The sequence below is a fragment of the Nesoenas mayeri genome (assembly GCF_963082525.1).
Source record: "Nesoenas mayeri genome assembly, chromosome: 9".
NCBI lineage: Eukaryota > Metazoa > Chordata > Aves > Columbiformes > Columbidae > Nesoenas > Nesoenas mayeri.
In genome coordinates this window covers 1,436,271-1,724,628 of record NC_137557.1, presented here as the reverse complement: position 1 = coordinate 1,724,628, position 288,358 = coordinate 1,436,271, and the positions used below count along the sequence as shown (strand labels likewise).

Below are 288,358 nucleotides of genomic sequence, written 5' to 3'. Positions count from 1 at the left end.
CAGCTGTCACGGTGATTTATGGCTTCATTTTGCTGTAATGGAGAATTAGTGGAAAGATTATCAGGGACTCAACACTTTGGCTTGTTACCCATGTCCAGACGAGCAATTTGTCTCCCTGAAGCAGTGAAATACTTGTGACAGCTCCAACACTTGCCCTAATTCAATCAAGAGAAAATGTTGGAATTAATTTGTTACAAGAAAATTTAAATATGTTCAGCAAACAGTAACCGCAGAGCAGCAGGCTGATTTATTGTGCTCGGCAAGATATCGATCCGCTTCGATCTGGCCCATGTTGAGGTTTTAATGTGTAATAATTTCCAATTTAAAGCTCCTTTTCAAGATCACGGGTTTAAAGAGAGGGCAGGCTAGGTCTCAAGACCTGATTAGGAGCCTGTTGCAATGGCTTTGTCAAAAGCCTGTTTGAATGTAAATTCATAGTTATCTTTTGCACTATCTTTAATATTCTTGACATGGATTTTATTGTGTGTCAAACCTCAGGCCAGCTGCCTGCCACAACCATTAATGAAACATCTTAGGAAATAAATCTCAGTCTTTATACAATATTTTTAAAAACCTGAAACATTAGATGTCAGCGAAGAAGGTTTAACAGCATCCTTTTTTTTTCCCCGCACAGTAAACCATCAGAGATACAGCAGTTTTACAGCTTGCCTACACAATTAGATTGAATTATTGTGCAGATCTTATTATGCCATAAGCTTAAATTCCATAGTCTGCATGAATATTTTAGGTGCATGTACAAATCTGTTACCTGCATTGAAGGTGTGACAGCTTATTCTACCTGTACGTATATATAATATTTAAGGTTCTCGTTATGAAAATGCTCTTCCCTAGTGCGTGTAGGGTAACGGCACTCAAGGAGGTGGCTGGGACATTAGAAATATATCCCCTTATAATTCCCAGAGCAACCCTGGTGGTCTGCAGAGCCACGTTGCCCCACACCAGGCTCCTCTGCCGCCCAACCACAGCGAAAGGGTGTGCGAAATGAAGTGTGCTCAATTAGTCCTTTAAACCAAATTATTATGATTGATTAAAAGGGAAATCCTGGCCTCCAGTGCTAAAACGCTTGTATAATAACCTCCCGTGCAGCTCCGATTGCAAGTTTTCTCTAACGTTTTTAGAGCATCAGTGGCTCACATAATTAGAGAGCAATCCCGTTCAACCTAATCAATAAAGAGTCATCACCCACCGTTGCAGACAGCCATGCCAAAGTGGTTTTCTGCTCATTAGTAGAGCTCAGGTGTTAGTTTACTTTAGTTATTCTCAGTTTTGCTGCCGTGCCCTTAGGCCAAGCACTGAAAAATAACCTCTTTTTATTAAAACGGTGTTTTTGAAGCAACTTTCTGGTGGCATCTGGGCTGTCAAACGTAGGGTTTGGATATCGCCCCTTGGTCATCAGCACTGCGGGAGCACGGGTGGCACCAGGGGCCTCTGGGCACCTGGATTCGTCTGCAATGGCTTTGGAGTCGTCTGTTGGGTGATGGGAGAAGGGCTGTGAAAACCTCCACCCCATGGATCATTCCAGAGGGGCTTTGCACCTTCCTAGCGCTAGAGAAAGGACCAATGTGACCCAATCCATGGAGAACTAGCGCTCGTTAACTCCCCTGGCCATGAAAACACCTGCTAGGAAAGATGTCTATCTTAAAGTGCATTTAAAAAGTTGTTTTAAAAGATGAATATTATCCTGTAAAACATCAGCTTCTCGCGCGGCAGCTGGAGCCACTTTCTGAACTCTTGGAGGGCTTTGGACAGGCCTTTGCAGAAGCAAACTTGGGGTCTGGAGGAGATTTGGGAGACAAAATGCGAAGAATTCCTGGCCCTACACCCAATTCTGAGTGGACACAAGTGACGAGATGACAAACTAGGGTCATATCTGCTCATTCTTTGCTTGGTAGACGTGTTCCCGTCTCACTCCTCTCTGCGATGAAGTCAAACATCTCCAACCCTTTCAGAGCCATTCTCAATATATCCTTTCACATGTGTGCACTCACGTGCCTTTGGAAAAGTAAATACAATTTTATTAAATTTTTTGCATGAGTTAGATCATAAAAAAGGGATTCTGGACAAGTTGTATAAGCTTTATGAAGTGAGATGTCCCTGTATTGTCAAGATGCATATTGACTGGGGGCTTTAATATTAGAAATTAGTGAATTTTTTTTTAAATAAGCTTTATTTTTTTTTGCAAATGCTGTGATGATATTGTACTCACACTTCTGCAAATCCACAGCTACAATTCAGTTTGTCTTTATAAAATACAAATGTAAATATTTTTGTGGTCATCGGCGGAATTCAACTTCTGCGGCAAATAAAATCTACACATGTGTTTGCTATCTTGTTGTTAACTGTGTAATAACATGCATACTACAGCTAGTAAAAATAATATTATAAAATTCCCTTTGCTGCAAATCTTGACCAGAAAATATGGAGCTTGCTATCAAACGTGTTGCTGGGCGCCAGCTGAGCCCTCGTGGTGTGCAGGGCACCCAGGGTGCGGGAGCCACGTGCCGACCCGCGACTTTGTCCTTGCGTGGCCACATCTTCAGCTAGTGTCACTTGGGTGTCCCGTCAATGGGCTCCATGAGTTTGCTCCTCCTTTTCCTCCAGATTTGGGGGAAGCTGGCCTGGTGGCTTTGGGGTCTCCGAGGCTGGTGAACCCCTCAGTCCCCACACTCAATGGGAGAAAGGGCTCACACCATTTTAGTGTGAATTGGACAGCAGGATGACCATGAGCCAGCACTGGGCCCTTGTGGCCAGGAAGCCAGTGGTACCTGGGGTGGGTTAGAAGGGGGTGGTCAGTAGGTCAGAGAGGTTCTCCTGCCCCTCTGCTCTGCCCTGGGGAGACCACACCTGGAATCTTGTGTCCAGTTGTGGCCCCTCAGTTCCAGCAGGACAGGGAACTGCTGCAGAAAGTCCAGCGCAGCCACCAAGATGCTGAAGGGAGTGGAGCATCTCCCGTGTGAGGAAAGGCTGAGGGAGCTGGGGCTCTGGAGCTGGACAAGAGGACACTGAGGGGGGACTCATTCATGGGGATCAATATGGAAAGGGGCAGTGTCAGGAGGATGGAGCCAGGCTCTTCTTGGTGACAACCAGTGACAGGACAAGGGGCAATGGGTGCAAACTGGAACACAGGAGGTTCCACTTAAATTTGAGAAGAAACTTGTTGGGGGTGAGGGTGTCAGAGCCTGGCCCAGGCTGCCCAGGGGGGTTGTGGAGTCTCCTTCTGTGCAGACATTCCAACTTGCCTGGACACCTTCCTGTGTAACCTCATCTGGGTGTTCCCGCTCCATGGGGGGATTGCACTGGGTGAGCTTTCCAGGGCCCTTCCAACCCCTGACATTCTGTGATTCTGTGATTCTGTGGAGAAGAATCAGGCCTTGACCTTTCAAACTGATATTTAAAATTGAGATAAACCAACATTTAAAATAGTCCCACGCTCTGTTGTTTAATTTTAACTTGATTTAATTTCCTTTTGTTTTTCATGGACCAAGGCTCCACCACGTTGGAAGTTTCTTGTGGTGGGTCTGACGCTGGACGGTGACCTGAGGACTTGCTGTTATTTCACCCGCACTTGCAGGCGAAGAGAAGAAGCCTCCTTGCTGGTTCCAGTGAGATACAACACGTCCACACCCATTAATGTGTCGAAATAACAACACCCAACCAGCTTGTGATAGGAGTTGGGGAAAAAGCCCATGTTCCCGAGTCATCAGGAGCAGTGCCAGGTTAAACTGCATTCAAAACAACCACAATGCTGTTAACAGCTCTAAAAGGCAGTATTGTAGATTAATAATGCTGAGACTGAAAAACCTTGTCTAATTTTCAGAGCAATGCGTTTTGTTTTCTTTTCTCATTCTCTGCTTGAACAGCCAAGAACTGGTTTGGGTCACTTCTGCACCTCAGTGTCCCCAACAAATGAGCTTTTCCAGCTCCCACTCATCAGTCTGGACCCGCAGCCCACGGGGGATGTTTATCTGTGTTTTAAAAAGTCCTATCGGGATTTGGATCTGCTTTCTGCAATTGTCTTTATTGCTCAATTAGAAGCTTAGGGGCTGTTCATGACTGCAAATGTAAATGTTGGTAGAGGCCTGAAAGAATGGGATTCCTTTCAAGCTAGATTTGCACAAAGTGAAAAAATCTGAAGAAAAATAATCTTTAAATAAGTTACCCATTGCAAACTTTACAACAGCGCCAGCTATTAACAATAGACCCATTCGGAATGGTTTTTTTTTCCCTTCCCATAACAATTTTTTCTTTCTACAAGGTCATGTTAGGTCTTCAGTCTCAATAATAATTTGCTCTGCGAGCCATTGTAGACAGAGCTGTCCTCAGCCTCTCAGCTCGGAGCGAGAAACCCGATCGCGCCGTGGGATCCTTCCTCAGTCCCCACGAACCAAAATGTCTTTATTTTGCCCCAAATAAGGAGGCCGGTGGGCGGGGGCAGCTCTGTGGGGTCTCCGCGTCCCCGGGAAGGACCCGGCTCTTCCTTGGGGCTGCAGCCCCGTTCGGGCTCCTCCAACGTTCCCATTGTTGAACAGCTGAATCCAATCACCGCGATTTGTTTTGCAAAACAAGCCCCGAGCTCCCTGTTGCTGGATGATATTTTCATCCGCTGACATTTAACCGAGCTATTTCAAAATGAGCCGAGAACGTTTCTAGAATGGCTTTATTTTTAAAAGTTTTCTATAAATCATCTTTTAATTGCCTGTTAGGAAATATTGTTAGTTAACAGCTCCACTTGGAGAGGCTCCGGAGGCCGGGTGCTCGCCGGACCTGTGAAATCCAGCTATAAACCGCTCTGCACGTCGCACATTTTGGGAAACAATATTATTTTTCCAAACCCACAGAGCGATCAGATAACGTTTGAGCCCACATGCCGCATCTCAGACAATATGTCTGTGATTAACCGTTTCCTCCTACTTCTGAATCGTGGTTTTGCTCCAGAACAAAGTTAGGGCAAAGCTAGCAGAAAAAGAAATAACCTCTTCCTTGGAAATGCGCGGCCAGGGAGCTCTCGGCAGGAGATTCCAGGGATTCCCGAGCATCCTGTTGTGACAAAGGGTCATTATGTGGGATGTATTTTATGAAGATTGGGAAATTAGTTTTGTTTGATTACGGTTATGACTCTCTTCAAATGATCTGCCGGGACTTCAAAGCGCCGAGGAAGAAAGGGGATAAGAAATTAAGATCTTCAAAATGGAGTTTTGGCCTGCTGTGCTGTTGTGCCGCCCTGCCCTCGCCACAAAGGGCTGCCAGATGCCACTCTTCCATTTTCAAAAGTGTTTCATTAATTTACATTCTCATGAAAATGAGGAGTCAAAAGACTGAGGTTGCCTCATGTCTGCTGTGGCCACGGGCCATGCCAGCTTGTCCAAACCCATCGCCACACGCGGCCCTACAATGACCAGCTAATCATAACTAATTATCAGCCAGTCGCCAGAATGGAGTTTAGTCCTGATGACTGTCATGTCAGTTCACAATTCATTTAATTCACTCCCAGCCTAATCCAGGCTTGACTCTGCTGTAGGCTGGCTCTGGAGCACGGCTCACTTGAAGAAGACAACCCATGTGCCTGGGCCAAAACGAAAGGCTTTACTAGGCTTCCTCCTAGTAAAGGAACCTGTAGGCACAGCTCTCAGTAAAGCTGAAGTCCGTATTCCAAGAGCAGGGCCCAGGTGAGGTGGTAAAATTTGGATACTCATTTTCTGATGAAAAAGGAAGTTTTGAAGCCATCATGACCTCCTGGGAGGTGGGATATGGAACCTTCCCTCAATCTCAGGATTGTGAAGCTTTTAGCATGTTTTAAAAAGATCTGCAGGAATCTGGCTATCCTGATTCCAAGGACATATTCAGAAATAAGATGACTAACTCCCATCTGGCAGAGCCAAGCTAATCAATTTACCTTATCAAGGCCTGACGTCTAATTAGAGGCTTTCCGAACATCATTCCCACACTGGGTTCAGCTTGTCCTGGAGGCAGTGTAGCCTTTTTATTACTTGCCACAACTTAATCACTCTGTTTTAAAGACATTTTCTCTGAATTGCACAAAGGTTAGCCCCTCTGTCAATTTAAGTCAATATCCTCTTCTTTTCAAAATTAATTGCTATTAATTAATCACCATCTGAAGCAGTTTATTGGTATTGATTTGCTCCCTTTTGTATGTTTCTATATGAGATCTCTTATTGGTCTTCTTCACCGCGCTTATTTTTTACCCAGGCTACAAAGCTTGTGTTGGTGGGTGTTGGTGGAGAGCCAGGTCCAGACGAACATCCAAATCTCAGTACTAACCTTTCTGTCAAAGGATAGCCACGTGTCGCTGGCTTCTATGGTATTTTAATTTTCTGAACTCCCCGATTCACTTAAAACCAGAATAGCAGAGCCATTATTTCAGACCTATTATTAGCTTTTTGAAAATGAGTCCCAGTTTTTGTTTCCTGGCATCATGTTTCCTGCGTGAATGCAGCAGAGGAGCCCCGGCGACTGTCCTGGCACACACATTCCAGTGGTTTGACCCTTGGGCACATCAGATCAGAGCACAGATTGTAAGTATTTAAAGAAGACAAGACCACACCAATAACGATAACACACCTTTCGCTGCTTCACGTGCGGTAGAAAGAAGAAATTGAGGCAACATCTTCTTTGCATGATGCTCTGCCTCCCATTGTTCTTCCATGCTGACAGGAGGAGGAACCATGACGATGGAAAAGCATTAGTTTACTTTTGAGTTTTGCACCATTATTGGCATTTTCTGTCCGACCTTCTTCCTACTGTAATCAAATAGCTGCAATCAATACATTAAAAGCCAGGTTTTCTTATTAACTTCTCCGTGCAGCCATCAGCGGTCAACACATAGCAATCAGTTCAGCATCCCACTCTGATCCACTCTCCCAAAGCTGGAGTTTTGTGGGGTTTAAAGAAGACTCCCCATGTCACATTTGGGCCTGGCAGGGCTGAGCACAGCAGGGGAGGCTGGTGGGAACGAGGATAGTGACGTGGGAAGAGGTCACAAGCTGAAGAAGATCCTGCAGAATAACATGCTTTTCACAGTTGGCTCAATGACACAATGAGGAGCCATTTAAACTCATCTTAGTCTTGAGATTAGCTTTATTCTAGTCAGGACTGGGATACTTCAGACCTCATCTCCTGGCCTTGGGACACTCTTGGGATGGTTTAGACACCATACCTGTTACACCTGAGAGGAGGAGCAAGTTGTGTTTCTCACCCACTTAGCAAGACCCTCCTCATTCATTTCCATGAGGATGACCAAGGGCTTCCTAAAGCAGAGCTTCCTAAAGCAGAGCTTCCCACCAGCTTCCTCTGGACCCTCGCACCGCAGAAATAAATGCTGGTGTTTCTGGCTGATGGATGGGTTTCTCACCCCTTGCTGGTCCCTCAGGTTGGTGACACTGTTGGTGGTCACGAGCCCGTGGCACCAACACCGTGACGCCGCGTTTGATCCGCGACTCCAGGAGCCGCGTCGCAGGCTGCCGAGCGCTGTCATTTTTCAGCCTCTGAAAAGATGTAATTCCTCCTCTCAAAAGCTTCGGGAGGTCCCCGGGGATGTCGTCAGCTGCTTTCACCGCCTTGAAAAAAAATGTCATTTTTCTTTTTAAAGAGTGCTACAATTATTATCACCAGGCCTCGGGGCACTTCACCCCAAATCACACAATGCTATTTCGGGTCTCTCTTTTACCGCAAATGTTCAAAACCAGCTGCTTAAATCCAGTTTTCAAAAGTGAATGGGGCATTTAGCAGCCCAAGAGTCTTTCAGCGTCTCTGAGATGCCGCAACAGCGCTCCAGCCAGCCAGGAGCACCCGGGGGCTCCATCCTGAGGCCACGGACCATGTCAGAGCATCCTCCTGGGGTCCTTTTTGGCAACCTGGGTTTGCTGAAACTTCTCTCCTTGCCCCGCACTTTGGGACGCCCAGATGTGCACGAACGGGCCCCAGATGTGCAGGGCCTGGTCAGGCAGGGTCGCGCCCACTCGCCGGCTCAGCTCCACAGAAAAAACGGATTATATTTTGTATATAAGGCTTTGTGGGATTAAACATTGAGGAATTTGAAAGGCTAATTACTTCTCAGGCAGAGCCTGCAGGATTTTTTCTCCTCTGAAGTCTCTAATGACCGTGTTTATGGGTAAGTTTCCCTGAGTACCTCCAAGACTGAAAGCTTTTTTTTATGAGACAGATGGAGATGTTCTTTCCAAGAGTGAGTAGTATTTAACCTTAAGCACTTTCAAATCCGGCCTCAGGAATATTGAGATGAAAGCCTCGTGGCACTAAAGCTTCTTTCAAATGGATATTACAGAAAAGCTGCCTGGACATTTGTCTCCCCGCACCTCCGCTCTGTTTAGCATGCTGCCGGTGTGCCTGTTTTCCTCGAGGAGGTCCGGGCAGAATAAATACTTGTCTTTGGGATTTCATTTGCAGCGGCGGCTCTGCTCTCGCTACGGTGCTTCTTTGGAGCATCATTTATTGGGTTTGAAGTTCCTGACAGGGTCGGGGAGGTGCCTTCGTCCTCTCCCCGCCAGCAGAGAGGAGCAGGTCCCAGGGCAGGTGATGTCCCCTCTGTGGTGGCACCAGTCGCCAGCATGGTGGCCGCGTTGCCCGCGTGGGAAACGGGTTTGTCACACCCTTAAATGAAAACTCATTCTTGTGCCGTTGCCAGCAGCCCCAACTCAGCTTAGCGAAGAGGAATCTGCGTTTTTTCACAGTATTTTCAGTTATTTTAATACAAAGCAAAGCCTGCCTAGCACTCTGTCTCCTTGTTTTACTCATTGAAACAAACCCTGAAGTATTTTAAACTAAATCAGATTGCTTCTACACCTATCAAAATGGCGTCAATCAATAATCATAGACTCATATATTGTGCTGAGTCGGAGAATAATAGTTGGAGAAAAATGCAATAGGAAGTACAAACAAATTTTCAAGAGCTTTTATCTCTTTTCTTTCTCTGTTGACTTGATTCTTTACAGAGCAAATCTGCATCTCAATAGAGTTACGTCCTGGGGAGGGGGGAACACACATGCTGACCCCTGCTGCACAAACCCCCGGCACTATTCTGTTTTTCTTAGGATCTTGCAGAAGCTCCAAGTTTTCGAGGGAACCCTCGGTGGCCTCATCCTGCAGCGGGTGCGCGGCCCTGCGGCCCGTATGCAATCTGTATTTGTCTTGATCAGGATATTAAACCACCATCGCACACAAAGCAGTGAGGTCCCTCTGCACTACTGTTGAACTAAGAAATCATTATCATCGGACAGAAGAGAAGTATGGATGATGGATAATGGGTCTCTCCGCTGCCCAGCCATCATTACGCTCCTGCCGATGAGGCAGCAACTGTTTTAAGTCCCATTAGCGGATGATGGGCTGTCTGGAAAGGATGCTGGTACCCGAGCAGGCAGCTCGATCTGGCTGTGCCCTGTTAACCCTGTCGTGGTGGGACCGTCCCCGTGGCCATGCGGTGCTGTTGGCCAAGCCCCCGGGATGCAGGATGGGGTGAAACAGTGTGTACCCACCAGCGAATGAAGCAGAAAATGCAGAGACTGGAGGGGAAAGGTAAATCACTGCTTCCTGGTGCGACTGGTGGGCAAGAAGCACCTTTAGGGAAGTGTTAATGAAAATCTGACATGAATTTGGAAGTTTATAAATGAGAGTCATCAGCTGGTAGGTTTAGGTCTGCTTAGCCTGGTGTGGGTTAAACTCTTCCCGTATGCATGGCCTGAATCATTTACTGACATGATGAGTGAGGTGGAGCACGGAGAGCACAGACAGCAGAGTGTCATCCCAATGGATGTTCATGACTGTCCACATCCTGACTTTGGGTGGCCTCTTTCATGGGTGGCGCTCAGCAAAATGCACGAACTGGACAGCAGCTTTGCTTCTGCAGTAAAGAGGAGGTGACGTGGGCACCACCACCACTCCAGCCATGCTGTGCAAAGCTGTTTGCAGGTTGTCACCACCGCAGCAAGGGCTGGTGCTCCTCTTCCTCACTCCCCAGTTACACAGCCAATATCCAAACCAATACCCTCAATATCTCCACCCCATTTTCCCTGATTTAACCATAGACAACAGTTGTGAATGACCCCTCCAAAGTGCAGGGTCCTTGTTTGAATTAAAAACCACAATTGCTTATGGTGCTGGCCCTGGCTTGTAGCCCCATGTCTGAGCTTGATGGACCTCCTGGTCTGGCCATGAGCAATATGGAGAGACACCTGGAGCAAGGGGGGAGTCACAGGGCCCAGCTGGTCTTGGCATGGCTGACCTTTAGGAAAAATTAGGACATTTACTTTCAGGCATGAAAGATATCATCTACAGCCACACAGAGGACACTAATGCAAGCTGAGCTCCGTGATGCCAAGTCACTCTCCAAAGAGTCTCTCCTGAGGTGTTCCAACAAGCCATGGCTACACCAGGTAAAATAAACTGAGATGTAAGTGAGGACGGGGACTGGTTGTCATCCAGCATATTAACCCAAGTTTCTCCCCGAGTCCAGCCAAGGGCCCTGCCAATGCTCTTTTGAGATCCTGTTGGTGCTCCTCCATGTGCTACATGACTCTCAACGGTGTGCTGAAGGTCCCTTCCAACCCAAACTATTCCGTGATTCTATGGCTTGTACATTTGCGTTTGCTGGCCGGAGGAGGTTCGCTTTCAATAAATTCCTATTTGCTCCCTGAGTCGTGCGGCTCTGGATTGTACCCGAGAGTTCACAGCTGCTAATGCCACATCCCTGTACAAAAGCGTTTGTGAATCCGAGTAATTTTGAGTCAACTTTGAGAAATCGAATTTTAAATCATGTCTAAATCTGATACATCCCCGCTCAGTGGTAATGAACAAACGGTACTCGCTGGGTCTCCCTCGGGAGCAGATCTCCCCTCGGCAGCTTTGGTTTAGATTACACAGCTCCCTTGGTGTGATTCATCCTGCCCTGATCCCCTGGTGATGAGAGCAGAGGACGGGAACCTGCGTTTAGCTGGAAATACATTTAAAAATGCATTCTGGACAGTTTTCTTTAAATTATTAAAGAACAGTAATTCACCTTTTAAACTCCCGAAGACGTAAAGCACTTTATGGACTATCTTTCAAATCGTTTTGAAAATCTTCAGATCCCTCTCTTGGTGCTCTCACAACTATTTAGTAAAACAATAATAAAACCAAAACCGATACAAATGTTATCTGTTGTTTAGAGAAGTAAATATCCTTGGTAAGTCTTAGCAAAGCACTTACAACAGAGTGGTTTGGATCAAGTCCAGACTGTTCAGTGGTTAATATATTATTCATATTAATAAAATAATGTTTGGAAAGGCACCAAGAGTCCTAATATGTGGAGCAGGACCTGGGGTTTAGTAGTTAGTTGACAATTAGTTACCAGTTGAGGATTTCCCACATTTATTTGAAATTTCTTAGCGTGTGAAGAAGCCAGTTTCAAGTCTCATTGCCGGCACGACTCCGGTGTATTTGGCATCATTGGTGTCCAAACCAAACATCTGTGGAGCCTCGAGCTCTGCCCGAGCAGCTCTTTCAGGAGCCAGAGCCCTTTTGCCAGAGCAGCAGAAAACAAATGAGCTATTTGTAACCCTTAATTTAAACAGCTACCGAAGTAATAGTATAAATAGTCTAATGCAATTGTAATGGATAATGAATTATGCATACAGGCTCTTCCCTCTTTGAATATGCATGAGGCCGGAACAGCGCGATATTGCTGCTTTATTGCTCACTTAGAGCCCGGTTCCAAACGGGGGCTCCAGGGACACGGAGCCCAGGGGCCGCACCATCCCCTGTGCTCATGGGTGTCACAATCTTGCTCCAAACACGCTGAGAAATGTCTTCGGGCTTTGGACAAAACCTGCACCAAACCTGACTCTTCCAACCATCAGTAAGCCCGATATCAATATCAGAGCCAGTTCCAGGTTTTCCAGCCTTTGTAGTGGGCAGCTCGAAGATCAGGACAATATCAAACTAGTTCTAGAAGCGGAAGAAAATAAATTAATTTCAGTGACAGGAATGAAGTGGATCTAATTAGAAGTCCCTCTGCAGTGCCTCATTAGTGTGGCTGGTAAGTAAATGAAATTTCAGCGGTAGCGATTTAGACTATTTGTCTTTGGTTATTTTTAGGATTTACGAAATGCCAACAACCGGGTTTCCTCGCAGAAAATTCTCTTCATTTGATGTCTAGAGGCCTTTTTCATAGACTTTCACAGCCACTTCATTTACATTCCTTGGGCACTTCCTTCACTCTCTGCAGCTCATTCATAAATTGAAACAAATCAAAGCAATTTTTGGAGACAAATGGATTTGAGCTGTCTGATTGCATGGATGTAACTCCATAGAGTAACGTGCTGCTGTTATATCAGAATACTTTATAAACTTAATCTTTTTCTTTCCCTGTGAATAAATGACTTTCTTTCCTTCTTTCTGCGGTGCCACCATCCTCCAACATGAGAGAAACCCACACATGGCATGGTAATTTGATTACAGGCTTGTCCAGGGAGCAGGAGGACTAATTTGTCAGTCTTATTCAACTTGAGTCAGCTGTTGGTAACCTGCACTCTCTGACAATCCCAAATTGTCAGTCAGCAATGATTCTCCTTGACTTTCAGTGCTTATAAAGTCATACATGGTGGTAATTTAATGAGCAGAAGATAAAAATTCTGGTCATACCCATCCAGCGATGGTCCTGACATATCATTTAGTTAGAAACCCTCCTTTCAGGACAGAGCCTTCTCTGATTGAAACCACAAAGTTATTCCCGTTAATTACATTCTCAACATATTAGAAACCCCAAACGCGGGCGATACGTGTGGTTTGGGTTTTTGCATGTGCTACTACCCGCGATCCTGTTGTTATTACCGTACCACAAGCTACGGACATTGGGAATTTTCAATAGCTCTGCATGCCATTTCCAGCGTTTGTTATGCAAAAGTCGACTTGTTTGGTTGTTTGGGTTTTTTTTTTTTTGCATAAAAGTTAATTTTGCTGCAAGGAATACATGTGCAGTTTTGTACCAATTGGCATCATCTGCAGGTGGCATCTGCACTTGGGTCTTTCTGCCTGGTCTTTGCACCAACAGGTGCTCGCGATATGAAATTATGATAATAGGGAATAAGGGGGGAAGAGTTTCCCAGCGGCTTCCACTCCTTGGGCTGGGATAAAACCCTGCATGAGCTTTTACCCCGTTTGAGCTTTGCTGTATCTGACCCCTGTGCTCAGCCCTGCAATGCTCCAAAACCATTAGGAACGGGATCTAGATGTTCAGCTTCCACCTACTGAAACGCTTCGATTCCAACATTACTTTTATGGCATATTTTAAGCCTGATTTTAACGTGAGCAGTGGCATTAAAGAACTAGCACAGACGTGGGGATGATATTTCTCAATCGGTTCTAACAAGACCATCAATTTGTACTGGGTTGGGTCAGCAAGAGGGTTGTGCATAATAAATGAGTGTAAAGTTCTTAACAGATTTTAACCAAACGGCCATGATTAGAGTCTTTATTTAAATATATTGCATGAATTAAATTCAGACGCTGAGCACTTCCATTCTGTTTCACAATATTACTGACTAGGAATTGGGCCACACAGGGTGATTCATAAAGCTTAGATACAGAATAACATCTTAAGGCAAGAATAATTTGATTTTTTTCCCCCCTAAATGTGTTGCCATAGATTTTCCTAAATGTTTTACAAACAGTTATTAAAAGCACATTGAGAATCTGAATTCCCTGTGGGCAAAATGTTTTTGTACTTAAATTTCATTTAATTCAAAAAAAGAACAGGAAAAAGCACATCTGGTTGGAGCTGCAGCAAAAAGGTGGGAAAGTCGTCCCCAGCTATCACAGACCTGCTCGTGGTCACCTTCCCTCGTCCCCTTTCTTATAGCAACCATCCCGAGACATCCAGAACATTCCAGCATTAATTTATTGCATTTAAAAAAACCATGCATTTATCAGCTTTTGGTATTAAATAGTCCATAACTGAGTACACACCACCCCCTTCCAAATCTCCCCTCCCTTGACAGCAGTGTAAATTTCAATGTCATATTCCTGCACGTCACTGCCCTTAATCTGACAGTGTCAGAGGGATCTATCTTCATTTTCTCACTCTTTTCATAATCTAATCCTCAGCTCTAACATGCAATTAGTGCCCTCCTCGCCCCCTGCATACCAAGCAGGCTGATTGCTACAGCTTTCACTGTGCAATCCATTTAGCCGCGCGGCTCGTAATGAATATGTACATTTTGAGGACCTCGGCGAGGAGGGTCACAGGCAATCAACCTTGAATTCAATTACGCGAGTCAAGGTTAATGACTGGGCGCAGTGGTCAGAGGCATTCAGCCTCCTGCAGATTAAATCAGCCTGTCACGGCTGACACCGCGGCGGCGCGCGGGATCGGCCCGAGGAACGTGGTGTCGCTCTGCGGACCGGGGTTCGCTCTGGGAAACCTGATTATCGGGCTCCTCCCGACCCAGAAGGGGATTAGGGGGCAGAAAAGCGCAGTTTGGGGGGCCACGGGGTGCCCGCGGCCTGGGGATGGTTGGGGGGTGCGTGGGAAGGTGCTGCCCCAGGGAGGGATGTTTGACCGAACATCTCCCACAGAATCATAGTAGCATTGAATAGTTTGGGTTGGAAGGGACCTTGAAAACCAGCCAGTGCCCCCCTTGCCATGACAGGGACATCGTCACCAGCTCAGGGTGCTCAGAGCCCCGTCCAGCCTGGCCTGGGATGTCTCCAGGGATGGTTCATCCACCACCTCTCTGGCCACCCTGGACCAGGCTCTCACCACCCTCAGGGCAACAATTCCTTCCTCATGTCCAGCCTCAATCTCTCTCTTTTAGTTTAAAACCATCACCCCTTGTCCTACTGCATCAGGCCCTGCTCAAAGTCTGTCCCCATCTTTCTTCTCGGCTCCTTTTAAGTCCAGAAAGGCCGCACTAAGTTCTCCCCAGAGCTTCTCTTCTCCAGCTGAGCACCCCAACTCCCTCAGCCTGTCCCCAGCAGAGCTGTCCCAGCCCTATGATCATTTTTGTGATCTCCTCTGGCCCCTCTCCAGCACCCACCATCAGCACGAGCGCTTTTACTTTTAGTGCTGCTCTTGGGTGACGAAGGAAAAAGCACAAAACCCCCAAATTTCAGCACTTTCACATCCCACTGTTCCCTACCCGCCAGGTTCTCCAGCACCACTGAGATGCTGAGATGCCCCCAGCCCTTGGTGGGACCCTCTGAGGGGAAAACGGAGCCATTTCCCAGCCTGGGATGTCGTAGAACCACGCTGCGTTGCTCCATGGGGAGACCATGGAGTTTCAGGACAACTTCACAGCTGATATTTAAATAGCATCTTTTATTTTCAGCTGCGCTCTAGGTGTAATGACATAGTGCTAGAGGGCTTAGAATAGGCTTGAAGGTGGTGCTTTGATGGTGGACTGCAAACGCTTTATTACATGTTTCCGTAACCATGAGGGCTAAATCGCGCTCTGCATGGCTGCCGCCTGGCTCCGGGGTGTCCCGACAAATGGTCGGGTTTTGGCAGATCTGCTTTTGGTTCAGGGCAAAATGGGCTTTCTGTCCTGAGTCCATCCCAAGCAGAGCCAGTGTCCACAGAAATCCCCTCTGGAAAGTCTGTCCGAGGGAAGGGGCAGTGCAAGTGGTGGCTCCATGGGGGACACTGGAACCAGTGTTGACTGTGACACCATGACCTGGTGTGGCCGCAGCTGGGGCTGCACTCCAAGCCAGCTGGGATTTGGGACTCAGGACATGCTCTGAGTGTTCTGGCTCCATTAAAAGCTGGTGCAGCACATCATGCATTTGCACCCTGGTCCCCAGGAGCAGGACAACCAGGTGGGGCTGGGGCTGCATCCTTGCCAGCAGCTCCAGCTCCACCGACGTGATGCTCATGGTGAAGAGCTGCTCATCAGCACTGATGGTTCTTGATGCACTATGTCAAACCTCCGCTTATTAAAACCTCTGTAACACAGATTGATTTTCTTTTTGTCCCCTGCAATGGCTGTATCGGTGGTTTTGGGCCTTTCCTTGCTCTCACATGCAGCACCAAGCCCCTCTCTCCTTGCCTACACTTCAAGCTCTTTGTAGGTTGGCCAAGCTCTGGTTGAAGGTGTGGGGCTGGGCTGTCCTCTTTGGGTGACACTTCACTGTGATGGCCCTTGGGGACCCCTGCAGCGGGAACCCCACCAACACCCCAAACCCCTGGTCCCCTGCCCAACTGCTTATGGTACATTTCAGCATTAAAAGATCTCTCTATTGAATACCAGATGGCACAGAGGAGCAGAAATGTTGGGTATTTGTAGATTCAGCTGTTCCCACCGGCTCCCTGGTCTCCTCCCACCTGAGCATTGGTGGCACTAGGGACACGTGAGGCCGGAGCTGAGGACAAACCCCCCCGAGGACAAACCATCCCTGATGGGGATGGGGCCCAGGGGCTGAGTAAGGAGTTATTTAGTAGTGCAGACAAATTAAAAACATAAATAACATTGGACTGTCTGAATCTTTTCAATAAAAACAAATTATGAGGTTTATGTATGTAAAGCAGGATCGCTTGGTGCGAGGAATCTTTTGCGCGTGATTTATACCGTTATTAAACATGGGGCAATTTTTAGAATGAAATCACTGCTCTCATTTCAGGACCATTACATTGTATTTAACACAAATTTGTAATGAATGTATTTTTCAAAATGTCTTTCCTACATATAGTCTATTGGTAGCTTTTCAAATAGAAACCTCTTTCTTTAAAAAAAAAAAAAACAAACCTATTTTGGTTATTTTGTCTTCTTTTCCTCCTTTTCCAGTGGAAGAAACAAAGCAACGGGAGAGGCCAAATGGGTGGCTTTGGTTCTTCTAACTCAGCTTGCCAGAGATACAGTCTGAGACCGAGTAGAGCTTTGTAAATATGTCCAAATTGATCTTTTCTTAGCAAGAAACATTTCCTGTGCTCGGGTGGACACCCATGGGCAGCCCGGCCGGTGCCCGTCGCCTCCTTGTGCTGCCCAACAATCCAACAAGGATGTGCCTTGAGCACCAGCAACGTCTTCAACATCTTCCTGCTCCTCAGCAAACACTGAGCAATTTTCTGTGTATATTTCTTTTTCTTGGTCTATTTTATTACTTTTCTTGGTCTCATAACAACTGAATGTTCAGGGCTTGGTTGTGCAGGGCTTGAGGGGCACAGTCACCCCAGGAAAAGCATCTTTATATTCATATTCAAGCCCTGATGTGCAGCAGCTTTTGCTGCTGCAATAGCAGGGGAGCAGTGCAGCCCCAGCCCCCCCAGACTCTTCCATCATCAATCAGACATTCAGAAAAACAGCTCTCCCAGGCTTTAGAAAAGCACTTTTAGGTGCTTTAGCTCAGCCCTAAAACTTCGACTTAAACTTTAAGTACGTTGTATGTAACACTTGTAAGAGCCGCCGTGGTCTCTGCCCCTCACTGAGGGATGCAGCACCAATAAATCACCTTACAGGGGCTGCAGTGCAGGCAGGGGAACTGGGTGATGTACAGCAAAACCCAAATTAATATTTGTCTGTAGCGCTGGTGCCCACAAAGGCTGTAGGAGGAAGGACAAGGTCACCCCCAAAGCCTGGCTTAAAGCTGCCAGAAATTGGGGACTGCAGAATGTCCCCAGGGAATGTCCCCGCACAGGAGCGGTTTGCGTGGCTGGGCTGGCGGAAACTTTAAAAGGAAGATTAAATAGGAGAAAAAATATGAAAGTGCCGGAGGTGCTTCTCATCGAGGCGAAAGGAAACTCGGGGAGGTGACAGCCGGCATTAAGGGGAATGTTTGTTGTTGTCCCATCTGATTTGTCTGACATACAGATTTCTTAATATCGCAGAGCGACACTTTTCAGGTGTTGGGCAAATCTGCATGTGTTTGTTTAGTGGTCGGGGGGAGCCGCTAACGAGAATTCATAAATCCTCCGCTCTGACTTCCAGCTGGCTGAAACCTTCTTTTATTGAAGCCCCTTAAATGCAATTTTTGCAAAACCATAACATCAGATTAAAAACAAACAGTAAATTGAAGCTGGTTCACTCCTGAATTGCCGGCACAGCCCCATCTCAGAGCAGGAGACATCCGTGCTAAGGGGGTTTTGAGCCACCAAAATTATCACCTACCATTGCTACACCAAAGTAGCAGAGAATTCACACTACTATAGAAAATGCCCAGCAATCTGGCTGACCTAATCCTGGACTTTTTCAGTCTCTGAGGAATGGAATATTTTTAGCATTATCTGATTAGAGGCATTTGCTTAATATCACTCTAACTAGATTGCTGAGAATTGCAGCCACAGAGAATGCTGTTGGGATGAATTAGCTACCTAAAGAGTGGTGATCAGTCAGTGGAGACTTCTAATTGGTCTAATGAGTTTACTTACCAGAATATGTGATCGCGTCTTCCAGGTTTTATTTCAGTTTCCTCCCAGTACATGTAAAGTCTTGCAGAGGCTGCCAGGAGTCGCTGGGAAAAGCAAACAGGCTGTTTTCCCCTCTATATTTACAATATAACTGGTTTGCAGCGAAAGGGCTTGGAGAAGAGCTCAGAAAACAAGCTGGCAGGTGATAGACATGTGACTGATACCAGTTCCTTTAGATTTCCAAAATACATTCAGGTGTGGCAAAAGGGCTGTGGGATTAGATGCTCTGAACCAGTGTCATTGCCATACACAACTGTATTAAATCATACTTGTATTAATAAAAGGCAGCCCCAAACCCAGGGTTTTACCCCCAAACGGGGTGTCTTCCCCCACAGCTTTCTCAATGAGCACTGAAATTTAAATAAAGCTTTTGAAAGGGTTTATCAGGTAAATGTTATGGATTGCTGTGATTTAATTTATGGGATTAGTTTGACTTCCAATTACCAGGCTTCACACTGAATCACTTTATATTTTGAGCTCTGTAACTAGCACTCCTTACACTCGATCTTTCATTTAGAGAAAGATTATCAATAATTAGACACCATGGCCTTATTGATCAGCTAATCAATAGCCACATTAATCATCAGCAGTCTGAAAACAATTCACTCTTTGCATTAAAAGGAGTCAGTGCAATCAAATTAGCATCCTCTGCCGCACATTCATTGCAGGTGGGACCTGTGTGATGGATGTGAATTCTGAACCCATCACCACAGAGCTGGAAAGTGTTTTCTCTTTCTTCAAACTTCTTAATTCAGTTTGGGTCATTATTTCTTAATCGTCCACTCTTTATTTGTCACTAACAATAAATTATTTCTCACTAAAGGTATCAGATATAGAGACCTTGTCTCCAAAGGTGCCAGTTTATCCACACAGGGACAATACAGAAGAAACACAAAGCCCCAAGGTCCAGCCATTACAACATCCCAAAGCTCAGCGGAGGAGTCGGCTGCTTTACACAAATGTGTTTCTCTGAGTTTTTTCCCCTTAACTACTTAAAATTTACCCAGACATTACAAATAATTATACCTTCATATTACCCAAGTTACATGGGGTTTACTTAATCCAGAGTGGAACACCTGATTAAGTTTGCATTTGCTGTTACTCAGCCATAAAAGAACATTTATAGCCATCCCTCTCCATCAATCAGGTGAGACTATTAGGAAAACAACAAACTGCCCAATAAACTATCCTAATCTGTTGTAAAACTGATTTTAGTAATTAACTTAGTCAATCGTATTTAACCAGTTGGAAAGTGGCCTGAATAATGTAATCACCTTAGGTATTTAATGGAATAAAACCTGAGAAAGCCATAAAAAATCATTCAGGACAACACAAACCCATCATTTCATCGGTGTTACACAGCCCTGTGGTTTGGGTGGGCAGATGGTCTCGGGTACAGCTGTAAATTGCTTTTGTGGGGGTTGTTTGGGCCGGGCAGTAGCTGGGAGGGGGACAGACCAGCATGGGGCTGCCTGGCTTTGCTGAACCTCATCATCTTCCAGTTCCATGGGATGGAGATGGCTTGTTGGGGGGCCCATCTGTGTCCCTTCTCAGCCCCCACCGCTGAGGGAAAACAGGTGTAAATCAATTATTTCCATGGGTGTCGAGCCTGGTGGCTTCAGCAAGACTTTTGTTCATTGAGAGATTCCAACAGCAATCCAGGATTTGGTCCATAGCAGGGAACACACAAGGTCTTTTGGTGCGTTCGTTAATTCTCTTGATTTGCCCCGGCATTGACATAAAGATGCCCTGGAAATGGCCATCAGTGCATGAATCCATGTTTCTAGTGGCTGGGACTGTCCAAAGCGAGAGGAAGACGGGGACACGCTCAATGGCATGGGCTGGGATTATGAGACCAACCCAAACCTCCCCAAAGGGCAGTTCTGGTAGAGAATCGCAGTGCCCAACACCAGAACATCTGAAAACACCTCCACATGGGTTGTGATCTTCTGTCCTGTTTTATCAGTGAAATATTTTTAATGGAGAGGAGACTTGTTCTTGCTTAACTTCGTTCGTTACGTAGAGTTCAATGGAAAGATACAAAATAAACAGCAAATGTAATGGAAGCGCACAAAGGTTTGCATTGAAGTCAGTTTGCAGGTGGCCCATTTACTTGCAAGAATTTCCCAAGTCAGGATTATCAAAAGGGCCATGGGCTCAGAAACGCAGAACCGCTAATGGCAAACTGGAGCTTTCTGATATCGTTTATACTCCAACTTCCAGAGAAACCATTGGATCCATGTCCTGGTGGGAAGGACCCATTTGTCCCCTTCCTCTAAACAGATATGTGCCCCTGGTCCCTGCATCACGGTCTGATTTGAAGCTTAGAAATTTCAGCAGGATGATGGCAACCTCGTGGATAATTTAGACGAAGTACGCGTACTGGGATTTACTGAGTTAAATAACACACGTCATGCCCATGGCCAGGGAGGAGGAGTTTTCTACCACAAACACTAAAAACCCACTATCGGTGGGATGAGAAGGAAATGAGACGCAAAGGTGGTGTGGGGTGCACGGGGATGCACCACCCAAGGGGGCTCATCCTCAGCAAATGGGGGTTCATCCCCACAAAGGGGGTTCATCCCCAGCCAAGGGGGTTCATCCCCACAAAGGGGGTTCATCCTCAGCCAAGGAGGTTCACCCCTAGCAAATGGGGGTTCATCCCCACAAAGGGGGCTCATCTCCAGCCAAGGGAGTTCACCCAGAGCAAATGGGGGTTCATCCCCACAAAGTGGGTTCATCCTCAGCCAAGGGGGTTCATCCCCACAAAGTGGGTTCATCCCCAGCAAATGGGGGTTCATCTCCACAAAGGGGGTTCATCCCCAGCCAAGGGGGTTCATCCCCACAAAGGGGGCTCATCCCCAGCCAAGGGGGTTCACCCAGAGCAAATGGGGGTTCATCTCCACAAAGGGGGTTCATCTGCAGCCAAGGAGGTTCATCCCCAGCAAATGGGGGTTCATCCCCACAAAGGTGGCTCATCCCCAGCAAATAGGGGTTCATCCCCAGCAAATGGAGGTTCATCCCCACAAAGTGGGTTCATCCCCAGCCAAGGGGGCTCATCCCCACAAAGTGGATTCATCCCCAGCAAATGGGGGTTCATCCCCGGCAAATAGAGGTTCATCCCCACAGAGGGGGTTCATCGCCAGCCAAGTGGGTTCATCCCCACAAAGGGAGTTCATCCCAGCACCCACATTGCTGGTACTCTGTGGAAGAACTGCTGGCAGACATGCGCGGAGCGCCCGCCCGCGGCTGTCGCTTGCTCCTTGCCAGCTGCATTATAATTTTTAAAAATGATAAAACCATTTCTTAATCACATCTTCTCATTCTTCGAATTAATGAAGGACTTGTTCGATGCTCTCCTCTCCAAAAAAAAGCAATCAAAAACCTGGCAAAACAGAAGCGACAGTGTCACCCGAGACCTTTGACTGAGAGTGACTGAAGCTTTTGTGTTTAACCCGTGTAGCATTAAACCCTCCAGCACGGGTGGTACGCGGGAACAACAGCCTGTACTGTTTTGTTTGATGTAACACTATGTGCCACCGTGGTGAGAGGCTTAAACTGTCTGCGTGGAATATTTTAACATGGATGTGGTTTATGCTGGAAGAAGAAGCAGCAGGAGAGGTGGTGGGAGCACCAGGGATGCTGCTGGGGACATGGGCTCATCCTCTGTAATACAGCAGACACCCCCTCCCAATGCAATTGTTATTAATTAGGTCATATATATAAGGACGATAATTATTGGTGCAGTAGTATAATACTCTCAAATGTATATATCAATATCCATGTCCATATGTCTCAGGTTTCTCTGTTGGTGCCTATGAACCAAGAAGCCACAGCTGCCCAATGTACCGTACCCTGGCAGTTCCTCCTGCTGTTACGTGCTCAGTGCACCACGTCTTCCAGTGCTGTGAAAAAGGGAAAATAAAAGAAAGCAGAGAGACCTTGCATTTGGAGATGATGCTTAGAAAATGGAGTGGAGCGCTGGAGCCGCTTGGGGGCTGGTCTCAGGCGCAAAGCTCGCTGCAGGAGGGATTTCTGCTGGTTATTGTGGTTTGAGTTGGGGTTTTGGTGAACTGTAAACCTCTTCACTTAGAAACAGTTTGAAACTTCACTCGAGACAGGACACACAAGCACTCCCAGACCTGTGCTTGCAATATTGAGTACTCACTCACTCATAGGTTTGTAGACTATTCACAATTCTTTTATTGTATTTTGTGTATTTGTCTTTTGTGTTCGCCGGTGATTGCGCCCCTCACCCCAAGAGCAGCAAAAAGAGGGATAAAGGAAGTATATCGATCAGAGTCCTGGTTCGCAGCCACACGGGCATCCAGAAGATGGGACTTTGTTTGCTCTGCCGTGGCGCCGGCAGGACATCTCAGCTGCGACCGTCGGACCTGCACAGGGTGACCCACAGGGGATGTGCTGAGCTGAGGACGAAGGGCACTTTGAATTAGCATCCCAGCACCTTGAATTAGCGCCAGCCTTTCTAAAGCCAAAATTGCCTTCAGTCTCCTTTTTCCCTGTTCAGTTTGTAGCATCTTTTGAGCGGGCAGTGCGGAAAGCAGGTCGTCTTTAGCTTAGGATGGGGAAGGCTGTGCTGCGAGCGGGCAGAACTTCACAGCCGGGTTTTGGGGGATCCCTGCCCTGTGGTCACGTTCGCATCTCTGAGGAAGGGCAGCAGCTCAGCTGCAAGATCCCATCAACGCGCAGCATCCCGCGCGCGCATCTCCTGCACCATCCATCCCTCCAGCCCAGCCCTGGGCAGGTGGGGTTTGCAGAGGAGCCCCCCAGGCTGGGCAGCCCCGTTGCGCTCCCAGGGTGACTCCGCTCTGAAACAGCGCCGCACAATAAAGCCCGGCTTAAAAGACCCATAAAAATAGCAATTATAAGACACGAAGTGATCTGAGGAAGGGCTGGCGCAAAGAGGCCTCCCGCCTTTGATGTTTATTGCCACAGCAGAGCAAATACGAACAATGCTGGTTTTCATGAACACTTCTTAGCATGCAGTATTTCACATTTGTTTCCAATTTTAACAGTTGACATTGTACGCTTTCATTATCTGAGGGATCGCTCAGGCCGTAGCGGTTGTAATTTATCTTTTGTGCTACGTAATTTGGAGCAGCCCAGGCCAGAAAGGAACATCTGTGTGGAGGGAGCGGCACCCGCGCGCCCCGCACTCCTGCACCGGGACGTGTTGGAAGGTCACTTTCCTCATAAACTTCGTTATCACTGTTGGTTTTATTCATTATATTTGACATATTAAGCTTCTGTATCTTGGCATAAAGGACACAATATTGCAGCATATTGGCAAGCTCATTTGCTTTTCACAGCTAGTGTTGTGTCCAAATATCAGTCCCCGGGGAGCGACACGTGGATATAGACTGCAGGAAAATGAGCCGCAGCAGCAGGTGGCCTTTTGCAGCCTAATGAACATGGCAATCTGTTACCCGCACGGCGAGGCTTTTCACCAGACAATTAGGCAACTAAGCATGTAATTATTCAGGCCAACAAGAAGAGCCTCTTCTCTAATTTCATCTTTTCATTGCTGTTTACTCACCCACACTCCCCTCATTAATGAGAGATTTTCCAGTCTATGCTAATTGGTTTCAATAACATTCATTTCAGTTGAAAGGGAACGATTCTGTTAATTGAGAATCGAAAGCGTCTTTTCATTTCAAGTGCGTCCCGCTATAGAAATCTGAACACTCTCAACAGGTTCGAGCTAATGAAATTAAGTTACACAGCCACCGGTGGTGTAATAGAAATAAAGTAATTTATTTTCACTGAAGCATGTGCTATAGGTCCTGAACAATTAATCTGGCTCGTTCCAGAGAGCCATCGGAGAAGGTGATTTTGAATAAACTGGGCTGCCTGCTTCAGATCTGCTGCTGTGATTCTCAGGGTGGTTTAACTGCTGAGCTTTCCAGCGCGATCTTTAATGACAATGAGATGCATTTATGGAAACACTAATTCTTTAATAGCTGTTTGGAGGGAAAAAAAATCCATAGCACAGATCTTGCCAGTCTGCTAAGCACCAGGGTGGGTTAAAGCATCATAAAATGAATGAATGGGTGGCTCCCGGCTCCGAAATTGGAGACCACCCCACGGCACATGATGCCGAGAATGACTGTGGGGCTGTAATCCCGTTTCTTTTATGTTCAGGACCTGGGAAGTGAGAGGGAACCAAAGCCTGAGAAGTGATCATGGATTTTTTTCATTAACCACAAATACTAGGAACTATTTTTAAGGAAAACTGAGATTCTTGGTTATTGATGTAACTTCTAGTGTTCCAGATTTAAGAAAAACTTCGGCTTCCACAAAATAACCATCAGCACGTCTGCAGGCAGCAGCTCGGGGGTGCCTGAGCATCCTGGGGGGGAGCGGCTGATCCCAACGGCTGCGGGTCAGCGCAGTGGCCGTTAATTAATTAACAATAGATGTACAGACTGAGAACTGTAGTCTCCAACCAGGGCCAGGACAAAGGGGTGGCTTTCCATGTGGGAAAACACCGGGGAATTTGGAAAACTTCAGGGCTTGGATATGGAGACTCAAGCCGGAGCATCCACAAGGGCTTTCGGTATCTAGATAGCAGCCTATATGCACAGGCACATGGAAAGTCTCCGCAGCTGCATATGTAATTATTTATTATTCAAGTACCATGCAGTATGTATTTAAAGTATCTTATGGTCATCCAAAATACTTACATAAATAACTGAATAAAAAACCCCCAAACCATACATTTTCTCGACTTCATCAATTTTTAAGGGAGACTTCCAGCTTTTCTTGCCTTTCTGGTGTTAAAACACCCCACTGAATGCATTTTAACATGAGTGAGACTACAGCAGGTAACTTGTTTTGATGTGAATTGATGGCGGTGGGTTGTGTTTCAAACCTCAGTGAATGGTCCATCCTCTGTGTAGCTCTTCCAGCTGGAAGATCTGCTCGGTGGGAGATGCCCCTTCCACCCTTACGACGAGGAACCCGCGGTTGTTGCAGTCACTGCCTGTGTTTGCTGTTGGCTTCATTTGTGAGCATTTATGCAGGCATGGGATATGTAAATGCTAATGCTTAAAAAAAAAAGAGCTGGCTTCCAAAACGCATAATAGGCAGAGACTTATAAAATAATACACTGCAGACTGTTATGAATATTTCAAAGAATTATTTCTTTATTTTGCGCATAGCTCATCGCGCTGACATTTGATTCATAGCTGCACAAATGTACCTGGGGTTGCTAAGGTTACTCAATTTCATTCACCCATAGATAGCTGAGATCTACATAATCCCATCAGATCATCCACTGCATTTCAAAGTGATATTGATAAATGGTGCCTTGCTCAGATGATATGTCCATTTACATGTGATATATCTCACGATCCCTGTCTTCTAAAATATTGTGGCTGATGAAATTTCTCATGATGTGCATATACAGCAAGCGGAGGTACACATCTTTTTGCTCAGTTTGAAAAGGCCCCAGAATTGGGAGCCAAGGGGAAATTCTTTGTATTTGAAGCTCACTTTTTCTACAGAAATTGAGAATATTGTGACTCTAATATCAGACTTCGGTTTGGTCACCAGCGCATGGAAAAGGACCTGATGCTCTGCGGTGGTGCCATCTCCCGGGTGTCATCAGGAGGGTTCAGGACCTTGCTTGGCAGAGCTGGTCAGTAACATCCTCATCACCTTTTTAATACAGAATATCCCATCAAAGATGAACAGTTTGTCTGGCAGAAGAGTTAGAACCTGAGGATGGCCCTAGTTGGGCATTACGGCTTTCGGTGTGCTCCTGTCCTCAGCACTGCCCTCTCCTTCCCACCTCCAGAGGATATACAGTATATTATATGCAATATATGTTAATCTCTATATTAGACACCACAGCTAAGGCGTAGGCACCCTTTTATTCAAATTTACAGAAGTGCAATAGCAACCCTTGTTCAGAGGTGGGTAAGACATTAACTCTGTCAATCAGCAAAACCCAAACCCAAGTGAGCCCCGCTCCGTGTGCTCCCTTTTCCTTGGAAACGCAGCCCAAACCGCACCGCACAGGGCTGGGGAGCCATGGAGCTGTGGCCGAGATGGGCTGGGAGGCACCGGGGGGATCATGGTCCCAAATTTCAACGTGGATGCAGCCGTTATCCTCAGTGAGCATCCCTTGTATCCTCGGTGAGCATCCCCTGTATCCTTAGAGAGCATCCCCCATATCCTTGGTGAGCATCCCCCATATCCTCAGTAAGCATCTCCCATATCCTCAGTGAGCATCCCCCATATCCTCAGTGAGCATCCCTCATATCCTCAGTGAGCATCCCCCATATCCTCAGTGAGCATCCCCCGTATCCTCAGTAAGCATCCCCCATATCCTCAGTGAGCATCCCCCATATCCTCAGTGAGCATCCCTCATATCCTCAGTGAGCATCCCCCATATCCTCAGTGAGCATCCCCCATATCCTCAGTGAGCACCCTCCATATCCTCAGTGAGTATCCCCCATATCCTCGGTGAGCATCCCCCATATCCTCGGTGAGCATCCCCCATATCCTCAGTGACCATCCTCCATATCCTCAGTGACCATCCCCCATATCCTCGGTGAGCATCCCCCGTATCCTTGGTGAGCATCCCCCATATCCTCAGTGAGTATCCCCCATATCCTCGGTGAGCATCCCCCATATCCTTGGTGAGCATCCCCCATATTCTTGGTGAGCATCCCCCATATCCTCAGTGAGTATCCCCCGTATCCTCGGTGAGCATCCCCCGTATCCTCGGTGAGCATCCCCCGTATCCTCAGTGAGCATCCCCCATATCCTCAGTGAGTATCCCCCGTATCCTCGGTGAGCATCCCCCGTATCCTCAGTGACCATCCCCCATATCCTTGGTGAGCATCCCCCGTATCCTTGATGAGCATCCCCCATATCCTCAGTGAGTATCCCCCATATTCTCGGTGAGCATCCCCCATATCCTTGGTGAGCATCCCCCGTATCCTTGGTGAGCATCCCCCGTATCCTCAGTGAGCATCCCCCATATCCTCAGTGAGCATCCCCCATATCCTCAGTGAGCATCCCTCACAGCTCTGCTACCCCATGGGCCATGCCAGAAGCAATGGGGACAACACCCCGGTTTGCATAAAATGGATGAAAATCAGACAAATTTGGCAAGACCAGGTGTGGCTCAGTAGCAGGGCAAGGGCTGAATGTGTCAGGTCATTTATTCACTAGGGATAACGCCAGCCGATCGAGATATTATAGCATCTTATTTCCAAGCTGAGAGATGTTCGTAACAAATCTCCTCGGAGATAGATTTGTAAGTGAAACGAAGGAACTGTTATTGAAGCAATATGAAGCTGGAGCCTGTGCAGTCCTGAAAACCTACGCTATATTTCATCCTTTAAAAGCTATCATTTTACTTAGCAAGCTGCTTACTACAATTATACAATGTTTTTTTTGGCCCCCAGCTACATTAAACATCCATTTTATAGCGTTCACTGTATTACCCTGCAAGCCTGGCTCCCAAGGAGCGGCTTATAAAGGGTTATACTGTAAAAAAGTACATGGTTTCCTCATTAACTTTATAGTTTTACTGCCTTGTTTTGAGGCACCTTCCTTTCCTTGCCCTCTGCGCCTGGTGGGGCTGAGCACAGGTACTTCACCCAAATTATTTGGCTGGGGGTATTTTCCAACAGCATCCTCTTCTTGGGCTGCAAAGCCCATCCTAGCAGGGATGCTAAGCCCCTCTTAGCAAAGCTCCTGTGCTGATTTACCCGACTCTCACAGGATTTACCCCATAATGGCTCCTTCGCTATCAAAAATAAGGCACCTCCGCAGCAGCGATGGCAAAACTCCCCTCCAGAGCTGCACAGGCAATATTTATGTTTCCCACACATTCCCAGGCCAGCTGGACCTTTTTACACCCATGCGTGTTATTGAGATAGCTGAACCAGCCAAGTAAATCCCATTTGAACCTGTGTAGAACCCGTTACCGCTCCTGCACAGCCCGGACGATCGCGCCCCGTCACACAAACGGGGTTTGACTGCGGCTAATTATAGGCAGATAAAAACCGCCTGGCTCTACGGAGGCAGACAACGGCTATAGCTGTTGATTATTAAGGCCTATTATATATTGATAGGTAAGGATTTATTACCAAAAGCAGGACCCAATTGCCGGGGCTTGGCCGGGGCGCTGGGGAATCGGCGCGGGGGCTGTTAGCCCCGGGTAATCTATCAGGGGGAGGAGGAGCGTGCCGGAGCAATTAGGGAGCCAGCAATCGCGCCGATGTGCTATCGGCAGCCTAATAGAGATAATGGGTTTTACTGGACAGGACGGGCCCAGCGCTGCTGGGGAAGCAGCGACATGAGATAAATAGAGAAATGGCTCATTAAAACATGATGATGGGGGGAGCGCGGCGATGCGGGCGAAGGGCGCGCGGCACCAGAGTGTCTGGCTGGAGCAGATCCTCCGATACGGGCGGATGTACCGGGGAAACCTATATGGCTCTGCGTTTAAGGGCATACATTAAGCTGGTGTTTGTGACAGAATTAAGTTATTTCCATCCCAACGTGTTTCCTATTACAGTCCCCTCCATACAACGCTGGTTTTGCCGCCTCGGTGCACTGTGAGGTGCCCTTTTTTAAATTTTCCTCTGTTGTTTGTTAATCTGTAAATACCCGTCCTGCCCGGGGGATGTGGAGCTGCCAGATCCTCCCCAAAACTCACCATACCCCATGGGGAGATGGCACTGGCTGCCAAGGCGGTGGCAAAGGGCAGATCAAAGCTATACAAACCTTCCCCTGCAAAGACAACATCTTCTTGCAGGGGCCAAACCCTCCATCACCCACCAACAGCACATGGGGATGGCGAGAAACCCTACGTACACACTTCTCCATATCTATTACAGTCTTGCTCAACAGTTTTGGTCCAGTCAGGTTTCAAAATTGGCCTTGAATGCAGTAATCTTCATAAAAACGCACGATCCATTCAGGTGCAAGGAGGCCTGAACCATCCCCACTCCTGGAAATGGCAAGTGGATGCTGAGAGAAGCGGCTCTCCAGAATGAGAATGGGTTTTACCTTCACAATTAGTGTTTCACTGTTAAGCAAAGACCCCGAGTGCTGTAATTAATATCTTACGATGCCACAGGCAAATTATGTAGGTACTGTTTCACACACAGGAATAAATGAACAATCCTACTGTAAACCCATCAAAGATGTGCAGGCAGCAAAGTGTGTAGGTTAATAAAGTGTTCAATAATAAATAGATTAAGAGACAGGTAATAAATTATCTGGATTTGTCATCATCCAATTTGTGAACCACAGCGTACCAGAGAGAAAATTCATACGGGGTTTGTGCTGCTTGTATGAATTGGGGGGGGGCACTGGAAAAGGAGGTGAGCATCACTTCCCAGCAAACACCGCACTGACCCCTCTCTCTTTGGAAAGGAGGCAATGAAAGAGCGCGGCTCCAAGGTTTTACCCTTCTGAATATTTCAGTTTAGCTGAATAGAAATAAATCAGGCACTTCCAGACTCAGCAGGATCCTACCTCCTGCAATATTGCTCTGTCATCCTATTCCTGCCCGGGCTTCCTCCGCCACCGGCCCGCCTGCATCTTTTATTAGCTCTGCACTCTCAACCGGCCATGGTTGGCATCCAGTTACAGTAAAACCCAACAGCAGTTGTGAGGTTTTCCATCCACGGGATTGTCTTACCAGCCCAGAAGGAAAGCCAGACGGCGTTAGGCTGGGAGCAAGCTGGTCCCGGTGGTGACAGCTCTGTCCCCATTGCCGGGGGGTTTCCCACGGTGGCGCTTGTGAACGTTGAGCAAATGAATGGCAAAAACCAGCCCGTGGGAGCAGAACCGGTACGAGCTGGGGCTGGTGGAATCAAGTTCTGCAATGAGAGAGCTGGGGGTGTTCAGCCTGGAGAGGAGAAGCTCCGGGGAGACCTTATTGTGGCCTTTCTGTACTTAAAAGGGGTCAAGAAAAAAGATGGGGACAGAATTTGAGCAGGGCCTGTAGCGATAGGACAAGGGGTGATGGTTTTAAACTAAAGGAGGGGGATTCAGGCTGGACACGAGGAAGGAATTGTTGCCCTGAGGGTGGTGAGAGCCTGGCCCAGGTTGGCCAGAGAGGTGGTGGATGAACCATCCCTGGAGACATCCCAGGCCAGGCTGGACGGGGCTCTGAGCACCCTGAGCTGCTGAAGATGTCCCTGTCATGGCAGGGGGGGCACTGGGTGTTCTCCAAGGTCCCTTCAACCCAAACTATTCACTGATTCTATTCTATGATTGTAAGTTTCCCTGCTCCTCCTGGCCAAAGGGGCTGAAGGACCAGGCGCTGGTGCTGGGGTGGACACCAGAAACCAAGGGAAACAACAAAAAAACCCCATGGCAGTGGTTAAACATGTCTTGTGTTTCTTTCCTGCATGAGGGAAACTGTTTTAACTGGCACAAAATAAATTTAAGGAGCATATTCTTGGAATTACATAGAAAAATACCCAGTACGTTTTGGCAGCAGCTAAACATATCCTTAATAGAATTCATATGGGGCCTGGAGTGATCACAATGTTTGGAGAGGAGCCAGATAGTAAGTAATTTAAACATCACAGGAAATTAAATTTTAGAATTCAATTTTGCATAAAGTTTTCTGTAATGAAAATGTCACACATAAATTATGAAGTCTGATTATATTCTTTTTTGACTTTTTAATAAAATAATAGAGGCACTTGACAGTCAAGAACAAATGCATATTTTATGTGAGGAGCATTACGTTAAACTAACGTCCTCTGGAAATAATGGAACAGATGTTAACACTGCTATATCAGTTATCAGGTGCTCTGTTAAACAGCTTCAAACACAAGTATTTATTAAAAATGCTAACAGGATTGTCTCTCAGGGTTATCTAATTGTAGGCTTAAAATGTAGATGTTTAATGTAATTAATTATATGTGTAGAATTATATAGTTAGGCCGTAATTTATTGTGCATGTCCACATATAAATTATACGCTGCTGTTAATATATAATTAATTCAGTACAGGCAAAGAGAACGACTTTGGTGAAAACACAAACTTGTTCATAGTAGAGTGATAAATCAAAACGAAATCAAATTTCCCCTTCGTTTCAATGGAGGGACTCAACGCCCTTACACATTTCTGGGTGCCTCTCAAACTTCATCCACCCCTAGGGACTGCTGAGCCCCCAAATTGGGCTGAGAACCTGGGGGGAGGCAAAGAGTGAGCCCCAAGTCCTTGCTCTGTGCTGCTGCTTGTCCCTCTTACATGGTGGACATCACAGTGGACATTGTGATGGGCATGATGGTGGACATTGTGGTGAGCGTCATGGTGGGCATTGCAGTGGATATTGTGATGGGCATTGTGGTGGGCGTTGCAGCAGGCAGCATGCCCCAAACGTGCAAGACCAGCCCCGCAAGAGCCCTCAGGAACAGATTTAGATCAGCAAAACCTTATTGATTATCAACAAACACGATTTTTGGCCAAGGGCATTGCTCTGCAGCCTGGCTATAATAATACCCCCTTGTGGCTTAGTGTGGTTTTTTGTTGTTGTGTTTGTGCGGTTGTTCTGTTTTGTTATGTGTTTGGTTTTTAATATCCTGACAAAGCCCTTGGTGGCTTGGGATGCTGTTGACTTCTCCTTGGGGCCCAGTGGATGCAAAGCCATGGCTGAGCACGTCAGGAGGCATCAGGATGCGACCCTGGCGTTGGCTGCAACCCAAAAATTATCTTTGCACAGAGCAGAAGGAGTGATATCTTCACTCCTAACACGGAGATGTCAAAAAGCTCAATCCCTTTGATAGTGGACATTAAAAAAAGCCCAACACAGCGGCTGCTGAGCCCGCCCCGGGGTGGCTGGAGCTGCCGAGGGCTGTGCTGGGGACACCCATGGTGCTCAAACACAGCACACGCATTTTGGTACAGTACCCCCACATTCCTGTCCCTAATACACCGTAAACATGGCAAGTTCAGGCTCAAATAAGTAAAAATTCATCAGTGGTTTTGCACTTTGCGCTTATATGGAGTGGCCAGTCTCCTGCTCCTCGCTCATCCTGCCAGAGAAACAGCGGCACGTGTGGCACGTCCCTGGTGCACATCCCACCACCGTCCCCACGAGGGGACCCAGTATCTCTTTAGGAGCAACATGAGCTGTGGCATTTCGCATCCACGGCTCCCCCGAAAACGGGGCCACAATGGGCTGCAGCCTCCTACAAATGTAACGGTGTAAATGGCTTTGAAAAAGAAATTTGGGTTTGTTTCCTCGGATTTAAGTTGGTAAATTATTTGAATTTCTCCACCCCTAGGTGAATGATTTAGATGGCCTTGACCCCAGTCTGACTGCAGGGATTAACGTGGTATAATGATTGCTGAGGCTATCATTGCAGCAGGCATCATTAATTATCCTTATTGATTGTAGCTTTCAAAGATAAAGCATTATGCTGACTGGAAAATACCCTCTTCCTGCAAGGTCAAGGCTAAAATAGGGCAGCTAAATAATTGCATTAACAAACAAAGAAATAAAAATAACCTCTCAGAGAGCTGTGTAATTAAGATCCAATTACAACATTTGGCCCTGCTGGTGGAGCAGCATTGCCTGGCGCACGGTGGGATGCGGGATATGGGATGCGGGATGGGGAACGTGGGATGCAGGATGAGGGATGTGGGATGGGGAAAGTGGGATGCAGGATGGGAAATGTGGGATGCGGGATGCGGGATGAGGGATGCGGGATGTGGGATGCGGGATGGGGAATGTGGGATGCGGGATGCGGGATGAGGGATGCGGGATGTGGGACGCGGGATGGGGAACATGGGATGCGGGATGTGGGATGCGGGATGGGGAACATGGGATGCAGGATGGGAAATGTGGGATGCGGGATGTGGGATGAGGGATGCGGGATGCGGGATGGGGAACATGGGATGCGGAATGCGGGATGAGGGATGCAGGATGGGGAATGCAGGATGCGGGATGGGGGCCGTGGGGTGGCCTGGAGGGACCATGCTGAAAATACTCATGGCATGCCAAATGAAATGGGTCAGATTGAGGAAGTGACAACTGTCCCCAAATCCTATTAAATTACTTTTGCATTGTATAGTGGAGTTTAAAGGGGTCCCAGGGATATTCCTGTCGATGTCTCTCGCTCTCCTTTTCCCTCCTGCAGTATTTCTGGCTGCACCAAGGAGCCAGGTGCTAATGGGACACTCAGCCACAGTTTGGTCCCGCATCATCTTGCATCACCGGTCATCCCAGCGCCAACCTTCCAAAGAAAATAATGCCTTTAGAAATAGAGTGGAAACCCACGATACGTCCACCCTGCAGAAACAAGTGCAGTCTGCTCACATTTATTCTCCTGAATAGAAACAACAGCCAGGGAAGGAAGCACCAGCTACATGGTCTCAAGCATCCAAACCCCACCTAGGAGAAGTGAAGAGTTGTACATATACGTTAGCTAGATATTATTAAAGCCGTAATAGTGGCTTTCATTTGGGTATGGGTGAAAACTGGCCCCACTGCACCACCAACCACATATCGCACACAGCTGGGGAATTACCAATGCATCTTTTAGGAGAATTTGCCTAAAGGTCTTGGTTTATTTTCTCTTTTGTCATGGGGTCCATCGTCTGATAGGATGTGATGTGAGGTTGTGAAGTACGCTTCCAACTGAAACATTTTTTTGACATCCATTTAATTATGATTATTTTAATTAAAACATTTGTCATTACAAACCAGACGATCTGGCACGCCGATTCGACAGTCCGCTTGCTCTTCGTCATTAGAAATTTTCAAACCAGCACAATAATTTCTTTAAACATGAGCACCACTTTCCATTTAAGCAATTATACAATTCGATTTTTAGCTGGGAGAGACCAGTCAGTAGCACCAGGAAAGATCACCGTCCATCACAGAATCATACAATAATACGGGTTGGAAGGGACCTTCGAAGGTCATCTAGTCCAACCCCCATGGGGAATCACTCCCGTTTATCCCTTACATCCCGCAGGATCCTGCCCATGAGATGATGGTTTGCTCGGGGCAAGCCTGGCAACCTGGTGAGGGATCCTGCCCCTAACCCTGGCACAGTATTGCATTTATTCCAGCTTTCATATGTAACATCTTCCCCAGAGGCCAGAAAAAGCACACAGGGCATCTGTAGTGCCATGAGGCCGTACATTGGGAGGATTAAGCAAAGAAACCTACTCTCATTGCAGGTGTGACCTCAAGTAATTCATAGATGAAGCCAGAGGGTTTTGCTTTTCAGCTGGTTTTCTGCCAAGGAGATCCAGAAGAGCTGGAAGAGGGACATGACGTGGTGATGCCAGGAGGTTCCAGGGCTGGATCCTGCCCCGGTGCTCTCATGGGATGGCTGATTTGGGCTGGAAATTGCTGGATTCGGGCCAGCACCTGCGGTAGGGCAGCACGGGCACCATGCCTGACCCCAACAGCTTCATCAGCCAGGGACCAGCCTTTGCAGAGCTAGAGATGTCATGTCAGGTCATTAATACTGTTCCCCAGGTATGCAGATTTTCCTGTGCTTTTTGGGCAGAATATCCTGACGAGCAGCATGGTATGAGCTAGTAGTGGGAAATGTCTTGAAGAATTGTGCAGTTCTTCAGAGTTATCACTCATAATAGGTTGCAAAAGGGGGGAAAAGATTGTGAAAAGGCAACTATGGAAGTAAAAAGAGTTTGTGTTATTGTTCGCCATGTGAAAAAGCAAGGTGCGGGATGTAAAGCACCAGAGGAAAGCCGGCAACAATAGACCCCATAGCAACAACAACTTCTAAGGGGGAGCGGGCGGCGTGTGGCTGCTGCAGATCCCACTGCCCACCCCTTCATCTCGGCCCTGGGAGCCAAGTGGCCCCGCAGGGACAAAGGCCCCCCGCCGCCCCACCACACAATGGCAGCTCCTTCTTCCCGGCACAATGTGCCTGGAGCACTGGGACAGCTGGCAAGCTGCATCCCTGCACCCCTGCACCTCAACACCCCTGCACCTTGGCATCCCTGCACTCCTGCATCCCTTCATCCTAGCATCCCTGTATCCCTGCACCTCGACACCCCTGCACCTCTGCATCCCTGCACTCCTGCATTACATCATCCCAGCATCCCTGTATCCCTGCACCTCAACGCCCCTGCACCTCAACACCCCTGCACCTCGACACCCCTGCACCTCTGCATCCCTTCATCCCAGCATCCCTGTATCCCTGCACCTCGACACCCCTGCACCTCAACATCCCTGCACCTCTGCATCCCTGCACTCCTGCATCCCTTCATCCCAGCATTCCTGTATCCCTGCACCTCAACACCCCTGCATCTCGACATCCCTGCACCTCTGCATCCCTGCATCTCGGCATACCTGCATCTCCACATCCCTGCATCCCTTCATCCTGACATCCCTGCTTCTCTGCATCCCTGCACTCCTGCATCCCTTCATCCCGGCATCCCCATATCCCTGCACCCCTGCACCTTGACACCCTTGCACCTTGACACCCCTGCACCTCTACATCCCCGCATCTCGACATCCCTGCACCCCAACACCCCTGCTCCTCTGCATCCCTGCACCCCAACACCCCTGCATCCCTGTACCCCAACACCCCTGCACTCCTGCACCCCAACACCCCTGCATCCCTGCACCCCAAGACCCCTGCAGGGTGCACACTGAGGGATGGGTGGGCAGGAGAAGGGGGGGCCACAGGGTGTTTGAGTGCAAACAAGCCCATCATGGTCTTGTCCCCTCCCAGCTGGCCTGCACCATGGCTGGTACCTTGAGGACATCTCCTGCAGCACCCCGTGTGAAGGCACATTGGCTTCCCGGCTCTGTCATCCCCCCGCCGCCACCATCTCCTTCGCTGCCCTCACCCTGCGGGAATTATTTTTAGCTTTCGGGGGGGCCAGCCGCTGCCTTTCTCCGCCTTTGTCACCGAATGTAAACCGCCGGGTTCGAACCGCATTTCCCCCGTTGCATTAGTGAAAGCTTGAGTCACTTTGACTCAATTTTTACATGCAAAGGTCACCATTAAAAAGTCATAATTCAGCACTGCACCAAGGGCTGGGTCCTGCCGGCACAGTCATTAGAGCAGAATTTGAGGAGGTTCTGCCTGAAACGAGTGGGTATTTTTAGCCAGCAGCATCAGGCAGGGGGAGCGGGGGGCGCCTGGGGAGATAACGGCATGGTTTAGATTTCTGCCTTTACGCTCACTGTCACATTAAAAAAAATAAATCATAATTTTGATTTTCCACGTCCCTGAGGGAGAGATTGACAAGAGCATCCAGTCCTCGTAATTGGATCATTCCTCTGGGAAAGTTGGCTCCTCTGCTGAAATCCTTACATGCTCTAAGGAAAATTGCTCTCAACGTTATTGAAAATATTTTAGGAGACTGAAGATTCTGGGACCTTTCCAATTCGAGTGCTCCAGCCGGTCATGCCAAAGGAAGACAATAATGGGAAGCAAATCTGGAGAGCATTTCACTTAATTGGAGCCTGATCCTGCAAGCCTGGAAGGCGCACGTCCCCCGCGAGGGCTCCGGACCCTCTTTCGGTGGGGACTTGCAGGAAGGAGCCGTTAGGACACATTCCAAAATAGATGCCTGAAAGAAACCATTGAAAATGTGTAGGGTTGTTTGGCTTTTTGTGTTTTGGTGGTGTTTTTTGGTAATGAAAAATTCAGCTGTTTTGACACGGGTAAGCAGTGTAAGCGGGGCTGTGAGAGGCGGGTGCCCCGCTGCCGTGGGGCCTTCAGCATTTTGGAGAAAACACTTTGAATGCTTAAACTGAAAGAAGGGATATTTACATTAGATATAAAGAAGAAATTCTTCATTGTGAGGGTGGTGAGAGCCTGGCCCAGGTTGGCCAGAGAGGTGGTGGATGAACCATCCCTGGAGACATCCCAGGCCGGGCTGGACAGGGCTCTGAGCAACCTGAGCTGCTGAAGATGTCCCTGTCATGGCAGGGGGGCACTGGGGGAGCTGGGAAGGTCCCTTCAACACAAACCATCCTGTGATTACAATTCTATGATGCGTTTGGATGCAGTCCCTGTTTGCGTGCGGGGGATGCTGGGATCCCTCTTAGAGATGCTCTGCCACCCCCACCACTCGACTTATCATTGTTCCATACAAATTACCACACTTTTTTGATTAAAACTTGGCCTCACATGAAATTGGCCAGTGGCAGAGATACTAAAGATGGAAACTTTTCATAAGTCAGGGCCAAGGCGGTTGAGGGCTTTGAGGGGCTCCTGCTGAATGGGCTGCACAGAACGGCACGCGTGTGCAGAGCATCTCATTACTTCCCCGTGGCAAGAGAATACGCTGTGTCAAGCAGACGCCGTCTGTTGGCACCCAGTGGGGTGACAGGCACCTTGGGGGGAGATATTGGAGACTTTCCATCACTTCACATGAAAACCATGATGCTGCGCATCCACGGCGAGAACAACTGGCTTTACCCGGCTCACTTTTGGAGGATGTGGTTAAAATGGAAGATTTTTGATGAGATATATTCTTCCCTTCCTTCCACATAAATTAATTGCACAATTTAATAAGCTAACAGGTGGTTCCACTTCAGACCGAGCAGATGTTAGCCTGAATGAGCCGAGTCCCCTCTCGCCATCCCTTCGTCCCTCAGCTATTTCTTCCTTTATATCTTCCCCTTTCTCTTCACCCCTTCCCTTTCCCCCCTTCTTCTCTATCTGATTTATGAGTAGCTACAATATAAAATGTTTTGTCTGGGCTATATGAATATTGATGACAAGGTAGTGTTGATTTTAGCTGTATTCATAACTTTTTGTGCTTCCTGGGAGCGCCGCATCTCGCAGGCACTGGTGATGCTCTTATGTCCCCATTTATTTCGCGGACCACATTTTCAGAAGGCAGCCCCATTTGTTAAGCCTGCGTCTCACATGCACATTTGTCTTCGATTATCTTCTAAGGAGAAGATGATAAGTACTTACATAAACCTACGAAGAAATTAAACACACAAAACAAATGAGCCTGGTGTGTCCACATTCTTTCATTTCCAGAGATAATGCCCAGGAGGAAACACTTGCGTGACCGCAGATGGAGGATGGGTTGAGAGCCCCGGGAGGATTTGGGCTACCCTCTTTAGAGGAAAGCTCTCTGATATTTCCCATGTGGAGAGAAAAAACGATAGCATAGCTAATGGTTGGGGCATGGCCGTGCACCGAAGGCGAGGAGGAGGTAGCTGGGGATGGAGGGAAGAGTGGAAAATAATAATGGGAAATGTTTTGATAAGAGACGTTGTGGTCTTATACAAATATTCAGAAACTTCTGGAGACCATTTATCACTAGATTGAACCCAGATGATAGCAAACTGTTCGTATGGGCTGGAATGTGCCTCCAACAGGCTCTGCAGACACCCCGGTCTCCAGGCTGGGGACCCGGAGGGGAGCGTGGGGTGGGGGCACCCACAGCCCCAGGGGGGTCACACACCCCTTGTCCCCTCCAGTGCCCGAAACGTCGCTATCTGGACTCGGCTGGGCAGTTCTGTGCGCCTGGGACCTGTCTGCATCCCTTCCTAAGTCTGAGGGAGACGCACAGTCCTGAAAACAATGTAAATTACACATGAAAAGCGCCTGGAGCTTTTCAAAGGCTGGGAGGGCAGGTCAGTGCCACATCAACAGCCAAAGGTGATCCGGCACATACCTGTGCCTTCGAGAACGTCTGGAACACCTACAGAAAATGAGCATTTACACCTCGCGCTTGTCCGGCCTTCCTTTTGCCTCCACTTTCTCCAGCAGGCACCACTTAATTTCCTTTATGTCCTTCCTAAGCTTCTTCTGATGTTCAGGAACAAGCAGCAATAAAAAGTGTTAAACCTCAACTACTAATTTCCTGCTGGAACCTCTGTAAATGAGACTCTGGTGCTTATTATGTTCCCCAAAGCAGACGCGGGGCCAGGACATCCACACCGCTCACTGTTGGCGTTTGGCTCCTTACCTCTGCCAAAGCAACGCTTGTCACACGTAGCTTCATTACAAAAGTCAACAAGAAAATCCAATGTCACTGAAGAAGAGCTTTTCCCTCATCAGCTGTCAGCTCCAGCTCCTGACATGAGCCTCTGTGAAGTATTTTTTAAAACTTTTTTAAATAATTATTTTTAGAATATTTTTTTTTAATATTATATTGAAGCAGTGGATGCCCCGTCCCTGGAGACATCCCAGGCCAGGCTGGACGGGGCTCTGAGCAACCTGAGCTGGTGAAGATGTCCCTGCTCATGGCAGGGGTGCCATTGGGGGGGCTGGGAACGTCCCTTCAAGACAAACTATTCTATGATTCCATGACTTTGGAAGGATGAACTCTAAGCATTGGAGTACTATGATCTTTTCTTTGGTCCTTACAGTAGCCTCCATATCCATAACGTTTCACCTCAACCACCCATAACTACACGGGTGACCCCCTAGGAACCCACCCGGAGCCATCCCAACAATACCTTTGAAGGGTGTTGGGGCACCAAGGTGCAAACAGACCCTGTGGGGGGAACCAATTGCATCCCATTCCACCCCTGGCTGACAGCACATGAGCCCCCGTGATGAGCTCCTTCCCTAGGACAGGCTGTCTTGGCCGGGATGGTCATTGAATCACAGAATGGTTTGGGTTGAAGGGACCTTGAAGACCATCCAGTTCCCCCCTGCCATGAGCAGGGACATCTTCAGCAGCTCAGGGTGCTCAGAGCCCCGTCCAGCCTGGTCTGGGATGTCTCCAGAGATGGTTCATCCACCACCTCTCTGGCCAGCCTGGGCCAGGCTCTCACCACCCTCAGGGCCAACAATTCCTTCCTCATGTCCAGCCTGAATCTCCCTCCTTTAATTTAAAACCATCACCCCTCATCCTATCGCAACAGGCCCTGTTGAAAATGGATGCACATTTCCTGGGCTGGTGTTGGTCCCTGGAGACCTGGGCTTGTTTGCACAACCAGTGCGTTGGTGAATGTCAAGCAGCTCCTGGAGAGCACCCGATAGCGATCGGCACCAGCAGGAACGAGCTTGGGATGTGTAATTCCCATTGAGCAGGAATAATCTTCAAAGTCCTACTGGGGTGCTTTTTGGACGACAACACAGTTTTCCCTGCTGTAAATGGGATGCAAAAGAATTAACTGAAGTTGGAATGTTATTGTTTGTGTCAGAGTCTGTTAACCACGTTAAAACTATATATAATACTTCAATTTCCTATGTAAAAACTCTCTAATGGGCAATATTCAGAAATCAAAGTCTTCTGTAGTGGTTAATCTTCTGCACGGACAACGCCAAGTTTAAATCCAGTCCAAATGCCACTTCTCAGTCACAGCTTTAAAGGATTATAAATGATTATAATGGTATTTGTCTACTTGCCTGATACATAAGTTCACGTCAATGTTATCTTGAAAACTGACATTCGGTTTCATCTTTGAGGTGAGAGAATAAACTGTTGACTACCAGCTTCAGAGAGGAAAATGGATTAGCTATAATGTAATTAGAGCTCTATTCACAAATGATTATTTTAGGCCAGCGCACCGAGCAGGGCGATAAGGAGGGAGTCAGCGGGGCGAGCGGAGGGAGCTGGCGCTGGCGTTTGCTCTTTATTCTGCACAGAGCGACGCGTGTGAAAACAGAATATTTGGGCAAAAGGCTGCCGGTGCTCCAGCTCTTTAATTTCCATCATTTCAGATGTGTGCGTTAACCATGGGGGTTAAACCACAAGGGTCCAGCTCACGTCGGAGAGATGCTCTATTCGGATCCTTCCCTTTTTCCTGGCCAATGCTGGTGCCTCCTCCAGCTCTTGTGTTTTAACTTCTTCCAGCACTCCAAGCCCAACGATGACCGAAACCACCCCAACTTTTTAATGCATTATTTGCCTATGAGCCCCTTTAGCTCTTAAAAAATACATGAAAGAATAAGGATTGTCCCTGAGGATGGAGGAACAATGGGAAGCAGTGATAATTTAACAAAAATAAATAAATTAATCTGTATACTCTGGTGCTAATACAAATGCTTTGTGAATGGCATGGAAGATTTCGCATTATTTTCAAAATAGCACGAAAATCTTTTCTTTTGCACTATAAATGCAATTTAATTTTAAGTAACATGACAAATAATGGCAAATTGAACTTTATTATGTATTCATGAATGCAGTTTAATACAATTGTTGTTTCTGACGTTTGTGGTTTAAAGATATTCCCTTCTGACTCGGTGTCATTTATTTTAGTGTGTGAATTGAGGAGTAATGACCTGCGGTCTCCCCCGTCCGCGGTGCCAGCGCCGTGGAGCGGGGATGGGGCCTCGGCACCGCGGTTCGGTGCCGGCAGCGCCGGGCTCGCCGCGGCACGGGGCGCTCGGAGGGGCTGGCTCGGCAATAAAGACCCACAGCTGCAAAACTACGGAGGAATTATGGAGATTATTTCCCAAAGACAATGCAAACTCTGAGGCATGAATGTCACTCTGTGAAACTGGGGCGCAAAGCCCTCGCCTTGGCAGCGGGAGAGCGGCAGAGCGCACGGGGAGCGAGACAAGAATCCGCCAAGACGTCTTATTTTGGGGACTTTTGTTCTGTTTCCATGTCTAAGCCCTTCTTATCCCCTGCCTGTGTCCCCTTGTCCCAAGGACGGGGCTCATCCCTCACCATCCCCTCCCCAGTTTGACCCCGTGCTGGGGTGAAGCTGCTCACAAGTGTCTCCATTTGTATATCCAATATTCACCCCGATAAACAATATTAAACCGTCCACTCTTATGGATGATTAACCATAGTCATTGCACCAACTTTTTATCAGAAATGGATTTACAAGACATTATTTAAATCATGATGGGGATTAAATATATACGTGCAAACAACAGCAATGCAATTTGCAGAAGAAAATTCTGTAGGTACACTTTGGGTTCTTACACGGGCAAAGCAAATGGGTGCTGGTGCCTGCACAGGAGGGATGAACCATCCTACAGCTGCGTTTTCTGTCAAAGAGATGTTAGCACAAAAACAACCACAGTTACTTAGAAAAAGTTTTCCTCTTTTTACTGGATATCCCTTAAATTTAGAATAATTTCAGATGGACAAATTAAAAAGTACATTTGAGATAAAATACATAGTCAGGCCTAGATTTAAACTCTGGATCTAACTCCAAAACCACTCGCAGTTTGATACGGCGCCGTGATTTACTGCGTTGCATGATTATATCCTGTAGGTAGCAGCTCCGCGAGTAGGAAATAATTCAGTCGGGGACATGGAAAAGAAATAACTTTTCTTCCGACTCCAAGAGGAGCGGCCCAAAGCTCAAACCCCCTGCTTTCCGAGGGGGAGGTGACATGTCACCCCCCAGCGGTGCCCATGGGGCCACCCCATGGGGATGGAGATGTTGGCTGAGAGATGGGGCTGGGGGTCCTGGGATGACACCTCTGGTTAGCGATTTTGGGGTATTGTACAATGAACCATCAGCGGTGCAGGGTTACTGTAATGTGCGTTTGAGATTCTGACCCACAACGGAGCTTTTTTTTCCTATTCAGCTCTATGAAAACGATATTAATATAACCAGATGATATACATCAGATAAAATCTTCTCTCCCCTTCCTCTGTGCACGAGGTTGTGTTATCTGAAGGCCCTTCCTAAATACCCTGTTACACCTTCCCAGATGTAATTATAAGAATACTTGAAATACAATAGTCCTTCACATCCAGGTCTCATTTTCTAATTGAGTTTGGATAGGGATACGCACCCGGGAGACCCCAGGCTGACGCACGCCAGATGGAGGGACCAAGCCCCTCTCTCCCCGCTCCCTGACGCAGGAGGACGTGTTGGGTGTCCAGGCTCATCTCCCACCACCTCCATCCCCTCCTGCCCAGCAGAGACAGAGCTTGGGTGGTTTGTCCCCAAAACGTCACCTACAGCACCTGGGAAGGACATAATTAAGCCTTCCCAGAGCTGCCTGGCTCTGTGAGCGGTCTGTCACCCACACTTTCCAGCTAGTTAGATTATTGCTGCAAAATCAATTCTGAAAAGAAGGTTTGAACTTGAAATTAGAAGCGGTTACAGTGAGTGGTGTGAAGCGAGGACTTCCCGGCTCGTGCTGGTGGGCAGCACATCCAGGGAGGGATGACACCCCAGTGATGAATTACTCGCTCCTATAACGTTGCCCAGCTGGAGTGGCTGGAGCAAGCCTTAATTTACTATTTATAAACCTCTCCAGCTGTATTTTCCTAGGCAGAGCAGCTGGCTCGTTGCAGGAGTGTGAAGGAGAGGATGTTAACAGGTTGGCTGGCCGGGCTCCGGAGAACATTCTCAATGGTGCATGGGAAGGGGTTCACATGCAGGACAGCGCTAAAAACCAGGACCGGGCTGCAAACCCCCCAGGACCAGGCTGGTGAGGAGGATATGGCTATTTACTCTTTAAAAGATGATACTACTCCAGTGCTCGCTGCTGAGGGAACAGCTCAGAAAGGCAGAGCCAAGGGCTGGGGGCAGCCGGGCTGGTACCCCCCATGTAAAGTGGTACCCACCCTGTATCACCCATCCCTGGCAGCACAGGATGCAGTACCTGGGGATGATGTGCTGGGACCCAAAGGGACCAGGGGCTTCCCTGCACCTTGTCTGCCCCACGGAGAGAAAACCCGCAGAGAAACGTCAGCAAATGGTGCAAATCGAGGCGTACACCAGTCGCACACCCCCCGCCAGCAGACACCATCCGAGGGTTTCTGTAATTCCTGCGCTTTGTAGCGGGTGACACGTCCCCGCCGCTCCGCGTTGGCTTCTCCCGACACTTCTAATGCAAACATTTAATTTTGATGATTTATAGCACGGTTATAAAAAACCTCTGGATTACACTTTGGAGTCAAGGTCTGAGCCCGAGAGCACATTTTTATGGAGTCAGCATCTCTGTTTTTAAAAGTTATACTTCAATATTAAATACGACTTTTTTTTTTTTTCAGCAAGTCAATAAAATCCCTTTAGACCAGATAATAAAGTCATTTCTTCTGGGCTGGCTATTGTTTCTAGGCTGGGTCATATCCTGCAGCCTTTTGCATGGGTAGCTTTTCACCTCTGTGATTGGGATTTTTGCATTAAACCCCTCTCAGGCGTGTGCCCAAGCATGGTGGTTGCCCCATGGTGCAGGCAGCGACCCACCAACCAGCCCCACCAAGTTCTCTCTCCCTCATACAGGCACCGCTCTTCAGTGCAACATGGTTTTGAGATGAAAGCACCGAGGTAGTTTAATCCAGCCCTACCAGCTCTCTGCATGGAAGGAGACAAATCTTTACACTGCTTTTGAGATACGAGTACAGGAGAAAGGCTGCGTTCATAACAAGCACTCAAGTATTTAAGTTTCTTAAATGACAAGGGATAAGTCGTATGACATTTCTACATATATACTATATGCTACAAAAAGCTGCCCAACCTTAAGATCAAGTAGTTCTTCTTACAAGACTTTTTACAGACATTAATGACTTGATTCCTTGAACTTTGCTAATACAGATCTCTCTTTGGCATCCAAATGAGCTTTAAATAATATTGCTGGTTCCCTCCGGCCTTTGCTCTGAAACCTCCGAGATGGAAACTTTTGATGGTGAGTCGATAAGGCGGTCGGCAGAGCTTGACGTGGTGGAGCAGGGTGAGGAGCTGGAGGGACACAGAGATGGGCAAAGAGTGTTCCAAGCCCTGAGCCCTCTCCTGTGGTTGCTCCTGGACCTAAAACCCCTCCTAACCATATCCTGGGCATCAGGAGACACGCAGCTGTGGCTCTTGGGTCTTGTGTGGTCCTGCCCTGGCTGGGCTGAGCCCATCATGCCAGCTGCTGGTGCTCATGCTCATCCCCTCCCTGTCCCCATCCCACATTGTCCCCAGTGTGTCCCCATCCCTCCACCATCCCTGATGCTTCCCCATGAAAACCTTCAGTTGATGGTATCAGTCACTGCAGAAGACAATCCAATATCACGGTGCGGATAATATTGCTGTTAAAATGCCGTACAATAAAACGTGACTTCTGCATTTAAGGAAGACAAGTGTTTCATGTTTTTAGAGCTCTCAGAATTACCCTGTAATCTTATTTATTTTCTAATGCAAGTTTCTGTGGAAAAGGGTATCATAAGATAAATATAAATTAACTGATTATAAGGATTGTCGTTCCTTAAGTACATATTTATCAGGCCATTTGCTTATTCTCTTCTAATATCTTGACATAAGAGTGTCAAATTAAACACTAGCCAGATTACGATAATACTCAGCACTTTTGTAGCTTTCCTATCTGATTTGAACAGCTTTCTTCTCTGCAAATGCACTTGAAGTTGGTGCTTTATAGGGTTTGATAGAATTCATTTCAGGGTTAATAAGCCTTCTCTGAACCATTTAACAAAATCTCTGCAGCATCCTATTCTTGAATAGGGAATAGATTCTTAATACCAAAGAGCGGGTTTAATTAATTTGTCTAATTAATTGAGGGAAATGGAAGTTATTTCTTTGCTGCAAATTGTTTCATGTTAACAGCAGCAGATGTCAGCTGAATTACATGGGTGACAGAGCCCCGGCTCCCTCCGAACATGAGGTTATCTGGGTGCTGTTTTAACCGAACATGAAATTTGATGTCTGCGCCCATCCGGGGCCAGAGTCTATAATTACCTTTGCCACTTTGCTTTTGTGGAGTCATTCATTACGAGCCCCGTCCTTATCTTGTCATACCTCCGTGTCATTAGCGATGTTCGAATGCATTAGTGACCAAAGGCAGGTTTAGCAGGCGGCGATTAGCGCGGCGGGGCCGCCGGCCGCCTGAGTGATGTTTGAAATATTGGAATTGTCCTGCTCATTTCTGGCCAAACAGGAGAGGGAGGAGGCGGCGGTGAACCCGCTGCTGCTGTTTTATCGCGGCACGATCGCCGTTACAATTAACCTCCTATTAACCGGGCTCCGAAGCCGCCGCGTCCACTGAAACGGGACATGCGGTGCTGGAGCTGCCCAAACCCATCCCGGTCAAGGTCATGGCCTCTCTCCTCTTCCAAAAACGAACTGAACACCTTTTATAAACTATGGATTCTATTGTTTCATAAAAATCCCAACATTATGGCACAGAATTTAAAAAGCGCCTGTGTCGCAGATACAATTAATTGTTGGCTGAAATAGTATCCTATAGTATCCTATAGTATCCTATAGCCACTTCTGCATACAGATGTCTAGGTAGGGACTGATATTGTGGCATTTTCTGAAGCTCTTAAAATATCTAAGGCATCATATATTTCTAATTTCTAATTTCTAATTTCTAATTTCTAATTTCTAATTTCTAATCTCTAATTTATAATTTCTAATCTCTTATTTCTAATTTCTAATATCTAATTTCTAGTCTCTAATCTCTAATTTCTAATTTCTAATCTCTAATTTAAGGCAATTTTTATATGCACAAGTTTCCTGAGCTCAGCAAATGTGTGGATTGTTCTTTCTCTTCCTCAAAGCAGCAGATTTTCCTCTCCTGTAGAAACAAACAGTTTTTATGAGAATTAGGAGGAAGTTTTACTAGATATGCTCCTGCAGATCTACTCTGGTGTTTACTAGAGGAGTTGAGCATTTTCAGAATCACTTTGGATGGTCACGCCATGTGGTGTTAGTACATATGGAATTACTGGCACGGCTTTTGCATTTTGCTGCATTTCGAAAGCTGGAGAAATATGTCCATTGAGTGCTTTGAATTTATTTGCCCTTCATTTCATCACATGAACTCCCTTTCTCATCACCTGACGGTTACTGGAAATTAAGCTTGATTACTTTTTTCCTTTGTTTCTTTGCCATATGTAAAACTGTTAATTTTTGCACCCCCCGAAGCGTGCAAGTCTTTGGACATCGTTTGATAAGAAAAAATAATTAAGTGGATATTAGGTCAAACACACCCTGGTTTTATTGGGAAGAGATGTGGTTGCTCTTGCCCGACACATACGTTTCTTGGTGAGATAAGTGGTTTGTCCGACAAAGAAAATGGAGTAAGTGTGGTCAGTCCGCACCTTCATTCCATGTTTGATGTGGCGCCACAGAAGAGCTTCGTTAAACCAGGGGATGGAGGACTCCACTGGGACAATGAAGGAGACCTTCACCTGGCTGGGCTGGAGGACGGGACTGTCACATTGTGAATCCTGGTGACACCAGGTGAGAAGGTGCATGAAGGACCAACACTGTGACCACAAAGTAGCCATGGACCACCAGCCTGGCAGGACCATGAAGGAAAGCAAACTGGATTCCAGGTGAGAAGGTGCATGAAGGACCAACACCGTGACCACAAGGTAGCCATGGACCACCAGCCTGGCAGGACCATGAAGGAAAGCAAACTGGATTCCAGGCAGCTCCCCAGGAAGGAGTTTTTTGCACCCAGTGTGATGAGACACTGGCCAAGGTTGCCCAAAGTGGTGGGAGATGCCCCATTGCTGGAGATGCACAGGCTGGAGGACACGGCTGGACCAAGAACGATATGCCTATGAGCTGTCTGAGAGGTAAAGGGCTTCAAAACGGGGTTTCTGGTTCTCTGTTGTCTCTGATGAGAAGAAGGACGTTCTGCAGCAGCCGTACAACACGTGTGCGCGGGGGAGCGCGGGGGGAGAGAGGAAAACAGCCTTGGGGGCGTTGGGTTGGTCTTGTCAAATTTATGGAAGGGATTATAACCTGCGGTTGCCTATGTACACAGCATTTTCTTCCCCTGAACTCCAACTGAAATCCCTTAAGTAGAAACTGTATGCCCCTTCCTGGCTCCCACTGCAAATTAAATCAAATACTTGGGCAATTAGTACAATCGTCATGTCAAGGGAACAGCCTCAAGATACAGTAAACACACTGTACACTGAGCGAATGTTTGATATATCTAGAAAAATCTTTATAGTCAAGATATTTTACACTAAGCCATATTGATTTCCTGTCATTTTTTTTTTTATCAGTGTATGTAATCCTGGTTCAGCAAAAAATACAATAAATACTAGAAGCGATATATCCAAATGGCACATAACAGGCATTTTGCAGTAACTCAGTTCATAGCCTCATCATAAATAAATCAAAATGAAAACAAAAGCCAGCACATAAATCTCATGTATAACCTACACCCTGACCAAGAAGTAAAATATGGGGGAAAAATACAGCTGGGGAAGCCGCACATCTGGTCGTCTGGATCGTGGCTCCCCTTGCTTATCTGAGAATTTGCTTCTTTCATTAAATTTTGCGAACATATTACAGGGTTTCGTCTGTCAGTCCTAATACTGAAAGACCACATTAGCCCCCGTATTACCTGGTTCCTGTCTCCTGAAAACTTTGATAAGAACGGGCAGAAATAGTTCCAAAAAGCCACAGAACCATTTTGCGCCCTAAGCCCGGCTTTATGGCAATAGGGAGAAGGAGTCGCTAAGGAGGAACGGGAGGGCTGGTAATTAAAAATGCATAATAACGAGCAGGTGGTAATGGAAGGGTGGGAAAGCATCCCCGTGGCATTGCATCCCTGTCCCCAACACATTGTCAGGGCCAACACCACCCCTCTAATTTCAAATAAAGGTTCTTTTGGAGAGCTGCTAAGCACAGGATCAGAATAAAATTGTCGACAAAATGGGTAAGGAAGTAAGTTTTCTGACATTAATCTGACTTCAGTGAATGATGTCTGCATATCTGAGGGCTGAGCTGGGCCCACATAGGTCAGCCTAAGTGAAGGTTGGGTTTAAGGAATAGAAAAAAATAGTCTCTGTCCCCTAATAGAAAAGTAATAGAAATAAATAATAATAGACATAAATAGAAATAAATGACAGATTTTTTGTTTGAGAGAGGATACTTAATGGGTATTATATAATACTCTATCATATTTTGGCAAATACATCATGTTTCAGTATATATATATATATATATATATATATATATATATATGTCAATTAGAGTAGAAGAAACACTGGATTTCATTAGCAGTTGCGGTAGCTGATCAATAAATTGTGTTTTATCAAAGCTCCATAGAAGGTTTATGTTTTGCAATACAATTAGTCCCTCGGTCTCTCCCTTGCTGAAGGGCTCGTGTCTCATTTACTAGGGGCTCTTCATCCCCCGCCTGACCTAACAACCCTGCTTTTGGGTGTGTAACCACACAAACTCGCCACTTCACGAGAAGAGAGGGTTTCCATTTATTGGTATTTTCAGTATAATGGTATTTTAATTTTGAGATCTTTACTTAGCTCCTTAATTAATGCCATGACTATATTTCAGCTGAGTTAGTTTAAAGATTCTATATTCAGTGTTCCATGTAATCTCTTTCAATATTTAAGATGGAACAGATACTGGAGCTCCTACAGATTTCTGCAGCTGTGCACGGAAGTTGCTTTTTTGCAATTGATTTTTTAGTTAATTTAAAATAGCAAGACAAACAGCCTATGCACTAAATTGAGTATAAGTGTGCATACTTTAAAATGGGGTTAAAGCAATTTTAACTAGAGATATTTCTTCAGTCTGCCAGTAGGAGAAGAGAAAAAAATCAATCCTAACTTAATTGGAGACCACAAACCAACTTCCACGTTCTCTGCTTCCTACGAGGAGCACAAAAAGCTGTATTTACAAACAGGGTTTGGAGTAGAGAATCCACCAAGCCTGTTGCACATCAAGCAATTTTAACTTTTGCTGCTTGAAAAAAGCTGGATGTGCTGGGGGTCACGGTGCTCCCGTGAATTTGCGGGGCTCTGAATATGAACATCAGTGCTCATAACCCCTCCGGGACTCCCTAAAAGCCCCGTGGAAGTGCAGAAGATGACGAGCGTGGGATCGATGCTGGTGTATCTGCTCCGTGCCGTGGTTACTGTGCAGCCGCCGCCGTGGCGCCCGCGGGAATCGGGTAGCGGATCGATGGGTCAATCCTGTCCCATCCCAACCAGTATCTCCCCCAGGCTGGGCTGACATCTCAGGAGGTTCTGAGCAGGTTTTGCACACCCAGACAGATGCTGGGGGAGCCCGGGGTGGTCGTGGGGTCACAACCCCCCTCGGAGGGTTCGCATCTCCCCCCAGCTCCGTGGGGAGCGCAGGGGCAGGATGGGGAATTGCTTTCTCCTCCGCTTTGGGAAAATCAAATAGCTTCTTTCCCAGTTCTCCTGAACGTGGGAAGTTTCTTGCTAAGTGTTTTATCCACGCCTGCGAGGAGGGAGAGTTAATCCTCTTTGCATCCTCCAGATGTTACTGGGAGCAGCAACGGGGCTGCGGGCACCAAGCGCTGGTGGTGGGTTTCCTCTCTTCAAAATAAACCCAGACAGAGATTACAGATACATTGTGTGAAAACCTAAGTCCAAGAGGCAAAACTTTCCGCCTCATTATATTGACACTTCCAGACGTTATGTTTCAGGAGGAAGAAGTGGGACAAGGCTTCTCCTTTTCTCGGGAGGAGAGCGGGGCCGGCAGTGCCGCAGCCCGGCTGTACTGCCGTAATGAGGAGCCGCGGCACCGCGCTGCGTCCATCAAACTGCTTTTTGAAATGAAACTCACAATATAAGTGTGAAAAACCAACAAGAGACGGGAAAAAAAAAAGAATAAAAATCATATTAGTGCTGGAAATTCAACTTTCTACTTTTCTTGCTATAGCAGAATTTAATAAACCCCTGCCCGGTCCCAGCGCCGCCAAAAGCCGCGCAAGCCCCAAGCAAGCAACCTCGTGGGTGACCGCACCGCACAGACACCACATCAAGACTTTATTAAACCCAGTCCCAGGGAAAAGAACAAAACAAACATATTCCTGCAAAAGTGAGTAACAAAACAGGAGATGCAGAAGCTACAAACAACCCCCCTTCAGAGACTAGTGGCTTTTTTAGCGAGTCACATCCACTTTTGTGCCACTCGGAGAGAAGAGCGGCTCAGGCTGGAGGTGGCAGCAGCAGCTGGGGGGGGTCAGACCAGGCTCCTCTGGGCAGATGTGGTGGTGGTTTCAGGGTGGAATTGGGAAAAGTGACCAAAAACCAGAGACCACTCCACCAGGGTGGATGTCAGTGATGGCAAAATTCAACTTTAAAGACAAACGACCCCACTTCTTCTCCCTAGGGCTCTTGGAGATGTCATCAATTGGGTTTTTTTTTAATTGTGATTTAAGGTAGTCCAGGTGTTTATAAGGGTTTAATGGGAAGTTCATTATCCCACAGCCACCAGCAGCCATGCCCCGATGTGCTGGGCTGAGGGGTGATTGTTATGGAGCCCCCCAAGCCTTGAAGAAGAGCTCTGGGAAGAGAACGCCAGCCCCCCTGGGAGGCTGAGCGGAACATCGGTGCTGGCTGCTTAATTTGCCCTCTCCGTCCTCACCAAATCAGAGTGGGAAGGAGCAGGAGGATGCTGGAGCCCAGGGGCAGGTTGCAACCGCTGTTTGCTCTTCCCTACTGAAAAATACACAGCCACAGCCGGCGTTAATGCAGCGACATGTTTGCAAAGCATTGGCCAGAGCTGCTGTGGGGTGGCCTTGGGCTCAGCACTGGCAGGGATCCTCATGTTCCAGGTGCCCTGGGTTGGAGCGGGATGGGGTTTGAGACTGGGTTTAGGTTTGGGTTGGGTTGAGGTTCAAGTTTGGTTTGGGTTTTGAGTTTGGGGAGAACTTCAGTTGCACTGGGTTTGAGGTTTGGGTTGGGGTCAGGATTTGTTTTGGGTTGCGTTCAGGTTTGGGTTTGGGTTTGGGTTTGTGTTCAGGTTCAGGTTTGGGTTCAGGTTCAGGTTCAGGTTTAGGTTTGGGTTTGGGTTTGGGTTTGTGTTCAGGTTGAGGTTTAGGTTTGGGTTTGGGTTCAGGTTCAGTTTTGGGTTCATGTTTGGGTTTGGAGAGGGCTTTGGCTGCTTTGGGTTTGGGGGTTGATTTTGGTTTGGGTTGCACTCAGGTTTGGGTTTGGGTTCAGGTTCAGGTTTGGGTTTGGGTTTGGGTTCAGGTTCACGTTTGGGTTCATGTTTGGGTTTGGAGAGGAGTTTGGTTGTGTTGGGTTTGGGGTTGGGTTTTGGTTTGGGTTGTGTTCGGGCTCTGGTTTGGGTTCAGGTTCAAGTTTAGGTTTAGTTTCATGTTTGGATTTGAACTGGGTTCAGGTTCAGGTTCAGGTTTGGTTTGGGCTTGGGTTTGGGTTTGAGTTCATGTTCAGGTTTTGCTTTGAGTTCTTGGTTGGGTTCTGGTCCAGGTTTGAGGTCGCGTTCAGGATTTGGGATGCAGGTCCAAGCCCCTCCCCAAAGCTGCCCCCAGCTAAGGGGGATCTGAGCGCAGCGTAAGGCGAGGATCAGGCTCCACCAGCCGGGGGGCTGAGAACCCAAAATCTTATTAGGATGAAAGGTGTTTGCTATCGGAGCAGAACTTTCCCAGGGCACTTCTGAAGCGGTGCCTGTAGGAAGATGAGTTTTCTAAATGACTTTTCTAACTTCTTTTTTGGCTCGCCCTGGTAATTGGTTCATTTCCAGGTACTAGCAAGAATGCAAATATGGAATGAATCAACTTTTTCCACATTTTCTTTAGCAGCCCTTTTATGAAGAACAGATTTTCCACAGAGGAAATTAAAAAGTACATAAAACTGAGAAACCATGGTGTTGTTGAGAACAGCATCAGCTTTCAATGTCACTTTATAACTGGCAGCACATACTGTATTCGAATGGCACTAATATAAAGTACAAAGTTTGTTTCAATTAGCTTCGTTTTTCTTTCAGAAAAGGAATTACCATAAATCCCTGAAATAACATTTGTCCAAAAGAGACGTGTATCATTACTTTAGAAATCTTTTATGTCTGTTTCTAAATTACACTTCCTTGTAAAAATGACTATACATTGATTTAATAAATATACTTGATTTGTGTATATTGCTTAAATTAAAAAAAGACGCTACATAACTTTGATTTCCTGTACAAGACTGTCAAATAGTTTTCTCTGCAGTAAATTCAGCGAGAAGTCTCTTGCCATGTTGCTCTGCGTACGGGCACGTGAGTGAAGGAGAAAGAGTGGATCACACCAGCATTTGGTTTGTGTTTCTTTCTGGGCAGAATTCTTTGAACAACATCTCCGATGATCTTCCTCCTCCGGGCATCTGTGAACATCTGGGAACATCTGTGAACATCTGAGGTCTGGGTGTTTGGTGGAGGATGGTGGATGTGGACGGCTCAGGGAGCAGAAATGGCCGTGGGGATGGATGGTGACCACCCCAGGCCCACACGTGGACCCTGGAGGGTCCTTCTGTTTCAGCCAGGACGACAGGGCTGGAAGAGACCAGAGCCTACACCACAGGAACATACATACGTCTGCGTATATATATGTATAGAAACACAGAGAGATATATAGAATTATAGAATTGTTTTGGTTGGAAAAGACCCTCAAGATGATTGAGTCCAACCATTAACCCAGCCTCAGCAGTACCCCATGTCCCTGAGAACTTCATGTCCGTCTGTCCAACCCTCCAGGGCTGGTGACTCCAGCACTGCCCTGGGCAGCCTGTTCCAGTGCCCCACGGCCCTTTGGGGAAGAAATTGTTCTCAAGATCCAATCTAAACCTCCCTTGGACCAACTTACTACTTCACGTCTGGTGGACATTCCTCCCTGCCCCAGGGTAAGGGGGACAATGGTGACAGCTGGTGCTGGGCTCAGGGCAGTGGCCGTGATGCACAAGCCATCGCTCCATGCTGCAAGATCTCTGGTGAAAAGTTCTCAACCAGACATGTCCCAAACTCAGCATCCTCCAGATACCTTCAAAGATTGAGAGAAACTTGGACCCAAACCCCATAAAAACCCTCATAACTCATAAAATGTTATAAACCTCATAAAGTTTATGAGTTGCATGTGAGTCCATCCCAAAGGTGATGTTTACCTCCAAGGAAGTTTTTGGCATCCTGTGGTCGTTGTGGGTGGAGAACGTGGCTTGTTATCCCCAAGGGAGCAGCACCCAGGGCTGCCCTCACCCCAGCACCCACCAAGGGGCGATTGTAAATGGACCCCAAACCCCAGCTCCAAAAAGCCCCCACAGAAGGGTCAGTGCAGGAGCGATAGAGCATGAACCACAGGGTTGGGACTCAGTGTTGCTTTTCTCCCATTTCACGGAGTCAGCTCTGAGTGTCACCGAAGCAAAGGAGCGCTCTGAAAACCCACGTAGTCTCGTGCACCCATAAAAGCAACATGCTCACAAGAGATGCTCCACAAATTTTAATTAGCACAAGAGCTGGGTGGCTTGCATGACAGCCGGCGCCCACCTATGAAAGCATCTTACCTCATGATCGTTTTGGCTGAAATCCAGGGACGTCTTATTTACATCAGTATCTAAAGATATTTGTCGTCTCCTTGGCTCTCCGTGTCTCAACAACAAGGGTGTTCTGAACCAGACAAGCTGCATCGCAGTTAATATGTGCGGCTCATCATTGCGCCGTGCAATGCAAATTGCAGGACATGCTGCTTTATTGGCTGAGCCGTGTTTTAATGTTACTGTCACATTGAATATTTGTTGCTTTGAGTCAGTGAATGACAGAGTCATAAAGTGCGGTGATAGCCAGCATCTTAAGTGTTTTTGATGCCTAATGCGGATCCTGATATTGAAAATAAACCACACGCTTTTAGCACTAATTATATGCAAGCTATGATACCAGATTTATTTTACAAGTGCTGAACTGTGATCCACAGCTGTAATAACAAGCTGGGGAAAAAATTATGGAGCTGTGAAGGTGAATTGAACTTTTGCTTGGCACTGGTTTGGGTTGTTTGGGTAATTCGGAGGCTGTTGCTGGGGTTTTAGGGCCTGTGAAGTGATTAAGGAGGAAAAGGCTCCTAATAGGGAAGGTCAGAAATGTGATGGGGTATCAGCCATGCCCCGCGGTTACGCTGGGCATGATTAAGCCAATAAATCTACAAAGTCATTCAAATGACTCATATCGCGGTGTCACGTATGGGTTAATATGGGATCAGCGACATGCTCACAATTGATCTTCAAAAGTGTCCTTTTTCTAAGGATGTTTTTGTCCTCTGGTTGCACATGGGTTGTCCGCTCAACACCTGCAGCAGAATGGAGCGGATCCACGTGCTGGGACAGCCGGACACTTCTCTGGTGTTTTACAGCATCTTTCGAGCTCTCTGCCTCACCCCACACGTCTGGGGCTGAACAGGTCGTTGTTTTAATGTATCACCTAAGAGAGAACAGGTTTCCTTTGAAATACACCACTGCAGGCATTTTACCTATTTATTGGGACTGAATTATTGAAGCTTTAAGCCACAGAGCTGGAAATAGCACTCCTTCAAGAGTATAAACAAAAATAGCTTTCCTTTGGAGTGCATATTTGAACAGTTAAAAGTCATTTTAATGTAGACTGATCATCTCCATTTTGGTGATGTGTGACAGACAGCTTGAGTAGGAAATGCACCCTCCAAAAGGGGCAACCACCCTGTCTAAAATATGATGTACACTTCCATGGTTTCGTTCCACGTGAAACAAATACAGGTACTAATTTTTGGTGTGCATGAGATGAATGTAAAATATATGTGGTGTGGGAAGGAGGTGGAATCATGCAGTTGTGTTGGTGACAGTGCTGGCGGCTCCTGGCTGCAGCTTTGGTGAAGATGGAGAGCCTGGTTTTAATTAAAGTATCACAAAGGTCTATACATGCAGCTGACAACAGATATAATTTATCTTGTCAGCTTTCCCCACATCAGAAGTGTGTTCTTTGAAGTTATAGTAATAATAATCATAAAAATCATCCCTGACTACAGCGTGAAGTGAGTTCTGGCTGCTCGCCTGCCTGCGCCTGCCCACGGGGTCCCCGTCAGCCGGTGCCATGGGCTGTGCTCACCCCAAATGTCTGTCTGTCCCAGGGAAGGGAAGGCAGGAAAGGTCATCGCCGGGAAAGCCGGAGGAGCAATGCCCAAGCCCAGCATCATGGCGATGGTCCAGGCTGGTCCCATCACCATGCATGAGCCCGTGGTGTTTGGGGATGGAGGTCCCAGAGAGGTTGAACATAGGGCAGAGTACCAGCCTTAGAATCAAAGAACCATAGAATCACATAGTGGTTTGGGTTGGGAGGGACCTTCCAATCTCCCCCAGTGCCCCCCCTGCCATGAGCAGGGACATCTTCAGCAGCTCAGGGTACTCAGAGCCCGGTCCAGCCTGGCCTGGGATGTCTCCAGGGATGGTTCATCCACCACCACTCTGGCCAACCTTGAGTCAGTGTCTCAATGCCTAAGTGTAAAAAATGTTTTCCTCGTGTTTGGCCTGAATCTCCCCTCTTTTAGCTCAAACCATCACCTCTTGTCCCACCAAAGCCCTGCCAGGCTGGAGCCCACACAGGGGGAGGCGATGCACCGAGAGATGCCACTGACGTGGCAGTTTTGCACTGATGAAACTATTTTGCACTGATGAGGCAGTTTTGCAGTGATGAAGCAGTTTTGCCTTTGCCAGCAGAAGGTGGGTACAGCCAACCCAATAACAATGCAGCAGAGCGGTGGTGGCCACGCTGGACCTGCTCCAAAACCACTCAGGTTCTCCAGAGCATTTCTTTGTGCATTTCTCCATCACACAACCACGCATCTGTGAGCCCGGCATTGTTGTACCCAAAAAGGAACAGCAGAATTGGCCCCCCCAGAAGACCGGAGCAGAAACACACCCTGTAAATCTCAACACCAGCATCGCTCCTTAGTGATTGTTCCTGCAAAATGCTAAACCTGCTGCAAATTATATTTCCCATTCCGCTTTTGCATACCATTCAAAATATGTCTCATATGTAAAGTATTGCACACACCGTGGCAAATGAACAGCAAGAGGGTCCCCCTGCTCCCCCCACCCCCCAGCCTGACAACACCGTTTCTGGCAACATGTCCGTAATTATCTCAAAACACCCGTAATTCAGGTTATTGACTCGGTTTGGGTTTGCGGGAGGAGCAGGAGGCCACGCACTCCTTGCTGGGGGATGCACCTCGGCCCCTGCTGGACCAGCAATGTATGATCATCCTTGTGGTTAAAAATGATAATTAAAATAAGCAAAGTAATTTAGGGCAATTTAGTGAGTGCCTTCTAATGCATCTTGGAACAAAATGAAAAATCTCATGGAGGGATCTCTAAAACCCAACCACTTATTTTTGTTTTCCTTTGCGATGGAAGAAGATAAACACATCCCCTTGCTACTGCCTCTGGAAAGTTTTAGAATTAAAATGCTGATCGAACTTTCAGATGTGATTTGCAGGAGGAGGAGCCCTGCGGGGCACTTGGGTTGTGTCTCACGGGCTCGTCCGCAAACCCCCGGCGACTCGGGGCTGCGGCAGCTCCAGCCCGTTCCCTCCATCGCCTCCTCCCCGCACACGCTCCGGCGCAATTATCATGCAAACCAGCACCTCGCAGCCTCGTTAATGCCTTTCAAACCCCAAGTTCCTTGAAGTTCTGAGGATTTTACAAATACGGGTGCCCATTAGGAGCGTGCTTTCCTGCCACACAAATGCACGTTACGGACGCGCTGGAAACAACGGCGAGCGCCGTGTCGGGAGTGTTTACATGGCTGTTGTGAAAAACGCCGCTGCGCTAATATATGCCTGTTCCTTAAATTCTGTTAGCAGTTGTAAGACAGTCGGATCCCACCCATGGGAGCGTGTGCCCTCATGAAACACAATTACAATGAGAATATCTCATTATCTCATTGGCTTTAGCTTACTCTTCTGTTACCATGGTTTCAAATACACAGAGGAGCCTGAAACTAAGAGCGCTGCTAACAAAGAACATCTCCTTGTACAATGACATCAGATCGTGTTAGACAGAATAGACTTAATTAAATACCCCCCGACGTAGGGCAAAATATAGAAGTTGCGGATACTTTTAAAAAATGGCATCTCGCGGGTGTTGTGTGTGGATGGAAAGCTCCGTGAAGGACCGACCCTGATGGAGCAGCAAACACTGGGATGTAGTTACGTTGATTAAATTGTTTATATAATTATCTCTTTCTCAACGCTGAGCCCTGTCCCACCTCCTCGTGCCCCCTCCCGTTCGCCCACCCACGGCACCGTCCCAATCTGTGCGTGTCCCCAAGTGGTGATGAGTGATGCTCAGGGGTGGACGTGGGTCCCACCAGCCTGGCCAAGCTCCACGCTGCCCCAGTTGACATTTCCCCCCTTGTTTTTGCAGCAGCCGCAGTTTTGTCCCCGGGGAAGGGCAGAGACGTGCGGTGCTCGGACTCCCCGGCCGGCCGGTCCCACCACCCGTGCAGCTCCGCTTCGGGTTTCCAGCGGCGGCATTAAAAATTCCACAAATCATTTATTTACCCTGGAGTATATCCGGTGACATAATGTGACAATAATGACATCCCTAGTGGTGTTAATTGATTTTGTCCTGGTAGAGAGGGTAATTTGGTGTCCACGGCAGCTTCTAGATCACGGACTTACTGATTATCTTCCTAGGTAATATTACTGTTAATGAAGAGAAAACATGCTTTCCTCTTTAAAAGACAGTATGCTAATTATGACAGACAACAGAGAGTCAGGGGTCATTTATTATTTTTAAACAGAGAGTTAATGCTAAGTGACTGGCATGGAAGTGCAAAACGACTGTAAATTAATAACTGCAATTCCTAGCTCATAAAATCCAATGTCGCTATTAAATAGAACGAAGAGCATTCATGAAATATTCCAACCATCTGAATACTTGAAGGTGTGAATATTTAACAGCCAGAAGTTAACATCCCCTAGCTTGTAAAAGGTCTGATTAAAGGCAGTGTTCATAATCCACCGAACTATCACAGCTCATTGGGTCAACATCTCCTAATTAATGATTTCTTATTTGAGGGATAAAATGTATTTTCTTAGGATAAATATTTTTTAAAAAGAACGGACTGTTTTGAATGTAATGTGTGGAATAATTAAACCTTGTTTAGTGGAGATGAGACTTGCTGGGTTTCTAAAGGAGATGTAGGTGTGGGCACCAGTGGCTTTGTGTGACACCACCAGGCGTTAGGGATGTCACCAGGTAGATGTTTCACCTGGAGTCTCCTGATCGGAGCTGAGCCTTCCTAAAACCCAACTCAAAGAGCCCATATTTTCAGCTTGCCTGGGAAATACCACCGTGGCAGCACCCAAGCTAACAACCAGCTCTAGCTCATGCAACCTTCTATCTCACCTCCCTCCATCGATGTCCCCAAACCTGGACCTGGGTGTCCTCACCCATGCAGGGCAGGAGAAAGGCTCTTCTGAGATCTTGGTTCAGTTCCTGGTTTCAGTCCCAACCTTCTGATGACCAAAGCTGGTGGAGATAACATGCCAAGCATCTTCCACCATGGTATAACACGAGGAGCTGCTCTTCGGCCCCGGGCTGGGGATGTGTGGGATGGGAAGTGGTGTGAAGCTGCCAGCGAGGTCTCCATGCAAGGCAGGGGCTGGGATGAACCAAACTGATGTTCAGAAGATGCGAAGGGAAGGTCGCACATCCTTACTTAAGTTGTCATCACAAAAACATGCACTTCTAGAGACTATATCTTGAAAGCGTAGTGCTGAATATTAGGTTAGAGCAGGATGAGAGATGAGACAACCTGGATTTCAGCAGTAACGGGACTCTTATGGACTTGTCTCTTTTGCTATATGCGTGTCATTTCAATGGCTATTAATAAAGTATTGGCTGAATTCAGTGGAAGGGAGCTGACCTTTATTCCTCTTTGTTGGAAAACCTTAAAAAGCTCATTACAAGCCACCATCAGAAGTGGTGCTGCCACCTTCGTCTTGCTCTGCCTCTCATGGCCCCATCTCATCTGGGCTGGGGTTTTATCTGCAAAACTGCAGCTCACCTGGTGCCACCAGGTCCAGACCTTGTGGAATTGGGGTCCAGCCACCCCACATTCACAAGAAGTAGTTTTTGTCTGACCAGTTTAGAAAGCAAAATGTCCTTATTTTTTATTTGAATTTTAGAAGACATCCTGGGAGTTGCTTGTTTTATTCTGTTTTTTACCATTTTACACCTTTCCTCTATAGGGATGAAGGACACTTTCCTCGGTCTGTTCTAACCTCAGGAGCTGAATTTGTATGTTTACTTGGCTGCAGCAAAAGAATTGGTGTCACTTAAAACTCAGGGTCACCACTGAGGTGCAGTTTTCTTGACTTCTACTCCTTGTCGCCTACGAACACCAACAGAGCAAGCAATGAGAGGAAGATTAATTGTGGCAGACCTGGTAATTCAGGTCTGAACCCCGCCAGGAGGAGGGAGGTGATGGTTCTCTTGCAGTCGTGGTGCCACGTAAATGACAACAAAGAACTCTGGTGACAGCATGGTCCCCAAGGTTTAGGGGTTTTGGTTTTGATTTACTTTTTAAACACCTATTTCTAAGCGGTGACCTGCGTTAGAAGCATCTCCTGGTGCTCATTTGCATTTAAAGAAGAGAAGCACAAGCTCTTAAAACTCCAAATTCTGCATGAAGTGATGGCTGATGAACCAATATTTACACTGGATTCATTTTGGTGACTAAATGGCATTTTAGCTCTTGTTATAATGAGGGAGCACTGCGCATGCTGCCTGGATGTTTTTGACTTGCTCTAATGATCTGGAGGTGTGGCTATGCTTTAATGATATGCTTTAATAATTTATCAATAGAGTTTGTAAGTGCTAATTTGCACTTTTAGGTGCATAGTCTCCTTTTGAAGCTGTCGTAGAACCCGCCATTAATGTTAATGGGAATTGTGCTCACATTAAAAGGAGATTATACCCCTTAGGTGTTTAACATCTGACTTATCTAGGTCTTAAATTGCATTGCTGAATGTCACTTCTTTCATTTGCTAAGATGGCTTTTTGTTGTGCTGTCACCACACGAGTGCAAAGGCGAAGACTGCTTCAAGCGAGAAAAAACATGGGCAAGTGGTAAGTCAGTGCACTAGACCTGACTCCTTAGTCTTGGATTTAAATCTAATTCCAGCGCAAGGTGAAGCAAGGTTGGTGGTGGATCAGATCCGTTTAGATGTTCGCCAGCAAAGGAGATGGCGAAATTCACCACGGTTGTCACGTGGCCACGGGAGATACCGAGAGGTATGAAGGAGGTTAATTTATGCCTAGGAACAAGTAGAAGCCCACTAGTCTGGAAGACGGATTTCCTCCACGGGCTGAGGGTTTGAGAGGCGCTAATCACTTCTTGGGGCAATTTTTGTGAAAGCATCAAATGCCAGCATTTATGAATTGGCATCTAATTAACAGGAAGTAGGTGAAGGCACATTTATTATATATCTCCTGACTTAACAAATCGCTTAAGCAGAAATTTAAATCCTATTTACTTCACTGAAATTAATTGGGTTAAACTACGCTTTTAAAGACCGGTGCAGCAAGTTTTCACCTCTTAACCCTTTATGCCCGCACCAGCTAATAACTGGGATTTTGGAAGATGAAGTGAGAAATGGAGAGTTATTTGGGTGCAAGAGCAAGGCAGGTGGGTTTGTGTAGGGAAGCATTAGCTGATGCATAGTATGCAGTCCATAGGGGAGAGGATTCACTAGTTACAGAAACCCATTTTCCCCAGAAATACGCAGTCAGAGCCGGTCCTGGCTCAACCACTAACCTGTATCACCTTCTGCCACATTCAGATTAAGATGTTTCTGCTAGAGATGCGGTGTTTGTTTTGGTGCTGGAGATCAGGATGCTGCTCGCGGGCTCCGCAAACAAGTGACAAGGCCAAACCTTTCTTGAGCTAGATTTTGTGTGACAATCTATTTATTCCACGAGGCCCTGGGGCTGCTCAGCAGCCCTCTCGTGGTCACAGCGTTATTTCACGCCCACTGAACCACAACCTTTAGGATGCGAATATGGAAAGGTTTACATTTTGGCAGTGGATTAATGTGGGTGAAGAAATTGCTGGCAGCATCTTTGGTTCTTGACCAGGACCATCCAAGAGGATGCAGGTGCAGCAGTCCCCCTTTTGCATGGAAAAAGCAGGTAGAAGGTCTGATTTTGTTATTTTGGATCTAAGACAACAAGGACTGCGACCACCATTAGAAGACCCATCAGATGCTGGAAATAGATTGATAAACAGGGTGGTTCATGGATGGGACATGGCTGGCGAAGCCTGTGCAGCTGGGAGAGCTGATGCAGGAGGACAAGGGTTGATGATGCTCCAGGGTCTTGCACCTTGAAGTTATCAGCATCTGCCTCTGTGTCTTGACCTTTCAGAAGAACAAGATGGACACATATGCCTTTCACAAGTCAGAGATGTAATGGATGAGGAGGGAGATCCATTAGCATGGGAAGAGATTTAATTTTGCCTGAAAAGCAGAGAGTAACAAACTGGTTGTGTCACTTCAGGATCAGGCACCACATTCCATGGTCCCGTGGTAGATGCTGTCAGTAACCTAAGCACTTCCTTTGGCCAAGTGTCATTTCTCCTTGAGGTCGCATTGATGAGACAGTGAGATGACAAACCTGAACATGCAGACTGGAAGGGCTGCTGGTGGGTTGACAGTGGCTATTTTGATGAACCCACATGTGGCTGCGTCAGGAAAAGTGCCCGTCTCCTACAGCAAGGCTTGCAGGGTCACACAGTGACCCACATCCACCTACCCAACCCCAAAACCTCCCGGAGCGCTCCTGGGGTGCAACGGGGCTGCCTGGCTGCCGAGCAGGTCTTGAGATGGAGCGGAATGCTTTTCTACAACACAGGTGCTTGGTATTCATCTGCAGAGCTTTCTACAGTCGTCTACACACCGGCTGAAAAATATAATGAATGCCTTACATGTTAATCATGAGAGAGACGGAGCAGTCGGAATGTGCTTGCTGATGAATTATGCATTTTGCCCCACCTGGGAGTTAATATTTACCATATCATGCTGAAATCCATTAGGAAGAACAAACATTGTATTTATCCGACAAGCAGCAAAACCATTTATTTGCATTGTTGGCCACGAGGAGAAGGTATTGGAGCATCTGCTGGGGCAAGTTGGGCTCCAAACTGCCTTGTGCCTCAGTGCAATCACCTCTGGGGATGGATGCTGAGCTCTGGCGCTGGGTCCACAGCACCAGCCTCTTGGAAAACCTGCACACTAGGGATGTCTCGGAGATACCTGCAACTCCAGCCCAATGGGCTGGGACCTGTGTCCATGCACCCCGAGCTGCTGAGACTCACCATCTGCCCCCTCAGCCCCCATGGATTTCCATCTTCTGCTACTTTCCCTTTGTTATTGCTTTGAAAATATTGGTGTTTTTTTTTTTTCTTTATTTTAATAAATTGTTAGAGAAACTCCTTTAAGACAAATTTTCATTTCCCCGGTAGGGTGTAAGAGATGTGCAGCCAACAGCTCAGTCCTGCAAACCACTTGCACATGTGTGTTGCTCACTTGAAACTGGGAAGGACTGTTCACCTGAGGAAAATCATTCCCCTAATGCAGAAGCAGGTGCAGACTGAGCTGTGGATGTTTTGCATGGACTAACAATATTCAAGAAGCATTTGGACAATGCCCTCGGACAGATGGTGTGAATTTTGGGGTTGTCCTATGCAGGGACAAGAGTTGGACTCAATGATACTTTGGGTCCCTTGCAACTTGGGACATTCTTTCTTCACTGGAAAGCGTGAGGTCGATGTGCAGGTCACGTCACTGTATATTTATGCTCTCCGCTTGGGGGATGGATCCCTGTTTTAGGGGTTCGGCTTCCTATGAGCTTCAAGTTGTGCTGATTTTCTCCTCCTCTCACCAACTATCTCTGCTGAGTTTCCTCAAGTTGCTGTGGAAAGCAGCAGTAGACATGAGGCACTGAAGACCCTCACCCCAGAGGCCAGTTACTTCCAAAGGGATGGAAAAGAGAGGCATATTCATAAAAATAACACCCTAGTAGTTGCTAGCAAGCCCATGGGCCACTGGAGGAGGAGGAGAAGGGGAGATGGACGAACATGCTCCTTCTCAAGCATCCCCAGCACTCTCAGCATCCCCGTACAGCATCCCCAGCACCTCCAGCATCCCCAGTATCCCAGTAACCTCAGCATCCCCAGCACCCAAGGTGGCTGATGCCCGTAGCCAAACAGGTGGGACCCTGTGCTGGGACCCCCCATAGAAGTGAAGGATCGGTTTGAGAGACAAGGGAAAGCAAAGAAATCATATTTTTAAAGCAATTGATGACGGGAGGCAGAGGAAGGAGAGGACCAGGCTTCTGAGGAGCGGAGCACATTTCATCTCCGCTCCCCGTCCCTGCAGGACCCACACCGGTTTCAGTCGCAGCCGGCACCGCGTTTGAAGATGTCACGGGAGAACGGGGCTCTCTGTGAAGCCCGAGTTTCAAGAAAATAGACCGTTCCCTCTCCCCGTTCAGAGATGAGCTCTTTAAAGCCTTCAGAAACTCCACCAAAACGGCCTCGCTCCCCTTCCCGAGAGCGCGACGTCCCGCTGCACTGCGGCTGCTCCCACCTGCCTGGGTTTGCGCTTCGGCAGAGGGAGAGAACGGTCGTGGGGGGTTCAGGAGCTTAAATAAACCCTTCCCTGTTTTCTTCCTGTTTAAATAAATAAGAAAACAAAAAGATATAGATATATAGATATATTTTTTTCTGACAACATATTTAAAGCAATCACAGCATCTTCTGCAAAGTGGAAGCTCCATCATCCCCCAGGGTCCCTCCTGCCCGCTGGGGCAAATCCTGGGAAGGTCCATGCTGGGCTGTACGGGGGTTTTCCCACATCCTGACCAGGGAGGATGGGCAGGAGGTGAGAACTCCTGCAGGAGCTGCCCTGACCCACGGCAGCCCAGCGAGGGGCATCTTCCACAGCACCACTTCTCCCAGTGTCACCTCGGTCTCCTAGCAGCACCCAACCTCCGTTGCTCTTTCAGTACATACATATATATATATATTTTATAAAAAGAACAGTAAAATAAATTATTTACACAGCTCATTAGGATGAAAATTTAAGTAGGTGCTTGCTGCTGGAGCCTCCTTTGGGGACATCACACGAGTGTCGGTGTTTTGTGTGAAACGGTTCACCCACACTCCCCACGCTGTGTGATTTGTCTCCTGCCTAGTGACTCCAAAATGTTCGATGCTTTCCAACGCAGAAAGCTGCTGTCGCACTAATTCACCTGTAAGGAGAGGGAACAAGGTGATGGGGACATGTCCGCAGACCTGGCCCAGCGTTTGGCTGCGGGCAGAGATCCTCCAGGCTGACGTGGACTCAGATACTTATAAAGGGAAAAGAAGGGAGTTTTATTGAACCCAAAAAAGGAGACTTTGCATCAGACTTCCTAAAAAAACAAGTGAATACAAATTTTGCTATTAATAACTATTTGTTTGCTATTCGTTAATTTTTGTGTGCATGCATGTATGACATTGGTGAGTAAAAGGTGGTTAATACCATTTAACGAAGTTACACACGAGACAACAGTTGCCCTGAGTTCTTGGAAAGACAATAGTGGTGTTGGGGTTCCCGGGCTCTGTTTTCCCGTAAGTGCAGCTGTCACTGATGGGGACAAGGACAAATGTGCCACATCCCTCAAGCTCCTTTATTTTCCCCACCCCATGACAGTGGAGTGCCCAGAGCCCCGAAGATATTTACACAAACCTCTCAGCAGTGGAAAACAACCTTAGCAAAGGGATTAATGGAAATAACGTGCTGTGCTCGGCAGCTCAGGGAGTTTTTGTGGTGATGGAATGAAGAAAGAGCAGGAAAATTCCTTCCTGAATCCCAGGGACATCCCATAACTGCAGTGGGGTTTGTAGCCACTATATATTCACAATGGGTTCAATAGCCACTAATACTGAACCTCACTGTGCTGTGGCTTGTGGAGATTTGAAATCACACAAGAAAATAGTGGAAAAAAGACCCAACAGTGCAAAAGAATGATCAGCATCGCTGTGCAGAGAAAAACACCCAAAAGCTCACCCAAAACACAGGCTGCCGCAAGAACGGGTGGTTTTGTTCTATCAGCACAGACTGCTTTGGGGAGTTTGTAATTTTCTTCTTATTTTCTTTGCTTTTAATCAAGACGTTGTGCCTTGTGCTCCTCTGCCCCAGCCTGCAGCGCTTGCTGGGGTTTGTCCCGTCCCCTGTGTCACCCGGGCTCCGGGTGTAGGATGGAAACTGCTGGATACGGGCTCGGAGCTGGAGTTCGGAGCTGCTCAGTATTCAGCGGCACAGCTTACCTAATGCACACGGATTTAATTCATTTCTGATTGATCCCATAATTACAAAATTTGTTTAAAGCTGTTATATTATCTCCTTATTTGACACAATATGGCACAATTTTGTTATAGTATTGAAAACCAAATAAGACAACTGCAGCTGGTAGCATTTCAAAGAAACATCCCCTTTAAGATGAAATCAATCCTGTTTCAAGTTTATTCCCTTGCTTTATGATTGAGGCTCTAGGGGTGTATTTTGCTGAAAAAATGTCTTTTTGATTTTTCAGAAATTCTTTAGATTAATATGCAGCTGTCATTGCAAGGCAAATCCAGACCCGCTTTCATGTGTCTCCTCTCTCCCCAGGCTGCGGCGAGTGCCGATCCCTGCCGGGCAGGAGCCGCGGGCAGCGACGGGCAGCACCGGCAGCACCGGCAGCACCGGCAGCACCGGCTGCGGCCACCCCAGCCCCTCTCGCCCCTCGCCCTCCATGCCCGGCCCTCCCTCGCTTCACTCTCCCCACCCCTTTATAAACCAGGCTGGAAGTGCGACCCCCATAACAATATAAAGAGAGTTTTGGTCCTTTGTGTTTCCCTCGGTGCGCCTTTTGAAAAGTTGTTTGACTTGCAGATCATGTCGAATAAACTTTCTAAGGGGATATTTTCGAGTAAATAGACGCTGAAGGCCGTAAGAGAAGTTTAAATATTTATATCAATATTTAACCACTTATTCTTTTGGCGGCGTCAATCAGCGCGGCTGGCAGGACACATCCAGCCCCCGGTTTTGTTTAAACACGGAGCCGGTGCCGGTAGGGATGGAGATCTGCTCCAGCTGCTTCATCCAGCCTTGGCGGCTCTTCTCCAGCTGCCCGTGAGCACAACATCCACCAGCACCCACAGGGAGATCAGGCCAGACATGGGGGTGGTGAGAGCCTGGCCCAGGTACCCAGAGAGGTGGTGGATGAACCATCCCTGGAGACATCCCAGGCCAGGCTGGACGGGGCTCTGAGCACCCTGAGCTGCTGAAGATGTCCCTGCTCATGGCAGGGGGGGCACTGGTTGGTCTTCAAGGTCCCTTCAACCCAAACTGCTCTATGATTCCATGATTCGTGTTGATGGCATCTATGTTCTCTTGCTGCCACTCGCCCAGCACCCACAGCAGCATTTGTTGCCTGAGTGGGGAAGGGTTTGTGAAGCCAAAATAGTTTTTTCTTGCTGGAAAAGGAAATGTTGATCCACCACGAGGATGTGACAGTGATACTTGTTTGCTCAGGATGTTACTTTTTATTATTATGGTTAGAAGATGGATTTTTATCCCTTTAGCCGTGTTAAGCGGAAAGCCACTTCCCAGGTAGCTCTGTTAAAGCAAATTATCAGTCGACTTCTGAGAACATATCTTAGGATTTTTAAATTTAACCAAAATCGCATTTATCAAATGAGCAGAGCAGTGTCAAAGGCAGCCCCGTGTGGTGCTTTATGGCCAGATCCTGTGTCCCACCCCAACGAGGTCTGTGCATGTGTGTGGCAAGGCCCCGACTTATAAAACCAAATTAGTCAATAGCAGGGCGGATAAAAGTCCACGGAATGTCTTTCTGGTGCATCACAGAGGCTATTTTAAGCAAATAAAGTTTTCATGGAAAGCTCTTTGGCTGCTCCATGGTGAGACCCTACCTGAGCATGCTGCCCTGCCGCCCCGTGAGCAGCACCCAGAGGTGCCACGTGTGGGACTCGTTTGCTCCTGGCATTTAATTACTCGTTAATGAAGTTCTTAGGCAGATGAGGCACCAAGTGGCCCCTTTCCCCTGCCCTGGAGCTGTGGGGAGAGGGGGCCCAGGTGCTGCCATCAGGAGCAACATCCCAAATCACCCTGCGCAGGTTTCGGTGAGATTAATAAAACCCATTATTTGGAAGAGCTTTTGCATATTTTATTTTCTTATCTAAACTGGAGTAGTCCAAATCAGGCATTTCTACTGTTTCAAAGAATGAGAGATGCTCTTAGGGAATAATACATTACTAGCTGAAATGCTGCACACACTTGCTTTACTAAGGCTTTTTCTGCGCTAGTTGAATAATTCTGTTGATTCCTCCAGTTTAACATAAAATTTGTATTAGAACTGCTTTCTCAGAAGCCTTCTGCCACAGCTGGAGATATAGGATGAGTCAAAACAAGCAGATAGGAACACAGAGAGCACGGCAGCGTTGTGTGTGGAAGTGCTCATCTCTCCCTAAAATCTGGCTTTTCATTTCTTTGTGCTCTATTTGATTTCCTTTTTTCTTCCATATTCCCATTTTCCTTCGGGGCAACTGCGAAGAGCTGGTCTGGGATGGGGTTTATATCATGTACCAGGAGTCCAAGTTCAGCGTGGTTGGAAAAATGCAAAGAACCATTTGCATTGAGAGCAAAGACCAGCACCGTGTGTAACCAAGCGCTGAGATAAGTCACCAAAAAAGCGCTATCAACAAAATCCCTTGACAAGTTTGAATCAGATGCTCAAAACCATTTATCTCATGTCTGCTCCTGCTCCAGCAGAAAAGGGCTGGAAGGAGAGATCATGGTTTAGACCACATTTTAGGGCATTTCTGGGTTGATATTTCCCCTGATGGCCCCACGGAGCAAGGTCCATGATTCCCAGAGCTGCTGGAAATATAACACATTACACACCCAAAATACCCAAAATTTCCTTTTTTAAACGTTAAATACATTTTCTTTCCCAGGACTAAAAAACTCTTAGTGGAAGGTACCGTGTACTGCACATCCAAGGACTAAATGTATATATACATACGTCCTACAGTTTTTCCTGCTTGGTATGAGGTGTTTTACAGAAGCAAACACTCCGAAGCAGAAAGGGCGAGAGGTGATTTCACTGAGCATGAGCATGCTGGTTCTTTCCCAAAACTCCTCCATCATGTTTATTGACTGTGGTCTTATTATTTTAAATGATTTCTGACAAATTTTGGCTGATTCTCCTCTCTCAGCGACACTTTCTAGAGATTTAATAATGACTCCGAAGACAAGCCGGTTCCAACAGCGTTTGTCGCTTGCGCTGTGAAGGGACACGTGCCGTGATCCCCTCGTCCTGCTGACGGTTCCTATAACTGCATCGCCACACATCATATCGCCACGTTCAGTAAGAAAAAAGTGCAATTTGTAGTGAATGCAGATTATCAGCAAGTGTAAAGACTTTCCTAAATAGCTGGAGGGTGCTGGTTGAGAGGCAATGCAGCTTTACCGGCCAGAGAGGGAGCCTGAGCAAACCAGACTTGGTTTACACTAAACTAATGTGGAGTACGGATATCAATAGTGACCTGATTGGGTAATTACTTAACGAAGATGGAAACCACGAGCAGCATTTCAGGGCTCATGTGCCGATCGCCTGTGTTTCCCCTGGCGTGGGGGCAGCTTTTGTTTGTGCCGGGGGTGCGGGTGATTACAGATGTTTCGGATGAAGGATGGTCGCGTGCATCGTGCGCTTACAACGCTTTACATTCCTCTCGATTATACATCTGTCATGTTCGTTATTAAGTTGCTGCGGATTACATTGCATTAAGGCGTAACAAGGAGATGTATCGCCGTGCCTGTTCCAGCAAAGGACATTGTTTTCCCATATTTCTCTAGGAAGATCACACACTATAATCGCTGCATACAGTATACCATGTAAAATGATCCCCATTTATTTCATACAATAGATACCATGTCGTTTAATTAATTTAGACTAAAGAGGAATGCTCGGCATTCACTAACAACTTTTCCTTTGGGATTTCACATGAAAAACCCTCATTCTGAGCAGCAGCGAGGCCAGGAGAGCGCTCCGAGAGAGAAGGTTTGCATCCACAGGATTGCTGCCCCCGTGCCCCGTTTTTCCCCCCAAATGTAAATGGACTTATAAAATTGATCTAAAGCATCTAGTGGCCATGAAAGCTACAGCACTGCATGGCATGTAGAGTTGACCCATGGAAGAAATGCCAACTTTTTAAGGAAACTACGCACGAGCACAACCATGGACTCGAGGAAACCAGCCTGACCCACAGCGGAGCCGGTACCAGCGCTGCTTTCTTTTCCCAATATCTGTCCTTTTTTGTGTGTTCTTAAGCAAAATATAACAGGCAAGTATAAAGGTAGACCTCAAATGATGATGTTTACGGTGCACGAAGCGCCACAGCAGCCGTAGCCTGGGGTGGCGATGCCGCCTTTTAGCATCCCCATCCCTGCAGAATCTGTCTCTAAATTATGGAGATTTCTGCAGACCTTAGGCCATGAATATTGAACAGTCCTCACCTCGTGCAGCTTCTCATTGACCCAGAGTGCAATACAGGTTTTTTTGAACATAAAAGCATCGTTGACAAACCCCCGTATTACTTCAAGAGGTTATTTACCCATGTGCTACAGGAGACTTTTAAACTTGCTGCTAATTAGCCAAGCCTTCATTAGAGTCATCACAGGTCCTTGTTCATTGCTTCCATTGGAGATGATCTCTTAATGGTGATTTCAGTGGGTTTGATGGTGGCTCCTTGTGTCTGTTTGCTGTTTATTTTGCCTGGGGTGCATCCCCTGCCCCACACCAACGGGGTGACACCACCAGCAGACCCTGAGCTTGCAGACCTTCAGTGCATCCTCTCACATTTATAGCTCTGTGTGCTTACCGCAACCCCTATTTCCAGCATACATTAAGTGAACTATTTTAATCAGAGTTCCTCACTCCAAACCCATTTTTCTCCTTGGGAGAGCTGCTGTGTGCTGGAGGCACGGGTCAGCCTCCCCGGTGCTCCTCGGTACACTCGCTGTGGAAAGCCATTCACTGCAGCCCTTAGCAGCCGGAGTATTTAAATATAACCACACAGCTTTCATTGGATGTAATAAAAGATTCTCGTCCGTATTACTGTGTTCGATATCAGTGGTTTGCCTCTCAAATGTATTATAGTTCATTTCACATTTAGTGATACAGCAATAGCTTCAATTGTGCTTTGAGGTCAAGGACAGACATTGATCCGCTTAAGCAAATACTGCTATTAATTAGAGGTGGGCTTTCACTGAAATACCTGGTGTGGGATCACTTCAGGCACCTCTGAAGAACTGGCGTTGGTAGTGGATGTCCTAATGGCTGTGTTGATGAGGAGCTGATTGCTGGAAGGTAAAACCGGGTACCCTGATCACAGGATGGGGATGGGGGGTCCCCTGCGAGTCCCCTCCTCACTGACATTGTCCAGCCATGCTGACAGTGCCCACGGGGCTGGAGCTGCCTGGTGCTCCTGGCTCCATGAGCCCCAGTGGACCCAAGATATTATCAACCTCAAGGGCAGACTCAAGGATGACAACCTCAAGGATAATCTGAAGGACAACAACCTCAAGGACAACCTTAAGGATGACAACGTCAAGGGTATCAAGCTCAAGGATAACTTCAAGGATGACAACCTCAAGGATGACAACCTCAAGGATGACAGCCTGAAGGACAACAGCCTCAAGGACAACAGCCTCAAGGATAACCTCAGTGATGACAGCCTCAAGGATGACAACCTTAAGGACAACCTCAAGGATAACACCTTCTGCCTCAGTGCCTTCATTCCACTTCCCATCAATCTTCTTCCCACATCTTTTTCTTCTTTCCTTTTTAAAGCTACTGTCTAGCCAATTCCTTTCAAGCAAAGAAGATTTTACAAAGCCTCATGAGCCATTTCCCATGTCTATAAACATTCTATTACTCAGGCAATATGGGCAAAGCACTCACTTGTCTACTTTCCAGGACCTCAAACACAACAAAACAGCTCCCCCAAATCCTCGCTCCCAAGTGCACACTCAATTCCTTGCTACCACCAGATCACCTTAATGAAATAATGAGTTTATCCAAGTACTACTAAGCTGTGAAGAAAAGTCTTTCTATATTAGAACAGTGATTTTATTGAAACATTTCAAGCAAAAACAAATGAAGAACTTAAACAAGTTGCCGGGGGGGTGGGGGGGGAAACATGGACAAGAGATGGAGGAAAACCCTGCAGTATCCAACACAGTGGCTACAAAGACCTGGGGTGATGGACGTCTTGGTGAGGTCTCCTCTTTACCCAAAAGTGTTTGCCTATGAGCAACACAAAAAGGCAGCGTAAACCAAAGCCGCTGCTGAGAAGTTGCAGAGGTTATGTGTCATTGTCACGGCTCTCTTTGCAGTATAAACCATCAGAGCAATTCAGAATCCCGGCAGCTATAACTGTTCCTATATCTTAAAGATGGTCTTTTCAGAAGACATCAGTAACAACAACAACAACTCCTGCTTTTGAAGGGTCTCATCACACTGAAAACTTGCTTGGGATTGTGACAGCACTTTTACATAAAGGCAAAAGAATTCAAAGTTTCCCCAGGATGCGGTACTAAAAATCACATTAGCAGATGGTTGAGCAAGAAGATCAGCATTTAATATATCCCCATCATATACTCGTTTTTAAGTATAGAAAGAAATATTGAATAAAGAGGGCTTAAAATAACACCCATCTCCAGCTCTGTGCTTGAGGCATCTTGCCGCAGCGGTAGTAGCCACCAATTGTGTTATATAATATTTGTTGTTGATTACATCGGGCTCCAAAGCACAACTAAAACAGTTTGTCTGTTGTAGGGAGGGAGATTGAGCTGATACATGTCGGTGTGGGGAAGATTAGGAGCAAAGACACGCTCTGAAGCTTAATACATCTGGAATATATATTATAATCTATTTTAAACTAAACAATTTCTAAATCGAGCCAGACATGGTGAACAACATGGAACGGGGATGGACATAAGTGATGTGGGCTTGATGCAGCATGACTTGCATTAAAAAAAACCCCAAACACCTCACTTTTTTGTGGTAAGAGGTGGATTTTAAGCAGGGCAGGGATAGACTGTGCTCTTCGGGCAGCAGCCAGCACCAGGAAAAGGCAGCAGATGGATGTGGGAGAGCTACACACATGAAAACCGAGTGGGTTTCAAGGCCAATGGATCCTTTAGTGGGAATGTTGTAGCAGCAGCACCTCGATGTCCAAGCATTTCATTGCAGATGTTTTGCGGTGGCTCCTGTCCCACCGCCTGCCTGTTCAGCCCATTCGGGGTTGCACTTTGCAGAAGTTACTGCAGTTTTGTAGGCAGAAGATGTTGTTTTCCTCTGGAGAGACTTCGCCCCATCGCCTACCCCCCAGTGCTGCCCCGTCCCACAGCGGGACCCACAGCCCCACCAGGAAAAGCACAAAGGACATTTCCCACCAGGAGAGAGGGCGAAGCATCCACATCTGTGCAGGGAGAGAATGCAATAAATATCAAATGAGAACTGATTAGACAACATAATATCACTTCCAATGTAAAAGTGAATTATGCTGCATGTAATAATAAATCATAACTTTACACTCCACCAGCACAGAGCTAGTTCTGAACTGCAGAATCTGGAGCTCTGGCTGAATATTCCAGCTTTTGGGGATGCTTCTACCCCAAGCTTCATCTCTAGCAGATCAGATGAAAAACTTTAGCCTGATTATCATGAAAGTGCCTGCATCTGAGAAGAAGACGTCACCAGTCTGTGGCAATATGCACTCCTTTCATATTGGGTAATAATTTTTTTAAAGCAATAGCAAAGCAAAGTCAAGAAGTCTTACTTGATAATTTCAACAGGTTTCCTGCTCCCATTGCAGCAACAGATGAAGGCACCGGTCAGCGCAATGTGTGGGGCCAACATCATGGGTTGTTGCTGCTCCCACCAGGAAAGGCACATCCAGATTCACGGCTGGGTTAGATTTTACTTTTAATTGTTGCATGATTTTTAAGCACCTGATCTGCGCATTTTGGCCAGACCGGGTGAGCAGCTAAAAAAGCACGAGTCCTCTGCGCAAGGTTAGTTAGACAAAGTTAGAAAATACACACACAGAGGCTTGGGCAAGCCCAAAAAGCAAGGAGCTGCCAAAAAGCAAAGCGAAGGAACGAATCAGATGCAGTGCTTCAGCTCGGCTCTCACAGTTCCGTGGCTTTTGTTGCGGATTTACATCCCGGGAGCAAAGATGAGATCAGCCGGGGCGCTTGCAGGGTGATTTGTGAGGATGCGCTGCAGGGTCCCTCCTGGGGCTGGGGGTGCAGCCCTTGGGGGTCCCGCAGGGTTTGGGGTTTCACGAGTCGGCGGCACTGGAACAGCAACTGCACCATCTGGTGGGAACGGCTCTGTCTGGGCTGGGACCGTGCGCTTGCAGCTTCATCCCACGGTGACGTCCCGGCACACTGCGGGGTCCCAGCCCTCTGCCATCGCCTGCTCGAGGCACCAGGTCCTGGTGTGGCAAGGATGGACCAGGGAAACGTGCCTGTTGGTAAAGGACACAGGTAAAAGAGAGCAGAGTGCAGACCGAGGATGCAGCATTCGCCCTGCAGCTGATGCATTACAAAGGGGAGAGGAAGGCGGACATGCTGGAGCACAGTGATGAAGGGCTGCATCCAAGGGGACTTGGGGTCATGAGACCCCCCCTGCACTCCTACCTCCAGCTCTGGGGTCCCCAGCACAAGAAGGACATGGACCTGTTGTAGCCAGCCCAGAGGATGCCACTAAGATGACCCGAGGGCTGGAACAGCTCTGTTGTGGAACGGGCTGAGAGAGCTGGGGGTGTTCAGCCTGGAGGAGAGACGGGAGATCTTATAGCAGCCTTGAGTGCCTAAAGGGGACCTGCAGAAAAGCTGAAGAATGACTTTTTTCAAGGGCATGGAGTAACAGGACAAGGGGTGATGGCTTTAAACTGAAAGAGAGGGGATTTAGATTCAATATAAAGAAGAAATTCTTCCCCAGGAGGGTGGTGAGACACTGGCACAGGCTGCCCAGAGCAGCTGGGGATGCCCTGTCCCTGGAGACATCCCCGTCCAGGCTGGATGGGGCTTGGAGATACCTGGTCTATGGAAGGGCCAAAGCGCCCAGCAGTAGGTCCTAACGTATGATGGGAAAGGTGCCCCAAGTGAAGCCCCACCAGCCCCTGGCCCCACAGCCTGGGGGTCACGAGAGGTTTCTGCATGATCTGACACCCCCCATGTGCTCTATGCGGACACACCAACAAGCAGAGATGCTGGAAGAAGAGGGGAAGAAATACTTGCCTGCTTTCTCAGCGTGGCACTTTTGTATCTCTCCAAATTGGTGTTAACTACAACTGGCAGTCCTTATTTTAAAATATGGGCATTTCTCTGCTGGAAATGCTGTCCTCCATTATTTTCTTCATCTGAAAGCTGCAAGGGTCAATACATCACCGCTGAAGCCTGCTGAGTGCTTAGAAATAAGGTGATATCATTTCCAAAAGTAAGTGACCAGCAGGCTGCTGTTAGCTCTGCCCATGCAGAGGGACAGATGGCTTTTTGCAGCTTTGATTTACTGGCAATTGTTGGAAAAGAAGCAAGCAAGGAATGAAAACCCAATATTTCCATTACAGTTTACTTAATAAAAAAATATCATAGGGAAGTCAGACCTCATAAAATGCCCATCTTCTCTCTATATTTACAGGATCATACAATAACTTGAGCCAGACTGGTAATCAATTTTAAAAAGCCCTTTGCAATCGAAGGCACAGACAAGTGAGTGTTCAATATCCCCGCAGCAAAGCAGCAGCCATGGTTCACCAGAGCAGCCCAAACACGGCCAGATGGCAGCACAGCAAAGGGAGAGGGCAAAGTCCCGACCAAACGGCTGCTCCAGAGAGCTCTGGAGCGGGACACTCCATTTCCAAGAAGCTGTTTTGAATACCAAGCAATTTCTCCTCTGATGCACCCAAGAACATTCATCCATTCTCCCTGCTTGCAAGAAACATCCTGGCATTGATACGGAGGATATTTTTACCATCGAGCTCCCACATTCCAGCCAATGCATCAGGCAGCAAGCGTTGCCTATGGCAATAAAAGATCAATTCTGACTTGGTGGTTTCTCATGCCCTTCACATACACATCCCTCTCCTCTTGCCCAGCATCACATCTTTGGCTTCTTCTAGTCCTTCCCATTAACTTCACTTACTACTGGGCCTGCGTAAGTCTTTGTTTTGCTGTAGGCAGCGTGAGCTCGGTGCCAGGTGACAGCCCCGGAGCAGAGGGGCTGTGGGGGCCCATGTCACCCTGCCCCAGCGCTCTGCTCCAGCGTTCCCCCAACATCATCCACACCAGGGGCTCTGCCCCATGGGCTGTGGGGGCTGAGGGAGTCCCCAGCTGCCCCTCACCCTGCATCATCTCAGCTCGGTGTCCCACCTCCTGCTGAGCCAATGTCCCCTACAGAGACGGTGTCCAGTCCACGTGAGATGTCTGGTCCACGGGCTGGTGGGTTTAGGGCTACCTCAGGTCCATCTACACCTCAGACATGAGGTGCTCATACCTATAGGTTTTGTTCATGGACTGCTCCCAGCAAGTAGCTTAGGCAGCTCCATATGTTGGAAAATCTCAATCATTTCACATATGAGTCACTTTGGGACGTATCTACAAGAACTTCCTTTAAGAGGAGAAAGTTCAGGCTGCTGCTGAAGGAAATGCCAAGAGAGTCTCAGTGGTTGTGCAGAGAAATAAAGGCTCATTTCCCCATGAGGGCCATTCCCTGCAGGTATGTTTAGACCCTGGAATTGTCCTTCAGCCCAACCATGCCGTGGGCTCCAAGCAGGAGCAGGTACAAGCCTGGGGCTCACTAGCAAGTCAGACAAAATGACACAATGCTTCTTTCTTCTCAACATCTGCAACCTGTCCTCCAAGCACAATCAAAGCTAAAACGTGCTGTTACAACAGGTGGTAATTTGGAGGCACGTGATGCTCATGAAGAACAGTGATGGGTTCCTACCTGAACCTCCAAGTAGCAGCGAGAAGTTCCAGGGAGCAGGAGAGAACGGCTGTAAAGTCAAACCAGCACTTCTGCCAGAGTCAACCAGCGTTTTATTTCTCAGTCGATAGTTTAATCTATTTTAATGATTATCAATGCTGACGTTGAGTGTAACCACCTTGTGTGGTACAATTGCTAGAATCTAAAAGCCAACTCGATTTTAATGGTTTATCATTAGGAGTATTGTTTAGTCGGATTAAACTGGTCTTAATTCTTCCGCAATCATCATTTAAAAGCTGTTTGGAGCACATAACGGCGACCCCCCTCATCACGACATGAATCAATGACCTGTCTCCACACCATCCATCTTCAGCAGCATCTCGCCAGCAGCCACATGGATGGACACTGCAGTACTACAAGCTATTAATATTTTCCTCGTTATCCATTAAGTCTTCTTCGTTGTCTTTTACCTGTCTACTAATAAGTGTCATTGGAAAGGACCCAAGCCCTGGATGTGTGTAACACGTTTCTCAGGGCTATCTCAGTTAACGCTTTGGTTAACTTAACCTGCAGCTCCTTACTCACAGCGCTGGCGAAGTTTAACTCTTAACACCCATAAACCTCAATATCAGGGATGCATTAAGGCACACAAAGGGGCAGCAACAAAGCAAACAAACATCGCTCTGTTAGGAAAAGGCTGTTTCTTACCTGTAATAATACATAAGAAAATTGTGACGGAGTTAGTTAGAACAAGAAGGTTGTTGCCCAGCTGTGGATGCCCTTGTCTCTGAGGTTTCCCAGTGACCTTGCGCAGGTTGTCACTGCACTGGTGGCAGAGACGTGGCACTGCCTTCTGCTCCTTGAACATAAAAATAAGGTGGTTTTTCTTGTTGTACTTCCTTGTACTTTGGCAGAGCTGTGAAAACCCCTCTCTCGAGGGTATTGTGCTGAAAACCTTGTGGGAGCATCTTCTCTGGCTTCCAGAAGATGCTGCAGACCTTAAAAGTCAGAAGGACACAGGGAACGAGATCCCAGAGCAGCCAACTGCAGTAGCGTCCCACTGGATGAACCCACCTTGTTTCCTTTAGACTCATAATACCTTTTTAAAAATTCTTATTTGGTCAGCAAGAATACAAGCATTAATTTATATAGAAAAAAAAATGGCAAACTTACTATTCCACTGTCAGAAGTGGCGAATTAAGTATTAATACATATTCTTCTTGAAAAAAGTGAGCAAAGCCAACGTGTTATGGTCAGGAGTAACTCCATTCAGGGAAGAATCTTCTGCAGATGATGGACTATGTTAGCTACATTATTTGCTTCATTTGTTTAAAAATCAAGCCCTGAAGACATTTTAGATGTTTCCTTCAGTTAATGAGATTTCCATGATAGTTTAAAAAATAAAATTAGAAAACAATGCCGTTAATCTTGGATTACATGCAGCACGGAAAAGAATTAGTAGCATAAAGTAGGAAGATTAAGACACTTTGCTTTGCAACAGAATAGCTGTGATAGAAGCTACGTGCCGTATTTTCCCATCTGAGATTAACATCGAGGTGATCAGGATCTGCCCTTTAGTCTCTAACCTGGTATATTTGGGCTCGGCTCTAACTTCTCCCTCTGGTTCGGAGAAAATAGGGGCTGAGCAAAGGGATGACAAATCCTACATCCTAATAGGTGACAGGAAACAGCAATGACAACTCTGTGCATTTGATCAGCTCTTGCGGTCACGTAGTTAATTGGAAATCACATTTTCACAAGTATAACTATTCACCCACATACTATTATATATATATATATAAATAACTACTGTTCCTTCACGTTTAAAAAGTTATTCTTTTCCATTAAAAATCTCAAATTAAATCACAGTAACTTTACACACCCTGCACTTGGCTGTTAAAGTAAGCACCAGTATGAAACAGGGATAAAAAGACATCCCCAAATAGGATTACATATAGCAATAAACGGGGAAATAATCTTTGACAAAATGATGTAAGAGCAAATTCCACCTGCACCAAAAACTAACAAGTCGTGGTTTCCATCACCAGCCAAACACGAGTTTGATGTTTTCACATGTACAGCTTATAAACCTGTGAGCACAACAAATCCCATTTGAATGTATGCACTGCAAAGGTTAATTTCTGACACCCTCCCGTGCTGCAGAAATTGGGGGAAACACATTCACTCCAAGTCCTCACCGAGACCAATAAAGTCACCAAGTTTGCTGGGGTGGGTCCCACATCAACCCCCCGTGTCTCGCAGAGATCTAAAAGGTGCCAGAAATACCTGGATTTTCACCGCACAGCTCAGCAACTCAGTGTTTTAATGGGCGCTTTTGGCAGCAATTTAGATACAATCCATTGCACTCATTAGTTAAATTAATACATTTATTACATATTAATTTTCACTCTTGAAAAGCAAAATTTAAACCGTGTCCCTTTAACCCGGAATCAAAGGGAAAGAGACGAATGGCAAGCCCACCAATGTATAAAAAGCTCATACTAACCTTTCAAAAAACCAGCCCTTTCATTCACAAATTTAAGAGTAAATAATTATACATATATTCAACGACATATTAACAAGAAGTTTATTCTCTGAGATAATTTTATTAAAGCTTTCTTCAAACACAACACAGTATTGTGAAAAATCCACAATTGCAATATACAGTCCCCTTAGCTTTGATTTTTTGTTTTAAATTGATACTTATATAAACCAGAAGTTTGCAAAGAAAACGTATCTTATAATGTTATATCGTAGATGAGATTATATTCCTTGGAAGACACAGATATTGATGTATAAGCACTTTAGCTCTTCAAAATAAACGATATGAGCAATGAGCCCAGCAACCAAACCCAGAATTTTGCTGTTGCATCAATGATGGAAATGACTTAATTATAGGATGTTTTCTCTTCCAAGGCAAACAACATGGAGAACAAATAGAAAAGGCCAAATCTTACAGGCAGCAGCCTGGAAGCCCAGGTTGGGTTCAATGCACACGGGAAACCTCATCGTCTGGTTTGAAACCAGCCAAGCTGTTAATTAGATGTACGTGTTCAGCCAAAAAGAAATAGTCACTGTATCACGGTGGCAAATAAATACTTCTACAGCACCTATCGCCGTGACTCCGTGTCACACTTGGGGAGAAACAGCTAAAATGGGGAAAAAAACATCCGGAAAAAGAAATGTATCCAGCCTGAAGCAACAGAGTAAATACTACTATTGCTATGTCATTTGCAAATGAGTAGCGACAAATTAATGACGAAATAAATAACGAAGAATAACTCTGGTCCCTAAGCAACCGCAATGGGAGTAGTTTGTCAAAGTGACCCCAGGTGTGGTTTGCGGGGGCTCTCGGCCGCCTCCCCCGCCAGCAGCGGTTCCACCTCCAGCACCACCGAACCGGCTCCGCTTCCCTTGCGCTGCCCATAGAGCACGAACTGCAGGCTCACCTGGCGTTTTGGGGTAAGGAAACAACCACCCGGGGTCCAGAGGCAGCATTTGCAGCGCTTGCTTTCAATTAAACCCCAAATCAGCTGTACAGAATAAGAGCAGCCATCCATTCAGTTCTGGCACCGACTCTGAATACCGCAGTCCGCAGAGGAAAGCTTAAAACTTGCTGTGTCTAATTCATGTACTGTAGCGTAAGTATTATCCATTTATTTAATCCCGACTGTGGAATTTTCTACATTAGCATATAACCTTTTCCAAATCCTACTTAACGCTCATTTTCAGGGCTCCTTTATGGCAAAAAAAGTTTAATCATATTTTACTTGCAACACTAGAAAAGGGAATATACAGAAAAATTCTCGCTCAGAACTTCAGATTCCTTTGGTTCTATGGCTCAAATACACATTAAAATATCTTTTACCACCTCATCCTCATTCATTAGCAGTAGAAGTGGAACAAAGTTCATGCAGGAGCAATGTGCAATGGAATATATTGCGCTATCCTAGTCCAGCCATGGTTTAAACACTGGGCTGGGCTGGGGGTGGATGCTAAGGAGGGCAAGTTATTAAAAACCTTTTCCTAGTGATAGATCAGAGAACAAAATCCTCATCTCCTGCAAAATTCCAGGCAGTTTGGTATTCACATGCAGACCACGCTACAACTCAATATTTAATGCTGTTTTCAGCACAGAAGTGTGCAATTAGACATAATTATTTATTGTTATTGTAAAACAGGCCATTGAAAATACTGCTAGTCTCTACAGAATTAGTAAGTATGTATCTACCCTTTTTCTCAATGATTCCAGCTCTCAAATTTTTGACTGTGAGGACATTAGACGGGTGGAAGCGGGTGAGCAGATGAGGCCAAGTGGAGCCTCCAACGTAAGGATCTGCTTTACAGCAGCTTTAAAGGGACGTGATACAGAAATAAGTGGCCATCTGTGCACTCAGGTACCTTCTACAATTCCAATGTACGCTCATATATGCTCAGCTTTCCTAGAGCCTGGATCACCACTACTGCAAGACACAAAATCCCATTTTAAAAATTAAATAGTTGAGATCTGACATACAGAATTCTACCGGGAACACTTTAGATCAGTTAAAATTACTTGGCTGGTAGACAATGGTTGTGAGAAGTTTGAGGTTAATGTATGTAATTATTTATAAAAATAAGAATTAAAAAGCTGGCTGGGAGGGCTGGATGAATAGGGAGGAAATTCTTCAAATCCCAGGCAGAGCCCTAAGAATTCTCCCACCTTCTCAAAGCTTTCCAGCACCCTTGAGGTTCCCCAATGAAAGACTAGACAGGATTTCCTCGGGAACAGCAGCTCAGCACTCCTTAGTTTTCCTGCAGCATTATGCGGGGAATGCTTTCTTCTTAGAGCTTAGCAAATCGGTTTTATAGCATATATGGTTACCGCTTAAATTTCCTGCCTTTTACTTTTTCTATAGGCCTTGCTGTGCTTGTGGCTGAGCAGCTCCCCAAGTCTTAATAGTTGCACTGGTGGAAGAAGAAACTGAAATGGGAATAAAACTTGCTGAACAACTCCTGTGGGGCTGTAGCATCAAACACCGTCACCGAGCCACCGCGGCGGCAACTGCAACCGAGCTTTAAAACAGGAATCAATCATAACCCAAAGCTACGTGGAGCTTATCAAACCGTATTTGCAGAATATGGTTTTGTAGCGTGTGTACTCAGCTGCTCCTGCTTTTTAAATAAACGCTAAACTGCCAAGACTAATAGGAACTAACTTGCTGCTCAAGTATGACTGTCTGGGGAAACTTAAAGTGTGCAAACAGCCCAATGCGGAGGAGACACCAAACTGACCCCTTGGAGTGAAGCTTAGGACAGACATTGAGCTACTATATCCATCTTTGTCATTAAATCAAATAATTTAATGATAATTCTAAAAAACTAAGTAGTTTTAAAGACAAAAGCGGGCATTTCCAGGAGCACAGAGAAGTTGTATATTTGGCTGGGCAACTCTCCCGGCTGAATTGTCAGGTCAGGCTTCTATTCTTTGCACAGTGTAATTAAATTACAAAGCGTGGTGTTTCCTAAAAGTATATAATAGGTTCCAAGTGGTTGTCCTGCACATCACAAAAGGTGCGAGAGAGGAGTCTGAGGACAACAGCTCGGCTCTTGCTGAATGTACTTTGGCGATGCAGTAACAACCTGGCTATGCTTAATGAAAAGAAGAGCGTGTGGAGGATTGGAACACAGTTCTCTGACAATAGAGTGATGTCAAATAAAAATAAAAGGGGAAAAAAATGTTGTCTGAACTAAATCCAGAGCAGAGTTGTTTGGTTTTGGGGGGAGGGACCGGGGTGACTCACAGAAAAGGACAAAGTTTTCTGGAAAAGCTTGCACAAGACTCAGTCTCTTGGAAACTTACTGGTGGCTGCTGCCAAAAGTCTAAGGGCAAAACTGGCCATCAGCTGATTTTCCAATATGTAGTATTACATCCCTGCGTACAGGTGAAACATTAAGCAACGATGCACATAAAATAAAGCTCTAATAAGGCTCCACGGTGGAACCCTACAGTAGGCTAAGCTGGACTTAGCATCTCTGACTGACAAGGCATGCTCTCAAGCCCAACTAAATCCTGGGCTTTGTGTTTCCTTGAGGAGCTCCAACCCCTGCAAAGCAGCAGCTGGAAGGAAACATTTACTGGAGAATAAAATGGTGTACAATTTATAATTCCAATGCATAACGCTACAAAACTCATCTTAAAATGAAGAGGAGGACAAGTCGTACTTCACAAACAATTGGACACTTCCATTACTTACGGAAAACAACTGGCTCATTGTGCAACCAAGTAAATTGAAGTGTAGACACCAAGGGTTTCATTCCCCCATTTTCCAAAACCCAGGTGATCCTGTTCTTCATTTTCTGGTCTAACATGACATATCAGTTTGTTAGATTTTTGATTTTCTTGCTTGGCGAGAGACAGCAACGAAGCTCTTTGAAAGCATCCACTTCCATACCTCCAGGGCTTCCCTGAGCAGGAGGTCTGCTTTTGTTTCCTCTTGATTACAAATACTCCATGCATTTTCAACCAACACTATACACTCGACTAGATTCCCCATAAGCTCCTCAACCTGATTTGGAAGCATCTGTTTCCAATAGCGTCAGAACTGGAGGACTATTAGCGAGATTGGATTCAGACTCCAATCAAGAGATGAATGTCGCGGCTGGCACTGCCGCCCGGGCCGGGGGGAGGCCCGTGGCCCATATCTAAAGTTCCTTTGCAGAGCCCATCACACAAAGGCATCTGCAAATGTGCACATAACGTACTGTAAGGGTCATCAGGATCAAATTCTAGGGGTTTTTTAGGTAAATAAACACTGGCTGGTTTATGTTTCCAGCTGGGAGTGGAAGAAGAGTCACTTTGTTCATGGAGCAAAATGCCACGTGGGCTTGGAACCCAAATCCCGACATTCTGCTCATGCGAAAGCAATGGCGTTGCCTCATAAAAACTACAATTTATTTCAAAATGGGCAGTTTAGCCTCTCCACTGCAGTGGAGCGTTGTCTTCCCACAATGCAGAACAAGCAGACGGCTGTTGCGATCAACAATTAATTTAGCGGGCCATCCGACGGCCACCGTCCCATCGCTCACCTAATTGGAGCAGCTTATGAAATTACTTTAATCAGAAAGACAAGACTGATGCCTGGGAATCATAACTCCTGGAACCCTCCCAGGTAAATCGGGTAAAGAACTTCCTTTGAATATGGAACGGATTAGCGCAATCTGCTTCAGCACGGGCCTGAAATTGCTCGTCATTGCATCCAGGTTTGTAGTTTGAGTTTACGGAGCTAAGCACCGAGTTTTCAGACATAAACCTAAAATTCTTACTTCAGGAAATAATGAGAAAATTTCCTCCCTATACTTTTTAAAAAATGAAAATACAAGCCATAGTAACACGACTGGTGACTATAAACCTACAGTGAACAGTAAGACTGTTGTCTCGGCTTTTAAAACTAAAGTACAATTTTACTCTAAACGTTCTGCTTTTTAATTTCTTGATCAGAAAAAGCCGATGCTCAATCTAGAAAGAACATGACGGACAATAACTAACATATAGCTGGCATCTTACCTACGTTCCCTGAATATAAGAATAAAAAATTATAGAAATAAAACAAAAATTATTATAAAAAATATAGAAATAAATTAACCTGCGCAATGCAGCTTTAATGTAGATATTTTCTATAAACTTGTTATTCTTATCAAGAACTACAGTTATTAAAAGCATACAAATTATTGTTCAGAAAGGAGTTATGATTTTCTGATCAAGTTAGAATCATTAAAAAAAAATGATTAAAAAAAAAATCGACTTAATTTCTGATTAACAAGCCCAACCTGAGAAACTCATAACAGGAAAAGGATACAAAAATGTCTAGAAACAGAACTCCAAAGCTCCCAATGAGCCATGGGAGGTGGTGGAACAAGTAGAGTGCTCCGGAAGATTCAGTCGTTGGCATCTTCAAAACAAGGCTCAGTCCATACGTACCATTTCCCACCATGGCCAATGCAAACAGCAGGTACGAGGTGCCTTCTGTCGATCTTCTTCGGAACTAAACACAAATTTTACAGAAGAAATGTTAAAACACGTATCACAGCAGCCAGTTATACACAATTTTAGCATTTTGTACATTAATGCATCCAAAGACTTTCAGTCATTCTCGTCCATCTCTTCCCAAGCTCTGGATCCCCCGACCTTGGTGCTTCCAGCACATGTCACTGAAAGCAACTGCAATTGTTACAGCTCTTCGAACCAGCTCTGGTTAATGTCGTTTTTATATAAGTGCAAAGCAGCAAAAATAATCTGCTTCCAAATGATATTTAGGTCTTAAGAAATCTGTTGCTCTCCAGTGAACCTTCTTGAAAATATTGTGGTATTCCAGCTGTGATGGAAAAGGTAAAGGCAGAATATGAATACGCTTAGAAGTGAGCTAATAATTCCCATAATCAATCCAGAAGTCCGTATACAGTTGATAATATAAACCTTCAAAAGTCTTTTTCATTTTTTCTTTAATTGAATATATTGATAGGGAGGAGGCTGTGGGGAAAACGGCATCTTTGTGGAAAAGGGGCTAAAATTCTAAACTGATTTCCCTCTGATTCTAACTTTTGATCCCATGATTGGTTACTAAAGGTAGAACAGTTTGGAGAGAAAACAGGGAGATACCACTTGCTTGTGACAACAATCAGACACAGAACGTTTCTGCTCATATCTGGCAAATCCAACTGAATTTGCCTCCTCTTCCCCTGCCCATCAATACTCTTCCATCAATCAAAGACCATCATTTCCCTAAAATTCTCACCCTCCTCCTCTGAATGGGGAAAATACTCTTTCTTTTTATTATTTCTTACCATTCGAGAGAGTCACCAAAGCAAAGCAGCTTTGAGTTCAGAGGACTCACTGCTGGGGAGAATCCACCACCTAAAGCAGCTCCGAGTCTCTTGTAAAACACACACGTCTACTTAGACAAAAACCCACTTACGTTTTTATACAGCTGAGGAAATCTACTTCCCAAGTAGAACACACAGGATATGTAGCCACAAATGAAGCCTGACATTTCAATCATATCGAGAGAGTTCTGAAAAAGAAAGGTACATGTATTTTGGCAAGAACGCTTTCAGGTGTTTCAGAGGATTAAACCGAGAGTCCGCTGGCTGGTTTTCTGGACAGAACTCCTTTCATGGCACTTCAGTGCTGCTCTTCAAATGACCAGAAAGGGCTAGAAAGGGTTTAATCTTTATCTTACAACAATGCACGCTGCTGCGTCATCGCCGCAACCGAGATCAAAACCAGAGCCGGGCTTTAGGATACGACACTAATATCCATCCAGTCCCCTTGCTAAAAAAGCCTGGGCACAATAATTCAAACCAAAACTAAGAACTGTGGCTAGGGCCACTAAAAAAGAATGAATCATCCTGTCTGGAGAAAGCAAAACACTCATTTTTCACAGTTTAAGAGTTGTTAGTTTTCTCACTCTAGCTGTGTTTTGAAAATAAGCTGCCTCCCTGCTGGGCAGCGTTGCTGGATTACAATTATTTTACTGCCATTAGTATGAAGGCCATAAAATTGCTTGAATAGGCTGTGAACTTCCCCGGCGCAACGGCTGCAGCAGCAGGTACAATTGTCATCTTCCACTTTATCCATTTCACTTGTGACCGTGCGGTCTCTACAGATGCCCACAGGATGTACCACGAGCAGAAACACAACACGTGTCCGTGTCATTTCGCAGAGCAGCACATCCTGAGGACCCACGGGACAGAATGAGCCTGAAACGCGGGAAGCTGGTATAAGAAGCAATTTTATAACTTTATTTTGGGATGTATGGTCCGCAGTTAAAACATCCACATAGCGCCACATTTGTGATTTCTAAATCATTGTGAAAAACGTCATCCGAATTTCTTTAAAGCGCAGAATACACAATCTTTTTAAGAGGCTTTTGGGTGAGATTCTTTCGGAATGGGAGCAGGTAAGAACTTACATCACTTCTTTCGATTCCTTTCCTCTGCTCTCGGTTTCTTAGTAACATCTGCGAGGGTAAAATAACCCACAGTGCTATACACACCACGACCCACGTCACACAGAAATTCTTCAGGCTTTTGCTGCCTAGGATGACAAACAAACAAATCAGCTGAAAAACAACATCTGCTGTTGATTTAAGGTTACTTTCTGCTGGCAATATAAATATGTAAATGTAAAGGTACGATTCCACGGGTCTTTTCCTTGGCAGCAATGTCAAGCGCACCTCTTGGGTTTGGGCTAGAATCATAGAATATGATAACAGAATCATTTCAGTTGGAAGAGACCCTCGGGATCATTGAGTTCAACCATAACTGAACCTAACTCTAGCACTAAACCATGTCCCTAAGAACCTCGTCTAAACCTGTCCTAATACCTGTCATAAAACCTGTCTCCAGGTTATCGGTTCCATATTGAATGAATCTGCTTTATCCCTATTTATTCCGCTGGGCAGGCATCTGTTTCACTTCAGCTTTTTGTTACCTCTGCCGCACTGTGGATTTTCTTCGATACTCTTTATTTTTGGTTCAGACTGATGAGTTGATGGTTTTTATTCAATACAATGAGGTTCCTATCTTCCCTTGCAGTCAAAACAGGAGTCCTTTGGTAGGCTGAATACTATTAATACAACTACTGCCAGGGTTTTACGAAGCACAACTCACTTCTCTCCCCTTTAATATGTTTTTAGCCATATTGAAACAGAATACAGGAAGACATCAAGTTATTTTATGCTATAAGCAAATAAAGTCCGGTTTCAATCACCATGGAGGAAACTAACTGAACCACACAAAGAAATAATGCTTGCTCTCAACTTAGATGTATTTTAGATGTAGTAACCATGGAGCGAGTTAAAATACGGAACCAGCCTTAACAAAACTACCACATTTTGCATGTCTATCTAAACTGAAAGAACTACGTGGAAAACACTTACAGATATTATGTGGGTAAGAAAAGAGAAGGGCAGAAAAGCAGAGAAGAGGAAGGGCAGGATTTTCGCAAGAGATGAGAAAACTGGAAGCAATAGGCCCAAATGTCAACCAGAATTTGTGCACTCTATTTGTTGATCCCTCTGAAAAAAACCCTATTTAATGCTGTAGAAAACATCAGAGTAAAGAGAGGATTTTAATTGTTGAAAAACCTTACGTTGGGTCATCCTCTGGTTCTTGAGCTTATAGTAGACAAATTGTGAAATCATGATTATATCCATGTTAATGTAAAAAACGGCAGTGACGATCTGAAAGAGAAGATACATTTGCTTGTTCAGTATGCACACAGATCCAAATACCTTAACCGCATGGAAATTCGGCGTCGTAATCACAATGCGAATGGCAAATAGCAAAGCACTGCCAAAAAAAAAAGACAAGAAAAGGCAAAAAGCAAGTGTTTCAGGTACAAAACAAGTTCGACTGCTGCGGATAACGCAGCGTGAACCTTGTGCAATGGGGACTTGCTGACACAGCCGCAGTAACTGGACATTTTCCAGGGAACGCAGAAGAAATTCATGCCTGGGCAGATGGCAAATCCCGCCAGAAGCTTCGCTCCGCTCCACCCAGCGCTTCGGAAACTGCTCAGCAGCGTCTCTTCCCTCAAAAAGACAAAAGTTGACATTTTCTCTCCCCTTTCTCATAACAGGGAGGTGGAGCGAGGAGGTGGAACGAGGAGGTGGAATGGGGAGGTGGGACAGGGAGATGGTGGGATGGGGAGATGGTGGGACGGGGAGATGGAATGGGGAGCACCACACGTCAACTTGTAAAAGAGAAGACAAGTCTGTCCACCCTTGGGTCCATCCCCAGCTTGTGAAAACCACGGGTGGCGGCCACGGACCTCTCGCTCTTTTAGTTAAGAGTCAAAAATCAAACCAGCAGACAAGAAACCTTCAGACACTTGTAATGTAGTGTTGACAACTACTGTTTCTTTCAGAGAAACCCTTCCCTTAATGAAGAAAATACACGTTTCAAACTAGTCAGAGACTAACAGCTTTGAGCTGCTATTTCCTTGTTAATAAAGTTTTCCTAAAAGAAGAAAAAAGCAAGTTTAAGGAGTAGTAAGCTCGGAACAGCTCGATCTATGGCAAGTTAACAACAAAACTTCCTTCCAGCCCTGTGTGCTCTCCAAGCTTATTTTGAAGGTGAAGCTTAACTGGAAATTCCCCACTTTATTCATCGAGTAACACCCAGCAAGTCTCTCCAAATGTTAATTACAAGTGTGCAATGGTTGCTATAACACATAACAATATCAATGTAAATATCTGGGAAATTACGACTTATTTTGTAGACGGTACAGCAGGGAATAGAATACAAAGCTATTCTCCTTCCCAGTATGTACTTTGCTGTGCAATATTACATTATCCTAGAGAGAGTTTGAAAAGCATAAATCAGAAAGCAGTTATATTGACGGATTACCTGAATTGGCAGTTGATTTGTTAAATAGCAGCCTATGAAATTGGTGAGATCTCCAGCTATCCAACACAGCAGAAAGCCCAAAGACAGCGCTTGATCCACTCTTCCGTTCTGACAGGCGACGGAAATTTGACTGGCACAAATTGCAGAAGGAATTGTCAAACAGCGTAAGGAAAAAGACATTTAACAAGCTCAGAAGTACATTTTTCAGAATCTGAATAAAGAAAGATTAAAACTCGAACCACAAGAGACCCAGCGCAGCAACACTGCACTCAGCTTTTGAAGGAGAACTCGGTACCACCGTAGCTCACCATGCCTCACTCTAGCCTAACAAACGACTCAAATCACAACCTCATTACTGCTCCTTTTCTGTGGCCTGCACTGAAATACCATTTTCTGGACAGCAGAACTATGCCGTAAGCATTTTACATTCATCTGCTGCAAATACCAGCCTTTAAAATACCGAAATAAGAAAAGCACTGTTATTTTTCATAGAAGGGCTAAGAACGAGCGAGGCTTCTAAAAGAGCTGACAAGGACACTTAGGGCTTGAAATTGCAGAGCTGTTATTCAGATTCACGGCGGGGACTGGGAAGCAATCCCAAACACGACTCCATTAGACATCTCTTGATGAATTCCACGCTCACTAACGTGACAGTTTTAATGTAAAGCCCCCTCTCAACTAATATTTCAACTAATATTTCTGACGCTCAAGCGCTGACTAAGAGCGGGTTTATTTTGCTGGTTTTCCATGGCCCTTTTACTAGTTGGGTAAATTACACCCCCCTTACAGGGACAGACTATGGAGTCAATCCCATTTTGTTTCAGGCATTTTCACCTGCTGGGAGCATTTCTACTTTTCCTTTGTCATCTCCTGCCTACATACATGAAACCTGAAGCCGGTGCCAGCGACCGAACGGCAACTGATTTAGCACCACGCATGGGCTGTTTTGACCTTTTCTCAGCCCAAATTTCGTTGGCGGGAGCTGGGACAGGAGTTTTGGTGACAAAGCATGTGGTTTCAATCAACACAGAGGCAGCTTTTGCTGCAAGTGTGCCTTGCACACATCTCAGGGTGGAGAAGAGAAGAGGGAAGAGGTGATTTATTCTCATTTGCTCTAAGTGGCAGAGATTAGTGTCAAGTCAGTACAACAGAACAGTACATCAAGCTCATTTGTCAACCACCAAATATTGTTGCAAACATGAACAACATGCTTCTCTGGCATATTATATCTGTATTATGCAGATAGAGGAACATATCCAAGATAAAATTTAAAAAAAACAAGGCAGCTTTTGAAAAAGGCTTGAGGCAAGATTAGTCATGTTTGAATCTGAGCACTGCTTAAGACTTCAAACTTACGGTAGTGCAGCAAACAGAAAACAGACAATGGAAATGAGCCCTGTGACAACGCTCCAGTACTCCCACGCGTTCTCCACACATTCTTCCAGAAGATGCCAAATCCACGGTGTTCCATTTATGCACAATCTCCTATTCTCTACTGGTGAGATATTGAAAGCATGTGTGTGCAGCTGAGAAGCCATCATTCCTGGACCGAGATCCGATTTCAGAAGTTTATTTCTGCCTCCATTTTTACCCCATGCAAATCCGCAAATCCGTTTACCGATGCTGAATATCCGCTGTGAAAAGGCCTCTGCATCCAGGCGGATGCTCGATATCACAGTTATTTCCAATCTCATAAACGAACCTGCCAAATTCAAAGAAACAAATATAGCCAGTGTGAATAAGACATTAACTGTGCAACGCTTGCCTATATTTATTGCTTACAGAAGAGAAGTGAGACTTCCAAGAAAGAAAAATACTTTGTGGTCCATCATTTGGTCTTGATGAATATGCAGCGCTCTAGATTTATATCACTACAGCATTTTAGTCGGAGGTTTTGTTAGACTCTGACTTTCACATTCAACATTATGCCAATGAAGTAACAGAACTTTCTTTAATGGTACCAGCCTGGGTTCTGAACGCTCTTCTCACACTTAGAAAACATAATGTTGTTTTCTATGTAGCTAATTTCAGCATAACAGTATGAAAAATAAGTCACGTATGACTCAGATTCCAGAAAGGCTCTACTTGATGTAGCTCGCCCATCAGCCTGACCGGTGATCCAACAGTGCCAAACAGTTTGCATTATTTAATACTCCAGAGCAAAGGCAGAAAGCACGAGAAACTCACGCAAGGCGAGTGGAGGGTACTACTACCCCAAAATCCCCACAATGAAACATAACGGTACAATTTAATTCCTCTGAAGGTTAATAATTCCTCATGCAGAGGAGTCTACTACCTATTAAACTATCAACTACCTATTAAAGAAAAAAAGCCAGAGCAAGTGAACTGGTTAAAAAGAAAAGAAAAATAAAAGAGTAGTGCTACACTAGTAGATTCACCTGTTTAAAGCCAAATGTAGATGGTGAACATTTCTAAGACCCTTTGGAGCATCTCAGATATACAGCAAATTGGGAAGACACGGAAAAGTAATAGTGAGGTATAAGAGTGTCCCCCTAGAAGTGAACAAAGTTCTTTATTATCTCACAGGCAACGCTCCCAAAGGGCTGATGTTTGCGGTGGGGATTTCTGATGTTCTTCACACACCTGGGGACAGGGCTTGGAAGGGCTGGCAATAAACCCCTGGGTTTGAGCCACCCTCACTAACTACTTTCAAATCTTGAGGAGGTTTCACAGAGTTAGGACTCACTTAGCTCGCTTTGCTTTTTCCTTTCGTCAGACGTCAGGTATTTGTGGTGTTAAATGCTGGGACAGGTTTTCTGCAGAAACTGGCTGCCTCTCAAGTGAGCTGTCATCATTGGACCTAAACCAATTAAACGAGACAAGAAGAACGTATTAATACACTGGGAATTTACCTTGGCCTATTAGATACATTCAGCTTATACCGGGGAAGTTATTAGACTTTGTAGCCATCTTTGACAATAATTTTTAAAGTTAAAAAAAAAAGTTAGGAGTAATGTTTCAGGTAACGTTCCCATTCTGGTGCTCTAGAGCTGAGCAGAGTTTTACCACCCACCAAAAAGGGAGAAACATCAAAGCACAAGTACTACTTCGGCAGCTTTTAGGCGTGAACTTTCAAGCATTCATAAACACGGTAACAAAAACCTTACACGTTTTGTTAAGCTTCATCCCAAAATGCCCATTTAAAGCTAAGCAGTGTATGTCAGATGTTAAAAAAAAAACAAACCATGTCTGAAAAATTAGGTTAAATATGGTATTTAAAACCATGTCTGAGTATCAGAACTGCAGTTGGACTCGTGTGTGAAAAAGTTCTAAGATCAAGGACTATGTGGCAGCAATTCAGACTGATTTGGTGCTGCACCCTGGTCCAAAACCCCGCAGCTACTACGGAAAACCAAACAGTTTAAACGTGGTAGGAATTAGAGCGGCCACTGACGCTCCCCAGCAGACTGGAGCTCTGGCCTCCTGCCACACAGCACGCTCAACACATTTAAAGCACGTGTGGATACTCTTGCATTGTTATTACTCCACATTTACGCCGCAGAATAAAGTCGGTGTTGCCAGTCCTTGTGACCGGATTTTTAATTGTACAATAATTGCTATTTTTCATAAATCCTCAGCAAAATACTCTTATCCCAATAAGGGCTCTATCACCAAACCGAATAATTCCACCAGCAGCTGGAACAACTGGATGCTGTAAACTAATGCCACCAAACCTGAGCTGCTCCTGCCCTGGCTGGGAAGGCAAAAGGCGACAGTGTCGGGTCTTCAGTTGTTTTCACACCCGGGCTGGGTCTGACATATCAGGATATGCCCTTTACCAAATCAGCTACATCTTCTGCCACTGAACTACGTTATAACGGTGTTTTCAGCTCAAAAAAATAATGGTGTTTGAGCCAGACCCGTCCAGATGGTTCCCTCCCCAGATACACAGAGTCTGGCATTGAATGTTTTCATTTCTGTTATTGTATTAAACACTTTCCACCTGAAAACAGGATAAGCAGATTGCTATGACATTTATTTTCTTCCTATAGTATTTCAGTTGTCAATGATGGGAAAGGAAATTAATATTAAAATGGGATTTATGTTCCTATAACAACTCCTTGCCTGTAACCTCAGATTCTTTCTTAGATTACTGCCCAAATATCAGTTACTACCATTCGGAAAAATTATAGTACAAGTATTATTTTCACAGAACAGTTAACTTGGAATCTTGACATCATACCTTTCCAAAAAGCTTTAGTGTTCGTCTAGTAAGAAATAAAATGGCTATGGTGTAAGTTATTTAATAATAAGGAGGCAGTAGCTTGAGATTCCTGTCTGGACACTCTTTTTCTTATTTTAATCCCCTATTCTGGAGTAAAAAAGTGCAAATGAATATTCAATGGCTTAAAAGTGAAATACGCTTCCTGAAGAACAGCCAAGGACAAGGAAGGTTTCCCTGGACCTCGCCACAGATCCGCTGCCGCTCCAGCATCCGTGTGCTCGGCTGCGACGTCAAACAAGACACGGGTAGAAATGCGTGAGGATGGCGGGGATGGGGTTTGGCACATTCGCAAGTTCCCTAAATAGCAGCTAATAACAGCCTGGAATCCAAAAGGATGTTCGGTTGTACAGTACTCAGGATTTAACGACTCCCGGGGAAAAGCAGAAGTGGAGCTAAGGAGTTAATTCAGGGCTTCTTCAAACACTTCCCAATATTAACCTGGTCGTTGTATTTTGGGTCCAGCTATGCTCTAAATAGATTTTTACACACTCCTGATTGTGAGTGATAATGTATGAGCACATTTTACCTAGAAAACAAACGCAGCTCTCATAGAACACTTCCAGCTTAGCTTAGAAAAGAAAGGAAAACGGGGGGAAAGGGGAGAAAGGAAGGGAAAAAGGGAAAAGAAGGAAAAGGGAAAAGAAGGAAAAGGGAAAAGAAGGAAAAGGGAAAAGAAGGAAAAGGGAAAAGAAGGAAAAGGGAAAAGAAGGAAAAGGGAAAAGGAAGAAAAAGAGAAAAGGAAGAAAAAGAGAAAAATGAAAAAGAAAACAGGGAAAAGAAGAAAAAGAGGAAAAAAAAATACAAGAAAAAGAAAAAAAGAAAAAAAAGCGTTTTTGCAGGAGGGCCCAGTAGGTACCGCGGCCCCATCCCCGGGGCAGCCCCGTCCCTCGGGACGGTGGGTCCGAGCCTGTGAGCTCCTGCAGCGCCGGACGGTGCCAGCACTTGGTCACCGGGAACGGGGAAGGCGACGTTAGCGGGACGATCACTAAGCCCGGCTTTAGGGAAGGGGTCGCCGGGCAGGGAGGGGGCTCGGCGAGGACACGCGCCCGAGCGGGGCCGGCACCGACCTGGCGAGCGCTGCCGCCGCTCCGCGATCCGCCCGGCGCCGCGCACGCCGCCCCGGCCGCGGCGGAGTCCGCCGCACGGAGGAGCCTGCGGACAGGGAAGGCGTAACGCTCCCGCGGCTGCAGGCGGTCGAGAGGACGCCCCCGGCGCCCAGCTCGGCATGGAGACGGGACGGGAAGGAGAGAGGGAAGGAGGGAGGGCCGGGCCGCCCGCCCCGCCCCACCGCCGCCGCCGCCATGAGTCGCCGCATCGCGGGGCCCGGGCGCCCTCTGCGGGCGGCGGAGCGGAGCCGAGCCGAGCCGCGCCGCGCTCACCGCCCGGCAGTCCCGCCGCCTCCCGCCGGCGGCTGCGCCCGAGGGAGGGAGCCGGACACGGCAGGGCACGGCGTGGCGTGGCGCGGGGTGCGGCCACGCACAGGGAGCGAGCGGCCGCGGGCGGGTCTCGCAGAGCTCGGTAATTCTGCTCCTGCTTCCGAGTGCAAGGTGGGGGGAGCAGCCAGCGCAGCCCTGTGCAGACAAAGCTCAAGTCCTGGGGGCAGTTCTGCTGCAAGAAACACCTTGAGGTGCTGGAGGGAGTTGGGAGAAGGGAACGGAGCTGGTGAGGGGCTGGAGCACAAGTGTGATGGAGCGGCTGAGGGACCTGGGGGTTCAGCTGGAGAACAGGAGCTGAGGGGAGACCTTCTGATCTCTGAACTGCCTGAAAGGAGCTTGGAGCCAGGGGGGTCGGGCTCTGCTCCCCAGGAACAAGCGCCAGGAGCAGAGGAAACGGCCTCAAGTTGCGCCAGGGGAGGGTGAGGTTGGATGTGGGAACAATTTCTTCCCCAAAGGGCTGTGGGGCATTGGAACAGGCTGCCCAGGGCAGTGCTGGAGTCACCAGCCCTGGAGGGGTTTAAAAGGCATTTAGAAGAGGTTCTTAGGGACAAAGTTCAGTGCTAGAGTTAGGTTAGGCTATGGTTGGACTCAATGATCTTGAGGTTCTCTTCCAACCTAAATGATTCTAAGGTACCTGAAGTGGCACACGGCACAAAGTGTTGTGGTATTTTTAAGATTGAGTCAGTTATGTCATTTGGTGCTGCCCACTTTTCATCCAAAACCATCACTTTCAGGCCTGTGTAGTCTATGCAGAGCAGCCCTTGGGAGAAATAAGCGAGGTTTTGGGTGCAGGGGACCCCAAACATTCATTTCCCCCGGGGCTGGGGCCGATGTGCCCTGTGCAAGCCCGGGCTCTGCTCTGGACGCCTGATCAACACCGTGGTGGCTTTTCCATGGCCGGGCCTTGGCAGCTCTTAAATGCCACGTTTTAATGTGATCGGTAACAGCAGTTAGTGATCCGCCATACAGAGGAGTCTAACGAACAATCCCGGGATCTTTGTGGGATGTGTGCTTTCAGACATTAATATTTTAAAATATTTTGATAGGAAAGAGTGTTGTATAATTCACTGAATTTTTAATAGAATTTTACTTTTTATTCTCATACAGGCTCATAATTTCTGTCGTTACTGCAGCCTAGCTAATTAACACAGGGTTGGGAGAGCGATTAAAGGCAGGCTCTGGGTGTCTGCATTGTTCTAGCTTAATTGCTGCTCAAGCACGGATTCAGTGTTGGTCTTGGCAGTTGAGCAGCGCTTGTCTGGCACTGTGAAACCCCCTGTTTATGTCCATGAGACTCATCTATTGCTGGTGGGCAAAAGCATGCAGATTGGTGACATTTTTGGTGTCACAGCCTTGTGGAAGGTACAGGTTTTGTTAAGTGCCTTAACGACGTTTTGGCCGAGATGCTCAGGTGTGACTGTTGTTACAGACCCTGTTAGCGGGAGTCTCCTCACCTGTGCGGGCAGAATTGGGTCTCGTGGCTGGTGCAGAAGAGAGGAACAAACTGGAAGGAGCTGTTTGTGCTTGGGAAGGGCTGTGCTGGCAGCAGGAATGAAGAGAATTCTCCTACACCTCCCTGGTGCATGAAGAAAACCCCCTTGGTGTAAGTAACCTGTGCGGTACCAAACCCAGAAGTGGATGTGAACGTGAAGCATGAAAGGGCAGCAACTGGAGAGACCAGACAGGTGACTGGAGGGGATAAAATAATACGCAAATGCTCCTTGTAACAATTTTTGAGCAAAATTTGAGCAAACTGTTAACAGAACCTGGAAGGTGTTTGTGCTCTGAGGGCACTGATAGACCTTCATGAGGATTTTTATTATTCAAGTCAAAACCCTGCATATCATTAAATACATGAACGTAAGTGTGCTGATTATTATATGACCTCAAATGAGTTAACACATTTAAAAATATGTAACGTTACTTGTGAGGAGATAAGAGTAAAGTAGCAATTTATACGTGGAAAAAACAACGTAGAGTTCTCTCCAAAATACTTTCAGAGAGTACAAAACATTTTCAGAAACAGAGGTTGAAATTCATAGGTTTGTCCAGGCCACTTGCTGCCTCTGTTTCTGGAATTTGTGCATCTGCCACGTCAGGAAATTCATTGTATAACATCCGCCTAAAAAAAGGGGAATAAAGAGAGCATAATGTGGTGAAAGGCAGCCAATTATTTCATAAGTGTAAACTACATTAAAAAGTGGTGTACAACATTATATATTTATGGATATAATTTTGTTCTACTGTCACATAACAAAATGAATAATACATTAGTCCAAGAACTTGTCATTAAGTGGATTTCTTTGTTGCCTTGCCATTAAAATCAAGAAGTCCTTAGTCTGTATGTGTGCGTGACATTAAGCCTTTTCTGGGAGCATAATGTAGGGTGGGTGAAGGTACTATTAGGCTGCAAATTTAAAGTAGATTTTATAAGTTTTAAAGTGAAATAATGCTAATGAAATTTGTCATATTTAAAGATATTCAGAAAGGCTTTGCAGGTTTTTTTCCTGTTAGTGAGACGTGATAAATGGAACTGAGATATTACTTAAATGAGAAAATGCCGTTCTTTTTTACCCTCTCTATTTTCAGAACGTTATTATGGCAACCAGTAGGAGAGAGTTTCTTTGCAAGAATTAATGAGAACATGGAATTGGAGGTTTATTTAAGCATCAGAAAACTTCCAGGTAAGGCTGACAGTTCTTATCAGTTTTAACTCTAGAATACCGATCTGTTTGCTCTTGTAAGTTTCTATGTAGTACAACACCGAGATCACATTTATGTCTTTCTTGTAATGAGGTTGAGTCCAGTCCATATCTTGAATTCTTTTCTTCTGAGGAGAGAGAGGAACATCTATTTATACTCTGATGAAGAAGACTAGCGGGGCAATTTAACTTGATGATTAGGAGATGATTACCTTTATGGTTTAAGTCAAGGTGGATATGGGAATTTCAGGCTTCAGCCTAAATTCTTGTCTCACCTCATGAGTCCTGCTGAGGAAGAAAACAAGAAAACCCCAATACAGTTAGATGATGGTGCAACCGTTTTGGTGTTGAGGCATCTAGGTACCGTGTAGAGTTTTTCATGCAGAAGTAGGTGATAAGTTTACACCTTTCCAAAGGAAGATTAAAGTGATCTGAAATACCATTTTTCTCAGAATGTGTTAATGGTTTTTTTTGCTTTTTTCTCTCTAATGTAATGGGCAGCAAAATTGAATCAGTTTCCTGCTGAGCTGGACTTGAAAGGTGAACACTAAATTTTCCATTACTTGATTGTGGTAGGTGTAAACCTCGCTGTCCGATAAGGTCAGACCCGCGGGGGAAGAACTGGGAACCACATTTTGGATGCAAAGGATTGGATGTTAACTTATGTTGCAGAGACTATTGGTTTAAGTTTTTGGTTTATGAGAGAAAAACGGTTTCTCTGCAGTAAGTTGTGGAAATTCAGGGACTGGGTTTCACAGCGGAGCCCCTGCTGTTGCCTGTGGAGCAGGGGCTGCTCAGGCTATGGGGGGAATACTAGAGGAGTAAGACACCAGGTATAGCGGTACCACCCCCAAAAAACCCAACGAACAAACCCAAACCAACCAAAAAAAGAAAATTAAAAAGGAGGTTCTGCAAATTGGCCTGAAGTGGAGCTGAGTGAGCAGGGCCTGGAAAAGCGCTGGGTGGAATGGAACTTATTTATATAGAGACTTTCTTCTGCAAATCTAGCAAACGAAGCTTTGTCCTGGGCAGGAATTTACATAGTCATGTTAGTGCTGATATTAATTCATTTAAATACCTCGTCCCATGAGGTGCTGCCTCTCTTTTCTGCTGACTGGTTTCCTTCAGCCTCCAAATCTCTGCCACTACCCTACTCTGATGCCGTTACCGAAATCGGAGTTTCTGGTGGCCGTGCTGTTCCTCCTGTTTGTCTTTCACAGCATCGTGCTCATCTGTGAGTCTTGGCGTTAACGAGGGGGAGCTCATTGAGCATCTCACCAGATGTTTAAGTGTCCTTTACAAACTGGCTCTTACTGTGGCACCTCTCCAGAGCCGGGAGAACCTGTGCACAAGAAAGGCGTGAGCGCGTCGCATCGGTGCGTGCTGCTTCTCTTTCTTGGAAGTTAGCATAAATGCCTGTATTAATTTTAAATGCGGGACTATGTTACGGATTATCTGCTTTCATTAGTAGCTTCAGAGGGTAGGTGTTTAATATTAATAATCACCGTTAGCCTATAGACTTAATTAGGACAAGAAACAGCTGGATGCTGTGCAGAAGCAGCCTGGGCTCCAGACGCCGCGTCTCTCGGCAGCAGGCGAGCCCCGATTGCCGAGCTCTTAACTCCTGGCAGTTGAGAACAGCTTGTCCTCAGGGTTACTTATCAATCCTGCTTTTCCTTCCTGCTTCTAGGACCCTTTTAAAGGCATCTGGCTCTTGACCAGGAGCACCTCTGGGAATAGTCCCCTGTGGTCGGGCAGTTCTGCGTGGGAGTAGCTGCTTTTGCTCTCCTAGGGTGAGTTTTCTTCTGCTCTCAGGGATGCGATACAAGGGTTACTTGGGCTGTTGTCAATAGTTTAATTGGCTAGCCTTTAAAATAGTTTTGCTTAAGCCAAGGGCAGATTTCAACCCATTTGGGTATTGCAAAGTGGGGAAAAATGTGCAGAAATCCAAGTGAAAAATCCAGCGGAACGGTTAAAGTGCTCCTCAACCTGCGGAGCTTCTAACTCCGGTGACACCAATCCAGCGCTCCATGTGCTGCTTGGTACGGTATAGGAGAACTCAGCAGTGGAGCTATGCAGCTCAATTAGCACAGCTCATCAGCTGTGCAGCTCAATTAAGGAAGCCCTGTACGAGGGAAACAGAGTGCATGGAAATGGGTGCCTGAAGTAATAAAAGATGCAATTCCGTTGGAAAATGATGCAGGTGGGTAATAAAAATATTACCTGAGATGCAAAATGTGAATGTGAGAGTATCTATGCGTGTATGTGGATATGTAAAAAAAGAATTTGGATGTGTTTGCAGCTTTTTCATCCCAGCAGGGGAGGCTGTGGAGCATCTGAAGTGCTATTAGATGGACCGGCAGCGAGACTTATTTGTTGGCTGTGAGTATTTTGGAACTGTCTCCAGAACAGCAGTGGCTACAAAGAAATGAGGGCGCAAACTTTTTCTACGTTTCTGATATACTTTATCAACGAGATAGCACCTAGATGCGCAGCAGATGTTGGCTTTTATGATGCAGATGAGCCTTTTGGAGCAGTGCAGCTGCTAATGAGCTCTGTGTATTGTTACAAGATGGGGCTGCCAGGCAATAACCACCTACGCATTCAACTAACGAACCCCACGGTGCTGAGGCAGGATCTAGATCCTCTGAGACAACGGGTCCAATCATATACTTTTTAATTTTAATTCGGGGAAGACCTCTTTTAATTTCAACAGGAGCTTTGACTTTGTCTGGTACACAGGATTTGCCCTTTAGAAAGAAACAACCGTTCTAAAAGTGTCAAACAAGATTGCTGTGCTTTGCCAGTAATTGATGTGGAGTGTAAGCAATGCTTACTGTAGGAAAAAAAATAGGATAGTTAGAAAATAGCTTTAGTAATTAACGTGGAATTTGATAGAAATATTAGGTGGACATCTAACATTTTTTATTTGGCAGGACAGTTTACAGTCGTGAAAAATCCAATTAATGAATGAAACAATGCAAGTACGCTAAATATTGGGCTGCTGCCAGTCAAATGCATGGCCCAGAAATCCTTCTTGTTACCTGGTCCATGTAGAAACCAAAGATGGCGTTATAAATATCTATGTTGTTATCCACTTTTTGCTTTGGGACAGGACATGGGCATAAGGTAACTTGAGGAAATACCCACCGGGAGCACAACCGACTATAAATCCTTGTAATGCCAATAAGAGTCTTTTCATTAACTTCAGAGGCTCTGTTATTTTGGGAGTGAAATATTTCATCCTCATAACACATCCTGGTGTTTCCATTGCTATCTGAAGGGCAAAAATATAATCTAGTTGGTTCTTTCCTGTTATGGTAGAGAAAACATTGAATCCACCGCTACAATTCCTGGACAAAATTCCTAATAGGTATGTGGATTAGTGAACTATATGGCGTGTGATGGGTGAAGAACTTGCTTACAAGGGAAACGTTTTCATGGTTCTCCAGGTATTTGTATCTTCACCAATTCCATCAGAATCCGAGGAATGTTGCCACATTTTAAAAATATGTGAGGGTTAGAGGAACGTTGATCAGTGTCTTGCTTGGCAGGAGTTTGAGAGGCCTGAGCACGTGTATGTAAAGGACAATATGTGGTGCCCCATCCTGTGCCAAATCTGCAGCACAGAACAGTCTTGCCATGTGAACTTGTTATTTCTCTCAACACAGACTTTAACTTCAAAATGCAATAATTATTCAAACATGTAAACTGTTCGGAGGTGCGAGGTGTGATTTCTATACTGTTCTCCTTGGTTTTCCATGGCTGACTCTTGGCGTACGACAGATTTTTTTGGCATTGAGAAAGACTGCAGGGACAGAAACCTGTGTTCTCCATTAGCCTTTTATGTCAGGTAGGGGGTTGGATTTTTATGAATACCCTAAATTAAAGAGACTCCAGCCTGACTGCGAAATTAATAGAGCTATCAAAAACCCCACTGTCATTATACAACAATTGTTAATTATTTACAAGCAAACTTCTGCAAGAACCATATTGTTGCTGTCAGCATTGTCGTTATTAAAATTAAAATGCTTTGTCTGGGTGGAAGATAACATGACTCATTTAGGCTAAATGCAATGACTACGGAATATTCTGTTTCTCCTCACTTATTAATCAGAGAGACAACAATAGCATGTCTCTTGCCTAACAAGATGTTTATTTTTAAAGTCGAACAAAATAAATATTTTTCAGGGCTTTGTTTAAAAAGGACATAAGTTCATTGCGGCTATTGTAATAAAAATTAAAACCAAGTTGTTTTTTCCTAGGATGGGAAAATCCCTTTTCATAAAGTAAGTTCTCCTTTTGTGATAGTGAACTGTATGTGAAAATCTTTTTGCCTTATTATCACAATATCTTGGTTTGCCTTATTGTTTACTGTGCGCATTATACGCTTTGGAGTTTTGAGTTGCTCAAGTGCTCTCTGATTTAATTTGCCTTTCCAAGCGTGTCCTGGTCCAGTGGTAATTTCTTGGTCCTCTGTGTAGTTGATTATGGTATTTATAAACAGCAAGAGGAAAGCTGGAGAACTTTTAAGACGACAGCAGTGGGCGGTTTGAATCGGTGTTCCTGCTGTGTCCATCTTGCATTAGCTCAGGTTTTGTTGTGTTAGCGACATTAATGGTGTACAGCAATGAATCCATCAATGAAAAAGCAGAATAATGAAGGTCTGGCCATGTCAGGGCTGTGAAGGGTGACGCAAAGCTCTGCAGGGAGCGCACGGATCGGAAGGGATCGAAGTGGCCGGCTTGGAAAGGGCCACGTCCCTGTCTCTCTCCACGGTAATGCCATCAGTCATCTTTTCCAAGCTTGTTTGGATCTCTTACCTGATCCTTACTTTGCTACCTTATATTCCCCAGCATGGTGTCGGTCTTGGTTTTCCTTTCTGACTGTAGGGTCGATTTGGAGATGTTCTGTGTGGGGACCCCTCTATGCTCTCCGCCTCGTGACAGGTTGTCCAAGAGCCATCGCTGCTCTTATCCTTTCAGCATAGACACCAGCAAAGCTTTTCCGTGTGAATCTTCTGGGGACCGTCATTAGCTACAACTGTAGTTGCGTTTGAGTAAGTACAAAACCAGCTTGTAGTTCAGCTTTTCCTTCTACACGAAAAGTTAAAAGATTGTCAGACCCTGGGGGAGAATGTTACTTGGCTTTTAGAAGTCAAAAGTAGACTTGCAGTGAGTGAAGGAATCAACCTCTTAATTCCTACTGTACATTGACTTAAGAAGGTGTTGGATGCAGAAGTAAAATCCTTGTTTATGCTCTCCCAGTTATACCATGCTGCCTTTTGAAACTTTTTTAAAGCAGTTTTGGGAGTGAGAGTATGTTCTGTTAACAGCTTGCAAGTTTATTACAGTATTGTAAGGCAACAAGCAAGCTGTGTTCTTCATGTACGTACTAAGTTAAAAGAAAGACATAGAGAACACACAATTGCATTTTATTTAAAAAAAACCACCAACGACAACTTTCTTAACATCATTGAAAGTGTGTGTTCACCCACTATTAATTCTATGTTTGTTTGTAGAGCCATGGTGGAATAAACACCAGCAAAACAAGCTGCTGGCAGGATTTACCATCAAAATTGAGGACTCGTATGGTTGAATGTGTATTCTATGGAAGAGATTTTTTTCTTTTAAACTGTCTAATTTATAAATCCTTTCTGTATTGCAAAAGGACAAAAGCCCTAACAAGAATGGTACCAAAATGCCTCCTCATTATCTCTGGACAAACAGTCTTTCTTTTCTTGCAGCAGCTGGCTGAGCGTGCTTGACCTTACGCTTTGCTGTTCTGAGACTTGCTTCATTTGCTGTTAATTTGGCCGTTATTAGAAAAATGTCAGTGCTGGGACACTCCCAGCGTGGGTTTCTCCTGTGCTCTCCCAGGGCAGGAGGACGTGGCTGGTATCAGTACCATCGAGATCCTTCGGGCAGGTTTTAGTTACGGTTGATTTGTTGGGAATCTGGAATTTATTTATTAAAGGAAAGTTAAGGGGAAAAGCACACAGACGTGCTTAATGTGGAAGGAAAGCGTGTTCAGCTTGCGTGCAGAACGCCGCTGGAATGGTTTGGAAATCCTCTCTCCCCTGCGGCTGCCAAGCTCTGGAGGTGTTGAGGTAGGTCCTGGTTCCACCTGGGCGGTCAGGCTTTCTTAGGCCTGGCTGAAGCTGTGCTGGGATGCAGTGGGTGCCAACTGAAAGGATGTGTTTCCTCCAGTGTCCTGCTCTTTTCCAATCTTTCTTGTGGCTCGTGTTCCTCCAAAGACACTGAACGGGTCCAGCCTTCTCACCAACTTCTGAGAAGAGGCCCCATAAGTAATATTAACTTCTGCAATTTCCTCGTTACTCTTAAGCAAGTTATTAATTAACTGAATGTAACCACTGGCTGTTGATAAATCCTTTTAACGAATTCAAATTCCATATCAAGCTCGGAGTGTTTTCGTTCAAGCTGCTGCCCAAGTTAAGCCTTGTGAAGAATTAGTTCTGAGTCGTTTTTGAGTGCCGGAGTTGGGGGAAACGCGGAGGAGATATTTGTTTGCTTGATTCCACATGACAACTCCAGGGTAACTGAATAGACTGTACGGTCGGTTTGACGAGGCTGCACACGGAGCCGGCAGCTTCGCATTCCAGAGGCCGGGGGATGCAGAGCACTGACAACTGCGATGGATTTTATCGGAACGTCCCTAAAGAGCGGCACTTGGCCTTCAATTATTAATGTTTGTCAGAGGTTTCTCTTCTGAGAGGTATGAATAACTAGCTTAAATATGCATTCATGTAACATTTTCAATGATGAATAAATTACTGCGTGGAAAGGAGTAGCAGATCCAAATATTAAATAATGGACGAGGTTTTTAAGAGTGTGGGAAATGCAGACTTTAATTGTGCGACTGTTTTTTCTGTGAATGCAGGGACTGTGGTCATTACACGTATAACTATTACAGTGATGTTTGTGGAAAACATTTTAAGTGAGCTTGAAGTGCCACAGAAAGAAAACGTGGTGGCTCGGGAGGCACTTTGTGCCCGGTGCTGTAGAATTATTGCCTTACCTTAGGGGAACATGCCGGCTGGGAAACGTGCTGGCTCTATTCAAACACGTGCTGGTGAGGAATTGGGGTGGGTTGCTGGGTACCTGGGAGGAACCATAGGACGTGTGGGTATTGTTTGGTGGCTGCTATTCAAGAGGCTTCGCGGGACAGTGACTTGGAATTGATTTATCACTCTGAACCAATTTTCACTTCCAGAGTGGCATTCTTAGAGACCTTACCCTGTAGTCTCTCTGAATGCTCTACTCTCTTTAGTCTCTCACTCTCTTTGTACAGAAATATTTATTTATATACTTCCTAAAATTTGATAACAAGTCCTTTTTCTATAACATCACTACAGGGTTGAAAATCTGTCACAGATATGAAATCTTCTTAAGCCACACTTGAAAATGCCCAGAGTTTGGCAGCATCACCGTGACACTGAGTGTATTGGTATTTGTTATATGAAGCAATTTATTCCATATTAGCACTGTATTGTTTGTTTTAGCGTAATATTTTAATGTCATGAAGATATCTAGCAATGGAGTTGTTACAAATCTGCCTTACTGATGTTAAAAAGTGCTTTCTTATCAAGTGTTATGTATAGCAGTGGTGTGTTCCAAAACAGCGGTCAAATGGAAACATTTGTGATTTCTTCTATATTGAAAACAGTAGAAAACTGTCTTGAGAGCACATAGGTATCAAGTAGATGTATACAAAAATTAGTCAAGTTATAAACTGTTTGCGAAAGTAGCACTTAGCAAGTTTATAAGAACATCCTTACCGCTCTGCATCAATTTGGCTCTGCCTGGCTTGCCCAGCCAAAGTTAATGGGGAAATGTGTGAAACCTGGTTCACTTAAAGCAGTGTCTGAGCTGTACAGTGTATGGGTTACACCAGTTTGTCATAGGAGAGAATATTTACACACTGGTTTACATGTTTAGGAAGAAATTCCTTCAAGCTGCAGTGGCCCTGCCATTCTGGGAGAGGAGACCCGTCTTACGAGGCCATATCATTCCTTGGGTTGTTTTGCAGCTCCTGCAATAAGAATTACTATTCCTTGTAAGAACTGGATGTTGAGAGCAAGTCAGTTCACAGCTCCCAGGATGCAGCAAGGTGTTTCATTAGCAAAACCCCCCTGTTTTTAACCCTAGCCTAATTAGTAGACTTCATAATTTATTGTTTCATCGTCCGGTCCAGCTCAGCATCCATGGGATTTGTGGACGACATGAAGTGTGGAAACCTGTCATGACAGAAAAAAACCAGCGAGGCTTGTAGGAAACAATGGTTGTCTTGTGGGAAGAGTTTAAATATATGCAGCTGATCCCATGGGAACTGCTGTAGTCTATTCACCCTGTGTGAAAATGATGCTCTTTCAATATAGTCTTTAATCCTTTTCTTTCACTGAAAAATGTGAGAACTTTATTTAAAAGTTTAGAGTGCTCTATTTTAGTGAGTAAATGCTTTCCAAACGTAAAAATAAATCAAATTATTAGTGTGGGCGGGGGGTAGGGGGGGAAGATCCTCTGAAATATCTTGCAATATTCTGTCCATAAATTGCATATGTGAATGTTCTTGGAGAGGTTTCAGGCTGAAAATAACTGGGCAATGTGTCCAGGCTTTCTTTTTTTCCTGGAGAAAAGAAACTTCATGTAGAGAAAGAAACACCCAGCAGCCTTGGAGATATTATGAACTTCTGTAGTGGTTTGAGACATACTATTTCTGATTCCACAAACCAGATTTTTCCTGCAAGATGGGGGAGAAGGATTGCAAGAGAAGGGAATCCTATCATATGCCCAGAGTAAGAGTTTGCTTTGAAGATGATCCTAATTTTCCTCCTATTCATGGAAAAGGGAAATAAAACTAAATGTACAGTTGCTGAAAACGTTTGTTCCCGCCCCCAGAGAGAATGGAAATCTAAACCTCGCTTTGTTCAATCCGTGCACATGTGAATAAAATCCCAGACTCCCGCAGGGTTTCGTAGAGCTGCTGTCCTGTTGGTTTGTTACAGGACCATGCCCAAATATTAAACCCTTGGTGCAGTACACAGCCATATTCCTGGAGGCACCACGTGATACATATTTTATAGTCTGCACGCAGAGTGCTGAAAAGGCAAAGAGTTACTAATACTGTTTTCTTTTGCTTTCCTATAGCGTCTTTCATCCGAGGCATCTGAAGCACTTCATAGACTCCAGTGTGTTAAGCATGGCAACATGTCTGCAAGGTAAGGAACTGGATTTCTTTTGTTCTATTCTCTTTTATAGATGGAGTAGTCAAGGCGTAGGTCTGTGATGTGCCCGAGATCGCCGTGGTAAAGCAAGACCTCTGGCCTCCCAGTCCTTTAACACAACTCTTTCCACTTAAGGGGAAGTCTCAGATCACCTTCTGCTCCTGCATAATTTACCCGATGCTTAAATCTGAGTTACTTTTTTGAGCCAGGCGCTCAGTTTATACCTTTTAGGTTTTTTTCTTTAATATTTCACGCCGTGAACGTTACCTTTTGTTTATCAAAGAGCTTTGGCACCTGTGGCAGCTTGGTCCCCTGGTCCAGAACAAGAAGCATCAGCTGGAGGTGCCGTCGCATCCTTTAGGAGAACCACGCGTGGTGCCCGCGGCAGCCGGAGCGTTACAGAGCAGAACAGGCTCGGGGCAGTTCGCTTAGGAGATTGCTATTGCGTTGGGCCAAGGTTTTGTTAATTACCTCTCGCTTTGCAGCGAGCAAATTGGAAGATACCGTGGGATTCACTTAACGTGAACTCCAGGTGGTCTGTGTTTCCTAAAATTCCTTAAATGTAATGAAGGTTTGCCTGATTTATGCTGCTTAGCGTGGAACTAGGTGAACAGCATTGCACTCTTTGAAGGTTGCCCTTTAGTTTTCAGTGGGATAGCACCAGCTGGTCAAATCAAGTAACCACGCTTTCATTTCAAGTCTTTTGAAAGTTAAGGAAATTATTCAATTTCTTGCAGAATTTTCTTCTCCGTAAATTTAAAAATTCTTATCTTCTCCTGTCATCTTTGATTTAAAAGATACTTTTGTTTTTTTTGTCCTTCTAATGTCATTCTGCAGAATCGGAGTTCCTGATAAAACCATAAGACTCTTTGAGCTCAAAGTTCAATTGGCTTTTGGATGCCCTTGGGTCCAACTGCCCTTTTACATGGAATTTTTCCTGTTAATCTTCTATTATTGGGGGAATTATTTTGCAAACAGACCAATTCAATTGCTTCCAGCTCCGAAACCTGTCAGGCTACCTTTTATTCTGATTGCTTCTGATAAGGAGCTTTGGTAAGAACGCTGTGCCTCCGAGGAGACTCACCTTGGAGGGGAACAGCTTCAAGGTCCCTGGGAACGTAGGGTCCTTTCAGCTCCTCATGAAAAGGGAAAACTAGGTGTTGAAAATCAGAATGAAAACTTTGAGTTAGACGTGGGACTGCGCCGTGAATCCGTGGAAATGCTGGTGTTTAAGCTGGGTCTTTTATTCACCTGCATAACAATGACTTGGAGTTTGTTCCAAGAGTGTGAGTCGCTGCTTTGCTCCCACGTTTTGGCCATGGGAGGGGATGGATCCCTATGGGGAACCCCCAGAACACTGTGGTCGTGGGCAGCCACGCAGGATGCAGGAGCTTTGGCAAGACCCTTTGCCTCTTTTCCATCGCTTGTGTGCATGGGGCACAAATGTCATGGGACAGATCGGTGTCTGATCCGGCAGATTCGGTGTCTCTGTCCTGTGGGTGAGGTGGAGTCAAGATGAGGGAACATCTTGGGAACCAGAATCTGAAGCAATTTGATCATCCAACCTGACCCTTTATAAAGAAAGGAAAACTTTAGAAGGCACATGCGTTATACTGTTCCTTTTCCTCGGTGCCTTCGCCCTATCAGTAGGAAACGGTACAATTCTGTAGCGAGAAAGGAGGTGCTTAAAGGTCAATTCTCTCCCCTTAAAACCTGTGCAAGAAAAGTATTTCAGCACTGTTACATAATGCAAGTATTAAGATCTGCTATAAGTCAATTTCAAAGAGCTTTTAGGAAGTAAATGTTTTTCTGTATTGTGCTTATGTTGTCTATAAAACAGAGATTAGAAGTGTCTGCTCATCGGATGCAGAACAGGACCTTTCTGAGAAACTCCTGCAGCAGCACATCAAGTGTCGTTTGCAAAAGGGCGAGAAGGGACTGCGGGTTTCGATGCAGCCGATCAAAGGGAGGGTTCAAATGCATCTTCCTTCCTAGAGCATTTTTCTAAATTACAAGTGCAGATTTTCTTGTGCTACTTATGGGAGTCATGTCAAAAGCCAAAGCAAACTTCAGATCCTCTTTTGTATTGATGTCAAGTGTTCCAGAATGTTATTATAGCATTTCTTCCTTTGGACAGAAAATCTCTTCTGTAGCAAGTTCACTTGTTCTTTTTCTTTCAAACACTGTGAGCTAACCCAGGGTTGTTTTTCTCTTACCTTCCTCCCAGGGAAGGATAACTTTCCACTAACACAGAGAGTTCTGTTTTCTCTATTAAAAACAACAGCCCTCAAGCGGAGTGGGCTTTGTATTTTGTCCTGGAAACAGAGCGTTGCATTCAGAGATAAGGCCCCTCTGCATTTAGGTTCTCCCAGTCACCTGACGGAGCCATTGGGAACTTTTAGGCTGCTTTAGTCTGCATTCCTGAGATGCCTCGCTGCTGGCACTGGGATTAACAGCTTCAGGTTCACTGCCTGCCACCCGGTTCCTGGGCTCTCGGTGCCCTGGGACGCCGCCGGGGTGGCAGGAGAGCGAAGGGACCGCTGGGGCTTTGTGTCTGAGAACACGAGCGTTGCAGCTGCGAGCACCGCTGGGGATGTTGTTGTGGAACCGTGACCAGGTAAAGCAAAAATATAATAAAAAAAAAAATCACTTTGTGTCTGGGGCGTTTTGAAGTTGCGTGTTTGAATTTGAGAATTGCGAGTACGATGGGCCCCATCTCCTCTTTGCTCACTGCGTGACCTTCAGTTCGGTGACTGGTGGTTCGTGCCGTAACGATTGTCAGGAGGGTCTGGCCTGTTGTGCGTCAGGGTTTGCGATCTTATTAGCTTATTATTTTATCCTGTTGCAAATAATCAAAGTCCTGTGTAATGATATTGATAGATTTGGGAAAATAAAAATGCTTTGTTATCAGGCTTATGGCAGATCAAGTGCAAGGTGCTGTCTATGCTGTTAAAATAGAGATTGTTTCCTTGAGTTATTTCCAGAAGGTTTTTAGTGGTTTGCATTGGTTTTGACATTTTGCTTTTTTTTTTTTTTTCTGAAAAATAGCATGAAATAGAGGGATTAAGGGTACTCTGTATCTCACATAATTAATATAACGGATCTACTTGGTGACGATGTGGTTGGTTCATGGGCTCAGAAGCGGAGCTGGCTGAGTCCACACGGGCCGTGGGGCAGATGTGCTGCATCTCCTGCCCTCACAACCAGGGAATATTCTGCAGCGAGTGAATGAGTGAGGACAGAAGGAAGATTTTCCTTTGTGACCTAATGTTTTTCTTTCAATACACGTTCTCGTTCCGGGTCCATCTCACGCAATCCCATGTGGACAACGTGGCGATGTCTGAATCCTTGATCTGTCCCACTTACCCAGCCTCTTCCTCACTATGTCTGGGTAACAAAGAGCCTATTTTTTTAACAGATTCCCTTTTTTCCTATATTTTACTTCAGCTAATATATGTCAGATCTCTGACATGTCTCTTTCCTCAGTATAAAGCTACAGGGAAATGTTACTAATTGGCAATGCAGACTGATCATTGAAGCAATGTGCACAAAGGCAGACTGAGCCCGTTCTGGCAACTGCTTTTCTATTGCGTAACATTTGAGGCTCCTGAATCAATAAGTATCATATTTGGTGCATGCTTACCTTAACGTTGGAATTCGGTCAGCTAGGTAGTATGTTGTATTCCTGCAATAAGCTGAAACTTTGTTTAGATTGTTAGATGCCTAAATGTAAAGGACGTACGCATATACACATGTATTATATGGGTGTCCTTTACATTTAGGTGTGTTTACTGCAATTCAGAAGACATTTTCTTTCACAAACCTACCAACAGCCTCCTTCGCAGTTTCTCCGAATATTGCTTTGTTATGGCGAAAATATTGCTGATATGGAAGGTGTTGGTGCTGAAGCAGTGGGCAGGATCGCTTGTGTACTGAGAGGCCACCACAGATGCCATTAAAGCTAAAGGGAGCCTGAGGTGACGGTTGAGCAGAGCTTGTTTGAGGTGAGGTCCTTGAGCTGTGCAGTGACTTTTTGGGGCAAAGAGACATTCCCATTTGTAGTCTCTCCTTCTGTGTGCGTCTGAGCTTACTCTTTGTGTCCCCTTAGGCTGGCAGAAGCTCCTGAGCAGTGTGGGCGCTGTGGAACGTCCTCTGTGCGGTTCAAGCCTTTCTCAGTAGGGTCTCGAAGAGGAGGCTCTTCCACCACCCCATGTCCTTCGCAGCTCTGCCCCGAGTGCACTTTGAGCTGCTCTTTGGGGCTCAGAAATTAGTGCTGTTCTGTATTTGTCGTCATGAATAGTGTTGGTGGGAAAGGATGGAAGGAGCACGGTACAACAGGAGCTGGGCAGGAGGGATGGCCCTTGCCCTGGTTCTGCTGGTAGGGCCATCACAGAGGCCCTTGGAAGACTCCAGGACAGACATTTTCTGCCTGCTTGGATTTATACTTGTCTTGGTGAAGTCCAGGGGGGGAGTCCAAGGCCCGTGGGATGTCCTGGGCCTGAAGGGCCATGCGCTCTTGGTCCCTTCCTCGTGTGCGCTGAGGTTGGCCATGAAGATCTTCATTTCAACAATGTACGAGCAGAGGGGCCCGTCAGCACAAGGCAGGTCCTGGCAGTCTTGGAGTAACAAATAGCACTTCTGAGATGTGCAAAAACCAAACTTCTCCTGTTACGAAGGCAAATGTCTCCTTTGAACACCAGATATTTGGGGCACGAGTGCAGAGCTCTCTTCTTTCATGTGTGTGTGTGTGGTGCTGAGCCCCGCTTGGCTCAGCTGGGATTAAATTCCCCGGCCAAGGAGGAGTGCAGAGTGTCAGCTCAGCCAAGTGTTTGTTTTGCATGAGTTGAAAAGACCGCAGGGGTCATTTTGGCAACAAAACTGACTATTTTTCTAAACAAATATCATTAGCTTCTCAATCTTGCTAATAGTGTGTTTGTGTGGAGTACAGACACAACTCAAAACACAAACAAAGCGGCTTCACCTGCTGCCTCTAACTCTGCTCCTGACCAGAGAAAAGTGGTTTGTAATCCTTATCACTTAGTCCAGTCACCATCCAGCGCAGGTGTGTGCATGGAAATCACAAAAACTTGATTTTCTTTATTAAAAGTTACGGATTGTTTAGCTAATTTTAAGCTACTTAGTGTTCGAGAGCAAAAGGTCCTTCAACATGCAGGTCGTGGTACGTGCTTAAGCGCATCCCTGGATGTGACATAACACAGTATTTCCTAACTATTCTTTATTTCATTTTTAGATGGGGGCCAAGGAAGTCCTGCAATATTTATTCTTCACGTTAAACTGATGGCCGGTCCACAGGATCGTCTCCATTGCGTGCTGGTGTGAGCGGCCCCGCCGTGGTGCGGCAGGAACTCAGCCATGCATCAGCTCTTCGCGCTGGTTTTGGCGCAGAAGGACCTTTCCCGCGCTGGGGATCTTTTCTCCTTAGAGGACGCTGAAATCGAAGGAAGCCTCTCAGAAGCTCTGGAACAAATAAGAATAATTAGTTCATCTGCGGTAAGTGAAATGCTGTCCTCAACAGTTTATTATGAGGTATCTAATTTGATTAAGACAGGAATGTACACAATTTAAGTTTCTAAAAAACCTCAAGAATGCCAAGCAAAGTGTAAGGTTTAAAAGTGTGGCATCCAAATCCAGTTGTTACTAACTGGATTTCCCTTAAAGATATTGCAAAGTTAATCTTTATAATATTTTTCATTAAATACTTATTTAAGGCCTATTAAAGATTAACAAGAGGTTACAGGTACACCATATGTGTAGTGTGGATTCTGTTTGCAGCAGAAAGTGTTCTGAATGATGGCAGGCTCACTGATTTGGTTAAAGACTTTAAAAGTGTTATCACAATAAAAAAGCTCTTTATCCTTCCTGCTCAAGGGAAGGGAAGATCTTTTCTTGAGCCTCAAGATATTTGATTAGCAACACGTGCATGTTCTCACAGCTGCGCTTCTATGGCCCTTCGTATAGCAGGTAATTTCAGAAATCAGTTTTGACAATGTGCAAACCTCTGGCTCTCAGAGCATTGATCACGGCACTGCTGGTCACAACAGGACCCGGCTCATCCATCAGCCGCCATGTGCTGCATCTGCGGTCGTTCCTTTGACAGCAATTACATCTGCACAATTTCTAGAACGTTCATCAAGTTATTTTGACCATTGCCTCTGCTGCTTGTGAGCTACTTCAACTCATCTAACTGCAGATTAGCCAGAATCTCACACAAATTACCCCAATGCCTGGATTTGCTACGGAATGTTTTGACAAGCGTCCGAGCGGCTGTTCCCACGAGAGGGCTCTGGAGATCAGGATCTGCTCCAGCGCTGCCCTGTTCCACTCTCTGAGCACTCCGGCTCTGGAATCTGGTTTTGCCCAAACGTGCGGAGTTTCACAGCGAAGTGACCCGAACGGCTCTGCTCTCTGTGCCCCCACGGCCGGCGACCGCAGCTCTCACCAGGGCTTTGCTCTTGTGCCATCTCAGCAGCGTTAACTTCTTTACCTCTATCGATAGGCAGCGTTATACAGAAGAAAAAAGGTGATTTTTATTTTTCATAAGTGCATGGATTTTTCTGTCACACCAGCTGTGAATAAAGGCAGAAAATTGCTTTGAAACAGACCCAAATGTTGTGGATGCTGTGTGTGAAACGCTGCCGTCCCCGCTGCAGCACGAGGTCCCCGGAGCTGCCTCTGCAGCTGCGCGTCTGCAAACCAGCCCTTCCCAAATGTCCGTGCTCTATCTAACAAAACCAGCCAGTTTTGATTAATACTTCAGTCAGTCTTTCACCTTCATTACTTTTCAGGGCGGAGCAGCATAGGTTAGACTGAGGGACAGTTGTGTGTTTTAAGTCTTTCAGTTATTGCGAAGCTCTGCTGTTTCATATCCATGTGGCATCAGTGTCACTAATTACAGAGGATTACAGGATTTTGTGATAAAGCCTGTTTAATTAACTTTTTTTCATGTTATATTGATACTAATTGAAACTAAGTGAGCTTACACCGGGGACTCGACATGATGTGAAATATTTGGGATCCTGCATTTCATAGAATTATAGAATCATAGAATGATTTGGGTTGGAAGGGACCTTAATTTGGCTGTGTACGTTGTGGATATAGCAGTTGCAGTTTCTGGTTTAGGATGGTTATGGCAGAGGTGGCCTGTGCAAGTGGCTGCAGTCTTATTCCAGAAGGCTGTGCTGCAAGATAGACTACCGAAAATAAATTGATAAAATAATCCATGATGGACTACCGAAAAGATATCGATAGAATAATCCATGAGGGACTACTGAAAAGAAATCGATGATAAAATAATCCATGAGGGACTATCGAAAAGAAATTGATAGAATAATCCATGAGGGACTACCGAAAAGAAATCGATGATAAAATAATCCATGAGGGACTATCGAAAAGAAATCGATAGAATAATCCATGAGGGACTACCGAAAAGAAATCGATGATAAAATAATCCATGAGGGACTATCGAAAAGAAATCGATAGAATAATCCATGAGGGACTACCGAAAAGAAATCGATGATAAAATAATCCATGAGGGACTATCGAAAAGAAATCGATAAAATAATCCATGAGGGACTACTGAAAAGAAATCGATGATAAAATAATCCATGAGGGACTATCGAAAAGAAATCGATAGAATAATCCATGAGGGACTACTGAAAAGAAATCGATGATAGAATAATCCGTGAGGGACTACCGAAAAGAAATTGATAGAATAATCCGTGAGGGACTACCGAAAAGAAATCGATGATAGAATAATCCGTGAGGGACTATCGAAAAGAAATCGATGATAGAATAATCCGTGAGGGACTATCGAAAAGAAATCGATAGAATAATCCGTGAGGGACTATCGAAAAGAAATCGATAGAATAATCCGTGAGGGACTATCGAAAAGAAATCGATGATAAAATAATCCATGATGGACTATTGAAAAGAAATCGATAGAATAATCCGTGAGGGACTACTGAAAAGAAATTGATGATAAAATAATCCATGATGGACTACCGAAAAGAAATTGATAGAATAATCCGTGAGGGACTACCGAAAAGAAATTGATAGAATAATCCGTGAGGGACTACCGAAAAGAAATTGATAGAATAATCCGTGAGGGACTACCGAAAAGACATCGATAGAATAATCTATACCTTTACAATAATGGGAATTAAGACCTAAGACAGTGAATTGTGTATGGGATGACTAATTTTTGTGTTTATTTACACTAAACATTTGTTGTAAAGGTGGAAGTGAGAAAATGGACACTAGACATTGACAAAAACTCCACCTCTTCAGGTTAATTTTGTGGGGGCCTTGAGAAGGGCGGGTGTTCACTGGCAAAACGTCTTTTGGTCCGAGCCAGGACTACCAGACGAACGACAACGACCAGGCGGTGGTGGAGATCTGCGTGACCCGCATCACCGCGGCCATCCGGGAGAACGCGTCCATCGAGCGGCACGGCAGAGCGCTCGTGGCGCTCTGGGAGTCCTGCCTGGAGCACAACCTGCAGCCGTCGGGCCGCGACGAGGACACGCCGCACGCCAAGATCGCCTCTGACATCATGAGCTGCATCTTGCAGGTGAGACTGAGCTGATTCGAGGGAATGTCATGTGTCCCTTGGCTATTCAGCTTTATATTTTAGAATGCAGAATCCCAGAATGTCAGGAATTGGAAAGGACCTGGAAAGCTCACCCAGTGCAATCCCCCCATGGAGCAGGAACACCCAGATGAGGTTACACAGGAAGGTGTCCAGGCGGGTTGGAATGTCTGCACAGAAGGAGACTCCACAACCCCCTGGGCAGCCTGGGCCAGGCTCTGCCACCCTCACCATGAAGAAGTTTCTTCTCCTATTTAAGTGGAACTTTTTGTGTTCCAGTTTGTACCCAATTGTGCTTTGTTTTCTGAGGGTCGGCGGGAGCGATTGCATTTGTTTAAAACCCAAGGATATGACCCCGATCGTTAATGTATGTGGTTACATGCATACAGCATCTGTTGCAGTGAATCAAAAGTTTTGGCAGCTTCCTTATCTTTAGAAGTGTCTTGACTGCTTACTGACAGGATTCATTACCTTAATGCTCCATTAATTCAAAGTATGCACATTTTATGTAAGTATTAAAGTGGGAGGCACAGAACTATCATTTTCTGTGGTTACAGAAAGATTCATTTGAAAGCACTTAATATCAAGGAAGAGGTTATTCTTTGGGATCGTTCTGGAAAGCAGCAGAATGCCAAAGAGATATTAATGGCATGATATTAGGCCATTAGATATCCTGTCAGTAAGGAGGATCTCCCTTAACATGTTGATTGTGAGAGCTGTCCCACGGAAGGCGCTGCTTAGCCCCTTGTAGGATATATTGTTCTGTAGACTTACTGAGTTTGGCTGGAAGTCCAAAAATAAAAAGCTTCAGACAAAATACCATCAATGCTGAATTCGCTTCAATAACGTTTTACTTTATAGTCCTAGTGTACGGTCAGTTCTGTTTACTCTGAAGACTTACAAAAAAGTGAATTACAATAAGGAAAAAAATGTCCTTCTCTGAAAGCCAGGTTGTTGTTGGCTTTGCTTGGGAAGCACAGGGGTTTATTCTAGGCAGGCGTTTGGTCAAGACTGTGAGTGAGGCTTAGCGAGATTCCTGCTGCGCTGGCGTCCCGAGCCCTGAACCGTGAGCAGGGCAGAGCTAAACCTCTCCAGACCAGAGACCGTACGTTGTAAAATCGTATTTTGTCTTTGTGGTGCTTTAGAACTCATATTTCATGAGAATACTAAAGCATGCAATGGTTTGTCTAAACCTTGCCCAAGTCAGGCAAGCTCATATCCAAATGTTTTATGGTTTGCACTGTGGTGCCGATCGCTTCAAGAAAGGAGTTAATTGAAACTTAATGAGAATGTTATAAAAGTGCGTTTGCTGCTCCCTGAAATAGAGCTATTATCTGTAAGTTCCTTCGCATAAAGAGAAGAAAGGAGGCATAGAATGAGGTTTTATACAGTACGTGAGGGATAGTTGAAGTAGTAATGAATATCTGACAGCTGGGTTGGATCTCGCAGCATGTTTCTGTTGCTATTAACAGCAGGGAGGTCCCCTGGGTCTGCAAACATCGCTGTATCATATTATTGAAATCTGGTTTTCATTGTCACCTTCACATTTTCATAAATGTGCATTCATGCCCTGATATTTGTAATGGAACAAATGAAACCTTTGTCCTTCTATCTGAATTCAAACCTTTTCTTAACTAAGTATTTTATCTTTATTGTAGGGGGAAAAAAATACTCTTTGGTGTTTTCTTAGGTCTTTTAAATCGCAGTCAGAGGCCCAGACCTATCTTCCCATTCGTTGTGTGCGGAGTCCCAGAGCACAGCTCGGAGGCAGAAGTTGGCTCCTGCTCAGCGGTGCCTCTCAGCCAAACATCATGAGGCATTATGTTGATTTTAACGTGCTGCTGCATAAAGCTCTCTTCATTTTAAGGATGTTTCTCATTAAAGATGCAGTTTTTGGTCGTATGGCCATTGCCACGCTCAGCGATCTCAACTCTTAGGGGTTGCTGCGGCCCCTTCTTCCTTAGGAGCGGCTGCAGCGCTGGGCCAAGGAGGCTGGTAGCAGAGGATATGGAACAACAAATTTGGCTTTTCTCAAATCTAAATTGATTTTTTTCAGTGCTGCTCCAGAATGAGCATCTGTTAAGTCTGGCTTGCCTTTCTTTGCGCTATTTCGTTGCTTGCTGAAACATCTGGGTTCCAGTGGTTGCCTGTGATTTCAGATGCTAATTAAATACAATCATCTTGCAGGTTTATTTTCAAAAGCAGCGACGTACTCCGGTTTCAAAGAGATGTTCAGAACCGAGTGGAGAGGAGAGAAACGCACTGATTAAGGAGGCTCCAAAGAGGATGCGGGTCCTCAGTTGCACATAAATACATCCTGCTACTTTCAGGGGCAGTTACGTGTGGGAACTTCATGGGCAATGGATGTGTACAGTCTGTGCACAGAATTCCACGTATACAAATAGTTGCAGAAAACCTTTTCTGACCTTACTATCAAAACCTAAGTGTACGTGCAGATACCTCTGAGATCGCTGAGGCTTGGTGCTGTTTTGGGGATAGAAATTAGCTGGTGTTCAGAGAAACTGGCTGGAGTTACAGAAATGTTACAGCCGTTCACATTTAACCACTGAGCTTCGTATAATGCATTTTCCTCCTCCTGCAGAGGACAAACGTAGGTGCGTTATTAGCATCTCCTGGGGCAGCAGCTTTAAATGTCTGTCCTTGCTCTTTCTTTGAAGTCTGCCTTACCAAAGCACGGCCTTGCTTGGTGTGTGTTTTGCTTTTTTTTCCCCTGTTGTTTTGACTTTTGTTTTTCTACACCAATCGGCATAAGACTTATTTTTTCTCCTCCTTTCCAGCTGCTTATTTTTCAGTGCTTTTTCATGTTTTCACAGAATTACAATCGAGCTCCGGTGATGGCCTTAGCGGTGCCCGTGGCCGTGAAGTTTCTGCAGAGGGGCAATAAGGAGCTGTGCAGAAACATGTCGAGTTACCTGTCCTTGGCTGCCATTGCTAAAGCGGATCTGCTGGCTGAGCACACAGACACCATTGTCAAAAGTGTCCTGCAAGGTAGGAACACACTGAGGTTTTAGGATCTAGTCCTGCAGCGTGCCCACCGTTAGATTAATTAGGCAGTATTAGGCCTATATACAAAGACATTGTACATAAAATCATGTATGAGGCATGTATAGATCAAGCATATATATGGGCATAACTAAAACATGTTAGACACAATCTATATTGGAATATATCAAGGAAAAGCTTTCAAGAATATGTGAATTTACTGAACTTTGACTGTGGAAGTTTTATTATAGATTGGATGACCCATCGGGCAGGAAATACATATGCACTTGTTAGTACACCCTATTAATGGACTTCAAATTATAAGCCATTATATGACATACTAGTTACTGGGCTCTTATCCTTTCTATTAGTGTCGTTGGCAACACTCCAAAATATAAATGGGGATGAAATTAATCCCATTCTGTGGCAAAAAATGTCAGATGTAAGATAGAAAAGCTTTGTAGTGGTTCTTTAATTTTGCCTACGTTTTTAGCTTTACATAGAATATTGTTGCTAAACTGTGTACATATTACTTTTGTGGTTTAAAAAGCCAAAAAGATGAATTCCTCTCCAAAAGAAAATCAAATTTAGTTGAAGTAGTGAAGTTCACAGTATTTGTTGCAATACAGTGGTACTGCAGTGGTACAATCACTGCTTTTCTTCAAGCATGGGTAATAGAAATAAGCGGCAGTAGCTGTCTAATTATTCCGAGAATGTCACTGTGAAGATATGAAGCCCTCAAATTAAATGTGTGCATTTTGTATTTTTTAAGAAGTATCAGTGGAGCATATTATGGAGGGACAGGTAATCTAGGCAGTAATTTTGTCCTCAGGACATTATGGTAAGAGTTTTCATATTTCTGTCCAATTTGTTTAAGGTCAAATGTGTGATAAACATGATAAATACGTGTGAGCTGTGTGATGATATTAATCACACCCAAGAACAGAATATTGCTGACAACTTTGGAGGCACATGGACGATTCCTCTGAGACTTGTGACATGAGTATTTGTGTGTTAACGTTGCACGTTACCACTTGTAACTCAGTCCTGTTAATAGAAAGAAATGAAGTGAAGCAGCTTTGATGGTACAGGTGTGGGGAAAGCGATACGCACCCGCAGCTGAAGGTTTGGTCATGACTGTGCCTGTGTATTTTTGTTCTTCTACCAGCAGATGTTGCTGTGGACATCAGGTTTGGAAATTCCAGGCTGCAAGAGCTCGCTCAATGGGCAAAGTACTTTGTTTTATATAGTGGCTTAATAGCACTGTGCAGAATTTATATGTTAGGCATGAAGAGGTTGGTTTGCAGCTAAAAACCACGCGTAAAGACGGAGCGATGCTGAGGGAGGAAAGCAGGAGGATCAGCTGCTGATGGATTTACAAAGGGCCTGTTCTGGAGCCACAGACGCGCTCAGCCCAGCGGCACCAGCCTTGGCCCCTTGCCTGCATTTGCGAGCTAACTGGGCTTTTTTTGATTACCTGGGGCAACTGTTTGGCTGCATAATCAGTTTCTTATCTTATTAGCTAAAAAAGAGCTCTTTGAAAGAGAAGGAAAAGAAGGAAAGAGAGAAGCTGCAGTGACCTGCGGTGGGCAGGAGGGGATTAGACTGTGGGACGAGCTTTGCTAGTCCAGAGGTGGTAGAGGAAGGAGGATTTTGCAGCTGAGTCGGAGTGAAGGGAAGGACGGGCTTTGTGTCGGGTCCTCTGCCAAACCAGAACAGAGGTGGGGAAACAGCGGCTGCCAAGACACGGCATTTCAGTGAGAAAAGTCACCAGGGAGGACTTCTGATGGTCTTTTTGAGGATTTTGCTTTTCCTGCTGCGTTTCGTGGCCATTTGTTTCCATTTAATGGAAAGAGGATCGTAGAGCAGTGTTGCCCTTGCGCAACGCTGGGGCCTCAAGTATTTTTTAATGAACTCTGAAGATCAGAGGTAATATTTCATCCTTCTGTAGCTAAGGTATCTGTATTTGCAGATATTATTTAGTAAGGGATTTTTGTCATACCTACTACTAAGTATTTATAATTTAGATACCTTTTTCTTTGGTAATAGGAGAAACTCTAGCAATCGGAGCTGTTATTTTTACCTTAAACAAACAGTGTTGCCAAAGCTTTGGAGTAGGTTGTATAACCTTAGCTCCAAAGCACAACCCCCTTGCACGGCACAGTAAAGTGCAAATTATCTCATCGTAACTTTTTCTTACTACTTTTGTATCATGGAAGGAAGGATCTGGTAGCCGTGTCATTTGGGAATGAGCCCAGCAGCAACACGTCAAGAAACCTTTCAAAGTGTGGCCTTAAGGCATCTGTAGAGGATGAGAAAATGTGAGTAAAGCCGAAGGCTGTGCTGCTTTCAGTGGAAATAAGAATTGCTTTAAATGAGATGTTCTCCACGATAACTTGTTCAGAGGCTTCAACAGGTAGTGAAGAATCATTCTTGTCATAAATGGTTACATATCCAGTGAAGAACGATTCATCATTGTCTGCTTCAGCTCATTTTTCTATGCACAGCTTGGCCCCGGTGTCTTGGCTCTCTGCTCCTATGCATTGTGTTTTTAGTGGATTTTGGATAAACTCGCAAACATGAGAGAAGAAAGCCAGTGCCATCAATTCTGCCTCTTACGAACCTCCCGTTAGCATCACTTAAGTCGGTTATTTGGATATCTAAATGTATCTTAAAACTGAACGTGTCCCTCTGGGCCAGCCAGTGTTATGCATGGTGTACTGATTGATTTTTATGTGGAAATATCTCAAAACCAACCCTTCCTTCAGCCTCCCAGCGCACACGTGTGTCCGAGTGCCCGTGTCCCCATGGGAGAGCTCGGAGTGGCGGATCCTCGCGTTGGGGGCTTGTTATCACGACAGGCCTTTACTAATCTAATGCTTGGATTTCAGTCTCTGTTTGTATGAGATGTTGATGTTTTTGTTCTTTTCCTATTAGCAGCTAAAACTATGTGGTTCAAAATATGGAAGAATTCCCAACTGGTAGTTACTTTCGGAGTTTTGGTTCATGAGAAGCGTGGAAAGTTTTAGTTTAGTGTAGTGTCTTTATTTACAGAACAACTTTACAAAAATAATTTCAATAAAATTATTACAAAGTCAATTTACAATATAATACAGCTGCGTTTTCTCCACATCTAACATCAGATTATGGTGGGGAATATTACTTCTATATGTTAGGTCAATCCGTGGCATAAATAATGCTTTAAACAAGGAGCTAGTTTTGTTATAGTCTACAAATTACTAACGATTAATAAACAACACATTTCTTGGCTTATGTGGTTCCTCTGTACAATTCACATTAGCGCTATAAAGCCACCGGCCGGAGGAGCCGGAAGATGCACAGCCCTCACGTCGGTGCTGCAGGGATGCCAGGAGCACCGCTCGGCTGCAAAATGTCCACGGTGGCACTTTATACATCAGAAAACGGTGGCCTGGCCTCAGGAACAGCTTTTCCGATGCCACCGTGTGGGTTGTTTTGTATTTTTTTCAGTGTTTTGCCAAAGCAGCAGGCAGAGATCAAATCCCGTCTCCACAGCACCTCGTTCTGTAAACTCGCACCGCCGACCTTCCGTGGGAATGTGAGAGGGACGGGCTCGTGCGGCTCTTGTTCACTCGTACGTATTGGCATCCAGCTCTTCATCAAATACGTTCTCTGCTTCAGAAACTGCCTTGCCGGAGTTTAGGAAATGTACTGAGCTCCTCCATACGGCAAAACCTCCGTGACTCCCCACCCCACCACGTTGCCCCTGATGCCGCACGCGTCTTCTCCGCCCTGCGCCGCTATCTCTGTGCCGCTCAGCACTCTGTCCCATATGTTAAAGCCAGTTAATTTCCCAGAGAAGGCTAAAGCTTCGTCAAACCCACCTCCCACGCAGCAGCCGTTCTTTTCTTGACCGATCTGCAAAATCCCTCCGTCCGGAACGACGTGAGCGTCGGCAATGCCGGAGGCGGCGCCCACCAGCTCGCCCTTCGCCCACAGGGACGCGGATCCGTTCTGCGAGCTCCAGGCGCCGCAGAGATGGAGCCACTTCCCAGGGACAACGACGTTCTTGACAACTAACCTGTGCTGGTCGCCACCAACGACAAGCACTGCGGAGTCCCGGCTGAGGTAAAGCTGGATTTCATATGGATTGAACTTGGTCCCGTAGGAGAAGACAATAGTTTTGTCCAAAGCCTCGGTCGCTTTGATCCAGATACACGCAGTGAAGGAGCGAAGGGTCATTCCAGCAGTTGGGTGAACGCTCCCAAATATCTTTTTCGAACGCATGGGGAAGAGAATTGCTGTTTCACACCCTGGAAAAAGTTAGAAAGGTGGTTAGGTGAATAAAAACGAGTGTATTTGTACACGCACAGTTAAGAACCTTGACACATGGTCACTTCTGGGCTTCTCAAAGGGAGCTGGGAGCTCAGCTTAGCAGTCGGATATAGGAACCCACCTATGGAACGCTAGGAAGAGGCTCTCGGATCTGATGGATGGGTTTGCTAAATGCTATGGCAATGGGTCTAGGGATTAATGAGGCTGCAGGAACACATGTGAGCTCTTCCCTTGCTGCAAAAGTGGCGTGTTGTACGGTCCTGAGCCATGAAAAGTGGCGTTTGGGTTTCATCCTGCCTGCCCCGGCGCTTGCCCGGGAGCCTGTGCCGCCCAGAGAGCCACTCTGCTGGCACACCTAGGGAAATTAGCGCTTTGCATCAGGTAATTATGTCTGGTAGTCCTTGCTTTGCTTCATTTAAGGCTTGGTCTAGCCTCAGTGGGCTTTTTTTCAGGCTGAGAAGAGCAGCGTTATGGTCACACGTTATGTCACACGGCGGGTTTGGATGCTGGTCCTGAGCTGCTTGTGTCCTGCGCCCATCCCGGGGATAAATGGGCAAAAAAGCAGGTGCAGTGTGGGCAGAAATGTGCTGAGATGTCTTTATTTATGATAACATTTGCCTTTTCTGACCCTGCCGTTAGCGCTGTTGGTCGGGAACTTCCATGCACACTGGTTAAGCCTGGGAAATGTGGACAACTGGTATTTTTTAAGTTCATCTCTAGTTAATCAATATGTTAATAATAGATAAATTACAAGCAGCAACAGAAATTGAAGAAACTCAGAAAGTAACTGATGATCACTAAACCCAAGCTATTTTTGGTATTCTACGTACTGCTCCTCAGTCATATGTAACTTAATATTCTAAGCAACGTAGGGGGAAAAGCAGCCCTGTTCTCCAATTGAGCGGGTTCATTTCCTATTTAAACAAGCTAGAGGATCTAAAATGTCTTAAATGTGTGTGGAAATTTCAGGTTGGGGGAATGAAGGGCTCTTTGTGCCCTCCAAGCCCACGCTGCTGTGTTATTTCTCAGTCTGCTTCCTCCCAGCACACTTTACATTTCTCCATTGGCCCCTTTGAGGAGCGGCCGGAGCAGCAACTGCTGGGGAAACTCCTCAAAATGCTACTTAGGAACGCTATTGTGGAAAAGCTTTTAATTAGCAAGCTTTCAGGCTCTATTATCAAGGCCTAGACAAAATTAAAACCAGCCTCACTGAAGAACAAGAAGTGTGATTAGAAAACCCCTCAAGAGCACGGCTGGCAGTGGTTCAAGATGCGAGAAATTAAAGTCAGTTGCTAAAAATTCCCTTGGAAAAAAGTTTCCAGAGGGAGACTCTGGAAGTACTTAAAATGTGTCTTTTAAATTTAAAAAATAAGAACATTTTCTAGAAAACTACATAGGAACCAGTGGAAACTATCTGGATTTCCACTGATGAGAGTGAGATCCTTGATGCCGATGAGGCTTTTGACTCTCACCTAGTGCGGGCGCTGCCGGGCTGGCCGTGCTGCGGGCAGAAAGGATGAGATCATGCTTTTGGAAGGCAAGATTCATGTGTTTGGGGGCAAAAAAAGGAATATGCTGTGAGATCTACTCCCAGTACACAAAGATTACCGAAGCGTTGTGATAAATCAAGGAGTAAAAGCGATTTACTTATAAAGCTGAACCCGTGTCTTCCCCAAGAGGACAGATTCGTGTTGGATTGTAAACCGCTTTGATGTAAATATTGTTATATTGTGTTTGTATTGTTGTTGCCTTTGCTTAAGCAGCTATAAGCAGCTCTCCTTGCGGTGCTGCTCAGGTCAATATGGTCATTAAAGACATGCCACCATTAAAACATGTCAGCATTTAAAGCTGCGGTGATAACAATCCAGCAGGCAGGGTTACACTCAGCGTAGTTACATTGTGCATGGAGCAATTTTGCAGCCACATTTTGAATAGCTGGGGGTTTGCTCTGCCGTACCCAAGTTGCTGTCGCTGTTTTTTGGGGTGTCCTGTTACAACGCACAGGAAAACTGACGTGAAATTTGAGATGCGAGCTCATCTTTCTGCAGCCACCGCGCTTGCTGCTCCATGCAAGTATTTTGGAATGGGGGGAAAAGAAAAAGAGCTAAAACCGCAACAATAGCAGAGTGTTAGTAATTTTTCCATGTCTCTTGGGCAGTTGGGGTTGGCGAGGAGGAGACAGCGTTAATTGTGGGGAGAGGAGGGAGCGGGTGCATGCGTGAGGAGAACAGGAGAGCTCAGCGTGCGGGTGGGTGGGAGGTACCCGCTGGGGAGGTAAAAGGTGAGACAGCACCATTTGTGTGGTTTAAGTCTTGTTGCTGCTCTCTGACGTGGGTTTGGGTCTGAATGAGCCTGTGGGAGTGTGATCCGCGCTGGGTGGCTGCGGAAGGACTCGGATTAAACGCTTCTCTGCTCCCACGTTTGAGAAGCTCAGCGCCTCCCTTTTGAGAGCAGTTAGTGGGTTTCCTCCCTGGGTGTACAGGCTGCTGTGATGTTCCTAAGGCTGATTTGGAGTCATATGTGGAGGAAGGCTCTCAAGAGGAGTGTTTGCAGGACTTGTATTTGGACAGGCCCACCACAGAGAGCTCTCTGGTGAAGCACAGCGCGCCTGGACTGAGAATCATCGAATCATTTTGTTTGGAATTGATCCTCAAGATCATAGAGCCCAACCATAACCGGACTCACCGACGCTAACCCACATCCCTGAGAACCTCATCTTGTGTCTTTCAAACCCCTCCGGGATGGCGACTTACCTGCCGGCAGTAAGCGCTGAGCTGCCCATTTCTGCGACACCTTCAGCTCGGCTCTGGTTTGCTGTAGCTCTTTCCACAGGGCGTTCAAGACGAGCTGGTCTCCTGTGGGACCGCGTTTCTCCTGCTGCGGAGCCGTGTCCTGAGCATCAGAGCCGTGCGGCCACGCGCTCTCCAGCCGCCCCAGCCTGCTGGACACGTTGTGGCTCAGCAGCAGAACGTGCTCGAGAACCTTCCCTTGCTCGGACTCACGGAGCCTCTTGGCTTCTTCAGCTTGGTCACCGTCCTTCGCAAGCACCTGCTCTACCTGGGACACGATTTGGGAGGCGACTTTCTCGACGGCGGCGGCGAAGGCGGCGGTGAGCTGGCTCAGCTCTGCTCTCAGGCTCTGCACATCCACCTTCAGCAGCTCGTCCACCGCCTGCAGCATCATGTTCTCCTTCATCTGCGAGTTCTCCAGCATGATGAAGAGCTTGTCCCACTCCGTGTGCTCTCGCTGGCAGTCGCACGAAGCAGCTGGAATGGAAGAGACAGATGTTGCTATTCCCTTGGATTTACATATATAAACAGGAGGAGTATTTGACAAAATCTGGCTCTCCAAGGCTTACACGCTCCAGACTGTCAGCGCACCTCCCTCTGTATCAAGAAGTGTGTGTCACAGCAATTCTAAAACTGACATGCAAGTCTTTTGCAAGAAAACTGAAAAATAAAGGGTATAAAGCAAATTCCAAGGTGCACCAAGTGTTTGAGGATTTGCTGTCTGCAATTATCTAGTGGTACAAGCATATGTTTCTTCCTCTGGAAAAAAAAAATGGTTTGTTATAATAACTGTTACAAAAGTTAGGCAGCAAAGAATGCAAGTCTGCGCTTAGCGTGAGTTTGGTTTAAATCTGCTTACCTTCCTCAGTACCAAGAACCGGCCCTTCGATTTCGTTATCCAGGTTCACATACATGAGGTCGTAATCATTGTCTTCATCCAGAGCGGAGACAGAAGCTCCGAAAACACAGCAGAGCGTCAGCAGACGCAGCATTTCTCGGGGCAGCATCCTCCGGGCAGGCTGAGCTCCAGCCCCGGGCTTGAGCGGAGATGAGACCGTGCGGGATCCGCAGCCAAGCCCCGATGAACACCGGGGTCCGCAGCCAGCCCCTAATGAACGCCGGGATCCACAGCCAAGCCCTGATGAACGCCGGGGTCCACAGCCAAGCCCTGACGAACGCTGCGAGCGCCGGGGCTGGGATGAATGAGGGAGGCTGGAGCCAGCGCCGCAATAAGAGGGGGTTTGGCCGGGGGGCGTGCAGCTCGCTCAGTCCCAGCCCTCCCGGAGGGGCAGGAATGGGGAAAAGCTGCTCTTACTCCTGCTCTTGGCAGCTTTGCCGCTGCAAGGCGCAGCCCCGCGAGGGCTGGCGGCACCGGGGGCTTTGCCGCCCCCGTTACGGGATTTTTGTCTTCTTTGTGGGCAGGAAGGCGTTCTCCGCAAACTCGTTTTGCTCTGGAGGGGATTGGTAGAAAAACAAACATACCTGGAGTCAGTTTGGATACACGCCTGTGGTTTAACCTAAAAAACGTCGCTTTTTGGCTAGTTACGTATTAACTTGTATTACCTATGAGCAGTTTCCTGCTTTCAGCAGTAAAGGAGAACATAAAGACAGCTTGTTAGAGTTTTGCTTTTCCAGCTCTAATTACTGACAGCATCATAACCCTGTGGATAATATTAAGACATTACTGCTAGTGTCTTGTTTTGGGAGCGTGTAGATGAGCAGCTGCATGATTAGAGTTTTTTCTGTTAACAAAATAAGGCACTTTTGGATTAGATGCGAATCTAGTGCTAAGTATGGTTGTTGGTGGTGTTAATCTGTTTCAAATTCTGTAAAGTTTATCAGCTTAATGGGCCATTAATTGTTTGAGAAACCCATTGCTTAGGTGAGATTACAGGTAATACCCTAATGCTACAAATTATATATTGGCTGCAAAGTATTCAGAGAACAACAGAACTCCCCAAATAATTGCATCTAATTTGCAATCTGTGTTTTCTTTGCATGGAGTTCCTGCCCTGATGGGGCCTCCAGCTGCTCTCCTGCAAACACTAATAAGAAATAGGAATGTCGAAGCAATATATTAGAAAGCTCGAAAGTGGTATCACCTCCGAGGATCCAAAGGTAGCGAGCTGCAGGTGCCTAAATCCCTTAAAAACTGACAAGGTATGAGAAATGAATGGCAAGAGGCACTCGGAGCTGACTTGAAACGTGAAAATACAAGAAAAATGAGGAATTGGGTTGTTTTTCGTGACCTTTCTGAAGTTATGTGAAGAAGAGACGCAAACTGTGGTGTCCGCTCAGATGGTTTACAAGTTTGTGTATAAACAGGTTATTGAATTAAAAGCAATTCCGTGTCTGTGGTTGCTTAAATATCACTCTAAAGCGATGACGCTGCTTCTAAATTGCCTTTGCTTTTCATTTATCTTGGTTAGAGAATATAAACCTGGAGGAAACTGCCCAAATTTGCAATTGTATTTCTGTTTGGAGAAGTTGCGCGGCTGCAAATTGCGTCACTCCTCTAATTCAGCTGGTGCTTCAAACGCTTGTTTCCTCAGAGTGAATCATTAGTGTCATTTTCCCTCCTGTCTGTGACACAAAACTTCCAGTGGAAACTAAACACGTGCGGGTGCGAAGGATTTATTCCTGTAAGCACCAAGTTATCCAGAGAATAAAGTAATTTTTAGTGTATTCGATTACAAAATTGTTCAATTGCAAACTCAGATGTGAATCTAGAAGAATCCCAAGTCAATACGTTCTCTCTCCATTGTAGTTCTAACTTTGGGTGGATTGGTGCTTTGCGTGAATCCCACGGCGCGTTAGTGGAACTCGTAATAAAACCTGACACGTTTTGACAGGCTCGCTTGTAACATCAGGAAGAAATTTGCACAAAGAATGTGGCTTAAAAACGGCCAGGACTGCCGGGCTTGCTGAGCTGCTTGGGGTAATCCAGCAGCACATATCTTGCCTTTGCAACTGGCCTTTGCGCTTTATAGAGAGAATAAAACAAGACAGAAATCCGCGTGTCTGTGGGGCTGGAGGTGCCGTGAATTATTAATGTATGTTGTTTTTTTGGCTCAGAGTGATGCTGCAAGTCCCAACAGTATCTTGGGTGTGTTTTGTGTGTTTTGTGTATCTGAGGATGCATGAGGTGCTCCGGTCTGACCCATAACAGCCTTTTCTTACATCCATGAAGCGACCTGTTCATCTTCCAGAATTAAAAGGCTCAGCTGTAAAATGGGAGAAGCAGCAGCAGGCCCGAGAGCTCGTTCCTCTTGGAAACTGAACCCAAAGAGACCGCGAGCGCTTTGAGGGGTTCACGAAAGCAGCCGTACCGCACGGCCATCGCCAGATGTTTTCCATATGTTGTTTGAGGGGAAACTTCAGTATATTGAGGCAGTCATGTACGGCGATGTGAAGTTATATATTTTGGTATGAGCCTGGGCTTCAAATTGAATTATGCGCAGACATCTTAAGAAAATGCGTGAGCAGGTTTTGTGTATCTTTGTCTGCAGTTGCCTCTCTCTGGCTCCTTGCTATTCCTGGAAATGGCATCCTTAACTAGTTATCTTCAAATTCACTGCTGTGCCTATTTGGTTCTCTTAATAACCAGCTATTCTTTCCATATGCCACTTATTTAATTTGAAAGCCTGAATCTCAACAAAGGAGAGATACGGTTTTTACGTGCTTTCTAGCCGCCTTTTCTTTTGTGTGTGGTTAATTTAAGTCACGCTTAGTTTGGTCAGGGACTCAGAGTATCGTCCAAATCTGAATGCTCATTAAGCCGCCTTCTCATGGTGTTGTACTTGAGAATGAAAATGATATTTTATGTGCCAGGGGAGGTTTAGATTGGATATTAAGAACAATTTCTTCCCCAAAGGTCTGTTGGGCATTGGAACAGGCTGCCCAGGGCAGTGCTGGAGTCACCGTCCCTGGAGGGGTTTAAAAGGCATTTAGACGAGGTTCTTAGGGACGTGGTTTAGTGCTAGAGCTAGGTTAAGGCTGGACTTGATGATCCTGAGGGTCTCTTCCAATTGAAATGATTCTATGATAATCCTATTAAGGTGTTGTGTTTTGGTTTGTTTTTTTACAGCTATGTTTTTACACCCACAATGATTTGTTCTATTTGGGTTATTTATTGGCTTTCTTGGCCCAGTATGTGCTTTTCTACAGCACATTTTCTGCCTCCCTGGTTTTGCACCGACGATTCTCAGTTGATCCCATTGCACTGCTGGTGTCCCCAGGCCGGTGCTGATGTCCCCGTGTCTCCTTTGCTGCGTTACAGGGAACCGGCTGCTGCTGCGGGTCCTGCCCGCGCTGTACGAGCGGCGCCCGCAGCCCATCGACCTGCGCCTGCCCGACCTGCTGGCCCTGCTGGCCCAAGCGGACCCGGCCGAGCGGCACCACCTCCTGCGGCTGCTCCTCATGGTGGCCAGGAAAAAACAGCCCGGGGTAAAACACGTTCTGTGACGCAAAACGCGCTCGGGGAGATCTTACTGTGAGCTGGTCCCGTAACACGTGCGGCGGGGCTTTGCTGTGTTAATTCCCCACACATTCCTTCATTCCATTCCAAATTCTCCATCTGATCATAAAGAGAACATAATGACTCTGGCGGGCCAGAAAATTTGTGTCGCACCAGAACAGTTTTCAACTCTTTTGGCTCTTCCTCTACCATCTGGGTACAAATTCCCATGACTGTGCTTCCATTACAATATATGAACTATATTAAATTTCATATCAAGGAAAGTGAAAATGAACGAGAAATTGATTAGAAGTGAGCTGCAGTTTAATTACTTAGGGCAAAATATAACGTGCTTTGGAAGTTGCGTGTCATTGACAGCACCCAGTGCATTAGAAGGCACAAAACTACCTGCTTTGTGAGTTGATGAAATTCATAAAATCTTCGGAAAAGAAGAATTGACAGTAATTAGTATCTTCCCCCAAGCCAAGGGGATTTACCGCAGCACAGCTGGCTGTTGTGGGCCCCACGCTGGAGCCGACACGGCTGAAGTTGCTTTGTATTATCATTATTGCTATTATTGTCATTTTTTACTAGTAACAATTTATTTGGCCACCCACCTGCAGTATTTTGCCGGAGTGGTAGCTGTTGGTGTGCAGAGGCTCAAATCCTAAAAACCAAACCAAACAAAACCACAAAAAACCCACCAAAACCAACCAAAACAAGCCCAGAAGGGGTCACTTTATGCCCCATTTCTGTGTTGAAATGCCTTAGTTTCAGTGAATCAGAGGTGTACTGGTGTACACATGTGTTTATATGAAAAACAGTCCGTCGGTAGATATTCCCTGCATCCCGTTTGCAAGGTGATTTGAGGGACTTACACCCTCAGCCTCTTGCAAATTGTGTTGTTACAAGAACTGACAACTTGCCTACAGCATTTTTTGTGCAGTGGGGATCTCACCTCTTATATTTCCCCCCCGTTCCACCCATTAACCTTGTCACGTTATTTAGTTGCCCGTGGAAACCAAACATTTGCACTGGTGCTTTAATTTACCGTATCATTGGGGATGGTTAAATCTTATGTTGTTTTAATCAATGCAGCACGAGACTGGCCCAGAGCAAGGGAAATATTTGGCAAGGGTTTTTTTTTTGGTCTTTTTTTAACAGTTGGGCATTTCCTTAGTTCTATATGCATAACTGCAATATTTCAAGGCTACAGCTTACCCTTATTCCATATGTTGAGCTGAACTTCCATTGACCTCAGCAACAGCTCCGTGCAAAGGTCAGCAAGGGTGGAAAACTTGCACTAAATCAAAGTCTAGCATTTTATTTTTATCAATGCACAGAACCTCTTTCGGCTTAGATGTGTTCACAATTGAGAAACATGTTCACAATTTGCTTCTGTCTGATTTTTTAATAGGTGCTGAAAGAGTGTGTTCCGTTTTTATTCGGACTCTTGAGAGACCCAAACCACAGCGACATTATTCTCAACATACTCACAGAAATATCCAGCTCCGAACCAGCAGCCTTAGCAACATTCCTTCCCATGCTGAAGGAAATTGGTGAGAGCTTCCCGAGTTTGATTGGGCAAACAGCAAAGATCTTTGGAGCTGTCGGGCACATCGATGAGGTAAGTTTGAGAACGCAAGTTGGTTGGTTGGTTTGAGGTTGGTGTTGTTGCGTGTTGGTTGGTTGGTTTGAGGTTGGTGTTGTTGCGTGTTGGTTGGTTGGTTTGAGGTTGGTGTTGTTGCATGTTGGTTGGTTGGTTTGAGGTTGGTGTTGTTGCATGTTGGTTGGTTGGTTTGAGGTTGATGTTGTTGCGTGTTGGTTGGTTTGAGGTTGGTGTTGTTGCATATTGGTTGGTTGGTTTGAGGTTGGTGTTGTTGCATGTTGGTTGGTTGGTTTGAGGTTGATGGTGTTGCGTGTTGGTTGTTTTGAGGCTGGTGTGGTTGCGTGTTGGTTGGTTGGTTTGAGGCTGGTGTGGTTGCGTGTTGGTTGGTTGGTTTGAGGTTGGTGGTGTTGCGTGTTGGTTGGTTTGAGGTTGGTGGTGTTGCGTGTTGGTTGGTTTGAGGCTGGTGTGGTTGCATGTTGGTTGGTCGGTTGGTTGGTTGGAGGCTGGTGTGGTTGCGTGTTTGTTGGTCGGTTGGTTGGTTTGAGGCTGGTGTGGTTGCGTGTTGGTTGGTTGGTTGGTTTGAGGCTGGTGTGGTTGCGTGTTGGTTGGTTGGTTGGTTTGAGGCTGGTGTGGTTGCGTGTTGGTTGGTTGGTTTGTGATGTTTTGATTTTATTTTTTATTTCCAAATCTTGTAGGAAGTTAATACATCAAAGTCTTCCTTTGTTTCCCAAATGCCCACACTGCCCTACCAGAGCATATTCTTGATTGTAAGACCACGATAGGTCTAGACTGTAATACCGGCAAAGAAATGGGGTTTGAGTGAATGAGAAAGAAAGACATCTCCTAAAAGAGATTAGTAAGCATGAAAAAGATAAATAATTACATTCTCGTAACTATAAAGATAAATATAGAAATTAACTAGCATGAAAAATATAATTCAATTTTCATAACTGTAAATGTAAATACATAAATTATTATTATTTACTGTGTGTCTGGGCTGTGCACATATACTTTGTTTATATGAGTTACCTTTTTATGGCATGGCTAAAACTCTCATTTTATAAAAGCACATAATTGTCATTATTCCGGGGGCTTAGCCAAGTTAGGGTGCAGCGTGCATCAGTGTGAAAGGGAAGGTGGAGAAAAGGAAGAAGTATTTTGCACACCTGTTGTATGATGCCCCATTTATTTGTATGACGCCCCATTTTAGATGCCTGTAGCCCTCAGGGATGTTGTGATCGTGCAGTGAAATATGAACTTCCTCGTATAGCATAATCCAGAAATTTTGGCTTTGTAGCCAAGTTAACTTGGATACTCCTGACAAGTGTCTTTATAATGAAAATTCTCAGTGGTGGTGCTGGGCTCAAACCTCATCACAGGAACATCTTCCCAGTTAACGTGGGATGTGACCCAACGGGAACATGATGCCTAAAATGGATTTACACTCACAAACTCCTGAAAATGTTGGGAGTTTTGTGGCAGCATAATGAAGTTTTTGCTTTAGTCGTCCATGTCCAGTCTGGACGCGGGAGCAATGGTCACGTAATCCCAGCATCACAAACGGACTCAAATATATTTTGGGAGACCATTGGGCACCTTGTACATCCCAGAGTCCCCTTCCCCGCCCAAAACACCAGCTCAAATGTGAGCCCCGTCCCGCTAGCACTGGGAAATGCCTTAAAACCCCGATGAGACCCATTTTACTCCACTGCCATCCCACCTCCCAAAAACACAGCCCGGAGGAAATTACCACCATGAGCTTCTAAACTGCCCCATTGCTCAAGACCGTGGGTGTCCTGAGGACACCAAACTGCTTTGACTTACAACGCGTCACAATTTTTAATGAGATTTTATCTTTGTTCTCAAATATGAGCTTATGTGTCTTTCACCACTGCTAATAGACATTTTCCTCCCACCTCAAATGGCGGTTCTGAAAAGGCAAAACCAACGTTCTGCTGAACTCAGAAGAGTTCCTGGTAAATAATTCAGATTTTTGTGGCTGTGACAAAACTCCATTAAGTGGCAGAAAATGAATGGTATGTAATAAATCTAACCATTTGCTGAAGTGTGGCGCTGGTGCCGGCCATAGAGCAACCTGGGTAATTTATTTCAGCAAAGAGCTGGATCCCGCGGTTTCCTTGTCCTTTCCGTGATCCTTGAGGCAAAACTTGCACCGAGTCAATGGGCGTTTGCCTGCACGAAGCACAGGATTTGCCTTTCCAAATGAGACCCTTTTGTGTATTGGCTGGCGACGGCTGTCTGGTCGTTGTGGAAGATGGTACACTTGATGTTTCTGCTGATCTTGAGCTTTATATTCATTTAAAATGCAATTTATCTTGGAAGAATCAAAACCAGATTCGGTTTGGGTTCGTAAATCTTATTTTTGGGGGAGGGGAGAAGCCAAAATCACATGGAAGACTGTGAGCCAAATGAAGTTTGTTGTTCTCTCCTTATTTACCGACATCACCCCAGCAAAATTTACCTTTATAAGAGCCTCGATAAGCTTCTAAGGAGCTAATCCTGCAGTGAGCACAGCTGGAATCAGAACTTAAGGATTTCTTTGGGATTCTGTGCTTTAGGGTGTTGAACCGGCTCTTCCATGCGAGTGTCTCTGAGGCCCCTTTTCTGCTGGGTTCTGCACTCAAAAGGGGTTAATTTATTTTGCCTTTTGTTGCTATTGTTTTACACCAATACCAAGAATAAGTGAAGAACCAACTGGACGTGTTGTATTTCATATGTTGTCGGAAATCAAAGGCTACAGGGAAGTTTACAAAAAAGTGATTTGCAGAACGCTTTCTCTTTGCATTTTTTCATCTCTTGGTTTGTGTGGACACACGTAGCTACCGAGTGTTACACAAAAGTCAGCACTTGGTGATTAATCTCCAATCTGTTGGGTAAGTGGCATTACGCCCCATGTTGTACGTTTGGTTTTTGCATGGAGCTGCAGATCCATCCCGTGCGCTCGGGGTGGCACAATCTTCATTTATTTGTTGCGGGCTCTGATTTAGTGCCATCCAGGAGACCTTTCACTAGATGATTATTATTACTATTATTTAATTTCAAAGACCTTGAGTGCTTTGTGGCCCAGCGTTTCGTGAGGGAATGAGGAGCCGCTTCAGCAGCACATTCATTGGACCACGTTCACCTGGGCTTGCAGCATGGAGACCCAAGAGTCCTTTTGTGTTCTGTGACACAGTGAAGCTCTCACAACCCTCTTTTCCCCTTGTAAAGCTTCTGTTTGCTTTAATGCAGCAGTTCCTTGCGCAGATTTTTGCCCCACTTTACTGTGAGCCAAGAGTTGGTGTCTCTGGATGCTCCTGTGCAGATCGGGCTTCTTGAAATCCCCATGGGTCTCACTGGTGTTCGGGGCATCACCCACTGCAAAACCTGCGGTAACATATGGAGAAGTGCAACTGGCATCGTAAAAGCTGGACAAATCTTCGAGGATCAGTATATAATAATGAGCGCACCCACAAGAAAGAATTAATATAACATTAATACTCTGATGTAAGCGTAACTGTTAAGTTCCAAGCATTACTGCAGCAGTTAATTTGTTTAGATCAGGTCTAAGAAACATGCAAGCAGCAAACGGTCTCTGCAGAGACGTGCAGTGCTGGTGCTTGCATCTCGCAGCCACTGTGGTCATGACTCTGTGTTTAGATTGGATATTAGGGAAAAAACCTTAATGGAAAGGGCTGTGGGGCATTGGAACAGGCTGCCCAGGGCAGTGCTGGAGTCACCATCCCTGGAGGGGTTAAAAGACGTTTAGATGAGGCTCTTAGGGACGTGGGTTGGTGCTAAGAGTTAGGTTATGGTTGGACTTGCTGATTCTGAGGGTCTCTTCCAACCTAAATGATGCTATGATTCCCTGAATGCCGTCCCTCCTTCTCCCCCTTTTCCTTTGATCCGCGTTACAGATTCACAGTTACAAAAACGCTGCGGGTCCTCACTTAGACACATGAATCGTCACCAATCCCCCCTTCCAAGTGGGAAATTAAACTATAATGGTAGCACTGGGATTTTATTTATTGGTATTTACTTTCACTCGAGGGTTGTTTGGGGAAAAGAGGCAGCAAGAAGGGAGGCTTGGCCCTTCATGGTGTGGATTGCATATACAAGCAGGAAATTCTTTCTCCTGGCTCCTAGAAGTGACGGCTTGTGCTTCCCCGAGCTGCTCCCTCCGCCCCTGCGGCTCAGACAGAGCCCTGCAGAGCTGGGGGCTTTGGCCAGAAAGAAACCCCTTCATTTTAAAGCTTGTCCCCGTTTTTATCGGTGCCGCCGCTGTTATCTCAGCAACGGTCTCATGGGTGAACTTGAAATCAGAGCTTGTCCCTCAACCATAAATTTGTGCAAAGCAAAACACCATCTTGGCGCATAGGTCAGTTGAGCATTTTAATTGTTTTTTTTTCCTCCAATAACTGTGTGTTTTGAACCACCTGGAAATGGGAATTACTTCTGAAAGCCTTGTGATCTCGTTTGGTCGTCTCCCGAGCCTGATTTTCAGATAAAACAAAATACTTTGCCCCACCTCATTGCTGGTGTTTTAGATCTTCACCTACTGGCAGATGGAATACCAGAAAATGCAAGGAATGCTTATGAAAAAGCACACGAGTACATCAAACAAGCATTGTTAAAATAACAGTGGGTAACATATATCCACATATTTTTTTGTGAAAAATCATGGCAGGGATAACGGCCGCTTTCATGTTGAGCTATTTTGCCGTGATTTTGTTTTGTATAACAGTTACATATTATGTTACTGGTGGAGTTTATTGTTCTTTCAGCTCACTCCAGGCGAGTAGCCGCGATTCAGCGCCACTGGAGCCGCTCCAGCTGCATCAAAGTGACATGAAAATGCTCAAAACTTCCCTTCCAGTTACATCTGCCCCACAGTTTGTTTAGGAAACAAAAATGTGTTTTAAATGTTAATCGAGCCTGTGTTTATCTCTTGGAGGGAGGAGATTGTCTTTCAAATAAACTAGTGAATATGGACCAAAAAGTCAACTTCTTTTAAGCCATTGAGGGGAAAAAAAAGCTCCTTTGGTCCCAGCAGCCCAGCCCGGGACAAGCTGGAGTTTGTCCCCATATGGCTGACAAGGAAGCAATTTGTCTGATACGCTTTTCTCATTTATCTCTGTCACGGCCCGGCACAGCGGATCCTCTTTTGCCTAAAATAAGTTGACTTTTTCGTGCTTGTGATGCTGGGGTTGTGTTCTGCCCAAGTCCCCCGTGTATTTTTATGGCCCCGCTGTACTTGGAATCCAACTTTCAGCGATTGTTTCTCTCCTGTTACGCGGTCCCAGAAGAGAAGAGATAATAACGGTCTCGCTCCGCGGCGCTTGGAGGGTGATACGGCACACGACTGCCCCTCCTTTGCTGCTGACCCTTGGGAAGACGAGAATGTCTTATTTTCCTTAAGTCACTTTGCTTGTATTTCAGCACAGGGTCTAAAAGCACAATATTCCCCTATTTCTGTAATAATCTGCTGAGTATCGAGTGGGTTTCTCTCCATGGAGCCGTTCCCAGTTACCCCCGTGCAGGAACCGAGATGAGCTCCTGAGTTAATTCCTTCTTTCTCTGCTGCTTTTCCCGCTTAGAAATCTTTAGGACTGTGAAACCTAATACAGCTTAGGACAATTATAACAAAGCAGGAGAACCCTAATGCATTTCTTCACCTTCAGGTTTGTATGTGAATTCCCCCACGTACGTGCAGAAAGAGTTGGAGTTGGAGCTGTGTGCCCTTGCCAAGCAGAGATGATAAAGTATCTTTACTAGAAAATATTTGCATGTTTAATATTACGATCCGAAGCAGCGTCTTTAATCCTCGTTTGTGGGGGAAGCGATCTCGCTGATAAACTGGCAAGATCGCATCCCCCTGATAAATGGGCTCACAAAACATTGGCTGCTTATCAGGCTTCAGCGGGCTGGCAGTGACTGATAGCGCTGCCAGACAGCGCCGCGTCGCCTGCCATGGGATCTTAAAGCCAAATCTTGTTTGAAACTTCTCTTTGTTGAGGTGTTAGTCACGGCTCTAATCTTGAGTGTTGCTCCTAAGTGAATTGCTATGAAAGGAGGGCGCCCCGGTGAGTTACGAGGTACTTTAACCTGCAGAAGAGATGCCGATAGTCCCGCCGCACCTCGCTGCTCTGCGAACGCGGGGTGACGACAGGCTCTTGTTAAATACAGCAGATCTGCAACACCCGCCAGGCCCAGAAAGGAAGGCAGGTTTGGGAAACGTTTTATGGACTGAAAAATGGATCTTTGCTCTTGGCAAAGTTTTGGTAGCAGCTAATGGCATGTGCAGAATTCACTGCAATTGCCCGGTGATCCTGGGTTATTTGCAGAGTGATGTGGACAAAGCAAAAATCTGGCTATTAGCCCATTAATACGAGGCTGTAATGAAGACACAAACCTGGCGTGTCCTGTGGTGCCACAAACCAGCACAGACCTGAGTCGCGAGGTGTGTTGAGCTGAGATCTGATGGTGGTTATCATGTGTTTGTGTCTGTGCTCATCACAGAGTAGTTTGGGCTGGAAGGGATCTTCAAACCTCATCTAGTCCAACATGAGCAGGGGCATCTTCAACCAGGTCAGGTTCCTCAGAGCCCCCACCAGCTCAATGTGCAACAGATTGTGTATCAACAAGAGATAAAAGACCCTGGTGGAGAAGACCCTGTGGACTGGAACAGCGTATGTGAGCACTTGGCTCCTTACAAGAGAGTTTGCCTGCTGCAGACAGCACGGGATACAGCAAAAAATGGGCATGGAAACTGGGCATAGGGATGTGAAGTAGTTTGGCCAAGGCTCATTGAAGATGCGAGGGGAGCTGGGTTGCTGCAGGTGAATTAATTCATTAGTTTTAAATTGTCCTTATCTCCTCGTGTTGTCCAGGAGCGAGCCAGGACGTGCCTGCTGTATTTGGTGAACCAGCTGGCCAACATGGAGCACTCGTTCCACCATATTCTTCTGCTGGAAATCAAGAGTCTCACTGACACCTTCTCGAGCATCTTGGGTGCCCAGAGCAGAGACATTTACCGCATGAGCAACAGTTTCACTGCCATAGCCAAGCTCCTTGTCCGACAGCTGGAGAGCGACAGCACCTCAGGAGCCAGGTAAAGCTCATTTTTCTATGATAAAGTCACGGTCGTGGCTGTGTGGGGCAGCATTTATGTGAAATATATTCAAAGTTGTGATGGATGAACAATCAGCTGAAAGCAAGATGTAACTCAGTTCCTGTAAGTGGCTACGTTGCCATTTTCATATTGATCTTGACATTCCTCTTGTATCATTCCAGTCTATACTCAGCCATTGGATTGTGTTATTTATAGGCACACAAAATAGTTTAGAGATGTCTGGTGGGCAATATCCCTACTTGTAGAGGTAACTTGAGGTCTGTATTTCAAACACAAGCGTAAGGACGATTGACACTAGCGCAGAAATCTGGGATTAAATCGGGGCAGTAAGGGCTCTGGGAACCAGCTGCCAGGCAGCGACCTCTGGACATCACACAACAGACGTTGCCTCATGTGGCACCAAGGAATGAAGAAGCCGTTCAAGTTTCAGCACTTAAAGAGCAAGAAAAAAGCCACGTCTCAGATAAGTCAACTCACACAATCTGCAAAGCTTCAGTTAAATCGGCCAAGTCGCATTGTCGTTGAGTTTATTGTAGAAGATAACGCGTGAAGCTGGTGAGAACAATGACTGGCGTAGCTCCCTGATAAAGGTTTGCTAACAAAATTTGGACAAATGTTCTCAAGTTTGTACAAAAGTATGTTCTGCTCACTCGGCTTATTCTAAATGTGCATCCTAAGGTTAAAGCATCAGGGGCGCTGCTGTATTCGTCACAGTATGTAAGTGTTATTTAAATGTATGGTGATAGTCACTTTTAATTAGGGAGACACTTTTAATTAGCATTGTGAATACTGAAATAGGTCAAGAGAGCACAAAGGAATAGTAATTCTTTGAAAAAATGTGACACAGATGTCAGAAAACTCATAACTTGGAGCCAGGCTGGCAGGGCTGGAGCCAGAACATTGGGGTCATTCCAGAAACAATTAATTGGTATCCTGGAGAGTGTTAAAAAGGAGAAAGGAGCATAACCCTGATATAGTCTCTCATTTTACAACAAGACATGTCCAAACTTCACCTGGTGGCAGAAAACTGCTGAAATCGAGCCTCTGCGCCTCTTTTACGGGAAGTTTCATTAAAAAGGATGAAAAATCCTCCATGGAGGCAGCAAAGTGAGCATGGAATGGTGTTGCGCATTTTCCAAGCTAGTCAAGTTCAACGGTGAAGAAGAGTGAGCCCGATGTCGCTGGGTGAAAGGGACCAGAAGGTTGTCATGAGTGCTGGGGCCGGCAGGGAAGCAGGGCAGGAATCGAGCTTTCCGTAACAAAGCCCAATAATAATTATTCACGCAGCCCATCATGAAATTATTCGCTAACATGTTATTGTATTCCTTATTATCTTCTGTGCGTAACATTTATCTTCAGAGCTGATAAAAAACGGTAAAAAACAAAAATGTCATCATTAAAATGTTGCTGTGTTTACCCGTTTCTCTCTAAAATTCCCCTTTGTCAAGGACTTGCTTTGGTATGAGGAGCAGAAGCTTTTTTATATGTGTGTGTGTGTGGTTACAGATGCAAAATACTGTTTGGATGGAGAGTCTAGGGGAAGGGAAGGGAGGATATTGTATATTTCCATGGATTTTTCAGGAGCCATCCTTATTTCCCTTCAAGAAAAAACCTCGACTGATGACGAAAGGAAAAGGCTTCTGTGATTTGTCACAATTGTAGGTATTTGGTTTGCCATTTCAGGTCTGTATCAAGCAAAGCATCAGCTACATCGGACAGGAACAAGTACGGCACAGTGATCGGGGCTAAAATGAGAGTTCTCTGCTGATTTAAGCAGAGTTTATTCTGTCTTGTACTGGTGTAGGTGGGACTGGTCCTGACGCCGGTGTGGAAATGCGCTCCCATCTGCGGAGCTGCCATGGTTTTTAAAGAGCAGCAATTCAGAGTATTTATGCTATGAAAGGAAAACAGAATTTTAAAATGTGTGGCTGGATTATAACCATTCCTTCCAGAATCATGTGTTTACATAAGGAGAAACCGATTTCTTTAGAGCGATGGCTGGCTTGGAGTTGTTTGACACGGGGAATTTTACATGCAGTTGGTGGAGAGTATAATTAAAACCATGCCATGCTCTGTTGCCCCTTACTGTCACAGAATTGCAGGTTATTCAGTCTCAGAGGTGCTTTTTAAGAACACATATGGAGTTTTAATGGATTGGTCCAACCTAGAAGTATAGTACAGTCAATTAAAAGACAACAAGAAAGGAAAGGAAGAAAGGGAAGGAAGGAAGAAAGGGAGTGAAGGAAGGAAAGAAAGAAAGGGAGGGAAGGAAAGAAAGAAGGGAAGGAAAGGAAAGAAAGAAAGAAAAGGAAGGAAGGAAAGGAAGGAAAGAAAGAAAAGAAAGGAAGGAAAGAAAGAAAAGGAGGGAAGGAAAGCAAAGAAAGAAAAGGAAGGAAGGAAAGGAAGGAAAGATAGAAAAGGAAGGAAGGAAAGGAAGGAAAGAAAGAAAAGGAAGGAAGGAAAGAAAAGGAAGGAAGGAAAGAAAAGGAAGGAAGGAAGGAAAGAAAAGGAAGGAAGGAAGGAAAGAAAAGGAAGGAAGGAAGGAAAGAAAAGGAAGGAAGGAAGGAAAGAAAAGGAAGGAAGGAAAGAAAAGGAAGGAAAGAAAGAAAAGGAAGGAAGGAAAGAAAAGGAAGGAAGGAAAGAAAAGGAAGGAAGGAAAGAAAAGGAAGGAAGGAAAGAAAAGGAAGGAAGGAAAGAAAAGGAAGGAAGGAAAGAAAAGGAAGGAAGGAAAGAAAAGGAAGGAAGGAAAGAAAAGGAAGGAAAGAAAGAAAAGGAAGGAAGGAAAGAAAAGGAAGGAAAGAAAGAAAAGGAAGGAAAGAAAGAAAAGGAAGGAAAGAAAGAAAAGGAAGGAAGGAAAGGAAGGAAAGAAAGAAAAGGAAGGAAGGAAAGGAAGGAAAGAAGGAAAGAAAGAAAAGGAAGGAAGGAAGGAAGGAAAGAAAAGGAAGGAAGGCAAGGAAGGAAGGAAAGAAAAGGAAGGAAGGAAGAAAAGGAAGGAAGAAAGAAAGAAACATTTAATGATGTTACCCAGGTTCTGGGTAAGAACTGAGCATAATATGCTATACCAGTGCTGCTCATTTTAGTGTAGTGGCTGGATTAAAGTATCTTTTCTCCTTAAAGGCGAGGGTAGGTCTAGCACGTGCTGTGAGCATTCATTTATCATTCATTTCCCACCATGTATTTGGAAGCTCTCGATGTGCTTCCCAACCGTGAGCCCAAGGTTTTGGGATCGCCATCACCATCCACCACTTGCCTTCCCCAAACCTGCGCTGTATTTTATTTCCTCAACCTGTACGTGGTATTTGGGGAGGTGATTATGTCCGTACACTGATGAACCACAAGGACCCGCACTTGATCCGGTCGTGTTGCCCCCGTCCACCCGGAGCTGAAGCCCTGGAAGCGATCCCATATCAAGTGTGTTTTTAGCAATATCTATTTGTGTGTGCTCTCTTTCCTATTTTAAGCACCTGGATGGTGGTGTTGATAACGGTGGTGGAAATGCTCTTCAAATTAATGTATCGTGCTTGACTTGCTTTCAGTATTTAAAAGGGGCTGATAAGAAAGATGGAGACACACTTTTTAGTAGGACCTGATGCAATAGAACAAGGGGTGATGGTTTAAACTAAAGGAGGGAGATTCAGGCTGGACATGAGGAAGGAATTGTTGGCCCTGAGGGTGGTGAGAGCCTGGCCCAGGTTGCCCAGAGAGGTGGTGGATGATCTTGATATCACATAAAATGCAATTTATCTTGGAAGAACCAAAACCAGATTTGGTTTGGCTTTGTAAATCTTATTTCTGAGGGAGGGGAGAAGCCCAAATTGCATTGACGACTATGAGCCAAATGAAGTTTATTGTTCTCTCCTTATTTACTGATACCACCCCAGCAAAATTTACTTTTATAAGAACCTCTATAAGCTTCTAAGGAGCTAATCCTGCAGTGAGCACAGCTGGAATCAGAACTTAAGGATTTCTTTGGGATTCTGTGCGTTAGGGTGTTGAACCAGCTCTTCCATGCGAGTGTCTCTGAGGCCCCTTTTCTGCTGGGTTCTGCACTCAAAAGGGGTTGAATTTATTTTGCCTTTTGTTGCTGTTGTTTTACACCAATACCAAGAATAAGTGAAGAACCAGGCCAGGCTGGACGGGGCTCTGAGCAACCTGAGCTGGTGAAGCTGTCCCTGCTCATGGACTCAATGAGCTTTGAAGGTCCCTTCCAACCCAAACTAATCTATGATTCTATTATATTTAGGTCCCTTTCATTTAAAAGCAGTGAAACGATGAGTAGCACAGTACTATCTCTGCAAGCCAGGTCCTTATGACTTCTCTGACTGGTTTGTGCGTCCTTTTCCTCTCAAAAACAGCCTGAGCTTTGGTGTAAGCTGATCCTGCTCCAGCAACCTCAGCAATGTACCCAAGGTCTCCTGCCAAGATTTCAAACAATAGTTTATTTTCTGGTTGCTGGAAGGGCGGCCGCAGGAGCTCTGCCAGGCCTCCCGTTGGGCTGGCCTGGACGTTCATTCAACTCTTCACGTGGGATTTGTGCTCTTGTGGTCCCTTGGGACACCCTCCCCAGCGCTTCCAGTCACCCTGAAATCACGGGCACCCTCAGGGCCGAGGTGGTGGCTTGAGGAGCACCAGGAGCCCCATGTCCACCAACCTACTGCTGCTTCATATATGGCATATAGGATTAGTTCATGTGTTTCTTTAGCAGAAGCATTTTCTTCTATTTCCTTCACAAAACCAGAGCAAAACTGAAGAATGCTGGACAAAAAGGTGCTATCATAAAACGCTATTTTTATTTCCAAACATTGGGCCTGTCATTCATAAAGCCCATCGGTCCATCACTCCCCTCTCTGCACCCAGAGGGCTTTACATAGATTTACATATGGAACAGACGTTTTTCGTATCGCTTAGCGCCCACAATGGGAGCAGTGTTGAGAGTTATGTTGGAGTGACAGCCTTCTCATAAATTAAATCTTGTCCCACATCTCCAGAAAGATTTGTTAGTAAAGGTCACACCAAGGTTCTTTATTACAGAAGAATATTTTCTTGTCAAAGTGTTCTGCTGTGTTAATATATTACGAGATCTTGCCTAAATGAAAAACAAAACAAGACAAAACTTGCCAACTCCCCTGAGAAATATCCTGAACTGCCTTTACCAAAACACATTAAAAAGTGCATTTTGTGATGTTTTTTTTTTAAATGTGCTTTTTTTGTTTCCACTGTTGGTAATTTGCAGTATTTGGGAGTTTTTAATAGGCTTCCCGACTGTGAGCGTGACTTGTTGAAGCTCCGCTGCTTTGAAACAGCTGCATTAAAACTCTCTCTTGTGCCTTTCCGCATCCGTATTTTACAGGTTTAGCTACTCAGATATTGCTTATCGGGAAAAAACACAAAATAAATGATCAGAAGCAAAAAGAAGCTTGTTTTAGACCTGTGGGTAGGGTTTAAGAAGAAAATACTGTCGAATAGCCCTTAAAGCTCTAAGGGATTTCTGGTTGTCTTTGTAGTGCCGTCGTGGTTTTTTGGTGTGGTCGCTCCATAGCTGCAGGAGTGAGGTGGGACCGGAGGAATCCGCAGCAGGAGGCGCCTCCCCGAAGAGGAGGGGACGGACCAGCGGTGCTCCCTGGCAATTCAGTCCTCCCGCAGCAGTGGTTCTAAGATGAACATCACAGATTTAAAACGAAGCAGCTTCCTCTGCGGTCCTACAAATTCATTTGAACTCTTCATTTTCTCCTTTGCTGAACTTCAGTCACGTTGCTTAGAACTTTTCCTGAGCTCGTTTCCGTCCGTGCGCTGAGTTTGCAATTATTTCTTACCCGGGGTACAATAATTCAGTAGGAACTGCATGTTCTTTTGTCAGACCTTTAAAACCACAGACTTGTATGAACTCTGCAATTAGTTCTATTTTTGGTTTATGAAAATAATGCAATAATTCATTGTTTTGTAAGCTTGAGAGAATAGTTTAAGCTCAGCTAAAAAGCTTTCCTATGGGACTACCAAGGGAAGAGTTGGGTCTTGCTTATGCAGGTAGAGCACATGTGGTTTGTAATCCAGTGTTGCCAGAGATGTCCAGTGTTTCTGATCAATGCGACAGAGACATTGATCTAGAAGATGTTTTTGAAAATGATTAATTAACCTCTAAGAGAATCTCTGCTGAAATGTAATCATGTTACCAGCTACACAGTGTGTGAAAACGCAGCATCGGCATCACTATGAGCACAGTGTGCCAGAGTTAAACCTCTGCTCTCCACCTCCTTAGGATGGAAAACGATGCTGAAACAGAACCTCCTGTACCACTGGATGATCTAAAGTCTGTTATGAATGGAAATGAAGAAGATGAAAAGCTTCAAGTTAAAATACAGGCTTTTGAAGAGAAAATAAATGTTGACAACAATACTCCTGGCTCAGTGCGGAGATACAGCTTGGGCCAGGTTTCTAAAGAAGAAAGGAAGGATATGAGATTTAACAGGTAAGGGTATGAGATTTAACAGGTATGGCTGTGTAAAATGTGTGTGTGTTTTTCATGAGTATCAGTTTTATAATAAAACTTTATCCAAACATTGAGAAATTGGTCCCGTGGCATGATACCTATGAGCATCATAAGCCTAATTTCAACCAAGCCTCATATCCAGGAATTTACAGGCTGGATAAAATCTTTCTAAATTATTAACCAAAAAATTTATTTAATCTCTTCTGTGCCCTAAAACAGCACGAGGGGTAGGAAAATATTTGCATACAGATATTACTAGAAAGGAAGATACAGGGGCCTCTCCGGGGTATTGTTGCTAACAATACGTATCAGATATTTGAATCAAATATTGTCTGTGTGAAACGAGTGTGACTCTGGGTGAGATCAGGGCTTAACTTCACCCTCAGTGTATGTGTATATACACATATATATATATATATAAATGCAGAACTGGAGGCTGAATCTTGGTGCAGTTAACTGGCTGCCGGATGGCATTTTTATGATGTGATCCATAAAGCACACACTCCAGTCCCAGGGTTATAGGCTTTTTGTGGATAGGTTGAGTGGCTCCCTCCATGGCATGCAGATGTTGTGATATATGGATATCGTTTTGTTTGCTTATTCAAGCTGTGGCTTGAGTTTTGCTTTTGAAATGCATATTTACCCCAAGATACTTGCCTTTGGCTGAGCAAGCCTTGTGTTCGGCTGTGAAGCAGCCGCATGGGGGTAACCTGGAAGAACATGTGTTCGGGTGATTTTTGTGCCTTACGTCTATTTCAAACCACTTTTCCTGTCCTTAATCGCCTTCCAGGTCCAAAAGCCTGGCTTTGCACGCAGTCCGCGTGAAGGGGACGAACTCGGAGAGCGGGCAGGACGAGGAGAACGGGGAGATAACTGCTGGTATCTCCTTCACCGAGATCTACATCAGCCAAGAGAACGACAAAGTGCCTTTCGGTGTTGAACCCGAAGCGATGCAACTGGGAAATTCTTTGGTTTCACGCCAGAGTCTCGATTACACAGAATCAGCGAATTTGGCAGAATCTCCTGAAGAAAAGGCCCTGGAAGGAAGCGCAGAGGCAGCGGCGAGCCCCGTGGAGTACCAGGACAAGCTCTACTTGCACTTGAAGGAAAACCTGGGTACAGTGAAAGAATACGTTGCGGAGATGGGGAGGAAAATTCCGATCCCCGACCAGTGTGTTATTGAAGGTAAGAACACTTGAGCCTGTCCCATCACCAGAACTTCAACATGGCACTGAAAGTCCGCTCAGGGACTGAGCAAATGGGTGGGAAAGATCCTCTAGTGCAGAGCTCGGGGATGGGGAGGAATGTTAGAATCATAATCACAGGATGGTTTGGGTTGAAGGACCTTCCCAGCTCCCCCAGTGCCATGACAGGGACATCTCCACCAGCTCAGGTTGCTTGGAGCCCCATCCAGCCTGGCCTGGGATGTCTCAGGGATGGTTCATCCACCACCTCTCTGGGTACCTGGGCCAGGCTCTCACCACCCTCAGGGCCAACAATTCCTTCCTCATATTTATTCTTAGTGATATTATTATTAAATCAATTGATCGCAGGATACACCAGGAATGAGGCAGGTCGGGACTCTCAGGTTGACACATTCCAGCCCAGACTCAAAGCTCCCTGAGGCCCAGCAGAATGAGATCCCTGGTGCGTTGGGTTGGGTTGGATCCCGTCCCCCCTCTCTCCTGGGGTTGTTTAAGGCTTTCATCAAGGGTGGGTGTTTGTTTTCAAGCACGAGGAAGCTGCTTTGCTGAGGCTGCGGGGGTGGGCGATACGCTGCGAGATGGGGCTTTGATATTTCTCTTTGAAGTAGATCTTCCAGGTTGGGTTGTGAGCCTCTTATACTGAGCTATAGTTGTGTCCTCTAACGTGAGTTTATGTGCATCTAACCACTTGCTGCTGGTCATGAGCTATTTACAGCCCAGCCCTTCGATGATTCCAAAGTGTAGCTGACTCAATAAATTAAATCATTTTATGGTCACATAAAACATCATCTTCTAACACTACGTAACTTCAGGCCCATCTAATATCAACTTTTCTTGATAAAATATTTGCTTGCTTACTTTTGCTTTTCAACTTTTTGACCACTGAAGTTTCCTGTCATAAAATAGACATAACTACATATGTTTTAAAAGCCTGTGCTTCTCAAGAGTTTCCTAAATATCTTAAATTCCAGGCATACTGTTTGAAATAGTTATTTGGTAGAAGCTTTTGTTTCATAAAGTCACAGTGGAAACAGAAGAGTGAACAGTGTGGCTTTTGAAGTGCTGAATGCCATGACCTCGCATTCACCGAATGCAATACGTTGGATATTTTTCAATGTATTGCTTAGCTTCCATTCTGAAGTAACTGTTATGATATGTTCTAAGTATGTGACTGTTTCTAAATTCATCCAAACTATTGTAATTTCCCGAAAATCCTCAGCTAACATTCTTAGGGAAATTCTTTGAGTTAGGACACATGTGCAGAACAGGAGATTTACGTGACTCATTGGAAAGATGCTGGAGAAACGCAGTCTGGCTCATTACACCGGGGACAGCTCTGTTAATATTTCAGATGTTACATAAACCATCCCATCCCAAACCTCGCGGTTATTGGACTTCTGTGATTTCTGCACATTGTAACGGCCCATTCAAATATATCTGGTTTACTTTTCAAATAAGATGTTTAGAAAATAGCAAGAAGATGTTAGAAAAATATATTAATATACATAGTTGGGCAATATTACATTGGTTATGTAGGAGTTTGAACTGGAAATGTGATATGCAAAAAGGGGAAAATATGAAGAGCCAGGCACTTAAGAGTCCCATGAAACAGAGAAGGAAATAGTGGTAAAGTCAGTTGCAAGGAAATAGGGAGGAATAAGAGGGAAATAGAGAAGTTGCTGCTGTGTGTGTGTTCTGTGCTTGTTGCTTACAGCTCTTTTACTCACCCTTTGAGTTAATACCAGGATACGGTGCTGCGGGGACTTTCTGACTCGAATCAGAATCTCCATTCCAACATCCCTCCTAAGGGCCAAAGTTGAGAAAATGGGATTTCTTAACCAAAAAACTGAAGAAGGGTTCGTAACAATCATCAGCACTGTGCAAGGCAGTCAAGGGAACAGCCCATGCTGGACAAGGCGAGAAATAATTGTATTATAATTGCACAGCTGAGAAAAATGAACGCAAAATATCAGTGAATGTAGCAGGTACGGGCTGCAGAACAAACACGAAGCGTTCAAATGGAGCTGAGATCTCTTAATGCAACATAGTCAGCGGTTTATGCTTGTTAATGTCTGTTTCCTTAAAAAAAATAGCATAAGGATATTTCAAACCATTAATGAAAGTGAACTTAAGCCTAAAGAAGTGTAAAGAACATATGTGGACTTCTGGTATGAAGTTAATCTAGATCGTAGCATAAAGACACCCATAGCACATTGAGAAATACTTACAAGAAGCGAAAGACCAAGACAAAAATGAATACTTGCAGCAGGAAGAAAAAAAAGCAATTTCCCTAATACGCTTAAGAACCAAGTTTAGCTTCTTTTACCCCTAAGCAGAAATATGAGTGTGAAGTGTTCTTAAGATGCTTTTTCAGCCTCAACAATAGAGACAGCTCTGTAGCCTGTGCTGGTTGGGGAGGTGTGGAGGTTCAAAGCACATGAAAGAAACCTGCAAGCTGAAGAAACTTTCCTGTTTCTTCCATGTGCATCAGTTGGATTCATGTAAGATTTCATTTCCACCACAGCTCCGATGCCACGGGTGCTCTGAGCGTGGGCACGGGGCCAGGGCTGCTCCTCGGTCACGTCCTCCGCTCGGTAATGTTGTCCGTGATTTGATTTGTGGTATATGTCAAAATGTATGTAATATTAACTCGAGCGGTTGATTTTACAGCTGTGAAGGGATGCAGTTGAAGAACTGTAAGGGTGGATCCGTGGTCAGCCCGTGACAGTTAATTTGAAGCCGTCTCATGTAAATATTGAAAAGTGACTTGTCCTCAGCTCTGTTATCTCACTTAGTGTTTGCTGGGTCGCGGTCACGGCTGCGCTGGTGGCCAGAACCTCTTAGGAAATGGCCAAGTCGAGGGTGTTTTGAAGAACAGAGAAGCTCCAACAGCTTCCCCAGCGCTTGTGTGTGTGTACGTGAGTGAACCTGTTGGAACTACCACTGGAGTCAGCGAGGGGCGGAAGGAAGGCATCCGAAACCACAAAAATCCATTTATTTTAGATCCATTGGGGGCTGATGGTTTGGTTTGGTTTCTGCTTATTTTGAACCACTTCACCCAGATTCACGTCTCCGCCGTATCTTAAGCAATCGGAGGCATTCTTTTCTGTCATGTTCATCACTAATCCTCTTAATCCTTTGGATATTTTCCTAAAAAAAAAAAAGAATGCCACCGTATTTGTCAGGTTCTTTATCTTTCATGGAGCTAAGCGAAGGAGTTTTCATCAGCCCATATTTTTCCGGATGGTTTGTGATCTTTTACCTTATCGGTACCTCCAGGATCTTGCAGATGGCAGCGGCCCAGGCTTGTACATCTATCATTTCCCAAATGCTCCCAAGTTTCATTATTGCTTTTCGATGTACGCTGGGCGGGATTTCCACCGCCCGCGTTTGAGGTCCCCATGTTGTATTTGCCGCAGTTCTACTTGCTCTTTAGATAATTGGGATTAAAATGCCACCGTTAATGCCTACAGCTCAGAGCACTGAGTGTCGGCTGAGCTGTTGGAAAGAAAGCACTTGGTAATATCTGTGTGTAGAAGATGCCGAAGCATTCGCGCATCTTCAGCCTCTTTTTTTAAAAGGATGGAGCCCATTCATTCCATTCCTAGTCACTGAAGCCACGTGCAAAATGTGATGCCATCCAGTGAAAGATATTATAACCATTTAATAGCAGTGAGTCACTCCCGGCTCCTCGGTGCCCTACAGGAGGAAATACAGACAGCAAACATTGTCTGGGATTAATGGCAGAACCCTGAAAAGTGACGTAGGCGGCAGGGGAAACAGGTTGCAATCCGCTGGCCCTAAATCTGGTTGTTATTATGTTTTATGCGGTACCGGGGGATAATCTGTACCATATGGCGGTGGAGATGGAAAAGCTCGTTGGTCCCCCGCAGCGCTGGCCCTGCACCGGTCGGAGGAATTCCAGCGCTCCGTGAGCCAGGCGCTGATTTGGAACAGATGGACCCCTGGTCCTTTGCCGGGATCGCAATGCGGCCCAGCCCAGCGCTTCCAGAGGTACCAACACTGCTGCTGCTAGGCCAAAAAATCCTATTAGACGGCATTTTATTCTATAGAACTGGTATTTTTATTGCATCCCACACGAGGTAAATGCACTTTTGCTTCTGAAGGTGGGACAACGTGGCAGAGACATTTTGGTATTTGACTGTTGCACCTTCCCTGATGACATGGGCTTTTCATTGCCCCAATGGTAATGGAAGGACTTTATTATGATTTTTCTCTAACTATAATAAAGTTAAGCTATTCTGTATGGTTTTTGCCACTCAACTCAGATTAGAACTCTGTGTATTGAGTGCATTGTCGTGGACCCCACCATAGCCTTGCCCTCCCCATTAATTTTTGTGTAACTTATTGGAGGTGCAATCTGTGGGACTGAATTACAGCACATATGCAAAGCTAGTGGTGTTAAAAATCAGTGTTTCTTGAGGCTGGTTGCTTTAAAAATACACCTTTTCCTCCTATAGGTGTATTTATTGTTTGCATGCTTATTTGTGATGCAAACTAAAGAGATCAGGCAAAGGAAACTGAGGAAGTCGAAAAAGGCTTAAAATTGAAATGTAAAAAGTTGCATCCGTTTCTTGTTCCCCGCTTTCACGTTTGTGGGTGGGTTTAATTCACTTTGGGAAATTTATGAGCATACTTTTACTCCTATTAACAGATTTTATTTAATAGTGAAGGATCACCAATGTAAATCAAATAATGCATCAATTGTTCCCAGAACCAGCGACTCTGTACCGCTTGCCTGTCACCCTCCTGGTTTAGCCCAGCATGTCAACCCGCAATCACCAACAATTAACAACCCTACTGACATTCCTCTGTTCATACTTTGTTCTTTTTCCCCAGGCACAACCACTTACTAGTGAACTTTGAGACAAATATTCTCTTGTTTCCCATAGGAAAAACAAGTTGATGCTTGTTCTCTTGGAATTTTGGGACTTGCTAACAGGTGTGATGAGAAATGCGATTGCCCGTATTTAGGTCAGTGCCACAATGAAGACACACCTGGTGTCCTGTCACTTTATCCCTCATCTGTCCCTTTCCTCCTCGTGCTGTATCTTTTCACGTGCTGATGTGTACAAGGGATTTTCCTGGCCCAAGCGAAACCATCGGATCCATCATCCAGCTCCAAGAGCTAGCACTCTTAAATAGTCATAAGCCTCTCTCTGTATTTTATTTATTTTATTTATTTATTTTATTTATTATTTTATTTATTTTATTTATTATTTTATTGTTGTATTTCACTTTTCCGCAGTCAGAGGCTCTATGAACCCATGCAGTATAGACCCGCTGTCAGAGCCACAGATGTAGTGGCTGAAATGGTGTTCCCATAAATCCTCGTTGGGCTCCGGCGGAACGGGTTACTCAGGGAAATGGAAGTTGGCACCAACACCCTCCTTCAAATTTGCTTTCCGCATTTAGAACCGTCGGTAGTTTTTAAAGTACAAAACTGATTCCAGAGTCTGTAAATACGCAGCTTAAATGTGACCAATGTAATAGGCTTAATGTCCTCGGGGAAATTAGTTAATATTTTCCTTCCTCTCTCCCTTATGTACTTTTGACCAATTATTTTAAAGAGTCGCAGATCAATCTTGGCCATAATTTGGACTTTATTGCTTTAAATCCCATGAAAAGGACCTTTAGTCACCGCTGGATTGCGGCGTTTACCGAGCTGTGCCAGGTGCTGGGGGAGCGGCCGCACAGCAAAGGGGTTTTATTGACCAGAATCTCCTGTGTCTTGTGTCTCAACGATACCCAGAAAGTTTCTTTGGGGCTAAATCCACCTTTCCAGGTGAAGTCAGGGCGAGCGGCGACGTGTTCCCACCCGGGAATTACACGGAGGGTCAGGGATCTGAGTTGTCTTCACCTTCGTAGGCTGGGGATGGTTTCATTTAACCTCAAAGCGTTTTGCTGACTCTGGCCTGCAAGTGATTTATTTTCGCTCTTCCTAGCAAAAATCTTTGTATTTCCTTGTTAACCTGTTCCCCGCTCACCCATCAGATTCGCCATCGTCAACCGCTGTGCATCACCGAGTGCAAACGCCACCAGTTGTTTTCCCTAAAGTGATACTGTCAGGTCTCCCAGGTGTGAACGGGTCTTGCTGTGTTGGATTTTCTCTCCTTTAACTCCTCTGAAATCTGTGGGGATTACACGAAGCTGATATTTGGTTCATGGTGGTTTATATAACTTTCAATGATGGACTGGGCAAAGCAGGCAACATCGCCCAGCTAAAGCTCAGCCCGTTTACATACGTGTGGTTTAGGAAAGCCCAAAATGCATCATCTTAACCTACGTATTGCGCTGAGTACCTAAGTACGTACAATTCGTGAATGCTGATTGTAAAAGTGCATTTTTCATTCTCGGAGTGTGTCTGAGCACGAGTCAGAACATGGATGTGTGACACATGTGCTTCGCTCCTAAATAATCCTGCCACACTCCTAAATAATCCCGCCGCACTTACCCACAAGGGACAGCAAAAATGACCTACTGTGATGGACCTTTTGAGGGCTAAGTAATGGTTCTTTGGGATCCTCGAATAAGATATTATACAAGTGCAATGTTATAGTGGAAGTATCAAACCCCATGGTGAAGGTTATTCCTCTGCTGCAGTGGGATATGGTGTATAGAATCCGAATTGGAATTGCTACACAAGTGGGGAAATACTTGTAAAGAGCAATATTGTCACTTCTAGTGACATTCGATGCTTTGGTTTGGCTTCTTAAAAATGAAGATGTAGCATATAAAATTTAGTGCATAACAACCGCTTGTTTTTAACAAATCCAGGACACACTTGCCATATATAATACAGGCATTTTGGGGGGATGTTTTGAGCACAACAGACCGATAACCTGTTGAACAATATTTACACCATCTGCAATGTTTTTATGTGGGATGGAGTACAAGAGAACTCTACTGCCATGGTTACATATGATTAAAAGTTTAAACACATTTTATTATTCATAATGCCAGAATATTATGACCGAACCCACATTACAATTAGTATTTTTAGTTCGAGGTGCGTCTGTGTGCAGGAGTTAATGGCCCAACGGGCCCCTGGTTATTCTACAGTGTGTGTATATCCCATGTGCTAATCTCTCCTGCCTTAGGTTAGTATCTCATGATGCTGTTCATTAAAATGATGATTTTTTTTTCCCCCATTTTAAACGTTTTGTGAAATGGCACAATGTAAATGTTTTTCTGACGTGTCATTTTCTTTAAAATGCACTCGGATGATAGGAAACTCATTTCCCGTGGTGTTGCTGTGTTGGTTTGCATTTGAGCGGATTGCAGTATAACAGTGCTAGAGGTGGATCAGGGTCATCTTAGTCTCTGTCAGAACGTCTGTTATTTAACCACTTTCCACTGACACGGGGCTAACTGAGATTAGCTGTTGGATGTTGAAACCCGTAGTTCATTTCAAACCACTGAAAAACACACGTAGGAAACTTTGGCTTGTTATCAGACATTGCCAAACTCAGCATAGCAAACGTAGCAGAAATAGTGATGAGTAATTGCTCGTCTCATACCAAAGGCTTGAAGGTGGTCTGAGTAGGAGGCTTCTTTTCAGTCGCTATTGACAAATTAATGCTGCTTTTTCCAGGAACAAACTTTTTGCTGAGCCAAGGTGTACTGCAGCTCTTGAGCTGACGGTTATTTTGGCACATATTGTCAGCCTTGATGTTTTTCCCTGTGTCATCCGCAATGCCTTGCTAAGCGATTCATTAGGTTTTTGTGTCTCTCCATAGATCCCTTGCAATTATTTTGTTCTGCAGCAATTTGGAACCTCCTCCTCAGTCCTTTCAAACACGATCCTGCCCAGCACTGAGCATCCTTTCTTCATTATGAACCCGCAGCCTTTAAATTCCTCCCAGGTTTATTGTCAATTTGTACCTTTCTAGCTGAAAAAACAACTGCTGGACCTGTAACCATCTGTGGTGCACAGAGCAGGGGTCTTCAGCGCGGGCCGTGCTGGTGGAAGAGCGTTCTGTCCACAGCTCCTTGGAGACATCATTGACTTCTGTGCTTTAATATGTCCCAGGACTTCAGGTCACTCTAATTAACCCCTTCACTTTCTCAAACTCCTCCTTTATATTGAACGCGAACACCGGCAGGTGGCTGGTTTGGATAGTTAAACTCAGTTTTCCCCCATAGCTACTAATCAAAGAGTAGTGGATTTTATGTCCGGTCTTTTTCCTGCTGAGATGGTCATGTTGCTTATGGACATGATATATCTGTGATCTGCACCTAAGTTAATTGTTTTGTTTTCTTAATCATCAGTTTAGCAGCATTTGCATCTTTGTTGGTTTGAATTTAAACCCTGGCTGAAAGCGACAGCCACACACGCGCTTCTGATCTCGTCCCACTGTAGACCTCAGCCTACGTTTCTGCTGGGATGGGTGGTTGACACGACCCAGACAGCACTTCCACGTCCCGCAGGATTTAGTCAATGTGCACAAATCAATGTTGTTTTCAAAGAGCCGCCTCCAAATGCCCAACGCTTGGCATCAAGCCGCTACTTCATGCAGACTCTCTCCTTCTTCAAGGCAACATTTCCCTGCAATATGTTCATTTGTTCAGGCCTATACAAGAGGGAAGAGTGCCGTGTGTCCTACACCAACAATTGTGCCTCTTTTTTGGGTGTGTTTGGTGAAGCCAAGAGCAGCGGCCCTATTTCAGCTCCTCTTTCCTTCACCATTGCAAAGCAAAGGAAACATCTTCCAAGTTGTCTTGTCCATGTACAGGTGGGTTTTCTTGTTGGCTCACCCGTGGATCAGGAGAGCTGGGGCTGCTCTGGCTCCTTCTGTCTCTTTGGAGGGGAGTGATCTGAATGATGTTTGTCATCCCATTCAGCTCAACATCCTTTTGATTTGGTCCTCGTGGTCACTTCCAGATGTTCTGCATGGCCTTGGCTTGTGTGTGTGAGTGCGGTGACTCCACTGGGTTTGTGAGCTCCAGCTTTAACCTTCCCGTGCCTTTACACCTCAGATCTCCTGGGCTACGGTGGGGTCTCAGCGAGCTCTGCAGCCCCAGCTTGGCACAGGTGACTTGCTTTTCTCAGCAAATTCAGACAGTTTGGTCAAAGGATAATAAAGTGGTTTCCAGTTGCCAGCTTCTGCAGTTTTCTCTCCCATCCTAACAGCCATCTGGCCTCTCTGCAGGATTCCCAGCAGGTTCCAACACCCCAGTTTTGAATTTTCTGCAGTTTTAGCGACAATCTCATCCATTGATACTTTTGCTCAGGGGACTCATCCTTTCGTACCTCTGATAAACTCATTCCTCATACTCAGTGCTTTTATGTGAAATAATGAATTTATTACGTTTCTCCCCTATGCTTTCACATCTTGATTAGATGAAAAATGTTAAAAGCAACAAGTATTTCAAGATGGTCAGTTGTTGGACAGAACGGCCACCCTCCTGATATGAGTCTCCCTTGTTGCTGGCGCGCGTTGTTGGTAGATCTAGTCTCCCGTTAGCCGCATTTTCTAAAATGTTACGACTCCTTTTCCCAGTGAGGGTATTTTCTTACAGCGGGCTGATCTGTAAGCACAGGGCGGTTTGTCTGTCCGTCGTTTCTGGCGTTAGCAGGGCCAGGAATGCAGCAGCAGCTGGCGGGACCGGTGGGTCCCTCCCGAGGTCAGGTCTCCAGCTGGGTGCAGGGGTGCAGCTCTCCCTGGGTTTGCATCAAGCTTGTTATCTGAGGATCTCTGTCTTTTGTTTCCCGTGCCTTTTTACCTCGGATAGCCGCTTCTTCCTGTTCAGAGCGGCTACAAAATGGTACCACTATTTTAAGTTAATAATAATCATCATCAGGTTATGCCTAACATGCTGTTATCATTATGAGTAGTCACCCAAAGAGAGACAACGAGGGTTCAGAGTCAATATTTTGCAAAAGCAGAATCATGCGTCTCAAGGGCTTAAGTTCCAGTTAAAACTAGCATAGGAAGTTCAGAGTCAGGTAACGTGATGTGGCGCGCAGCTTTGTACCGCACCCTGGACCCCAAAAGGCGCCTTCACATCGCGCGTAACCGCTGCCGGGACTTTTATCAGCAGACGGCACGATCACAGCTGGTGCAAATGGTCGGGATTTGGCAGAGCAGCGAGAATTGGAGACGTTTTGTGTGTCTGTGGTGCAGCTGGGACTGTGACAGTAACTGCAATTTTGGAGAAAACCGGCGTGTTGAGTGGTGACGCCAGGACACAGCATTGACCGGACACATCCCACCTTGCCCTGTGTGTAGCTGTGAAAGCGTTTGCCATCTCTTGTCCGGTTGGACCTGGAGCTTCACACCTTTTCCTCCTCCCTATGTGTTTTTTTGCTGCGGGGAATGGCTGAAAAAGCTGTGGCTCCGTGGCTCGGTGTGTAACAAGCAGGCATGCCCAGCAGGGTTGTGCTCTGCATGCTTGGTAAGAGTTGGTGGGACCTGGAGCATCCCTGCACAGGCAAGTTTGGGCAGACCTGAGCTCCGTGGTGCTTCTGATGCCCAATTAGTAAGATGGCCTGTACAGCAAACGTGCTACATGCACAGTAAATGGATTTATGCAGCTTTTGGCTCCTGGAGGATCCACAGAAAGAGGGGAAGCACCATGGGCACCACCAGCGGCCGGAGGAGCCGGTTCCGCTCTCGCTCTCCTGCATCCCTGCAGACACCAGCGTTCGGCTGCGCGAGCTCTTGGCGAGGATCCCACGGATGTCAGGCCCCCATATGGCTCGCTCTTAACATGGGATGTTTTTTCCAACAAACGCTTTAAATAAGCGTAAGCGATGCACAGTTTTGACAGGTCTGTCTGGTTTGATAAGCTAAACGACGGTACCAAATGCGTGAGAAAGCACGAGGAGGATAAACAGCCTGACTGGGGGCTGCCGTGCACCTTTTATGTTTGGGAGTCAATGATTCCCACGCAAGGTTTAAACCTCTGGGGACCAAATTTATCCAGTACTGTCAGATGGCTTGTGTTTAATTTAAGGGCGCAGGCACAGCAACGCCCTTCTGAACACCCAGGAGTTGACCCAGCCCATGCCCACGCACTGGTTTATTCCCTGTATGCCGGTAACAGACAGTTACATTTCCATCTTTTTTTTTAATTAGTTGATTTTAATATTATGTGTGTTTATTTCTAGATACTGTCAGAAGTTGCGTAGCGAAGCTGTTCTTCAGCTGTCCCCTGAAGGGCCATTACTGCCTGTACAGTAAATCCAGTTTCACGCTGGTCAGCCGGCAGCCTCCGCTCTGGATCCACATCATGTTCCTGTTCCAGCAGGTGTGTGCGATACGGGTTCGTGGCACCTCTGTATGGGTAACTTTGTACTTGGTGAAAATGTTTTAATAGTTAATCTCTTTAAATACGCTTCCAATCCACAGCGCTTTGCGGCCCTTGTAATTTCTCAGAAACTCATTCCAGTAGGTTGAAGTGATTTTGCAGTCTGTAAGTTTTTATGTTTCTATTAAATACAACAAATTCAGACGATCTGAAGAGATTAAAAAGTCTAGGGTGAGGAAAAAAAGTGGGACCAAACCTTGTTGTCCTCATTCAGGCAAAACTTACAGTTTCCAGCACTCCCCAGGGTTCTTTGCTGCAGAAGTTTGGAGCAGGATTTGCAAATCTGATCAGTGCTGTTCTCCTACCAACCCTACAGTTATTTTCTCTCGTTTAATACCATTTCCAAATACAGCCCGGTGTTTGGATGTATATGGGATTTTGTAATAGGTTACGAAGCATATGAAATGGTAAGAGACGTCCCTGCATTCACACTTCAAGATGAAACAGATGGTTTTGTGTTACAATAGCACGGTTCACTTTCTTAACCTGTAGAGCCAGCCGCTGCAGTTCATCCCACCCTAACGCAACCTCAGAATTTCAACAGGACCTTGAGAGAATAAATGAATTGTGGTACAAACGCATCATTTTCTTCCTGATGAGAGAAAAACAGATGTTGGAAAATACAGACAAAAGCACTAAGAAGCAAAAAGGAGGAGCAGCAGCAGAGGAGGGGGTGGCAGAGCCGCCACAACTCGCTCCCCCCCAACCCCTGCCATGGATTTTAACACAACCACCTCTGTTTGGCCTGTGGTTTGTGGTTTGAATCAGCCGCACTGACAATTTAATCACTGATCCACCTTTATTCCTGGGTGCCTTGCCTTTTCCTGAGATGTTTTCCATTGACAAACCTCTCCCTTTAACCCCTTCCCGCATTACTCTGAATATGAATCCCCCCGCGTGGCCGGGGCCAGGCTCGAAGTAATGCTATTTAGTTTATATCTTTGCAAATATGATGTAAACACAGCACTTAAAATGGTTTTTTAATGGGAAAAAAGCTTAATGTTGTGCTGCACCAAGCATTAGAGCGTGCTGCGCATAGGATGGTGTTTAATATACGTCACGTATGTTCTCTCTTTTCTTCAAAATCTTAAGGCTTTTAAGTACTGGATATATATCCATTGTTAAGTTAAATACAGGGCACTAAATCCAGCCGTGGGATAATGTTATTGAAACCTGTGAAATTGTACAAGAGATACATTTGACATAAAATGTATTTATAATGTGTTAATAATAAGTTAAATGGAAGGCTGGTGATAAAAATGTCGTTTTCAGCAGATCCATCACAGATTCACAGACAGGCTGCTAACATACAGTTTCTGAGGATTCCAATAGCAGTTGCTGTGGTTGTATTCATTTTGTGCCAATGGCTCCGTGTTCTGTTTGACGTTGCATTCCGCAAAAGTAGGAGCGAGAAGAGAGACGTTTTCTCTCGGGTCTCCAGAGCGGATCCTGAACTTCACAACCCTAATTTCTATTGAATTTTTAAAATATTAGTGAATAGTTTCACCATGTTTCGAAGCCCTTGGACAGAAGTTGTGAAACAGCAAATTAAACTGAGATTGGACATGGTGCCATGATCTAGTCAATGGACTGAAGTTGGACCAAGGGTTGGACTTGATGATCTCTGAGGGCTTTTCCAACCCAGTCCATTCTGTGATTAGTGCAGGACAGCAGGAAGAGAAACGTATGTCAGCTGAGACCTGAGAAATCATCTTATAGTTAAGCAATGATTACCAAAAGTAGCAAAATTAGAATAAGAGGTGATGTTAGAGAGCTTATTTCATAGAATCATTTTGAAGAGACCGTCAGGATCATTGAGTCCAACCATCTTTGATAGACAGGGTGCTTTAGTTTCACAGATTCATTAAAATAATCCTCTAATGCTATATGATTTAATTTTCTTCATCAGGCGGGACAGTGTCACCAGCGAGGAAGGGGCTGCCCGACCTATCCCTTCCTAACACCTTCCCTCACATCGCTCATTAATTAGCCGAACACCAGCTAATTGGGCTGCTGTTTTCTTGTGCCAGGTGGCCGCCTGGAGCTGATTGCTTCTCCCTTTTAATTGGGACAAAATGATCCCGCCATCCTGACAGCTTAGCTGGAAAAAATGCATTGCCTCGGCCACAATAAAATTGCTGGGTGCGTCTTGAAGTGTGTGCGCTGGGTGCCAGACACTGGGATTAGGATCCTGGGGTTTCTATGCAGAAAGAGAAGGAACATCCATCCAGGAATCCTACGTTAAAAAGGACATTGTTCACATTGCGAAATCAAATACTTAAAATATGGAAAGTGGCGTTTGCTCGCGCGCTCTCAGCTTGGCTCCTGTGTGCAAATGCATTTTTTAATTCCAAGATCATGGAGCAGATCTAGTAGAGGCAGAAGTGCCGGGTGCTCTCAGCTGCAGCAGTGCTCTTGTAGCACTGACTTTGTGTGCGGTTTATACAGTGAAGAGCTTAATGCTGTTGAAATATTAGAATAATTCAAGGCAGGATAAGGTTGTATCCTTGCTGTCCTTTGAAACAGGGAGCGCTGGGGGCCAGAGCACCCAACAGGTTCATCTTGGTTTGTGAAGGTTCAGGGGATGAATATTCTGGTACCCCACCAGCAAAATCTGCATTGACCATGTTCTCTGGAGGCTTTTTCATCCCGCTGCCTGTTCAGTGCAGCCACAAACACAGTTATGCACAGTTATTGTCCCCCACGCCAGGACCAGGAGCTGCAGTCGGGCCAGATAACCACACATAAGCCTGCAGCGGTGCCAAGCGTCTTTCGTGTTAACTGGTAAATTACCTGTTCTTTCCAAAAAACACGTGTCGCTGAGATGCGCACCTGGCTCAGTGCTGCGAGTGTTTTGATAAACTAGCATTTCAATGCAAAAATGACACGCCAGCTGCTGCGTGTAGTCGTAGTTGAAAGATAAACTTCAGTGAGCCACAAAACTTAAAGACACGTACAATGAAAAAGACCCAAAGGAAATGAAATATTTGAGGATTTGTCTAACTGCGCACATATTGATCCATCATAATTCCTTACAAAGAAATGAGCTAATCCTTGGCTCCACGCGTGGCTGCCCCACTCGGAGAACAAGATGATCTTTGTTGATGGCCAAGTACAAGATGCTTGACACCCTGTTTTCAACATTTCCTTCAGAGCTTGTTTGCAGAACCTTTGTCCATCCAGAGCAGTTCTGTGCAAGCCCTCAAGGCCCTGTGGGAGAAGACACAGCTCAAGGGGACGCACAGTTTTGAAACCGCCATGATCCAGTCTACGTTTCCACACCAAAAGGTAAGCTTTTTTTCTTTCTCAGAAAAATAAATAGCAGAAAACTTCCCCCTGACATTTAGAACAGCTGTACAAAGACCTTTACAATCGCTACAGCAATTCTTTGCTGTGGCCACACTGAAAAACAAACCCCTTTCCCTGCCCCTTCCCCTTTTTTGCCTTAGTTCTGGCATCTTCCCAAGTCTTCCCTCCTCTATGGCCAGATCACAATCCACAGCCCGTGCCTCTGACCTCCCTTTGCCATGAACACTCGGCTTGTGGTGATGTTGAAAAGTGTTGACCAGCCATTATATTTTCAACCTCTGCAGAAGGTCCGCGGTGTCATTTTGTTCCGTGCTTCAAAAGGTCTCCAGGCTTGTTCTCCAGCCTCTCCTACACGCTTCACATTGGATGGTTCCTGGTGTGATGGAAACTAATGATGCTACGTATGGATTTTTCCCTGCTCGCGGTTTCCAACTCTAGATTCAGATTAGCTGTCACTATGGGCTGTTTGGCAGCCACTTGGAAATTCACCTAGTTAAACACAGGCTTGGATTTTATGGAAATGATCATTTGCACATACACCATTAGCTACCCCCATCCCTTTAGAAGATTACTCTTTCAAAGCTGTTTACTGTCTCCGGGATTTCAGCAAATGCTGTTTCAAAGCTATTAATCGGGCTCCTTGGAAAAGGACGCTGTAGGATTGTAAAACAAATATCTATTTATTCCTGAACATCTCCATCCAGCTCAATGGGATGAAATGAATTGTCAAACATGATTTTAAAACATTCTCTCTTGGAATATTGTACGCATGAAGATGTCTGACTGAATCAGATTAATTTACTAAGGTTATGGCTGATTTAAAAACAGGAGTTTTGTTAGCAACACCTACTGAAACCCCAAGATAATACTGCACTGAAGTGGAGACTCCTGCTGTGTATGTAAGAGGACTAGGGGATCCTCACATCCGAGACCCAGCTTATGGCCCAGTTTTACTTAAGACACAGTGAAGCCGGCACTAAGTATTTTAAATGCTATCGAAATCCCAGCCTGACTCATCTGAAGGCATTAGAACTGCTTTGCTGTTCAATACTGGCTTAACTTGAGACCGTGCCAAGATCTACTCGTCGAAAGTCGGAGCTGGAGGAGTGTAAAGGAGTTTGGGGTGAATAACGAGCTTAGGGAAGAGTGGTAGGATTAGACATCATGCACACAAAGTCTACAAAACGTGTCCAACACCCTAGAAACGTGATTAGTCTCCGGCGCATCGGTTGCATAATCCTGCTAATGCTCAGATACGAGCGTTTGCCCTATTTTGGGAGGTTTCATCACTCCATGACAGTAACCCTATCTCCGAGTTCCCAAATAGTGGAGCTGGAAAGTGGGACATTGATTTTCACTGATTTAATGAATTAAGCTGTGAATGGAAGTTTGGAAACTCCAGGAACTGTGGACTGCCTGTGAACCTTTGGAGGCCAAAGACAGGCAGATGTAACACATCTGAAACGGTAAAAGACTTGAATATTCAGGCTCAGTCTCCACAGTGTGCTGCTGGGTTTACATTCTCAGTTTGGGTTTAGCTAATTAGTACAGAATCTGTTTCTATTGCAATTCTCACTCAGTTTACTGAGAAAAGTCTCATTTTCTGGGAGCAAGACCTAGTCCTAGTCCTTACTTCACTTGTCAGTTTAAGCTTCTGTAGTAATATGAATTTGTTTTTTCAGAAGTTCTTCCCATTGCTAATGGTACTTCGAATATTGCAAAAGATTTGACAAAATTATGGTAGTTGTTACTTGTATTCCTCTTCTGGTAGTGCAGGAAATCACATTAGCATTGTGTGGTTGTTTCAATAAGCGTAGCGCTTGTAATTCGAAGTATTTTGAAATCTGTGCATATAAATGCAGCATCAACACCCTGTATGATATTTTACATTTGTTCTGCATCGTCTGAATGCTGGATCAGAACTGAGGGGTTTCTGTGCTGTGAGGATGTGGGGAAGGTCCGAAGGAACCACAGCAGAGTCCATCCTGCATCACTGCAATCCACGTTTTGCCCTGTGACCCTGTGGCTAATCCAGAAAATAACAAACTTCGACTTTTTATTCTAAACTATTTTGCAAAGCTGGGGGGAAAAAAAAAATCTATGACATCAATGGTTTATTCCAGAGTAAATTCTGAGAAGTATTTTTCAGATTGACATCCCCGTAAGCAATTTCTGCACTTGGCCCGGTCCGCGTGTGCAAGGAATTGCAGCGAATACCTGGCTCACAGAGCTCATGTCGTGTTTCACTGGGCAGCCCGTTCGTGCCACAAATAATATTTATCCAACACAGCTCGAGACGTGCCAGAAGTAAAGCGCTTCCAGATGTACGTCCTCGCAGATTTCCGTTCGGTTGCTTCATCGTTCTTTATCAAAGCGCACAGGGGCCACATTACAAAAACTGAGCTGGTGTTGAGCTCGGTGCTGAATTCTTTGTGTTGACTCACGCTGTGTCAGAAGAGTGAGATGGTGACTACTTTACGAGCCCCACGTGATGCCTTCAGAGGGTCTTTTGTTGAGCGGCATTGCAAGAGAATAATTAACATTTTTGAGCCATTGTTAGTTCTGTTCTTCCCTTTCCTTTGTTTGCGATCTCAGTTTACGGAGCAGAAAGAAGCGCCACCACCTCACAATGGAGTCACTGAGGTTTTGAGACGATGGCGCATGGGGATGAGATAAATCTCTCCTCTCTAATTAGGCTTTTTCCCCGTGCTCCTCTTCCTGAAATACGTGGCTTATTGCAGATTATTTCAAGCGTACCAGAGTACAGAGTGGAAAAGAAAGATTGCTGCATTGATATTTCAGTGATATTTGTTCCTTTTCAGTCTGGAGTTGGCTCATTGCAGCCACTAAAAGGTTTTTGTACAGGGTGGAGAAGCTCCTGGGCTTTCTGTTCAATGTGATCCACTACACACGGACCAGCGAGAGACAGGGAGAGAATCACAGAATCGTTTTGTTGCAAGAGACCCTCAAGATTGAGTCCAACCATTAACCCGACCCTGGCACTAACCCGTGTCCCTGCGCAGCACTCCTGGTCCACAGCACAGCCAGCTCGATTCCTCCAATGTACTGAATCCCCTTTTGGGGAAAAACATTAGAACTTTAGCGATGTATGAAGAGCAGTTACAGAGCAAAATAATCAAGTTCTACCTGTGCTCCCCAGTATCAGCCGGTTTTTGGAGCTCCCCACGGCTCAGGTGATGTGCAGTGCTCCCCGAGCTGCCTTCCCATCCTTCCTTTGGACAGCCAAAAATCCATCAGGAGATGGTCTCCAGCATGGAGAGGGTGGGGACACCCAAGAGCCTCGTGTCTGGTTAAAATTCAGCTTTTGTTGTAGTTTTGATGTTGTGAAAACAGCGTTTTTTGGGGTTGAAAGGGGCTGGGAAGGAGAGACTCCATACCAGCGAAACTGGCCCGAATTGGACAACTCCATCCTGCGCAGAGCCTTGGTCAGTGTGCTGAGCTCGTGGCCCTGGCAAGGGATGGGATTTTCCCCACCAACTGCATAAATTGGTGTTTTCTTTGGGCTGCTGCAGACCTGCGAATAAATAGGAGTATTTTCTGAGTGGTCCTGGTAATTCTCGTTCTGTTTGCAGTAACTTGGTTGCTGTTATTTAACACCATTTGTTTAATTATGAGATCACACTGTGTTTTAAAACTAAATAACGGGTTTTAAAATACACTGAATTATAGAGTGTTATTAATTACCTCAAAAGGAAACTCCTCCACCTTTTCCCGTACTTGAAGCGGCAAATATACTTTCTGGAGGTTTCTTTGATCAAGTCAGATGTTCAGTTTACTTTTCAGATGCGTAGTCCTTATTTCCCTTGCTGATCATGGGCAGAGCAACATCACATTTACCTGGGTGTGTTTTGTGTGAGCTAAATCCATCTTGTTGTTGCTGGGGTTTTGGAAATGTTCATATTAACGTTCATACTAAACATGTGTCTTTGTGCTTCTCCCAGGGGGCTGGGTTCAGAGCCTCTGTTCTTTCTTTAAAAAGGAAAGAAGGAAAAAGGAAGATCCAGTGGACCCTCACCCCTCATTGAAAAACATCCTGGGAGAGGGCTGGAAGTAATAAAAGTTTGGTTGGTGGGAGATGTGCTGGGCAGGACTGAGAAGAGCAACAAGACTGGGGAAGGGACTTGAGCACAAGCCCTATGGGGAGAGGCTGAGGGAGCTGGGCTTGGTTAGTCTGGAGAAGAGGAGGCTCAGAGCTGAGCTCAGCACTCTCTAGAACTACCTGAAGGGCAGTTCTAGCCAGGTGGGGATTGGGCTCTTCTCCCAGGCATCAGCAATAGGACAAGGGGCCATGGGCTTCAACTCTGCCAGGGGACATTTAGGCTGGAGATTAGAAAGCAATTCTGTGCAGAGAGAGTGGTCAGGCATTGGAATGGCTGCCCAGGGAGGTGCTGGACTCACCGGCCCTGGAGGTTTTTAAACTGAGCTTGGACATGGCACTTAGTGCCATGATCTAGTCAATGGGCTGGAGTTGGACCAAGGGTTGGACTTGGTGATCTGTGAGGGCTTTTCCAACCCAGTCCATTCTGTGATTCTGTGACGGCTGAGTGCGGTGTTGGAGGGGCAAAAAGTCCCAGACCAGTTCTCTGCATTTTACAGACATGTTATATATATACTTATTTATTTATTTTTATTTATCTATTAGCCACTAGAAAGGGAGATACGTCTTTAGCACCGTTCCCCTGGCAGGTTGTTTGCCCCCAGGGGACGTGTGCAAGAGCACACCCGCTGGCACCCGCTGCGAAGTCTGTGATTTTGGGTTCCGAGCTGCTAACCGTGCAGTGGTTCACCTCCCGAGTTTGATTTTCTTTTCTCGTTCTCGGCCCAGGAGCTGGACCACGTGCAGATGCACCTGGAAGAAGTGAGGTTCTTTGATCTGTTCGGGTACAGCGAGGCAGCGGGAGCGTGGCAGTGCTTCATGTGCAACAACCCCGAAAAGGCGACGGGTGAGCGGGCTGCGCGGTGGTGGGGCTGTGGGGGATTGGATCCATAGTACTGCTTAGCAGCACCCGTAATACTTCAGCTATTTCATTATGGAAAACAAGGTGAGTGGAAAATACACTTTTTGCCAGGTAGAAGATTCTGGTGACCTTTCTGAAGCCTTCTGATACCCATGTGGTTTAGATCTGTGCACTGCAATCCCAAGGAATGGCCTTTTTCTTAGAGGTTTTCTTGCCACTTTGTAAAAGCCTGCACAATACTGGCCAAGAATTCCGAATATTTTGGCCAAGCCTTTGAATAATTGGCTGTTTCAGCTATTTAATTTAACAGCTAGCATCTCCTTATATTTCATCAGCCCTGAGTTTAGTAAGTCTTGCAAGAGTGGCCCAGCTCATTTTGTGGGTGTCTGAGCATCTTCCTCCTTCCACAACTCTCATGGGACTCAACGACCCTAAAAGAAATCACGCTTTGGGCTGAAATTTCATCTCGGTACAGTGGTCTTGCTGTGGTTTGTCCAACACATCAGTGATAGATATGTGTCAAGCTACAAAGAAAACGAGTCTTTTGCTTAAAATTTCAAACCTTCATCAAATAGCTTTGTTCGGAGTTTTTGAAGACACTTAACTCCTCTAAAAAGGGGGGTGTTTGTAGGAAGCTATTGGTTATTGATTATGCTGACAGGGCAGGTGTATTAGAGCCATCAGGCCAGATGAAGGTGGGGATGACGTGTGGCACCATTTCCTTGTTGATGCCGTGGGTTTGGCTGATTCCACCAGTCTGGAGACACCAGAAGACAACTGGGACCTTGCTCCCCTGTCGCTCTCCTGCCAAAGCAGTGTGTCCTCCAGGGAGAGGTCTCAGAAGGGCTGGAGCAGGACGTGGTGCGGGAGGTCCATGTGGCACAGCTCCAGCTGCCAGGAGCGTGCGGTTGGGTCTGGGATCCAGACCCCACCAGTACAACCAGTATGGAGCTGGTATCTTCAAATGGGTCTAAACACCAGGCAAACAGCAATCACAGGCTGCAACACCAGGCAGCAGTTCTTAGCGAGCTCTTGGGTTGGCACAAGAAGAGCTTGCGCAAGTGGGGACCGTCTGTACCGCTCACAAGAGGCTCTTGAGTCAGTTTGCAGAGCACTTGAGACAACATCTCAAGTCGGGACAACCGGATCTTTGCCCGAGGCCACTGGTCCTTGGGAAGCAGGAGTGTAATGCTACCCCCCTTGCTCATCCATCCTTGCTTCAGGCTGGTGAAAAATCCCATTGCAGGGTTGTAGGCTGTACATCTGGTGTCACGATGTCCCCCAGAGAGGAGGGAGGAGGTCGCATCTCTCAAGGGTTCACCATTTCCCCCAGCTGCTGGAAAAGGCTGCGATGACAAAAGTGCGTGTGCCAGTCCCCCGTCCTTGGGTGTGTAAATACAGCTCTCTGTTTACTCACTGGGCTCAACAGAAAAGTGTAATGTCTTCAAACCTCCTAAAAAGTGCCAAAATGTGCCTTACGTCGAGACGTGCAGGAGCCCTCGGCCAGCCAGGCAAGGGGGGGCTGCCCTTGTTGAGCTCGCCCAGCATGAATTAGACTTTAATTCCTGTGTGCTGGTACTTATCTAGGCCCTTGTTAATCATTCTGCATTTTCTAGGAGTGAAAAACAACTATTTATTGTTGGAGTTACCTTTTCTCTAGCTTGTATCCCTGTGATGTCAACTAAAGCCTAATGGGATAAAATGCCATAGCCCAGGGAGGAGAGAGGAGACTCTAATAAACATCAGCATCTATGGAATCACCAGCTACCCTTTGTTCTAGAGCCAGGGCTGAGAGTTCAGGGATGCCTTTGGGATGGTCAGGAACGGGGTGGGGACTGGGCACAGAAGATTTTTGGCCTGTAACTGTCCTTTTTAATGAGCAATTACTCCCTTTGTCTCAGCTGAAAGCAATTTTGGAAAATAAAGGCACATTGTGGATATCATTATTTGCTCCTCAAAGTGAAGTATTGAAAGCTCAGGTGTAGGAAAGGAAGAACGATGGAGGATAGAGCTCAGGGGGATAAAACTCTGCAGGTGAATGACAAATTCAGCCCAGTGTTGGTGATGTGGAGGTCGAACCAGAGGGGGAGACGCTCCCGGGTCTGCTGGGGTTTATAAGACCTGATGCAAAAGAGAAGGATTCAGAGGCCTCCTCGAATCGGTAAGAAATGTAAAGGCTGGAAAACATCTTTTCATTCCACAGCGGGACGGAGCGTTTGAAATCTCAAATACTTTTGAAAGACAAGAAAGTAATTTCTCCCTCTCAGCAATGCTGTTTAGCAACCAAATTCTTCTTAAAAAAAGGATTTCAGAGGCAAATTCTTCTTCTGTTATTGTCTTTGTTTGTTTGTGTTTTTCTGTTGTTAACAGTGCATTTTTTGGATGCCATGTTGCAAGATGCCACTTATCCTTCAGCCTTAGGAAAAGATCGTGTCTTAAAGGCTCGACCTTGCCTTAGGACGCCAGATCAATGGTGGTTTATTGGGATGTAGCTGGGAGGATTTTGGGGGTTGGTGAGGAAAAAGGCAGTTGTGCGTAAGCCCAAAGTGGCAATTAACCCAGAGAAAGTTGGATTTTTTACATTTATTGTATTTTCTCATGCATTCTTCCGATGGCAAAGCATTGCATGTACAACCACACTTTTCCAGAACTGCTGTTAAATCATCCCGAATTGTTCATTTCCCGAGCCAAGGGGGAAGAGCGTTCCCACAAATGCCGCTCGTCTGTTGGGACACACGCGTGTGCCCTCGCCGTGCGGCGCGGTCAGAGCCGGGAAAACCAGGTTACACTGCTTTACTTGTTTCAATTACAACACTCGAGCTCAGCGACAAAGCCTTTGGAATTTGGGTAAGCGCAGTGTGTGCCTCTTGTTAGGAAGAGCTGCCCTTTGAGAGCCGCATTTCGACATCTCCTCCCGTATTGACAGTTGGCTCCCCAAGCTCTCGCACACACACACAAATCAGTAAAACCACTCGTTGCTGGCGAGGGAATTGCAGCACATTCCCCGCTCTGGAAGCTGACACAGAAATTGCAGTAATCCCCGTGGGCTGCAGCAGAGACATTGTGCCCATGGGCAACGATTCGGGTAAAACGAGAGGGGTTTTTAATGAATTCCTTGTTTAAAAAAAAGCAATTCACTCAGAATAGCCAACACCGTATTAACTTGTGCATGCATTTATCTTTTGCTAGCAGTGGTGATTATCAAGTGAACTGAAAGATCCCAGTATAAAGCTTGCTTGAAAACTACAAAAAGTGGCATGCAATAATGCATCCTTTCCAGATTTTCAACAAAACCAAAAGTGATGATTAATGAGAGCGAATCCATATTCCCTGAGGTTAATGCCATTTATCTTTGTCTGCTCGCCACCCACACATTCCTCACTTTCAAGCGAAGAGGAGTTTATTATCATTGAGATGGTTCATGATTGGACTGGATTTTTGTGGATGATTTTGTTTCATCAAATGCAAGATTTAATGCTTTGGGGTTTATCTGTCTTGAGTTCATCTTGGAAGACTTTGGAGGCTTTTTTACTTCTTATTCAGCACCCAAACTACCTAAAGCTTGATGCATTGCAGTTCTGCAGAGAAAGGAAGATAGATAATAATTCCAGTGGGCACTTACACATCATTGGGCACTATTCAGGGTTAAATTGATTTTGGAGTTAGTGAGTATCTCTATATTAAGATAGTTTAAGAAACAATGGATATTATAGTAAATAATTTTTCATTTTGAGTTTGGGTAATATTTTCAGCTTTATTGTGTGTTCTGCCAGAGAACAAAAATGACAAATGTATAGTAAATATAACCTTCCAATTCGTTTAACTTCTTTTTTCAAGCTAAATATCTCATCATCCATGTGAGCACCACGCAGTGATTTCAAACACAAAGATGATGTGATCACCTCGTTTGACCTTCTATCAAATAGTCCAAGAATCTAGTCCAATAATGCTTATATAAAAGAAATGCCTTCTCTTTGATCTGTATCACTGTTGTATATTTTTTCTGAAGATATCTAAGCCTGATTTTTAGAAGCCAAGTGAAGTAGAACCCATGACGTGCCCAGGTTGTTGCTCAGGTAGTGTCACCACACTGTTAAAATGTGGGTTTGGTTCTGCTCTGTCCCCAAACGCTGCACCACACTAGACATGATCGTGTCACATCTTGATGGTTGCTTTCTCATGATATGGATGGTCATATGAAAGATCAGTCTTACATCATTCTCGTATCACTTATCTGAAGTCTTTTCATTCATCCTCATTCACGCAAGGTGAAGAAATCAAAATGAGGCATTTTCCATTAATTAATATGTGTACAAGAAATGTGCACGTGCCAATTTGCAGTTGATTGCGTTAAAAAAAATAATCTAACTGAGTTAGATAGTGCAGATGCTGCTTTTGTGTAAGCTGCTCTGCCACGGGAACAATTTTGGGTTACCAGTGACTGAATTTGGCTTTGGCTGGAGTTCAGACAGAAGAGCAAAGCTCTGCATGTCGGCACAGGACAGACACGGGCCAGAGGAGCCACAGGAATGATCGTAGGGCTGGGACAGCTCTGCTGGGGACAGGCTGAGGGAGTTGGGGTGCTCAGCTGGAGAAGAGAAGCTCCGGGGAGACCTTAGTGCGGCCTTTCCGGACTTAAAAGGAGACGAGAAGAAAGATGGGGACAGACTTTTAAGCAGGAACTGTTGTGACAGAACAAGGGTGATGGTTTTAAACTAAACGAGGGAGATTCAGGCTGGACACGAGGAAGGAATTGTTGCCCTGAGGGTGGTGAGAGCCTGGCCCAGGTTGGCCAGAGAGGTGGCGGATGAGCCATCCCTGGAGACATCCCAGGCCAGGCTGGACGGGGCTCTGAGCACCCTGAGCTGGTGAAGATGTCCCTGCTCATGGCAGGGGGGGCACTGGGGGAGCTTTGACAGTCCCTTCAACACAAATCATCCTGTGATTCTATAAGAAGCTGGGGCCGGGCTCTTTTCAGTGATGTGTGGTGGGAGGACAAGGGACAAGGGGCATAAATTGGAACAGGAGAGGATCAGACTGGCTAGAAAGGAAAGTTTTCCCACTGTGAGGATGAACGGGCATTGGAACAGCTTGCCTGGAGATGTTGTTGAGATTTTCAGGTCCTGGATGGATAAGTTCACAAGCAACCTAGTCTGACCCCATAGGTGACCTTGCTTTGAGCTGGAGGTTGGATGAGAGACCCCTTGAGCTCCCTTCCAGCTGAATTGTTCTATGGTTCTGTGAAGTTAACCGCAATGAAAATAAGCAATAGGACTTAGAAAAATATTGGAAAAAGGGCTTTATTCTTATCTTTCATGGATCTTTTTCTTCTAATGAGACCCTCAGACATACTGGCATCAGGTTCATTACGACGACTTTGGAAGCTGACATCAGAATTCCCCATGGGCTTCTTTGTGGATGTACGCGAGAAGTGCTCTGTTAACACTGTTTCCAGGAGCGGCTGCTTAAAGAGAGATCCACATTTCTTTAACAAATCCCATTTTTTGAAAGATTTCGGCCATAAAAATCCACTTTAGGCCAAAATTGCACATTCTTTTCCTTTCTCATGTTGCATTCCTGAGCACCAGGCATCTCTGTATCTTGCGGCGCCTGACCAGCTGAGCTTGCTGCTTGGTGCTGCTGGTTTACATTGCTCTGTCTCTCACCAGAGAGACTTTGTCACAGCAGTTCTGACGCTTCATCCTGGAGGACGACATGGAGCCGTGTCCTGTTACTGTCACCCACGTGGTCCTCAGATGGTGATTTCCTGCCACCGAACTGCATGTGCCAACGTGTCCTTCGTCAAGAGAGCGCACAGGAGAACGGCGAATCGTGGGGATGGCAGGGCTGTTAGAAGGCAGACGTTTGATGAGGCATTTGCACAATTAGCAAAAGACCAGCTTAGATGCTGTTTCAAACTCATTATAAAAATTCCAACCTTTTTCTCTCTTCTCACAAATCTGACAAATTATAGTGCTGATTTTATAACGGGAAACAAAGTCACCAGAAGACAAAGTGGCTGATACGAGAGCACGAGAACTTGTATTCACACCTGCTTTTTCCTCACTTAAAACGGATTATTATTTTCCTTGGTACTTTTTTGTTCAGTGGCATCTGATGATTCCTTGTGTGCATCCTGTTACCCGCATGAGCTGTATTTCAGCTGCTTTTGAACAGGCTTAGTGGTTATGGGGGATCTTTGCCACAGAATACTCTTTCTTTTGCCTAGAAAACGGGGGTGTGTTTACACAGGATTATTTTGCTGTTAATTCATCAGCAGTTTATTCTACGTATTTCGCGTGAGTGTAAATTCAGTGTAGACTGTGTGGCACGAGTCTCCTTTACAAAGGCATCTATCCTGGACCAGGGATGCAGAAACCCGCATCAGGGGGCGGAGGGAGGGATGGATGGTTTTCCCTGCCGTAGAGCTCGGAGATTCCCCGTGGCCTTTTCCATCGCGCTCTGCACAGCCTGCTCAGCAGAGGCTTTAAAAAGTCCCACCCGCAAATGGGTGACGCAGGGAGAAAGCGAGCGTCTGTTTTGCTTTGTCCCATCTCAGTTGGGTGGTGTGATGCCGATACACCGAACAGAGCTGCCGCGTCGAGCCCAACCTGGATTTATGGTGGAAATCACAGCTGCAGATCCCCAGCGAAGCTGAGACTTGGCCACCCCCTTTTCATAGAATCATGGAATGTCAGGGGCTGGAAGGGACCTCAAAAGCTCAATCCCCCCATGGAGCAGGAACACCCAGATGAGGTTACACAGGAAGGTGTCCAGGCGGGTTGGAATGTCTGCAGAGAAGGAGACTCCACAACCCCCCTGGGCAGCCTGGGCCAGGCTCTGCCACCCTCACTGAGAAGCTTCTTCTCAAGTTTAAGTGGAACCTCTTATGTTCCAGTTTAAACCCATTACCCCTTGTCCTACCATTGGCTGTCACCACAAAGAGCCTGGCTCCCTCCTCCTGACACTCACCCTTTATATATTTATAAACATTAATAAGGTCATTCAGCCTATCTCCTTCCAAAACCTCCCTATCTACAGAAACAGAAGTATTTATGGTCTTCCACGAGGAAATTGCAATAGCATATGCTGAAGACCCCCGAAGCCTGCACCTCTGCCAAGATAAACAACACTGGGGAAAAAGTACATTCTCTATCTAAATCTGCTGCATTGTATTTGCACTATTTGTTTTTTCCTTTGCCAGACAGGAGGTATGTGCCCCAAAAGCTATAAAGGCTTTGAAACCCCAGGTGCTAGAATACCTTTGGTGGCTGCACTTGGCCACCCTCATCCCTTCGCATCCTCAGCATCACACCAACCTCCAAATGTTTTTGGGAAGCGGCTTTAGTGGGTGAATGTCCACGCTAAGGTACATGGGGACAGCCAGCCCGCCCGTCACGAACCATCTGGCAGATGCTGGGAAGGGCTCCAAGGCAAACATCAAATCAAAAAACATCTGTTCTCAGACTGCTTACGCCTTGGACTGCTCTTGGTCTACCTGATCCATCACGTCCTGTCTGTGGGTGCGAAACTGGAAGAGAAAGGGAGAAGAAACCCAGTGTTAGAGAATGTTTAAGCTGTTTGCTCTGCGAAGGGCAGTGGCTGGAGGTTGCTCTGCGGTGGTTTAAAGCCTGTGGTGGTTCTCTTGGTCACTTGGTTCTTCTTATGCTGGAAAATTCCCTTTTATGTGCAAGCATTGGGAAGGCTCTTCCAGCTCCCGAAACCTCGTGCGGTTCCAGCCACAGTCAGTGTGGTGAATGTCGATGACAAGTGACCGTGTGGTGGGTGGCAGAGGTGGCCACAGCCTTAGGAACACGCCGTCAGTGGAAGCGCAAGGCTTCCCAATACTCACATAGTGCTTTGCATCCTGAAAGTAATTTTAAATATAGCAATCATTTCGCAATAAAAGGGGGGGAAAAAAAAGAGTTTATTTCCCTTTCCTAGGAGCGTTATTTGGTTTTAAGAGAAGTGATCAAAGGAAAATCTGTATTGACAAACATAAGTTATTTTTCAAAGGCAAATTGAAGCCACTTCTCAGACCACTATAAAAAGCGTATGGACTGGAGTGTTATTGGCTAGTTTGTAAGTTAATTTTGCCATAAGATGGTAAAAACATCCATGTCCTCAATAGGTAACGGGGTGAAAAGACGTTGACTGTTCCCAAAGGCGCAGGACAGACCGCGGGGGCTGCTCTGGCCTTTGGCAGCCCAGATATCCAAATAAATAGTGTTATTTTAGGAGTGCAAAAGTGATAGAAAACATCCCATTCCCAACTGGTCGGTGCTGTAAGATTTACAGGGCATGAGAAACTCTGTTGTCAGGATTATTTTTTACAGAACGGATCGCTAATGTTAAATGACTTTTGAAATATCTCTGAAGAACTACACAAGATAATAATGGGGAGTGAGCCCTGCAGAACGCAGGGCTGGTTATTGCGCGACCGCTGGATAAGGGAGGGCTGATAACAAACTCGTCCCTTCCCAAGAGAAGGAGGAGTCGTGTCTTGGGAGGATGGGGAAGGGAAGGGTCACACCTGGGAGACAAAGCCCTGGGACTCACCAACCCCTTTCTCAGCAAACTAAATGACATTTCTGGGCTGGAATGACCTATGAGAGGTTGGCAGTCATTCCGGTGGGATGGTGCCAAGTCTTAGCCCCATGTGGACATCCCACTTCTGGCTCTTAATTCCTTCCCCATAGGGCTGCTGCTGCAATCAAGCAAAGTATTGTGGTTAATGGAGAGCGATATCTTCAAAATATTCCTATCCAAAGTTCTGCACAGCAGGAATGTAACTGTAATGTGGATTGAAGCCTCAGAGACAACGTAAATGCTTACTTCTAATTGCATAAAATTGTAAATTATTATTATTGCAGGGCTGAGGAATAACTGGGGGGTGTAATGGTGGGGAGGAGTACGTGATGGGTAAGGGAATAGAAGGGATGGAGGGAGCAGCCCGAGCTGTCGGCTCCATCTGCGAGGCCTCCCAAGCAAAACATGACACGGAGCTGAAACGTCTTTCTGCTCTGACAGCCAAGCGCTCGAGGTTGGGAGGAATGCGGCCCGGGAGCTGACACAGCTACATTGCAAATTAAAAGAACCCTTTCCTGGATCGCAGCAAAAGCCTGGACAGAACTAACCTTCTCACCGTGTGTTCTCCCCCCAGTCGTGAACCAGGATGGCCAACCTCTGATGGAGGGCAAGCTCAAGGAGAAGCAAGTCCGCTGGAAGTTCATCAAAAGGTGGAAAACTCGCTACTTCACGCTGGCTGGCAACCAGCTGCTTTTTCGGAAAGGAAAATCCGTAAGTCGGAAGAGCATCCATTTGATTTTTCTCCTTCCCTCCTCCACGATGCCCTTTCCCAGAGGTATTTACCCCTTGGGTTTGCCCATACGCCGCATGAGTAACTTCAGCCAAGGGGTTGCTCGTCGGCTTTAGTTACATCTTCCTCTCTGGATCAAAAGCATGAGATTTTAAAGAGTTTTAGATTGGCGGTGCTGGTGACCTGTGCCCGAGCATCGTCCTCTCTGCCTCCAGGCCGTCTGCATCCCAAGGGCCTCTGCTCCCGATGGAATTACAGGGGCTTAAAAGAGTTTCCAGTCTTGCACAGTGACTCTTGATTTCCTTTAACAAGCACAAATTCAAGAAATTCTGCTCAGGTAGTGTGTTTTTGCCTCTTGCAAAGTGCACGGCATGGGGCAGCGAGGTACAAAGCCACCACAGCCAACGTGCTGCGAGCCAAATGGCATTTCTGGGTCCTCGGTTTTCATGGGACCAGCAGTGTCTGGGGCGTGATGGTTTTGTTCCAGCATATCGGGAAAGTCAGGCCCTCCCGAACGCCTCGGGACAGCCTCCAAAACCAAGCAACTCTTCACCTTTTTTGAGTGTTTTGCCTACTTTTGTACATTAATAGCTGTTCTTGAGGTGATGGCGTTGTAACTGGTGTTATTTGTGCAGGAAATCCAGGGGTGTTTAAAACAAGGTGATCCTAAAATGCTTTTCTCCCAAAGGAACAGAGGGTTTTTTTGCTTTCCTTCCAGCATGACTTAAATTCAGATAAATCCTGCTTAGATTATTCTGAAATTGTTTGAAATTTATACTGTTAAGACTCATGGAATCACAGAATGTCCTGAGTTGGAAGGGAACTCAGGGACTCAGAGACAAATGTGTCCCAGGGCCTGGAAGAGCAGCTAATTGAATCGAGTCCCTATTAATTATTACCTCGCAGTTATTAGAAACACTTTTTCTTCAGCTTTTTGCTATGAGAATTATCAAACGTGGTGCAAAATGGTCTGTTTCTCTTTTTTGTTATAAGACTTCTCTCTTAGATAATCCAAAAATGGAAGCATCTTCCAACCATACTCAAACCTTAATATTTCTGATAAATATTCTTTATTATTATAGAAACCTAGTAAAGCTCTTTAAGCTGCTGAAGTGGCTTCCTGAGCCCCTTCCTATAAGAAATAGAACAGGGCATCCTGTCTGCTTTTTGTGGGACAGCACAACCCTCCTGAACACAAGTAGCTCATCAAACAGCCTTTTCCCTACTTTTAGTGGCTTTCTCAGGTGTTCTGGTTGAGATTCTGCAGGCACTTTGTGTGCCGTAGCTACAGCTCAGTACCGGCTGGTGTTCCCTTTGGAAAGAATGCCAGAATGGCTTTTTTTAGCAAGTCAATTGGCTTATAGAAATGTATATTTAACAGAATGGCTTTAATTAGCTCTCCAAACAAGCCAGGCGTGTGGTACATGAGAATCCCTTGATTGCTCCCGGGATGTGATTAACGTGCAGAAGTCGCCTCCTTGGCTTTTCGCTCCCGGTGCTCCCCGTGCAACACGTGGAGCTGAAGGGCAGATTGTGCTCCATAGTGTAATTCATACAGATCAACTTTCCCTTTTTAACTGGAAAACTCACGGCTGCTTTGCTTTTTATTTTGTAAAGTTGAACACAAATACCTGGATGGGTTCGTCAGCATAGCCGGCTGGTGTCCCCAGGGGCTGCAGCGAGCTTATTGCTCCTGGGTTATCGCTCTTTCAAACTGGTGCGTTATATCCTGTTATTTCTACGCTTTTGGCCTAAATTTGAGAATCTAGTCCTGCTGTTAACCATTGCTCGACTTGCAGCACCACCCATTTGGGTTGCACATGTGCCCTGGGCTGGCTGTTGCAGACCCCAAACACAACATTTCTAGCTCTTGAAGAAGTGTGAAGCCTCACAGAAGTGGCTTGGACAATAAAAATGTGATTTTTCAGACTCCCCCCGGTGGGAGGACCTGCTCTGCACCTCACTGCCCCGATCCCAGTGCCAAAAGCATCGCAAGATGCTGCGGGAGGTGGAAGATGCTCCTGCCCAGCGGCATCTGGGGCTGGTTTTGGTCTCCGAGGCCAGACGGCGCTCGCCTGGCCAAGCGTGCCGGCTCTGCCCCATCGTCCCTGGGCTGGGTGCTGCGTGGGTGTTTGGATTTGACATGTTGTTCACTTAAGAACGCAAACCCAGCACAGAGGAGGCATTGTGAGATGGCCAGCTGGCTGTGCCTGCTGGTTCCTGGAGCCCCACCATGAGCAGAGTAACCACACGGACAATGTTCGCTCTGTGTAAGCAACCGCGGGGACGGCGGGTAAAGGGGAGGCAGGAGAAAGCCAAAATAGAAGAGGTCTGAAAGCCAGCCACATCCTAAACTCCTGGAAAATTGTGGTAAACTCCTTCACAGAAGTGTGCCTGGGGTACAATCAACTTTCTTGAGCAACTTGAGGTCAAGCGCTGTGTGGTAATGGAGGGAATAGATCATTTTTGCTAGATGGGCTTCTGAGTCTAAGGGTCTGGCGCATGGAGTGCAAAGCTTTGGTTTTCGAGTCTATCCTTGCTTTGTATTTTTTGTGGTTAAGGTTTTCACAGCGTTTATCCCAGATAAGGTTTCAGTGCTGAGCCAGCTTAATACTGCTGATAATACTGGCCCAGGTTGGCCAGAGAGGTGGTGGATGAACCATCCCTGGAGACATCCCAGGCCAGGCTGGACGGGGCTCTGAGCACCCTGAGCTGGTGCAGATGTCCCTGCTCATGGCAGGGGGGGCACTGGGGGAGCTGGGAACGTCCCTTCAACACAAACCGTGCTGTGGTTCTGTGATAGAGCCCTAACGAGTGTTTGTGGAAGCGGAGGAGGTTGGGCCATGTCCCGTGGTTGTACGTGGGGAATCAGTGGTGGCTCTGGAAATGTTTGTTCCCATGTGAAGTTGGAGACGAGCTTCATTGCTCATGGAAAGTGGTTTGGACAGGACTGAACATTTTGGAGGGAAATCACCCATGTAATGAAAGCTTCTCGGGTCTGGGAACTGGATCCCTGAGACAAAAATTAATGAGACGGATGAAGAAATGCCCAGTTCTGGTCCCAAGTTGCAAACCTGGTCTGCTGGGAGGGTAGAGCAGCTCTGGGGACAGCAGGTCCCACACCGCAGCTCCTCCCTGGTCATATTCAGCTTCTGTGAGTTAATTAACTGCTAATTCTCACTCAGATCAGTCCAGACAGGAGCAGGAATCTTTTGGAAAACTTGCCTTAGTCCTCTCAGTAAAAAGCAGCTCAATAGGAGAAACATAAATATTCTTGAGGAATCAAAGGCTTGGGCTTAAACTTCTCACCTGGAGACCCAATTTGTACATTTTTTATGAGCTCACAAGTCTCATCTCCTGCAGGAACTTCATAACTTTGCACAATTCTCTCTTACACTCCCTGCATCTTATTTTTTACAGAGATGCTAAGTTTTCCTACGTGTACCAACTTTATATATTTTCAAACAAAACCACAAACAAGTTCTCCCTTATTCCCCATTCCCCGCTGTGAAATGCCGTGATTTCCCTTGTGTTCCCGGGTCAGACTCGAGGTATCTGTTCTGTTTTCAAAACCAGCCGAAGGAGTTGCTGATTCCACGTGGAGGTGGGCAGCCTGAGAAGGGGAACGGCTCATCATGGCTCAAGAGAAGAGACCTTCCTTCGGGCCCCAGGCTCAGTTTAGTACCTGGGACACATCTACCATAGGCACGCATTTTGTGTGGCAGCGTTAACAGAGGTCACTTGTATTAAAAGCCACAGAAGGGAAAATCTGAGCCCATTTAATAGCTGAGGCTGGAACTAAACCATGCAGATGCTGGGGGAAGAGCTTGTAGGCGTCGCTGTGGACCCTTGGCCATTGGGTGCAGACCACAACACCCCAAATAACCTGATGGTGGTTGATAGGTGACCATGGCTTCACATGGGATGGGGGTTTCTAACTCCCCTAAGGCCCTTTTGGGAAGTCCCATCAGTGCGTTTGGCCACATGAGTGATGTTTACAAGCCCAGCTCTGGAGACATCAGCTGTGCATTAAGATGGTGGAAGCTCTACCATAGAATCATAGGATGTCCTGAGCTGTAAGGGACCCACAAGGATCATGGAGTCCAACTCTTGTCCCTGCACAGGACACCCCACAGGTCACACCATGTGTCTGAGGACATTGTCCAGTCTCTTCTTGAGCACTGTGAGGCTTGTGGCTGTGACACCTCCCTGGGGAGCCTGTTCTTCCCTCTGGGTGAAGAACCTTTTCCTAACGTCCAACCTGACCCTCCCCTGGCAGCTGAACCAGATGAACGTGGTTCTGTTTGTCTCTCCTGTGTTTCAGAAGGATGACCCGGACGACTGCCCCATTGAGCTCAGCAAGGTGCAGAGCGTTAAAGTGGTGGCCAAGAAGCGCAGGGACCGCAGCCTGCCCCGGGCCTTCGAGATCTTCACCGACAGCAAGACCTACGTTTTCAAGGCCAAAGACGAGAAGAACGCCGAGGAGTGGCTTCAGTGCATCAACGTGGCCGTGGCGCAGGCGAGGGAGCGAGAGAGCCGCGAGGCCACCACCTACCTGTAGAGCTGCTGGCACTTCCATGGCCGTGCCACCAAACCTACCGCATCCGGCCACGCCGTGGACCTCTTGAACCTCCACAACAGGGCCATGAGATAACATGGGGAGACCATGCGTTGGCGTGGGCCGGGGAGAGCTTTGTGCAGCACCAATGGCTCTACCAGGTGATGGAGGGGCCGCCATGCGGGAGCGCTCCCTGGCACTGGGACATTTGCTGGTGTAGAAGCAGCTTCCATGTCCACATGTGAAACATGGGGTTTTTTTTGTTCAGCCTAATAGTCTGCAAGCCAAGAGACGTGGTTGGAGACCAACCTGGGCCCCAAGCGCTCAGCCCTGGTTGCTGAGATGCACGAGGTCTCGGTGGCTTTGGACACTTCCAAGGGCGTTTGAGCACGTAAGGACTTTCTGCTTTCCTCAGTCACTTTCCACCTGTAAACAGATCGTTTTCCTTCTTATTTAATATCTGTGTACTTTATCCTTTTACCATTTATATGCATCGGTGGAAAAAATCCGATTTGCTGCTGCTTTCAGGTTTGAAATGGAGCAGTTTTAAAGATTTAATACTGCTGAAAAAGAATTTTTAATATGTAACTGTTTTGATTTCCCTTACTTTTTCTCTGCTTTGCAACTGAATGTAATTTTAAAAAAAACATTATTTCCCTTTGTTTTTTTAATTATTTGTCTTCTCTGTTCTGCAACTTTTCAAAATTTCTCCAAAACTGGAAGATTCCCTGTTTCCTTTTCTGTGTCACTCTCAATGGTTCCAAAGCAGAGGAAGTGCTGAAGAGACTGAAAGCAAAAAAGAGGGGGGGAAAAATGAATGAGAAATCTGTGGGTGAAGAAATTAAGTCAGAGACCATTCGGGCCTGAGTAGAAATAAAAATCTGAAATTTTCCAACCTAGAAAAATGTATCTTTTGCATATCAGACCCAGTTCTGTGGCGGAGTGAGGTCGGACAACTGGACTTCTGAATTTACAGCCTGATTTTCCCACCGTCCTGCGTGTTCCCAGCTCTCTGGATTTCACTGGCGTGGTCGGTGGCTCGGAAAAGGGCGCCCAGGACAGCTCAGACATGGTTTTCCTTCTGCATTGAATTTCTCTCACCTTGGGAAAACGGGGCAGCGGTTGCTGTGGGGATGCTCAGTGGGGCTGAATGAAGTTTCTGTTCAGTTTCCAGGTGTGGGTTGCAGAGATTCTTCTTAAATAAATCACTTATTTGCAAGGCACAGCGTAGAGCAGCTCCAGCTTGGTACCTCCTGAAGAGAGGCCTCAAATGAAGACAAACTTTGGGCGATTCTAGCAATGCCTCTGCACCCTGGGCATCACTCTGGGCCAACTGCAAAATCAGAGTCCAGGCTCTCCCCATTCTTCGATAAATCTCTCCATTCTCATCAGGCAGGCCAGCATAGTCCTGACCTTCAGCTGCAATTTTGCACCTGCAGCTGGGGAAAAATCAGTTCTTGGCAATAACCAAAACATTCTTCTGTTTTGTCTTCTCGTAGACCCCGTTTGTTCCTTCCTTACCTGCAAGGACACAGATCCCCCATCTTCTGGGACCTTTTTAGCCCAACGAGGCAGAAAGCTGGACGGCTTGGAGCTTGCAGAAGTTCTGCTGAGCAAACTCGGTTCTGCCGAGGGTGGTTTAATGCGGTGCTTTGGTGTCGTCTGCCTTGCTGGGACGTTGTTCCCTGGGGTTTATGGCCAGAGTTTGGATTCTTGTATCGTCTGTATAAATATTTAGCTTTAGAGTTGGAGAAGTTGCAAGTGCTGAGTGTTGCTGGGGTTTGTCTCTCCAGCCTGCCAGAAATCTGTAATTTGTTACGTTGACAGGTAAGATGCAAACATTGGGTAATGAGCATTTATTCAAGTTAAAAGGAGAAAAGAATTGTTGTTTTATGGTACTACAGGAGCTGGCGGCTCCAGAGAGTTGTTCCTCAAGCTGCAAAGCACCATCAGACCTTTTGGGGAGAAGCACCACGGACCTGGGGCAGCCCCAGTGCAATGAGTTCCCATTTACAGTGACATGAAAATCAGGCTCAACGTGGAGAGGCTGTTTGCTGTTTCTGTGTTCCCCCCTCTTTAGTTGCCTACGCTGGTGGGGATCTCTGTGTTTCTTTGGGCTTTCCTCCTCTCTTCCTCCTCTCTTCCTCCTCTCTTCCTCCTCTCTTCCTCCTCTCTTCCTCCTCTCTTCCTCCTCTCTTCCTCCTCTCTTCCCATACAGATAATGCAGCTCTGCAGACCAGGCTGTCACCACTAGGAGAAGGAAGCCCTGAAGCCAAACCTCAAATTAAAGGCAGCAGCACAAAGGTAAGAAAAAACAGATGATAGGAAATTTCCACAGCCTGTCTGGCAGATCAGGAAAAGGGATTTCAGTCATTTAATTGTCAATACCTGGACCAATAAATCTGTATTTTACCCACAGGACACGCCATTGAGTCTAATGGGAATGAAGTTAATCCGTAGGTGTGAACTTGCGGATTTATGGTCTCAAGTTCCAGGATCATGTCCTGTACTAAACACCAAATTGACCCACTGAGGCGCGTCACTGGGGTTCAGTGACACACCAAGACGGCCATTAAAAACATCTTTTACAGACAAAATAGTCTGTATTTGATAATCTTGATGCCAAGTTTCAATCGGCCACCTCTGCGCTGCGTTGTCCATTGAATGCACCTCGTCATCTGTATGTGCACGGGGACAAGCGCCTGTTGTCACCTGTGTGACAGAGTTCAGGGGGGGCACAAATCAGGGCCGAGCACCCACCTCACCGTCAGTTTCTGAGCGTGAACGTCACATGTGGCTCCGTGTCACCTGCGTTCCCCGGACTTTGTCACCAGCGCTCGGCTGTCACCCGTCGCATCCTTCCTGTCAACCCCAACGTGATTGAAACAACATGGAACGCGCGGCTGCGGAGTCAGAGATGCCCCAGGTGCTGTGCCAAAATATAATTGCGTCAAATAAGAAGTGTGGCCACACTCCTGCTGTCTTAAATTAAAACTTGGAGTAAAATAAAAGAGAAATTCAGATGGCAGCTTATTCTAGTCATCATCCTAGAAGGAGACACGCAGGAATCATCAATCTAGTTATGATGAGAGAAGGGAGATAAATAAATAGCTAAATAATTAATTGAATAAATTGATAGATATATGGATGAGAGGATAAATAAATCCCACTGTTGCAAATTTTCTCTTGAGCAAATATAGAAATAATATTTATTGATTCTTGAAAATAACATGTCAAAACATTCTAAATTTCAATAGCTGCTGCTTTCTGAACAGGGAACGTGCCGGTAGTTCCGTTGTGCTGCATTTTCTCATGTTTTTGCTCGTCCCCCTGCAGAGACGACATAGGGGCTCCCGTGGCCACGGGGAGGGTCCCTGGCCACGTGTGTCCTCTGGTCCACTGTGCATATGGGGGGACAGAGCGAGGTTTAGAGTCTAAACCTGAGCCCACAGCTACAAAACCAGACCAAAATCTGCACCTGGATACCCCTGAACGCGAGCAGTTTCCCAACCTAAACCGAGTTTTACAGATCAGCATCATTTCTCCAGGAAACACGATTCTCCAAAAGATTGGCTCCAGCTTCTATGAATATTTTTGCATAAGGAAAATAATCCACTTTTTCCTGGAAGAGCTGGTGTCCACCATGATTTCCGTGCCACACCACATGTATCTTTGCAGAATCCAAGCCCGGGCGAGTGTGTGGCCTCACAGGACACTCCAGAACAACTGGTGCTTCAGCATCACTTCTGCGCCCGCCTGACAACAGCACGACAAAGGGGAACAAGCTGCGGGTTTTGGCAGGAAAGTGCTGGCTCGCACCTCGCTCAGGACCAGCCTCGTCACGTAGCACGTCTGCGGAGAGGACAGGAGCGTGGGTCCATCGCGGGCCAGCACCACGCGGGGACGGGGACGGTGGATGCGGAGCAGGGTGTCAGTGGTGGGATGAGCCGCCTTCCAGCTGGGCAACGGTCTGTGGAGGCTTAAAGCATCGTTGGTGGAACCCACAGGGGATCTGCTGACCCGAAGCCCTGCTGGGAATGGGAGTTGGACTGGATGACCTCCCAAGGTCCCTCCCACCATAAATTATTCTATGATCTATGGCGAGGCAAAAGGATTGCCAAAAATGCATCAGCAGCTACCATTGAATAGTTTGAGTTGGAAGGGACCTTCCCAGCTACCCCAGTGCCCCCTGTGCCATGAGCAGGGACATCTTCACCAGCTCAGGGTGCTCAGAGCCCCGTCCAGCCTGGCCTGGGATGTCTCCAGGGATGGTTCATCCACCACCTCTCTGGCCAGCCTGGGACAGGCTCTCACCTCCTCCTCTTCCCTCCTTGAAACATGTGCTGCCATGGCCATCTGTTCTGTACTTAAAAGGGGCCTGTAAGAAAGTTGAGGTCAGACTTTTGAGCAGGGCCTGTTGTGACAGGACAAGGGGTGATGGTTTTAAACTAAAAGAGGGAGATTCAGGCTGGATATGAGGAAGGAATTGTTGCCCCGAGGGTGGTGAGAGCCTGGCCCAGGTTGGCCAGAGAGGTGGTGGATGAACCATCCCTGGAGACATCCCAGGCCAGGCTGGACGGGGCTCTGAGCACCCTGAGCTGGTGAAGATGTCCCTGCTCATGGCACTGGGGGAGCTGGGAACGTCCCTTCAACACAAACCATCCTGGGATTCTATGATCTTCCTTCTCACTTGTCTTGTTTGTGACTGTTTCATCTCCCTCAGCCTGCAATAAGTTTCTCCCATGCAGACCCTGTTATCGAGACAATCATCTGATCACAAGAGTTGGATATCAAAGATTTCTCACCCTGCTGTTTCCCACTCGTGTCTCGCATGGTCTGACTGCCCAAGTATCAGTTTTTCCTGGCTCATCTCTGCTGATCCAGCCCTGGTCGGTGGGTGAAACCAGAGCAGCCCAGGCTGAGCTGCATCACGAGTAACACCCCAACTTCAACAGCTCAGGGAACAGGAGGAACAAGGTAGTGACCTGGTAAAAGGTTTGTGAGATTAACATGAAGATGAATGATATTGTGCCAGGCAAATTATAAATAATCATTGCTTTCTCTAAACAACTTAACTACTGCATTTATCCTTTCTGTTGCTCACAAGCTAATCACTGTTTGTTCCAAATACATTTGTTCTACTATTCCCTGAAGCAATCTTGTATTCCTGCTAGTGAAGCTTTTGCAAACGGCAGTTTCTGCTCACTTGACCCGCCACTGAGCCAGTCCCTTTTTCCTGCCCAAACAGGTGTTTCTGTGCCCGGACAGCAGGATCGTAGCCTCTGCGGCCAAATGACAAACAACAGTGATCACCCACAAACCTCCTCATTCAGTGCTCATTTCCCCCATAGCACTAAACTGCCTGTGCTTGGAAATTCAAGTTGAAATTTGGGACATTTTTGCTGTGCTTACGGAGTCTCAAGCAGATCGCGTTTTTAACAACCAAGCCACGGGGCCGTTAGCAGCTCCGCTCCACGGTATTTCCTAGAAATGTGAACCATAGGTTGTACATCGAAACTGCTTGTTTATGAGAGCCGAGCCCAGTTCTGGGAAGTTTTCCAAGGAAATTTTACCCTCCCGCTTCCCTGAACAAAGCGTTCCCCAGTGCGTTTGACAGGAACAGAATAAAACAGGCGATAAATGCCGAGGTATTGCGCACAGGCATCACACGCGTCGTGGGTATAAATGGAATAAACTGGACGTTATTTTTCCAGCTTTTCCAATTCCAAGCTCAGCGGCCCATGGGAATAACCTTGCCTGCTTCTTGTTGACAAATCGTCTAATTCAGCTTGATGCTGGTGACTAATACTCCTTGGGTAAAATCCTTGGCCTCGCTGGGGTCAAATGGAAAACTCTCTTAACTCTAATAGGGCCAGAACTTTACTCCAATCCTCGCCTGTCCTAGTGGTACTTTTACAGCTTCCTACCATCGATAGACTTGGAAACACAACCTCATCCTTCCCCACTGACAAACCTCAGGCATCAGGTTGTCAGAGACGATGGTTTTGGTGAGAAAAGCTGCTTTTTTCACCCCAACAGCTTCAAGCATCGTCTGTGGCTCCAGCAACGTGCACAGGGCTGGTCCAGAATGCGGCTGCCCTATGGGATGTGTCTGCCCCACAACGTCGCTTCTTGTGCTTTGGGGCAGGGAAAGGGTAGGAAGAAGCAGAAAATAAACATGTTTTATGGGGTTTGGTTAGGGTTTTTTAATAGAAACATGTCTGCACTGATTAGGAGTATTTATATCGCACCTGTGAAGGAGCTGGGCATTGATTAATCAGATGTCAAATTACAGCGACATTGAGTTGGCTCAATTATACCGTAAATCTCCCTGTTGTCTAATTAGGTGAAGAAAGAAGCAAAATCAGACTTGATTCATTTGACTGATTCACTGGAACGACCCAGAGCTTTCTAAATTGTTTCAGGTTGGTCAGGTCAGGACCTGGATGTCCCTGGCCGGCCCCACCTGGGACCCCCAGCTCAGGACCCCAGAAATCCCCTGGACATGCGATTTCTGTCTGTCTTGAGATAAAGCACAAGGAAATTGGAATTTGGGGGGTACTGATGAACCAGGTGATGTTTTTTCTGGGGCCAAACCTTGGAGAAGGTGGCTGGTTGAGGCTGGTGGGGCTGCAGCCCGTGGTCACCCCTGGATGGTGCGGAGTCTCTGCCCTGATTTCTCTGTGCAGATAGTGAAAAAACACAGTCACAGAAGTGACAGCAACGCCTCCAGGTTAGGAAAAAAAACCCCTGTTTTCTAGTTACTGGCAGTTATTCATGGAAAATACGTGTGTCTGTAAGAGAGTCCTTTGTTTTTACTGATTTTTTTTGTAAAAGATAACTTTGCATTCCCATGCAACACTCTTGTCAATAGCTACAAACCTGTGTTTGGCGGCACGACTCTGCATTTCGGAGTCAACACCAGCAGAAAGGCCACATGTCAGGAGGTGCCGTGCGGATCCGCAGCCCGAGGGCTCCACATTTGTGGGTTGGGGCTTCCAGCCCGAGGGAAAACACTCGTGGCAAGCGGTGGTTTTGCTTTGAAGAACACAAGCGTGAAGGTCCTTTGCCTCAGTGCAGGTGGTGCTGAGGCAACAGCAGAGTCTGTTTTTCCAGCTGTCCATGACTGCACCATGACACGGAGAAGCCGCCACGGGGATTCAGAGGCCCAGCACCAAATCCTGGCCATGCTCCACTTCCCCACCTGATGGACCAGGAATATTTTCCCCTCTACGCGGTCTCTGTTTTGCTCTGTCAGACCTTAGCGATGTCTCGTTCCTGTTGCTGAATCATTCACAGTTCTGTGCTGGGTTTAATGTGTAGGGATCCACCTGTTTTAATTTGCTGCTCTCATTAAGTGTCATTAAGACCCTCGGTGCTCTCTGAACATTGATGTTTTTAAAGGTGTTTAAAAGGTGTTTAGATGAGGTTCTTAGGGACATGCTTTAGTGCAAGAGTTGGGTTATGGTTGGACTCGATGATCCTGAGGGTCTCTTCCAACTGAAATGATTCTACGGTTCTATGCGCGGTTGGATGAGCATCCTGCTCTTGTGCTGCTCCTCAGCAGCCTTGTACAGCTGCTCCTCTCTTCTGAAGGGAAGAAAAGAATATAAAGTAGATCAGAAATTCAGGAAGAAACAAAAAGCCAGGGTGCCCTTCATTCCGGTCGTGCTGTAGCTACGCTGCCGTGGCCGCGGGTTCCATGAAGTCCCTCTGCGTCACGCTGCCCCACCAGCAAGAGCTCAGGACCAGCGTCAGCACCAGAAAACTGGTGGCAGCACATGGTCCACCAGCACCCAGGAGGTGCGGCGCCCAAATCTGCTGGTGAAACAAGTTGCTCCCTGCAGAGAATGTCAACAGACGCTACAGATTCACTGCATTTCCCACCAGGCCTGGTAATTTTCGGAAAGGTCTAGATACACACGCATTGTTTTGATGATTGCATTTTGCTGTAAGAGCTTGGCGTGAAGTCCAAAAGTGCCAGAAATGCCTCTTGTCCACCAGTGGATTTCAGCAGCTTGTTAAACGTTAGTAGATTGTTTTAACAGGCTAAAATCTGATGGGCACCAAGACATTGGCGACATCTTTCGTTTGGCCCAATGTGAGAGTTTATGCAGCGTGCTCACGCCCCATCCGAGCTGCAGCCCAAAATGGGACTTGGCCAAAACTACCTGGGAATTCCCATTTATGCTCAAGCAAACCAGGTTTTCTCACCTTCTAAGGAGCAACTGGGCTTGAGGTGGGTAAACAAGTGAGAGCCTGGGCTTGCAGAGGTGACAGAGAACCAGGTGCTGGGGTTTGGGTCATTGGCTGCAGGTGCCTCAGGGCTACAAAATGGGTGGCTGTGGCAATTATTTCAAAGGAGAAGAGAGCTTTGTGGGGGTTGTATTCTGTTCTGGGGTCACTAGTGAGAAGGGGCAAATATTTCATAGAATCACAGAACAGTTTGGGTTGAAGTGATGTTCCCAGCTCCCCCAGTGCCCCCCCCTGCCATGAGCAGGGACATCGTCACCAGCTCAGGGTGCTCAGAGCCCCGTCCAGCCTGGCCTGGGATGTCTCCAGGGATGGTTCATCCACCACCTCTCTGGGTACCTGGGCCAGGCTCTCACCACCCTCAGGGCAACAATTCCTTCCTCATGTCCAGCCTCAATCTCCTCTCCTTGAGTTTAAAGCCATCACCCCTTGTCCTTTGGTGGAGCACAGCCTGTGAAATCCATCTCATCTGAAATCATGATCTTTCCGATGTGCTCTGGACATGGGAGAGTCAGAACTGTGCAGGTGAGTGGTTGAGATTCCGATGCTTCCAGCTGATTGAACCATCCAGGTTTTCTGTTAAGCTCCAGTGCGGTAAAAATCATAATTGTAGCAGACTGTGAATTTTCTTTTGATAAGGATGTATGCTGGTAGGTTTTAAAGGGTGTTATCACTTCCGTGGGTTACGCTAACACCAAAGCAGATATCTGGCATTTCTCTAGAGTGTAGAGTCAAGGTAAGTCCTGTTATGTGTCAAAAGCAAGTAAAAAAGTCTTTCTCCCAACTCTGCTGGTAATACTTGCATGTTTGAACCTAAAAGCACACTGGCTTTCCATAGTTTGAGACAAGCCATGCAATGTGTAAAACAGTGTCTTTGCAAACCTCTAGCACAGCTACTGGAGACAGGCATAAGGTGATGGGTGTTATTTTGATGATTTGTTTTTCCAATTCACTTCAAAATCAAGTTCTATTTACCTCAGGTCAAATCCTAAGTTTGGGTTGGTTTTGTAGTAAAGTGCTGCCTCCTGCTGGGTAAGTGTCCTAGAATAAAGCCTTTTTCAGTAATTTCCTATAAAGTATTTAATCTAAAGCCTAGGGAAGGTCTTCAAGAAAACAGCCTGACATTTCAATGTCTTTATTTCTGCTTCACCCTCGCCAGAAAAAACAGGTTTGGTTTGCCCCAAACCTTGGTGATCAGGCCCAGTTTGGTGCAAGGGGAGCGGTGAATCCCGTGCGGGAGGAATGGGGAACGCTCGCTTCTTCTAACACAGAGAAATCTTTGCTGCTGCACCCAAACGTCCCTATACATGTATGTATATATAAACCAAAACAAAACCATAAAACAAACAAACAAAAAAACAACAAATAAAGAAAATACCACCCGCTTTTTAAAAAGGGGGAGGGATGAAGAGTTTTACCCAAGTATCAAATTGCACATACTTGCCAAAAACGTTTTTTTCATTAATTTAGGAAAATGAGATTGTGGGTCTACACAGAACCTGTATACAGTTTAGAGAATTTTACTGAATGAGACTGTGATCTGTTACAAAAATAAGTAACAAATTCATTAATTTATGCTGACTAAAAGGTAAATTATATTAAGCATAAACCTGACTCTAACTTACGGCGCTGCGATGTATGGGGGAGCTTTGAGTGTAACAACAGCAGTCCCCACTCGTGTCAATCATTGAACAAGATGTGTCCACCCACGCTCATAAATGACCTGCTAACATGGATTTTCAAGTCTTGTTTCTAATTAACTGGTACTGAAGATACTCTGGGACGTTGCTGTCCCAAATGTGCATTCTGTCTACATTTATATCACAGTTTTCTCTCAGCTCTGTGGGGACAGAGTTCCCCGATGACATCTATAATTAATTATTTCAAACTACCGGTTTCTTTTATTTGCAAATGATTTACGCTCTATCAGTGGCAAAACCTCTGTGTGTTTAATATTGCTGTTGGTTCTATCAGTAAGGAAAATCTTACCTATAGATTAGCGATTTAATTTCCTCTCCCTTTGCTAGTGAGGCTCTTGGCATCTCAGCATCCCCTGCACGTCTCGCTGTGCGTGATCGAGGATGATACAAAAATAACCATCATAATGCTTTTGTGCAAAATCGCATCAACCCACTAGATGGCAAACAACCACTTCCAAAAGCTCACAGGTGTCTCTTCTAATCACAGCCACATCATATTCACCACTGGCAAGAGCGCAGTGAAGCTTGTCCGATAACCACTAGTAATATAAATTACTAATAGCTCCTTTATGATACATACTCAGATCGTGAGCTTTGGCATAGCTCAGGTGGGATCTCCGATGAACAGCAGGTGCTGAGCATCATCTCCTTCACTCAGGAGCGCTAAATGTGTCTTCCTGATAATTTTCCACTCTACCTGGTGAGTTATTTTTGGCAATGTGATATATAAACTCTCCGAGGCTGTTTTTTGGTCTAAGCTGCCGCACTCTGCCTGCACGGACACAATTTCACGCTTTACTGCAATTGGTGTGAAATTTGGCACTGACTGGGAGCTCAATAGAGTTTTCACTGTAAGATAAATAAAGTCCATGACAGAGGGGCAGAGATGGACCTTATGGATGTGCCCTTTCTCCTGTGAATCACTGTCTGGGGAGGAAAAAATAGAACAAAACACCTCTCTTGAGCTTAATAAGACACTTGAAAATGCTTTAAAGGCAGGAAAAGCTTGCAAAACCACAAAGAAATGCTTGGACAGCTTGTAGGCCATTGCAGCAGCTGCTCCAGCCAGGATGGTCAGCTCGCCCCAGTGCCACCGCCTCTGCCCTGCGCCCTCCTTTGTTCCCCAGCTGCTATTTTAATAGCAGTAATAACACTGTTCAATATTAAAAGCAGCTTCCAGAGAAGTTCCGAGCCACCCGAGGGCACTTTCTGGTAAGTCCTGCGTGCAGGTCGTGCTGTCGCTAACCCTGCCTTAGACTCATTGTGCGCTGGTTCACGGTTCAGTAAATACCAATATGCAAATGGCTGGAGCGGTGAACGATTTGCTTGATGTTTGCACGAGATGAAGCATTTCTGTACCGATGGTATCTGTGTAGGGGAAACACCTGGTGAAACTGCTGCCTGGTAGTGGGTCGATGTTTTCTAGCCCGTGCAGCTGCTCCTGCAGCCCATCAGATAATGTTTGGGGAGGCAGCAGGATGTGGTCCCGTGGCCTTGCTGCCGGAGCATGGAACCTTTTTTGGGCTCACAAACATGCTCCACAGCCTCATAGTGCGCAAGGAGCCCGGCCGGCTGACAGCAAAGCCCCCTGTCCCTCCTGCTGCCCAAGTATCTCAGTGGTGGATGCCCCATCCTGGAGACATCCCAGGCTGGACGGGGCTCTGAGCAACTTGAGCTGGTGCAGATGTCCCTGCTCATGGCAGGGGGGCACTGGGGGAGCTGGGAAGGTCCCTTCAACTCAAATCCTTCTCTGATAATGCAGAAGGCGACCCAGGTCTGCTCTAGACCCACCAACCCAGCAGGCCAAGGAGGAGGTTTAAGCACAAGCCTGCACTTACCCATGTCCCTGCGTGGCTGAGTTTGACCAACACCACATGGCCGTGCTCAACACTCCATGGCCATTAACGCAGCTCTGTGACCCACAGCCTGGAGGTGACATTCCCCATGTTCTTTTCTATCCCCTCGGCACTCGCTTCTGTTCACACTCTGTGCTCACGGCTCCGCTGCCACTTATTCTTGTCTTGGTAAAAGCTCCAAGCTGGTCTCCAGAAGCAGCTTCGCTGGAGTGAGTAAGGAATGAATAATGCCAGGAATGTCACTGAAACCAGAGAGAGAGGGTTAGGGAGTGGAAGGTAAAGAATCTGCTCACGTGGAACAGAAACAGTGATAGAAAAGGCTGCATTCAGAATTACACTTCTGGTTTCACACCAAGTCATTCATGGTAAGACTGCAGGATGTAACTTACACCACTGGATTCCTCTTTCCTCTTGCAAAACCAGTAAGAGTGTAAAGAAATCACCCTCAGGGAACAATTTCAAATAATTTTCATTGTTTCTCTGAGCTGTTTAATTTGGAGTCTCTATAAATCTTTTATTGAAGTACCGAACTAAGTCTCTTAAAGTCATAATTTGACAGAGTAAAAAACACCATTTCTCCAGCCTGAGCAAATTTTACTGTCAAGTCTTTCAGTGCCAAACCTGTTTATATCAATGCAAACTCAATATTTGCCCCGCGCTGGAAGTGTATTTGCAATCAGAACTCCTATTAATGCTGTAAATGCACAGCTTTATCCCTGAAATTGCAGATAGTTCTAGATTCTTTGTTAATTTATCAGATTCAGCACAAAAAAATTAAAAAAAAATAAATAAATAAAATAAAATGAGGTCAATCTCCTAAATGATTTGGTTTTAAAAAAATCAACTTTCTAAAAATCTCCGAAGTAAAAAACCAGTTGAATGCAGTGAGTGAATTAATGTAACAATAGTCTTTGTTCTCTTAGTCTGGTCTACTGGATAGGACAGCAGAGACTTTCAGATATCAGCTCATGTCAAAATATCTTACTGGCTGATTTCCTGTCGCAGTGTTTTCTTCCATACGGACATCTTTGATTGTTTAAGGAAATTAAGAGTTCTGTCATCATGGGTTCTTATTTTTCCAAACAAATCCGTTCTGCTCAGACAATTGCACATTGCGATTTGCAGTCTTGTCTAAGGACCTGTTCTTGTCGTTACCTTTTGTGAAACATTTGCTGATGAACCTGTAAAACCCCTGGGGGGGGGGGGGGTTAGGCCCTGATGTGCTCTGATTACCCAGCACATCTGACTTTGTGTGAGTGTCTGACACCAAATGCACCTATTTCAGTGTCCAGTTTAGCGTCAGTAGCTACAAAAATGCCAGCAGCTCTTTATTTTTAAACATGCTGCAGTGAAACCTTCTGACATAACTAAGACTGCCAGTTGCATAACAGCTGAGGGGACAACGTGTTGCTCAACTCTTCCTGAACTCAAAAAACATATGCAAGAAAAAGAGCAAGAATTGTTAAGAGCGGTACAGGCAGGTTGAGCTGCTTAAGGAAAGCAAATACCTTTCAGATTTTTAAAACATCGAAGCAAAACCTGGAAAACCAGAGCAAATTAAAACCAACTCACCACAGGTGTCTGTGTGGAAAAAATAATTAAAAATATGGTGGGCAAATTCCAGTGACACGTGCTGCTGGTAGGACTCGTGCTTCTCCTGCTTTCCAGCCCGTTTTGCACACACCGTACCTGCTGGGGAAATAGAAAGAGCTGTTCACCTTCTGCACACACCAAGGAATCTGGTATTTTCACCTTTGGAATAATTTGAGTGTTAGAGAACTGAGCCAACTATGGTGATGTTTTCCCCAGCTCCTCTTTTTATGACTGTTTATTTAATCTTTGGTACGTTGAATGGACTGTAAATTGCTTTTGAGATGCTTGGCGCTGGCATGGTGGGTTCACCGGACTTTTCTTTGCCATGTTCATGCAACATGGAAAAACGCCGGAGGTTTCTAAAGGGCCAGCGATGATCCGGCTTGGTGCTGGGCTTGCTTTATTCTATGTAAAATTGTTTTAAAAATCTCAGTAACTGGATGGGAGCTTGTGGAAGGACCAGAACAGCGTGACCACATTAACTCTGAATCCCTGCTGAGTCATGAACCTGCAGGTCCAGCACTACCTAATTAAATAGAAAAGTGATAGTTACAGACTGGCTCTCAAACCCCAAACTATAAATGGAAAATAGCGCTATAAAGCAAACATTGTGCAGACTTAGTGATCTTTCTAAAAGCCACTGTTTGTAAAACCAGGAATGCCTGACTAATCACCGTGTCCACGACACAAAACCAGGTGCTGTAACCAAGCCTCCTTCAGCGAGGGTTTCCTCCAAAAGCCTGGCAGACTGGCCTTCTGCACTAGTTTGTCTTGTCCCCGATTAAAAATCTTGGTTTCCTATCTCTCTACAAATGGTTTTATCTTAGGCTTAGCTCAGCAAAGCCTGGCAGCAGCTAACGACTCTGACCCTCTGCTCAATTAATGATTATCCTGCAACCTGGCCCCATTCCATGGGGTTCACCAACCTTGTGCCCCGCGAACCCTTCGCGCCCATGAGGTTTGCTCATCCTTAACCAAGGCAAAAAATAAAATATACTTCCTGATTTAAAAGTAGCATTTCTTATTCAGTGCGGGGGCCAGACAGGGGGGTCCCTCCACAGGCTTATACATGGCTCATATTGTCACTGCAATTCTTGACAGCCATTATCATATTCCACACCTAACACAAGCTATCGGTTTAAGCAATGCTAAGCAACATTTGTATGTTTCTCGGCTACCTTTCAGTTGCCTGTTTTAAAAGAATATGTTGTAAATTTCTGTCAATTTCAAGAATAGGGTATGATTACCAAGTACAAGGATACTGAGGTGACAAGGTCTGCTTACACAAAGATTCTGTGGTTACAAGGTTGGTTAATCTTTAAAGGTTGCTGCCTTAATATTCTCCTAAACGATGAGTTCTATAATTCCTTAAAACGCCCCGCGGCTGGGGGAGCGGCCGCCGGGGACACCCGAGGACACGGGCCCTGAGAAGACACCCCCGCGCCCCCTCACAACATGGCGGAGGGAGCCGCGGGGGGGGCTCCTGCCACTCAGGCCGAGCGAGCCAATCAGGCTCCGAAGCCGCCCGCGGGGGCGGGGTTTGCCTTCCGTTCGCGGGCAGTTACGGCCCCGGCAAGTTAGTCCCGGCTTGGGCGTGTGGCCGCGGAGGGAGACGGTGAAGTGCGGTTTCCGTGAAGTGATGCAACCACCGGCGGGTTGGTCGTCAGTGTTTACTCAGAATAACCCTTGTATTTTTTTTTAAGGGGCGCATAGGATTGCGGTGGAAACGCAACCGTAACAACGGCCTACCCACTGGAGGAGGGCTGCTTCCCGTTGCAAACGCTCTTTTACTGGAAATAAAGATGCCATTTGTGGCATTTCTGTCACCAGAAACCAGCGGAGCCACTGAACAGCCTTACGGGATGTAACGCAAGCGGCAGGTTGGAAAAACAACCAATTTATAGAAAATAAAACTCAATTCTGAGTGTAGGTCATGGCCTGTGTACCCCCAATTTCAGGCTGGCGGGAGCAGCGAAATGGGGGAAAAAGCTCCAGAATTGGCCCCACAAGCTGTTCCCGTGGGGTCCCGCAGCTGCCCTGGGGAGCTTCTCACACAACTTTATGGATTTGGGTTTTTTTTCATATGTGACACATTGTAAAATGAAGAAATAAACTTAACAGCAGAGTCAATTAAACCGCTAAGCGGCATTCTTTATTTTATCAGCACTGGGGATCATCCTCCATTAGTGCTTCACAGGCTCGATGCTCTGGCGTTGGTTATATTCCCATAATTATTACATATGTATTACGACTTTCAAAAATGTTGACATACATCTATACTAAGAAATAACTGATGATGTTAGTTATATGTTATATATGTTATAATATGTTAGTTATGTTAGTTATAATTGTTTCATTTCTTACTTACATCTATTAATTATTAGTTAAATACAAGCTAAGCACTCTGCTTCTAAACTTAATCCTCTGTCTCCCTCTTGTGCAGAAGGATCCAAAACTTGAGAAGCATCCCCTGGTTTTGCAGGTGGTCAGAAAGCATTGATCACATCGATTGGTTAATGATGGCTACATCTTTTATACCTTAATCACAGTGTGCATTAATTTAGCAGCTTCTCTTCAATGGAAGCACCAAACCCGCTCCCGCAGCCCGGGCACGAGCCACCCGACCCCTTTAAAACCGAGTTTAACCTCCGCTGCGGTGAAGCGCACCGCGCAATTCGTTATTTGTCGCCGTTTAAAAACCTTTTGCCGCGGAACCCGCTATAAGGAAGAGTGAAGCGGAGCCCCGTCCCGCCCGCACGGCCGATGTTGGGCCAGCCCCGCTCGGTCCCCGCACGGCCGGCCCGGACGCGCTCGGGGCGGGGCCGGCGCCGCGGACTCTTTTTTCCCGGCGTGCCGCGCGCGGACGCCGTTGTGTGCTGCGTCACCGCGCCGGCCGCGCTAGTCTGTGCGTGGCCGGCTGCGGGTGCGGAGCGCTCCGCCATCATGGCCTCCTCCGCCGCCGCGCACCCGGCCCCCCCCGCCGCCGCTCCCGCCGCCGCTCCCGCCCCGCCGCCTCCCACCGCCTCGGGAATCCTCATCGGCGACCGGCTCTACTCGGAAGTGTCGCTGACCATCGACCACTCGCTGATCCCCGAGGAGCGCCTCTCGCCGACTCCCTCCATGCAGGACGGCCTGGACCTGCAGTGCGAGACCGACCTGCGCATTCTGGGCTGCGAGCTCATCCAGGCGGCCGGGATCCTTCTCCGCCTGCCGCAGGTGGGGCCGCCAGGCCGGGCGGGGGGAAGGGAGGGAGGGGAGGAAGGAGCCGCCATTGTGGCGCGGCGGGAAGGGCGGGGGGGCGGCGGGCGCCTCACACAAAATGGCGGCGGCGGCCGTTGGGCCCGTGACTGACTGACTGACTGACTCACTCACTCACTCACTCACTCACTCACTCTCTCTTCCTCCTCTCTTTGCGCTCATAGGTGGCGATGGCAACGGGGCAGGTGCTGTTTCATCGGTTCTTCTACTCGAAGTCCTTCGTCAAGCACAGCTTCGAGGTGAGGGCGGAGCGGGGAGTGGGGGACGAGCGCACCAGGTGTTGGGCGAGGGGTGAATTTGGCCAAGCGCACGCCAGACGGGCTGCTCTCTAAGGCCCTTTAAGCCGTGTGTTTTAGTATTTTTTTAGATGCGTAATTCTAGTTTTATCGGGATTAAAAATGATTTTTCATGAAAACGGGGCTTCCTTTCAGATTGTTGCCATGGCCTGCATCAATCTTGCGTCCAAAATCGAAGAGGCGCCTCGACGTATAAGGGACGTGATCAACGTGTTTCATCACTTGCGTCAGCTAAGAGCAAAAAGGTAAGATTAGCTTCGTTACAAACGTAAAAAAGTTGTCACTAATGTATGCTGCGATTTTCAATTCACAGTATTTTTCCAGGCTAAGTTCAACGACCTAGACTTGAGAAAGGAGAGCTCTTTGGCTGTTGCCTAGGCAGTGCAGTCCTGCCGTTGCTTTTGGTTACTTGATAGACCTGTTTCCATCATTTCTATAGCTGCAAGTCATGAGTATTGATTCTAGTTTTAGGTCCATGGCTGTAGTTTTGGGTTCATTGCTAACTGATTCTTACTGTCTTGTAGTTCTTGAAAGGTAGTCTTAGGCATGAGTGGTGAATTAGTGGATTGTTGTGTATTCTCTAGGCTTTTCACCATGTTCAGTAGCTTTAATGCTTTTTTTCTTGTTAATATGTAGCTGTCCAGTTGTGGTTATGGTGCCAAGAAAGTATCAGTTACAAAAGATGAAAACTGGCTTTTAGCCAGCAATGATAGTATTGCCTTTAAGAAAAAAACCCACAATTTTAGAAAGTATCCGGAAAAAAATATGGTTTGGCCTACAGTGTCTGTAGATTTAATGGCCTCACTTCAGCAAGGAGTTTGTAATTGAGTCTTGGAAGCTGAAGGCATCTTTCATTGCAAAAAGTGAGATTTGTGTTTCCCTTGGTACCATGTGCTTGTGTTGGTGAACTTGGGTGTAAACTCCCACAGTCTGTGTGCAGATCTGGAGAACTGTCTGCTCGGCTGCAGTTGTTTTCAGTTGGGAGTGCCTAATGCTGCTTTTATGTGCGTAAAGCCGTGTACATTTTCACGTGTAAAGCAAATTCACTTGCTTGGAAGGAACAGGGAATGGTGGAAGGAAAGGAGTTTTCTAAGTTGCTATTAAATACAAATTTTCTTTAAATCTCATGCAACAGTGTTAGAGTCGGTGGGGTTGGAGATGTCAGCTGTGATGAAATAGTTTTAGTGACAGATTGCTTAAGTGTAAAGTAGTCCATAGCTACAGAAGGATTTTGTTTTCAGCCAAATTCTTAAATCCACACTTCTGTTTCTCTACATCACCAGGTTACAGCAGGAATTTAAACTTCAGTGTCCCATAATGTGTTTTGAGAAGCAGAGTAGAAATCCTTAGGGAGACCGGCTGTTTCTTGATGTGTTTATCCTGGTTATGCTTCTGTTGCATCCAGAGCTTTTGCTTTTACATCCTTGTGCTTGTGTTTTCCTAGTTAGTGTTAGATAAAAGAAGATTGATTTAGTGTTAACATTTTGAGACATAGCTTTGTTTCTTTTAAGTTGTTACCCCTGGTAGCCCTGACAGAGTTCAGTGAAGTTACGCTGAATGCGAGTTAGGTGTTGTTCTTTACCGCAGCTGTGATAAGGGAGCCTGGTTATTGGAATTATTGGAGCTGGTTCAGTGATTCTTCATGTTTCAGCCTTGATCCAGACAGTGAAGATTAATCATCTGCGATGCTTTTCTTTGCAATGAGAATACAAATTAGTTGTTTCTTTGTGCTGTGTGAAGGATCAGAGAAACTGAACTTAACCTGTGAACTTGAATCTTTCCAGCTAGCCTGTTCCAAATCAGAATGTCACTTGTGCATGTTACATGGTGTCTAAAATGCATCATGTCGAGAGAAATTGTGCACTTCTACCCATTATTTTCTGGAGAAATGGGTATTTCAGAGAATCTGCATGAATTAATCTTAAAAATGCTGAAGTCTGACATTCAGACTTGCCTTTTTTTCTTTTTTTCTTTTTTTTTTAACAAGCAGGATGTAAACGTGTTTCTGTACTTTTTACAAGATTACAATTACATAATCTGTACACGTTATTAACTTCAACTCTTTTTTCCCTTGCAACCGACTATACAGCGACCAGCTACATTTACCAAAGCCTGGGTGATGTGGAGTGGTACATAAAGATGAAGCTGTCGTCATGGCAACAGTGAGTGAAGTATCGAAAATCCCCAAGGAGAAGCCAGTGCTCTGAGAATAGGTCACTGGAATCGGGGGACAAACAGGTTGGCCGCTGGTGAACCATTTGGAAGAACTCCTGTATCTTGTTATAAGCTTTTTTCTTTGCTGTCCAGGTTTTTAGAATACTAGCTTAATTTTATTTTTTTTAAATCTGAAGCTAACACTTAGGCCGTAGTTAGTTTCTTACACACAACCCAGAAATGAAACAATCAGGCTGCTGTACTTTTCTTTTCACCTCTAGTCTAGTATTTCTGTTAACTGAAGCTCTTAACCTGCACATGAAGTTTGAGTAGTTTGAATAGGCTTGCTTTCCTTTAACAGTTTGGGGTTCTCAGTTCCACTTTCTGGCTCTGTATAATTGCCATTTGAACTTGCAGTAAAATTTGCCTTCACAAGGGTATGGAAGTCTTGAAATTGTAAAACTTTATATAAATTATGATATAAGCAGCCCCTTCTATGTACCTGTTTGTAGAACTGGGAATTGCATTGGAATTTTCTTTTTGTAAGACCTGTAGTCAACCGAGTTGCTGCTAGGTGGGATTTTTAATAATGAGAAGTAAGAAAAAGCTAAAAATGTGGTTTGGACAAGCATATTTTCTTTTGGATCTTTCACGAGCCTGTGTCATGTAGTACTGCATGTAAAAATGTTTGTGTGCATGGAGAAAAGCTCGTATGATGAAAATACTGCTTTTTAAAAAACTGTCTGCTGAAACACCTGTGTTCTGAGCCAAGTGCAACTATTGTTCAACATGTAGAATGTAGTTTGAAGTTGATTTTATTTACCGTAAATGTGCCTGAAAGCTGCAGAAGGTTCTTACGAGACTGGAACCAAATGTGACTCCTGTCATCATGTAACCTGACAAATGTTGGTTTGAGATGCTCAGTCAGCTGTTCTTTGCTTCTGTTGCAGCAAACAGGTTCATGCAGTTGTGTTGGAAGTGGCCTGTGTTAATCATACACACTAACTAGTGTTCTCCAAACCCTGCTCTAAATCTACAGTGCTTGTATTTACAACATTGGAGGCAAATATAGAACTCACTTTCTTCTCTCGTATTGACTGGCATAAGAGAGATGTGGTCTTTGAAATGAGATGCTGATTTTATGCTGTACTTGCTAGAAGTGCTTTTTGCATTATGAACAAAACTACACACAAGGCACTTTTCCTCCAAAGTATTAGACATTCTAAAGACACCAGATTTTAATATGCCATTTAATGAAGCTGTAGTTGTGTCGAGAACTTGGGTTTTATTTGTCAGAGGAATTTAAAAGGATATTTGTAATTTATTTCTTGCTACAAACACATTATGGTGTGTATTAATTACTTTTTGGGGGATGTTATCTGATCTCTAAATCCCAAGGCAGTTTTGTGGCTTAAGTGTTGGATTCGCTTACCAGAATGGGCACTGTGAGCTCCCTGTTCGTAACTCTCAAGTCTTGTCTGGAGCTCATGCTGATTTTTAAGAACAAAGTAAGAATTTGTAGTACTACTGGGCTATATAGAGCTTGAAGCTTATATTTTATATATAAGTTCACAAATTTTTCTCTAGTTTGTTACTTGGATCTAAAATGACTACTTCTTGGGCTGAGAACTAAGTGCAGCAAATGCAGAAGTTCCTCTCTTAGTAGGAAAGCGAAGAAGTGTTCCAAAGGGAAATCTCTAAAGCTTCCAACTTGTAAAATAATTATGCATACCAACATGTTAGAGCCTATGGCAAAAGTACTAAATTGATAAATCTTAACATAGTGGACACCCTGACTTTTGCCTGTAATACAGTGCAGTAAAGCCTTGTACAGATTTTTATTTTTGCTTAAGTGGATAAAAGGCTGCTTTTATCTTTCTGGTTTTGGAAATACTGTCTGGATAAACACGTTTTTCATGGCTTCCTTAGATCTGTAGATCTCTAGAACTTCCGTGTCCAAAGTCACCAGAGTAACAAGGGAGAACAGAGTAAAGTGCACTTGGAGCATCTTAATTTTGAGTTTCCAGTCGCTTTGCTGTTGAACAGGTACAACCACGGTATGGACTGCTTGTGCTGATCCTGTGGCCCTGTGGCAGGACAGCGAAAACTTTAAATGCAGTGAGGCTCACAGCCTTTCCACTGCATTCTTAGCTACCTTGTTGTGTTTTCATAATACTGACTTTCTGACACAGCTTTCGGAGAATGCAGAGCCATGTGGAAGGTGGTCATCCTGTGGCAGGTGGGACGATCCCATACAGTGATGTTGTCCTGCACTTGATTGTTTTTTATTTTTTAGACTGGAAGTCATAGCTGCCATAAGTTTCATCCAAGATTTGTCGCCTCTGATGAAGTGTGCTGCTAACAAGCCGAGCCTGGACACCTAAACTCACTCTGAATGATGCTTTGCAGATCCTGTTAATGCCAGTGATCTCTAGATAAAATTGTGTAAAGCAATATTGGAGGAAATGCTATTATAAACCCCTGAATATAGTTGAAATCAATGGAAAGCAAATCAGTTTCACTGATGTAAAGAATTTCTGTTTGATTCTTCCAGTCTCCCACTCCAGAGCATTGTGTTCAGACAGCCTTGGTAGTGTTGGAGTGTTCAGAAAAAATCATAGCCTCTCTGCTGAAGTAATTACCTTGAAGAAACTTTAAAAGTTGTGGGGTTTTTTTTCAGTTAATTTTTGCAGAAAAAAATAGGTATTCCGACTGCGTTAAATTTAAAATAGCTGAAATCACAAACTTTGTAAACTTGCCCTGATGAGTGAGAGTAACCCTTAGCTAGAGAAATTAACTTTATGTAACATGGAAAACATCGCTATTTTTTTTTAAGAGGCAGACGTAGTACAGCTTGTACTGGAATTGCCGGTGCTTCCTGGCACCCAGAAGCTGCGATAGTTGGTTTCAAACCTCCTGTGAGCTGTTTCTTGGCCCCTTGGGAAGAGCTGGGGGAGCTCACTCTTCGTGTGCATAGTTATAAAACACGATGATTTTATTGGTGAAGCAGATGGCTTGTCATATCCTTTGACCGATGGTAATATGCATCGTTTCAGGTGACTGCAGAACTTGGGGTAAACTGTGGATTATTGCGGTTAGGAACCCTTCAGCCTAGCCTTGGCATGAAGCTGACCCTTTCTGGGGTGGAACTTGGGTTTTTTGAGTCATTTTTCTACTTGTGGAACTACTTGTGGAACTTGAATGGAATCAAAAAAGACAAGTTAGTAGTATATTTGGTCTGATAAAACAGAAGCTCTATTTTGAATCCACTTTGGATCACTTTTTCCTTTTGAAGGTGACATAAAATGAAATTGTCACCGTTGCTTGGTGTGTACCAGGTTGATCATTTAAACAGACTGGTTTATGAGGGTGGAACTAGTTGCAAAAACATTCTTCTTCATTGGAAAGCATGTGGAATATGCGAGACACGTTACAGATGGGGAAAAAAGCTGCTCTGGCTTTAGGAGGAAGTGGATTAAAATACACAATGGAATGTTGAAAGGTCAAGTCTAAGAACAGACAAAGAAAAGACGAAATGGAGTAGGACACTCGTGATTAAAGCTTACAGCAAGTTATTTTAATTCAGAAGAAGTGCTTTGGAAAGTTCAGGTATTGGAAGAAATTAGGACTTGATAGTGCTAGACTTAGAAATCTTTCATTGTGAAATAAGCTCTTGTTTTGCAAATGCAAATAGCAGAAGTGACATGATATCCACTGACTAGTGGGTGCAGCATTCAGAATCCCAGGCAGGTCTGTCCCAGTTTGACAGGTTAAATTCCCTGCTTTACTAGGCTTTTCGTGTATCACACTAGCAGGGCTGTCTTGTTCTCTGAAGATCTGAATAATCTTGTCTTCCAGTGCATAGGAAACTGTAGTTTATGAAGCACAAGCTTGCTACCTTAAGATCAGTAAAAAACCCTGTTCTAGCTTAATTTTGCTTTGAAGTCCTACCTAGCAGAGGTAGTTTTATCACACTCCTTCCCCCACTTCTGTCATGAAATCTAAAGGTTCTTTGAGATCTTCACTGTAAAGTCGAGTTCCATTCCGGCAGCTGGACCAGTGTAGTTTGCATACACAGTAGAAAAAGATCTTTTTTTTTTTTTTAATCTTAGCCATCTAATCTGTTGCTTGTCAAAAGCAGAAACTAAACTAGTTTATCTAAACTTGGACAGCACAAGATTAATGCTTAAACTTGCTTGCAGGAGTTAAAAACCGGTTTCTGTTGCCATTAGTTGGTTGGAAGGGAAAACAGAGTTGATGCTGGTTTTGGATATGCAAAACAGTTTTGATTTTATTTCTTGCAAACTATAGGACTCCAAGCCCCCTGATACTTGATCAGAACTACATAAACACCAAAAATCAAGTAATCAAAGCAGAAAGAAGGGTACTGAAGGAGTTGGGATTTTGTGTTCATGTCAAGCATCCACATAAGGTGAGTTATCAACAAATAATATAATTATCAATCTTGTTCTACCTTGGTGGCATCCTTGTGAGCTGTGGAACAAAAAACACAGGTGTAAAAATGACCTGACTTCTCTTTATTCCTTAGTAGTTACAATAAACACTTTTGCCAGAGCACTTGGGCAAATAATCATATTGACTTTGGTAGAAATTGCCTTTTTGAGAAATGTTAAAGGTTTTGAAAATTGTGGAAGAGTAGAATTGTCTGAACATGATTGGATGATGTGATCTTATGGTGCGTGCTTAGAAAAGGAGAGACTGTTGTTTTGGAATACTCTTTGATTGCATTTAGTATAAAGAGTTACTTCCTTACTGTTGATTTATATGTTAAAACTGAGTTGCGTTTTTTCCCCTCCTTGTTCCTCAGATCATTGTGATGTATTTGCAAGTCTTAGAATGTGAACGTAACCAAACCCTGGTACAGACAGCCTGGTAAGTTGTTATTTTCCATTCTTTTCCTAGCCAGGAAAATAGTAGCAGAAATAACAAGCCTGACGATCCATATGCAAAGCAATGAGATGTAAGTTATTACACAAATACATGCTTTTAAAATATTTGAGTGCTTGTTTCTGCTTACTATTTTCATGGCTTGATTCTAATGTGGTAATGGAGAACTCAATTTAACTTTGTTCTTTTTTCTACTCTTTAATTAAAGGGTAGTCCCTGATGGTAAGTCATAGAGCTCTGCCCTCTGCACCTCAGCCCATGGCCTGTTTGGCTGCCCTTCTCTCCAGCCAACCCAGTGCAAGCTCTCAGCCGAGATTCACTGAAGTGGTCCATGTCCATCGGGCAGCATCTCCTAGTTCTGGCTGGGTGTCCAAAGGATTTGTATATTTGTTTTTAGAAGTAACTGTTGAAAATGTTTCTAAATGTATTTGTTGCCTAGCTACTGTATACTGTAGTCTATTTAAAGGACACATGGGGTAGACTTTTTGCCAACATTTATTTAGTTGATTTAGCATTTGGCTAAACTTGAGGGTTTGGTTTTTTTTAAAAAAAAAAAAGACAGTGCATGCAGCATGTTCACTTAGAAGCCGTATTGGGCATGGTTTTCTGTAGAGTCAATCCTTACTGACTGCTGTTCATTTCTTTCCTGTAGCTCAGTAACTTAGAAATGGATGGAGGTCTCTGCTGTTGCTCTCTTGGCACGTGTTGCTGGGCAGTGCCCCCGGGTGGAAGAGCAGTAGCTTAGTGAAGTGGGGACCCAGTACTAACTTACAGATCTTTTTCCAACACTCAGTGAGCAAGTTGGATACTTCTCTCTCTGGATGAAGTTCATGTGACACAAGGCACATGTAGGATTTAAATGCAATGTTTTATGAACTTTATAGGTTGCATCTAACCTCTGGAAAATGGTAGGTTAAAACTATACCATGCTTTCATGCTTGCATTTGAGTTTTAAGCATATTGGTTTTTAAATACAAGAACATTGGTGTTTAAAGCAAACAGCTGGACAGATGAGAAGTACTTGTTTGATTCTTAACTCAGTGGACACTTCACGGTATAACTTAATGTACCTACCTAGGAAGTAGCCATTATATACAATTACTTGCGTTGGGGGTTTCAAAACAATGGCAACGGTGCAAACTTTGTTACGGAAGTAACAAATGTAAATACAATAATTCAAAAGAAACCAAGTGTTTAATATAATAACAGAAAAAATAATAAAGTCAATTGAGTCTCCAGTATTGTTATCCTCTAAATAAGAAGATGTAAACCTGAGGTCCAATCTTTCATAAATATATATTTTTTTTTTATTTTTTTTTTAGGAATTATATGAATGACAGCCTTCGAACGAATGTGTTTGTTCGCTTTCAGCCGGAGACTATAGCATGTGCTTGCATTTATCTCGCTGCTAGAGCTCTGCAGGTGAGTATTCACCTGTCTTTGTTAGCATTACCTTTTATTGCTAATTACTTGCTTTCAGGAAAAATAAATGAAAATATTGAAAAGAGAAGCTTGGTCTGTAATCTGTTAATGAGCTTTCCGTTGGTTTATTTTTAGATTCCGCTGCCCACTCGTCCTCACTGGTTCTTGCTCTTCGGCACCACGGAAGAGGAGATTCAGGAGATATGCTTAACAACTCTTAAGCTCTATACTAGGAAGAAGGTACGTTTGAGATACTTGTTCTTCCTGCTCAGTGTTCAGAGCAGCTTGGAGCAGTCTCATGGTTGGGTGGGAAAGTAGACAAACGTACTAATTGAAGGGGAGTGTGAGGACAAACTATGGAAGTTAGTTACATCAGTGGACAGATAATTAAAAGGTAACTGAGCATTTTTCAGAAATGAGATGAAACTCTGAATTGTGTTACCACAGCCACTTACCACATTGTTACTTTACCAGCCCAATTATGAATTCCTGGATAAAGAAGTAGAAAAGAGAAAGATGGCACTACAGGAAGCTAAGCTGAAAGCAAAAGGTTTAAATCCGGATGGAACTCCAGCACTCTCAGCACTGGGTGGCTTTTCTCCTGCATCCAAACCATGTAAGTTTGTTTTCTGAACAGAAACTTGTGTAATACTATTTGATGAGTCTTGTAAATCTGTGTCCCAAGGTGTTAAAAAACCACTAGGTTTGCTTCTTGAGCTGTTAAGCAATTTAGGCTTTCTCACAGAACCAAGACAATTTTTTTTAAACCACAAGTTCAAAAAAGTTTCAATACCTTGAAATAGCAGTCTAGGGGGAAATGGGGTACTTTACTCCATACTTCCACATGAGTGATTTATTAATAACATGCACCCTTGAGATAATTATGTCATGAAAATATGTAGACACAGGAGCTGACTGTAGGTGACTGTGGTGTGAAGATTCTCCAGATTTAATCTATTGAGGGGGAGCTCCAATAGCCTTCATGGTTCTGTTTGCAGCAGGGTTCTCTGTACTTCCCGACTGTTCAAATGCAATAAAGGAAAACAGCTGCTGGTCAAGAAACAGGAGGGAAGGTCACAGTACTGTCTTGTCATTAGAGTGGAAAAATAGTTGCAGTGCACATCTTGAACCAGCAAATCTGTCTGAACTCTAATGGTGCAGAGAGCGAACAGTTCGGTCTTGGTGCTTTTCCCTGTTAGTGTTGCTGCTGTTCTGTGAACTACCAACAAAATGTAAAGGACGTGATAAGCGTTTGTCCTGTGAGAGTGGGTAAAGCTGAAGGTTCAGGCCTTTGTTTGTCACGTGGCCTCTCAGCTGAAGAACATATTCTGAGAAAGCAATATTTGTAGCAATTCTTTTTCCTTAAGAACAGTCTTGAGTTTCCAGAGGTCTTGGAGCTGGTGAGTGTGGATTTTTCACTGAACAATGGAATATGCTGCTTATTTCTGTGAAGTGGGAGCCTGGGCTAGGAGGTTTTAGTGAACACAGAACCCTGGTAGGGTTTAATGATTCTTACTAGCTGAGAAACTGAGGAAAAGCTGTCAGAAATCTGCCTTTCTGTCTTTACGTTAAACCTCTGAACCCTATAGAGCGAGGAAGCTGTGGTGCAAGTCGTAATGCAGCAGCTGTGCCTCATGTCAGCAGGGCAGGTAGAAATGCGTCATTCCTGTAGCGTGGCCCTTCCACTCCAGGCTGGATCAGCTGGCTGCAGGGCCAGATTGACTTCTAAACTAGAGATTTTTGTTATTCATTATATTTGTACTACTCATATAAAAATCTGTAGTTTTGCTGTTTGGTCTGAATTATTTCTATAGTATTAGAAATGAACTGTCAAGATAAAAATCTCTGTATTTGTGGGCCATAAGGGCAGCTTTATTTTGTACCACTTGGGTCCTGGTGATGAAATCTCAGGTCCACTTGGCTGGAAGGTCACGGTGTTCTGCTGATTTTAAACTACATGTGTCCCCGCAGACACCTCGCTCCTGTTCTCTTGTAGGAGTTTACTGTAACTGGAACGATGGAATGAAATAGCTACAGTTGAGTTCGTATTTCCATTTTGTGCAAATACTGGTAAAGGTGTATAAAGGATACAATATACTTATTGCAAAGTCCATAAATGAAATACCTAATTTTGAATTTAAATTTAATTCTCAGCTTCTCCGAGAGAAGTAAAAACTGAAGAGAAGAGTCCAGTATCTCTGAATACCAAAACCGTTAAAAAAGAGCCAGAGGAGCGGCAGCAAGCTTCAAAGAGCCCTTATAATGGGTAGGTAAAAATCTCTTCCTGATGAAGACTTCTGTAAAAACCATTTCTTCAACTGAAGTACAGTGAACTACTTTTGAGCTACTTCATGGAGGTAACAAGTACCTCAGAAGTGTGTAACCCTGTTGTGGTTTTGTTTGTTTTCCCCAAGCCTGAGAAAAGAAAGCAAGAGAAGTAGGAGCAGCAGAAGTGCGAGTCGATCCAGGTCAAGAACAAAGTCACGGTCTCGATCTCACACTCCTAGGCGGCAGTAAGTGATGAATTTTTGGCTTGTGGTGGGTTGTGGAGAAGGGGAAGGGTATGGTTTGTGTTTTTTGGAGGAAGTTGTCTTTTTTAACTGCTGGCCAGCAAAGGTGTGAGACTTGGGTCTGGCTTTAGGCTCCCAGTTCTTGACGTGCAGCAGTAACTGGTAACTGTGCCTTTGCTGCGTCTGAAGTTGGAAACTGCCAACTTTGGATCTCAGTGAAGTGTTCCCCAAAGTGCTGTTAACTGTCAAATCACTGAAGGAAAAAAACACAATAATAAATATGCACTCTGGTGTTGAGGGGAAGATTCTTAGCAAGGTGGAACAATTCTGAAAGATGCTGCATTGTGGGGCTGGGTTTGGTTTGGGCTTTTTGTTTTCCAAGGAGCTCAACTCAAAGGTGTGTTCTGGGGCGGTCAGTGTCATTCATCTGTTGTCACAGTGGGAGAAAGTCTCTCTGCTTTCTTCCAGTAACTTGGAACTTCCTAGGCATTGGTTTATTTTTGATCTTTTTGTTTTTATGTGGAAAAGATGTTTTAACTTGTTAACGCTTTTCCATAAGCTACAACAATAGGCGCAGCCTGTCTGGGACGTACAGCTCGAGGTCGAGAAGCAGGTCCCGCAGCCACAGCGGCAGCCCGCGCCGCCACCACAACCACGGCTCGCCGCACCTCAAGGCCAAGCACGGCAGGGAGGAGCTGAAGGGCGCAAATCGGCACGGTCACAAAAGGAAAAAATCCCGCTCGCGTTCGCAGAGCAAATCCCGGGATCATGCCGATGCCGCCAAGAAGCACCGGCACGAGCGGGGCCACCACAGGGACAGGCGCGAGCGATCGCGCTCCTTCGAGAGGGCGCACAAGGGCAAGCACCACGGCGGCGGGCGCTCGGGACACAGCCGGCACCGGCGCTGAGCTCTGCGCCCGCACCGCTGCCTCCTTCCGCCTGTACATAACACAATAAAAGGACTCTATTGGAGAACAAAGGAACCGATTAGGATTTGATTAATTTAAACCCGGTATCTAATTTTTCTAAAACGTATAGGAGACTTTTTGTTTCAGGAAAGAAACTATTACCAACTTTGCACATAATACCTTAGCAGTATCAAATTGGTGGAAAACAGCGATCAGGTTAAACTGTATGTATTAGAGTTGTGTATTGTTTATTGATATGAGAACTGGAGAATGGATTTCTGTAAAAAAGCAAAATGTACCTTATTTTTATACAAGTCAATTGCAGACACTTATATTTAAGTATAGTTATTTGTTTAAACAATGGTGGATACTTTCTTACACTGGTTTTAGTCTGCATGTGTTCAGAGATTTTTACAAGAAATAAAATATAAAGCTTTTTTTTTTACCCCCTGTTGGATGTCGAATATATTGAAGCTAAACTTAATTTTCAATGCCATCGTGTTGACCGAATGGAACGTTTGGGATATTGATGTGGTGCTGTTTGGGATATTGATGTGTTGCTGTTGCAAAGGAAAGACTCGGAAAGATTTAGGAGCTGGTGTCGCTCAGGGGGAAGCTGAGTTGTCTCCTGGTGTATGTGACAGTTGGAACGAGCAAGCAGGGACCTTTGGAGCTTGGTGGGACATGTGGGTGACGATGAGGAGCTGCAGGAGGGTACAAGATCCCCGGAGGGATCCACTGTGCCAGGGTCATTCTCATTGTTGCTCAGGTGGGAACAATCTTAAGCCTAAAGGTGTGAGGTGTTTGTCCTGTGCAAGTCTTGGATGCTATGGGCTGTGTAGATTGCTAATGCAGCAGAAAACACCCTTTCTCTCCCAAAATGCTTCTCCGAATTTCACCGTCGTGGCTGGGTAAGTTTGCAGCATGGTAAGAGCAAAGCCGGGGGCTAAAAGTGACGTAAGTAGGTCTGGTGTCCATGTGCTGCAGCAGCAAGTGCAGCATCTGGCCACAGGTTCTGCGGAGCTCGAAAGGGAAAGAAAAAGCCTGTGGTTGAGCAAAAGCTTCTCTTGAATTGGGGTGTTGTCGCAAGCAGCTGGCGCATCCTGTCGGGCTGCGTCTCTTCTCTAGAAACAGAGCAAATATTTGTTTTGAAAAGAGGGAAAAGATAAATGTGTCTGTTCCTTGGTTACCTCTGTGTGTTTTTTTTAATCTGCAGTAACTATTTCGTATGTTTGTTGCTTTCAGGAAAAAAATATTTGTTGCCATGGAAATTAAAGGAGCTTTTTTCCCCTAGATACAAATGTTTCGATAGTCTAGGATAGCGACAAAAAGCCAGTGTTGAGGTAGCAGCACAATTGGCTCAAGCTCCGTCGAACACCAGAGTTTGTACATGGGAGTGAAACGAGGGCTTGGCTCTTTGTGATAATGAGTAAGCACTAATTACTAATTACCCTTGTGTGCTTCCAGCACCCTGGCTGCAGAGCGGAAGAGCAGAAGTTGACCTCTGTGCGGAGCTGGGACACTTGGTGACACCGAACACCCGACACCATCAGCAGGTGCTCACACCCCAAGCTGGCAGGTGGCTGCAAGATCTTCAGTCTTTGTTCTCCAGCCCGTGCGAGGTATGGTGGCCTTTACTGTGCAACGGAATAAAGTGTAAAATAAACGGGTTTAGTTAGTGAAACAAAAGTAGATGTTTCTGGAAGCTCAAGTGTATCAGGTCAGTGTGATGGAGAAGAAGAGGTGCTGGGGTCTGAGAAAGGGAAAAACTTGGTAAGCAGTTGACAAAGTGTGAGGAAGCATAAGCATCAACATCATCTTCCTCCCTGCGTAGTTTAACCGCTGACTTCTGGATAATACATCTGCTATGCAATAACCTAGAAGTTGTATGGTGCAGGATGTATTTTACCTTGCTTCAGATTTCCAAGCCTGAGATGGTTACCCTAGATTGTCTTCAAAAAGAAAGCTGTAGAAATCTCTGCACGTAAGGTAGAAGAGAGTGACTGGTCCCAGGAACTGAGGAAAAATGGCTGCTAAGGATCACCACAGAAAACATAAAGGTGGAAATATCTTAGGAAAAATAACATTCCAGCTATAGGAGGAATGGAGGATTTGGAGACAATGTGGTTTTTGTTTTTAAGCCTGCCCAGAGAGGTGGTCCTTAAGTTTCAACTGGTAGCTGGGAGATGTGCTACTGCTGGAAAGCACCTTGGGGCAGCCGATTGGATTGGCGGTATACTAATGTGACATTTTTTTTAATTACTATTATTATTTGGCCACTGCATATGGAATGTGCGTGTTTTCATTTGTTCCGATTTTTTTAGAAGCTGTTCTTGTGCAGTGGGAAGAAATACTGCTTGTTGGTTGTGTCTTCTCTGGATTCAAGTGGAGGACGACAGGAGAGACAGGAGACTGTGCCGGCCCTAACAGTACCTGACCATTTTACCTTAGTTACAGTATTTCAATTTGCATTCCAATTCTTTGGCTTGATCTGACAGGGGAAAGCTGCCCCCCCCCCCCCCCCAATCTACTGTGCCATGGCACTGGGGGGGACAGAAGCAGTGACAAAGTGAATGTGCCAGCTTGCACGTGGCACAGGTCGTGCTGGGAGGTGACGTGACCAGCCGAGGAGCTGAGTGACGTGTCGGGAGCGGGTTGGTGTCAGGGCCTCGCTCTGCCGTGTCACATTGTCACCTACAATACTGAGAAGCATTGGCCAAAGCCTGTTTTAAGGGAGGTGCTACAGTATTTTTACAACTAGATTTCACAAGACTTTAAGTGTCCTTGTGTGTTCGTTAAATCACAAAAGCTGATCACTTGAGAGCGCTGTTTGACCTCTAAGCATCTATATCGACCTCCAGGAGTCACTTGAGGCTACGCTGACAAATCTCAGCAGTTGAGAAATACTTTAATGCTTGTTATTTTTAAATTCTTCAGTGTCTTCCATGCGCTCGAGTCACTAATGGGAACCCTTCGTCAGCTGAATCTTATCTGTGAGGGATGTGGTGGCTTTGGTAACCCACCGCTGACATCCAAAGGTCACAGCTCCTGCCCCAGCCATATGGACGTGTCCGAAAAGCGAGTCAGGATTGTGAGGACCCTGTGCTGATCTTGATGTTTCTGACTGAGCTTGTTGTCACCTGTACGGGCTTCATTCTGCACAGCGTTTCATGACACCGTGTCTTAACGTTTACCCTTCAGAGTCAAAATGCGTTAACGGTTAATGCCCAGCTGCATCGCTGCGTCTCGCCAAAACCCCGTGTGCCGGTAGGATTGCAGCAGCTTTCCCAGCTTGTACCACAGCGCAGCCCCCGTTTCCCTCTGCCCCATCATTTTGTTTGTTCTGCCGTGCTTGTTCTCTCACCAGCACTGATGGAAGTACCGGGACACCAAAACAACCGGTGATGGAGCGTGCAGATGAAGCTATTTTGGTCCTTCCTCCCCATCTTTCCATGTTTCTAGCTCGTTGTGCAAGGCGGCTGCTGGGGCTGCGCCGTCCAACCCAGATGGTCGCAGGCAAACGTTTGCTTGACGCCGGCAGAGCGGACGCCGTCCTGGCCAAGTGGCAGATGGCAGCGGGTGACGCAGGAACAGGAGCTACACATCACCCCGGGCCACAGCCCCGCGGCTTCCATGCGGCTGGAAAACGTTCCTGCCAACAGCGACAGCCTCAAGCTGCCCAGTCTGCTCCACAACCCCAAGGGCAAGGAGACCATGGAAGGTCTGCCTATAAAAAAAGGAGGAACTGGGGGTGCAGGGTCCACAGCAGCATGAGGACCAAAGGCTTCCAGCTCCACCAGTAGGATTTCGTCAGTCCAGAGGGGTGCGTGTGTGTCTAAAACACATGTACAGAAAAAACAGTGTTCACAGATGTGGTTGATTTATATGAAAACGTGTTGCTGACTGGGTGACACCAGTGCTGCTACTCAGCTCAAGGGAGACTAAGATGGGTCTGATCCTTCTTCCAGAACTGCTTATTAGATGTTTGTGTAAATCATGCAAATGAATCTTTCTCTTTCTTGCTTTCTCTCTCTCTTCCTTTCTTTCTTAGAGACATTTTTGTGGTTTAAATCTCATAAGTATTCACAACTTGCTTGTAACCAATAATTATGAGAAATACTGACTCTAGGCTTTTATACTCCTACTCACTCTGTACACGGTTTTAGTTTAAGGGAGTTTACTCTAACAGTACGAGCTGATGTGACATTCCCATAACAAAATGCACCTTGGCCACCCCCATACCCACTGTATGGCTCTGGGAATAACCTGAAAGCAAAGTTTCCATGACTTAAGCAGAAATTACGGGAGACAGCAGGCTCTGTCACTGAAGGATGGATATATAGGTTCGATGTCCTGCCAAAACTGCAGGGATGGAGTTCATCCAAGTGTGTGGGACAAGCTGCAATGGGGACGGTTTCCTGGGAAATAGAGTGTTCCTGCATCGGCTGGTGCTGCTGGGCTGGAAACAAGGTGCCCCACTGGACTTGGAAGATCTCAGAGAGACCCGCGGGAACTGCTGGGAAATGCTCCAGCTGCCCAGTTCTCCTCAGTGCGGGGGTTTGGCTGTGTTGGTCTCGCCCTCAGAAATGCTTTTCCTCAGAAAAAAAAAGCAATTTGTTAAAATATTTTGGCTAACTAACATTTCAAGTCAGTGAATTCCAACTGTTGTGACTGTCCTTCACTTTCCGCTTTGTTACAGATGGAAGGATGGACGTGGACCAAAATCTTTGAGTGGCTCAGGAAGGAAAAAAGAACCTGTGATCAACCCGAGAATATTCTGGATGGAAACTGGCCCAACAGGTACCCCAAACCCACCGCTGCAGTGTGTCTTATGCGCTGCTGGTAACAACAGTGATTGCACCGGCAATTACACCTCGCTCAGGAAAAAATACTTGTGTAAAGGAAACAGCTTTCCACTCCCACCTCCCGCCTGGCCACGGGCCCGCGGGGCATTCAAAACAAACTGGGCCGTTAAAATTAGAAAAGGTGGCCTGAAAAGATGTCGTTATATTCCAGTGGAAGGGGAAAAACTGCAAAAATTCTTGGTTTTGTCCCAGGAAAGCTGAAACCCTCTTGGCGGTTGTTTGGAGGACGGGGGCTCCCGAGCAGCTCTGCAGCTCTCCCTGCTTTGCCCAGTCCCCTGTCCGCTGCTGGCGGCTCCCGCTGCCGTTCTGGGCTTTATTCTGTAGGTGGAACTATTGCAAAGCGCACACGAGCAGCTGCTGCGTGTGCACACCAGTGCACGCACACTTGTGCACATAAACACGGGCTGTGCCATCAGCCCCATTAAAACCAGTGTGAGAGCATCCGAGCGCAGCTCTGCACCAGCTCCGGCCTCAATCTCCCAAAAAGAGCAATCGCAACCACAGCCGTGAGAGTTAGTGAGTTGGAATGGAGTTTACACACCACAGCCCACACTCCTTCAGCCTGCTGTACATGAGAAAACCTCCGCGTGAAGCTAACGAGCCTTGACTTAATTGCACTGGTGGGCATCTCTCAGGTAAGTATATATTCCAAGTGGTTTGAAGCAGCAGGTGATGGATGGAGGTTGCTGGATTAAAAGCTGTCACGGGTTTGCAGGAGATGAGCCAGAAAAGCCCTTGGAGGTGTCCCCATATCTCCCAGTGTGGTTTTCCCCAGCGTTAAAAGCTTTGTTGTCCCCAAAGAGGCGACACCATGTCTCACCACGTGAGCTCCCCTAACAATCACTCTGCTCAGCTAATTGCAAACCCAGATCCCACCATACCTGCTGCCTCCCTGGGGCTGTGCAGGGCTGGGATTGCCTCACTCCTCCTGTTTCATCAAGAATCAGTTTGTCATCATGTTTCAATTTGAAATCACACCATGAACATCGCTGCTTCACTCAGCCATCCTCCAGAATCGCACCCCAGGCACAGACACAGCGACGGAGCTGCTGCAGCCAGAATTAATTACTGCACAAACCCAGCGAGAGCGATACAATGCAAGGCTGAGTGCGGGACCTGATTAATGTATTAGTGCCAAATATTGGAGGAAACCATTGAGTATTTATGCCAAAACACATCCCATTGTGTTCAGCTTGCCCGTGCCCATGTCCATGGGACAGCGAGGGCTCCAGCATCCCGCAGCTCCCGCTCCCCCAGCCCAGGTGAGATGGGGGGGCCAGGAAGGGAGAAAGGCGTGAGCTGGTGGCAACAGAGCGATAGGAGCGACCAAGTTCCTTCGCCTTGATGTTAAAGACAAAAATTGTACATATGCCCTTTGAGTATTTGAGGAAGCAAAATATATCTGCAGGGATGCAAATAATTGGTGAGCAAGGTAAACTTGGCTAATTGAAAGGCAAAATTCATCCCCATTTTAACAATGTGCAGCCTGTGAAGGCTCTGCCTGTGCTACAGCCTGTGCCACTCAGCTAAGCCTGGCTCAAAGGCCACCTTTTTTAATTTGGTAGGAAAAAACATATACAAGCTCAATTGGAGGCTTTTTACCTGATCTAAGGAGTTGCTCACTTAGTGTTCAGGCTGGTAGGGAGGGAGCGCAGGGGCCGGGGAGGACGCTGCCCTGCACATCCCTCCTCCAGCAGCGAGCACCCATCAAATCAGTGATGTTTACCCACCAGCTGCTGGGTAAATATCATACGGCACTGACCAAGGCAGAATGATTAGACTGATGCTGCTGTTCCCTTCTGAAAGCCGGGATATCAGAGTGAGACACGGTCATGTAAAAGAACCAAGTGAATTTGCTGAAGGGCTCGCACAGGCTCAAATGCATCACCCAGTGAAGCGGCACAGCTTCCTAACACACCGACGAGCCTGCCGATCCTCACCTTTATTGGGATTTAACCATAGCTGAGTACCCAATGCCTTTCACAGCCAGTTTGAAGTCCCACTTTAAAGCGATACAGAGGCTGAGGAGCTGGTGTTTTGTTCAAAGCCTGTAGGTTTCTATATGCCACAATACATAACTCTGGGGAAGAAAACCAAACCAACAAAAAAGCTGCCTTCAAAACAAGCAAACAAGAAAATCCAGCCAACCTTAAGCTTCTTACACCAATTGGTGATGTTTCAAAATTAATGCCCCACGCTGAGAAAACACGCAAGGCTGACAGATACTGAATGAGAACAAACTGGAGGGGACTAGAGCTGCCACAGGTTTTCCTTTCCAGAGAATAAAATGCATTTTCTCCAGACAAAGAGCATCTTGGTGCCTCCCTCTGCACCCCAGGTGCGCCTGGCCCCAAGCCAGAGCTCTTGGGGTTCCGTATTTTCATCCACCACGATTCGGACGCTAATGGATTCTAGCACAGTAGTTTGCCATCAAGGAAACCGCGAGCAACAAACAGAGATGTTATCTCCGACATGGTTCTTATTTGAGGAAATACGTCTGGTTGCATTAATTGACACAATATGGCTCGGGGCTGGTTTTTGTTTTATAACTACTTGGGGGTTCCCCTGGCAACAGCAAAGCCACCAACAGCGATAGCGGAGCCGAAAATGCTCGGGCAGGACCCAACACCCTCCTGCTCCACCCAGACCCCCCCTCAGCACGGGTGAGCGCAGCTGAACTTGACCTTGCAGCTGCAGGACCTGTCACGGCAGCGCTGGGACATCTTCGTCATGTTTTCTCACATCTTCCTGCCCACGTTGCACCGGGAGGCTGCTAAACGGTGCCAAGACATTCGCTCGCCCTTTCGGCTCTGCGTCCACATGTAGAGACTTGTTAGAAAGAGAAATCGCGTGGGGAGAGGAGAACAAACCCCCTCGTTTTACCTGGGGAATGCTGTTGTCCTGTTTCCTCACCAGATTAAACTTACATTCGTCCAGCCTTGCGACTGCAAAACCCACAGACACTGGATGAAAGTGGCAGCAAACGAGCTCTCCTTGCGTGATGCCCAGAGGCCGCCTGGCCGGAGAGATGGCAGGTGAATAATATATATAAATATAATATATAAATATTATATATAAAAAAATATATATAGATATAATATGTATAAATATAATGTATAAATTAAATATATAAAATAAATAGCAGAGTGTCCTTTTGACAGTAGAACCCTCGACTGGGAAACCATCTGGCATTGCCAGGACATGACCAGAGATAAACAGCACAGGTGGAGGGACACCAAACAGGTAAGTCAGACTTATCAAGATAATAAAATAAGCTGTGGCATACAAGAGTATTCAGGCCATCGGACAAGGGTGTGTGTCCGTCTGAGGGTGTGTTTGCACATATTTTCTTTTGCAGGAGAATTAGATGAAAATTATTTAATGCTGCATTAAATCCTGGGGAGCCCCATTTGCAAAGGCACCTGGTGTCAGGTTCCTTTTCCGTGCGGTTCCTGTGTGATCTGCGTCCCTCTGGTCGCACAGCTCGGCCTGGCCGGGGTTTGGGAGCTTTGAGCAGGGGCTGGGAGGTCGGTGTCGGCAATGTGAGCGGAGCCTTTGCGCGTCCGAGCTGTCTGCGGGGAGACAAGACGTGATCATTGCAAGCTGCATTGCTTACACCTGGCTTAATTAAGCTTTTGCTGATTACAAGGCCAGGGATTAATTTTTCACCAGTAGATGTGCTACTTTAAACCAGGTCCCCAGAGCAAACCCTGAGGCTGTGCGCAGTGCATTTGTAACATCCTTGCTCAAAACCAGCCAAAGGAAAATAGTTCCTATAAATACTAATTAATGGAAAAGCCTGGTTTTCAGAAGCAACTTTTTACCCTGTTGCTTTATAGCGCAAGAATGACGAATCAAACGGCTCCCCGTGTGCAGATGAGCTCCTGCCTCACTCCCCTGCCCTCCCACCAGGTGCTGCTGGTGGTTTGAGAAGGAATCTACAAAAACCACAAAAAACGAGACATCAGCAAATGGAACGAAGTCAGTGCCGGCGCTGCCTGAGAGCACGGAGGTGATATCGCTGCTCCGCTACACCCGCAGCCCGGTCAGTCACTCCCCACAGCCGACCCCTTGCCCGACACTTTCTGGCTGTTGCTGATGATCCTTTTTTACATCTTTTTGGGCGCTTTTCCCAAGACAAACATGTGGTTCTTTGTTCAGAACTTTACGATGATTACAATGACCGCTCGAGCACTGGTGACTTAAAACAAAGGTTACGGCGCTTCCCACGGACGGGAAACAGCTGGATAAGGGGTGCTGAGCGGGGTTTCCATAGAAGTTGATGATCGATGAAACCCGGCGTTTCTCAGCTGGCCCAGACGTGGGAAAAAGTGATCTCGTAAGCCAAGAGAGGGCAACACGCGCGTTATTGATGCTTCTGTTGTTTTATTTCTCAGGGACCTGGAAGTGGTTTCGTTGACCAGGATCACGACCCTCGAACCAGCCCCACCAGCAAAGCAGAACCTGTGGTGGCTCCTCTGTGACCCCACATTCAAGGACCCGAGTCCGGAGCAGGTACTCGCCCACCGAGCCTCATCCACTGCAGCAAAGCGGTGCCGTGCGGAATAAATCACTTTCCACGTCACGTAAATTGGGAGACGGAAAATACCATTGATGTCAGGCAGTCTGGCGGCTCCTGCCAGTGCAGGCTGCTCCTGACACAGCGTTTTCCATGGTATGTTTTCCCTGCCCGCTGTGAATGACCCGAGCACGGGGGCTCCTGCCCCACCGAGACCTTCCGAGCCCGACACAACCACGTGAGGACGTTTTCCTCTGGAGCGCAACGAAACTTTCCTTTGCTAAATGTCATCTCCTTGCTCCCAGCATGGACCACCCTGAATTTTTCCAGCCTTTGGGTGATTTTTGCCATCCCCCCCGGCCAGGATTTCCCTGCTGACAACACTGAGCATCAAAAATACAAGTCAAGGCTCTTTCTCCCACCCAGGGAAGGCAGATCTGGCACCAGCGTCTTGTGTGTCACACACCTACATTCCCCGTTAAAACGAGGTTTGGTTGTGTTTTGTAAAGAGCCGGCAGCTTAAACACACTCAAAATATTTCTACTATTGCCCTTGAGTGACTGTTGAGGGAGCAGAAGTGGCTCTGGGCACATTTCTGTTCACTCATAAAAATCATCTGTGAGGTCCCTGCTTTCTGCAGTCGGGATGAATAGTGCAAGGAGCCATTTTTTTATTACATTTCCAAGCTTTTCCAGCAATGTCCTATCCCAATGGCTCCAACTTTTCTTACCTTTCCGTAAAGGACTTTATTATTTCCTAGATTTACCACGAACAGCTGACTCCAGGACTGCAGGAGGTGGCAGAAGGATCCACCGCGTTCCCAGGTCTGTGTTGTCTCTGGCCCCACGAGCGCAGCTTTGAGCAGCTGCCCCAGGCCACTTCCTGAAGGAAAAGGGCAAATTTTAGCCATTTCCACCCAAAACTGCAGAACAGAGATGGTGCAGTTTCTGTGCACACAGTAAATGTGGCAGGTACAGGGCAGACACCCAGCTTTTAAAAATCAGGTGCTGAGAACTAAGAGTTTGCACCTGAAATCCATTGCTGAAGATATACTAATTAACTAACGATAATTGCATTGACTTTAGAAACAGCTGCTGAGCAAGATGCCTGAAGTCACCAAGCTGCTGGCAACAAGGTCACAGGAAAGCAGAGAAGTCCCCTGAGGAGCACGGACACCCCAGCAAAACTGGGTTTGCACAGCCAAGAGGTAGGGAAGTGATTTATTTCCCCTGCTCAGTGATTTATTTCCCCTGCTGAGCCTTGCAGAGGATTCTGAGGTGGCACCTGAGGCCGACCCATGGCCGGGTCGGGACGTCGGGTTCCACTGTAAATGGTTTTTAAGATGAGTGCTGTCCGAGCTGGTCACTCACAACATCCCCTTTGAAGCCCCCAGCTCTCAGCACACACCTCGTGTCCCCGCGGCTTTCCAGCACGGGATGTGGCATCCTGCTCAAACTGCAACAAGTCTGGGGAAGGGACTTGAGCACAAGCCCTATGGGGAGAGGCTGAGGGAGCTGGGCTTGTTTAGTCTGGAGAAGAGGAGGCTCAGAGCTGAGCTCAGCACTCTCTAGAACTACCTGAAGGGCAGTTCTAGCCAGGTGGGGATTGGGCTCTTCTCCCAGGCATCAGCAATAGGACAAGGGGCCATGGGCTTCAACTCTGCCAGGGGACATTTAGGCTGGAGATGAGAAAGCAATTCTGTGCAGAGAGTGGTCAGGCATTGGAATGGCTGCCCAGGGAGGTGCTGGACTCACCAGCCCTGGAGGTTTGTAAACTGAGATTGGCCATGGCACTTAGTGCCATGATCTAGTCAATGGGCTGGAGTGGGACCAAGGGTTGGACTGGATGATCTCTGAGGGCTTTTCCAACCCAGTCCATTCTGTGATTCTGTGATCTGCAGCCTAAGCACCAACAACTGCAAAGCTCAGTATCAGTGCCCCATTCGGTCCCATTTTTGGTTTGGTTTTGCTTTTACAAGGCTACAAAGAGACCTCAGGTTGCCTGGCTGTTTGTGTTTGTGCCTGGAGCAAAACAGACCACCAAGGGCCCTCTTAAAAGATGTTGACACCTGCTGCCGTGCAGTCTGACCCGGCTGTTCCGTTACCTCCTGCTGCTCCTCGTCCAAAGGCGGTTGCATCATTGCAGACCTTTCACACACCACCGCCCGCAGCCATCGGCTGCTAATTGCCACCAAATTGTCCCGTTGCTCTGACATCAGGGAATTCGGGCGCTTTGAAGCGTTTCCAGCCCCTCCAACCTCCTACCCGGCCACGTCCAGCGTGGGACGGACAAGGACGAGCTGGGTTGCAGCACCAGTTGTACCAGGTGTTGTTTTCCTGCTTCGGATTTCCACAAATAAGGTGCAAAGTGGAACTTTGGTTTTCTGCTGAAGCGCAATCCCGTGTGTTTCACCTTGTGGTTTGAATTACAACTTCTTTTGGATTTACCATAATTAAGTCACTACTTGAATTCTTTCTTTTTTCCAAGTGGAACAGAATATAAATTTAAAATATAAATTTAATATAGATTTATGTTATTAATAATTGATTTTATTAAGATATAATTTAATATAAACTTGACATTCAGTACTGGTAAAATGAGGTATTTCATCAACTTGAAGGTTTCTTTGGCAACAGGAGGCTGCCCAAACCAAGCGTTTCCTGTACGTTTGTGGATCTGAGGAAGCAGCAAAGCCAGGTTTATGGGCTAAATGGTTCTGTGTCATCACCTCTGTGTTCCCGACACTTAGGAACGGGTTGGTTTTGAGGAGATAGAAAATCCGAGCAGCCAACGTCACCCCCAGCCTGGAAACGGAAAGCGAGGAGTCACTGGGACCCACAGGGTGACCCTTTTGTGCTCTGGGGAGTGAGGTTACAACTCACAGAGCAAAGGTAAGAGCTACATCTGTTTTTGAAGGGGCTGATGCTGCTCTCAGACTCGACACAGTGATGGTTTCTGGTGCAATTAGGCGAGATTCGCAACCGAAGCATCTCCTGCATCAGCACATCCCTTTTGTCACAGTGTGTGACAGCAAATAGATGGTAAATGAAAACTGAGAATATCTGTGTGTGCGCAACCGTGTCTGAAAATGACTCAGTTTTGCTGGTCGGTTCTGCTCCACGTTCATTTATATGGGGTGATGTGCTGTTCCTTTGAGCTGTTCTTCTCCTTTAATATTAGCTAAGATACTAAAGCAGTCCTGGAAAGACTTATGGGGTTGATTTGTTTGAAGGTTATGATGCTAAAATGTGTATAGAAGAATACCCCACACTAAAAAATCTGTCTTTGAAAATGTAGTAGGCCATAAAATATTTGAACTAAAAATGACTAATTATTCCATTGTGATAATTACTTGTGTTCCTTCTGTAGAAATTAATCAGGTAGCTTATAGCAAAGTGAATTCATCCATTCACATCATCCAGTTCCACCCCATGCCAAAGGGATGGGGATAAGGTGTAATACGCATTGTAGACATTTTTTGTCTTAACTATTTTTAAAAGCAGAACCTTTTTAAAGTTTTACCTGTTCTTTTGTGACTGTTTCCATGGGCAGCACAGCGGGGAGGACCGTCCAACCAACGGCTGTAAAGCAGGGTGTGATGGGTTGACGTGACCGACGGTACCCAGGGAACCTCAGGGTCACGAACACTTTTCCCAACCACGAAAACGGTTCATTCTCCTGCCCGGTGGGAGAGCAGCGGGACGCACGGAGCTGGGACGTCGCTGCTCATCCCGTGGTTTGCTGGGAACACAATCACCTGCATGGACACGGAGCTCACCCGTTTGGGAACCACAAGGAGTGCAGGTTTGTCACAGGGTTGTCATGGGTTTATCACACGTTTATCGCAGGTTTATCGCAGGGTTGTTGTGGGTTTGTCGCAGGTTTATCACAGGTTTATCACAGGGTTGTCGTGGGTTTATCACAGGGTTGTTGTGGGTTTGTCGCAGGTTTATCACAGGTTTATCGCAGGGTTGTCGCGGGGTTGTCGTGGGTGTATCTCAGGTTTGCCGCAGGGTTGTCTCAGGTTTGTATCGGGTTTGTCGCAGGGTTGTCACAGGTTTATCGCAGGTTTTTTGTAGGGTTGTCTCAGGTTTGTCACGGGTTTGTCGCAGGGTTGTCACAGGTTTATCGCAGGTTTTTTGTAGGGTTTTCTCAGGTTTGTCACGGGTTTGTCTCAGGGTTGTCACAGGTTTATCGCAGGTTTTTTGTAGGGTTGTCTCAGGTTTGTATCGGGTTTGTCGCAGGGTTGTCACAGGTTTATCGCAGGTTTTTTGTAGGGTTGTCTCAGGTTTGTCACGGGTTTATCGCAGGTTTGTCAGGCAGATGTTTCAGGAGATCGAGGTATCCCCAGAGACACGAGCAAAAATAATCCGGGGGACCTGGCTCCGCTTGCCTGGGAGCGTTTTCCGTTCATTACCAGGGAGCAGTTCCAGCGCAATGCCAGACGCTCCTATTTCCCATCACACAAATGATATTTCCGGTGTTAAACATTAATCTCGTGCAGTATCCTTTTTATTAGCCTACCAAAATTAATTTTGTGCTCTGCTTTGAGGATGAAAAAAAACCCCCAGACGAGCACTAAGCATATTTGGTTCTATTGTTTCACGCCACTGCATTTGCATGTGGAGTTTATTCTTTCTTGGGTAAAATACACTTAACCACCTCTAACAATTAAAGATGAAATCGAACATCACCTCTTCGCTAGGTAAAGTCATTTTAAATAATTAAACCCAAAGATGTGTGGGCTTTGTCTGAGAAGGGGAATTTCCCCAATTTCATTCTTCTGTTCTTTATATTAAATGCCCAGCGCTTCTGTAAAGCAAACCAGATAGAAAAAGCTGGGAGCCAAATCAAGAATTTAAAGCAGGGAGGACCTCACAGCACTGTTTCTTCAAATCAAAATCAAGATAGACTATCTTTTTTTGTGATGAATACATTTTAATGATGTATGGGCCATACGCGTCTGGCTCCAGTTTCTATTCTCATGCACTTTTAATGCTGCTAAGATGCTTTTTTCTCAAGTCAAGTCTAATTCCTTCCTCCTTGGAAAAGCTCCACATGCAAAGCACAGGCCGGGCTCCCACTCACTTCAAAATCTAGTTATCATCAGTTTTAATAGACGAGATCTTTCACCGCTTCGTTTTGTAATATCCCATTAGGAATATAAGAAGTCTGATACATATGGCAAGCGCTTCTATCTATGGCACATATGGCAAGCGCTTCTATCTATGGCACGTATGGCATCCAACTGGATGAAAATGTGGGTCAATCTGGTACTAACAGGGTATGTTGGTGCATTGGATTCCCCCATTTCAGGGATTAATCCTTTATGGAAAGATTGGGGCCTGTACAAGCTGCTGGTCTTGATCAGGCACCAACCCCTGAACTTGTCCTCACTACATGAAAATAATTTGGTTTTAAAAGCTGATAAAAAAATATGTCCTGACATTTATGTGTTTTGCTTATTACTTAGCAGTAGGAGTCCTGGGTTTCTGGGAGGGAGGGGGAATAAGGGAAACATTTGTTCTTGACTTGGTTTGGGTGCATTATTTATATGCATCCTCATGCCAGAAACATTATTGCTGTGACCGCTCTGTTTATTTTACCTGCTATCCCCTTTTTTTTACAGTTTATGACCACACAGTCGTTCTTTGCTCCTGCAGCTGCTATGGGACATAAACACCAAAGCGGTGGACGAGAGCCTGGATTTTATATCAGACCTGTTTGCACCGCCCAAGGGATATAACATGGAACTGGGGATATGTTCTGTTACCAACAGTAAGAATTAGAGGGGATGGGTGCTGCCCACATCTGGTTTTGCTTCACACAGATGTTATTGCGGGCAGAACAGTCCGTAGGTGAACGTCGTTCCTCTTCTTCGACACAAACGTTCCAGGATGAAACTCCAAATCACGACACCGGCTGCCGCAGGGTTCGCCCCGACGCCTTTTCCACTGCTATACGGGCGCGGAAAATGATGTAACAGCATGTACTGGATTGACGTAATTTTCAAAGTCTCATACCGCATTTTTTTACACCAGAAACGAGCAATTAAGTCACGAGGGAGAACACACAATATAGGAAAGTTCCAACAAAGCACTTAGAGAAAACGGTGTTTGAACTTGGCATTTATTTTAATTACACCTATTGAAGATGCGCTCGTCTAGGAGAGACAATATATTTTCTTTTTTACTTTTCTCATCTTTAAATGTAGATAGCGTGTAATTGCACTGATATGCAGCGGACAAAGAAGCATTATTGCATTCAAAATATATTAAAAAAATAACTTAATTTGAAGTTGTAGAAAGGCATGCGTTGCGTCGGCCACAGGGTGAACATGAATGGTCGTCTGATGCACCGCAATGGTTTCCCCTGCGCTGTGTGTGTGTTTGGGGCTGTCAGAGCTGACTCAGTTGCCTTCTAACAGCGGCAGCGATGCCGCTCCGGGGCTCGGTCAGCGAGGCCGTCCTCCCTCTGGGGGGCCGCGGAGGGGCCGGTGCCGGCAAACCCCCCGTGCCGCTGCTGTTTCGCTTACCCGAGGTGGGCGCCTTGGCAGCTCTCGACATCCCAAACTGTGCAGAGAGGTTGATTTCCTTCCCAGCGCCGGGGCTGCCGCGGCTTTGCTGCCCGTAAGCAGAGGTTACGCTGCCCCGAGTCAAGGAACGCGGCGATAACGGGAAGTTTCCACTGAGCTTTTTTAGCTGCAGAACTTGCTCCCTGGCTTGAGTCAACGCTGCAGTCAGCTCATAGCGTTCCTCGCACTCTCTGCGCACCGTCTCCTGGAGAAGAGCGTTCTGCAAACAGAAACAAACACGGCTTAGAAAGTGCCACAGGGCAAGAAGTGTGGCTGTGGAACTGCCGGGGGTGAAGGGAACAAACCCTGCAGTGCTTCCCCGCGGCCGGCTTCCTCTGAACGTCCCTCCTCAGCATTTCACAGTATCACAGTATGTTTGGGATTGGAAGGGACCTCAAAACACACAGGAGACAGCGCAAAACCTGCGGGACGTTCTCGGGAGTGATTTCTCCTCTGCTGCCCACCCTCCTACCCATTATGATGGATTTGTTTTATAAATCTTTTCATTTCAGTGGTTTTTAAAGCAGCACATCCCAGGGTCTGAAATACAGATGCTTCAAATGATTTTAGCAAGCACATGTCCCTCGGTAAAAATAGCAAAGCATTTCCTCCTACCTCCTCTTGGACTTGACTCAGGCTGTGAATCAGCTGTGTCCTCTCCTGGGTTAATTTTTCCAGTTCATCTGACTTGTGTTTAATTTCTTTCCTCATATTATCCAGAAATGACTCGTTATTGTTCTTTTCCACCGTCAGCTGGAATTCAAGTTCAGTGATTAGTCTTTTAAGGCTCTGAATTTCTTTCTCTTCATCTTTCTCTGCAAGTTTGATCTGGGCATCTTGTAGCTTCTTTTCAAGAATTTCAGTCTCCATCCTCAAGCTATTAGTGGCACTGGATATTAAACCTGGGATCTGCATTAGATGAGACAAAAATGGCATTAGTCTCCATTCAGTGGATACCTCCAGGTATACAGAACCAGACAAATGTTGACTTCGGGAAATAAAACACAAATGCAAACGTACACGTCCTCAGAGACAAAAAGAAATGCTTTGAATTTACATAATACCCTGAAAGGATATCAGAGAGATGTAAATTGATCAAAACTCACTCCAAACAGAGAGATTAATTAGTGCGTCCGAGATCAAAAAGAGAAATAGGAGTAAAAATGGGAAAACAACCACTTTACCGCAAGTCAGCATTTCCTCGGGGGTTTAAAATCATAGTCAAATATTTGTAAAGTGAACTAAGCCGAACTGTTAGCATCAGCTCTTTAAAACACTCTGTCCCGTAACAAATTTTAAATAACAATATAATTTTATCAAATTGATTTGATTTTTTTTCCAGAATTCTCAAGAAATGTGTCAAATCTTTCGAAAACTAAGGGAAAACTTTCAATTTCTGTATAAAACTTGCCAAACTGTGGGTCTGGGTAGCTGGGAATTGTGGTGCAACCACCAGGGAAGTGGTTCACTGGCCACGGGACCTTCGCCCATCGGTGCTGAATTCATTTGGGATGGAAAAAGCCAGCATGGATGTGTTTGGGATAACTTCTTGTAGTCTGAAACAGTCCAAAGCTTCTAAGATATAATGATGTCAGTTTAAAATGAACTAACAACTACCACGTATGGACATATAGATGAACTGCAGGTAAAGAAAAATGGGAGAAAAGAAGGTTCTACTCCTTCCCTTGCTATTTGTTAGGAGTTTACATCATCTGCTGGCAGAACGCGCATTTTTGGAGCGTTACGCACCGTCTTCTGCAGCTCTTCGTGATCTCGCTGGTATTTTGCGATTAATTCCTGCTGTTTTTGCCTCTCCATGTCCAGTTCCACTCTGGCTTCCTCCTTGACTTTAAGAATCGCCTCTTTGTGTCGTGCTTCGCCTTTGGCCAGATCCATCTCCATCTGGGGAACAAGAGTTTGGGAATGATACAGAGCGACTCATCTTCAACTATTTGTTGCGTTCCACGCCGCCGTAAATGAAGGGAGGTGAAATTGGCCAGATGGGCGTTTTCGGCACATTGGGCAGCCCTGGGAGGTTCTCACAAGCCTAAATTTAGGCAGTTGAACTTCATGCTAAATCACTACAAAAGCACTAAAGTACAACATACTCAGCTGGTTCTTAAAACAGATGATTATTTTGCTGGAAGGTAAAACTCTGGTCATTATTATTTTCAAATGCAGCAAAATGATATATAATCAATGACAACTACTCTGCTAAAAACAGGCCATAAACTCAATATTAAAATATGAAGATATTTAACTCTTTCTTATAAGATAATTTGTTATTCAGGCCACTCAGCCTTGTGAGAGAATAGCAATTTATGCTATGAATTTGGCAATTCAGGCATCGTTTCCTGCAGTTGCCTGGATTACGGAGGGAATCCTGGAGGCTGCATTTCAAAACCTGTTTTTCCGAAACCCGTACGTTAATAGTATGTTTCTGCAGGCTGAATTCTAATGGACTTCATTGCATCACGCTGAAAGAATACCAAAGGCACATTAAACATGCACAACACCAGGCTAATGACTTAAAATTATTAAAAGCAGAAAAGCCCAGAATGAGCTTAATTACAATTATCTCATTCACACACAAATTATGAGCAAAAGTATAACAAATCTCCCTAACTATGCGGAAAAGAGACAGTGGAAATATAGTCATTATTTTTAAAATCAAAATATACCCAATTCTGGGCACAAACTCCTCACTGGTTTACCTTGAAACGGGCGTATTTGTAAGATTCTTAGAGTAGATGATGATTGATGATGATGATTGATGATGATGATGATGATGATTATGATTATTATTATTATTATTATATTATTGAAATGTCTTCCCCATTATTCTATATAGGAGTTAGGATTCTAATTGTAGAAAATCAAATTGATTAACTCCACATATTAGTATAGAAGAAGCAGATCATATGTTTGATGCCACTTGATAAAAAGACTAAAAATAAAGGCAGTACAGCAACCCGAGCCCATTCTGGAGATTATCTGGGCATTCTTCACATCTAACACTTGCTGCTGATAAAGCTGATAACCAGAAGAGGAAATCAAATGGCAGTTTATCTTCGAAGAAAGCAGAGTGACTGCTAATTGCCTTAAAACCACTTACATGCGCATCATTAATTAATACTTTAAAAAATTCATAAAGCAAATGTTTACATTCATCTGAAAATCTTTGGTGAAAGCTCTTTTTCCCTTCAATTCCATGGCACCAATTGAAGGTTTTTCTGTATTTCCAATAGGAAAGCGGAACACGTTACGCTCATGCGATGGCACCCTGACCCAAGCAGAGGAGAACTTTGTCACTTTGTCACTTTTCTGATCCCTTTCCTGATTCGAACACTGCGGAGCACTTGCCCTTAACTGCATTCTAATGGCTGCGACGCCCCAGCTGTAATTGCTCTCTCCTCCTAGCGGGGTCTTTATCTTGTTGGGATGTCAGGTTGAACAATACGCTGTGATTACGTAGCCAGCCTGACCTCATTCTAAAATTATATCCTGCGACGGAGAGGTTAAGAAGTTCTAAAAGAAATGGAACCGAGCTTAATTGCTAGCAGGCCAAAAATTTGCCAGAGACTAAATAAAGCTTTGAGACACTTCTCATGTACTGAAAAAGACAGTAATTTTAGTCACCAGTTATGTAAGGCTGAAATCAGAAAAGTCAGAGTTATTGTTCAACACTATTTTCAATTTTTCCTTCACAGTTTTTTGGGTTTTTTTTAATTTCTTCTATTTAGTTTGGGATTTTTTTTGGTGCTCATGTAAAATACTTGCAGATTAAAACCAAGTTTACATGCTCACAGTTGTTTATGGTAAAGGGCTTTCCAAATCCCAATTAGCACATCCAGTGGGGACGCACGTTTGGTTCTTCAATCAGCTGGAAATGTTTTTCCACAGCAGACCTCAAACCCAAGTGTTGTTCCAAAGGTCAAAGCTCAAGAACCGAGACATCGCAAGTACGCACTAAAAGACAATGAACAAGATACAACGGAACGTTGTAGAATGTGATGATGCTCGTTAATGATGCAGCTGGCGGGGGGAAGGTTGGTTAACTGCCATGAGTGACACAACGGCCACAGGGATGGCACCAGCACATGTCACAGAATCAGTTCGGTTGGAAGAGACCCTCAAGCTCACCGAGTCCAACCGTTTCCCCAACCCCATCACTGCCCCATGTCCTGAGAACCTCATGTCTGTCTGTCCAACCCTCCAGGGCTGGTGACTCCAGCACTGCCCTGGGCAGCCTGTTCCAATGCCCCACAGCCCTTTGGGGAAGAAATTGTTCCCCAGATCCAACCTCAACCTCCCCTGGCGCAACTTGAGGCCGTTTCCTCTCGTCGTATCACTTGTACCCTGCACCCAGAGCTGCCGGAGGTACCTGGCAGGGCACACACACACCTCTCGCCTTCCTCATCAGCTCTACGGATAACAACCCTGCTGCCTTTTGCTATTTGACAACTCCTGGTCACTCCAGAACCGCTACACTACAGCTGCTTGTGTGTTTAGCTCTGCTTTGGCTTGCAAATACCCATCTTCTAAGGAAAGGATATTTTTGCTCATTTGCTTATTATTTGTTTTATAGATTAGTTTTACAGACAGCAATCTTCAGTTTCAGTTCAGCTAACCCACAAGCAGGAAGGCTCCGCGTTCCCTCCACCTTGCCAACAACGCATAACCTTGTTTTTACTGGGAAACTACTTCAGTATTAGATATCTGCTTTCCTACGCTTCTCTGCCACGTAGATCAGGAAACAAATCCAGGTACTGGTGTGCTTCCCCATGCAGAACTATGGTATATAGGGTGTATAACCCACGCTGTTGCACACAGAACGGGGTGGGTGCTGTTTGTTCACCCCTGGCACTCAGGGGACTGCACTCCTAACACGGGCACTTCACAAATCCCCCAAAACCTGGGAAGTCTGGATCACACCTGAGCATCTGCCAAGTCTGGGAACACTCCTACTAAATACCTGCTGCGTTCAGTTCCAACCCATGTAGCGAGATCACCCATCACAACCTGGTGTGCAAAGATTATCGACGTGTTTGCGCTTGAGGAGCTGGGTATCTGGCTTACTGTCCTCATTCCTGACAGCTCACTACAGCTGAATAAAAGAAATACAGAAGAAATGGAAAGGGTGCCAACTGCCCCTCCGGCATTACCTTCTCCCTCCAGTTATCTTCATTCCGCATCTTCTGTCTTAATGTTTCCTGCAGCTGCTCTGTTCTGTTCTGATGAGAAATCAGCATTAACTCCCTAGAAACCACAAAAACTCGTATGTAAACGCGTGCTCTGCCCAGACTGGGGGTATGCCATTTTCTTGCAATTCAATCCTTTGTGGCCAAAGCTCGTCTTTTCCTCTTTGTTTGGTATTCTGTGCACCGAGCCCAGCAACCCTGCCTGGTGCCCAGGGGCACGGCCGAAATCACTGCTCAGCATTTGCAGAACACCACCATGCGCTTTACCAATTCTGTGTGTTAAAGAACAAATGATACTTGCTCTTTCTTCCACACACACATATTTAAACCTCGTATATTGTCAATACTTCTCAAGTCAAATTTTGAAGAACACTGAAAAACCGTTATAATATTCAAACCAGAAACTGTATTCAATGAACTCAGGATACTACTAGCATTAATTAAAAAGTTGTAATAGGTTTTGAGTTAAAACCATTGAGTGCTTTCTATTGTTAGAGTTATTGTTTGTTATATGAGGCTTGTAGAGCAAAAGCCCTGGAGAGTTTATATTCTTGTAATTTAGATTATTAGCAATGCACCACCTGGAACAACTCACATAGCTGGGGTTTAAGTAGAAGGGAAATATTCTTAAATTAACATGTAATATCTTTCCATGCAGGTACTAAAGTACAGGGAATATCCAAACCCTTTAAATATTAAAATAGCTTAATGCCTCTTGGTGTCCATCACTCTCAGAACATGTCTGTCCTCTCCTAAAGCCACTTTTCTGAATAGATTTTCCATTGCACACAAAGCAAACCAATAATGCAACCCTCAGAAGCTCAGCACCTTATTTTCTACATCTGAAAAGTAATTAGAGGGAAAACAGCAGCTTCGTTGATACCTGAGAACCTTCAAAATACGACGAGACTGGCGGGAAGTTTCCCGTACGCTTCGCCAAATACTAAACCATATCCAATAACCTGGCATATCATCGTATTTACAGCATTGTTACAGTTTGTACGTTGCTAATATGGGAATTTAAACTCTCCAGGGCGTTTGCTCTACAAGCCTCACATAACAAACAGCAGCTACAACAACAATCAAAGGGTGTTTAGATTAAGCTGGAGCTGAAGCTCTGCAAAGTAAGGAAGTTTTTCTCTCTTTTTTTTAAATTTATTGTTATTTTGCAGGCCCAGAAGACGTCCCGATTACCTTTCTTGTTTCAGCATGGCCACCTCCTCCTCCGCCTGCCTCAGACAGGCCCTCAGCGCCTCCAGCTCGCTTTCCCAGCGGCCCGTCCTCCTCTTCAGCTCTTCTTCTTTCTTCTCCTTCTCCGCCACCTCTTCCTGCAAGTGCTTGCAGACCTGCTGGCAAAGGAGGAGAGATTCCTCCTTCTCCTTGAGCTCCTTCGTAAGCCTACAGACGAAATAAAGCATCAGGATTGCAGCTACTGTATTGTTACTCACAGGCAGATACTAAAGACAGAAATTGTAACTGAAAAATAAGATATTAGACAAAGAGCTATGTATTGTTTATGAGGTTAAATCTAGTGACACGAGCACAAAACTAGAAAGTAAAACCAGGAAAAAACCATCATATAAAATCTCCATTAAAATAATAAAACAATAAAATAATTCTTTTGCTCTCACTGCTCAGAAATCTGTATGTTATGTTTGTTATGTTATGCTATGTTTGTTATGTTATGTTATGTCATGTTTGTTATGTTTGTTATGTCATGTTTGTTATGTTATGATATGTTTGTTATATTATGATATGTTTGTTATGTTATGTTTGTTATATTATGACATAGAATTTAAGCATTTACCTCGACTCAGAAATCCCATTTTCGTATTTCATTTTTTTCAGTTCATTTTGACAGACGTCAAGTTCCGCTGATTTCACCCTAAGAAAACATGAGAAACCTGTGTGTTTGTCCAAAGCACTGATAGCCCTGCTCACGCAGCAACCCCAGCACCAGGCTATTGACATATTATCTAACTCACATTTTCTATTTTGGTTATAAAGGCAGACAACAACAAGTTCTGTTAGTTCTGGTTCTAGCCAGCCTAACCTAGGATCAAACAACAAGTTCTGTTAGTTCTAGTTCTAGCCAGCCTAACCCAGGATCTAAACAAGTGCAATGTTGTGAACAATGACTGAGATCTTGCAACAGCGATGAAAGTTTCAAGTAAGATACGAATAAAACTGAACAAATAACAATTTAGTAGGTAAGAGGGCTGGAAACTTTGCAAGTTTCTTGTCATGATGTCATCATTTCACCAGTTAATAACCATGGTTAAGATTCATATTTACATTTAAACAGATCTATAATATGTTATTTTATTAAATTGTACCCATATTACATCGAAATTTTAATATTGCATTTGGAAACCCTTTCTGTTTATTTAACTGTGTCCACGAAATACTCATACTTAATTTTTCATACTCAATGCTTGTATTATCATTAAAATATTTTGTTGCTAAGCATTCCAAATATTTGCAACTTCGTTACATTCAGACCCTCCAAATACAGGAACCAAATCCAGAAAGTACGCACCATAAAAGAATTAATCCTTGTCTAAATAGCAGAAAAACATACAAAAGACCAATGGTAGCTGGCCTGGAGACTGGTGGGACTAGTTCATGACTCTTCAGCTCCATATTTGAAGCAATAATGTTAATTATCTGTGCATTCTACAGGCTGCTGCTGTTTCTGGCTGATTTTCTATGCACAGAAATGCAGAGATCACAAGTGTTCTCAGCTCCGACAAGTCTTTGCTGACATCCTCTTTTTGCTCTATTAATTTAGGTTTTGTATACTCTTCACTTAAAACCATAGGCACAGTAAAATTACAAACCACAATAACACACTGATGCAGGGGGGAAAATCACAGCAAATTTATATTGGGGAAAAACCAACTAAATCATAGTCACTGATTAAATACTAAAGTTTCCGATTAGTTTCAATGCACCCTTCCCTCCATCCCAAACCTACAATGTGAAATATGACTTTCCACATAGATTTTTAGTCCAGGAGTTATGTGGATTTCACTTGTGTGTTAAATGAGGTGTGGGAGAGAGCTGACCTGACCCTCACCAAACACAGCGGAGGAAAACAGCCCTGCTGCCACCAACAGACTCAGGTGGGTAGAAATACAGACCCTTTAATAGGCCACAACCCTCTCGAGTCACCATGACAAGCATTGAGCCGTTCAGCTTTACGCAGAGCAGCAAAACCATCCGGCACAGAGATCTTACGTCAACAGCTTTCTGTAGTGCTCCAGCTCGGCCGTCACCTTCTGCAGCTTCAGCCCCGTTGTCTCCACTTGATTTGTTAGATCTGAAAAGAAAAACACGGGTTTCACGGCTGTGTTGTACTGAAATAACGCACTTTTATAGATACCGTGGTTTATTTGCACGTAACTCCTCGCTCCCACCTCCAATAGGCACTGCCATAAGTCCCACCGCTGCCTCCGAACAAATGACCCTCTGTGAAAAACACGGCCTTATGAATTGCAATATTTGAACTGATTTCCCACTGCTTACAATCCATATAAGCCCGCTATTTATATTTTCTTAAGAATAAGAAACGACTTGTACTGAGAAGGCCGGGATGCAGAACAGGTTCCTGGTTTCTGTTCGTATCTCGCAGACACCGGCTCTACAGCAAGAAGCTGCTTTTCATTTGTTCGGGGGGTTTTATCCTACCAGGAAACATGAAATTCAACTAAATGTAACTATGAAATGCTTTAAATCATGGGGTTTGTACATAATGCTGAGAGCAAAAGCACGCAGGAAGGTGGACCTCAAAATAACCTGCTAATGCTGCTTCATCTAAGACATTGACACTGACTTACTGGCAATACATATTTTGTATTACTCTCTACCCAAATGTGATCTTTCAGAACACATCGCCCACCAGTTTCAATCAGCCGTTGCCTTTTTCCCAGTACATATCCCACCTCTTTTCATTTGGACAATTAGTTCAATTTTGTTTTCCACTTGGAAAAAACCCTTTTTTGAGTGGGAACTTCAGAACAAGATGAACTACAAATACACACACACTCTGGAAACTGCATATATGAAAAGCAGAAGGCCATCATAAGTATAGACAATAATTCACCCATATTTGCAGTTACCTACTAGTAATAATTAACTGCAATCTCTATTCAGTCGGAGAATACTTCCCATTTACATCAGACTTTCAGGAACTTTAGGAATCAAAAGGAGCGATTAGATGAGGTTCTACCTGAGAGCATCGTACGTTGGTGTTTAGACAAAACAAGCCTCAGGAATCCATAGGGACTGACGCTCTTCAGCACAGAGGGAGACGATCCCCCCAGCTTTGTGGCGAGGGCTGTTTTCCCTCGACAACAGCGCACAGCAACGGAAAGCGGAAAGGTCTGGCAAGAAGTGAATTAAGTCTTGCGTGTAAATCAAGCTGCGGCCTCGCAAAAGTGAAGTTAAACCTCCTTCGCGGACACAAACACATTCCCACTGTTAATCGCAGCACCGTGTAGCGAGGGCTGAGCTGGGAGAGGCTCGAGGTGAAGGGGAAAGCGGGCTCTGGAGCAGCCAACATCCCCAGAGACATCCCAGGCCAACCGGAGCTGGTGAAGACGTCCCTGCTCATGGCAGGGGTGGCACTGGGGAGCTGAGGACGTCCCTTCATCCCAAACCATCCCATGACTCTATGATCCCCTCCTCGAGCGCTGGGCTCAGCGGCACCAATCCTATTTAGCAGCACAACTTTGCTGCAAACTCTTCAGCTAAAACACTGTTCGCCACTTTTTCACCTGCTCTCCCCATCCCTCCTTACCCTGCGGTGACTGAATGTTTTCCTGTCATGAGTTAAACACTTAGTGGCTTTGCAGGCATGAGAAGGGAATTTTCCTGAAATCAAATCATTTTATTTCAGATTCTACAGTTTCTCGGTATTCCTCGCAGGGTCCCTTCTCAGCTGGGTATGACAAGGACCAGCAGGGACTGAAGGCTGCTGACCCTGGCTCCTAAAGGACACAGAGATGGAGAGTGGTACCTTCTCTTTCCCTGCTCGGATCAGGGCACATTCCCAGCTCCGCAACCCCTGTTCTGGTGCAACAGATGCTGACTCCACCTGGAACTATATATACTAAATAACCAGTAGCGTGCATTTATCCCTGGTTGTCCCTGCCATTCTCCCTGTGACAACAAGTCTGCAGGTGCTTTGGTGTGACTGTGCTCCTCAGACTGAGGGAATGTGGTCGGAAGCTGCTCCACAGAGCTCTTTTCAACCCTGCCCAAAGTTTGATGGTTGTGCATGACCACAATAAACAAGGAGGGTAGCTTAACTGCTTGCCAAAAGCCCTGGGAAGCAGTGGTTTATCACCTTTCAGTGCCCTCACAGCGTTCCAGTTTTATGCCTGGACAACCAAGCGCGTTTCCCCTCACTTCGCTGGGAAAGAGCATCCACGCTCATCCAACAGAACCCCTGGAGATAAATCACTGGCAACTCACAACTATTTAAAGGCTCTGTGTGTGACAGCATTCTTGCCAAAAGTTCCTCTCAGCTGTTGAAAAAGAACTTCTCTGCCAAGCTCCCATGGCAATCAGAGCCGGGCAGTCACTGCGTGATCTGTGTCCTGTTATCGGCACCAAAAACCTGCATGTTAGACACAGAACCACAGAACGCGGGACCGAGCGGCCACGGCCGCTGCTCCCCGCACAGGGAATCGTGGCCAAGCACACGGAGGACAGATCAGACCACCTGCACTTACTGTCCTTTACTTTCCTTTGTTTAACCGGCCATTCTTCGGTCATGTATTGTTCTGTACGCTTTTCCAAAGCTGAATAATTCAACTTTGATTTCCTGTCATTCACCCTGACGTCGCCTTACGAAGTAAACGGCTCTGAGTTCCTACAGAAAGAGAGGAAACTTTGGCTTCAGGCAGCACGCAGATGTTAGAGGGAACACGTGGGAACAATCTAACATTGAGTTCTACCGCAGCGTGACTGCTTTGTCACAACAGATTAGGACAAAATTGCTGTAGATCAACATCACCGAAGGGAGAGCCCTTTGTCTTTCTTTTCATGGGGACGGCTGCTGCAGAGCAGCTTGTCACAACCACTCCTTTTTGGCAACATAAAATATATATATATATATGTTATTACAGAAGATCTCTGGCATTTCTTTAATTACTACAGTTTCTCTTCCTAGATGTAAGAGTATGGACACAAGTCTGAAATAAAAGAAGAGAGATAATGCGTATTTTGGTTCTAGTATTAATACTTTGGGTGGTCTCTTTCAGCTCCATTTCTTCTTTAACTCCGCTTGTTTGGAGTTTTCCTACTGGCTGAGCATTGGACAAGAGTATTTGCATGAGGGGGTAGATGGATTCAATTATCCGGCTGGTTTCTGCAAGTCTTCTCTAGAGAAAGTTCCCAAATCAACGGGAGCTGCTTGGCAACAAGTCCCAGGGATCAGACCCACGGACGCTAAATAATACACATTTCAATCAAGCTGGAAAAATATAGTACGAATGAGGAGAGCAACGAGGAGACGGTAATACAAATGGAAACGTATGCTGAATAAAGAAAAGCATATTCAAATGCTTATGTAAAAATGTTCTCCAGCAATGAAAATAAAGCTTGTTGCAGAATATGCAAAACCAACAAAAAGCGCTCATGCTTTGTAACGCTGATACTCATTTTGAAGTTCTAAGTACCACATTTTAAAGACTCTTCAGTCCAAAGCGCTCTCAACGTTGTTTGAGTTTAATTCTACTAATCTTTGTGATTCACAGTGTATTTTCCCCTAGTCGTACACAGTCACAATTCACCTTTTGGGCAGCACACATGACCATTCCGGCCGTCAAACAGGGACAAGCGGCGGGTGAGGGTAGAGACTGGTTGGGCTTCGAGCAGGATCGTGTTCCCCACCACGTGAGACTCTGTTAGATGGGGACACAGACCGAGGGGACGCGGCTCAGAACACGCACAAAGAAAAGATAAGAAAAAACAATACAAAGAACCGAAGTTGGTGACTGTTTCCTCTTTTTGGGCAAATCCCCGTAGATGCAGCGCATGGTATCTGCAGAACACCAAGCGCCACGTCTGCCCATCAATTGGTTTCAGGAATTTGGCCACCCAGTTTGCACCCTCTCACCGTGCTGAACGAAGGCTCCGGTTCCAGCTCGGTAAACAGCAAAACTGGTAGAGTTTCAGTAAAAAAAAAAAGCACCGTAAACTCTACTCCCATTGGGTAGGCAGCTGCTCTGGAAGCCATCAGTTTTGCAGCTAATTCATAACAGATTCCCTGCAATATCAGTTCAGAAGCACGTGTGATCGAACCACGTAATTTTGTACTTTTCCTGCAAAACCTACCAAAAAAATCCAGGCTGCTTTCTGAAAATGTTGGTCTCATCTAAATAAAAGCTCAGTGTTTTATACACATGCAAGAAAAGGAAGGTTATTTGTTGGTAGTTAAGACTTTCTAGAGGTTAATGTGCACATCTCCAATAGCTCCTGCAGACACGCAGACCCAGCCGGCACTTGGGACCCGTTTGCTCCAGCAGCACCAGCCCACTTCTATTAATGCTACACCAAATTCAGATGTACACTTAACACAGATACTTAAGTACATTTATTTAAGGAGCATACTAGAGAAGCTGTGAGAAATATGAAATACATACGTGAAAAATTATTGTGTCAGACTAGGAATAATTTGCTTCACTGTATGTTTCTAAGGAGACCAAAGAAGCAAACTGAATACTCAAAGTTCCTACATGCAAAGAACAGAACTATTTATTTTTGTTTATAATATTTAATGTACTATGTTCTCTAAGATAAATTATTTTTTGTATACACAATAAAGTGCTTATTTGTGACTCACAGGCCTGTCTGGAAAGAGCCCAGGGCCGGACTCCAGTGTACAGATTGACATCCTTTCTGGAGACCCGAGCGGTGCCACCAGGAAGTCTCTAAATCACCAGGAGCTGCCAGGAACCGGGAGAACATGCCAGAAACAGGAGCGCCTGTTCCTTATCTCCCCCCGCACATGTTGCTGATGGCTGCCAGGACCCAGCGCTCCGGACCTCTGCTCTCAACTCGTACTTCACTTCCTTCACGTTCGTATATAAAACAAGCAGAGCAAAAGCAAGATAAGAGACCAGATTCTAAATTATTTTGGGCGGTACAAATCTAGAACACGCTCAGTGCCCTCAAAAGAATAAGCCAGCAACCACATACACCACACAAACACAATGTCAATCTATCCCAAGGCCTTACAAAGTGTTTAATTAGAGAAACAACATCAGCTTGGCAAAACCAGCTCCCCTTTTTGTCCCCAAGTGCATAAGGGACGTGTCACCCGCACTTTTATGGCCAGGGAGACGGTAGACACGGCATTTGCTCCGCCAGGGCTCACACTTGGACTTGCTCTTTAAGGCTGAATTTTCAGCAGAAGTTCCTGCCTTTTTGAATCCGAGCTAATTGGGATGTGTCAGAACTGCTCGTACCGGCCCACCAGCCAGAGGAGGAGGAGGAGGAGGATGATGCTCTTTTCATCGGGTTCCTCTTCCACTCAAAGCGCCTCCTGAAAAGCGCTAATGAGCCATTGCTTCGTCTAACCCATGTGTCACATTCTGCTCAAACACCAACCCTGCGTTCCCCAGCTCTCACCCTTGCAACTCTCAGCACCGCAGCTGGAATTAATTAAAAAAACCCACTATTTCAACAGTACTTGTAGCATGAATAGTGGATATTTGAACCGCAGCCTACTTAAAACTACAGGAAACTATTCTCTCGTCGCATTTGCAAAGCTCTTCCAAGCGGTCTTTAAAGTGTCATTAAAGACACTTCATGCAGATGAAAATACGGCTCCTTCTATCCACGAAGCGCGATCGTTCCCTGCTGGAGCGTCCCGCTCGTCCTCCAGCTGCCGCTGCTTCCACAGCATCTCTCATCAGTTTATTCCGCGTTTACGTTCAGTAACTTCAACAGTATCAAAAGACTTAAAGGCCATGTTTCATGCACACAGCCAGCAATCTAAACCTGTAACTGTAAATAGGCCACAGAAAACCTGCATGACTTGGTGAAGAAAAATTCTTCCATGACTGTGATTAAGTGGAGGAAAGGATTTGGATGGCAATAAAGAGTCCAGGTATTCCCTCCTCTCTTTTAGGGGAATGTGTTCTTCTGCTGCTCACAACCCTAAGAATACACACAAAGATGCTACCACGAGGCATTATTGATTTCTTTTTCTTGTGAGTTTATCTGATTAGACAATTATTCAGCAGACCTTGCCCCGTGTTGAGCATTTTTCCAGCCCTGTCGTCTTGAGTGATGCACAGCGAGCCTGAAAACTGGTAGGAAAGCAGCAACCAACTTCACTGCTTTGCCAAAATATAACTCACTGCTATCATATGAAATATTCCATCATTTACTGTTCTATGATAAATACACAAAATACGGATCTTCAAAATATCGGCTGCAGAAAGCAAAGTCCTTTCAAAATAGAGAAATCCCAAATCCTTCTAAGTTTTGGGTTGTTTTCTGGATCATTGAGCTATTCCAGCACCAAAGAGGGATATTGGCTTCAAAGTAGTTTGTGGGGAAAAAGAGGCAAATTAAACCAAAAAACCAGCCCCCCCAACCCATGGACACTCTAGATCTGATTTCCTACACATTAACTTTGTATGGTGTAAATCCACTAATTAAAATTGATTTTCACTAAGATGAAGTGATGCAATTAAAAAAGTGTTTTTCCCACTACTTTAATACAATGGGAAACTCATAATATTTGATGCTTGTTTCATGAAGAAAAATAATGCTGTGTATTTCTAAGAGGACATTTGTATTGCCAGTGCACCAACCACCTTTAGTACCCCAATCCAGCAACAAGTTCCATAGAGAGACTGTGTCTTAGTGATCTATTCAGGAAAGGTAGAATAAAAGCACCTGGGCCAGCAGTCTTGAAATCTCCTTCTGGATATCCACATCAAACATTTTATAGTTTCTTAAGAACTTATTTATTATTAAGGGCTGCATTTTTTTAATTCATAAAAACAAACTTTAAAATGCCTCACATAAAACCACCTCCTTAGCTGGTACTTCAGCTGCTCATTAAGATTCTGCAGAGTCCTGGTATTCTGTATGAACTCTTTATATGATGTTTCCTTTGTGTTTTCTCCACAAAATGTCTGCTATTTCAGGATTTTATTAAAAAAAGAGACGGGAGATGTGCAGAATAAGCGAGTGAAGCAGCCGAGCCCGGGGAGCGGGGTCACCGTGACCCTGCTGCTCCAGCTCGACCCGCCGCACCGCCTGGGAATCCGCACACACCAGCCACCCTGATAACTTCCAGCCAACCCATTACATTTGCTTTGTGTTGTTTTTTTAATCCCTTGTCTCTGGAAATGTATTTTAAACAGGCAAGCAAGCAGGATTGATAATAGTGCAGTGACTGATAATACTGCAGCGCACTTCATGGGCTTCTTGAGGGCAGGAGTGGCTCTGTACAGCACCCCGAATTATGGATTCTCTTTATCAACGTCGACAAGCAGCTTCCGAAATATTCCTTTGAAGTGGATAGAAATAAGACAAAAATATCAGGTGGCAACTCTGGGCTAGATCTCCTATCAGTGCTGGCGGTGGAAAATTATTAATAAAGATGTGAGCATGGATAAAAGTAAGAGTTTAGGCTCCTTCCACAGTCACACCTTCCTTTTTGGTCGTCACATCGAAGTGAAAAATGATCATTTAGTTCTGTAAATGCCAAATTCGTTCTCTTGTCAAAACCAGAACTCTGCAGTTGCTCGTATTCACACTCAATTCCAAGAGCGGAATAACTGGTGAGAGCTGAATCACAAATGTCCTCCCAAATTAATTTTGGGGAGAGCTCAGGGACAGTGAATAAGTTTACATTCCATCCTTAAGCCTTGATACTCATCACCTGGGCTGCTCATTAAGACATCTTTACTTTCCAATTTGCTCTAGAGGTCAAGAAGCTCACCGGATCATACCGTTGATATTCCTTGGAAGCAAAGTCGGGGAGCGCTCTTCACCACTGGAGGCGCCCAGGGGCGGGATGGAGGAAATAAAGACCAAAGGGGCAAACCCACCAATGTGCTCCATGTGGGATTTGATCCCATCACTACAGAATGTACAACCTACAGCATCTTAAACCATAAATCTGGAACAGAAAACACAAAAATGTACAAACAAAATCCACCAACAGTGCTGATGTAGACATAATTCTATGGGATTTATGGGGACAGAGCACAATTTTCATCAGAAGCAGGTGAAGGGGACATTTTCATCAACTCTTCTCTTGGTAAGAACATCATTAGCTCCAGGTGATGGCCTGGGGGTGAAAGAGAACTGTGGTGTGTGCAAAATGGAGATGCTGGGACAGCGGGGACAGGACAGTTTGCAGACCCACCCTATTGACACCTTAGATCTGCTCAGTGAAACACCGGCCCCCATGTGGGGTCGGACCCTTCCCCAATTCACGGACAGCAGAAGAAACTAGAACCCAAGTGCTCGAGATGGACACGGGAGCTGTTGCTCAGCTGAGGACACACAGAAAGTAAATTCCACACTGCAAGCACTTTTCTCTGGTCTTCTGAGATTACAAGACAATTCTTTATAGAGTTAAAGGTGGGAAAACCGAAAAGGCACGAGAACAAACTATGAACTCATTGTTTACAGGAACCTCTGAAGTAAACAGCTTTACAAAACCAAAAAGGGAACTCAATGAGGGGAGCTTTCATATCAGCATAAACGTAACGATACAAATCTCACGTAATGATATGAAACCACGTATTTCAAAGCTTAAAAGATTGTCTTATTAGGCTCAAGGGCCTCTTAGAGCAAGATGAGACACGCGAGGAAGCCAGATTCGCCTATAACTGCCAGTCCAAGTTCCTGCTCCTTCCTTTGAACCACACCATGGATTCAAGCGCTCAGTATGCAACACTGAATTAAATGGACTTTAGACTTTCTGCAACGGCAGCGAGCACCAACATTCCAGCCCCCGGGAACGTTTATCGTGCCCACAAACAGCCGCTTCACCGCCAAAACTTAACTCCGCAATGTGTAAAATTATCCGAGTCACACTGAACATAGCATCTTATAAAAGTAAAATCTACAGTTTTGGAACTCGTATGTGTTGGTGCTTACAGCAAGGCGGGAACCACAACAGCCTGCGCACCAGCACTAACGAATTTAACTTGGGCCACCCATGAGTCTATTTTAGTCCATATAAAAAGATTAAAAGACTTTTCAATACAAATGAAACGTTGAAGTATACTTGAGAAGGAGTTATTTTTGCATTGAGATTTTTCAGTTTTGACTAATATTTCCACCTCAAAAATGCATGTCAAATGTGATGGTGTTCTCCTCGAGGCAGCCGGGTAGTAGAGCCGCTTTGAAAACTGCAGAAATTCACATTTCTAGAGAATGGTAAATGATAAATGATCAAAGTGCTTATGACTTATCACTGCTTCTGTCTATTTATACAAAGATACTCCTAAAATGAAACTGGAAATAAGATTTCTGGTCATACTGAATGCAGAAGAAAGCCAAGTATTAGGGCAAAACGAGCATTTTACATACGCTCCTTCTTAACGAATGCAACAGTGTGACCCAAACACGACACTACACCAGCACGTACCAGAAAATTGATGCACAGATTCTGAACAAAATATCTGTCACATTATCCTCAAAGCGACACACAAATCCTTACATTTAGCAGCACTTCTAGTAGAATATACCCATTGCCGTATAAAGGAACTTTGCATTTCTTTGCAAGGCACAAGACCACACTAAAGACCAAACAAACTTCCTTTTCGTAAGCGCCACTCTACCAGCGAGAGAGGAAAGTCTAATCAGCCACAACAAATCACTGCAGTGGGTGTTATCACATTTTGGAGCCATCACCTTGGCCTCTTTGGAGCGATACTGTCCATTTGGGTGATTTCTGGAGCCGTAAGAGCCTCCCAGCTCGATCTCTAGGGTTACTTCAGCATAAATAAAGACAAAAAGTGAACATTAAGAAACAAAACACGCGGAATATTCTAAACTATGTAATTTCCAAATTTCACACCGCGGCGTTGTAACAGTCAAACCCGGCAGTGAGGCATATGCACAGATTATTGTGATACAATATGAATCTCTCAATGGAGAAGAAACAGAAGTGAATGAATTTTAGCAGCTTTTCCAAACAAGCTGCAAGTAAAACATGAGGAGCCACGTGTGACCTCCCGCTCTCGGGACAAGCAACGTGGCTTAATCACTGCAACTAGTCAACTCCTTCAATTTTATCTTTTCTAGTGATGTTATCTTGAGCTTATTAGGAATTTTGGCTTTTTTAGTTATATTATTACCCAGGCAATTGTCCCAGATACGTAATACATATTACAGATATAAATTATACATATGCTATTGAGATTGTTTACTTGTCTTGAAAAAAAACCCAACGATGCAGTAGAGGCCATTTACGTATTCCCAGCACTTTATTTCACATTTCCTTAAAAGTGTCTCCTAGTGATTTTACATAGAAGTCAAACAAAAAGGTACAAATTTTCTGAAACATGTCCAACTCAAAAAAGGAAATTGAAATAGAATTGATGCATTTCTTTCCATTTGCTCACGTCTGCAGAAGAAGAGGCTGCGGTTAACAACTGACAGCTAAATGTATTCCTTGTGTGGATGCTGCCTGCAAAATGCTGTAGTTACCTGCTTATTTCTATCATTCAAACACATCCTTCCTGACACTATTGTTATACAGGGAGAAAAAGATTGCGTTCAGCAACATAGGTTGGTAACTCACGGGGTGCTGTCTGCGGTTTTCTACAGCGCTGTCTGCCATTTGATATTATCACGGATATTGAAGGATCAGTGAAATTCCTTCGTCGTGACAAGCACCGAGACCTACTGCTGGAAATGTGCAATTGCACGCTGTGCGGACGGCAGCACGGTAATCGCTGTGCCAACTCCATGACTCAAAACTACACCCAGAACAGCACAACCTTGATACGTTTCTTAAAATGTCTCATTAGACAGACTCATACTTAATGAATCTTGGAGCAAAGCGACAGGCGTAGCCTGACCCACTTTCCAGTTGTGATGCCATAGCAAAAAATCCTGCCTGGCCTTCCACTCAAAAGGAGAGTATTTATTCTGATTTTATTTTTTCTAATTTTTCTCCCTGATGTTTTACATAAGATTGACAAGTAACAACATAATTCTATCACCACCATTATCACTGTTTTCCTCCCTCCCTTCATTCTTCCCGCGCCTCAGCTGAGTCCTGTTCCCAGCAGGGCACCGGACTCTTCAGAACAATACATCATCTTTCTGACGGCACAACACCCACGTTGCATTCGGGCCCGAGCCGGGCTGTTGAACACCTTCACACTAACAACCACAACTCCAGTGCTTTTAACATCGTTCTTTTGCATTTCATTTTACTCGGAAGTTTGCTTGAAACGTCAAAATTCTCTTACCTAATGTTTCCTTTTGTAGCTCACGGCATCTACTCTGCAGTTCGTTCCCTTGCTGAAGTGAAGTTTGAAGCTGTTGAGTTTTCAGCTCGACCGTGTCGGCCACCAGCGTCAGATGTTTCACTTTTTCTTGGAGGCATTCGTTCTCCCTCTGGGATTTTGCTAATCTTTGATTCAATTTGGGTATTTCTGAGGAGGAAAAAAATGTAGATTGTTGTCAAACTTACCTTCTTCACTAAGTAGTATTACACCTGATAGATGACCTCAGGACTTCAGTTGGGGTTCTGCTGAGAACGCGAAGGGCCAAAAGACACGCTTTGTGCAACATCGCTTTACACAGATAACTTGCACTTAGCCAAACACCTGTTATTGACAAATAATACTAATTTTATTCTAAGCAATAACACGTACCTCCTGCAAGATCAAGTGACAGAGATACTGGAATCCAAGCTTCTTATCTTAAAAAGATACAAAACCCATTGTTGACGCACAGAAAAACAAGCCTTAAAATGCTATGAATGTCTTTGAACCTGAAGATGTCTGCACAAACGCACACTCATATTCGCTTTACTGGCGAGAAGTGGGCAGAGAAGGAGCACAGGAAGAGAGGAACCTTTAGGGACACACAACACTCCGTCTAATTAGGAGATGAAGTCATGAAGCAAAGTGTGTGATATTGACGCTGCCATTTCAGTGAATTGTTCTCACAAAAACTCAATGCTGAAGAGTGATTTTCCGGTCATGCTCGTGGTGGGCTGGGCTGGGGCGGCCCCGCTCAGCTCTGCCTGCTCCCAGCAAAGCCATCCTTGAAAACAGGAAATATCACTGCTCATTCCCCAGGAAGCACAGGCTGCTGGGCAGCTGCTATTCCAAATGAAACTACATATTTTCTGAGATACTCCCTGCACGCAGGTTTCGCTTAGGCTGTGATTTTGCACTGGGGTTCGCAGGGTTTCAGCAGCAGAACGATCTGGGAGATGCACATCGCCCATCACACCTTTATATTCCTTCTCACAGGGACAGAAAGTGACAGCAGCTCACCTACTTCTTTGCTATGTGATAACCCTTATAAAACTAACCTCCGGAACTAATAGCAGCTCATCGACTCATACACACACAGCATAAGAAAGGAATATGTAGATATATAAATATAAAAATTACGTGCAACAGCCTTTCAAGTTGCAAAGTCAGCGCAGGGCCTGTGTGGATGCTCTGGATGTGTAATTACACTGAGGCAGAGCAAGGATGGTATTCAAGGATAAAACTGAATTTTCAGGAGACACGAGGCAAATGAAAATATCACAAAGGCTTTATGTTGAAATCATATCCATAGACTCATAGTACATATATTATTTCTGTTTCAAATAATAGTATTTATACTATTTCCATTTCAGTTGGACCCAAACAATTAGTCCAGTACGCTAATCTAAAGGGAACCGGACTGAGTGGAACCCAGTTCACAGCAGACAGGGTCTCCTGATACTTGCAACTTGGACAAGTTAATGTCAGAATTAGAAATAATCTGATTAATTTGACCTTCTAATTTACTGTGTTACACTCAACCACCAAAATATATTGTTATTAATATGTTATTGCCAGGTGATTTACCTGTCAAAGCTTCTTTGCTAACAGTCTTTATTTGTAGAAAAATTTCCTCTTTCATGGCAGCCCAGTTGTCCAGGTTGCTGGAGATGACTTCTTTAATACTGTCTAGCTCACTTCTAATAAAAGGGAAGAGGGAGACGGCCTTGTTCAGGGTTGAGCAATGGTGTTCCAATGTGTTTCTGCAAGACAAAAGAATAACACCAGGCATACATTCTTTTAAATTACAAACTTGGGAAACTAAAGTAAACTTGACAACTGCTTTTCTGTTGTATGACAGTTTATGCTATATTGGGTTACAATAATATAGTGTATGAAATATGCTGTATATTGGATATATTTATATTAAGTTTCTCCCTTCTAAATGTTGATTTATGGTGTGAATTTAGGGGTTGTCGTATGCAGGGACAGGAGTTGGACTCAATGATCCTTGTGGGTCCTTTCCAACTCATGACATTTTATGATCATCTGATAGAGCTTAAATGTATAAATGAAGAAAACTGTGCTATTGCACAATCACTTTTTATTGTGAAATCACATTAATCATGTTTAAATGACTATACGTCCAATCTTATGTTGACTCTTCATAAACAAGACACGTAAGAAATACCGTATTTCTGATGCATTACAACCAAGTGGTACACGCTCGCTTTTAAGTGTTAATTAATGTTTTTAAATTTGTGAAGAAACAAACTTGTTGCTCATAGCATCAGCAACTAGCAGTGCTATTTTCCAGTTGCATTTGGCAGCACTACAGCATCTCAGTGTGCTGGAAAAGCAAGAAGCACTGGGATGGTTCTAAACACCCTGAGCACGTCCAGCGAATCCTCCCACCTGCTCACAAGAGGCACAACATCAGCATTTCCTTTGGGGCTCTTACCTGAGCACCTGGGATTGCTTATAGGCAGCTTCCTTTTCCTCTTGGAAATACCGCAAATCTTCTTTTGCGTTTTTTAACTCCTCTTGCTTGGTTTTCAGCTCCACCGTTAGGTTTTTTATTCTATAGATGCAAAGAAAACAATCAGAAAGTATTACTTGCACTACAAACCAAGCTCTGACTTTTGTTTCAGCTTTACATTAAAAACATGCTGAAATACGATAATCGCATGTTTCAGACTGAGGTATCAGATCTCCAGATTGAGAGAACTTCATCTTCTGGCCACTGTGCGAGCAACTCTGCAAAATAACACCCACAATACATTTGTAAAGTACTGTGGAAATGTGCATGTCCAATATCAGCGCTGTGCAGTGCTATATAAACACCTTCAGAATCCAGTGTTCATTCATGGATACGACACAGAACTCACCCATCCTCCAAAAACCATCCGTCATTATGAAAACCTCGGTTTAAAGTCCAATGTGGGTACCAGCTCAGGGGCTGCAGCTCCTGCGGGGCAGGGCCATGTCCCAGCAGGACCCACCGCTCGCCTCGCCTGCAGGACTCAGCCAAAGTCAACCAACAGCAAATCCTAAATATTCCGTTACTCTTACCATCCTTTTTTTCCATGCACATTGTTTCTCTCTTCCTTAATTTCAGGCATTTGCAAAGATGAATTCAATGAGTCCCTCACTTCCCTTCGCTCTCAGTTTCACACTCACGACCACAGAACTGTACTTCTGCATTGCTGAATTCATTCATGCTGCTCAGCAAATAATAATTAAAAATACGCATGTGAAACGTATTCCCGTCCATCATTTTTACACTAAGTGGCATTTAGGTCTCTGTTGCTTCACAATGGCATTTTAAAAAACCAAAGAGAAACTTTTCACAAAAACTGTTTCCACCAGATGTTATTTCTACATACTTGGGCAATGACATTAGCATCAAAATAATCAAAAATCTCAAGTTAGTAAGATTATTTTCCTACATTTTTGTTACACAAGAGACCGAAGGAGATACTCTCACAACACCCTCTGTAAGTATTTGCCTTAAATAGATGGAAAAGTCTTTTAACGCTTCCTTCTCCTCGATACGGAACGTGCTTCATCACAACAGCACGTCAGGGATCCTTAAATGACAGTGCAGGTAAACATGTTCTGCATTTACATCAAATCTGACACCAAGAAATATCCTAAATCCAGGATTGGAAAAAAAGGTTTACTGTTATCAGGACGCACAAATACATTGTGAACCCTCCCTCCCATTAAAAAAGCAAATGAACGTTTGTGACACCTGTGCTTCAATTGTGTTTCCTTAAATGAGATTACAGCACTGCAGAAGTAGAATATTTGTGCTGGTGGAAAAATTTACCTTTTGAGCTTTTTCATTCCAGCAGCGGTTGTGACCTGTTTATTTTTCAAGCACAGCTCTTGCCGGGTAAATAAACACATTTTAAAGACGGTTCTTGCGACAGCGTGGGACTTATTCCCACAATTGTAATGAAATGAATGGAACAGGAATAACAAAGACTTGAGTCCAATTCCCTTCCCGTGCTAGAAGGGACACACACAGAGCACTATCTGCTCACAGGACAACGTCTTCATTTTCCATTAGCTGCAGACAACCATTCAAATAGAGTTTTCTAGCCCCAAAAGTACAACTACAACGATACGCAACTTTTAAACGCAGTCTCTTAGTGAGCTTGCACCTCTTACCCTTAACTGACTGCAAGAAGAGAAAGTGAATGAGGTGTCTACTGGTGCCTCATTGTCATGAGGATATTAACAATATTGGAATTGACAAATATTTTACAAAACCAAAGGATGGCAGGCTTTAGTTCCATTTTAAAAAGAAAAAGACTGATTTATAGTAAAAAAAAATATAACAATTAAGCCATAATATTAATGTGCATTAGTTAGTGTTATCAGATGGATCATCTGTAACACACTTGCACTAGAATGCAAATTTTTAAAAAGTATCAGTCCTAATAAAGAAACTTAAATCCATAGAGCTCTGCCAATGCCACACTGAGCACCTGCTTGTTCAGAAGCAAGTTGTTTGGGCTCAACCGTGATCACTTAAATAAGCAAACAAAACAACTTACTAATAACTTGAAGACATTTCTGGCATTGCCTTGCTGGGAAAATTTACCTACACCTACCTGTAAACTTCCTGGAGACCGAGAGTAGGAGGGGAGAGAACAAACTCTGTTTGACTGCACTCGGGGCCAGAATCAGACTCGTGTCCCTGACTAACAAGGAAATGTCCATCCCCTCAACAGTCACAGAAATCCAAATTATTTCTGCAGATGATATATTCTGTTAACCATACCTTGATGAAAAAAGCAGCATTGATTTACCATTGAACAATAAATCAAAACTGCGGGGTCCATGGAAACTGCATGCTCATTTTCTGGTCTTATGCATTCCAGAATAGGCAGTATTGGAGGATCTTTTGGCTTAAAAAAGAAATGTGAAAGTAAATACAGACACGTTTTCTTCCTCTTTCCATTCCCGAGATTTGCTGTAACAAGATTAGCACAGAGCTGCAGCCTCCAAGTGCAAAGGGACCTTATCAGAATGTTCCGATTCCCACACAAAAGAGCAGGTGGAGACGGCAAGACAATTGCACTTTGTCTCCTACCATCACCAAGAGGAGGAAGAAAAATAAGCATGTTATTTTGGTGATATTTAGCACAAAGGGAAAAGTTCAATGGATCGTTAAATGCCGGCATTACGAGAGAATTGTGAGAACATACTGATCCTCTGCCCTATAGTTCACACGAACTGTGAAAATTAACGTCCTCTGTTTGCAGGCAGCGTAAATTCACTTTCTTAGTGAATACAAGAGGAATCCTGCCCAGAGTGGGAGGTGAATTATAACATGTTAACTACCAGCGCTGACAACAAAAAGAATAGCAGGAGGAAATAAAGAAGTAGTTGCGAGGGATTCTTGCCAGCAAACAAACATGCTCATTGTCCTATGGGGAATGACAAGAGCAATTACCATGTTTGTTCGAATTTCAGATGTTGTGTTTCACACGGGTTAAGATGAGACGAGCGGAACTTTGCAGCCCACACTGTGCAGCCCCTTTAGGGGTCCCAGTAGGACCCAGTTCAGCCTCAAAGAGCAACTGCACCCCCAGTTGTCTGGAGTCAGCAGGGACTGCACATAGAGGAGCCGGGAACGTACCACCAATTTTAGACGTTTCACTACGGTATTTTCTGCCCCGTGAAACTCCAGGACCTGCTCGTTGGCATTTCAGCATCTCACATTCCTCCCAACAGCCCCGTCCGTGTGCATCCCTGGGAAGGAGCTGAGGATTCATTCACAAATCTGGCACAGAATGCATATAAAACTGCAGCTTCAAACTCACTGCACATAACATCATCCACAAGCTTCTTCATCATTGTCTTTTTTAATATTCTGCTCAGCATAGACTATTCAAGTTAAGGCTATTTAAAGTCTTCATGTGCTACTTCAGAACCATCCGCCTCTTGATTACAGGTTAGAATCACAGAACACGGCCCTCCTTGTCACACTGACAGTATCCAGCACCACTACACCTTTTAAAGCACCTGCACTATTTAAATCCATTTTACGTTTCTTATATTGGATGAGCCAAGAATTATCAAACTTGGGCCAAAACAGTGTACCCTTTATGCACTGCCACAAACATCAAAAGACATGACAGTGCCCCCAACAAAAGTGCCTGGCACTAATTTGTTTAGACAGATAACAGACCAGCACTTCAGCTTAACTAAGCCTGAATCACTGCTCTTGCAGACAGCAGCCGGTACCCAAAGATCCAGCAGCACAGCCCATCATGTGCATCGACTGTCGCTCCAACCAGCCACAGCTCTTCAGGAGCAGCTCTCCCGCAAATAATCTGGAATTAAAGCCATTTAAACACAGAATAAGACTTGAACAGCTAAATTAAATCAGTGTAGTTAACTGCATGATGGTTAGTTCCCCTTCTGACAAAATCCCAAAGGGTACGTCAGTGATTTCCACACAAGCTCAGGTTCCCAGGTGGCTTTCAGGCCTAACCACAGGTACAAACAAATAGCAATACTTTAACCTAAAGGGAACATCACACTGAAACAGTCTGCAACTAAGAAGAAAGATTAAATCTCTTGGTCTGCAAGAGATGGGGGAAAAAAAAGGCTTATTTGGCTTCTGATAAAGATGTGCAGTTTGGGAGGAATGATTTGTCAGCCTTGCAAGAATGAGAAGATAGTAGGTTGAATAGTTAGTTTGCGGCAACAGCACAAGGTAGCAAGAGAGATGCACGATAGTAAAAAGGAGATAAGGAATATTTAGACAGGTTCCTTAACAAGGCACAAGAGTTGATTTATGGCCTGAATGAAAGCCACTGAAAGTATTCCATTCGATTTCAGCAGGTTTTAAATCAAGTTGAGCCATAGGGAAGAAAAATGCAGAGATAAATTTTGTTATTAACTGTTCCAGCTCCGCTACAAGAAGTCGGCTAAATGAAAGTGTTCAGTTTACCTGTGGCAAATGATCCTCAACAAGAAGAATATTCTGTCACTGCATTTGGTAACGCACCAAAACCTGCCAGCATGGCTGCCACCCAGAGCTGTGGAAGGAACCAGAACAAATGCACTCTCCAAAGAAAACGTTGCATGGTAGGGCGCGGGTTTGTTCAGTTCAAATGAAAAACATATTGCAAATAACAAGGAGTGATCTACAAGACAGGTGCATTTTATCCTACTTTATGTGAACTTGTGTGTTTTAAAATGCATCTTTTATTACTAATATTACCTAACACGAGCCTAACTAAATACATTAATAGTAAAAGTATCTTTTACTAGCCAACTATAAGCATTGATATTTATAGTCCTACTGTAAACAATCAGTGGATTACAGATTTCAAAATATGAGGATAGAAAATGAGGACACAGAAAACCAGCACACAGGGCAGAGGGGGAAAAAAAGCCTTTGAAAGTCTCTTTGTATGTACTGTTTTCTCACATCTACCCCAAAACAAACTCTTCTATTTGGTGTAGCCACCTGTGGGACTGGGAACCAAAGCTGGGCTGTCTGTCCATCAAAAGGACAAACGTTTTCCAAGTACAGCTTCCCGTTCCGAGTTTAAAGTTATCATGATGTGATGAAGAAGTAGAACACAACGAAAGCCTGTAAGGATGAGCTGGAAGAGAAAACACTTCAAGGTTCCAGTCGCTGTGCTCTAAAAATATAAACGTGGCTCTGCAGACTATTGTTAAGTACTGGAGTTCTCAAATGTAAAGAACCTCCCCTTTAATTGGGACCTTCACACACCTGCCAGCGAGCTTTGGCAAACTCTTATTTCTGAGGAACAAGCAGCACCCCAGATTTTCATAATCGCTTTATATTCTGGGTCATCCCTTCAGAGAGTGAACTGTAAGTTCAGGGTAAGAGAGCTGAGAACTTTTTATTGTGTTACTGTGAGACAATAAGTAAAAATTTCAGAGCTGTGAAACTCCCAATGCTGCGGAATTTAATTTAAATTTAACTTAAAATATTGCAAATATTTTTATTACAAATTGATCGGGTTAAATATTTGATCATTTCCCGTTGGGACTGCGTGTAGGGGAGATACCTCTGAAATGTCTTCTGGACTTTCCTCCACTTTAAATATATTGACTGTTCCTAAGGAATTCAAAACTCACTTCTAGAGAATACTATGAAATATGATTTAAATTAAGTCTTACAGTATATATGTTATACCTGATAAAAAACGCAGACAAATCTTATTTGTATTTTAAACTTCTTTGGAATGAAATTACCTAATGCACATGCAGGAGAATAACATCAGACTAGATAACGTGCTCTGACCTTTCGCTTTTTGATTCCCCGTCAGCTTGATAGCGTTCAAGGTCTTGGGAAAGAGCCTGCAGCTCTGCTTGAAGTCCTTTCTCCCGTTCTACGCTTCCTTCATAACATTTGATCTCCTTTTCCATTGCTTTTACTTTGTCTTCCATCGCCTTAAACTCGTGAAGTATCAAATAGCTGACTCCACAGTATTTACACATCGTCTCGTCCCGCGACATCTACAAAGAGAGAAAATCCTAAGATCGTTCGCAAGAAACAAGAGAAAAAGCTGAATGACACTAAATCATAAAAAATAACAATAAATCTGAATGGTTTAAACCATTTACTGCTCTACAGCATTTGTGATTGGATGTTGTTACTGCTTTAACAAATAAGACAAAATTCTACATCAGCAAAATGAAATGAAGCTATAGCAGTACTTTCGCTATATACACCTATCAACGATGCAATTTACTACGTGGAACTCCCAATGGAACTGTAAACTGAAGTACCTTAGAATTACATTTGATGCATTAATTTAAAATAAGATGCTGTGCATTACAAAATGACCGCCTTAATGAATTTCTGATTGCCCGAGCCAGAAGAACGTTATTGACTGTGGTTTTTTGACACCTCCTATCCAGTTAAGTAGGCGAGATGAAAAGCGGAAAGTGAACAGAGCGATGTAATCCAGCAATTTGTACAAAAATCATTCAAATGAGTAGGGAACTAATGATTATGATGTGGAAAGTGTAAGCCATTGGCCAGGTAGGAAGGAGTCATCACTGATAAAAAAACACAGGACGTAACACACATCTAAATGAAAGACCATTTCTTAAACTGAGGAACATACTTTTGTGAGTGATCAAATTATTAACCTTCGTGCTAAGCCAGGCCTCATAAAAATGAACAGGCTCCGACTTTGATACATACTTATTACTCAGTTATTCCAGTGTATTTTAATCATTTTCACTCCCAGAAAAAATTGCTCAGTTTACAAGTGATGCAGAACTGAACCTGCACAATAAATGGATTATTGAGGAATTAAACCAGCCAGACCGATCCAAGAAGGTCCAACGTTTCAGCAGGGGAATGTGAGCATCCCCGTACCGGCACGGATCAGAGAGCCCGACACAACAGGTTTCACTTGTGCGTGGGTTCCAGCATAAACTCATCTGAGCGGAGATGGTCAGAACTAAGCCCAGACCAGAGGCCACTCCTAACGCAGCTCCAGGGACAAGCTCAGAGCAACAACTCTCCAGAGGTATCGGTGGGAGATGGAAGAGCAGCCGTGTGCTTGTACCGAGAGCTGGAAACACGCTCGAACCGTTCCTGCCGTTATCAACTGCTACACGAGTTTAACATAATGACTTATGAAAAGCAGACACCTGGAAAACCACAGGCAGCGTAAGTCTAAGAATGTAAGAATCCCTTGTGCTATAGAAAGAGAAAACAAAAAAGACATTGAGACATTTAGAGAAATGCAGAGAAATCATAAGAAAACAGCTTTCAAAAATTACAAGCTAAAGACTCGTTATCCCACGCTTCAATCAATAATCATTAGCGCTTTAAGTACAGCTTGATAAAAATGATATTTCAAGTTGCCTTGGAAGGACCAGGCTAAGCTTCATTTTCCGAATTCTTAGTTTTGCTCCAGTTTAAAATACCCTTAGTTACAGTTGCTCTGAATGAGCTGAAAATGCAAGTTTATTTTTCCTGGCAGCTGCAAACTGTGCTTGGAAATATGAAACTGTTATTCAGGATAACCACCATAAAGTTCCAAAGCACTAAAATGACTATATTGAAAAAGGACAAAATGAGCTGTTATGAGGAGCACAGGAGGGGGGCTCTTATCCCAAAAGAACATTGTGCTCACAGCACCATCGCGGCTGCCTTGCAAATAAACAGGCACAGACGTTTCACGGGGTACGGGGACTAAAAACAAAGTAAAACAGTTCGGGACCTGAGCTGAAAATGGTTTATGCAAGTACTAAAACATTTCAGTTTTCAAATTCAGCGTTGTTACTGAACATGAAAATAAATTAGGTCATAGAACAATAAATATTATCCATCTGGACTTAGTGGGAACTGGGTCTCTTTCTTCTTCACGTCCATTCCTCAGGTGAAATGAAAACTTGAACGGACTTCAGATCAGGGTAGATTTGTTTTAAAGTATTTGCTAAATAGTCAATAATCACAGGAAAGCTTGAGAGCTTCATATTACTGCAGTAAGCTAGTTCTGGCTTGTAATCAGAAACTTGCTTCTATGCACTATTATCCTGCAACCACTGCAATATACTGTATATAGATGTGAACCAGTTTTAAAACCTTTATCTGTAGTGTAAGTAGCTGCTTCTTAATATCACGAAAGAATTTGGCACAGGTTAAGTAATGTTCAACAGGCAAGCCAGCCCTAAATAAATTCCATGCTGCAGTAGATTAACACCAATAAGCAAGGTAACGAATTTAAATCCAGCACATATTTGCTCAACATGAAAGTGAACAGCAGCCAACTGAAGGTGAATAGCTCCAAAGAGCAAGGCCCGCGCTGGACAGAATAAGGGGAGAACTCATCTGAATTCTCACCCGAAACCCCAGGCTCCTCTCATGCCCACGGCGGTCAAATTGCAAGCAGGACTTGCTCTTTTTTCCTTTTTCTTTTTTCCTTCGCCCCTTTGCACCGTCAACATCCCAACCCGAGTTCTCCTCAGCGATGCTTCCAATACCTCCCAAAATCCCAAGATCCTGGTTTCCTTCAGCTAAAATAATAGCAGAGCTGTTCTAGGGCTACATCAAGTTAAAGGTCAGAGCCAGAAAGCATTTGAGAGCTCTGAAGACTGCCTACAAATTAAATGGGTTTGGGGTTTGCACCATTTCCAAGAGAAATAACGTCACTTGGGCATGTGTGTTTCTCTGTTGTCACCTTTTAACAATTTGTGAACCAGAACGTTTGGTCATTTATAACCAACTCTGACACCGAGGGCAGAAATACTTTAGTGTCTAGAAGTTTCAGATAACCAGGCAGGTAATAAATATTAAATACGTTTCCTGCTGAAGAAAACTGTAGTGTGAGCACAGTCCTGATCAGATAATCCATATAGGAGAGAGCTGTATAAATGTGCTGTCCAGGAGAAAAGATTCTGTTAGACATTGTGGCTCGGACACCAAAGGTGATCAACCAGTACATCAAAATTGTCATTAGTTCTTCCGCTTACCAAGCTACCCTTGCTGGAATAATAGTATCACTGAGTAACCACTGAGAATGTGTGTACACAATTCCTGTTTTCAGATTCCATCTTTCACAATTCACATTTGATCGAAACACTGTTGGCAACTTCCCGAACGCAAAGCAGAAAAAACTCTCGGGAAAAGCAGAGTTTGGAAAGAACAGAAAAGGAAACCTGCAGAGCTCTAACTAGAAAGGGATTGTGTGCGTCCTTTGCAGTGAATAGAAAAAGTCAATTAGGAATTTAAAAAGGCAAACAGAAAGTAATTTTAGCCTTGTAGTTTTGGTGGGGCTGGATAAGGAAACTCAGGGCAGAGGATGTGAAAAGGTAACAGAAGGCTACCAAAAAACTCCACTATTTGAGTCAGCACAACAGCACTGCGAGTACAACAACATAAAAGAGAAACCAACTCACTGAGGACAAAGTGCTCGAACGGGGAAGATATTTGACCTGTAAGATTTAGAGTTACAATTCTAATACGTGTTAAACCAGCTGCTCTAAAGGACAAGAGCTCCGTCCTGACCAAAGCGCCCGGCGAGGCAGTGTTTCCAGCTGTGCCATCCCAGCAGCGTTTCCAGCTGTGCCGTCCCATTTCCAGCTGTGCCGTCCCGTTTCCACTGCAGCAGCTGGGTGACTCACTTTGACTCAGAGCTGTGCTCGGTTTTGGAAGAACTAACATTATCCCATGGTTACATAGATTTCTGTAGCTACCAAGGGCAAGCAGAGAACTGAGCCAAGATGGACAGCCACTTAAATTACATCTGCCTGACTTGGTATCGTCAGCATCTGTAGAGCATCACTTACAAGCCAAAAAAACAAATTGTTTTGGTGCTCCGGACCATTTTTAGCCTTTTGAATGACAAGAATTTCTATCATTTCAACTCAATCAAATTACAGGGAGCCTCACCCTTTGCACTGCTATTTTCCTCCTCCGCTATTGCAGATTCCACCCACAAAAATTACCACGATAAAGAGCTAAATTCTTGCTAAAAGAAAAATACTCTCCTTTCTCATTTAGCAGTACCTTGGTATTACAGCATCCAGCATATGGATCACTTATGCCACAATTAGCCCATTACAAGCAGCTAATAAATAGCCATGACTCTTAAGAGCTTTAATTAATGAGATTCTTTTAAAAGGCTTTGTATATGTTTCTGTGCATCACCAAAATAAAAACGCAGAGCCATGAGCCCAGATGTGCTCCTGGAACATTAACTTTACAGTGAAAAAAATCATTATGCTGCAGCTAGTTGCTCCTAAATCACTTCTATATATTTATTGTTCTACTTTTACTTGATTCTACCTTATCTACTTTCTGTTTCACTTCTGCTCTGCCACATGACTTTGATTCCTCTCCTGACAAACTACCTCATCACACACAAAGGAATCCTCACGCAAACCACAGCTGGCGTTCTGGGAAGAAAGTGCAGTTTTCCGCTGTACGTGCAAAACGCAACAGTTACTCGATTGGGATTGATCTTTTCTATTCAAAGAAAGATTTCTAAGAGTCTCAGTAGAAACTTCACTTCTTTAAAAAAGGAAAAAAAGGCTTATTGTGAGTCAAGTTTTCAGTCAGCATCTACAGATTGTACTGTTAATTCACGCTGCATACATCATTATTGCTTACACTTGCATAAAGCAGCAGTTGCAACATAAAAATCACAGTACTTGCTTTGAATACATATGAATAGTGTAGAAATAGGCACGTAGTAAAAACAGAATGCCTGCTCTCAAAAGCTTCATTCAAAACATGCCCTGAAACAATCCGTTTGTCACGACAGGAAATAATACTCAGATTTCAGGTAGCTGTAAGTTTTTCCTGCCTGTGAGCAAAGCAGACTAATGAATCATAAAATCTGTGAGCACTGCTAATAACGGCAAATATCCCCCACGTGTCCAGCAGGCCGTGCAGAGCGTGCTGCGATGCCTGGGCAGATAAAAGACCATTTAGCTCATTGTTAACCATGTCTTTGCCTGGCAAGTGGTGACGTTTTGTATCTGTAGTTGCAACTGTTGGGAAACGCCTCCAAGAGATGCTGTAGCCCCTCCAACTCCTGTCGGCGTACTTGGGAGCCACTTGCAGAAAGGGTACAGAAAAACCCAAATACAGTGGATACAGCCCTAACTTGGTGAGAAAAGCTTGAATAGTGTGAATACAGCCCGAGCCTTACGAGCACAGCAAGAGACTAAAATCCTAAATGACCTCCGGTGGCTCCTGAATTCTCACATTAGGAATGGAAGAACATGACCCAAGTTCAGATCTGCTTTCACGAATCCTCTGATATTACAGCCACTCAGAAAACTGATGTAGCTGGAGCTTGTCACCCCAGTGAAATCTAAAAGTTAAAAATTCTACAGCCAAAGCTCAGTGGGCACAGTGGTGATGGGTCAACATCACCTTAAGAAGCGTCCCCAGGGTATGCGAGCACAGGAATCTGCTGTTCTGCGTGTAGATACAACCGTGTTCATCTGGAAGGCACGGATGGAAACGCTGCTGCTTCTAAATCCATATGGATATTGTAAGTACTGAACACATTGTTCACTTCCACAAAGCTCGTCTTGCTGGGCAGGACAGATTCTTCAGCAAAGTAACACAACTGGAACTATGCTTTAAAAAAACAACCCCAGGTTCAAAGACAGCAAGAAAAATTAAAGATAACACCATGTGCTCAATCTATAGCACGTGTGGCAAACCTAATGAGTAATCATTTGCTACTAGTAATGTACAGGATGTTTGTGGACAGTCCGATACCACAGAATGTTCTGTACTGCTGTACAACACAGCTCCAGAGTTGTTGCTCTGCTTGCTTTCTTCAGCTCCTAGGGTGCAAGAACTAATCTGTAAGGGTAGCTTGTGCTCAAATCATTTTTACATTAAGCAAAGGTTGCTTGCCAAATAAAATATAAAAGTAAATACAACTTTTTGTTTGGTACTTGGAGGAGTCCAGGTGTCATTTTAGTGTCCTATGGAGATGGCTGCTGTTTTGTTCCCCACTTCTGTAAGTTCTTCAGGACAAAACTGCATCTTCCCATCTATTTACATCAGATGGGCAACAACAATGCAGAAACAAGCTGAACTTTAGTGAGTTCACAAGCACATAAAGGATTTGGCTACCACTAGCAAGAGACGACTAACAAGGTACAATATGATAACCTTTTGTCTTGAGGAAAAAAAAAGGCAAAAAGACCCCAAACAACAAAAAGTAAACCACCTCAAACATACACATCCATAACATTGGGGTAAAGGAAACACTATTGTATTTTTTACTCTCCCGAAACTGTCCCAGATGGCGCAGACTTTGCCATTGACTGACATGGTTATTTCCCTCCAGGGAAGCCACCAATTCTCCTGCAGCAGCTGCTCTCCACATTGGCCATCACCACCGCTCCATGGGGCAGAGCTGCTTCCTTCGACACTCACAGGGAAAACCAACTCCTCTCGACTTCTAACACTGGCAAACGTTGCTCAGTCAGGTAACCAAACTGCTAATAAACTCACAATTCTGAGTTTTTAAATTTTTTTTTCAGAAACAAACCATGATTTACTGATAATTAGTTCCTAAGAAGTACACGACTGTAATTACAAAAAACTCCTGAAATACTATAAGCTTTAATAATGGACACATGGGTGTTTATTTACCTGGGGATTTTTTTATTTCTATTTAGCATGCATCTTGCAATATATATTATGTGAAAGGAGAGGTATGAGAACAGTAGAAGGAATGAGAGAGAGAGGAGTAGGGCCATGTAAAATTCTCATGTGACTCTCTAAGGCAAAATTTATCAGAACCTGAAGAATCAAAGTCCCTTCACATCTATAATTTCACTAGCAAAACACCAAAAAGCTCTTCCCCTCTAGATTAAAACTTCCTTTAAAGTGTAATATACATAGCAGGCAATGCCTCCTGGACCCACTCTGCAAATGGTCCATTTATTTCAACTTCTGCCATGACATCCACAGCTTTACTCTGGCAGGTCTGGCAGTAGAACCGTCTGTCCAGGTTGGCACAAGCTGCTCCCTTTCCCTCCTCATAGCATCCTCTAGAAAAGTGCAGTTTTGGAGGCAGCGATGTCACTGTTCCAAGTCGTAACAAGCAGCTTGTGAAGCTCCATCCAGCAGGAACATGAAGGACGGGAATGACGAGAGCTCAGCTCTGCGCCCTTTGTTTTGAGACAGCTGCTCCAGCCGTTGTCCGCACACCCCCCCGCAGCGAGCCAACTCCAACCAGCACCCAGCAAGTGAATATTCCTCATCCGCAGCTGAAATCCCAGTGCTGCACATACTCCCTCCAGACACACGTGTTCCGCTGGCCCGCAAGCTGCATCTTGGGAGCACGTGCTCAGTTTGGCACAGCAATCTACAGCTGGCACGAGTTCTGCTCATATAGGAGTGATCTAAAAGAACGATTCCAAGAGAGATGCTATCAAATCCAAGAAGCAGACAATGTGAAGGGAATAACAACATGTGTACATAAAAGGCAGAAAATACGACAGGAAATTGTGAGAATGACTTGTAGTCAAGCTCAGTATCTTGTAACTATACTGCAACTACAACACAAGCCAGCAGAGCAAAGAGATGAGCAGCAGCAAAGGATCTGTAAAACCCCAGTGATTCACTGATCCCAAAACCTGTCGTTGCCTCAGAGCTCGCACATCTCACACTGACGGGACAGGAACATAAGCCTATTTGTGCGCATATCTAAACCACCAATGTGCCTTCTGCACATGGTTCTTTTGGTTAAAGGTGTAAAGTGAGATCTCGAGCGGCTGCCGGCCCAACGCTCCACTCCAAAGCACAAGCGCAGGGGATTCCACGGCTTCCCTGGCTGCTCGGCCACCCCTGTGTCCGGTATTCCACAACACTCAACCACAGCACGTCCAGAAAGGTGAGGGAAACATTAATTTGCAGCTGGAAATTAAGGATAACCATCTTCCTACACACACAATTACTGTTACCGTGCCCTCATAGATCTTCTAGAACAAGTAAACCCAGTTCTATCGTCCTTTCTCAGAAGAAGAGGATTTTTAAGCTACTATTTTTTCCATTTTTCTAGATTTCCTTCAGTAATGTTATTCTTCTTAAAGCCTGCAGCTCAGAACTGCCACCTCAATAGCCCTGAACTGAGGATAACGAAGGCCCAAGTTTCACATGCAGTTCCTATCCTAACACAGCTAATGTTTGCTTTCCTCCTTGAATTCTCAGAAATCATCATTGACGGCTCAGAAATCATCCCAACAGTTTCCTGGACTGTTCCAGGGAGAATTTGTCCAGGCTGTGCTAGTACTTAAAAATTCTAAATTCCTTGTTGATTATTAGACACATACAAAAAAAAATGAGGACAGCAGGGTGTTTTATTGCCTAAGTAAAAACCTCAGCATTACACAAAGTGACTGGTGTTCCACTTGTGTGCATCATCGCATAGAAGAGGCCTCCCCAAAAGTTAATCCATGTAAACAGCAGCATTGTTACTTTGGGAATAATTTGTCTCCCAAACAAAAGAACAGCCTCACACACAAAGAGAAGATACAAGGAAAGATGAAGGGGAATGTTCTGTTCCTATTTGTATTGACACTCCTTTGGAACAATTACATGTTATGCTCTGCAGTTGTTCCAAACTTATGGCAACAAAACATGCCATATGGGGTAAAATCTGAAGCTTACCTTGGAGTGACAACGCCGTTACAGAGCGAGCATGTTCCTCTACAGTGTTCCTAGTGCAATTACACTTCCTACGTAATGACAAAACCTAAAACACACTCAATCTAAAAACAGGCCCCAAATGTACCAGATAACGTACCAGTGTTCACAGGCCAGTGAAATACCCCCAAATTACTGGAGTATCTCATCTGTAAACGGTTTGGGTTTGTACTTCCACTGTTTCATACCTTTCAAATCTCCTCTGGCAGCGCATGACTGGGGATGTGCCGCTCCATGGCTTCCTGAAACTCTGCAGCGGGGTCAGGGAAACTGCCGGAGGTCACAGGGAGGGACAGAACCTGCTGTCAGCAACGGGACCACACGTTTCCTCCGGCCCACGCGCGGAAATGCAAACACACCCACGCCACAGGCCCCGGCCGGGCCCGCGGCCTCCCCACCCCGCCCCGCCCGCACGGGGACAGGGCTGCCAGGAGCGCCGGGACCCCGCGAAGAGAGAGGGGACACGGGACGAGACAAGGCGGGCTGGAGCGGCCGGGGGGAAGCGGGGCAAGGCAGGGGAGCGAGGCCCGGGAAAGCAGGCGAGCTGAGGGGAGACAGCCGGGGCGGCCATTTTCTTACCGCGGCTTCCTCCGTCACCACGGCAACGCGTCACGTGGCCGGGAGACACGCGCGCGCATGCGCGGAGAGGGCGGGAAGCGCGAAAGCAGCGGGGGGGGGGCGGAGCGGAGGGTCCGGGGTGCCCCGGGTCACCCCCCAGCCCCGGTGCAACGAACCCCGTTTAAAATTAATAACTAGGCACGGGCGGAGCTGCACGGCCAGGAGCTGGCTCTGCGGGAGGAAAACGGCGTGAACGCCGCCCCGGTTTTACTGCCAAGTCTTGGTTTTATCTTATTTAGCGCCCCCCAAAGCGCACCCCGCGCCTCGGTCAGTCGCATGGCAGGACCCAGGCATGTGCTCGGCCCCCGGCTGAACCGGGGCTGCGCTGCCAGCTCTCAATGAAATCCATCCGAGCGCACAGCGGAGCAATAAAAATAAATAAATCAGGAAAAGATGTGAGAATTGGGAGCTTTCAGCATAACCCCGTTTCAGCTGAATTAATTTCACGTCCTGCCCCCCCGCCCTGCTCCTTTTCATCGCCGGTTATTTGATGTGCGGCCCCTTCGACACGGGCCAGAAAAATGAGGTTTTGCTGAGACTCGGTTTTACCGCATCGCATCAGCCGTGCCGCAGCGGCCATCTGCTTCGTCCCCACGGTCCCCAAAGCACCTTCTATATGCCCAAAGCAACTCCTATATGCCCAAAGAATTCCCTATATGCCCAATGCAATTCATATATGCCCAATGGAATTCCTGTATGCCCAAAGAATTCCTTATATGCCCAATGCAATTCCTATATGCCCAAAGGGTTTTCTATATGCCCAAAGTCTTTTCTATATACCCAAAGCAATTCCTACATGCCCAATGCAATTCCTGCGTGTCCAAAGCGTTTTCTATCTGCCCAAAGCAACTCCTATATGCCCAAAGAATTCTCTATATACCCAATGCAATTCCTACATACCCAAAGCATTTTCTATATGCCCAAAGCAATTCCTATATGGCCAAAGCAATTCCTACACAAATAATTTCCTATATTCCCAAAGCATTTTCTATATGCCCAAAGCAATTCCTACACAAAGAATTTCCTATATGCCCAACAAGCCTTATACATGATACACCTCCAAAAAAAACCCCAAAAAATTAGGGACCGCCACTAAAAACTGGAAAAAGGCCGTTGTGAAAAGCAAGGTGACCTTCCCAAGGCCTCATTAACCTGATTTAATTTATGCATGATTCGCTCGTAACTGCAAAGGTTCAGTCTCTTGCAAAAGCATCACTAATGTGGTATTTTTTTTAAGCAGAAAAATTGCATGAGTAGGAGGTGTTGCAATAAGAGGTAAAGCCGGGGGCGGGGACCGGGGAGGACCGGGGGGGACCCGGTCCCCCCCCCGGCTTTGCAGCGCGGTCCCGGGGTGGCCGCCTCCCCCCTCGCCCTCGCGTGTGTCACCGCCGTGACCCGCTCCACGTTGCGTGCCGAGCTCCGCGCTGCGCTGCAGCCCTAATCCCCGGTTTGGCAGCCGAGCGGAGCCGCATGGCCCAGCATCACCCCCCACCTTAACCCCTTCGTGCTCCACGGCGAGCTGGGGGATGATCGGGGGGGTTGTCTCGCGTGGGAACTGGGGGTGGGGGGCTGGGGGAATGTGGAAACAAACGTGAACTCGCGTACTCTGAGAATCCCAGAGTGTCAGGGGTTGGAAGGGACCTGGAAAGCTCACCCAGTGCAATCCCCCCATGGAGCAGGAACACCCAGATGAGGTTACACAGGAAGGTGTCCAGGCGGGTTGGAATGTCTGCACAGAAGGAGACTCCACAACCCCCTGGGCAGCCTGGGCCAGGCTCTGCCACCCTCACTGAGAAGAAGTTTAATCTCATATTTAAATGGAACCTCCTGTGTTCCAGTTTGCACCCATTGCCCCTTGTCCTGTCACTGGTTGTCACCGAGAAGAGCCTGGCTCCATCCTCCTGACACCCTTTATATATTGATAACCATTACATTATTGATAACTGAGGTCACCCCTTCAGTCTCCTTTTCTCCGAGAGCCGCGGGTTTATAAGAATAAACATAACGGAGAGGGGGGTTCCCAGCGCGCTGCGCGGAGCCTGCGGGCTGGCAGCGGGGCTCGCCCCGCCGGGGGGTTGCGTGTGAAGGGCAGCTCGCCCCCCGCGGAGGTCTTTAATTAGGAGCGGCATTAACAGCGAGCCGGGGAAGGCAGCGCCTTTGATCGGGGCGATGGGGGGCCGCCCGGCCGCGCCTTGCCGGCATATGTTCCCCCTGCGTGATGGCGGCGGCGGCGGCGGGGGGGCGGCGGGACGGGCGCCCGGCGCCTCTCACGCGATGGCCGCCTAACGTGCCGGGGAAGGGTGTCGTGCGGCGATGAGATCAGCGCGGATCACCGCGGGGAGGAGGGGGAAGGCGGCCGTCACGCAGCGGCCGGGAGATGGAGAGAGGGAGGGAGGGCGGTGGAGAGGGGGGTGCGCCCTCCCTGCTGCCGGCTGTGCCCCATGAGCGGAGCGTGTGCTGGGGGCTGAGGAGATCCGGCCCTCGGGGGCTCAGGGCAGCCTGACCTGCGAGCCTGGGGACGGGGCAGCACAGGGGAGCCTGTGCTCAGGGAGCGGAGGAGATCCAGTCCGGGGGGCGCTGAGGAGATTCAGTGCTGGGGAGCTGAGGAGATTCAGTGCTGGGGAGCTGAGGAGATCCAGTGCTGGGGAGCTGAGGAGATCCAGTGCTGGGGGGCTGAGGAGATCCAGTGCTGGGGAGTGGTGGGGGGATCCAGTGCTGAGGGTGCTGAGGAGACGCGGTTATGAGAGGGGAGGCTGAGGAGATACATTCCTGAGGGGACTGAGGAGATTCAGTCTTGGGGGGCTGAGGGGAGCCTGTCCTGGGGGGAGTCTGTGCTGAAGGGGCTGTGGAGATGCAGTCATGGAGGAGCTGAAAAGATCCAGTCCTGGGGGGCTGAGGAGACCCAGTTCTAGGGGGCTAAGGGGAGCCTGTGCTGGGGGGATGTTGAGGAGATGCAGTCCTGGGGGTGTCTGAGAAGACTCTGTCACAGAGGGGGCTGGGGAGATGCAGTCATGGAGGAACTGAGGAGACCTAATCCTTAGGGGGGCTGAGGAGATCCAGTCCTGGGGGAAGTGTGAAGAGGGGAGCCTGTGGTTTTGGGGCTGAGCAGATCCAGTCCTGGAGGTGAGAAGAGTCTGTGCTGGTGATGAGGACAACCTGGCAGGCACCATGATGCTGCCAGCCCACCCGCTCATGGGCAGGGGACCCTAAGGGGAAGCACAGTATGGCTGCTCCTGCCGTACTCCACTCTGAAGCAACTATTTCCCTTCTGTGAGAAGCCCTCCTGTCCCAAAATCTGCGTCCCCTGCTCATGGACCTCCAGCTCCCACAGGGCAGGGAGGCCAGACTGGAGTCTGCCATGTCTTGCCCATGTAGCATGGCAGCAGGCTGGTGTCCCACACCAGCGTCCCAGGCCGGTGACCCACGCCAGTGTCCCACACTGATGTCCCATGCCATGGTGCATGTCAGCCCAAACAACCGGGTCCACCGGAGATCAGGTTCCAGGCAGCACGAGCAGCTCCAAGGACAAACGGACAGGCGGGGAAGGGGTGCGTGACACGCAGCAGTCATAAGCCAGCTATTTCCATTGTTTGCCGGCAGGCTTTGTACCTTCTCAAACACACGTGGAAAACCTCCCGCTGCTTAGAAATCCCAACCCGGAGGAGCAAAGTCCGTGCCGGTGGGCAGCCAGGGAGAAAGGCTGATAAACACCAACACTCTCTTCACGCAAAGCAGGACTGGCCGGGGTGTGTGTGAGGGTGAATAGTTGTGCCGCACCTGCAACGTTTCCTGGGTAAAAGAAAAATCACGCTTTTATACCAGCCCTCTTGTTTTATGCTGTCTTTTTATGCGTTCAATAAAGACCAGAGCGGGGAGGCAGGTTTTTTTGCAGCGCTGTCTGAAAATAACTCCTCTGGGAAGCTGCTGGCGGTTCCAGTTGTTTTGCTGGGGCAGAGCAGAGCTCAAGCGACGGTCGCTCAGCCCCGCAGTGCCGGGGGGTCCCGGCGCCGGGTCCTGCAGCAGAGGGTGACACGAGGAGCAGAGATGGCATGAGCCGTGCAGGGGGCGGGGGGGTGAGGGGAAGGACACGGCAGCGAGGTTATTTCTGGTGCTGCGTGCACATCGTGTTAGTTCCTGTTTTCAGGCTGTATCGCTTGCTGGATTTGTTCGGTTTGCCCTGCGTGCCCCACTCTGTGCAAATGTCACAAGGACGAGATCGTGGCGGGAGGGAGAGGAGCCTCTGTGGAAGGATGTTTGGAGGAAAGATCTGAATGTGAGGGCTACCTGGGAGTCAAGGTCAGGCAGGTCGTTCTGGAGAAACTCTCCCAAGCAACACGAAAATGATAAAATCAGGAAAAGCATAAGGGAAGGCAGAGGTGAGGTGATGGCACCAGGCTCTGACAGCACGGCGATGCCAGCCCGAGTAGAGGGTGGAACAGGAGTGCGCTAATGATTGCGGGGCACGCGAGGCAGGAGCCGGTTCCTCGGGGAGGAGATGCCAGCGCTCTTGTCGTGACATTGCCAAATCAAAGTTGAGCTTTTGGCCGCAAGAGCACATGGGGTGAATCAGAAGAGGAATCTGGATGATTAAGCAGCAGCTGAGTGCCAGGAGTGAAGAGCTGTCAAGGGCAGTATCAGCCGTGTGTGTACAGAGGACAGTGGGTGTATTTGCCACGCTAGGGAAGGGTTTGGAAGGCAACACAAGAAGCTCACACTGAGTCTGTCTTGGCAGCAAGAGCACTTGGGAAGGGTGCCAGGGAAAGCGTCACAGATACGAGGCTGAAGTGAGAAAGGAAGACGGAGAACAGGGGCAGCTTCAGCAGCCGAGGGATGAGGAACAGGCACAACGGGCAGGAGGGCACGGACAGACTGACAGCAGGACGTGATCTGGGGAGGAAATGACCAAGCAAAAACCCAGCCCCTGGGAGATCCTGCACAAGGGTTCAAGGTTTTGTTCTTTATCTTTAGGGCATAGGCTCAGCATATCTAAAAGATCACTGAATGCTCTGGTGCTACGATGATGGTGACACATCTGATGGCTCCTCAGGCAAATGAGAACTTTTCCCATCAGGGTGAGGTTCATCGGCACAGGACTCAGCAGTTTCCCAGGGGCCTGCGAGGAAACTCCCACGGGAACTCAGAAGCCCCATAAATCTTTCCCCTTCCCCCCACCCACAGGCAGACTGAGCTGCATTTTCCTAATTTAAACACAGAATCTGTAGGGAGGAAAACGTTTATACTGTTGCCCTTAAAAAACCCAAACAAACAAAAAACACCCAAAAAATCCTGCCAAAATAGAATCTGTACACCAAGCCCTTCCCATTGACAGGGGGCGAGAATGGATGAAACAAGACAGATGTTACAGACTTAGTGAGCTACTGGAAGAAATATCAGGCAATGATGAAGGAACTATGGAGTCATTGTGAAACAGGAAAAGATAAAGAGAAAAAACCAATGAAGGAAGCCTGGATGTTTAGAGGACACATCATACCAAGGGGGATGAAGAGGCTGACTTGGATCCAGAAGGCAAGAGCAGAACATCATTCTGAGATCCAGCACACAAAAATAATGCATCAGGCTCTCAGGCCACAACGAAGGGAATGGGATTCTCCATATGAATTGGGAATATTGAGGGGAGTCTGCATTTGCAAGCCCTGAAATTGTATCAGGTATCTACTGTAGAAACAGTTTCTTGGGCTCCGCTCCATCTCCTGATGCTATGGGCACCCTTTAAAAATACTAAATAACAACATATAGTACTTTGCAGTAGATTATCCTACTCCTTCCTCCACTTCACGCTATTACCTTATGATTTGCGATTGCAGCATAATGTCCTGGCACATCCTGATAGGAAAATGCAAATGTTGTGTTTCCATGGCATGGCCTGACCATTGAAATTTATCTCCCACAAACAGATAACACCATGTGTATGCTGGCTGCATGCTGTAGCTACAACCTTGTTAACACAAAGTCGTACTCATACCTTGGTGCTTGGAACTTGGATGAAAACAAGATAAAGATTTTTCTTGCTCAGCTTTAGAACCCATTTCCTCATACACTCATCAGTTAAACCCATTGACTTCAAATGGGGCAAGGTCAGGGCCCCATCCAAAATAGGGGCCGGAGTTTTGTTACCCAAAATACAGGTAACGTTTACTGCAGTGCACAAATGGTTATTTCTGGGATCTAGACACTGGGGTAGGTGATGGCCGAGTGTGATCTCGGTGCTGATGGGGTGAGTTTTAGCTGGCTTGCAGCTTGTCCAGAGACAGAGACACACCATGATGTGCAAAGTGCCCCCAAGGGCTGAGCCCAGCTTGTCTCAGCTGCCAGCGCCAGGCCTGGGCAGGACAGACAGCAAGTCCGACCCTGAAAAGAAAGAGGTGATTGTGAAATGGGACAGCGTTTCCCTGTCACTGTGGAGTCACTACGGGAACAGGCATATTTTCTTCCTGTTTACATTTCACCGGCAGCTTCACACCCATCTCTGGTGAACTGTGGCCACAGTGCTCAAGCCACATTGACCCACCGTGGCAATATAACTTGCCAGAGCTTTTCTATGGTGTGAAATACTGGCAGGCACGAAGACGGAGCCATGGGCTTCTCTTTGCTGAGAGCCCACTGAGGTGCAAGCAATGATAGACTGGAAGGTTGCCCAGATTTGTCATGGGAGTGAAATTTCTCCCTGGGGAATCCGGAACAGCAAGGTGCAACCTCTATTTTGTCGGAACGTGTGCGAGGATGAACTGGGCTGGGAAGTCAGGCTTAAACCGGGGTTTCACTGGTGTGACTAACAGGGTGCTGCCACACTTTCTGGGGGAATCTTAAGGTGCAGTAGCTCATGGCTTAAAACTGAAGGTATTCACATTTCGTTCAGAACTACACACGCCCACGTCATACCACACATAATTCGCCATTTATTCACAATACCGTGGATAAAATAAAAGTTGGTTTATTCCCAGCAGTTGTGTCAAGAGCTTTAGTAATCTTCCATTTCATTGCAGAGGCAATTCCGTTGCAAAAGACTTTTCGTTTCAGGTTGTGATGGTGAAAAGCGACAGAGTCCCCAGCTGCACCAGTAAGAGCAGCAGGCTCAGAGCACGGGGCTGTCACTGGGGATTAGTCACATCCTTACCCACAGGAAAGCTGCTTAGAAGAACAAATATCGCATCCTACAGTTTACAGGCTCCTTTCGCAGTCAATGTTTTTCTTCCTCATGGAATACAAAATTACACAAAGCTAAGCTTCCTGACCTTTGCCTGATGGCCTTTTTCTTTCCAAATGTGAGAGGAAAGGCTGTGGTTTTGTTCCGCAAAGCCTTCTCCAGACACACCAACCCGCTGTTGGCCAACAGGTGTCTGATAGCCCCACGAGTCGGGATCAGCTCCCTGGGACAGAGCGTCTCACCATCCCTGCGCTCCTCCTTCTCACTATTCCTCTGCGGGAAGCCCCCCTCCTTGAACCCAGGTCACATGTGAACTAAAAGACTCTGCAATTTGGGATTCCATGGTGTTTTACTTGCTGAGCTGGGCTTGAATTAAAGCGCTCCCCTGCTGCTGTTTGCTCCTTGTGCAAGATCCCTTCAAGTGCACTTCACAGTATCTTAGTTGATACTGTCATAGATACACAGCGTAGTATCTTCTAAGTACAATGACACAGTCACACACACGGAGGATCAGCACTTCCTATTGGGGCTGCAAATCACATTCCCCACCCCACGATTAAAGGCACATTAAATATTTGTACAGCTGTCACGCCTAGAGGCCCCATCAGCATTGAGATCCAGGGTACTTGGTGCTCTAAAAACGTAACGATAAGAGTCAGTTCCTGCCCCAAAAGAATGCGGCCCCGGCTCAGGCTTCCCCGCCGGCCGGGGTGGTGCTTGCCTTGCCTTGCCTTGCCTTGCCGTGCCTCTTTCGCAAACCTTTGGCTGGCAGAAAGACCAGTTATCAGGGGTGCAGAAGGGTGGAGGCTTTGTTTTAATTCTGTGTTCTGGCTCTCGTTTGTTTTACAGATGAGGACCCTCTGCTGACAACACCCGGCTGCTGTGAGACACGCTGTTCCCAAAATGAGCAGGATGGGAGCTGGGAAAAAACGAAACCATCCAGCACAGGGGATGCTCTCTGCACTGAGAACTACCTCTGCTCATCTAACAACCTTTTCCCCATTACAAGAGGAAGATTTCTGGCAGGTAGAAGCACAGTCCTTTGACCGTGGGAGGTCCACACGCAATTTCTGTCTGTCAGACATCCTGCACAGTGACTCTGCTTCATTTTTGTGCAACTCCTCAGCTCTTTGGTGTTGCTGCTTTTCCAGGTGCGTTGCAGGCGTTAGTGCTGCCCGGGGCGGGCGGCCGCACGTGGCACTGGGCTGGACCCGCTTGCTCAGGGCTGGGCACGGCATTAACCGCCGGTTTCACAACGAGGAGAGGCCTCGGCAGCAGAACTGGTGACTGGAAGTGACTCAGGACTGGAGATGGGGTGAGAGGAGCGGTTTCTGGTCAGGGCAGCCCGGCATTGCCTGCAGAGGAAGCCCTGGTGACCTTGCAGTGAAACACAGGGCTGGGGTTTGGACCGCCCACTGGTTGGGACAGCACTGCTATCAACAGGACTTGTCTCCAAATGCAAACCTGCCTGTGGAAATCCAGCCTTGCAAGTAAATATGGTCTGGTAGTCAGCAATCCAAGAACGTAATGTGCCACTAACTGCCAGCTTTATATACATCTGGAAGATTATTGAACGTTTTCCTCCAGCAACTCAAAGCATTTGCTCCCTGCAGTGCCTGCTGTGTCTGCTCAGCTCCAGCCCAACAAAACCAGCGAGGCCGAGCTCACCCTGACCTCACTGCAACTCATCACACGCCAAGGGGAGCCCCTTAGGCCAGGCTCTGGGCGTAGCTCAAAGATCTGGAGCCAGGTGCAGCACGTCCATGATCTTAAGGGTCTCTTCCCACCAAAATTCTACCATGGGCCAAACTGCAGAGGAGTAAAGCAAGTGCAATACCTGCTGCTGTGTTCGTGCTGCAGCACGGTGCAGTGAGGAGCACTCGGGCGTTTGTGCCAGTGTATTCACCGTGACTTCATTAGCCTCCGGGGATCTGCTTGTGAGATGAATTCAGCTCTCTAATAATTCATCTTTTCATAGGTAGCTGCCTCACACTCTGCGTGCGTGGCCAGCGGTACACTCGATTTGCCCGTGTGTGTTAACAGGTCACCCAGAGATCCCAGTTTCCCCTGCACAGCACTTGCTGGGTGACTGGGGAGCTCTTCCCCTGGAGCATTCCACCAAACTTTGTCCCCCCAAGATGGGAGATCGTCCCCGGGGAGATAAACCACAGCCCTTTCGAGCCCTGTTCCAGGAAGGGGCTGTCACTGTCCTTGCTGGGCCACATCTGCACCAGCTGTGGTTAGGTGACAGATCCGTGCCCAGCGGAAACCCTTCCCGGCTGGCAGGGAGCGGTAGGAGCCATGTCCCGCACTGGCCGTTCCCTGCTAACCCTGAACATCCCTGTGCCTGGAGCTGCCGTTTGGTTTATTTTAAGGATGGCAATGACTAACATGTCGGTATCGCCTTTCAGAACTCTTAAAAATAGAAGTTAAAAAGTTGCTTCGCATAATCCCTACGACGTAACACCTTCCTGGTGGAAAGGAAGAGACCAGCCACAGCAGCAACAGGACATGAGTGTTTTCGACATTAGCTCTGATCCAGAGAGAAGTGTGATTACGAGTTATTTATACGGAGCCTTTTTCTTTCGCAGACCGCACAAAAAAGTGGATCAACAGAGTGAGTCCAGTTTCACAGGGCTAGAAGAGGATCCAGATCGCTGCATCCTTCAGTTGATTTATCTTACTCAATTACAGCTTCCTTGCCTTGTAATAGATGTATGATCAGTAAAAGATAATTCTGTCAAGGTATTAAAGGCAATTAGACATACACGTTTCATCATTTGTCTTTTCAAACATTTAAAGCCCCCTGTAGAACAGCATCCTTCTGCCAGTTGTTCTTTGCAGGGATAAGAAAACAGGCCCTTCCCCGATTTCTCGCAAACGGGGGTTTCCCAGCCGTATGTATCATCAGTGAATCAAATAAAGACAAATCTGGTCTCTCGTTTCCAGTTAAGCCTGTCATGTTATATGGCACGACATGAGAAACCAGCGCAGCTGATCTGGCGTGTCACCGCTGCAAAAGGAAATTAAAACCAATACAGATTTATGAAAGGAGGCCCGTTTTTGGCAGCAGGCTTGGATTTCCTGGCTGACTGCTAATGCCAAAGTGCAGATCGGCTATTTTATGTTAGCGAAGGGAAATCCCGACAATTCATGCCGCAGCATTAAAGCACAGGCCTCTAAAAATAGCATGAAAGAGCTGGACTGGAAACAACAATAGAAATGAAAAAGAAAACCTTGTCTTTTTGCTTGCTTGCTTTTTCGAAACTAAGAGTGCTAAACTCAACCCCAAGAGCCAATTTCAAAGTGACAGGACCTGGAGGGCAAGATGAGAATATCAAAATATCCAGGTGGCTCATGTTGGGTGGGATGAAACAATTGCTACTGCACAGGGACATATTTCTATTTAAATCTTACATTTGTTTAAGGTTTTCAAAACTCACTTCTTTAAAAAGGAGGGCGATTTCCCAACCTCTGCGTGCTTTATCACGGTTTCACCATTCCTTTTGGACTGGGTTCATTTTTCCCATGATCCCGATAATTAATCCACATGGATACACGTTGAATTCAGATGCTTCGCTGTTTGACCTGCACGTTCTTGGTGCTTGTTCTGATACAACCCAGGCCCTTCGCTCCAGGGAAGACAAGGATGAGAAACAGCTTCTCTGCCGAACCTGCCTTCCTCTTGCAGTCCCGTTCCTCAAACCCACGGGGAGAAGCAGCAGCAGGAAAGGATCTTTCCTCACCAAGGGCCCTTCAAATACCATTGGGAGACCACACATGAAAACACATCTCATGCTATCCCACCATAACGTGGGAAAAATCAAGCATCCCTAGGCCAGGGAAACAATGTCAGAGGCTGCAGGTTTCTCATAGTTGTCTTAAATACGCAATGTTCTTAAAAATACCAGCTCGGTTTGCTGGAGGAGGGTTGGGACTCGCAGCGTTGTCCCAAGAGATGAGCGATTGTCACATCATTGTCCCAAGGAGAAGCTCTGGGCCTTCTCCTGTGCCCGACTCCCTTTGCAGGTTGAAAAAGCAGAGTTTATGGGAATTTCTAGTGGGGTTTTTTCCCTCGGAAACAGTGTTTCTCAGGGAATTTTACTGTCTGAGCGGAAGAGATCAGCACCACGAGGTGGGATATTTATACAGCTGGCTCATCGCATCACTTTTGTGTCATTTTTCCAGAGGTCTAGTTATTCATGAACCTATCAATTAATTCTCAAGCCTGACTCGTTACAGCTCATTAAGCAAGCACTTTGGTATGGCAATATCCAGCATTGCTTTTCCGTATTTTTTAACATTCTTGCTAATCCATAACATGAATGAAAGCCAGAGTAAAAAAGAGCTAATGAGTCCTGTAAGGGTCTGTTCTCTGCTGGCTTTGTGTGCACAGCTCCCATTAATGTTAACTGGCCTTACAGAGGCACGCACAGAAAAGGAAGATGTACCCTAGAAGACAGAAAAATCTACTTATTTGTCCAGAGAGGTGATGATCCCCTGTTCTGCAGCGGGGTTGGTGACAGCCTCACTGCGTACAATAGTTATTTTGCTTTACCTCCCCTCAAAAGCCATGAGATACATTGCAGATTAAAAGATTGCCATGTAAATTCAGGTACATTATTTCTGCCACCACAGCGCACGATTTAATACGAAAAGAAAAATAAACCCCAAGCCCACTGCCATCCCATGGTGCCAGGGGAGCACTTGGCGCCTGCTTAACTTTCAGCATGCATTTGAACTGTATAGAAAACTTAAATACATTCCTGACTTGGACCTACAGGGAAATCAGCAAAAGTAAATCTCAACTGCTGATGCGAGGGGCTGCAGGTTTTGCACCTTTTGTACCCATGGTTTGTGTGCAGGATGAGATGCGCAGCCCCAGCCGGGCTGCTCGGGTCTGGGGAGCAGCAAGGGCGATGGCAAGAGCCGTCCCAAGGCTCATTGCGGCCATGGTGTCCCCCCCGCTGTCCCCACAGTGTCACTAATCTGTGCGACCTGCTGCTGGCACCCGGTAATCCCCCCGTGGCCACACGTCCAGCAAGATCATCTCTGAGCTTTGCCCACCGGGCTGTGACCGCCACACAGCTCTGCAGGTGTTATTCCTTCCCACGACGATCTTTGCAGTCTGTCCCATCCCTCCTCCTGGAGAAGCCGCTGCCGTGCTGTTGTGACAGTCCCTTTGCCACAGACACTTTGTGTGCGTAGCTGCAGGACCGACTGGCAGCCGAGACCCCAGAAAATGGTTAAACTGTTGATTTTCACCTTTTACTTCAGCAATGTTGGAGACCGAACCAGTGCCTCCCGCCTCAGCGCTGCTGGGAGGCGACTGGAGCTGAGCCGAGCCCTGGGCTGAGATTTGTTCCCATCGCTGTTCACATAAAGGATTTCCATCACCAGAACCAATAACTGCGAAACGTCTGGGAAGTGGCAAAGAAAGTGTTTCTTGAATAAGTTTCACAAGAAGGAAAGCGAAAACACACCGAGGAGTTTTGCTTTGGGGGACGTTAAGCTTTCCTCAGCCAAAGTTTGCCCACGGGGTCAGGAGCTGAAGAGAAAACGTCTGTTCCATCCCATCAGAGGGGCACGAGAAATGCCTGGGAGGGGGACGATACTTCTCCGATGTGCAAGGACCTTGACAACGCAGCGATTCGTTAGAAACCTCGTGCGTAACAGCGTCATTGAACAGACCAGGATTTGGATGGTACCTATAGAAACAGTGAATGGAGCCGCTATAACTCCGCACCCTGTTGTGCAGGCGGCCTCAGCACCTGCAAAATTTAAAATAAATAAATAAATGAAAATCAATCCATTTGGGTGTTTTTTTTTTTTTTCCCCGTTTGTTTTGTTGTGTTTTCTTGGGGTTTGTGTTTGTTTTTAATTATTGTTATTGGAACTACACAGCAACAAAAGCCAATTCCCAACGACTAATGAATCATGTCCCTCTGCCCTCTAATCTCGGCAGCTCCTGCGGAAGGACGGCAGCGGTGGACACGGCTCTGAGTTGCCCTGCGTCAGTCTCGTAAAGGAAATTGTTAAAATGCTCTCTGGTCATAAAGGTCAAGTAGTCTGGAGGTGTCTGGAGCAGCCGAGCAAGGCGCTTCTGGCACAGGCTGTGCCAGCCTCCTGCACTCATCCTGCTGCCCCGGACCGCTGCATCGCTCCCTCGCCCCAGGCACAGTCTGCATTTTTCCACAATTAATTGAATAACTAATTTGTGTTTCCAGAGGAGAGGAGCTCTCCATTAAAGTGATGACTCTGGGAATTTCGGAGGGGGACAGCGGCAAGGGAAGAAGTTTCTGGGACAAGGAGGGAAAGACCAATGATTTTTCCTTTTTGTCCCTGCTAGGAGGTGTATATATGCCCACATATATACATCTGTATGTATAGACAGTTTTCCAGCTGCTTTTCGGGGAATGCTAGACAGGAAACTGATGCAAATATTCATCCTTCCTGGCTCCCCTCCCAAAGCAAGGCCAGGCTTGCACTGGCTGAACTGACTTCCCCAGCAGCACGTTCAGAGCAGGGCAGAAATGACTAAAACGTGTGGAAAAAAGCAAACAAACAAAAGCCTGCCAGATGTTTGCAATGCAAACCTAAGGAACGCGGAGCACACGGGGGAAGCCGATGCTCACGTTGCACTCCAAGCCAAGCTGGAGAAGCTGCCGAGCCTGGAGCTGGAGCAGGAACCGGGTATTTTGATGCCGCATTGCTCAGAGTCAGGCAGATGTCCTACTGCATTTTCCCTGTTTGCACCCTGGTGTTGCCCGTTGCAGGGAGAGAGCAGAGGTGATGAGGATTTCAGTCGTTAGAGGTGTCTCATCATTCCCCTCGGCTCAGGCTCCAGGCCAAGCTCAAGCTGGACTCTGCACTCCTGGGGCTGACTGGCCTTGCAGGGGAGCTCAGCTTTGCTGGTCCCGGCTTGTACCTTGTTGCTGCTCTCCCCAGGGTTTGCGTTCAGCGTTGGTGGTAAATCCTACCCCAGTCTGTCGCCCGGCTTATGCTCTGGGCAGCGGGAAACCTTCCCTGGGGAGTTAACGGGTAAGAACAACCTCTTGTGGCATTTGCACATTTATCCGCGCTTACTTCAGCTGTCACCGCACTTTTGAAGTGTTACCAGTGAAAAATCATTTCTTGAGAGCTCTTGCAGCTTTTGATACAGCCCCTTGTGAGAAGCTCTTAGCAAAGCAGTCAGGGAAAGGCGAATCCTGGCTGCCAAAGAAGAGAAAAAGGAAAAAAAGAGAAACAGCCGTGTACCGCCCTGGGAAGCGCAGCCATCCAGCCACAGCGTTTCCTCACACTTCTGTTAACACTCAGCCTAGAAGATGAAGCGAAGGGCAAAGCAGCGAATTCCCTGTGCCCAGAGCGATTCAGCAGGATTCCGCAGAGCAGCGCGTTGAGCAACAGTCCAGCGCACGGAGAGCAGGGAGGACACGGGCGAGACCCTGCGTATCAGCAGGAACAATCTGAACAGCTCACACGCCGAGCGCTCGTGTTGTAACAACCTCCGTGAGCAGAAACTGAGACATCTGGGGAGGGCAGATGAGCCCGCGTGGTGTCGGGTCAGCCTGCAGCCCGGGCGCTGGCTCCTGCAGCCCCTCGCTGCTGCCAGCGATCCAGTTTATTGGCAATCTGGCCCCAACAGTGGGGAGGTTTGGGGGCACGTTCCTCCTCGAGGTAGCTCCATTCAATGCACACACAAGCTGAGCCCACTGGATATTAAAGTAGAATTAGCAGCAGGTCGGTAAGAGCACTGGGATTACAGCAAACCCTTGCCTAGATGCAGCCAGCACCAGTTTTACTCTGCCGTCAGGACGGATTTTTGGCACTAGCTCAAGAGAAATGTTCAAGCATCTGTTCCTCACAACCAGGGGAGACAAACAGGAGGATGGGAGCATTTAGGAGCGTTTTTGGTGCTTCTGTGTTTGGCTAAAACTGTGGCTAGCTCTTCATTCTCCCTTGGCATGAACACGTGCCCAAACAGAACATCTCCCTATGGCTGCTTTCAACAGCAGTTGCTCCCTGCGAGGTGCCCTGAGACCCTTGGTACCAGCAGCTGCATCCCAAAACCCCAGGTACCAGCATCCACATCTGAGATCCTGGGTGCCATCATCCGCATCCTGAGACCCTGGGTGCCAGCATCCGCATCCCGAGACCCCGGGTGCCAGCATCCGCATTCCACACATCATCCCCAGCAGCCGGGGCAGAGGGACACCCAACCACATGCCTTCTCAAAGGCTGTGCAGGTTCTTGGATGCTTCTTGGATGGCAAACGGAATGAAAAGATGTTCAAAGAAGGGCAGAAAGAGCACTTAGAGATTTGGGGGGCTATGTATGTAGCGGATAGCAGGCAATCCTCCCCTTTGCACACAGGGTGAGGTGCGCAGGGCTCACCTGACACAGCCTGAGCAGCTGGAACAGCTTCTATTTACATAAAGCCACTGAGCTGACTGAGAAGAGCTTCCACCGCCTGTGTTTCAGGCCTAAATTCATCCCCTTTTAAAAACAAAAGGTGCATAAATCACCCTGTTTCCCAATCCCTCCTCAGCCCCAGCCAAGCAGCCTCTTGCAAAGCGCTGTACCGAGCACAGGGAGGTAAAACAAAACTATCTCCAGCTGAGCTGCTGCCGTCCCCTGCCCGCACTGTGGCCGGTGGAGATAACGGGAGAACAACCGGTTCCCAGCAGCACAACCAGTTACCCACGGCAATATCAACCACCTGTTTCCAGACGCGTTTTCCTTGCAGCCAGCGCTCTGGGCGCTGATGGAGGACCTGGCAGCACTGCTGGTTAACACCTGCCCCGTGCAACACGCCGTGTCCCAGCACACACCTCCTGCACGCTCCAGAAATGTCACCGAGCTGCTTAAATATCACTTGGTGATGGAACAAGGTATCTCCAACACTTCTAAAGGAGATTTCACAAGAGAAGGCTCTGAGGAGACTCTACAGCAACCTCCAGTGCATGAAGGGGACCTATGGGAAAGCTGGAGAGGGACATGGAGTGACAGGACAAGGGGTGATGGCTTTAAACTGAAAGAGCATGGATTTAGATTAGATATAAGGAAGAAATTGTTCCCCAGGTGGGTGGTGAGACACTGGCCCAGGCTGCCCAGAGCAGCTGGGGATGCCCCGTCCCTGGGAGCATCTCAGACCAGGCTGGACAGGGCTCTGAGCAACCTGGGCTATGGAAAATATCCCTGCTCATGGCAAGGGGTTGAGAATCATAGAATATCCTGGGTTGGAAGGGACTCACCAGGATCATTGAGTCCAACCTCTGTCTCTGCATATGACAACCCCACAGTTCATACCATGGACGCCTTGGCATGGCCAGCTGGTGCTCAGAACCAGCCAGCAAGCTGGGCTGGGACACATGGTGTGCTTTTAATGCAAAACAAAATTGCCACTTAACTGCCACGTTGCTTGCAATAATTGTTCATTTTTGTGTGTTATAATGGCCTCCAGAACGTGGTAAAAAAATGTGGACTCCCATAAACACTTTGTGGTTTTATCAGACATTTCTGACATCTGCTTCACTTGCTTAATGACATGGAAAACGTATGGGAACGAGAGAGAAAGCACCTGAACCGTCTCCGTGAGCAGGAGCCTGACTTCAGCAGATCACAGCCGGAGATTATTTGGAAAAGGCATCACTTGGTGCATTGGCCTCATCGTTGCATCTGAGTGACAATTAAAGCCATTTGGTCTGACTATGCAAGTATGAAGTCCATGAGAAATAAGCAGGAATCTGATTCCATGGTGGTATTTACGGCAGAACTCCCTTGGCTGGTCCTCCTGCAGCCTGGCATGACAGGGGTTCCGAAATGGTATTTGCAATAAAAACCTGTCTTGGTGGGCAACAGTATGAACTCTCACATAAAACTTAGTTGTTTGGGGTTTTTCTGAAGGAGATGCTGGTTCTTACACATCTGTATGTGCTTTGTCTTGGCATGCAAGACAAAATAAATTCTGTACGTCTATAGTATTGAAATATCATTGTATTTAAATATCAAGTTTATCCACAACATTATCACAACTGTTTAAATTCTCCCCCTGCGTCCCAGCTCCTAAATGCCCCCAACTGATCCAAAATCATCTCTCAATCACACATATCCCAGCTGTTTTCATCGCGGCCACTTGCAACAAGCCAGCACAATCCAGCTCCATCACTGCGACCTTCCTAATTAAAAACTCCCTCTTTTTTCCTGCAAACAACAAGGAGAATTGCACTTAGGAGGGCACTACACATCCCCTGGGCCATCCGCTTCAGCTCTTTTGATTCAACTGATGCACAGGCAAGTTACTATAAGAAGTTTGTTTATGGCTGAACCAGTGGCTATCACAATGGAAATCAGCTTGGGCTTCTGGTTATTCAGCCATCTGAAAACCCGTAAATAATTTTTTCTCTCAAATAAGACAGTCAACCTCTTCTTTCCTATAGTTGAGATGCTGTGGAAATAGAGAGAGGTGAGGATGCAGGAGGGAGGTGCAAACATGCACAGAGCCATATACCCTGGCACAGCTGACATGGAGCAGCCAGAGAAAAACCCCTGCAGAAAGGGTTTGACAAGGATCCACAGGAAAGGGACGGAGCTTCCAGGGGCTGTGCATGGGGATACGCAGGAAAAATGCCTCTTTCAAGAAAAAAAGGAACAACATGGGAGATTTGGGCTGGACATGAGGAAGGAATTGTTGCCCTGAGGGTGGTGAGAGCCTGGCCCAGGTTCCCAGAGAGGTGGTGGATGAACCATCCCTGGAGACATCCCAGGCCAGGCTGGACAGGGCTCTGAGCACCCTGAGCTGGTGACGATGTCCCTGCTCATGGCACTGGGGGAGCTGGGAAGGGCCCTTCAACACAAACCATCTGTGATTCTATGATTCTAAGTGAGGTGCCCGAGCCCACTGTCCTTTGGCCACCTGCACAACCAGAAGATGCTCAACAGCTGCAGTTTCTGCCCCCAGCAAAGATGCAGCTCCACCGAGGCCATGGCAGAAAAGACCAGAGCAGACACAGACACCCTTCACTGGGCACGATCTGCATCTCAGGAAGGTTTTATGTTCTTCTGCTCTCCTCTGAAATCTGCTAGTGGGGCACAAAACAGCATCAGCCCGTCCGAGGCCAGGGGTGACTCCAAGGGACACTCAGGACATGCACGCCAAGACAAGGACAAGACACTTATACATAGCACTGAGACAAGTTCTGCTGCTCTAACGCCCCTGCGTAAAGAAACACATTAGCATATTTACCAAAAATTGCAGGTGTGGAAGCTGTAATTTAAAGGGACTGGCAGCAGAACTACTTCATCTACATATATTTCAATTTGCGAGCTGTTTTGACAGCTCTTTGGTAATACCCCCTCGGGGTTTTGCCGCTGTGTTCAACAGGAGTTATTTATAGGAGAGCAAACAAGGCAGTGGGTGCGATCTGCAGGAGAACGATTACGGTGCAGGATACATCCCCGGGGCGGGCTGGGCTCTCGTCCTGAGTTTGGTGCCATTTGTGAGCTTTGTGCTGGAGCCAGGATGACGCTGGTGATGGAGCAGAGTGATCGTCCCCTGCCCTGTCCTGGGGTCAGGCTGAACGGCAGAGCAGTGAATGGGAAGCAAATCTGCTTGGGGACAGGTTTGGGGGACACCTCATCCCTCACTGTTACACTCTGCCTGGGGATAAGTGACAAACAGACCCACAGGGTCACTCTGCAGCAGTGGTTTCAGTGGGCTCTCCAAGCTTCAGAAACAACAAAACCCCACAAGCCAAGCAGTCCCGGTTTATTTAAAACAGCCACATCACCCTTTCTCAACTGCTCATCTCCAATGAAGCTGTTTTTAATAACCTGTTGGTATTTAATTAATAAGGATGCTTATTCAATTTCAATCCCCCATGTGTTTGGAGCAGAGCCCTGGAGGAACACGTGCCCTCCCCACGCACGTGGATCTGCCTCGTCCCCCGGGCCCTGGTACGGGGCTGGCACGGCAGGCGCCGGGCTTGTGTGCAATAAACACTAAACAACACATACAACCAAAAAAGGTGGGTTTGGTTTTGTTTGGGTGTTTTTACAGCATCCCCTGAGCAGGGAAGAGCAGTGACCCAGAGAACACGCTGCCAAGGGAGCGAGGCGAAGGTTTGGTGCGAGCCTGATGCCATCTTCCAGCTCAGGAAAGAGAGAGAGAGTAACCTGAATTTAACCCTAATTTAACCCTAATTTAACCCTAATTTAACCCGGCTGCTCAAGGCTGCGCTTGGTGGGCTCTGGGTATCACCAAGCATCGCTCCCCAGCCACCAGACCAGCATCATCCTCAGCTCCCAGTGCTCCCAAGAGCATCTGTCCCTGCAAATATTCACCGGGTAACAGTGCCCAGCCCTTTTCTTCACTCATTTCACTCTGAGAGCAAGAGACCTGTAGTAGCACCAAGGAAATTCTCTGGATTTGTGCGACGCCAGTGACTGGAACCCCGTCAGCTTTCTATTGCCACGCAAGGAGGAATAAACGCCAGCGCATCCTTAGCAATGCTCTTGTTTTTGTTCCCTAGCGAGGATGCTGCTGATTATGAGGAGATATTTTTGCAGAACAAAAACCACTCTGACGAGTCACCCTATATTTTTCTAACAGGTCATTTCCAGTTTCGCTCGATGGAAAAACATTTAGCAGGAATCGCTCCAGGCAGCGGCTTCACGATTTCCATTTCCTCCCGCAGGAGCCCCGGCCTTCCAAAAAGCAGCAGAAATAGAGATATCTGCACATCCCACGGGCAGCTTTGCTGCACGCCGGGTCTAAGTTTTCATGGGATTTTAGACACATCCCGTTTGATGTTTTGCACCAAAGAGGTGTTAGAAAAACAGAGGAGGATGCGCAGAGGGAATCAGTGGCTGCTTTTGGGAAAGCGACAGCCGCGATTTTTGCACTTCTGTGTTATTTTATAGGAGTAGCAAGGGGCGAGAGAGAAAGAAATCATTATAGGAATGATAAGAAGATGATAATGAAGATAGATAAATGAGTAAAGCAAAAAGCACCCAAACAACACTGGGCCTGCCTGCTCTTCACTTGAGGGGCTCTGGGGTGCCCATTGGGAGTTCAGTAGCCAGCAGAGAGAATCCCACGGCATCCCGGTAACAGCTGAGAACATCACACTGCATCCCATCTGAGAGCATCCCACCGCATCCCGGTAACAGCTGAGAACATCCCACTGCATCCCATCTGAGAGCATCCCACTGCATCCCATCTGAGAGCATCCCACTGCATCCCGGTAACAGCCGAGAGCATCCCAGTGCATCCCATCTGAGAGCATCCCACCACATCCCATCTGAGAGCATCCCACCACATCCCGGTAACAGCCAAGAGCATCCCATGCCATCCCATCTGAGAGCATCCCACAGCATCCCAGTAACAGCCAAGAGCATCCCAGTGCACCCCATCTGAGAGCATCCCACCACATCCCAGTAACAGCCAAGAGCATCCCAGTGCACCCCATCTGAGAGCATCCCACCACATCCCGGTAACAGCCAAGAGCATCCCACTGCATCCCATCTGAGAGCATCCCACCGCATCCCGTCTGAGAGCATCCCACCGCATCCCGGTAACAGCCGAGAACATCCCACCACATCCCACCTGAGAGCATCCCACCTGAGAGCATCCCAGTAACAGCCGAGAGCATCCCAGTGCATCCCATCTGAGAGCATCTCTGCTAGCAGAGACAGGAGCAGGAGCCAACCCTCCAAAACCACCCCCAAGGCAAGCGTGACCCCTGAGAGCCTTTGTTTAGGGTGAATACTAATTAAAGGGGAGCCCCAAACACCCATGGGACAGAGAAAGTGCCACCCCCAGCCTGGGTTTGTTTCTCTTACAAGCCGGCCAGGCTTTGAGCTCAGATCACAGACTTGTCACTAGGGAGTTTTTTAGGCTTATGTTCCAAGAAACAGGGAATATAGAACTTTTTTGAAGCAATCATGTGCATTTTCAGGAGCAGCCCCAAGAGGAAACCATCAGCTCCCCCAACACAAACTGCAGCAGGTACCAATGTCAGCGTAAGCGGCATGAAGGGAAATGAGAAATTGAGTGGGAAAAGCACCTAATCCCCCCAGTAATCGCTCAGCCTTGGGAGCAAAGAGGGCATGTGCAAAATTGCCTCTTGAAGTGCATGGCAGCAATTAACCCATAAAGTGTTAATCTGTCACCCCGCGCTCTCCTATGGGCTCCATCTCCGGTTTCAGAATGGCAGCAAATAGCTCAGGAATGGGCTGGGGGCACAAAACAGCTTTTAAGACAATAACTCACCCACCCTCGCTCCCTCAGCAAGGGGGGTCAGCAGCCCCACAGTCCCACCTGTCACCCCAGTATTCTGTCAATAGCCTCTCGCCTCTGGCACCTTCATTTCCATTTCCTCACCAATTCTCTCTCCCTCTCTCACTTTCTATTTGTGGTTCTTTTCCCACCAGCCATTTCCTTTGGTGCCTCTGTGATCCCTTCCCCCTTTCTGTTCCTGCTCCTTTCGTCCTCCCTTCCTCCTCACAAGGACCCAATTCTCACTGTTCTCAAACCATTCCCTCCATCCCCCATCCCTCTCCTCCTCCTCCTCGCTCCCCCAGCACCGGCTGCACCTTTTCTCTTTCAGTCACCAAGATTTACCCATCCCGGTGATGCTGAGAGACTTTTCTCTGCAAGGAATCACAGATGGCACCTTCCCTTCCCGCACCCAATGAGCCCTGGGCTGTTTCCAGTCCAGACCCATGTTCTCTCCCTCCTAATCCCTTCCCTCAGCTGGGATCAGGGTGCAGGTACAGAAGAGGCCCCAGATTTAAGGAAGGGCATGTCTGCACTGCAGGCATGAGCTGAGCCGCCTTTGCTACCCCACATCTGCTTGGGAAGGGGAAAAAAGAATTATATACGTGTATATATATAACTTTTCCATTCCCATGCCCAGGCAGCAGCAGAAGAACCCAGCAGAGGGTCCCTCCAGAAGCCACCATGTCACAGAGATACGAAGATACCACCACGGCCCTGGGACACCGCACCGCGGGTAACAGAAGTGAAAACGGGGAGGAACTTCCCCACCGCGGGCTGGGATGGACAAAATGAGAAGTTCACGCTCCCGGCTGCTCCGTGACCTGGTGACACCGCAGGCCAACGGGTCCATCCCATCCACGTGCAGCTCAGCAGGTCACCTCCAGCAGCCCGAACCCGTGTCCCGCCACCAGCCCACCCACCGCAGGCCCAGGCACCCGGCACGTTTGGTTTCACAGTTATTTCACCTTCAGAACGCAGCTTGGAGAGAGATCGCAGATTCCTTCTGGATGAGGTTGGGCAAAGGCTCTTGTGCTGGTTGGAGGTACGAGGATTGCACAAGGTCCAACAGACAAACAAAACCCCAGCGTGTATCGATGCAGGAGAATGTGTTCCTTGTGGACGGAGAAAGCAAAAACGCAGAAGATGATTTATAATAGTCTAATTACTCTTGAAACAACTTGTACCTTGCTAGTTGGAGAGAAGGAGCCCGAAGGAAATGGAGGAAAGAACAATCCTGAGGTCAACCTGACATTTGTTGCCCAGTCTATGGGAAAATATTCTCATAAAAACAGACCTCGTAGCCATAAGAGAAAAAACAACAACAAACGAGAGGATGTTTCTGGTTGCTGTGATGCTAGCGTGGTGATGTTAGCGTGGCGATGACCGCGTGGGCTGCGGCGACGGAGAAACCCCAGTGGCACCAGAGGTGCTCCAGCTTCTGTAACTGTTCCCAGTTCTTACTGCCGGGCGAGAACCTTCAATTTCCACATCAATAAAACAATCCCAACCCCCAAAATCATGGGGTTTGGGTCTCAGGAAGCGAAAAGCCTCCCGGTGCGCGATGCTGTCCAAGCTCGTGACTCAGAGCTGGTTCGCAGTCGCTCATCGCGTGAGGTTGGGGCTCAATTCCCCTCCGGCTGACGGAAACCCTGGGTCAGACTGTGACCACCTGCCGTGACACCACCGGCAAAACATCCTCCTGGCCCCGCCTGGCTCTGCCTCTCCCGACAAAGTTGAGAGGAAAGAGGTTTTTCCAGGGCTAAGAGAAGAAAGACCTTAGCGAGCTGCAGCAGTCCTACAGCAGCCCCTGAAGAACCATCCAGCACCTGTTCTTGGGGCCAAGAAGGGTCTCAGCGCTTCACTTGGTGGTCTTGCCCATTGCCATGACCACATCTAACCCCCCACACCAATTCTGGAACTTGTATAAAAAGAGAGCAATGGGTGGACACCAGAAGCCAGGGCACCTAATCCTGGATCTAAGGGGATATTTTGACCACGCGAGGACATTGCAGGTGGTGGAGCAGGTTGTCCTGGAAGCCGAGCAGCCTCCACCCTTGTGGGTTTGCAAGAGCAAGTTCAACAAAGCCCTGAACTACCTGGTCTGACCTCGGAGCTGACCCTGCTTGGAGCAGGACGTCGGTCTACACACCACGTGAAGGGCACGTCCTGAGGAACCTTCCACCACCGCGGTCCTTCAAACCACTTCCCCAAACCAAACACCTCCCGCCCAGCTGCCCAAGGGCTGCCGAGGCCAGCGGGCTGCAGAGCCGTCCCATACGGGAGCATCTCCTGCGCCAACATTATCATTCTGGAAGAAATCTAGAAGCTCGGCAGCCCCGAGCATCACTTGTAGGAGACCCAGGCCAAAGCGTTCCATGGCAAAACCCTCAGCACCGCACGCCGTGCCCAGCGCCGCCCGGGACGGGGCAGGTGTCACCCCAGCCTTCCCAAACCGCTGCCTCCAGGAGCGAGGCCCCGGCAGGGTCCCCACATACACCTATTAATTACTCAGTAATTAAGTCTTACAGCTGTTTTCCCATGGGTCTGGATACGGCAGCCCAGAAGGTCCCTCTTGTCACACGCAATTGTCACTGCCACCCCCACTGCACTCATCGGCCTCCCATACTGTGCCCAAAGAACGTGTCATCGCCTGTGATCGCGATAACGACACAGCCAGATCTTTATCACAAATACTTGTTTTTCCTCTTGTTTCATCCTACAATTCTTGACAAGCGACACCACCAAACCCCACTATTTATTCACACTGTGGCGCAGCCCGGCACTGTGTCCCCAACCAGGACAAATCCTGCCCCAAAAACCTCCTGGTAATCCAGGCAAAAGCCAAGTTCAACAAGAACCAGCATGGGGGAGGCGGGAGGGGCGCGAAACGTGGCGAGAGGTGTTTAAACAGCCCAGCTGTGATGGAGAGCGAGGGTTTCACTTCAGTCGTGTTTATGTGTAACTCATCACACACAAACACGTGCAGAGGGAGAACCGCAGCCGCCCGGCACGCGGGATCGCTCCCACCGCCAGGCCGGGTCGCTCTCTGCTCTCGGGCGACTCCGGAGCCGGACTCAATCACAGCCTGTTCTCGGTGTTCTCTGAGCAACCGGTGCTGCGATGATGCACGTGGGAGGCAATTAACAGCCAGCCGGGTGATTGGGGGCACGCGCTGTTCCTGCCGGGCTCTGCTCAGCACCCACCCAGCCCCATCGCTCCTGCTGGAAGCCACGAGTGATGCTCCACCAGCCCCGGGAGGACACCGGGGGGTTATTGGTGGTTGCCATAGAATCATAAAACAGTTTGGGTGCAAAAGGAGCTTCCCAGCTCCCCCAGTGCCCCCCCTGCCATGACAGGGACATCGTCACCAGCTCAGGGTGCTCAGAGCCCCGTCCAGCCTGGCCTGGGATGTCTCCAGGGATGGTTCATCCACCACCTCTCTGGGTACCTGGGCCAGGCTCTCACCACCCTCAGGGCAACAATTTCACAGCGTGACTCTGCCCGACCTCTGCTGCTGTGCACCAGCCGTACTGAATTTTGGGCAGCGCACCCCTGTGACCGGCTCCCAACATGAGCTACAGGGCCAGACCCACACGGACACAAGCGGGGAAATCGGGTCCTGCATCCCCGCACAGCCCCACGGTGCTCCACGCACTGAGGAGCTGCTGGTTCGATGAGCCTTCATGGGGCGGTTTATACATCGGGAAGAGGTTGGCATAGAAACAACATAAATATTTTCAGTGCGCGGTGCCGCAGGAGCGGGTTCTCGCCCATCCCCGCAGCCGTGGAGAGGAACGGCTGGAAAGGGGAAGGTCAGGAAAACCATCCCAGGAGCACCGGTGGGTGTGGGGCTGCGGAGAACCCATCGGCTGCAGCAAAAACCAGCTGTGTGGAGAAGGCCCCAGCAGACCAAAACCCCATTTCAACATCTAAGGGAAATATACACCCGATATACAAGAGAACGGCGTGAAGGCTCCATCCCATGACAGCCGCGTTTCCCCACGCACAGTCCCACCTCCCGCACGGATCCTGCGCACCCAGGTCTCACACTGCCCAGAAGCCTTTGATGGGAAAACTACTGGACACAAAAGCCACAACACCAGCCCTTATTTCAAATCTCTGTCTCTTAAGTACACCTCAGATCTCAGTTGTGAGGAGCACGCCGGCACTTGCAGCAGCAGGGCCACCGAGCTGCCACGCTACCTATCGCAGGAGAGCCCGATGGGCATCGCAAAGAAGGGAAGACAAGCCCAAAGCTTTAGCAGCTTTTCAAAGGAGACAAGCTCAGCTTTAATTCATCACCAACCACAATTGTCCATCCACCTTACCTTTCCGAAGTC

The 288,358-nt window shown here is 46.0% G+C and overlaps 6 protein-coding genes and 1 long non-coding RNA gene across 21 annotated transcripts; 2 read left to right on the top strand and 5 right to left on the bottom strand.

The window, feature by feature from the left end:
* Positions 1-80,445: 80,445 nt before the first annotated feature.
* LOC308043522 (lysosomal amino acid transporter 1 homolog) lies at positions 80,446-91,212 on the bottom strand (the record flags this gene model as incomplete). The annotated part of the gene is made up of 7 exons (XM_080349679.1): positions 80,446-80,577; positions 84,967-85,152; positions 86,083-86,178; positions 87,079-87,203; positions 88,260-88,350; positions 89,519-89,648; positions 90,875-91,212. 7 exons carry the CDS (start codon positions 91,210-91,212, stop codon positions 80,446-80,448), a joined length of 1,098 nt encoding a protein of 365 aa, XP_080205805.1.
* A 21,307-nt stretch (positions 91,213-112,519) lies between these two features.
* VEPH1 (ventricular zone expressed PH domain containing 1) lies at positions 112,520-180,251 on the top strand (the record flags this gene model as incomplete). The annotated part of the gene is made up of 13 exons (XM_080349622.1): positions 112,520-112,657; positions 115,521-115,736; positions 118,589-118,763; positions 130,140-130,306; positions 131,734-131,943; positions 138,816-139,036; positions 145,314-145,523; positions 146,335-146,729; positions 157,884-158,023; positions 161,237-161,371; positions 166,239-166,356; positions 175,535-175,671; positions 180,015-180,251. The coding sequence occupies 13 exons, from the start codon at positions 112,520-112,522 to the stop codon at positions 180,249-180,251; spliced, it is 2,499 nt and encodes an 832-aa protein (XP_080205748.1).
* Positions 122,436-126,867, bottom strand: PTX3 (pentraxin 3; the record flags this gene model as incomplete). The annotated part of the gene is made up of 3 exons (XM_080349587.1): positions 122,436-123,049; positions 125,825-126,337; positions 126,720-126,867. 3 exons carry the CDS (start codon positions 126,865-126,867, stop codon positions 122,436-122,438), a joined length of 1,275 nt encoding a protein of 424 aa, XP_080205713.1.
* Positions 180,252-187,061: 6,810 nt separating the features above from the next.
* Positions 187,062-193,723, bottom strand: LOC308043738. The gene is made up of 3 exons (XR_013922530.1): positions 193,630-193,723; positions 192,040-192,299; positions 187,062-187,838 (listed from the first exon to the last, which is right to left on the bottom strand). It is a non-coding gene; the product is annotated as an uncharacterized lncRNA (long non-coding RNA).
* Positions 193,724-196,540: 2,817 nt separating this feature from the next.
* CCNL1 (cyclin L1) lies at positions 196,541-224,667 on the top strand. 15 transcript variants are annotated; one of them, XR_013922480.1, is made up of 21 exons: positions 196,541-196,866; positions 197,073-197,147; positions 197,340-197,449; positions 203,670-203,790; positions 204,187-204,251; positions 205,589-205,688; positions 205,824-205,928; positions 206,163-206,304; positions 207,843-207,954; positions 208,103-208,201; positions 210,574-210,728; positions 213,806-213,906; positions 216,888-217,006; positions 217,133-217,214; positions 217,811-218,016; positions 218,369-218,486; positions 219,251-219,314; positions 219,576-219,697; positions 220,469-221,381; positions 222,043-222,294; positions 224,120-224,667. XR_013922480.1 is itself a non-coding variant. In XM_080349384.1 (11 exons), the coding sequence occupies exons 1-11, from the start codon at positions 196,594-196,596 to the stop codon at positions 210,605-210,607; spliced, it is 1,236 nt and encodes a 411-aa protein (XP_080205510.1). In that variant the 5' UTR covers positions 196,541-196,593; the 3' UTR covers positions 210,608-211,170. The 15 variants fall into 15 exon arrangements, 2 of the variants coding, with proteins under 2 accessions (XP_080205510.1, XP_080205509.1); XR_013922481.1 differs by having other exon boundaries at positions 219,251-219,461; XR_013922486.1 differs by having other exon boundaries at positions 218,369-219,461; positions 220,469-220,850; positions 221,127-221,381.
* A 193-nt stretch (positions 224,668-224,860) lies between these two features.
* LOC308043367 (uncharacterized protein) lies at positions 224,861-232,261 on the bottom strand. Its single transcript, XM_080349386.1, has 6 exons — positions 232,073-232,261; positions 231,460-231,663; positions 230,230-230,323; positions 226,814-226,966; positions 225,680-225,973; positions 224,861-225,284 (listed from the first exon to the last, which is right to left on the bottom strand). Exons 1-6 carry the CDS (start codon positions 232,234-232,236, stop codon positions 224,889-224,891), a joined length of 1,305 nt encoding a protein of 434 aa, XP_080205512.1. The 5' UTR covers positions 232,237-232,261; the 3' UTR covers positions 224,861-224,888.
* A 1,240-nt stretch (positions 232,262-233,501) lies between these two features.
* Positions 233,502-250,423, bottom strand: LOC308043521 (uncharacterized protein; the record flags this gene model as incomplete). Its single annotated transcript, XM_080349678.1, has 6 exons — positions 250,405-250,423; positions 249,544-249,670; positions 247,213-247,332; positions 246,339-246,514; positions 244,758-244,919; positions 233,502-233,587 (listed from the first exon to the last, which is right to left on the bottom strand). The coding sequence occupies exons 2-6, from the start codon at positions 249,561-249,563 to the stop codon at positions 233,502-233,504; spliced, it is 564 nt and encodes a 187-aa protein (XP_080205804.1). The 5' UTR covers positions 249,564-249,670; positions 250,405-250,423.
* Positions 250,424-288,358: the final 37,935 nt, after the last annotated feature.

Excerpts from the sequence above, each read along its gene's own strand:
- CCNL1 (XM_080349383.1), top strand. The coding sequence starts at position 196,594 with ATGGCCTCCTCCGCCGCCGCGCACCCGGCCCCCCCCGCCGCCGCTCCC. Across the intron at positions 197,450-203,669 it reads CGTCAGCTAAGAGCAAAAAG|GACTCCAAGCCCCCTGATAC; the intron begins GTAAGATTAGCT and ends TGCAAACTATAG. Across the intron at positions 204,252-205,588 it reads ACCCTGGTACAGACAGCCTG|GAATTATATGAATGACAGCC; the intron begins GTAAGTTGTTAT and ends TTTTTTTTTTAG.
- LOC308043367 (XM_080349386.1), bottom strand. The coding sequence starts at position 232,236 with ATGTCAATAGCCTGGTGCTGGGGTTGCTGCGTGAGCAGGGCTATCAGT. Across the intron at positions 231,664-232,072 it reads AATGGGATTTCTGAGTCGAG|GCTTACGAAGGAGCTCAAGG; the intron begins GTAAATGCTTAA and ends TTTCGTCTGTAG. Across the intron at positions 230,324-231,459 it reads GCCATGCTGAAACAAGAAAG|GGAGTTAATGCTGATTTCTC; the intron begins GTAATCGGGACG and ends TGTGGTTTCTAG.